At 40.2% G+C, this 288,358-nt stretch overlaps 8 protein-coding genes and 2 long non-coding RNA genes across 74 annotated transcripts in view; 3 read left to right on the forward strand and 7 right to left on the reverse strand.

The window, feature by feature from the left end:
• Positions 1 to 5,311: 5,311 nt before the first annotated feature.
• il1rl2 (interleukin 1 receptor-like 2) lies at positions 5,312 to 27,117 on the reverse strand. Its single transcript, XM_032529492.1, has 11 exons — positions 26,862 to 27,117; positions 15,381 to 15,582; positions 14,936 to 15,104; positions 14,355 to 14,529; positions 13,840 to 13,902; positions 12,945 to 13,071; positions 12,278 to 12,417; positions 9,636 to 9,782; positions 8,360 to 8,524; positions 6,783 to 6,986; positions 5,312 to 5,753 (listed from the first exon to the last, which is right to left on the reverse strand). The coding sequence occupies exons 1-11, from the start codon at positions 26,926 to 26,928 to the stop codon at positions 5,560 to 5,562; spliced, it is 1,653 nt and encodes a 550-aa protein (XP_032385383.1). The 5' UTR covers positions 26,929 to 27,117; the 3' UTR covers positions 5,312 to 5,559.
• A 2,436-nt stretch (positions 27,118 to 29,553) lies between these two features.
• On the reverse strand, positions 29,554 to 57,375 carry LOC116697887 (interleukin-1 receptor type 1). The gene is given in 14 exon segments (XM_032529487.1): positions 29,554 to 32,709; positions 33,913 to 34,175; positions 36,142 to 36,309; positions 36,871 to 37,014; positions 38,694 to 38,845; positions 39,240 to 39,381; positions 41,111 to 41,173; positions 42,114 to 42,140; positions 42,143 to 42,281; positions 43,005 to 43,197; positions 43,582 to 43,834; positions 44,857 to 44,934; positions 54,564 to 54,724; positions 57,198 to 57,375. Coding segments are annotated over 13 exon segments (1,944 nt in total). The 5' UTR covers positions 54,589 to 54,724; positions 57,198 to 57,375; the 3' UTR covers positions 29,554 to 32,412.
• A 2,343-nt stretch (positions 57,376 to 59,718) lies between these two features.
• LOC116697892 (interleukin-1 receptor type 2) lies at positions 59,719 to 70,857 on the reverse strand. The gene is made up of 10 exons (XM_032529494.1): positions 70,639 to 70,857; positions 68,338 to 68,427; positions 67,975 to 68,233; positions 67,293 to 67,467; positions 64,442 to 64,610; positions 62,993 to 63,133; positions 62,312 to 62,377; positions 62,062 to 62,197; positions 60,704 to 60,849; positions 59,719 to 60,034 (listed from the first exon to the last, which is right to left on the reverse strand). The coding sequence occupies exons 2-10, from the start codon at positions 68,420 to 68,422 to the stop codon at positions 59,895 to 59,897; spliced, it is 1,317 nt and encodes a 438-aa protein (XP_032385385.1). The 5' UTR covers positions 68,423 to 68,427; positions 70,639 to 70,857; the 3' UTR covers positions 59,719 to 59,894.
• Positions 70,858 to 85,455: 14,598 nt separating this feature from the next.
• On the reverse strand, positions 85,456 to 177,142 carry LOC116697881 (mitogen-activated protein kinase kinase kinase kinase 4). 15 transcript variants are annotated; one of them, XM_032529462.1, is made up of 28 exons: positions 176,850 to 177,141; positions 176,510 to 176,575; positions 133,843 to 133,899; positions 122,602 to 122,727; positions 121,635 to 121,745; positions 121,294 to 121,384; positions 119,245 to 119,375; positions 118,959 to 119,013; positions 117,527 to 117,605; positions 116,528 to 116,703; positions 115,956 to 116,028; positions 115,169 to 115,379; positions 111,497 to 111,658; positions 109,443 to 109,529; positions 106,979 to 107,308; positions 104,801 to 104,971; positions 100,214 to 100,498; positions 98,452 to 98,561; positions 97,189 to 97,349; positions 96,887 to 96,984; positions 95,986 to 96,167; positions 93,586 to 93,703; positions 92,686 to 93,138; positions 91,302 to 91,416; positions 90,179 to 90,367; positions 89,400 to 89,542; positions 87,023 to 87,157; positions 85,456 to 85,556 (listed from the first exon to the last, which is right to left on the reverse strand). In XM_032529462.1, the coding sequence occupies exons 1-26, from the start codon at positions 176,904 to 176,906 to the stop codon at positions 89,508 to 89,510; spliced, it is 3,729 nt and encodes a 1,242-aa protein (XP_032385353.1). In that variant the 5' UTR covers positions 176,907 to 177,141; the 3' UTR covers positions 85,456 to 85,556; positions 87,023 to 87,157; positions 89,400 to 89,507. The 15 variants fall into 15 exon arrangements, with proteins under 15 accessions (XP_032385353.1, XP_032385356.1, XP_032385358.1 ...); XM_032529465.1 differs by having other exon boundaries at positions 90,179 to 90,346; positions 176,850 to 177,140; XM_032529467.1 differs by having other exon boundaries at positions 90,179 to 90,346; positions 92,686 to 93,030; positions 176,850 to 177,139.
• LOC116697896 (uncharacterized) lies at positions 96,193 to 97,330 on the forward strand. Its single transcript, XR_004334072.1, has 3 exons — positions 96,193 to 96,480; positions 96,940 to 96,999; positions 97,213 to 97,330. It is a non-coding gene; the product is annotated as an uncharacterized LOC116697896 (long non-coding RNA).
• LOC116697897 (uncharacterized) lies at positions 116,921 to 133,250 on the forward strand. The gene is made up of 3 exons (XR_004334073.1): positions 116,921 to 116,990; positions 120,523 to 120,529; positions 133,240 to 133,250. It is a non-coding gene; the product is annotated as an uncharacterized LOC116697897 (long non-coding RNA).
• Positions 177,143 to 185,162: 8,020 nt separating the features above from the next.
• On the reverse strand, positions 185,163 to 203,590 carry LOC116697886 (LON peptidase N-terminal domain and RING finger protein 2). The gene is made up of 12 exons (XM_032529486.1): positions 201,956 to 203,590; positions 195,583 to 195,701; positions 194,786 to 194,908; positions 193,899 to 194,054; positions 193,127 to 193,352; positions 192,059 to 192,158; positions 191,816 to 191,930; positions 191,568 to 191,689; positions 190,994 to 191,180; positions 190,758 to 190,892; positions 189,831 to 189,980; positions 185,163 to 189,288 (listed from the first exon to the last, which is right to left on the reverse strand). Exons 1-12 carry the CDS (start codon positions 202,701 to 202,703, stop codon positions 189,130 to 189,132), a joined length of 2,340 nt encoding a protein of 779 aa, XP_032385377.1. The 5' UTR covers positions 202,704 to 203,590; the 3' UTR covers positions 185,163 to 189,129.
• A 24,637-nt stretch (positions 203,591 to 228,227) lies between these two features.
• pdcl3 (phosducin-like 3) lies at positions 228,228 to 232,546 on the reverse strand. The gene is made up of 6 exons (XM_032529495.1): positions 232,294 to 232,546; positions 230,805 to 230,922; positions 230,470 to 230,560; positions 230,047 to 230,190; positions 229,082 to 229,290; positions 228,228 to 228,675 (listed from the first exon to the last, which is right to left on the reverse strand). The coding sequence occupies exons 1-6, from the start codon at positions 232,297 to 232,299 to the stop codon at positions 228,527 to 228,529; spliced, it is 717 nt and encodes a 238-aa protein (XP_032385386.1). The 5' UTR covers positions 232,300 to 232,546; the 3' UTR covers positions 228,228 to 228,526.
• Positions 232,547 to 234,897: 2,351 nt separating this feature from the next.
• On the forward strand, positions 234,898 to 261,862 carry tbc1d8 (TBC1 domain family member 8). Of its 2 annotated transcripts, XM_032529482.1 has the most exons (20): positions 234,898 to 235,247; positions 241,067 to 241,177; positions 241,340 to 241,458; positions 241,686 to 241,914; positions 242,596 to 242,836; positions 245,084 to 245,291; positions 249,199 to 249,396; positions 250,684 to 250,833; positions 251,298 to 251,448; positions 252,119 to 252,333; positions 253,047 to 253,164; positions 254,788 to 255,073; positions 255,645 to 255,786; positions 256,122 to 256,220; positions 256,360 to 256,428; positions 256,575 to 256,845; positions 259,133 to 259,198; positions 259,425 to 259,511; positions 259,644 to 259,753; positions 260,751 to 261,862. In XM_032529482.1, exons 1-20 carry the CDS (start codon positions 235,121 to 235,123, stop codon positions 261,153 to 261,155), a joined length of 3,402 nt encoding a protein of 1,133 aa, XP_032385373.1. In that variant the 5' UTR covers positions 234,898 to 235,120; the 3' UTR covers positions 261,156 to 261,862. The 2 variants fall into 2 exon arrangements, with proteins under 2 accessions (XP_032385373.1, XP_032385374.1); XM_032529483.1 differs by lacking the exons at positions 234,898 to 235,247; positions 241,067 to 241,177; positions 241,340 to 241,458 and having other exon boundaries at positions 241,691 to 241,928.
• Positions 261,863 to 263,424: 1,562 nt separating this feature from the next.
• Positions 263,425 to 288,358, reverse strand: part of neb (nebulin) — a 66,041-nt gene continuing 41,107 nt past the window's right edge. For 21 of the 50 annotated variants that reach the window (XM_032529408.1, XM_032529410.1, XM_032529424.1 and 18 more), the window contains 41 exons: positions 288,161 to 288,265; positions 287,905 to 288,009; positions 287,648 to 287,752; positions 287,342 to 287,446; positions 286,271 to 286,375; positions 284,747 to 284,848; positions 284,500 to 284,607; positions 284,307 to 284,411; positions 284,097 to 284,201; positions 283,897 to 284,001; positions 283,636 to 283,740; positions 283,392 to 283,502; positions 283,178 to 283,288; positions 282,704 to 282,805; positions 282,324 to 282,428; positions 281,719 to 281,808; positions 280,376 to 280,489; positions 280,062 to 280,166; positions 279,316 to 279,420; positions 278,345 to 278,449; positions 277,036 to 277,146; positions 276,165 to 276,275; positions 275,248 to 275,361; positions 275,015 to 275,119; positions 274,733 to 274,837; positions 272,818 to 272,922; positions 272,274 to 272,366; positions 271,154 to 271,246; positions 270,743 to 270,835; positions 270,427 to 270,519; positions 270,015 to 270,107; positions 269,697 to 269,789; positions 269,291 to 269,383; positions 268,857 to 268,949; positions 268,013 to 268,105; positions 267,406 to 267,513; positions 266,853 to 267,039; positions 266,288 to 266,380; positions 265,815 to 265,955; positions 265,502 to 265,605; positions 263,425 to 264,264 (listed from right to left, as the gene is read on the reverse strand). In XM_032529408.1, coding sequence (XP_032385299.1) covers positions 264,091 to 264,264; positions 265,502 to 265,605; positions 265,815 to 265,955; positions 266,288 to 266,380; positions 266,853 to 267,039; positions 267,406 to 267,513; positions 268,013 to 268,105; positions 268,857 to 268,949; positions 269,291 to 269,383; positions 269,697 to 269,789; positions 270,015 to 270,107; positions 270,427 to 270,519; positions 270,743 to 270,835; positions 271,154 to 271,246; positions 272,274 to 272,366; positions 272,818 to 272,922; positions 274,733 to 274,837; positions 275,015 to 275,119; positions 275,248 to 275,361; positions 276,165 to 276,275; positions 277,036 to 277,146; positions 278,345 to 278,449; positions 279,316 to 279,420; positions 280,062 to 280,166; positions 280,376 to 280,489; positions 281,719 to 281,808; positions 282,324 to 282,428; positions 282,704 to 282,805; positions 283,178 to 283,288; positions 283,392 to 283,502; positions 283,636 to 283,740; positions 283,897 to 284,001; positions 284,097 to 284,201; positions 284,307 to 284,411; positions 284,500 to 284,607; positions 284,747 to 284,848; positions 286,271 to 286,375; positions 287,342 to 287,446; positions 287,648 to 287,752; positions 287,905 to 288,009; positions 288,161 to 288,265 — 4,398 coding nt within the window. In that variant the 3' untranslated portion in view covers positions 263,425 to 264,090. Of the gene's footprint in view, positions 264,265 to 265,501; positions 265,606 to 265,814; positions 265,956 to 266,287; positions 266,381 to 266,852; positions 267,040 to 267,405; positions 267,514 to 268,012; positions 268,106 to 268,856; positions 268,950 to 269,290; positions 269,384 to 269,696; positions 269,790 to 270,014; positions 270,108 to 270,426; positions 270,520 to 270,742; positions 270,836 to 271,153; positions 271,247 to 272,273; positions 272,367 to 272,817; positions 272,923 to 274,732; positions 274,838 to 275,014; positions 275,120 to 275,247; positions 275,362 to 276,164; positions 276,276 to 277,035; positions 277,147 to 278,344; positions 278,450 to 279,315; positions 279,421 to 280,061; positions 280,167 to 280,375; positions 280,490 to 281,718; positions 281,809 to 282,323; positions 282,429 to 282,703; positions 282,806 to 283,177; positions 283,289 to 283,391; positions 283,503 to 283,635; positions 283,741 to 283,896; positions 284,002 to 284,096; positions 284,202 to 284,306; positions 284,412 to 284,499; positions 284,608 to 284,746; positions 284,849 to 286,270; positions 286,376 to 286,922; positions 287,025 to 287,341; positions 287,447 to 287,647; positions 287,753 to 287,904; positions 288,010 to 288,160; positions 288,266 to 288,358 lie in introns of all 50 variants that reach the window. The other 29 variants (XM_032529409.1, XM_032529411.1, XM_032529416.1 and 26 more) reach the window with 29 other exon arrangements.

Genomic DNA, 288,358 nt, shown 5'->3' on the forward strand with positions numbered 1-288,358 from the left:
CTGTTTGTAATATTTATGGACAGGATATCGAGGCGTAGTCGGGGCGGGGAGGGGTTGCAGTTCGGTGGGCTCGGGATCTCAATCGCTGCTTTTGCGGATGATGTGGTCCTGATGGCATCATCGGTCTGTGACCTTCAGCACTCACTGATCGGTTCGCAGCCGAGTGTGAAGCGGCTGGGATGAGGATCAGCACCTCTAAATCTGAGGCCATGGTTCTCAGCAGAAACCGATGGAGTGCTTTCTTCGGGTGGGGAGTGAGTCCTTACCCCAAGTGAAGGAGTTTAAGTACCTTGGGGTCTTGTTCGCGAGTGAGGGGACCATGGAGCGTGAGATTGGTCGGAGAATCGGAGCAGCCGGTGCGGTATTACATTCCGTTTATCGCACCGTTGTGACGAAAAGAGAGCTGAGCCAGAAGGCAAAGCTCTCGATCTACCGGGCAATTTTCGTTCCTACCCTCACCTATGGTCATGAAGGCTGGGTCATGACCGAAAGAACGAGATCCAGGGTACAAGCGGCCGAAATGGGTTTCCTCAGGAGGGTGGCTGGCGTCTCCCTTAGAGATAGGGTGAGAAGCTCAGTCATCCGAGAGGAGCTCGGAGTAGAGCCGCTGCTCCTTCGCGTCGAAAGGAGCCAGTTGAGGTGGTTCGGGCATCTGGTAAGGATGCCTCCTGGGCGCCTCCCTAGGGAGTGTTCCAGGCACGTCCAGCTGGGAGGAGGCCTCGGGGAAGACCCAGGACTAGGTTGAGAGATTATATCTCCAACCTGGCCTGGGAACGCCTCGGGATCCCCCAGTCGAGTTGGTTGATGTGGCTCGGGAAAGGGAAGTTTGGGGTCCCCTACTGGAGCTGCTGCCCCCGCGACCCGATACCGGATAAGCGGATGAAGATGGATGGATGGATGGATAAATAGCATCAACAAAAGTGTTGATTTTCATTTTAACTGGAAGACAACACAAGGGTTAAAGGTTGAAGCGTTAACTGCCCCTTCCCATTTTGAGATGTTTTTTAACCGGAAGTGATCTGTCAGTGCTGTGAGTCTTAGTTGTTGCTATGAGACCATACAACAAAACAGCGATGCCTGATTCAGCGGGCCATCGGCAGATAAGATCAATCAATCAATCAATCAATCAAAACCTTTATTTGTCCCCAAGGGGCGATTCATTTTGCTGCAGTAGCAAGAAATTGACACACGGTACATGACAACAAAGACGACAACATCAATTAAAATACAGTATCAGACCAAATAGAGAAAATAAATAAATGCCACAACATTAAAAGTTTAAATCCCAGTGTACCTTATGTGCCGACGTTACCTCGTCTCTCCAGAGTTAAGCAGAGAGACGGCAGAGGGAACGAAGGAGAGTTTGTACCTATTAGTTTTGGCTGGTGGCCGACTGAAACGGGAACCGGAGGGCAGCAAATTAAATTCTGCATTTAGGGGGTGAGAACTATCGGACGTGATGGATTCTGCCTTTTTAAGTACATGTCTAGTATACAGATCAGCTGGTGTCATCTGCTGAATCCCAATGATTTTGCTGCTAACTTTAATTACCGTTGCTATTTTGTTTTTCATTTTTAAATTCAGAGAAGCATACCAGCAAATACATGAAAAGGTAAAGACAGACTCAATAAAAGATTTATAAAACAATGTCATCAAGGATCTGTCCACTTGAAACTGAGCTAGCTCTCTCAGACAGAAGAGACGCTGCTGACTTTTCTTACTCATCATGTCTGCGTTTAGTTCAAAGGTCAACTTGTTATCAATCATGATTCCCAGATACTTGTATGAGCCTGCGGTCCATCTGTGTTACTACCCGCAGACGTAGCAGCGGACACCAGGAGATGGCCAAACAAACTGTCCATCTCCGGGGCTCTCGACGCTGTGTCACTGCAAAAAAGTAGAGGGGCCGAGCAGCCCCCCCCCCCGAGGCCAACGTTGATGTTAGTTAGCAAACCAAATTAGCTTGTTAATTCCAACCGAGACTGGTTACCGCCTCCTACATCCCAGAACCAAGCTCAGCACCATGGGTGATCGAGCCGTCTGCTCTGCCGCTCCTCGGACGTGGAAGGCCCCCCCTGACCATCTAAGGGCACCACAGACTTTTGAGACTTTTAAAAAAAAAAGACTAAAAACATTTCTTTTTAGCAGAACTTATGAGTTTTAACCTTGCACAAAAATGTTGTTGCACTATTTATAGATATTTTACACTGTTTCTTCTTTTTACCTTGCTTTTATGATCTTACCTGTAGCACTTTGAGATTTGTTTAAATGTAAAGTGCATTACAAAGGAAATGTATTATTTATTATTATTATTATTACTGATATAACGTGCCGAACAAATTGTCAGTTGTCTGGCGAGAACACTGTGCTGGCCCACGCTGATGTGTAAATTAAACTTTAAGTTTTTTGTAATTTTGACACAGGTCAACCAAAAGAAAAAGCCAGTTATGCGTTGGCAGAGCGCCACCTACTTACCGAAGGTAGTTACTCCTGTCATCTTCCTGTTTGTGTATACGAGAACTAGCATAACCCGGTCATTCACCGGTCACTGTTACCGCTGTGCATGTAAACGCACTGTGTCTTTCATCAGACGTTTCTCTTGTTAGCTGCAGATAAACGCTTAGAGATGTGATGCACTTCAACTGAGCCCAACTACATAATGACATACTTCGATGCAGCAGCTGACATAATGGAAAGGGAGAAGCTGTCCACCAAACCTCTCATAGTGGGTAGTTCTCCGGCGCAGAGCACATGCTCCTTACCTTCCACAACAGCTTGATATCACAAGGTCACAATTGTGATCATATGTGATCCCGTGATCCTCGCTGGATCTCGTGAGATTCCAGCTAAGCTGTAAAATTGCTTGAACTAAACTGTCTGCCCGTAATTCTTAGCAATCTGAACCACCATGTCACTACTGCCAACCAGAGAGTGCTGGCACCATCAGCCACGTCTTCCATGGAAAGCGTCTGACCAGAGGGAATACTTGAATAATGTAGGTGTGGTGTTGGAAAGTATGAGATTGTGTGACTTGCAGGGAAATGTTACAATGTTACATTAAAGCTGTTTTTAAATCAAAGCCAGGACCTGTAAACGGGAAACCTGGTTATCAATGGTTTTGCACCTCGGCTTGATTGCCTGGGCTGACCCACTCCACCCTTTCCTGGCTCCCAATGGCTCAGAAAAACAATTCCAGTTAAAAGTTGCTGAGCTTTTTACTGGAACAAGCCCCATGGCTCCTTGATTTATTTTTAATTACCTCTTACTGCTTTTTAATCCGTTGATTTACTCCTTCTCTCCTGACTTCCTATTTCATTACTTTGAATTTAATTATATCATGTTAGTTGTTAATGTTGTTAACGTGTATTGATCTTAAACCATCTGCCTCAACTGAAAAGCACTTTGCGTCAACTCTTGTTGTTTTAATGTGCTATAAAAATAAAAATAACTTGACTGACTGTCAAAGTTCTGGCAAAGCCAGATTTCATCTTGTTTTACACTTAAATGTGACACATTACAGTTAAAAAGAAGAGTAAGTACTGGAGACAGATAACTTGGTAGTGTGCTTAAGTAATAAAGTGCTCTGTCAAGTAAACAGGTTCAGTACGTTACCAGCAACAATCATGCAGCAGCAGTTAACATATGCATGCGGTGGAAAATATGATTCATCTTGTTTTCTACACAGTAAGTTCCTGCCCTGACATGACAATTTGCAGGTACAATTTAAAGCATCATTATGCAACTATTTTACCTTAAAATAACATAAAAAATCACTTTTGTGCTACTTACTATTCATCTCTTTGGACAGATTTACTGACTGAGGAGGGGTCTAGCAAAGCAAGACTAGTTCACTTAGCCTTGCTACCAGGACTGAAAGCTTGGAGCACGGGGGGGGGGGTGTTGGCTAGTACAAGAGCTTAGACCGCTGGGATGTTGGGCTGAGCTGATTGTTGGGGCCAATGCTGGCGGGGAGCGGCGCCAGTGATGAGCCCAAATGGAGCCAGGGGAGCCGCCAATGGATCAGGGTTCAGCAGCCTCTACAGACATCATGGCAGCGGCAAAGAGGACGCTGAGAGAGGAAGCTAAGAAGAGAAAAGGACAGAGTGACCGAACAGAAGCTGCCGGACAAGAGTAAATCTTGGACTGGCTTTTAGTCGTTAGTTAGAGCTTTGCAAAATAAAAACCTGCAAGACAGACGCCGAGTTGGCCATATTGCTGTTGTCTTGTGTTGTTGCACATGCTTGATATGCTGTGTTCACAAAGTTGTTGACTCGCTAGTTTTGAGAACCAGTTTTAATGGCTGGGTAAACACATACAAGGAATTGTTTTCATTTTTGACCATGGTAAATGTAATAACAAATGAATGTTTACAGCTGTCTATATCTACAACAACGGTGTATAGATGAATTGCACTCTTAAACTGTAGGGGCACTACATAACAAACTTTATTTTGCTTCAAGTCAACTTCATGCAAATGATGCATTTGGTGGTATTGCATTTGCAGCACTGTTGTGGGGAACGGAAAGGACCCAGTTTTACCTTTATGGTGCATTTTCCCATCACTCGGCAAGTTCCCAAACACCTGTTGGCTCAAGTGAGTATACGTAAACAGGGCTGATTCCAGAGAGTTGGATTAGTTATTCAACCAGGTGTAATACAAAATCAAAAACCTATGGATTTTTACGGCTCAAGAACCAGGCTGCCCTTTTTCTAGAAACCTGTATCAACAAACAGTAAGTTTTAACTATTACAGCAACAGTGTTCACATAAGGTCACACACTTAACACTGATGACAACCTTGTGTGTAGCATAATACAGTAATATCAATACAGGTTCACATCAGTGTTAATGTACGGAAAAGACATTTTTAGGCTGCTGTAAATCAATCCACTGTAATCTTATCAACATAAACCTTAATATATCTAATAAAGCAAACTAATGATTGATTTTTGTGGAGAAGAGGTGCAAACTGCAACATAAGCAGGTCCACACACGAGGATGCTGACTTTGACATTATGTCTCAATAAAACCTCAGACAGTTGTCATATATTAAACACATGCCGTATTTTCAAAACAAAAGTATTGTCAAATCAGTTATTGTGGGACTGAGACAGTGAATGCATAAAGGTGTAAAAGGCAGCAGAAAGCGTGCTGGTCCTAAACAACATTCCTCCTCACCGTGACTTTGTAGACGTGTGCTCTTCACGTTATGTTCTGATTGTTGTCTTACAACTGAAAATCGCTAAGTAAAGCTGTTCTTGGAAGGTTTTCTCTCTTTTTCTGAAATCATTTTGTCACAATTGTAGCAATAACCAAACCACAACAGCCTTAAATATTGTAAACAACACACACAATCCAAAAATAGTCTGTAATCTGTGGAACAAAGTATTCCTGTTTTGTAGCAGGAAGACATCCAGCAGATGTCTTCTAACCTGATTGGACACTTTATGAACGTCACTGTGTAGGCTGCCAATGAGCAAGGCAACCAGTATTCTCTTCCTTTGTTTGTCCTGGTGTAGCAAGCATAATGTCTATGTTAGATCCCACTTTTCACTTGGTTTAGACGATAGTCTGCAGTCTCCCTGCAGGCACTGAGGGCATGTGGTACCTCAGATTCTTCCAGAAGTTTCTGTTTGAGCGCAACTTGGTGAGTTTGTGGGTTCCAAGGGAGGGTTTCTTCCACTTCAGAGCCCCTTGTTTCCTCTTGATATAGCGCAGAGACTCTGGCATGCAACTGTAATCCACCAGACCATCTGGTAGAATAGAATACAATGTTTACCATTTATTCAAACGATCATGTTTGGAATCAGCTTCAATGGCCGAGTTAGTGTAAACACATGTAGGGAATCTGACTCTGGCTTTTGGGCTGCTCTCAAAGTACGCTTCCTGCCTTCTGTTGTGTTTTTTTTTTTTGTTGTTGTTTTTTTTACCTTTCTGGCCTTCCTTGTATTTGTGTTAGGTTTCTCCCCGGCCTTGTGTTGTTGGTCCTGTCTCGTGTTCCCCGGTATGCGTCAGTTTGTTCTACTTCCTGTTTTATTTTGGTAGTATGGTTTCCTGTCTTGTCTAGCTTTGCTTTGTGCCCTTCTGATTGTCCTGCCCCGCCCTGATGTGATTCACCTGACGTCTCACCTGGTCCCCGTTCCCTCGTTACCTCTTGTATTTAACCTCTGTGTTCCCTTTGTCTTTTTGTCTTGTTGACGTCATGTCTACGTTACGGCCTCATTCCTGATACCTCTTGTGAGTTGTTCCAGTTTGATCCCTCGTGAGATCTCCCCTGTGTAGTTTTCCCTGTTTTAGTATCGCCTTCCCCTGTGCCTATTTTTTGTGTTTCGTCATCTCCCTGCTTTTGTTGGATCATTGCAAATTAAAGCCTTTTGAAGCTCCCTCCTGCCTGCTGCTCCTCTGCTCCTACCCCACAACACCTTCCATGTTAAATGTACTCTTTATTTTAGCAAAAGTTCATAAAAATTACTGAGATAACTTTAGCAAGCTTTCCAATGGCACTTTGCAGAGCTCCTGGCACTTGCAGTTGTCATGGCTTTTCTTAACTTTGATTGTAGTGTAAAGAACCAAGAGCTTTGTACCCAACGTGAATCATCGCTATTACACAGCAGAAAACAAGACTTTTAGATAAATGAAGAGGAATTGTTGCTATTTTTTTTTTTTTTTTTTTAAAGGACTGTCCAAAATTTTTGAAAAACTACTCATTTACTTTCTTGGGGAGACTTGAGTAGATTGATACTACTTTCATGTTTGTACAGTAAATTTAAGACTGTCCTCACCGATTTCCACCAGAATCACCCTTGGGTCGTTCTTGGTCAAAGCGTCATAAAGGCCAACTGTCTGCTCATAGCACAGCTGGTTTTGGTTGGCATGCAAGGGCTCTTTGTCTGTTTTTCCATCAGGGGAAGATTGCATCTCAGAAGACAGGATAATTATCAGTCTTCGGCACTGGCGCACTGTAACAGCAATGGCGTCATGCACAGCTGGAAGAGATTAAACATGTATACGAAAACAAGTCAAAATGGAAAATAACCTTTTTTTTTTTTTAGATAGGCCAGATATTTTTGACTTTATCCAATGACATCCTAATTACATAAAATACAAACTATATTCAAAATACAGCTTTTTCTAAAGGAAAAACATAAGCTTTAAGGAATCTTCCCAACTTGTTCTCAGCATCCGATTTTACAAAAGTATGAGGTGGTTTTGACAAAAGCGTAGATAATTGCTTCAGTTCTCTGTCGTTAAATGATGTCTGACGGCAAGGTAAAGTGGTCAAAATATTATAAATATAGCATAGACTTAAACTGATACGTTTAAGGTAGGTAATACACTGGCTATAGATAAGTACCTTATACAAACCTTAACAAAAATCACTTAAAGTAAAAAGTACTTTCGGAAAATCCTGAATAGCAGGGACATAATTTACCAGAAAGACAAGTCAATAAATCAATAAATCAATCAATCAATCTACGTATTCCTGTATAATCAATTACGAGACCCAAAGCTCTCACTGCTGTTGAATTTGAAAGAAATACAGTACATTTTATATATTAAGCAATATAAGAAATATTGGATGCAAGAATGTACTTAAAAGCAATTACTAAAAAACTAAACAATTGAAGTAACACATTAGTTACTCAGAAGTGAGGAATTATTCACTGAGTTGGATTACCTCGTATCTCAAGTACGTTTAGAAACAGGGTTGGGTACCAAAACCCGGTTCCACTGTGGAACTGGTTCCTGCCACTACGTTAGAAATTGGACCGGATTAGAACGCAAATTTCGGTTCCACTTGATGTGTCGACTGAAATATTTTCCCCCTGTCGCTCCGAAACGGACGTAAAAATATCACACTGCTCTCTGTAGTCTATCGTTAGCTAGCTACCTTAAATGTAGGCTACTTTCAAAATGCCATATTTTCTCTGGTTAGCACTCAACATTTATTTTGTTGTTACTTGTTAATAGTGTAACTGTTATTTCTTGTTAAATATCGTAGTTGTGTGACTTAGGTTTACTTATTATTTATTTAAGTACTTTTAAACGTTAATATATTGTTAAATTGAAATAATTTTCAATTTAAAGAAAAACAACAAGAGCCTTTCTTTCATGTCATTTTTCAGTTTTTCACAAATCTGTTTAGGAATCTGAATCGTTGTAAAAGTACCGGTTTGGCATCGGAATAGTACAAATCCTAATGATACCCAAACCTATTTAGAAATCTCTGCAAAGTGATGCACACTTTGTGTGAGAAATACTAAATGTAAACAAAACTGAATGTTTGCTTCCAGGGAAACTCAACATGGTATCTTCATTACATTACTTTAAATGTGAACCAGATGTTCCTGTTCCTGACCTTCTCCAGGGCAGTCGTCCCGTCCTCTGATGTACAGGGAGTAGCCATGTTGTTTCTCCAGCACCTCAGGAAGGACCTGGAGGGCTAAGCTCGCCGTTTCAGATGAACACCAGGTGTCGGAACGGAGGTAGCTCACATAGGCGTCGTAGAGCTTCCCATCTGGAGCTGTAGAGAAGACAGCATTGTCTCTGTAAAGCTTCTGACGAACTGAGGATTACCATCATTGTAGTCTAGCTTTGCAGACCTTCCTCCACAGCGCTGCAAAGGAGGGTCTTGCAAATCCACAAAGCATTCCAGATTGGGAGAAAAATCTGCTCTGGTTTTATCGACATTTCTTTAAACCAATCACAATCGTCATGGGCAGCGCTAAGCACTGGACAGAGCCATGGTTCTGCTGCAAAATAGCCTCAAGTGGAACTTGTTTTGGTGGAACACGTGTACTTTTAAAGTTGTTTTAATCGTGCAAGAGAGACTCAGATTGGACAGATATCTAGCTAGCTGTCGGGATTTACCCTGCAGAGACCTGAGGACCAGGTACCATAGTCCTCAGATTGGACAGATAGTCTAGCTAGCTGTCTGGATTTACCCTGCAGAGACCTGAGGACCAGGTAACCATAGTCCTCAGATTGGACAGATAGTCTAGCTACTGTCTGGATTTACCCTCGAGACCTGAGACCAGGTCACCATAGTCCTCAGATTGGACAGCTAGTCTAGCTAGCTGTCTGGATTGACCCTGCAGAGACCTGAGACCAGGTAACCATAGTCCTCAGATTGGACAGATAGTCTAGCTAGCTGTCTGGATTTACCCTGCAGAGACCTGAGACCAGGTAACCATAGTCCTCAGATTGGACAGCTAGTCTAGCTAGCTGTCTGGATTGACCCTGCAGAGACCTGAGGACCAGGTAACCATAGTCGTCAGAAATCCACCTGAGATTAAAATTCCAACACAAAGAAAGGCGAAGGTTACAGACATCTGGACAAAAAAGAGTGACATCTGGTGGAATTTCAGGTGGAGCAATCCCGTAAGTGGATCGTCGTCGTGGATATAGACTACCATCTTTCAACTCTTAAAGATTTACACCAAATCTTTTAATTTGTCTTTAATTGAATTCAATTCATGTTGATTTGATCTGCTATGGAATGTGCTCTGAGGTTAAAGTGCAGATGAGTTTTTTTGTTTAATTGTTGCGCAATGAGGCAAACAAGAGAGTTCATGGCAGTATCCAGTCAGAGAAGTCCACAGAAAAGCAACACCTTCTACAAATAAAACACTCACCTTGCTGTTTGGAAAAATGTCTCAACAGTTTCCTGTAAGCCAACACCAAATCAACTTTAAAGAAGAGGAAGGCAGCCGCCAGGGCCAGAACCGCCAGGGAGGCCGCGAGGCAGAGAGCCACTCTGGTATAGAGGGCACTGTGGTCGGCTGGAGAGAAAAGGAGGCAGGCAACTTGAAACGTTCGGTTTGAGAGCACATATACACAAAACAAGAATAAGCCAGGCCTCTGGGAAGACTTTAAGGATGGCTCCATCCTGTGGAAACCTTTCTAGGAGACTAGCAGTTTCCTTGTACATATCACATTTCATAAACTAAATCTGTGTTACAAGAGATTTGGCTCTCTAAAGACCTGAGGTACTGTATGTAGGAATAGGAGAGGGGGTGGGGAGATAAAACAATGTACATAAAAATTAGTAAAATGCATCTATTAGACAAAAAAATAATGGTTACAAAGCAGTTTTAGTCCTTTTATGGTGAAGTCCTAATACACTGCAAAAGTATGACACCCAAACAAAAGAATGGAAACACCCAACATCACATAGAATAACCCAAGATAACATGCAATGCAGTGGTGAAATGTAACTAAGTATACTTACTCAAGTACTGTACTTTAGTACAAATTTCAAGTACTTGTGCTTTACTTGAGTCTTTTCTTTTCCTGCCACTTTCTACTTCTAATCCCCTACATTTCAGAGAGAAATATTGTACTTCTTACTCCACCACATTAATCTGACAGTTTTAATTACTAGTTACTTTACAAATTAAAATGTTTGCACATAAAACACATAGTAGTTTCTATTATACGTTATTATTATAAATTAAACTCACCAACAACATATAGGCCTACAAGACCAGCTGAAACGATAATACAATCAAACCCTTAGTTGATTGACAAAACTGTTTCTAGCTTCTAAAATGTGAAGATTTTTCTGCATTTAGTTAGCCTAGAAAGCAAGACACGCCCTAGTGGTAGCACATGTAACTTGCAGCTAGGGTCAGTCTAGCAACTCTCTGTTGGCCTGTGAGCTGGAAAAAACAACTTCTGGTCAGGCAAAACACATCGTGTAAAGAGTCGGAGACGGTTCAGCGTGAATTCCCTACTACTTGGAAACAAAAAAGATGGCTGCTGTTTCTGGCAAACAGCCATTTTTTTAAAATCGTCTTTGGCTGCGTTTGGCCGTGACTTTGGAAGACTTGGAGTCAAACACTGAAGTCATTCTTAAAAAAGGATACGGAAAAAGTTGAATCTAATAACTAGCGTTGCTCTGGTTGGTTGTAGCGCTATCCTATTGTGGGCAGAGGGAATTTGAAAGACACCTGTTCATCCAGCCCCTCGGATTGAGCCAATGATGAGTTCCAGACTTGATATGGGTCTGGCTTGTCAGGCTAGCGTTGTGTACTTTTTCATTTTAGTCCATTTTCCTAATGATACTTACGCACTTTTACTTAAGTAACAATTTAATTGCAGCAATTTTACTTGTAACAGAGTATGTTTACAGTGTGGTATTAATAAGTTTACTTAGGTAAAGGATCTGAATATGTTTTCCTCAACTGATCAGCTGCTTTAACAGCATGCACTCTTCTGGTTTCAAAGTCAAAGTCAAAGTCAGCTTTATTGTCAATTTCTTCACATGTCAAAAAAATACAAAGAAATCGAAATTGCGTTTCCCTCTATCCCACGTGACAACAAGACATTTTAACCAATTAGGTCCACAGACAACATAACATTCAAGTAACAAAATAAAAAGTAAAAATAAGAAGATTATTATACAATGAGGAAAATAAGAGCAGCAAAATTTGAGTTAAAATGTGCAATTATGCATACGGTTACAGTCAATGTAATGTGCAAAGTCAGTCGGTGCATAGTGGTGGCGGTTATGTAAGAGCGCAGAAATGTGTTCCCAAGTGTTTTCAGGACAACAAAAAGTGTGCAAGTGTGCAAGTGTGCAAGTGGAGTAGTGCAAGGCAAGGCAGCCATTTTGGGTCCAAAGTCCAGGATATTTACGTAACTGAGGGTAGAGGGGGGAGACCCTCGACTAGATTTTAAAACCTGGCTGCAGGGATTTGCTCTCATTCTCGCCACGAGAGCATGAGTGAGGTCCTGAACACTGATGTGGCTGATAAGGTCTAGCATTTCAGTTAATACAATGGTATTGTATAGTTTTTGATCAGGGCCTAGAAAAGCTATTTCATTATGGACCTGTTCAAAGGTGCAAATAAGAGCCAAACTGTTGCCACCAACGCTGTAGCTTAAAGATGTTTCCTCATTTGGAACTGCTTGGCCTAGCCCAAACCATGGAAAACAAACCCAGACTGAAAAGTACACAAAGATATTCGTTTCCACATACTTTGGGCTGTATGGTGTACAGTAGCCAGGAGGACAGGTATGTCACAGCAGAAACAGTTTGTCCTTTAAATTTAGTGCTTATAGTGATACATCCTTACATTCTGTGTGCAATGTATAAATGCGTGAAATGTGTACAACTTGCATTGTTTGCTGAAATGAGAGCCGAAATGTCTTTATGTCATTAGTTCAAAACTGTTTTGACCATTTTTGTTCTCCTTTGGGTTGATGTTGTCTATGATATTTCCTGCACAACACTGTCATGTTTATAGAATAAAAATAAAAGATGAAAAAATACCTTCTTGAAGCAACACCACACCGACTTTGCTTCCAACTGGGTTCACTACGTGGCAAGAAATGGGGACGTTCAGGTACTGACGCAGAACTTTAGAGATGGTCAGAGTGGACTGACCAAACACCCGGCCTTGTTTGTGAATACTAGAGAGACAGGAGGATAGCGTATCAGTCAGTCAGTCAGTAAACAGTAATAATCATAAATCAGAACAACAAGCAAGAATGGAAATTCTGTCGTCATGCTTTTCCTTTTTCATGCTTTGTTTAAAAACTGGATTGGCAATATCTAGCAACTAAGAGGCAAAGAGCTAATTATTTACAGAATCGGTGGATTTTTGCAAATCACACTGAATGTACAAGTCTGTGAGTGGTGCCAGAGGAGCCAGAGTTTTAAATGACCTGCTTCTTGTAGTTCTACTCGAACATAGTGTCACTTTCAGCAAATATTAGTTGTTGTCTTACCTATTGCATCTTTAAGTGCTGATTGGCAGACTTATATAATGGTTGGGAAAAATGCAATGTTGTGTGTATAATTTCGTGATTAGGCAACATTAACTTCGTATCAGTCCTTTTAATCAAGACATTTTTATAATTCAACTTGTTGTTGCTTTACAGCAGCCCTCCATTTCCATGTTCAGGCTCAAACAACATTCCCGGAAGCAGAAACTCACTATTTCCAGGACACTTGAAGTCCCTCGCAGTCATCGGACGCAGTCTTGCCAACATACCAAAACATTTCAGTCTCCTTGTTCTCACTGACGCCTATGTAGGCTGAACACTGCAGCTCCACTCTCATACCTGATCATCAGTGAAAGAACAAAGAACATGTCACTCTACAAATCCTGGTGTTTTGATCACTGGGAGGTGAACAACTCTTAAAAAAAATAAAAATAAATAACCTTTTCAAAAACTAGATATTTCTGAAAACAAATTTGGTAAAAGTCTACAGCTTTCACATCCCCGGAAAAGGTTGACTTCTGACAACAAACATACAAGCCCACTCAATAGATGGCAAAATCCCATTTAAAAGGGTTTTTATGGTCAGAACTGTATATAAGCACAAATCAAACTCTGCACTTCAGACCACACAACTTAAGAGGTTTGTTGTCAGATTGATTTATTATTAGAAATTTAGAAGAACTGGAGAGGTGAAAGCATGCAGTATTTCACTTATCATTTGATTTTCCTGGGCTACATGCTTTTTTGTTTGAGTTTGCTAAAAATTGTTGCTTTAAAAGGGGCACTGGAGAGATTAGTGTTATCGGTTGGTTTTACAAATCTACTTAGATTAAAACCAAATAGTCCCATGACTATTTTCCATGCATAGAGTTCTAGTATGTCCCAGAGTAACTTTCTCTTGATGTTGAACAATATTGTAGCATGTCCAGTATACTTTTCATATACCAGCCCATTCATTTTACTTTCTCAATGCCTGCTAGAGAACATGAGTAAACCTGCAGTAAGAGGTGAGAGTGAGATTTGCAGTGACACAACTCAAACCTGATAGAAATACAGTATGTCTGTGTTACTATGACAGTGGTTATTATTTGTGAGAGTGTTACTTACCTTCTTCAACCACAACCACTTCCTGTTTAGGAGACACCAACTCAGGCTCCACAAAAACAGTGTCTGTAAGCACAATCATAATCGGTGTAACAGAAAACAATTCAACATGTTACAAGAGGATACATTCTATTGAAACCGAGCAAATGGGAAAAAGACAAATTAAAAAGATGATCTCTTTGGGGACTTTACTGTAGCTGTGGGAATGGCCCACAGGTAAATCAGAGAAAACAAAAATGGGAGTGAGTGTGACTCATTTACTTTCACAACCCACAACTTCCTGCTGCTCTGGCCCCCTGCAACGTCTCACCGATAATCATAAAGTAACTTTCACAATCTTTTGCAAGTCTTTCAGTTAAATGGCATTACAGATAATGTAAACAATGTCCATAATAACTAAAGAAAAAAAAAAGCATAATGATGTCAAATCAGGAGAATATAAAAATCAGAATACAAAAATAAATAATTCTCCATCAGGAATTCAATCTGATGACACTCAGGTGACTTACAGGACATACCATTGTTGATAGCCAGCTGGATGCTGCGTGCTGCGGTGTAATTCCTGCCGTCCAATCTAATGTCTACAAAGCAGGTGTATTTCCCAGCATCCCTCTCTGAGGCCGCAGGCAGTCTCATATTACCACTCTTATCCACAGAGATGGGCTTCCCTGGCCGCTCCACTGGGTGGCAGTCCTACACACACAAACACACTCTGTAATTAGTTTTTACAGTGTGATGATAAGGACAATTTAATTTTTGTAGAGTAGGCCTACTAAAAAACAAGTTATAAGTTTAGCACCTCACACAAGGCAACTAATTAAAAGCCAAAAAAGTACAATTACATAAAACACTGAAATTGAATGTTGCATTAAGCCATAATGTACAGGAAGTGATGCAGGAATCCCAAAACTAAAATCTATTTTCAAGCAGAAATTTGGATTACACCCCTCAACATGAATGATATGAATTGGCTTATGTGATTTCTGCTCTTTCCATTCCTATGCTTTCACAGATTTAGAACTAAATAAAGCAAGAAGAAATAGAGTAGGGCACATAAACGCAGTGAAACAGTACATGAATATCACGGAGCTGTGTTCACCTTCATCCATCTTATCTTTTGTGTGTTTTTCAGTTTGAAAATCTCTGCCTGCTTGCAAGGAAGACTCCCACTGACATCCCGGGTGATGAATGTGGTTTCAGATGGATCGGGACACTCTTCACTGGACACTGACACCTCAAATGTCATCCTCGATAATCCAGTCTTTCCCCTAAAGAGGAGACAAACTGTGAGACAGTTGCCAGACAGGCCCACCTGAGCTCCAGTAATATATGAGTTATATAGTTCTGATTTAAGAAATGTAGATTGTTGTAGATTGATTTTACATTATATAATTATTCTTTCAATTCTATTTATTGATGTAAATGGACACAATTTTAGAAACATCCATGTGTACTTCAGTACCGCCACAAAGCAGCCTTGAGCTCTCTTTGTAGTCAGGATCAGACGCAGTTACACCTACTACGCCATAGAGGAGTTTCTATACCTTGTCTCACAGGTGTAGGATCCTCTATGAGACATCTGCACAGGTAGAAACCACAGTAACCCATCCCTGACTTCCACTCCGTTGGGCAGGCTCAGGTTGTGGCTCCCCTCTCTGCTCCAGGTCACGTTGTCAAGAAAGAGGCACTTCAGCAGAAAGAGGTGGCCAACACTCACATGGTATGTGTCTGCCGCCACACTGTGGTCTGGATGTGATAGTGCAAAGGAAGACCGGTCATTTGTCATTTTTAAGACACCAAGTTACACGGATGACATAGGATTGACTTAGATTTTCTGGACTAAATAAGTAAGAGCATGGAAGGGAAGGCCTTGGATTTTTTAATTGTGTTCTGTGGCTCAAATGAGCAATTTGCATAAATAAAAAAGGGCAAAACAACCTCTAGGCAAGGCAAGGCAAGGCAGCTTTATTTGTATAGCACATTTCAGCAACAAGGCAATTCAAAGTGCTTTACACAAAATCAGTTGAACAGATAAAACCAAGTAAAAACATTAAAAATCACAAGCATTAAAAACCGGTAAAACACATGAATAGACAGTTAAAAACAAAGAGAAACATAAAACACAAGAATAAAATTTACAGTGCAGCATAAGAAATTTAAAGAAATGATTAGTCATTTAAAGAAAGGCAGCATCAAATAGAAGGTCTTCAGCCTTGATTTAAAAGAACTGAGAGTAGCAGCGGATCTACAGGTTTCTGGGAGTTTATTCCAGATATGAGGAGCATAGAAACTGAAAGCTGCTTCACCCTGTTTAGTTCTGACTCTGGGGACAGAAAGCAGACCTGTCCCAGATGACCTGAGAGGTCTGGGTGGTTCATAGTGTAGTAGCAGATCACAATATATTTGGCCTAAACCGTTAAGTGATTTATAAACTAGCAAGAGTACTTTGAAATCAATTCTTTGAGACACAGGAAGCCAGTGTAAAGACTTCAGAACTGGAGTGATGTGATCCAGTCTCTTGGTCTTAGTGAGGACTCGAGCAGCAGCGTTCTGAATCAGCTGCAGCTGTCTGATTGATTTTTAGGGAGACCTGTAAAGACCCCGTTACAGTAGTCAAGTCTACTGAAGATAAAGGCATGGACAAGTTTTTTCCAAATCCTGTTGACACATAAGTCCTTTAACCCTTGATATATCTTAAGGTGATAGTAGGCTGACTTTGTAATTGTCTTATGTGGCTGTTAAAGTTCAGGTCTGAGTCCATGACTACACCAAGATTTCTGGCTTTGTCTGTTGTTTTTAACATTGTTGTTTGAAGCTGAGCGCAGACTTTTAATCGTTCCTCTCTTGCTCCAAAAACAACCACCTCAGTTTTTCCTTCATTTAATTTCAGAAAGTTCTGGCACATCCAGCCGTTAATTTGTTCGATGCACTTAGTCAGTTTTTGTATTGGACTATAGTCCCCTGGCGATAAGGTTATGTAAATTTGTGTGTCGTCCGCATAACTATGGTAACTTATTTTGTTTTTCTCCATAATCTGAGCCAGTGGAAGCATGTAGATGTTAAACAGAAGAGGCCCCAGAATGGAGCCTTGCGGAACTCCGCACGTCATATTTGTACGCTCAGATGCATAATTACCTATAGACACAAAGTAATCCCTATTCTTTAGGTAGGATTCAAACCAGTTTAGTACTGAGCCAGAAAGGCCCAAACGCAGTTTTCCAATCGGTCTAGTAGTATATCGTGGTCGACCGTGTCAAATGCAGCACTGAGATCAAGTAATACTAAGATTGAAATTTTGCCATTATCTGTGTTAAGGTGGATGTCATTAAAGACTTTGACAAGAGCCGTTTCAGTGCTGTGGTGTGGTCGGAAACCCGACTGAAAGTATCAAAACTGTTGCTTAGTGACAGAAATGGTTGAGTTGTTGAAAGACTACTTTTTCAATGATTTTACTTAAAAACGGAAGGTTTGATATTGGCCTATAGTTGCTCATTAGTGACTTGTCTAGGTTGTTCTTTTTTAAGAGTGGCTTGATACTGCAGTTTTCAGGGCCTGTGGAAAGATACCTGAAAGAAGAGATGTGTTCACAATCTGTAGAAGATCAGAAGTCAAACAATTGGAAACATTTTTGAAAAGTCCCGTTGGTAGAACATCAAGGCAACAGGTCGAGGTTTTCAGATGTTGAATATGTCCCTCCAGGTTTGTATGGTTGATCGTGTGAAATCTGTCATATTGGAACTATTTTTGCTTGAACACTGTGACAACAACATATCCTGGACTTGATATGGAGGCACTGACTGTTTGTCTAATCTTTTGAATTTTGTCTTTGAAGAAGGAGGCAAAGTCATTGCAGGCCTTGGTAGATAAAAGTTCAGATGCTACTGGTACTGGAGGGTTTGTTAACCTATCAACAGTAGCAAACAAAGCACGGGAATTATTATTGTTTCTAGAGATAATATCAGAGAAAAAGGACCTTCTTGCATTCCTCAGTTCCAAATTATAAATGCGAAGTCTCTCTTTATAGGAGTTATAATGGACCAGGAGATTGTTTTTCGCCACCTTCGTTCAGCTTTCCTACACTCTCTTTTTTCTGTTCTCACCAGTAGGACATTTCTCCATGGAGATCTTTTCTTACCAGATACAACTTTGACCTTATGGGAGCAATGGCATCAATAACATTTTGTGATTTTACAGTTGAAATTATCTACAAGCTCACTGACTGATAGCCAGAGAGGGCTGGTGGGAGGAGAAAAGCTGAATAAATGTGTCACTGGTGTTTTCAGTGATATACCGTTTTCTGATTATCTTTGTTTGGACACTTTTGGGCACAGAGATAGTGCCGTTAAAGAAAACACAGGAATGATCTGAGAGAGCAACGTCAGTCACCACAACCTTGGAAATGTTCAGACCTTTGGAGACAATCAAGTCCAGGTGTGCCCTTATTGTGGGTGGGCTCCGTCACATGCTGAGTCAGTCCATAGTTCTCAAAAACACAACACAGCTCTTTGTCCCCCTGTCCTGGGGGCTGTCAACATGAATGTTAAAATCACCCGCAATGATTACACAATCAAAGTTAATGCAGATAATAGACAGCAGTTCAGTGAAGTCATCAATGAAGGTTGCACAATATTTAGGTGGCCTGTAGATATTTAGAAACATCGCTTGAGGGGAAGATCTTAATTGAAGAGCAACATATTCAAAAGAAACAAAATTTCCATAACATATTTGCGTACAGTGGAATGAGTCATTAAACAAAATGGCGACTCCACCTCCTTTCTTATTCACTCTATTCTCACTCATAAAACTGAAGTTAGGGGAGCTGACTCGATGAGAACAGCAGCGCTGTTATTATGGTCTAACCAGGTTTCAGTTAAAAACATAAAATCTAGATTGTGCTTAGTAATAAAATCATGATTAAAAATGATTTTCCTGCCAAAGACTGACGTTTAGTAAGGCTAGTGTTAGTGTGTTTTCATTTTTTGGGACAGGCTGTAGCTGACGAGGAATGGATGCTAAATTTGCTAAGTTTGCAGTTAAGTGCTTATTCACCATTCTTTTCCTATTACCTATCACAACAGAATTGAGGAAGAATTGAATCCACAGGGCCGGGCTTGTCTTGAAAGAGTCATAGTATCACTAGTCCTGCAGCCAAGGCCCGGCACATATCAGATAGTGCTTGCCAGATTTTGCACACAAGCGTCCTTATCAGTCTGGGGGGAAGGAGTTTTCTGACATCCTGGTAGTGGTGCTTGGCGTTTTACTTTTGCCCGGGGTTGAGCCATGGGGGTAGGAAGGGGTGCATAATGATGGGGGAATAAGGAAAGGGTGTGTGGAGACATCAGTAGAGACAGCGATGAATCCTCAGAAGGTTCGGGGTTGGGAAGGTTTGAGGGGTGCTGGACGGGTGAAGAGGGGAGTGGAGGTTTCGTGTCTCTGCTCTCTGGTCTCCCATGGTCAAATCTTTGCACAGGCGGGGCTGTGCTGGATCACTGCCGCACTTTGTTGTGTCTTCCTTTTGTTTTGTGACCTTGGCAGAGGGAGCAGATGTGTAGCGCAGAAAGTAAAGCAGATTAGAGGTGAACAGCTTTACTCCTGGCTTGTTAAGGGAAAGTCTATCTGCTTTAAAAGATGTCTGCGCTCCCAGAAAATGTTTAAATTGTCAATGAACTTCAGAGAGTGGACGGTACATTCAGTTGAAAGCCATTTGTTTAGTCCCAACAGTCGCTGAATCTCTCATCTCCTCTTCTGACTGACGGTATAGGGACCACTGATAAACACATTTGCGCTTAGGGGGTGACTGTGCAAGCAGTTCCCTAAAGTCCAGTTTCAGCAATTCAGACTGTTGCTTTACAACATCATTTGACCCTATATGCAGAAAAATGTTCTTCACAGTTGGGTGTGCTGCCACGATATCTGGGATTTTTTGGGTCAAGTCAGACACCATGTCTTTGGGAAAACATAGTATTTTGGTGTTTTTACTGTTTTTTAAATCTTTTACAGCAGAGTCACCCACAATCAGGGTTTGAGGCCCAGTTGTTAGCTTTTTACTTTTTGAATTGCTCTCAGTCCTTACCCTGCTGTGTGGTGATGAGACGCAGTCCCGGTCATCAGATGACTGTCCAGCGTCTTGCAGCAGAGGAGCAAATCTGTTATCCAGTTGCACACCAGGTTGTTGGGGGGGCATTTTGTTGCTTATTTTCCCTTTTGCAGCTGTCCACGGCTGTGTCCTACTAGGTACAGGGGTTGAAGAGGCGCTCTGCCCAGATGATAATGCAGGCCAGCCGGTCATATCACAAATGTCAGGGCGCTGTGCCCGGCCCGTTAGTCGTCCTCCCATTTCCCAGGAAAATGATTTACTCTTAGGCTTCGCACCAGACAAGTTCCAGGGAGGACCGCCACTTGTTGATTTATTACCAGTTCCACCCTCCTGTTTCTTTGTAGTCTTGTTGGTGCTAATTAGCCGTGTGTTAGCATACTTCTGTCCATTGTTATGGGTCCATGGTAAAGTGGTGTCATTTCCACAAGATCCGTTAACTTCCACGTTCACTTCTAGAAGGTGAACCTTGGTTTCCAGAAGTGCAATCTTCTGAAGGAGTTTGTAGTAGTCTTCTACGGAGAAAGGAGGCATCTTGCTGCTAATTAGCTTTAGCTACAATCACTGTAGGACAGGCTTGAGCTATTGGTAGGCCACGCTCACGCAGAAAAATTTTAAAATATGGCAATAGCCTACTATGTCTACAAAAAATGTATAGTCCAGTGTTTTTGAAGTGTCCAAGAGCCGCTGCTCATAGTTTCTCAGAGGAAAAGCACGATTATCAGCAAAAATATGCAAGCAGAAGCAGGAGCAAGCAGCAAAGCGTCTGCACTGTAAGAAGCAGGAAGCAAATCTAATGGGATGTTAATCCAATTTATTCATTCATTATCTGTGCCATGGAGGGGTTTGGACAATATGGGCAATTATAAAGAGAGATCTCAATGTTTTGACTCACTACTTTTAAATTTGAACATTTCCTGTATATTGTATTAGATGATATTAGCAGATTATGCAGCATCGGTGGAGGTATGCTGTCTGACTGCCATGCTTTCAAACACTGTGATGCACAAGCTGATTCAGTATTTCCGTGTTTGTGTTTTTTTTTTAACATTTTACAGTAATAATCAGCTGCATTGAATAAAAAAAAACACCTCTGCTGACAACTGAGTAGCTTCACTTCTGCACACAAGCATGCAAGCATTGATGACAACAGAAAGAAGATAGCGCTCAGTCAGTTTTTTTGCCTAAATTACAGTTTAAGTTGAAGACTACAGTTACTGGAAACAGCAACACAGTTAATATATTTCATTTTAAACAGTCTGAATTATTTACTGTACAATTGTGAGGACATTGATTACGTCACGGAATAGGTTTGTTTGCTCAAACTAAATTATTGTCTGCGAGTTTTAATTTCTGTTCAAAATGCAATGTAATGTGCTTGCAAAATATAGTTCTTTAACTTGAATACACCAAAAGATTATAAGCAAATAAAAAAGACCGGTGTGAGATAGCTAGAGCTGTAGGTTCTATCAGTGTTAATATTGGATTTTGTTGTCCATTTTTACAGAGAGAGAGTTAACGTTACATATTATATATAGCTGGGCTTAACCCTTGTATGGTATTTGGGTCAAGCTGACCCATTTATAATTTTTACAAGAAGAAAAATGGTACAAGTTAAATTATTTCTACCTGAAAATCAGCGGCCTTGATTTATTTCCTGTGATAAACATGCATTCCTGACTCAATTCAGAACATTATTCTGTATATGACACTTATGTTGTTTCCATAGTGGATTTTTAACACGAATTATAACCTTATGACACAAAACGAACCCCACTTCCATGTTTAATAGTGTGCTAGTAGAGACTGATGCATTCCCTAAACATAGACGTTATCTCAGCTGTTGGAAATGGAGATACAGACGATATTTGTTGATAGATTATGAAGTAAAATTTGATTTCAGAATTGTTTTTAACCCTTGTGTTGTCTTCCCTTTTTGCCCCTTATCTCAACATTTTTGTTGCTTTTTACAAAGTTTTTTAATGAAGTTTTTATATTTTTGATTTTTTTTTTTTTTTTTCAATTTGCTTCCTTTTCCAACATTTTTCACCCGTATTTCAACTTCCTTTATTTCAAATAGAAAAAAAAAAAAAAAAACTTTAAAACGGGTCCAATTTGACCCGAAGACAACATGAGGGTTAAACCCCCAAAAAGTCCCGGGGTCAATTTGACCCGAGGGACTCGAGAGGGTCCCGAAGTGAAGACAACACCAGGGTTAACGGGCTTTCCAGCTCCATTTCCTATTTGTGGTCCCACATAAACGCAGCATGGCACAGACTTCAGATGGCGGGCTAACGTAGCTTAACCATTGCGGGCCAAAACCAAATTACACACCAAATGGGCAACAGAGAAGCAAATCAAGCAAATAAAGAAACAGAAAACCACAACAAGTAGATAATCAAAAGTAAAGTAAAAAACACTGAGGACATGTCGAGGGATGAAAACAGCAACACGGACTGTAGACAGCAGCTAGCTTAAATAAATAGCTAGTGCACATCCTTGTAACCCTGTTTTTCATTTTGGGAGTTGGTTGTCAAAAGAATAACGTTACGAAGAAGTGCCCTGGGATTAATGGCTGCGGATAACTGCACAAAGGACGGCACAGAACAAAAATAAGGTACAACAGCTAACTGCACATCTGTATTGCTAACGTTAGCTTATTTGTTTGCTGGACGTCGGTGAGCGAATGCAGGTTTCGTGCAGAGTTTTGCATCCCTGCGAAAACACAAGCGAAAACTAATAGAACCTTTTTGTCCGTTTCATCGATCCTAAAACTTAATCTGAAATATACTTGTTAAACGTTTATGTTTTATTAGACTCAGTCTGTAATAGCATTTCCTTGCTGCCTGCGACGCGGACGGACTTCTCGGCAGGGATGAGTGTGAGGGTGGAGCATCCATCAGTTCCGTTCATGTTTATTGTCCCCATAGGGAAATTAGGTTGCAGTAAAAGATCACATCACATGGTATTCAGACATTAACACAGATAAGACAAGGAGACAGAAAAAACAACAAAAAAAACAACCACCACTCATACCATAAACCAAAGTAATATGAAGGGGGGGGGGGGGGGGGGTAGAATTCCAGACCAGCTGGGAAAAATAAAAAATAAAATAGATACACAAAATATATCTATCATTGGACGGGACCTTCATTATTAAGGAGTTTAATGGCCTGTGGAACAAAGGAGAGCTTGGATCTGTTTTTTTTAAACAAAGGACAGTATCGTCGTCCTGAGGGCAGCAGTTCAAACGAGGAGGAGAAGGGGGGCTTCTGGTTGCCCACAATACTATTTGCCTTTCTCAGTATTCTGTTTTTGTATAAAGTTTCCATACTTGGAAATGGAATACCCGATAGTTTGCTGGAAGTTATTATTATTTTTCTAATGTACTTTTTTTGTGCTTCAGTGGCGTTGCCAAACCAACAGATGATACCAAAGGAAAGACCACATCAGCAACGTTCAGTGTGACTTGCAGCTTGCAGGCGAGTTAACATGGGACTCCACCAACTTGTATTATTTCTAAATTTGAAAGTGACATAACGTTAGGCTTGTAGTATTGTACGTTAGTTGTAGTGCTTGAAACGTACACACGAAGCTGTACGACTTTGACTCTGTCACCGAGCTCAACCTTCCTTTAGTTATGGCTGAGCATTGGTGGTTGGGGATCCGGTACTACAATGAAGTTACTTACATGTTTCTGTGTACTTACCACAGACCGTATATTATTGATTTATTGATATTAACGGTCTATGGTACTTGCATGCCACTGACATTTTTTTTTAAATTCATTTTTATTTTTTACAATAGCTATTGTTGTAATGCTTAAGTTGTGTCCCTACATGTTTTAAATTAAAGAACACCTGAGGAACCAGACTTGTAAGCGACGGCCAATTCAGGTTTGATCAAGTCGTAGACAAATTCACAGCGTTTTCTTATGAGTTTTTCAGAGGAAGTCATGGCATCAACCGATGTACTGATTGCATTTACTGAGTAAATCCTGTATTGACACATACAGGTGCTTGTGAATCAAGCTGTGCCTATGTGCAATGCTGTCATCTAATGTTTTTTTGTTGTTGCACTATGCATTTCTGTGTTTTTTGTTGGCTAACAAACTTTTTATATAGATTACCTGTCTTAAAGGACTACAGGTCATCTACTGTATAGTTGATGGCACTCTTACAATATGTGTTACAGTTCACCCAGCTCTGGATGTTAGGCAAGCTGGAGTTTGTGTGTTTCTCTGCATGCTTGTTCTTCACTGACCGACAGACCGTTCACAAATTAACATTGTTGCAAAATGGTATGATTCTTATTTCTTGCAGTACAATGTTTAAGCTACTAAAGTTGTTTTAGAAGGAAAACATCCTCTTTTATATTTTTTTATAACTGCAGTCTGCTATGCAATGCTTGCCTTTTTATGTGTAATTTCCTTTGTAAAGCAATGCTGACGTCTTTGAAGATGGGAGTTCCTGGAGACTCGACTATAAACGTGTGATCTTTTACAGTGAAAAACTCCTTTGACCTATTTAGTTAATAGACGAGGCAGATGGAAAGAACATACTGACCTGACAAACCTTATGCACCCTAACATTTGTCAAAAAGTCATTTTATGTCGAGAGATGAATGTCGTGCGCGTGGCCTGCTTTTAGCTGCTCACCAAGCCACGTGTCTAACTTTAACACTGGGCTGGGGTCGCTGTCTATAGTTTCACTCCGTCCTATTGATAGCCAATAGGAGCAGGGGATGGACCCACCTGTTGTCTCAGCACGCTACCTTATCAGTTGAACTGTCAGTTGTCAGAGATAAGTAATTTTTCCACAAGTAGCCTATGTGAATAGACACAACTTTGCAGGAAAAATGGACAATGCAGGTTGCAGATGAGAGTGAGAAACGGGAGGTGTAACTAAATAGATATTTTATTTATGTGCATTAACATTTGAGCACACCCATAACAATAGCTTCCCTCAGACCACAAACCAAAGCTTTTGTCATTAGAAAGAAAGGGGTGTTTGTATCAAGTTACAGCCTACCTGTAGTTGGTTGTCTGATTCCCAAATCAACAGCAGTATGTAAGAGTAGTGAGCAGTATCTAGTGCTGGAGCAATACTTTGTCAGATTTTTGGAATTAATTAAGCACTCTCAACACAGTTTGGTTTACTCTAATACCTGCATTAAAAACCCCATCCACCAATTTGTTTGACTAAAAACCTTTGCTAAGGGATCTGTTAGCCTGAGGCTAAGAAAGCATTCACGCTGGCACAATCCTGGCAAATCTACTTTGCAACTTTCACCAAAGACTTGCTGCAGCTAACGCTGAGTTTGTGGGGTTTTCCCTGAAAAGCTACTAAACCTGGGGCTAAAAGTTGTCAGTGTTAAATGGGGCCAATGGAATCTGCTGCTTGTACTTGCTGTCAACATCATTTCTTGAATGTTAACATCCGTTAAATGTTCCTACTGTATGCTACACTTAACCCAGGACTGGTAGATAAGTGGTGTGAATCATGTGGCCCTGGGCTCAGGCTTAGGTTAACCCGGGGCTGAAATGTTGTCTCGCCATGAAAAAGGAGAATTAAACTTTGCAATTTGACTCATTACCCATTTATTTGTCTTGCAATCAAAATTTTCTTACACACATATTTGTGAAGTTCATGGGTTACTTTGTGGTGCTATTTGTTATTTCATTATATATTTGTTCATATTATTTGTGTATAATAATGATCTTATTATGAAAAACGTATGCTAAAAGGACAGGCAATCTTTTCTAGGGCTGGGTACCGAATTCAATACTTCTTAGTCACCTTAGTGTTTCAAAAAAAGCCTTGTATTTCTAAATCAGATGTCATTACCTGAGGAGTACGTCTTATCAGCGTCAGTGAGCCAAGATCTAATAATGCTTGTGATTGGCTGTCTAACGTTACACATCCTAGAGACATGCAGGAAAACCACTATGTTACGCTCAAATTAGCACACTAACGTAATAGGAGCTGTAAAATAAATAAAACCATTTCTGCTGTAATGTTATCTATTTTTGCTAAAATGGATTTCACAAATTCGATATCTGAAAAAGGTTCGTTCAGGAACCGGTATTGAAGTCACGCTATTGGTATTGATACCGATATTATAACATTTTTGAACGATACCCAGGCCTTTTCCTTCCTGGATATCTCACTTGAAGCATACCTTCAAACTAGTCGCTTTTTGGCGATAATCGCCGCTTGTGGTGCTTTCAAAGTTATAGTAAAATACCCTTTTCCCATCCATTGGTTTTTTTTTTTCATGTAACAGGAATTCACTGGTGCAATTACTATCATAAGTTATTTGTTATTACATTTTTTTTTTTAAATCATTTAATTTTGACCCTGTGGCTTAGCAACAGCCATTTTTTTCCTTTAAAAAAACTAAATCGGGGGGGGGGGGTAGTAGTAGTAAAGAGGGGGTCACCTTTTTCAGCCATCCTGAGTTTGCAGGTATGTTGAAGGGTAACTCCTAACAAGATATGCTCGAGCATGTTGCTCAAGTGGCTGCTCAACAGGTTATGAACAAGAAAAGCAGCAACACAATCCCTGCCTTCTTCCAGTTTAACAGCTGTTGCATAACTATGGTTCTCCTCAATATATTGACTTTATCTATTTCTTACTCATCAGGTTAATGGCTTTTAGCTGTCAAATTATTTCTCCTTACATAGGTTCAAACATTTAGTCCCCCCCCCCCCACCCAAATAAGCCACGTAATATTTGACAGGATATAATATTGAAACTGAAAATGCTGAAACCTTAGAGTCAGCAAATATTTCAAATCAACAATTGCAAAACAGATTCATGTTCCACTATACGTTTCCTTTAAAGCAAACTCTCCAGAAAGGCTTTCTAACAGCAGAAGCTTTTTCACTCTGTAAAGAATAGAAGAATTAAAAAAACAAACAAATACTCACTGTGTGCCACGGTGAATGCCGGAGACAGCAGTGCAGCCAGCAAGAAGACCGAGCCTGCTGCCGTCATTGTCCTTGTTCGTGGGAAGAGACGGATTACATATCGTTAAATTCCTCTGTGATTTCTCAGACATATCTTGTGTTCTTAGCCGCGCTGACTTTCTGCAATAAGTAAGGCTTCTTGACACATTTCCTGATGTCTTGAAAAACTTCCAATATAGGGAAGTGAGAGAGTTGCAGCTACAAAGCTGAAACAAGGAAGGCAGGACCAAAGCACTCCCAGTAAAGTCCCAGGGAGTTCCATTGATTTGTGTTTAGGTGGAAAAGGTGTGTGTGTGTGTGTGTGTGTGTGTGTGTGTGTGTGTGTGTGTGTGTGTATGAATACATATCTGTCTATCGCACCAACAATCAACTTTATTTATAGTACTTTCTTCTAAAGTTGAATTACTGTAGTAACTTATCTGTAATTTGAACTGTAGTCTACTTAAAAAAAGTCAGCATGATGTAGGAACTGGATTGGATTTGCACAGCTATTCTATTAGGACACTAGAAAAGTAATTGTTCTTAGATATTTCCTTCTTTATGAAAAATGTACAGTGTATTTTTTTATATTTGCAAAAATATACATCACATGTATGCATAAATAGAAAGAAACTGAGCTTAAAGTCACTGAAGTCCTTAAGTACAAACAACTTATTTTTTAATGAGTGTCATTTTATTTTAATGTAAGTAATCATCTTGGCTGTTAGTAACGCTACTAGAGATGGTCCGATACCATATTTTGCTTCCCGATACCGATTCTGATACCTGAACTTGCGTTTCCGCCGATACCGAGTACTGACTTGATGCCAGTGTGTCATATATTTTATTATGTTTTAACAACTTTATACTACTATCTCTGTATGAATGTGATATGATTTCTATCTTTGATGTTGAACGCCACAGCATTTTGTTTTATTATCCAGTTTGACAGTCAGTTATAACGGAAAAAAGAACATAAACTAGTTTAACGTGGATTTTCTTTAGGGCTTTATTATGTAGTATCGGATTGGTGCATAAACAAATCTTTAAATTCTCCTAACATCACTCAAACAATTTTACACTGCACTAATTTTGGCCAAGATAATATTACATTTTTGCTTGCCTTCTGTTTGATTTGCCAATGCCAGAGATATCCCTTTTAAGTAGTGGTCGACCGATAACGGTTTGTTTGCAGTTGTTGCAGACTGACGACAGAGCATTAGCAGAGCCAGAGTAGCCCACTTTTTAATTAAGTAACTTTATCCGTTATCTGTAAAATAAAACATTGATACAGAAAATCTGCAAATTGCTAACTATCGCCTCAATAATCGGTCAGGCCGATAATTGGTCGATTCCTGCTAAGTATGTCTTAATGTGAAGTGGTACCTCACAAAGCGCTGTGTAATGCCACTGAAGATGTCTAAGCTATTCCTTATCACAGACAGTCTCATCAGTCCCTCCTTTAATGAAACTGCTGAACATTACAAACAAACAGAAAAACCTTGGGACTTTATCAAATACATGTTGAGACCTACAGTAAAGCAACAACATGATGATTCCACTGGATTGGAAAACTATAGGTTATACATTAAGCATTGAGTACCAAAAGTAACTAAGGGAATAACATCAACAGACTCAAATGATACTCCTAAAAAGGCTACTCTAGGAAATAACAAACAATTTTGATGGTAATTTTATCTCACCAGGCTGAGGCTTGAAGACAGCAGCTTGTTACTTGCCTTAACCTTTTGAAGAGCTGCTGGGATTTCCGTCCTCTTGTCTTCATATCATACTGTTCCTCTAACCCCCTGCATGAAATTTCCACTCAAAAAAGTACGACTTGTTTTGCATTATAGGTGCGGTGCAATGATTCATCCACAGCTCAATAGCACTTCCAATATAGGCCACTTAACCTCATTGGCATAAGATATGAAAGTGACGGATGTACGGTGTATTGTCCCAGTGACAATGAAGACTTTGTCTTCTTTTTATATATATATATATATATATATATATATATATATATATAATATCATATAAACAAATTAAACTTTTAAATAACAAAGCCATTGTGGATTTTCAACTGTCTCCCCATTTCTCTCCAGATCTAAAATTACATTTAACTTTTGTCTTAGAATGATTGTCACCAGGTAATAATCATTTAAGCAGGTCATAAAAAGCATAAAAAGCAGGTCCTATTTTGATTTCTGAGAAAGCTGCTAAACAGTTCTTCTTTGCTTTGTGGGTTTGATTTCGTAATATATTGGATGAAACACTGAGTCAGCCAACCATAACACCTTGGATTACATGTTGTATCTTAAAAGGCAAAAACCAATTACTGTTTCAAAAAGTTTCAGTAAAGTTTACTTGGCGATTACTTGGACAAAAATATTACCAAAGTAAATTTCCTGTCTTCTCCTTTTGTCAATTTCCTTAGGGCATTGAAATGAACTGGAACCAATGAACTTTGGCCACATGTAAGGTGAAAATGAAAATCTGAACTGTGTACGTTATGGGCTAAAACATGAAAAATAATTCATTTTGAAGAAAGACAAATGGAATGGAAATTTCATATTTATTGACAGAATATTCAAGCGCGACAGTCAATGCTAGTTCAGAAGCTTTTTTCATTCTGCTAATATCATTTTAACCTAGCACTGTGTGGTTCCTTTTAGCAATAAATCTACCTTTTATAAATAACATTTACTAAAAAGAAATACATTTTTATTAAATGTATTCCTCCCTTTTGCTCTTCACAGTTTCCTCTAGTTCAACAGCTGTAAATAAATGGCAGTACATTCAATATAAAGCACAGTTGGCTGCATGACCTCCTATCATTCTGTAGGAATGTATTTTTTTGTTTTACATATTTACACTTTTCATCACAGATATGTACATTTTACAGTTACACATGATCCTTCGGTTTCATCAGTCCTCCTTTGTCCACATTATTCTTCAGTTTCTATCTGCCAGGGATAGTCAGTGGTTCAAATACTGATGCAGGGCAGACTCAGGATAGCCCAGACGCTGTGACGATCCGCACATTAGATGCTGCTTCCACCTTTTTTTTTTTTACCAGCCACAGTGGCGGGTGGAGTGGATTGAGGTACAGACGAAAAGGAAATAATCGGTTCAAATGTTTTTACATATCCCCGGTGTTAAGAGACCCGCCTCGGAGTCAGCAGTAGCTATGAGTGTACAAACTGTTGAGGGCGAGGTAAAGAAAACTACTTTTTTCAAACAAGTGGCACATTGATGACAAAGGGAAAACGAGGGAGTGTTTAGCCCACCTTCCCGACGACCTGTCCATGCACTGTACTTCCGTTGCACTCTGTTCTCTATCAGAGTCTGAGGTCCGACAAGAAAGATAAGACGTTCCCTTGCTACACGCACCAACACGGACCTCGGACTTCCGAGCTCGGAACTTGGAAAATTGAGTACACCGAGTAGGGCTGATGATTAATTACATTTGCAATTATATCGCGCTATGTTAAAACCCAATTTCCTAATCGCAAAGGCTGCGATTTGGTCACTTGACTTGGGAGAGCAAAGCAGTCTGCACTCCACAGAGAAAGCAACAGCTACATGATGTTACACACTCCTGTACAGTAGGTGGAGGGATGCACCTAAACTTAGTTTGCAATCCGCCATTAAAGAAGAGAAGAAGAAGGCATCAAGTTGGCACGGTAATGCTACACCGTACCTTGCTTGATCTGTTGTACAATAGCCTCAGGCTCGACCTTCTTCCCAAATAGGAACAGTATGTCACTCGTGTGGGAATATTAAAATAATGCAGCGTCACACAAAGCCATCTACGACGGTTGCACGGCTAAAATACTGAACACCAGTTTGTAAAGTAAGCAAAATACCACCCGACAGGCATCGCTCATCGAAATGTTTGAAAGCTTAACCTTGACTCCGTATGAACGTGGGCTACTTTAAAACAGAACAGGGAAATGACTGAAGCTGTAGCAGAGTTGATGATGATATGATGATGCCCCTTAGCAGTCACCAAGCCTGGGTTCACGGCTACACAAAGCGCCTGTTTCTGCCGCAGAATCAGAGAGTGATGGCCGGAGCCTGGAGATGTTTTTAAGAAAAGGCAGATTTGGTGATATATTTGATGTGAGTATGAAGTGTACTGGCCGGAGCTGGATTGGAGCGTGAGTTGCTAATGGGGAGGAATTGCTTCCTGTGTGATCAGGGTCACTATGGCGGTAGTCATACTCACTGCACTTAAGTCTGCGTTGTGTGTTGCTGTTACTGACTGTCGCGTGCCGTATTGTGCTTTGTGATTCTCTGCAGGTGTGTGTGTGAGTCTCTGCAGGTGTGTGTGTGAGTCTCTGCAGGTGTGTGCTGCTGATGATCGTGCAGCTGAGGCTGATCAGCTGGTCAGTGTCCCACAGCTTAAAAGAAGGCAGCATGACTGTGTGCAGAAGAGAGAGGCTTCAGTGGAAGCCAGCATAGAGGGAGCTGCTGTGTGACCTGCTCTGATCCAATCCTTGCAATACCTGTGCCTGTTACCGTCTTCCTTTTGAAGATAGTTTTTAAGTTGCCCTTTGTTGTGCAGACGCAATAAATTTGCCTTATTTAACCGTTTGCTTTCTGTCCCGGGTTTTATTATTTTAAGCTGTTTGCGTCCTCCACCCTAGACTACTTTGGGTCGTAACACTGACTTGAGATAATTACGATTGATATTTAGATATTAATGTTCAGACTTACAAGTGCTTACATTTAACTTTGAGTTACCTAAATATTTTCAACGGTACTGGCAGCTGTTTCTCCAGATAGTGAAACTGTCAAGTAAAGTTCAAAAACAGTGTTTAAAAAGTGCTATCCACATGTTTATTACAGTAAATTTTATTTTTTTATACTACTAAGTGTGATAAAGCAGTTTGTGTGGTTTGTTTCCGACTTTCATCTGAATGTTTACACCAGGCTTGTTCAGTGTTCATTATACTACTGTGGTTGAAGCATTTACATAAAAGATGTCATTCATATAAAATCATGCATCACCTAATTTCATCATCATATACAGGCATAGCCTCCAGGAAAGAACAGTTTCTTAAATCTATCTAATCTTGTGTTGTTCATATTATACAATGATTAAATGCTTGGTGAAACAAAATAGCAATTTGTATATTTTCAATAATCATTAGCACTGAGCCCAAACACCGAGCAAGAATTCTGATACGTAATCCAATCAAGCGGTCCATTGTTTTTGGACCGCTTGGTTGCTTAAGTGACGATTTCAATCACTCGTATTACGGCAATACCTTCTCTCCTAGACGCTAGGGAATGCAGGCTTTTCAGGGTCTAACCTTTCACAATAAAAGCCCAGCTTAAATTCACTCAGAGCATTTTGCTGAGTCAATAAAAAGCCAGACCCTGCTTGGACCTGAGAACTTCACAGCTTCTGGTCTTGTATTTCACAGCTTTTGGTCGGTATTTCTGAATTGTCTGTGTGTGTGTAGGGTTTCTGTACCAAACAAATTTGCACTGGAGACCAGCTGCTCTCTGGTTCATCTTCCCATCATAAGTTCAGGAGGGCAGTTTTCTCGGGGTACGCTGCCCTCTTGCCCCTGACCGGCATACTGTACCTCATCTCCTTCCAAAACCTAGAGGAAGGGGAGAGGGAAGGGGACAGCTGTGTGTCCTGTCCACCTTTCTCCTCGTCCTCTCTCCTCCTCACACATGTCCTCCACCTTTGCCTTGTTCTCAGGTTCTTCCACCAACACACAGCACCCTGCTTCTTCCTCAGGTGACGTACTGACTCTGGGAAGAGAGCCAGCTGAGCCGGGCTGATCTCTTCCATCTCAACAAGAATTACCTGTAAAGCAGAGTTAAAATTAGAATCAAGGTGCCGTTTTGAGCATGAGGTCATGAAAGTCAAAGATAATTTAATCTCACATGCAGCACACAACAGTATATTCTCCGTGTCAGACATGTTCTCACTTACTGGAAACAATCAGTTTGGTTTAGGCAAGGGGTGGTTAAGAACATCTGAATTGGAAATGAAGAAACAGCTGACAGCTTAAACCTTGCCGTTAAATACGCTGTCTGTGTAGTATTGAAAAGTGTGAACACACTTGCAAACGCTTTACCAGCATTGCCGTGACTCATTGACTTTAACAAAGTCAACGTGCGTGCGTGTGTGTGTGTGTGTCTGTCTACATTTGAAGCGCCACTCTCTGTCAAGATTCACAGACGTCAGATATGCTCGCGCTTTGCGCTCTTGGGTACCGAGATTTGTCACCATTTGATTTGAAGTGAATCCGTCCTCAGTAGTACCGACGTTATTAGTTCGGTACCCAACTCTAGTGATGAGTTTTTGAGTTTTGTTTGAGTTTTAACTGGTCCAGTGGGGCAAGTAAATTTCTCTTTCCACTACAAAAATCCACTTGTCCCGGAAAAGCGGACAAGCCTTAATGTTGAGCCTTGGCACATATTTAAAGATTGTAAAAACTGATGAGTTTGTCAGTCCATGGCACATTATTTCTTTTTACTTTTAATGTGCTCTGCAGAGAAGGGAGACTGGCTTTGTTCACTGTTTGAAATGAAAGGGAGAAAACAGGACAGATTAACACGGCAGATATCGTTCATGTACATTTAAAAAAAAAAGAAGAAGTAATGTAACGTAGTTAAGGCGGCAGGAGTGCCTTGCTTAGGCGGCCGCCTAAGCTGCAAAGTGATGCGGGAAACCCTGTTATAGGCTCACTGACGCTGATGGAGATAAGCTCTGTAGGTGTTGAAATTTGATTAAGAATGACAAGGTATTTTTTGATACTTGATACTAAGGAGGCAGTTTGGTCGCTACCTTAAAGTTTTGAATTTGGTGAACATCCCTAGTTTTATAAGAGCTTTTTTGCTGAGAACAAGGCCCGTTGCTGTTGGATTGATGAGATCGGTGAGATGAAAGCATAAAGTAAATTTTGACTAGTGCATCTTTAATGGTAAAATGTATCAAATCAAGTGTGACTGGACTTTATGCAGCCTATGCATCGAATACGCAAAAGCAAGTCTGTTTTCTCACCTTGAGAGATCCCTCCAGAAGTGCTCTGTGCATTGCTGCCACACACTCCAACTGCTGTCTTGAGTCGGGATAGACCTCTTCACTGACATCAAAACTCATGCTGTCACCTGTCTTCCTTTCATTGTTATCACTGCTCTTAGAGGTGTTGTTGTTATTGCTACTAGTGCTGCTTGTGTGTCTTTTGCTGATGAAAGTAGAGGCGGTGTAGAGCAGAAGAAGGCGACGACTGGCTTGTATGTTCTCCTCCACTGAGTCCACTATGGCTGCAGGGAGGAAACAGGATAAAGAGAGTGGAGTTGCATCAGAAAAACACGAGCTTACAAAGTAATGAGATAATGTAACCCTGCAAAAAGGGTACATTAGTTCCACAAGTGCAAACACTTTAAAGCCCCTTTTAAACATGCACTGCAAACCTGAAATTATCTAGCTATTACTAGGAGGAGCTGCATGTGAGAACGCAAATGTCTGGATCAGTTGAACCCGACGTTAAACAGACTTTATCTTGCTAGCTCCCTAGTACAAATAGCGTCTTGATGACGTTTCTATCATCGGGCCTTACCAGCAGAAAACAAACATCTAGGGGTGATTTTTATGCAGAAGCCAATGAAAATGTCTAACTGGAGATTTGAGATCTTCTGTCAGAAATGGCCCACACCAAAATTGTCCAACAAATTCAAGAACAATAGGAGACTCAGTTGTTTATGACCAAATTACAAAGCGGCTATGTGATTGTGGGGTAATTTGGGTCATGTCCTGCCTCCTGCACAGTCTACCCAGGCACCACCCCTTGCCTAAACCAAACTGTTTCCAGTAAGTGACAACATGTCTGACACGGCCAATAAACTGTTGTGTGCTACATGTGAGATTATATTATATTTGACCCTGTACTGTTTCTGTATGTCAATATATGGCACTGACATTCCTTCAAAACCAACATTATTTACAATCACTGCTATGACAAAAAAGCCTGCATGATGATGCATATACGATAAATGCAGCTTTTCCATCTAACTTTGAAACTTTTGTCAGTGCAGCAAAAAACAATGGACACCTGTCACCATCGTATCTGAGGTAAGTAATACTGGAATGCTGTCTACTGGCATGTAGGTAGGTAGGCCTGCACGATATAGGAAAAAATCTGACATTGCGATATTTTTTTTCCTGCGATATGAAAAAATAAATTTTTAAAAGAAATAAATAGCTCTATTTGGAAATAATAAATCATTCTTGACTACTGCGGTGATTTTGCAGAGGAGAGTGCGTCTACATAGAAGATAAAAATGAAAAAGGATCTTTTCTAATGTGAACCCTTCTTTGTTAAACTTTAACGCTTTACAAACACCAAAGCATGTAAGCACTGGGACTACTCTCCTGAGGTGATTTTGGAGATGGAAATTAGGTAGAAACACGCTGGTTGACCATGACACCATTGTATTCATATAATAATCAATCCAGGCTGAAGTGTAGGACATAGGCTGCGTCTAAATTTCAGGTGTTGGTTGACTAGCGGGGCCAGCCCGTTAGTTTGATAAGTTGATCAGACCTGCATGTCACACGCACTAGCAACTAACTGTGCATCCAAGAACAATTAAATCAGTGTAAATTACATTAGATCAGACACAGACTTCTGTTGTAGATTAGTGTTTCGTTTCCAGCGTCGAGGCTCCGAACCGTAACGTTAGTTGGGACGGACGGACCCCCTGTTTCTTTAGCCTGGCTGGTAGCAGCTTTGTGCTTGTTTCTTTAGGCTAACTATACAGGTAGCCTGGCTGGTAGCAGCTTTCTGTGGGGGGAAATGGCCGGGAGACGTTGTGATTATGTTGCAGTAATCAGGTGATTTAGTTTGTATTTGCAGAGAACATAAAACACTGACTGCTGTAGCTTCACTGACTACCCATCGAAAACTATGCGCATCACTGTGTCACCGGCAGCTGCTGCCTGCGGTACTTTTCTACACACGGAGAGCCTCACTTACTATAACAATAAACACCGTCGGACTAACGTCACATACACACGCTGCCCACATGGCTACAGGTCTTAAAGGGGAGGGTTGGACGGTAATAATCATGTAAAAGGAGAACAGTAAAAGTTTACTTTTCTACTAAGCAGCAAAAAAGGATTAGCGCCAACATCGCAACGTCCTGCGATGTGACTATCGCGCACATCGCGATGTCGATGCTAAAACACGATATCATTCAGCCCTAACAATAGGTTACTTATAGGACTTACCCTTCCCGGGCATGCAGTCACGGCCTCCTATGAAGAGTTTGTAGCCACAGGCATTTTCCAACACTTGGGGTAGTGTGCGAAGAGCAAACTCTTCCACTTCCTTGCTAAATCCAATGGCACAGGGCTGTGCGTATGCCACATAGGCATCATACAGCTTCCCATCCAAATCTGACACGGGAAAAAAGAAGAGCCCATTAGGGGTATATGTAGTGGTGGTTCGGTCTGCACACATTGCTCTACTCCTACAAGCAAGGAGCAAGTTAGATCCAGCTATGGTGATTTGCTCCTGTAAGGCTAAATGCACAATACTTTCATTTATTCATTCACTCATTTATCGTCCTTATTACATTAAAGATTAATCCTCAGATTTTGAGGACTTGATACCAATGGTCTTTAAGCTAAATTATAGCAATGTCCTGATTAATGTGAAAAGGTTACTCTTTTGCGTAAGCTAGCAGCAGATTACATTTCTTTAGAAATACTGCAAGCAGCCCTGTGGTTAGTTTGTTTCCTTTGTTTGCTCTAACTGTTGACACTTGCGGTCAGGTATGGGGTAGAGCTTAAGATTCTGTGAGTTGTGATATACAGGTATGTGTGGGTTGCACTGTCAAAGCATCACTGTGGGGTTTTCCATCTTGGAACTTAGTGTAAGAGTATTTTTTTTTATGAACTGGCATTATTATGCATCAAGAACACATAACTAATGACTCACCTGGTGTGAAATATTACCTGTATTTGCGTAGAGGACAGGAAACGCTTTCCTGAACCACAGCACGATGTCAACCTTAAAAAGGTAATAGATGGTGACGCTGATGATAAAGAGAACCGTCACACCACCGAGCACAGATCCAACGGGTAGGATGATGTCGGGATCTGAAGAGATGAACATCACACATGGCAGACATACAGGTTTAAGTCGGTCTCTGTGGGTGTCTTGTCTTTGTGTGTGTGAAGATGGGACCTTATTCATCCTAGTTCCATGTGTCAAACAAAGTTATTCAGGCTTTGGCGTTTTTTTTGCATCAGCGCCCTTCTCTGGCTGAGCCATGTGACTTCCCAAACACACTAATGACTTGGAAATAATGTACTCACATGAATTTTTTAAATATTGAATTCAAGTCACTTTTTGTTTTACAGTTTTTGAAAATTGAGTCACTTTTTGTTTTACAGTAGTTTTACAGTAGTTTCCTTTGTAATGACTGGATGAGCCGACGGACTTCCAAAGACCTGAAACTTTGATTGTGGCCACTTTGTCTTCACCAAGAGTTTGCCTCTGCTATACTTTTTAAGTGTCTTTATTGAGGTGGGGAAGAAAAGTGTAAATCCTACACCCTCTACTGGTCATCCTTCTACCAGAGAGCTAACCATTGCTATAGCTTATAAAATTAGTAGGTTAATTAACTAGACAGATTAACAATTATTTTGTTTGATGTTTAGTCATTCATTGTTGTAATTGTTTAAGCAAAAATGCCTAAAATCACTGGTTCCCCCTTCTCAAATGTGAATATGTGCGGTGTATAATGTTAAACTGAGCATCTAACAGTTTTGGACTCTTAGTGAAACAAACACTGCCAAGTCAAACTTTATTTTTGTAGCACATTTAAAACAACCGCAGATGACCAAAGTGGAGAGTGTCCTATACCATTTTTTTAAAATTCCTGATACCGATTCTGATACCTGAACTTAAATATCGGCCGATACCGAGTACTGATCCAATAACAGTGTGTCACATATTTTATGTTTTAACTGTATATTACTATCCCTGCATGGATGTTTTTTTGCTGCTCTTATTTTCTTCATTGTATGTGCCTTCTTATTTTTACTTTTACTTTTTATATTGTTTACTTGAATGTTATGTTTGTCTTTGACCTAATTGTTAAAATATGTCTTGTCTACACTGTGGGATAGAGGGAAACGCAATTTCGATCTCTTTGTATGTCTTGACATGTGAAGAAATTGACAATAAAGCAGACTTTGAACTTTGAACTTTGATGTGATATGATTTCTGTCTTTGTTGTCGATCTGCCTCAGGTTAAACTCTCAAACAACGAATGCCACAGAACACACTTTTATTATCTAGTTTGACAGCCAGTGATAACAGAAAAAGAACATAACATAAACTTTATATATCTTTTTTTTTAAAGATCTTTTTTTTTTTTTTTTCTTCTATTATATTGACAGTGGATAGACATGAGCGGGAGAGAGAGCTGGGGATGACCCGCAGCAAACGGCTGCAGGTCGGGTTCGAGCCCGGCTGCTGCAGGACTCATGGGGCGAATGCTCCTACTGGGTGAGCTGGAGGCCACCCCACAAACTGCTGTTTTCTTCAGGTCTTCATTACGTGGTATCGGATCGGTGCATAAACTCCAGTACTTCCAGATACCGATACAAGCGTTTTAGGCCGTAACATCTTTGGACCAAAGTGCTGACGTCATCATCAATGTGTGGTGACACCTCTGTCTCTGGTAAATAGATGATGGCTGCCATACATGTGCCCAAACAGCCCAAAGTAAGGTTTCATATTTTGGCAGGCTTACTCTGTGTGTTTTTACCTGTGGGTAGCAGAGTGAAATATCCCTCAAGGGTGCCCCTGTCACTGAATGCTCGACAGGTGTAGTTGATGTGGAAATCCTCCTCCCTTAGCTCAGAAATAATCAGCAGAACCTCCAACCACGCACCTTCAGGAAAATCCTGCATAGACAAACTGTTGAGGACAGATGGATAATCAAATGTTACAGTACTGTGTTTTTATATTTGACAGATATTGTCTTTTGTGCCTTTTGTACAAGATTTATTCTTTCTTCAAATACCTGCTTAGCTGATAAAGGTTGATTAAAATAAGTAACTCAACTATCCTTTTTGTCAAGCTTATTTAAAAAAAAAAAGCATGCTTATTGTCATATTCTCCACATGAATTTGTATGTATTGAAGACATTAAATTATTATAATATCAATCAGAGATCCTACTTACTTTATTTATAACTACGTTATACAAACAAAACATACAATGATTTATGCAGTGTTGTAGCTTATAATTAGAATTATATAAATGTCAGCAATAGACACAAATAAATAAAAGGAAAGGTAAGAGTACTGACCGTGGTTGTGGTGTGTAGATACGGTCAGAGGGGTTGGTATTGAGATGATAAATGTATTTATTTCCGTCACACCAAACAATATCAACTGAGGGCTTCCCGACACTTGGCACAAATACCAGGCACCGCTTGGTGAAATTGGACCCTAAGCACATGGACAAACAATAACACAAATTATATTCAACAGAACTAGTTCTCTTAATCTATATACTATATATATATATATATATATGTTAAGTTTTTAAAACTTACTTTCCAAAATAGTGTTTCTCAAACAGACTAGTCAGGCTCAATGTCAATGTCAATGTCAATGTCAATTTTATTTCTATAGCACATTTAAAAACAACAACAGTTGACCAAAGTGCTGAACAGGGTCGATGTCAAATACATAAATAACAAGTGTAAAAATCACTCCAACCAAAATACATCACAGGGAGACAAACAAAACTTTAAAACATCAGAATCCAGGTTAATGGATGTACATCACCGCTGCCGCATGGGGGGGGGGGTTTAGCGCCACCCAGGACTGTGTGAATGTTTTAAAAGAAGACAAACAAGCCTGAGCGTTCCCAAAACCCTATTTTGGCCACTTGTACCCGGGATCTAGTTCTTTCAGTCACGACCAAAGGTGAGGCCAAGGAAAGGGATTTCTTGAGTGCTTACTTGTGAATGTGTTATTGTTTTTTGCTGTTATTGAAAAATGCTGCTACTGTAACAACAAAATTTCCCCGTCGTGGGATGAATAAAGTCTAATCTAATCTAATCTAATCTAATCTGATCTAATCTAAGTTGGCCGGTAGATCAAGAGCTTGGCCTTCGAGCTCACTTCTCTTTTCCCCACAACAGTGTGGTAAAGCGAATGTAAAAGTGCCATCGCTGATCCAGTACTCCGGCCCACTCCATGGTTCCCTCACTCGCCATCAAAACCCGAGACTCCTTCGCTTGTTGGCTAAAAACAAAAGCTTGTTCCCTACCTGTAGGCAAGAAATTCCTTATACAAAGTAATCTACTTGAAATCTGCACTAGTTTGGGCATTGATACCGGTACTTGAACACAAATTTTTTCAATACCAATTTTAAGAAAACAATTTTAACAAAAAGGCTTAACAACACTTCACGTTGCGACACAACTTCTTTGTTTTTACAGCTCCTACCACATGAGCCCCATCTCTGTGTTGTTTTTCCCGAGCATCACGTTCACGACGTGTAACATTAGACAGCCAATCAGAGCATTGTTAAATATTGGTTGACGCATGCTGCGTATTGGTTCACTGATGATGAGATTTGCTCCTTAGCTATTGAAATGTGGTATTAAAGTAAGGGGCATTTTTCGATACTAAGGAGCCAATCGGGTGGTGGCTAAAAAGTATTGAATTTGGTGCAGCTTCAGCACTGGTATTTACTCACCTAAAATGAAAAGGGAAGCTGTGCTTCACGACACAATGCAAATGTTGTTCTGAATATAATATCTGTCAGTTTAAACTAGAGCTGCACAATATGAGGAAAATATACAATGCGATAATGATATTGTATTTCTGCTGCTTTTAGTGTTCCGCTAAAAAACCAATGAATTAATTGTTGAATTTACAACAAATGACAGGAAATCATTTCCAACTTTCTTTCATTAAACAAATTACACAGAACATTGAATTGAATATAAAGGTTCCACTAGAAAAAGAGTGACGTTTGCTTCATAAAGTGCAGTTTTGTGCTGATATTTGTACACTTGTGATGTGTTACGTTTCTCCATATGGTTATTGCGTCAGTTGATATAATAACTAGAATTAAAGATAGGTTGTGCAGTCCTAGTTTAAACAAAAGACTTTAAGCTTCTAAAAACAGTTTCTCTGAATATTTCTGAAGACAGGGACTCACCCAACTGAGCCTTGATTGTTTCGTTGGCCGGTTCCCGCACTTGTGGAGTCAAAGAGTATTTACCTAAAAAGACAAAATGAAATACAGTAACAGAGGTTGAGGTTATATGATCACAAAAATATATTGTACATGGAATGATACCAAAGAGTTTTTAGCGCTCTTTGCAGCTCCCCCCCACACACACACTCTGTTGTTTTGATATCAGTTTAAGGTCATGGGAATGAGTTTCACCTCTCGCCAGCCGGCAGTGAAACTCTGCTGTGATTTTGTGTTTTTCACCAATGTTGTATTAGGTGATTCAGAAAAATGAAGTGCATTCCACTGTAGGAATATGATGTTAATCATGTTACAGACAGACAGTAGACTGTTGTGGTTTGGGGTTTTTGTTTGGGTTTATTTTCCCCTTTTCTTTGGCCTCCTTGTGTTTTTGTCTTTGTTTTCTCTCTGGTCTTATGTTGCTGGTCCTGGCTTGTGTTTCCCTGTGCCTGTTTGTTCTACTTCCTGTTTTATTTTTTGATAGTTTGGTTTCCTGTCTTGTCTTGTCTTGTCTAGCTTCGCTTTGTTTGTTTGATTGTCCTGCCCCGTCCTAATGTGATTCACCTGATGTCTCACCTGATCCTCATTACCTCGTTACTTCTTGTATTTAACCCCAGTGTTCCTCTGCTTCTTGTTGGATCATTCTTGTTTTTCAGTCTGCCTGTGCCACATGTCTGCATCTAAACTTCCTGATTCCCCCCCGTGAGTTTTTCCCTGTGTAGTTTCCTGTTTTTTGCATTTTCCCCTGTTCTTGTGCCTGTTGTTTTTTGGATTTTGGATTTTCCCTCGGACTTTATGTCTCTTGTGGATTGTTTTGTGTTAAAGAACTGCAATAAAGCCTTGTTTGCCTGCTCCTGCCTCCCTCCTCCTCTCCGCATTTGGGTCCTCACCTCATCACCCCGTCACAGTAGACAAACAGAATAAAAGTCCCTCTCTCGCACAGTCAAGTACTGATGATTGTTCTAACCTGAGACCGTTGCTTCAATGGTCTCGACACTGATCCCGTAATGCCCCCGAGGGTGAAGCTCAGAGTACAGGTGTACAGGTTGTTTCCAGCTTCCACCCTTTCAATTTTCAGTACGGCCGTATCCATGTATTTAAACCTGTCCGTCCCATCCACGATGAGGTCACAACCCTAGATGAGGAAGGAAACATAAAAGTCAAGCTTTTTATGACAATACGTAAAAACTACTTTTGAATGAGGGTATACAGCCATGTGGTTAACAGAGTAGCGTGATAATCAGAGTTGGGGGGTGCGGGGGGGGAATTGCCAACTATTTTGATAATTGATTACTCAGTTTGAGCAAAAATTCTTTGTAGGCTTGTGAAATGTGAATATTTTCCAGTTTCTTCTCTCCTCTGTAACAGTAAACTGAATATCTTAAAGCTGTGGACAAAACAAGACATTTGAGGACGTCATCTTGGGCGTTTGGGAAACACTGATCCACATTTTTCACATTTTCTGACATTTTCTTTGCAAATTTGCATTTTTGTGTTTTTTTCTGCATTCTTGCCTGAACTCTAAGTTGTTGTCCATTATCCCATCCTTTTTATTTTTTAATTTTTTTAATTATTGATTTATTAACTCATCAGAATCGAGCATCGAATTGTATCTAGAGAGAATCGTGATGCATCTAAGAATCAATTATTTTTTTCCCATCCCTATTACATCTACTAGATAGAGTGAATAATTTAATTTAAGCCCCTTTCAAATAATGTCTTGAGTATTTGGTGTTCAATCCCCATTTACGACAATTAAATTAAGATTGTATATCTGGTCCAGCAAAACTGCACTACAACATCTGGAGTAATATTTTATGTCATTAGCAGTGGTCATCAAGACTTTCCCATAACTCACTCTGTACCACTTGATGGAGGAAGTGATGTTGTAGCTGTCCAGTTTAGAGATGTAGTCCTTCAGAGGACAGCTCACTTTGTCAGTGACTCCCAATGTAAGGGTTTGAAAGGCTTGCTTTGGTCTTCCACACTGTCCAGCAAAGGGCAGATCAACTACCAGCTCGATCCACTGCCTGTAGCACCGAGACGGAGTTCTGTTGAAAATTAAGACGAAAATTAGCTTCAGAGATTTTTTTACTCATGTTTATCAATGAACAGCTGTATAACATTTGAAATGAAAATGAAGTGGTGATAAACACATACTTAATACACTGTATGTTTTTTTTTTATTTGCATCTGCTGTAATTATAGTACAATATTGCGAAGACATGCAGTTATCCACAGCACTGGAAACTTGTGCCTTTTAGACGTTAACGTCTGAAATGTTCAAAACCTGTGGCAATCTCCTTTAGGTGCTACGTTTTTAGTAGTACACAGTAATTTCTACAGTGTTGACAGACACAAAAACACATGAAAACACATATTCTACTGGTTCTCTCCTTCACCTTCTATTGACATTTCAATTGATGCTACTGTACCTCAGTATAGATACATATTCTGCAATATCGTCCACCGTTATGTTGAGAAACCACAGAGTGTCCCTGTGCACCAGGACTCGACCGGTCTGGTTCCTCATTTCTCGGCCGGTCTTCAAGTTGTACCAGGTGATGTTGTAAGGTACAGTTGTGAAGTTGAAGACATCTGAAGACACCAGAGTGCTACTGAGCATAGCCATATCCCCGGGAACAGAGTAAACGCTCTTAAACGTTCTGTTGATGTGGGTACAATTCTCTGCAACGCACAAACATCAGTGGAGAATGGATTCATAATTTATTCAGCAAATCAACGCTGCACAGTTAAATTCACCGTCCCAACATCTGAAACAAATACAACTTAATTTGTGATGTGCCATTATAGTTACAAATCATTTGTGAAACTTGAAACTACTGGACTCTGTTTATCATGCCCCATTGAGGTTTATTACAAACTGTAAGCCTCGCACACACCCCTGTGAACTTTACACACGTGTGGGCTGGCCAGCGTTGGAGAATCGTAGACTCAATCATTGGTATATGTTCATTTATAAGGGTATTCTGCGTCTGCTCCCCTCATATCTGTGTGAATATATTCAACCAAAAGCGGCTAGACTGTATTCCTTACGCTCACAAGACTTACTGCTACTGTCTGCACCAAGTGTCCGCACAGAAGTTTGTAAGGTGGCATTTCACTATTCTGCCCCCACAACATGGAACAATTTACAAAAGTTCTGGAAATTAAAGGAAATGGTTGCAATTGGCCAGTTTAAACTCTTGCTCAAAGGTTTGGAATTGAAATATATGGTTTGCAAATGTTTTTAAATAGTCTTATGAAATTGTTATGAAATTGTCTGTAATGAATGAAATCGTTGTGATCTGTGCCGCTGTCTTGGCCAGGACTCCCTTGGAAAAGAGATTAGTAATCTCAATGGGATTTTCCTGGTTAAATAAAGGTTAAATAAAAAAAAGTATTGCTGCTTCATGAAGATTTAAACTTTATAGGTTGTTCAGGTTCTAATCTCAGCTAAGTGTCTGTCCTGGATTAGAACCAGCAACCTTTACATCTCGCAAAAAATCATCAAGACTGGGAACTGACAAAACACAAGTCACTGCAGTTACACCAGTGGCCATTGGGGGGTGATACAACGCTTCTCTACAGACTGGAGGCAGCTGTTAGAGTTAGACCTGGCAAAACATATGAAACGTATGCACAAAATGTAGGTAGTCTCAGAACTCTACTAGTGTTTAGGTTAAATAATACAATGTGATTCAGCTTACCCAGTTTAAATCCGGTACAGATCCCATTTAGCCAGAGGAAAAACAGAAGGCTCCCCACTGTTGATCGCTGGCCCATAGCTAAAAAAAACACACATACAAACAACAGTTGGACATGAATGTATACAACAAGCCGGGATAAAAGTGCTATGGAAGAAAAAAAGTTACAACAGACTGCAATCATGACAAACAGACAACAACTCACTGGAACACTAATGTGCAGTGACATTGACCGGTCACAATAAGCTTTAAAATACAGCAATAATCAGCAAATCATCTTTCTCCTTTATGCCAAACTTTTTCAAAAGTTATGTCTGTCTCTTTTTTTCTCTGCTTCTCCCCTCTTTCTGCCTCCACCTCTTTCTACAGCAGACATGGATGACAAATTTGGTATTTGAGGAGTCATTTCTTCAGAAACCTTTTCCAAAACCTTGTGTAACGCCTTGCAACTGGAATGAGGCACAGCATTCCTAAACACTGCTTTATGCACGTTAATGTTCCTACTCAGCCTTGCCTGTAAATCTATGAATGAACACTGCACAGTATTCCCGGAACGGAGATTTATGTCATGTTTGTCCCAAACTTGAACAACTACTACCGTTACTGTGCTGGTTTGAGTCAGACACGTTTTTGGCATGACTCTTGGTCAGAATTTTGTGTTTGGGTGTTTTTACATTTTAAGTTTCTTTTGGACTCCAGTCCGATTATGTTAACTTTCTTCTTTTTTTTTTTTTAACTGGTTGGCTCCATTGTAATAAGCAGCACCAGTCACATGGATGCTGTTGTTTTAACACTCATTTGACATTTTTTATGTAAACGCATGTCGGTTTTGATGTAGTTGGATAAACCAAATAGCAATGTAAAGGGAGCTAAAAGTTATGTTCCTTTAAGGATACTAGTCAAATCTTAAGAAAGCAAGTAAATGACCATATTAAGAAAAGTGCCACAGGAACTTTTAACTGCTACAACAGAAAAAAACTCTCCTTAGAAAACTATGTTGTTATTGTGATTGCCTAATAACAACTAGTCACTATTGCTTGTTTTTATAAATGACCAGTACCAGCCAAGCACCTTAACCATCACTGCATGTCATCTGGATGGACTGTAATTAAATTATGTGACTAAAGCTGAAAACGTGTGTGGTTGTGGACTACGTTAAACAGAACTCCAGAGTTTTTCACTTTGGGGAAACGCGACCCAAATAGGCATGAGGATAGTTAGACTTTATTCAGAAATAGTCAACATTGAACAGACCCAACCACGACACCTGCGGGATGGTGATGCATGATGATTTATATTGACGTAATGTAAAAAAACAATAAAAAACTTTGTTGAGAAATGGGATTTCAAAATGGTATAGGTTTAATTTTTGGTAGTCTTGCTTTTCCAGACATTCCTCCACACGCTACGGAGGAGGGTCTAGTCCACACAGCATTCTGGGATTACAGAAAGACATGCTCTGGTTTATTGGCATTTCTTTAAACCAATCACAATTGTCATGGGTGGCGCTAAGCGGGAGACAGAGACTCCACATTCTATGAGTATAGGCACAGCCCTCTTGCTTTTGTGTTAATCCTTCACGCATGCGCAGTCGTGAAGATCTCTTTCACGCCTTTGTGCCCTGAACGGGCCTCTCTTACGTTCCCACTTACTGTATATTACAGCTGCAAGACCAGCGATCTTCTCCCAACATCAGCGTTTTTCTTGCCAATGTTAGCAAAGCAGGTGGCCTGGATCTTAGGGCTATGCCTATACTCACAGAATATGGAATTACAATACGTGACTATTGTTCTATTTTGTGTAGGCTTCGTCCTCTAAGAGCTGTTGCTATTGGGTTAAGGGCAACGCTGTTGTAGTCAATGCCACCCCTAGCGCCAAAATACACCAGCAGATAGCATAGACTAGCTCCTCATCCCTCTCACATTGTACAAAAATGCCCAGTACGCTGTTGTGCAGATGTCAGCCACTGTCATACCTCTGAGGAGGGCCGTGGGATAACACTCTTGTGGAGTGTGCCCTGATGCCACTCCCTTCACACTGAAAGGATGGGTGATAACCTCACACAGCCAGTAAGACAGCCACTGTTTCAAAAGAGCTGCGTGATTGATATCACAGTATTTAGTAATAGTGACGAAGTAGAACTTGTTTTGGTGAAACGTATAGGTTCAAAAGTTGTTTTAGTCATGCAAGAGAAAACTCAGATTGGACAGATAATCTAACTAACTATCTAAATTTACCATGCAGAGATCTGAAGAGCAGTTAACCATAGTCCTCATATACCCACCAGAGTTTAAAATTCCGACAACAAGAAAGCGGAAGGAAAAGGACATCGGCGAAATGACCGGCATCCGGCAGAATATCCTGCTGCACCGGAGCAATCCTGGAAGTGGAGCGTCATGGATGCAGACTAAATCTTTAGTGACAATGAACTATCAGTTACTCTCTGACAAGACTTGCAAAATATTGTAAATATGCCGGGGGGAACACTAACAACTTGTAAGTTGGATGCCATGAAATTGGTAGGGTTTAAAGACGCTGATTAGGGAAGCACGATAAGAGGAAAATATGTGGTATGCAATAACGTTGTTGAATATTGCGAGAATTTTACTTGCGATAAATAAACCGAAGTATTTTGCTGAAATGTAAGTAAGTAATTCTGTTCAAAACATGCTTTTATTAAACAAATTGAATTGAATGTGAAAGGCAAGACCTAAAAAAATGTGACATTACATTTGAAAGTGCAGTTTTTTTCCGCCATTTTCTTTCAACTAACACAAAGAATCTCTGAGTGTCTTTCACGATTCGTCGCAGCCGACAAGGTTATTGCGCCAGTTGATGTCTCAATGACAAATACAAAAATGATATATTGTGCAGCCCTGATCCACAAATTAAACCACACTATCTGTATTTGCTTTCTTAAAAAATAAACTGTGGTCATGGCCCTACATTAGGGCTGGGCAATATAGAGAAAATCTAATATCTCCATGACGATATTGTATGGTTGACTATTTATGTGATTTATCAAAATGTTATTTACACAATTAGATTTTTGAAAAATATTGTCCAGCAAATGATTTAATGACTTAGTGGGTAAAGTTAAATAATAGAACAGCTCAAACAGTCTGGTAAGTTCCGAAAATTACATCTAAATTACATCTAAATTACATCTAAATTACATCCAAAATCTAAGACAACATCTAATCTTGCATCACATATATCGATACAACATCAATGTGTTGCCCAGCCGTACCCTACATCATCTAGGTGAATCAAACAGCACAATCATAACATACAGTTCACATACAGTGGATAAGGGCTAGTGTGCAACAACAGCAGCTGTTGTATTGTGTGCGAGCTTGGTGTTAAACCATTGCACATTGCCTAATCTTAATCAGATAGCAACTGATCTAATCTGACCACATCTTTCACCACATGCATGCACAAGACTAAAATCAAACATCTGCATTTCCTCACAAGTAGCTCTTAACTGATCTTTCCAGTATATTTGGCAGCAGTGCTAGTGCGTTGCTGGCAGTGTTGGTAATTCACAAATCTTAGCACAGGTGTGTAAAATATTCAACATCACCAGGAACGGGTATCTAAACATTGCTTTGCCATATCAAAGATCTATTGTTACAAACTCATTTTATGTAGTCATGCATTTTTTTCCAACCCACGGAGCATTTTTTAAATTGAAAGATACAAGATGCGTAAAGCTGAAGTTGTGGAAATGTTCATTAAATGATGCACAAGACATCTAGAATCTTTCAGTTTCACAGAATGGTGCGGACATTACATCCTAGCCCTTTGTTTGGTATGTAGGCATCATATAGCTTTAAAGAAGTGTTGTAACAAACATACAAATATGTATGTGTTGTTCTTATTGAATAATTCAGGAGATATTCAATGGGAAAAAATAGGCATGAGAGGGCTAACACTGTTTGAGATTTTTTCCCATGCTAAAAAAGATTGTTTTTGTAGGAAACATAAAAAACTGCATGCTGAGAAAAAAATGTGTGAAACAGTCAAATTTGAAAATATTAAATTCTCCTAGAATCAATTGGCAACTTTCGGTTGAAGATAACGACATTGGCCGTCTCTTGGCAACAAGTAGAGCAGTTTGTGTGCTGTCCAGAGTGCTAAGACAAACAGAAGACTTTACAAGAAAACGGCAGCAACAAAATGTGTGACACTGCCGCGGGGAGAAAACCAGAGGAACATCTTTCAAACCGCAGCATCTGTACCTCTCCATTTCACCACAGGAAGACGTGCTGCTGAGAAGACGCAGAGGTTTACTGGCGCTTCAGCAGGCTGCAGTGAATATGAAGCGCTGCAGTGCTGTGGTTACACTTTCACTACCAACTCTTTCACTTACAACTTTCATATAATGTCATACAAAGGACAGATTCAACTGACATTGCCCTAAAAATTGTAATCTTAGTAATTTATTTTGTCCAGAGCAAAACAATGTTGCATTTTAGTTCTGCTCCAGTACTGTATGTGTTCACACAAACTTCTTTACAAACAAGTAAATATGAAGTTATATAGACTGTCATCCTACATCTTCAGGACCCATATGTACTATAAAAGTATTCTGTGCTCTCTATTTATTATAGGTTATGTTTTTGATTAATCAATATCTCGTTAAAATAAGGTCAAAGGTGAACTTGTCTAAAACCCAGCATCTACACGACTTGATATAAACAATTTACAAGATTAATTGTTCATTAAAAACAGTTACCACTTTTTTTCTTGACTAATCAAATAATTGACAAGTGGTTTCTAAGGCTTAACAATGGAATATAAAGAACAAAAACAAAGAAAGGATTTGAAATGGTTGAGAAATGTTTTAACTTGCTTGATTCATGGGAATGAGAATACCAAAATGGATAATCCAAGACAGCGTTCTTCAAGTTAAAATAGTTAGGAATATGTATTCAAAAGTTGCATGTTGCAGCTTTAAAAGCTGGAGGATAAGTGTTCCTTGTGAAAGCACATTACCAAACATCAGTTGCATATGGACGTAGTTAGGGGATCCGGAGTCTGAGAACACATAGTTTTACTCTGGGACAAGCCTGGGCAGAGGGGGACGTGGGAAGAGCTCAGCCGGTTCAGCAGGCCGTGGTAACGGAGACACGGGAGCAACACACGGGAGGCCAGGCCGAGGGGAACGGAACTGACGGAGACGCATGCAGCAGAAAAACGTTTGGCATGTGCTTTCCTTCGCTACTGGAGGTGTTGGTGGTTGGTTGTGTAATGCGTGGAGCAGTGAGTCAGACGGTAGTGTGTTTTATCCCGCTCTTGTTTTCCAATGGTTGGGTGACAGATAATTAATCTCATTTTAATCTGTATCACACTTTCACACTGTAAAATGACTGGATACCACTTGTGGCTATACTCAACTGGTCATCTTTAATATTTCTCTTTACTGTACTTCTGAACATCTTGTTTTCACCTCCACATATTACTGGTAAACTACTCAGATCTTAACTAGTGTGGCTTCCAGGCAGGAAAACGGGCAGGAAACAGTTAAAAAGAAAAGAGGTTGTCCCTGCCAAGATTGTAGTGTTGACATAGTGTCTTTTTATATCAATGTCTGCTTTTTAAACCTTGAGGCTACCAACACTGACATTGCATCTTCAACATGGGTCCTCTAAAGAACCCATGAAAGTGTATGGTACAGTAATTAGTAACCCTAATAGGCTCAATGTCTTCTCCAGCAGGAACACAAGCATGTAGTCCGCCATTGTTGTTGTTATGAGACGAGGGGACAAGGCTGCTGGGAAATGTGGCATATTTTAAATCATGTTGTTAAAATTTGATGTACGTAGGATTTAGTTGACACCATCTGGATGTAAACCAAGACCTAAGGCAGTGTTGTGGAGAATGCTTGCATGGCAGAAACCAGATAAGCACTTTTGGGAAATGGGCCTCACTCACGGAGCACATTTGTGCAATGTTTGCTGTCACTTACAGCAAAGAGACGGAAAGGAACAAGTGTCCATTTGCTTCTGTTTGCATTTGGTTAAGTGCGTTGGTCAACAAATCTGCTCAGTTTTGCAAACTTTGTCCATCTGTTTGTGAGACAGTGGTTGCAACACAGACTGAATGATCACAGGTCCAAGGTCGTGACTACATAAACGCTTGATAAACATAAAGTCGGGATGTTGTTGTTCGCAATAAAGTTTACAAGCAAAAAATATGTGAATGCTGCTTTTACTGTCACTGTAGATGGGTAACGTAATAACCTAGTTTGCTTTATATTTGCACTGTTTTTATACTCGGATTAATGTGACAATGTACAATCGCAAATCCTCACACCTTAAGATTAAACTGGAAAGAATAAAAAAAAAAACAAGTGAAGTGGGAAGCAACAGTAGCAGTGATTTGGTCTGTGGTTGAATGCAGTCCACTGAGCTGTAGTCGTTGTATGAGTCACCAAAAGCAGCAGCATAACCTACTGTTCTTCAAAACAGTTCACACTGAGCAAGTAACAAAATGTGCAAAGCTATATGAATAACACTGGTATCCCTGCAACTAAGAGTTATTTTTTATTGTTATAGATGTCTTTTATTAGGAGTAACCCCTTGAGATGCAGCATCTCGTTTTCAAGGGTGAAAAAGTTGTTTGATCAGCTGGTATCTTCTTGAATAATTGATGTACTGTTTTGTCTTTTAAATGTCAGAAAGCAGTCTTTCTTAGAGCTCAAGGTGGCCTCTTGATATTATTTTTTTAACCAAAATTCCAAAAAGATATTCAGTTCAGTATCTCACGATAAAGAAAATCTGCAGATTTCTGAGTTTAGTTTAGTTTGGCTTTGTTTAGTTTAAAAAAATGTATTGATCACATTTGCAGATTCATTTGATTAGTCTGATTGATTAACCCAATAGTTTTAGCTCTAAATGACATAAAACATAATGCGAAGTAAAGTCAGGTCAAGTTTCTATTCCTTCCTTTTGAAAACTAATTGAACAGTCTAAATTGAACTTTGGATATGAAGAGATTAGCGTTCCAGCTCTGTTCATCCTTCATCATTTGGGTCCTCACTAGGGATCAATTGGCTCTGTCTAGATTGGATTTTGTGACCGCCTTCTTTTGGCCCCTTCTGGATTTGAACTCAACTAAATTTGGTTTTGGGACTGATTTAAACTCAACAAAGTTAGGGCCGGTCTCGCAGAAGTACATTGAAGATCCTTCAAATGCTTTCGGAAAACAGGGCCATTGTCATCTACGGATGTGTAATATTGTCATGTCTCTAAAGCGACAGAGAAGTGCTAAGAAAAGCAAAAAAAATATGTTTTTCATAAGGGGATGAGAATGTGAACCCAAATGATGATGGAACTTCTATGAATGTCCTAAATGGAAGCTGTAATACAAGCAACAACTTGTTCAGATGACTGACACCCTGCATGCCAGCGTACCAGTAGCACGAGTCAGAGCCAGTGAAGCTTAATAAGAGCACATAACTCATTATTTGCAAGGACATTATATTGATCTGCATGTTGTTTTGCGTTACAGTTAATGCGCCTTGACTCTGTTAAACATCATAGGTCTCATTTATAAACGTGGTGCACTTCACAAACAAAGGTTGTGATTTATAAAAATAAAAAAACTTGACGGAAGAACGTGTGGTCCTAAACGCAAACTCTGACCCAAAACCGATTGGCGACGGTGAGGTGGTGAACTGATGTCAGACTGCAGAAAGTTAACGTGGGAATAATGATTACTCTTAACATTTTCAAGTACTGATGCCTCACACACGTCTTTCCTCTCCTTATCATCCATGTTATTGTGAAGATAAATCCAGCAGTGTTATTTGCGCTTGTACTGATTGATATTGTTCCATAAACATGTAAATACTGCCATGACCCCCCCCCCCCGTGTGTAATGCTGCATGACGGCCCTGCTGGCTCTGCAGGAGGACTAACCCCAAATGGAAGAATCAGGAGAGAAAGAGACTTCATGACTGGCTAATATGACATTTAAATTAAATAATTTAAATTCCCTAAAGCTGGGCTCTTGGATCTATCTACTGAATTGGGTCCAAATACAGGTCCTCCCCACTCTGGGGACAGTGTTTCATATAAATATTATAATCTTCAACTTTATCACTAAGGCTTGGATATGATATATAGTTCCGTTAAATCTTATCATATATGTCTGGTAGATTTCGATGCTGTAATGTTGTAATTATTAATGCGGTGTTAAATACTGTATGTAGTTAGGTTTCCATACACTGTGCAAGAACATGCAAAATTATAATTCAATTTGCAGCAATTCCCGAGCGTCTGAAAACATTTTTGCCTTTTCCTGCCAGTCGTCATGATGTCACGATTGTTGGTGTAACGAGAGAACAACTGCCAGGCCATTAACATACTTATAAAAAAAGGGCGTGTACAGGGCGGTATAACAGAGGCTGATTCAAGTATGCACACTTGTGGGTAATCTGTGATTTATAAAGGGAAGATTGCTTACAGATAAGCGTACGCACGGTTTTATAAATCCGATTTTTTACGTCATTTTTGGCTTTAGGACCTAGGCTACATATTTAAGGATCCTATGCACAGTTTTATAAATGAGACCCCAGGTCATGATTCTTCTCTCTCTTTGTACAAAGAATACATGCTGTCCTCCGGAGGACCGCTTTAGGTCTGAGTCTCATGTCCAGCCTCTATACCAGTTTATTTTTAACCATGTCTGAGAAAATATTTTTGAAATTAAAGATGCAGCATCATCGGTCACCGGAGGGTTTGACATACAGCAGTAAATACTACTCTGCTGGAATTATTGGGGACAAAACAACATGGGATATTCCAATATTAATGACAGATTGCAGCCCCAAAGTGAGGAAATGATAAAACCCAACCAAGGGAAGTTTGAATTAGGATTGATGGAGAGTTAAAGCCATTTAGCCTGTGAGTTGTCACACCACATGACTCATTTAGCGCTAAAAAAGGCAAGTAACGACAAGACAATGGGAGTCACCGTTCCCACAGCAGAGCCTGACAATATGACTAGCATAACCAAATTTGATGTTTCACACTGAGGACAGTGTAAAGGACTGAGGACTGTTTTTAGTGTGAGAGACAGTAGCCTACATCTTTCTCAGTAACGAACATGTTTGTTCTTTTTGGTTTTGTGGTGAGAGACTCTACAAGACTGCCGCACGCTTTATTCACCCCTGTCTTTTCCGCTGTGACTCTGTTTTCTTTTATAAACCACACTAAAGAAGATCTGGTAATGGTTGTGCAGCAGCGTGCGTTTACAACAAGCCGTAGTGGGTTGCATTTCCAACTCCAAAGGCTTAGCAGCAATGATTATAATCAGCAGTTTTCTGACCAATTCAGTCAAACCACTTAAACCCACATTGAGCAACCATCCAAAATGCACCTAAATTAATCAATTGTAACATTGAATATTGAAGGTTTTTTATTTGGTTTTCAAAAATGATTCATCAATTCATCAATACTATTATTTATATAATATTATAACTTATATCAGTAGCTTAAAATTTGATTTTCTGTACTGGATAGCAGGTCCTTCCAACACAGCAAAAAAGGAAGTGTGTCTCCGTTGTGGTTGGAATTACAACACACTTCTCTAATCCGAACTGATCTGAGACATGTTATATTTGCCTTCAGTGGCATAGTTATTATAACAAAGTGACAAAATGGCTAACAAACAAAAGTAAGCGAGATACATTGACTCACCTCGGAGAAAGCGACACAGTGGCATCAGACAAACGGAGGAAGGATGAGAGAGTTTACATGGAACAGCAGCACTAACAGAGGAAACCTCAACTGTGACCCTCGCGTGCAGAGTGGAATCTCGACCAATCAGCTCCGCCAATGAGTCAATAGCTCTGTCCCACCTCCGTTTGACAAAAGCACAAACGACACAAAGAAAAGGAAGGGTGTTTGGATTGCACCTCTCGAATTTTCTGTTCACCTTCTTTTGTATTTCAACACACTGTTAAACCATCAGCAAAACCTTCCCTTATTTTCCAAAATAACTTGCCCTAACCTTAATGACAATAGTATGCATGCTACCATAACCAAAATCATTTTTGAACAAGTTTTGAACAAAAAGTTTAGTCACAAAACAACACCGTTCTCGCTGCAGTTTAATTTACTTAATGGCATGTTTCTTGAAATATAAACATGTTAAGTAATGTTAAAAAAAAATAAGGCTTTTCATAGAATATAACTGAAAAGTTGTGCTTTTCATGTGCTATCTCAACAGCTGCAATAATACATTTCTCTGATATTTAAAAGGGGAACACCACCTAAATTAAGAATTCCAATATGTTGTTATCATGGCCTAAGAAAGTTCATTCAATATTTGTGAACGTGACCTAATCTCTCAAAGCCAGAAACCAGAGAAGTAGTCTCTAAAAAAGTCAGGAGCAGCTCCATGGACAATGAATAGGAATGCATTTCTTGTATTATTTTTTTTATCAGACACAAATGAGCTTTATTCTGTTGTTGTGATCTCTCATCTGAAACAGAACATGTTCCCATACACGCATTCCTCTGAGTGTCTGTCTCATCTATAACATCTTTATTCATTTATAATCTATCACATCTGTCACAAATTTAAGTTTTTGTACTTTTAATTTTGATTTTGGGAGAGAATAGTTCAAGTTTACATATGTATTACGTGAGTATGTTTGGACCGTCTTAGACCATAGGGATAACATGTGTGAATTTTGAGCAACAAAGATTTCAACAACAATCACTAAGTTATGTTAAAATGAGGCTTTGACTTTTTGAAGTTTAAAGAATGAATCTTCAAAAAAAATATATAAATTAGCAAAATACCTACACTTACAAATTCTGTTACCGACCATTTGATAACAGTATTTACAATTTCATAATTTCAAAAACTAAAGAAACAAAAAAAGACTAAAACTTGAGCATTACATCTAAGTTTTGGTTCCCATCATTGAACGTGACCCGTACCCAGGGCAATTCTTGCAACCAGAATTAAAAGCAAAGCCACCCCCGGGCTCCCCCATTGGGTGGAGGAATCCCCACGGGACAGGCGTTTGTTCTACTGCAGTACCAGTAATTCCCCATCCACCACAATCCCTGAGTAAATGTCACTTTCTCAAACAGGATGCGTTTGCAGAGAACGTGAACTACATTCGTAGCCACAATGTGGCAGTTAGAACACACTTCCAGACATTGCTAAGTGTTTTCACCACATTTTCCACTCTTAGTGGTTTGCCAAATGATGACGTCTTTTCTTTTCCTTTATCTTTTGACTCTGATAGCTGATGTAGTGTATGTACAATGTATGTACAATTCATTACGTACACTATCACTTAAAGTTAGATATTTAAAAAAGTTTTATAAAGTGAAGTGACTATTTTAATAGTTGATTCACCTGCCGATTTATTTTTGATTAATTAATTGATAAAGTGTCACAAAATAGCAAAAAATCCCTCAATCCAAAACCCGTCAGTTTACTATGACAGAGGACTAGAGACAACTGCAAATCCTCACATTTGAGAACTCTCCACCAAATCATTTTCTTTGCATTTTCCTTTCAAAACATGACAAGTGATTACTTGATTGTCAACAGATTGTTTAATCAACTGATTATTTCAGCTCAAGTAAGAAAATACTTTAAGTTTAACACTTAAAGCTGTTTATTTTAACAGGCAAATTTGCATGAACTTTTGAAATCAGAAGGTAATATGCATCAATCAAAAAGCTGATCAAAAGAAAATTAAATGGAGGTTTTGGCCACTAGTTATGCTATGTAGCAGTGTTACGATGATCACGTGCTCTACTAGCATGTGCACAAGGATGTATAGGTGCACGTGTGGGTGAATATGACGTTGCAAGCGTAAACTAGGTGTTGAAGCCCAATAAAGAGACCTGCCAGTGGCTGGGAAACAGCCCACGGGAACCTCTTGGGTGGGCCGGAGCTGCAATGTTCATTCATGGACAAACTGTATCCTGCAGTGTGCTCTGCTCCCTACGGCTCAAGGCTTTGAACTAGGACGGAACCGGCACAGACATTCGCTTCAGTGTCCCATGAACACTGTCGGCACAGACGCATGACACTGACTTGTCGTGTGATAGTGGATAATTGTGGGAAAAACAATGTGGTCAAAAAAATCCACTTTGAATCTGTCAAATAACTGAAAAGTTTCGATATTCCACCTTTTCATTCCACCCACTTCAATGCAGGGGACCCTAACAATTCAGTTTGGGTTGAAGAGAAAAGAAATGTGTTGCGATGTTACAGCCAGTAGTAGTTATGTCAGGGATTTTGATCAGAGTATTAAAGTGATTCTATCTCTTAGTTTATAGTGTTCAAGAAAGTGAACTCACCAGCCTGGTGTTATTCTAGTCCATATGTAAAAGCAACAGACTCCTCAGGTCACGTGAAAATCCTGTAAAAACATCTTTAAAAAAAAGAAATCACATCTAAGCTTCTCGTGTCCTCTTCAGCGTTGACTTCCCGTTTTGGCAAGACTTCAGCGCGTGTTGCAATTTCCTTTTCATTGAAGCCAGCATGTGTCCTAATCCCTTGAGCAATAAGTGGGAGGAGAGCTGCCTGGATCCTGCTGTTCAAAGGATTCCCACCGTACAAAGATCTCTCACACTGCTAAGAGCATTTGCTTTGTTTAGAGGACACTCATTAATATACATTCATAATTCATATTCACATGATATACAATTAGTTTTGTGTCCACACTGTTTTGTTAGATTGCCAGATTTATCCTTTGCCGCACTTACTATCCCAGTTTGAAAAGTGCAGCTATAACTCATGGTTTATTGTATGTAGTGTTGTCATGGAGGCTCCATTTACAACGCTGCCATGCTGAGACCTCTTGTGGCCACACAGGGAAGCAACTTGAGATCAACATCTGCATCTGAACTGATCAAACTATCCTTAACCCAAAACAAACACCCATAACTTAGACTTGTTAAATAAATACCGGTGTAAGTCATCACGGCTTTAACTATGAAACTCTTTCTGTAAATCCTTCCCGCTTTATGTCTAAATGTATGTAGAAGTTCGTGTTTTATAACACTAGTTATTCTGTTTCAGTTTGATTTTATTCACTAATCACTTTGTGATGATGCTGTTAGTGCTGCAGAGTAAACTGGAACAATTCTACATATGAATAGTTCTCTTTCTGTGTCTGTGAAGGGTGGCTCAGACGTTGGGTGGAGGCCTTTCTGTGTGGAGTTTACATGTTTTCTCCATGTCTGCGTGGGATTCCTCTGTGTGCTCCTGTTTCCTCCCACAGTCTCGATACAGGTAAGGTGATGTGGGAAACTCCAAATCACATGTTGGTGTGGCTGTGTTCTGCCTTTTACTCCGTGCACCATGGGACAGGCCCACACAACCACAGAGAGGATGTGGTTTAAACGATGGATGGATGTGTTTCTAGAGACTTCTGTGGTGCTCAATGGTGACCTTACTGCACTGTACTGATGATGAATGATGGGTCTTCCACAATGGTAAATCATGCAAAAGAAGATCAAATGTAAAACAGATAGTAGAGTAGCTTCTTGACTTTGTTAGTTTCAGGTTTTAGCATCATACATTTATTCAGCTGTGCTTCAGAGAGTGTATTTAAACACAATAAGTAATGTATTCATTACCCACAGAAAATTATGCATTGTTAGATTTTAGCCCTCAACGCTATTATATACTTAATATTAAACTATGGCAACAATTATTTAGTGTGTGTGTATATGTGTGTGTATAACTATAACTATACATAGGAGGAGGAACTAGGGCAGAGAGGACAATAAATACACATACACATAAATACCTGGACACTTGAACACTTGACTCGACACTGACACTTGACAGATAATTTCTGGTAAATGTCTTTTTATAGCCAAAAGTTTTTATTGTTATTATTATTACTGTTATCTTTAAACTGTCTTTTTCTGTACTGTATTCTTCTTGCTAAAAACTGATGCTGGAAATTTCAATTTCCTTGCGGGAGTCATCCCAAAAGGATTAATAAAGTTAAGTTTATAGTATATATATATATATATATATATATATATATATATATATATATATATATATATATATATATATATATATATATTTATATAGACTTCTCTTTATGAGAGACAAGTATTTTTTCACACCATTTTTTTTAGTATAGTTTGCCATGTCAGTGTGCAGATTTTCAAATGAACTGTACTGTAATAGATGCTTAGTTGAGAACATTTATTACATTTACACCACACACACACACACACACAGTAGCCACTTTATTGGGCACAGCTACACAATTTATTAAAATCCATTGCAACAGCTCAGCTGTAAAGTCTACCTTTACAAAGATAATGTTGAGTTTTGATCAACACATTCATTTAACTATGTTTATCATTGAGGCAGTGGTTTTGAACTGGACTGTTGGACTACACTTAACTGTTTCCAATGGTCTTCCCCTTTCGTGTTTGTAACTGGGATAGACAAAACGTAAGAAATCTCTGACGTTGTCTGAGTGGCCACTGGGTGTGCGTTATTTATCGGAGGGTTTGAAAGACAAAACAAACAAATGAAACTACTTCACATTGAAATTAATGTTGTATACATGCAGGGCAACGTTTTTGGCCACTAGCAACTGTTGCAGGGGGATTTTAAAATTCACTAGCCACACAGGCTTTTTACTAGCCAATTTTAAAGGGGAAATACAGGAAATGCACAAACATTGTTCTTGAACTTGTTGTGAATACACGTATAAGTGCTGTCAAGTTAATAAAATAAAATATAATCAATAACTGTTAGAATACATTTTTTTTCTATATTTAGAAAAAGATACAAAAGAGAACTTTTACAATGGCTACAACTAAATAACCAAACGCATGTAATTTGCCACATAAACACATCCAATATCATTCAAAAGTAACAATGCAGCTACTGGTTCTAAAACACTGAATCCCTGTAAAAGGAGAGTTGAATAACAGGTACTTGTGGTGCCACTGCACGTCATCACATGCACACAATGTATGACAGACTAATTGGATGTAACCGCAAATGGAGTGTGTGTGTTAGAAGGTGCTGTTTTGCCGTGCCAGAAAGTAATCCCTTTTCTTTTTAGGTTTGAAGAGGACATAGAGGAATGCAGAAACCACAGCCAGGAAGCAGGACACGGCCACCACAGCTACCACCAGCCACGTAAATGTGGAGTCTGTGAAGAGAGAGACCAAGGTAAATGAACGTATTTATACAAAGGCTTCTGGTCGTCTTGATCAACGCTAAGGACATTTAAGTGAATCAGACCTTTAATTGGCTAGTGGTTAGGATACTTTGCAGCTGGTTATTTACAGAGATATTGGAACGCGGCTTCATTGTTAAAGAAGGTTTTGGTCCGAAGCAAAAGCAGTCAGACAATCAGACTGGTTTCAACCAAACCTCCAGCTTAAGCCAAACTTATGTAAGGAGGGCAAACATTAAAATATTACCCAAACCGTCCATTATAAACATCCATCACAGTTTAACATGGATACTTTGACCTTACATGCTTTCCGTGTTATCCACATACAACTGTGGAAAAATGGATTACAGCCACACTCCATGTAATGGTTTAGGAAATCTGGCTAAACTGCTGGCTTGTTTACAGTCTTATTGTCTGACTGCTTGTTTCTTGTGCTGTCTGGCGTATAGTGCTGTAGTCCCAGATCTCAGCAGTTACTTTAGTAAGTACAATGTCACGTACAATGTCATCATAATCAACACAGATAGCCCAATAAAAGAAATACAACATACCGGTTAATATGTCCAATATACTCAGTGACAAAAATGTTTTGTAGGGCTCTCTCATTCACACACTGTATGTACACACAAACACACAACTCACCCTCTAGTTGAAGCTGCGTGACCACTTCCTGTCTACCTCCTTGGTTCTGAGTGACACATTTGAGCTCTGTCTTCACGTCTTGTTCTGTTATCGCTACAATAACTAGCCTCAACTCAATCTGGCAGCCTTCAGACACCCGGGTCACCCTGGAAGCATTGAGACAGACATTTGTTAGCATGGTATGATTGAAGTTGTAACTCATGGCTGAAACTAGACAAGATGTAAATACGCTTTAATCACAAGTTGGAAATCCTAGCACTCAGAAAGGGACAGACAGTATCAAGAAGGTACAATCCAGGTGGTAGCAACTAATTGAACAGGTAGTATTACTTCTAATAGTGTTTTGAGTATTAGTGTTTAGTCATTTCTTAACTATGTCTACAGTGTAAAAAGCCTAATTCAAATATTTCGGTATGCATCTTGAAAAGACAAACAGTTCAAAGTTTTCAAGTTTGATTGTAGTTTTCAAACTAATCTTAAATCATGTTTTCATCTTTCTCTGCCAGGTGGGGGCATCAAAGTGCATTATTTACTGCTTGCAATTTGGCTTGATCTCTTTTGGGGGGCAACACAGTCTCACATAGCCAGACCTATCTCCACGGCGTGTGTCCATTATCATTCTGCTATAGAGGGGAGGGGGGACCACTCACAATCGTCTAGGGGGGGGGGGGATAAGCCCAGCATGCAGCTACGGTAGCTTTGCAAAATAGTTTTAGGAGAGAACTTGTTTTTGGTTGAACGTTTGCACATAGAGAGGCGGGCCCTTGCATTAAAATGGCTAAATCCCCACAAAATAAATACATCTTCTTTGTATAGCTTTACAACCATTTACCAGATAAACCAATCAGCCAGGCCTGCCTCATCACATGATCCAAATCTTCATCAGTTCAGTCACTTGAAATACACGGCTAATTGCAGGCTTTCAGCCACAGTCCACATCCTGCGAGTCAAACTAGGGGCAACAATAAGCCTGACACTGGTTAAAGTTAGATTAAGTTGATATTCCCTTAACCCTAAACTAGTGTACTCAAAAAAAATGAATAAGGGGGTTTGTGGACTTTAAATAGTTTTTTAATGTTCAGTTTACTTAAAATAAATGTCTTTGTTAGGCTAAACTGTTATTTTCGAGTAAAATCCATGTAATTTGTGATTATTATTACCAATAAAAAACTATAAATGTGTTGATAAATCCCAAAACATTTCTATAAAGTGAATAAGGAATGCAATACTTGTTACATCCTGAAGATGGCAGTAAGACTGAAACTGAGATACTTGAACTCCTGACCAGACCTTCCGTGGTTTTACCACAGGTGTCAGCACTGATCAGAAATATCTACCAAAAACCAATCAGCAATTACCTCTTTCCCCCTTGCAGAGCCCGTCTGTCCATGTATGAGGACTCCACCGATTGGTCGTTGACCAGCCATGTGACCAGAGTGGATTCTGTCATTTGACATTCAGTGAACACCTTGCAAACCAGCTCCACTCCCGAACCTAAAAGCAGGGAAATCAGCATTACACCTTAACAGATTCCAAATATGCTTTCTATTCATTAAATCATTTTAAATATAAGCACAAGATATATTAGTAATTATTTTTATTACTCACCATGCACACTTTCAAAAATGGTTCCATTCAGTGGCGAGACGATCACAGGTGGTCGGATCACTGGAGCTAGGACGTAAGGAAACACATTAAATCGGAAGGATCAATTTTATTGTCCCTACAGGGTAATTCATATTCTTTAACCCTTGTGTTGCCCTCGGGTCAACTTGACCCATTTCCAAGTGTTTTACATGAGAAATATTAGATTTCTTTCAATCAGATTGCTCCAAAATAACATGGATGATTCCATACGACGTTCTTCAGGTAAATTGATGATTACTGTCATTGAATTTTTTGGGTGTTTTATTTAATGTTATAGAATTTGAATTATTTTTCAAAACAGTATCCGGACTTAACTTTGACATCTACCCATCTGAGATCCACTCAACATCCTCTGATCTTAACTATTAGTCAAAATAATTCATAATTCCTGTCTTTTTAACTAAAAACTCATGTATAATTTGATATAAGTGAGGTTTGTAGGCCATGAATTCCAAGAATAAGTGTAAAACCTATTATTAAACTAGCTCAGGTTTTTAAAAAAGAGACAAAAACATGGAAAAAGTGACAAATAAATCAGAAAGAAATTACAAAAATATCGGAAAAATTCAATTTTGGCCTCAAAGGGCAAGTTCATGATTAACGGGAAGACAACGCAAGGGATAAAGTAGAAGAAGAACTCACTGTGAATGGTGCCGCTGCTGCTGCTGATTAGCCCTGGGTTAGCCATCATGGAGAGGTCAGGTACACTGGTGGGGGTGGTGATGGTGGGGGTGGTGATGGTGGTGATGGTGGTGGTGGTAGTTGAGGTTACAGGATCTAGACCTTCACACACAGTAAGACAGGGGTGAACACTCACAAAGAGCCATGACACGTTCATAATAAATCATTCCAGGTAACAGGGTTTTTGTGGAGTTCTGTTTCTCTTTGTGCATCTTGTGTGAGATTGAGTGGTACGGTCCCTGTGGCTAAAGGGGGGGGGGGCAGTAGGGAGTTGGATGGGAACCGGAGGGTCATCGGTTCAAGTCCCCGTATGGACCAAAGCACAGAGTGTGGCTTGGTAGCTGGAGAGATGCCACTTCACCTCCTGGGCACTGCCAGGTGCCCTTGAGCAAGGCACCATACCCCCCCAACCGCTCAGGGCGCTGGTCCAGCTGGCAGCCCCCCCCCTCTGACATCTCTCCATTAGAGCATGTATAGGTCCTGAGCATGTGTGTGTATTTCAGACCTATGTGTAGTGATTACTAACAAAATGAGTGTGCATTGTAATTTCCCCAATGGGGATCAACAGTATAAATTACAAAATAAATTATTATTAAGTCAGTGTGTTGCACATATTAGGCCAGTAGAGGGCAGACCACGCTAAAAATTGAGAAAGCGATGAAGAAAACTAAGATATCCAGTTGATTAATGGATATGATTTTTACTAAAGATCCTGTAATTACAGCAGCATTTAGTATTATTTCTATGTTTAAAAAATGTGGTGTTGTACTGACTCAATTTGTGGATTTTTTTGAAATCAATATGTACTTTTTTTTAAGTTAGTTTTTTTATGTTTATGATTAAACAGAGCAGAAATTAAATATGACTGGAGAGGTATTTACATAAATCCACAAAACATATAGAGCGGTATGTGCAGGCTGTATATACTCGTACAGCTGCACTAATAAGTATTACTTAACAAGGGCCAACCCTTGTTTATTTATTTATAATATTCATAATTAGGTTTTAAAATATAACCTGTAATGTTTCAGATCTAATTCAGCCCACACCCGTCAGTTTGGCCATTCATAAAAGACTAACATGTGTTGTGCCAATGCATGTATCTCTGTTGACTGCTTTAAAATGCAATGTTTGAGAGATGCTACTGGTAATACATCTAATATGTTGTATAGTCAAGTGTTTTATGGATATTCATAAAATTACTTCTATGTAATGTGGTGTAGGCTACAGGCTATCTGGTCATATTGCTGTTGGTTATGTTTAACGTGATGATTACGTGCTGCGTGAATAGAGTATACAATTATTTTAAGTATACGTACTGTAGGCTAATAATAAGTGTGCCCTCCCATGCATTTCATTAGCCCCCCTTAAGACTGAGGTCTGGCGACGGGTCTGTGTGCCACCACCCACCTTCCACATCGAGCTTGATGGTGCGGCTGACTTTGTACTGCTGGCCGCTGATGAGCGCTCTGAGCTTGCAGGTGTAGACGCCCGCGTGGGATCGCGTCACAGCAGGAATGATGAGTCTACCTCTGCTCTGGAGGAAGGAACCCGCTCTGCCCAGCTGAGGGGGGGAGTCCTGTCAGGAAGCAAAACACTGCGTCACACAAAGGGAAGAAACGAGGCACTAACACTCAAAGGATTTAATCTTACATAACTGATGCTGTGTGAGTTTTTTAAGTTTGAAGTATTAGGGGGGGGCAGTAGCTCAGTCCATAGGGAGTTGGGTTGGGAACCGGAGGGTCACCGGTTCAAAACACCGTATGGACCCAAAAAGTTGGGAGCGTGGATTGGTGGCTGGAGAGATGCCAGTTCACCTCCTGGGCACTGCCGGGTGCCCTTGAGCAAGGCACCGTACCCCCCCCCCCCCCCCCCCCCGACTGCTCAGGGCGCTGGTTCAGCTGACAGCCCACTCACTCTGACATCTCTCCATTAGAGCATGTATAGGTCCTGAGTATGAGTGTGTTAGTGGTGGGCGATACTGCAAAATTTGGTATCGATCCGATACCAAATACATATAGGGTCCGTATTGCCGATACCAATACGATACTTTTTACTTAAAAAAATACTTTTGTGTAGGGGAGAGCATTTCATTATTTCTGAGGTGAATGAATGATCAATTCTTTAGGCAATATTTTTTTATTAATGTATTGAAGTGCACAAAATTATTAGTTATTAGGCACTGTAGAATTAATACAAACCAAATTTTACAGCCTTTTAAAAAAATAAAGGATAACAAAACATTCTCCCTTTTTTCTGGTTTTAAAATCAAATGGAAGTGGATTGAGTTCCCTCCTCATTTCTTCGTTTTTGTAGATCAGCATTTTCCTTGTCGTGTGTTTTTAAGTGTTTGTATAGGTTTGTAGTGTTGCCACAGTATCGAATGCTCTTTTTACACGTATCACAAGTTGCAGTATTATCATTTAGTGCCGTAAATTAGCTCCACACAACGCTTCTCTTCCTCTCGGCCATCCTGATCTCTCATTCAACGTGCTATCGGTCTCGCTGCTCCTCTGCCCGTTGTGTCAGTGAGTCACGTGACGACACAACAACGAATCGCAGCAGAGGAGCAGGAGGGGGAGGAGGAGCAATGTGGGCCGAGATGTGAAAGCGGCGTTTGCTCAGGAAGGTGGAAGACACAAGCAAAATATAGTGAACGTAGAGGAGAGCTATCTAAATTAAAATATCGATTCAATTACAGTTGTATCGATCAAATACCAATACCAGCGTTGGCATCGATACTATCGATATTTAGATCGATCCGCCCACCCCTAGAGTGTGTATTTCAGGCCTGTGTGTGAGTACTAACAAAAAGTGTGTACACAGAGTGTAGTGCAGTAATTTCCCCATTGGAGACTAATAAACAAATTAATAATTTTTTTTTTTATCCATACAATGGGAGGACGTTTAGTGTGTTACAGTGTTAGATGAGGTTTTGATGTTAGACCTGTACCGTAAGCTCGTAAAAATAACAACTTTGATGGAAATAATCTCCTTCTACCTAAGTGTACTGTTGCTCCTCTCCCCTCTCCCGATGACAGACATCACAATATCTCACTATGGTAAATAGATTTTGCCGTTAGCTTTATCATTTTTCTGTTGAGACTACATGAGTTGTGGCACAGTTTTCCATACGAAGTGGTTCAACATGTTACAGTGTGCACATTGTAAAGCTCTGAAACAAACCTTTGATTCTGAGCAACAGGAATAAAATTGACTCGACAAAGTGTCAATGCTAAAAAAACATCATCTTAGTAAGTAGTTTTTGTCTTCTATTAATTGATTCATTATTTATTTATTATTATTTTGAAAAGTCTTCTTTTCCTAAAACAAGTTGAGTAACTTTCTAAAATTGTAATTTCCCCACTGGGAATGAATCAAATAAAAAAGCAAAGTATAAGTAAAATGAAAGTCAATATTTGGAAAGAAAAAAAAGAAGCTGAACTAAATTAGGAAATTAGGACATTTGATTTTAGAAATTCCTTAAAACTGATTTATATTGGAAACCGGTTAAAACCAGTTAACAGTAAAACAGAAACAAAAGGTTCTGGTTCAAAACACACTAATTTCTAGTCAGCCTTTTGTTGAAATTGGATTCTGTGGAAACTTAAAAAAAAAAATCAAGACATCTTTTGAGACAAGCTTTTAACTAGCAACATGGCTAAGTATTTAATGTGTTGCTGTTTTATTTGTTTTTACTGTAAAGCTCCCTTCTTGTCTGTGAAAGGTGCTAAATGAATAAAGTTGACTTACTCACTTGAAATCACAAAGTTGAAATTGTGCAACAGAGTGAAGGGCAGACAATTTGTTTAAAAAAAATCCAATCATTGAACTATTGGTGCTGAACAAGATATAAACAATATACATATACATACACTACCGGTCAAAAGTTTGGGGTCACTTAGAAATTTCCATTGCACTCCATTATAGACAGAATCCCAGCTGAGATCAGTTGTTGTTTTTTTAACCAGGGCAGTAATCAGATTACATTATGTGCTCACATAATTGCATAAGGGTTGTCCAATCTTTTCTTAGTTAGTTTTTTTTAAATGATATCAGATTAGTAAACAGAATGAGCCTTTATAACATTGGATGAATGGTTGCTGATAATGGGCAATGTAGATATTGCATTAAAGATCACCCCCCCCCACCCACTCAGATCAGCTGCTATCCTGTCTATAATGGAGTGAAATGGAAATTTGTAAGTGAACCCAAACTTTTGACCGGTAGTGTATATACATATAAGTGTTTTTGCTCTCACCTTGTGCCACTCTACCAGTCTGTCTGTGTTGTTGAAGTCACTCAGAGACGGACATGAGACGCTCAGACTCTCTCCCACCATGGCTTGGTACGGGTGGATCATCTTCTCCATGTCAACAGAAGTGGACTTGTATACTTGTAGGGTGATGCTCCCAGTTACACAGTAGGTTTCATTTCTGGAGACAAAAGTGATGACCAAGGTGTAGTAAAAACAATGTATTTGCTCTGCAAGCAAGAAGACTGAATCTCTGCTAGTTTCAGAGAGGCACTTTTGTAGTTCAGTTTGTAGTTAAGTTCATTAACGTCTATGGAGGGAGGCAAGACCAAGGACAACCTTTAGAAAATTAAGAGTAGGTAACAAAAGCGATATTTGGTGCATTTTCTGTCTGAACATCAAAGGAATTTAATTTTCACATTTCCTACCATGTAATGTTTAACGTAACAGCAAGCAGTTAAAAAAAGTAGGAGACACAAAATAATATATATACATATGTAGATTTTCTTTATTAGCTTATTAATACTTATTTATTCAGTTGACACACTGTGCTTGCCTTGTCATTTATTGGTAGTAAGACTAAGGTTTCTTTAAGCCACTATTTCCAAATGAAGTTCAGCTGAGCATAATGAACATGGCCATACAGGTCAGGATTAAAAATGAGTTTTTACAAAGTGTTAATGCCTACCTGTACGTGCAGATATATTTCCCTGAGTCGGAGGCCTGAGCTGGGAGGATCCACAGCTGTTTATTACGCTGCTGTACACGCCCTTCACCCTGAAAGGCCACACCCTCCGTCCCATTGTCCTTGGTGATGAGGAACGTTGCTGTTGGGGGGGCGATTTTGCGTTTTTTAAGCACTCTCTCGAACATTGAGAAAGAGAGTATTACGGCCTCGCCCTCCAATCTTAATATATTCACCTCTGGAGACACCAAATAGCAGCCTTCTGCAGGGGAAACATAATTATTTCAGTTAAAGCAACATTTGGGTTAAAGAGTTTAATTCTGTTATTAACAATACGTGCATCTACACAACAGACGTCATGCTTACCTTCCATGGGCAGAGGAGGTAGTCGAAGTATTCCATAAACGTATTCGATGACAACCACAGCAAACATCAATACCAAGCGGACCATGATGGCTGCACAGATGCAAAAAGTTTAATAATAAAAGACCGGCCGACAAAATGTGAAGTGGTGTCTAACCAATGGGCTGTTTGAGAGAGTTGCTTTCAGCTCTCAGTGAGAAGTATTTGGTTTAACACTAGTAGGCAAAAGATGTAGAGTGTGAGAGGAGAACAACCACAGTAAGAATAAGGAAAAATGCCACTTTTCTCATCAAAATATGAAAGCTCTTTAAGACTAATGGAGGTAAACTAAAATATTAAATTCGAGAGACTTGTCTATGTTCTGAGGTTGTTGTCCTCAAGCAGCTAAGACGTTAATGACGTCTAGTGTTAATTTGAACCCTTTTTGTAGTAAAATGTAAAACTTGTGACATCAGAAGAATTCATCAAAACGCACCCCGCCCCCACGCTGAGCACTCACATTTAACACGGCGGGGTTTACCAGCAGAAGCAAAAGAGATGAGTCACCTGTTTAAACGGTGGAAAGCCACTGATGTCAGAGGTCAGCCACATTAATAACTAACAATATTGATACATGCAAACAAAAATACAGTTATCAACTAAATATTCACAACTACGAATATAGGCTTGTTTTTTCGTCATAAAACATGAATAACTTAACAGAATAGTTGTCTGGTGTTAGTCAAAGTATTAAAGACGTGTCGATACGTTTTAGGAGCGATAGCACGTTTAACCCTGAATTTAGATTTTAAGTGGTGGGGCTGCACTTTAATTCACATTAAGATCTGATCTTTACCGGGATATATATATATATATATATATATATATATATATTATATATATATATATATATATCTATACACAATGGATGGATACTTGAAATTAAGATGCAACAGAATATAAATTTGAATAACATATCTATTAACTACTACAGAAGACATTAGCAAAATACAGTAGCTATATACCTGACTAGATTGATTAGATGATGCTCTAGTAAACAGAATATATATATATAATATATATATATATATATATATATATATATATATTATATAGTCAGGTATATAGCTACTGTATTTGCTAATGTCTTCTGTAGTAGTTAATAGATATGTTATTCAAATTTATATTCTGTTGCATCTTAATTTCAAATATTCTATTGCATACAAAATTAGGTTTTACTCCACATTATAACTGTTTTATGCTATTCCTTTTTCGGTTTTAGCTGGGTTTGGTCAGACAGGAAGAAAATCTCTTGGGTTTGTGCAGAGAATTTGTGTTGCAGAGTTAAACCATCGTTTCCATGATACAAGCTAATTTTCACTTCTGCTCTAGCGTCTGACGAGTCATAATTCTTTAACACTATCAAATCTTTGGATCAGTGCGTCATCGAAAGGCAATCCCATTCATAAAATCTATGGGAGTGTTGTAATTGTCATGCAGTGAGTCACAATGCTAATGTTACAGATCAAACATCATCTGGGATTAAATAGAAACTTTGTCACATGGATAGTATCGACTTTAAAAAAAAGAAAGAAAAATCCAACCAATCACTGATATGATACACTCATGTTATAGAGTATGTAGGCGTTAACTCAGTTTCTGACTAATATGAGAAAACATTACTTTGTTTTGTGACAAAAAAGGGTACAGATAATATAGTAATGTACTGTATATTTTTTGTAATTGCACTTTTTAAATAAAAACGTTTGGTCACAAAAAAATAGAAATAAAAAAATAAATACATTTGTATTTCTATATTTTATGATTATTACATGATTTATTTCCTTATTGAATTATGGCAGATTATGTGTAAATATTAGCAAACCTAAATAATATTTATTTAATAATACAATTTCAAAAGTTTATTCATAGATTATTTGAGCATTTTTGGATGAATCTCAAGCCGTTGTAAATTAATTAAAGATGCCGTCGGATTGTATATTGTACACAGTGTACGTTCAAACTAAAAAATATAAGCATTAGTGCAAAAAAAAGTAAAAAATCCTACAATGCAAAAATATTGCATTACAAGAATGTATACAAATATGTTTTGTAAATATAAACGGCAGACAGTATTACACTAATTATATCAACAAATAATGTACATGTACAAGTACATACAAACATACTACATATGCGCACACACGCACACACGCACACACACACGCACGCACACCACACACACACACACACACACACACACACACACACAATGTAGCCAGATGCACTTGCATGTGATAACACATAAGCAGCAGCCGGGTGTACTCACGGTGTCCAGGTGAGACGGGGGATCCTGGCAGTGTGACCGTGACGATGTGGTGACGGAGTGGACTCCAGCTGGATGTCGTCAGTCGGCTCAGGGGGAACCTGGTCTTTCTTTTCAAGGTTCCCACCCCTCTCAGATGGAATTTTCTGATGTTTCCCAATGTAACGCAGTGAACTGTACAGCGCACAACTCACATCGTCTGACTCCTCAACACAAACATATGCAACACACACACACACACACACACACACACACACCACACAACACACACACACACACACACACAACACACACACACACACACACTAAGGTTAATTCCAAATAGGTTTATTCTGAAAATGGCAGTGGTTTAGTTCTAAGTGTTACAACTGTTGTAGCTGTTCCTCTGGCGTCATCTGCCTCTTGCGTAAGTGGTGTCTTTATGTTTGTTTTAACACATGCAGACACACACACACACACACACACACACACACACACACACACACACGATAATTAGTAATGGGTTGTTTTTCACTACTAGCAGCCGGTTTTTGCACACAGACGCTACAGTGCCTCTAACTCTTAGATAAAAAGCAAATAATCCTATTCCTTTCAGCATTAAATTTGAGACAAAGACTTTGGGTTATTTTCTTGTTGACCCCTCTCTAAGCCAATTGTTATTATTTTGTTTTAATGTTGTATTAATATTTTAGTTTCCATTATTCAGCTTATGACCTAAGATTGGACATTTGTTGTATTTTAATGAGCTGTCACTTTCAACCAATACATTTTGGTAACCTCATGACTATTGCTCTGTATTGTCATCTATTTGTTATTTTAAGATCCAAAGCTGATCATTTGATGATCACTTGATGTGGCCTTTATCTATTTCCAGAGCTGCTCAGTCAGTTGACCAGAGGGCGAATTAGTTAAACTGGAGTGGCAGCACATCTCACCGGTGACAGCTTCCGTGGTGTTTTGTCAGCTTTTATACCTCATGATTAGTGAATAACAAACCAGACATGCTGTAGTCACATGTCCGGCAGCCACACTCCCTAATTTTTCTTGTAACGTAGTACATGACCATGCTCACATTTACCAAAGCAGGTGACATTTTAAATTGCAATAGGTAGAAACCAGGGGAGGAATGGCCCTGTAGAGACGCTTTATGTGACGATAGACTGCTTTTACCAGGCCTACCGAGATTTATAATCGGGCTGTTTAGGTTTGGTTGTTTTTGTGGTGTATTAGAGCAGCAATGTGCAGAATGCAAAAAACCTGAATGAGACCTCCTCCGGCAGCCTTCCATCTTCTTCACATGGGAACCCTCTCTCTTGCCCGCTCTCTGAACTTATTGTGATTGGACAAAGGGGCGGCTTTGGCTCAGTGGTAGAGCGGTTGCCTGCCAATCTGAAGGTTGGTGGTTCAATCCCTGGCCCTGCAGGCCCTGCATGTTGAAGTGTCCCTGGGAAAGACACTGAACCCCGAGTGTGCTGTGCATCGGAGTGTGAATGTGTGCGAGTGTGTATCTGATGAGCAGGTGGCACCTTGTACGGCAGCCTCGGCCACAGTGTGTGAATGGTGAATGTTTCATGTATGATGTAAAAGCGCTTTGAGTAGTCGTTAAGACTAGAAAAGCGCTATATAAATACAGCACATTTACAAATCACAGCAAGATTATCTGAACATTTTTAAAAATCTAAAAAGTGTCAAGAGGCGGTGCAGACGTCTCGTTTTCTCCTAGACCATTTAAAATACAATATGCTGAAAGATTATTATGGATTTTTTCTGTTTCTCTCTTTGTGTCAATTGCCTGCGTCCATGTTGCAAGGACGGTAGAGACACAATGTCCCATGGGAAGACAGGCAGGGACAGAGCGTTGCCAATACGTTGGCTAGCTAACAGGATTCTTTTGTGAATCTCCCTGAATTGTTGTGGGTGTGAGAAGCAAGCTGTTGCTAAAAAGCAAGAAAATACAAATACTTCATGTAAGCAGACTTTGCTTGAAGAAGAACTATTTGCTTGTATAAACACATTTTTAAAAACAACTGTGTAATTGTAATGTGACTCACTGTTCTGGCATCTTCCTGCGTAGAAACTATCGTGTGTCCCCCCCCCCCCCCCCCCCATTGTGCATTATTGTGGATTACTCGATGTGGCTGATATATTGATTATGACTGAACAATATAGACAGACCATGCAGATGACATGAGAACTCTTCAATCAATCATTCAATACTCTTTAGTCACATTTATACTTTATTTCTATTTTCACAGAAGACTTTTTATATTAAACTAGATTTTGTTTTAAGATTATATTTTTGGGCAGTTTTGGGCCTTTTATTTTCCCAGGACAGTTGAAGAAATTAAACGGGAGAGAGAAGGGGAATGATGTGCAGCTAAAGGGCCACAGGTTGGTCAAACACACCTTCTATATCCTCTATATGTGTGCACCTGCTCTACAAACTGAGCTAACCCGGCAGCTACCGTATTAAACTGGATTTAAAGGAGTACTCCCATTAATTTAACATTCTCCTATGACAAGGTCACTCAACCACCAACAGTTTGTTTGGAGTTTCAGCAGCGTTATGCTAGTAGCAGTTACTGTAACCCAGAGTCTTAAATAGATTACATAGAAACTTTGTCACATGGATAGTATCGACTTTAAAAAAAAAAAAAGAAAGAAAAATCCAACCAATCACTGATATGATACACTCATGTTATAGAGTATGTAGGCGTTAACTCAGTTTCTGACTAATATGAGAAAACATTACATCGCTTTGTAATAAAAAAAAAAAAGGGCACAGATAGAGTAATGTACTGTATATTTTTTTGTAATTGCAATCTTTAAATAAAAACGTTTGGTCACGAAAAAAATAGAAATAAAAAAATGTATACATTTGTATTTCTATATTTTATGAATCTTATCTTATTGAATCTTATTTTAGGAGTCTTAAGCCTCAAGCTTTTATTTACACATGCAGTACTACTCACAAAGACCTGAAAACAGACTTTGACCCCCGTTTTTTGCAGTTTACCTGAAAAAAAGTAGCAGACATTCATATTTTTTAGGAGTTTCACAATTAACAGGAAGTATTGTTTATTATTGTCTGTTTGCTAGAGGGGGATACTACTTAGTGCAAAATGAAGAATAAGCAAGCAAAAAAAATGCCTTTCAAACGCAACAGCTGTGTTCTGCTGAACTGACTGAAACAGGACATGCCATTCATTAAACTCCGACTGGTCATTGAGAAAGAAAGAGATGTTGCATATTTTGGGAATTCTCCAGATGGGCTCATCACCTGCTGTATCTGATACTCGGTAACACTGGACAGATGACTGAACAGTTTAGACAGACCTGTTGTTGTTTTTTGTTCCATCTAACTAGTATATTTGTTGTCTATTAATGCATTGATCATTTTGTCCATTTATTGATTAGTTCAAGGGTCATTAACGTATTTCAAGCCAAGGACCCCTTAACTGAAATCAAGTTGCATATTAAACTGGGCCTACAATAACGTGTGGGGCTGCCTAAAACCATTATACATATCTTTTGCATAGAATACTAAATTATTAAAATAGCTTGTTCATTTTAACCTGATTTTACAAATCCTATCATCAGTAGGGATCCATATTTAATAATATACTGAATTAATTTTAGGACTTTTTCATTTTTATTGTTTTGGGGCTTTTCCCTTTATTGTCATGCCAGTGGATAGACATGACATGGGAGAGAGATGGGCGGATGACACGCAGCAAAGGGCCACAGCTTCGATTTGAACCCAAAAGAAACTAAAAAACGTAACATTAATTTGGAGCCCCCCCCCCCTGCATTGACCAATCAGTGTCCAATATGATGTTGTCAAATGTCTTGTTTTGTCCACAATTCAAATATCTTCAGTTTACTTAACGTAATAATATTTAGGAAGCTGGAATCAAACATTGACTTTTTTTTTTATCAGTAAATACCAAAATGGTGATTCATTTAATAGTTGTAATCGATTCATTTTGGCATCTCTACTCCCGGCCACTCAACATATCAGAATATTACACTTTTGGTCAACTGAACCCATTTCTGTTTAGGAGCCATCTATCAACTGGAGAGCAGTACATTTTGTGCATCTCAGGTAAAAGCAGTTCCTCTTGCCTCTTGGTGACGTAGCCAAAATGCAACAGCAAGAATTAAAGACTGATATCTACAGTGGTGGCATCTTTTTAACATCATACTTTTAAAGATGATGATACAGGAATCTGCTCTCATGGTAAATTACACAGAGAATAAATGCCATTGTTTTGTCACAAAAGTTATGACAAATTCAAGGCTGCGTGGACTCAACCAGAATAGTTTTTAATTTAAATAAAAACCTAACCAAAGACCTTTACGCCTAATGATCTTACCCTAAGTGGAAAATTTGTACAACGCAAGCCAAACACTTTTTGGATGTTTTGGATTTACGGTGACTTTTCAGCAAGTTTTAATTTTAAACACACACAGTTGTGTCTTTTAGGGTCCCACATGCAAATAAATGGCCCTTACATAAGGCATTCTCAGAAAATGACACTCTTTTTAGCAGGGCTTAGATACCCACTCATAGCAAGATCAAACATTTGAACAGGATGGAATTAATTTCCAACACATGCACGGTGAATTCAATGTAACTGTATTGTGAATGACTGAACAGGTTACATATTTTATAATTTTAGTTTAGTGGTTAATTATTGTTGTGTGGGTTTATGTGGAAACAAAGAACTTTAAAAATTGTCTCAAGGATTTATAAAGGGGCGGTTATTAAACAGAAAATCTGTTGAAATGGACCTGAAACATGCAAACTGACGTGTGAAGTCTTTCTGTTGACCAACGTGTTACAACACGTCTCCTTTCAACATGTTTGCATGTGTTTGGGGAACAAACTGCAGCACTGGCCTTTCAGAGATAGGACAAACTCTTCTTTTAAAATTACTTTTCAAAGTTTATTCGAAGAAAAGAAACTTCAGGAAAAGACATGACTTCCTGTCATACACAGAGAGGACATAAGTTAGAGTAGCATGGCAGAAACAGCAGAGGAACAACACATCGCCTCATGTCCGAGCCTGCAGGGAGCGTTACTGTCGTGTGTCCAGGTTGAAGCAGCGCTATGTGAATACCTGAAATGAACAACACGTGTGTTCTTTATTGTTTTGTGAGTAGGTTATTTAGTGGGGTAGGGGGAATATGAAAAAAGAATGAAAGTATCCAAACAAAGAATTAAAGAACCAAGCATATGCATAAAACATAAATATTGTGATGCACATTAGTGTAACAAAACATTGCCTCTGTAAACATTATCTCCACCTAAGGTGAGCGTAATAATAAACCACCCGGGCGCATATTTACGTGTACATAGACTTACAGAAACAACAGAAACTATTGTTAGGCTCTCCAACTAGCTCTAAAACTTAGGAATACACAATGCTTCAAATGATTTTTTTTTTTAAATTTTTTTTTAAAGGATTTTCAAGTAGTGGTTTTCATAACAATGTTTACACGTTTTAAATGCTGCCCACTTGGCACTTTTTCCAACGTGAGTCGGAAATCGCTTTTTCCTCATTGGATATAGACTTAGCTCCCATCCTTTCTTAGCCTGTAAAGAATATCAATAATAACCACATTTTTTTCACTAAGTCAATACAGCCACTCATCAAGGCCTTGATGCAATAAGAGACACACACTGGGTACTACTGCACACACAGACCTCAGACAACACAGCATTGGGGGGGGGGGGGGGTGTCAAAACGGCTTTTCTGTTAAGAGGGATAAAAGTTTTTGTTGCCGACTGACTGACATTTTCGCATGTTAAAATGTTAAAAACACTGCTCACGTGTGTAATCGTTATCAGAGGAAAAACGCACCCAAGGTAAACTAGTTTTTGATCTGTTGGGAGATGAAGCGAGAGCAACAATTGAACTATCCCCATGCCTCTTTTTCTTTTGAGTGAACAATGTGCAATCTTTCAGAGTTGCTGTGGAAATGGAGGAAAATCCATTGAAGCTGCAATTTGCTGCCCAGTATTTCACATAAACAGACAACTTAATTAACAGCTGTAGCAGAAAGTGTGTGTGTGTCTGGGGGGCCGAGTGAAGAAAGATTTTACTCCCTGTTGCTCATTTTGTGACACTTTACCACAGTAACACTGAAATTCAGAGTCTGGGTGTTGTACGGATAAGGTTTACGTCCGTGTTATGGAGGAAAGAGTGCCTGACGTACGCGCCAGAAAACCCTCCTCAGCTCTGATGCACAGATTCTCACTGCTGTGGAAAGGTTGCAAATGCAGAATGCCCCCCCCCCCCCCCCCCGCCCCCCTAAAAATATCTACACCTGACATAGAGGCTCCACTGCTGTAGCTTTCAATCGTCTATATCTTGAAATTAAACATCTAGGATTGATCACTTGTGACAAGATACAAAGCAAAAACATCATCTCATGCCTTGGACCACCACACAATAATAAGTCTTTCTACATTCTTAATACCGAGTGCATTGCATTCATACAAATGAAAAATGTTTTGAAATAACGAAATGGAAAATAGAAAACCGCCTTCCAGAAAAAAAAAATCCTCTGCTGAACCAAACCTGCTGACCATGCATTTATCTCTCTGCCACGAAAATCCAATTTGTCGATGACACTGAACTCTGACCGCGCACACATACACGCACACACACACACACACACACAAAACTTTCTTCTCTACCATATCACTTCATTATCATCTTTTTTTCTTATTTTATATCTGAGTATTCACAGCAGTTCAAGTTTCTCCAGTTGCGAGACATTGGCTGACCTCCCTACCCAAGATGGGTTTAGGTGGTCATGTTTAACTAGTGGGGGGAAAACATGACCCCTGACACTATCTGGAAGATTCAGTGAACTTTTTTTATTGTACATAGACACCTTGAATTTTTTGGACCACATCCACATCACGTTTTCCTGGACAAACACACCTTGCACTTCTGTGGGTTCAGAGTAAAAGCAGGCAAACTTTGGGTGGATCTTAAAAAACAAGGTAAAAGACATGTTTTACTCCACATAGTTACATTTATCTTCAAGGAATAATAATAATAATTCAAAAATACTATTCTGATATCCATCTGCTTCAGCGTCTTTCCATAATCCTTTTTTAAAGCACCTGTCCAAACAACACAATACTTCAATGACACACACACACACACACACACACACACACACACCACTCACACACACACACACACACACACACACACACACACACACACACACACAACACACACACACACACACACACACACCTGTCGAGTCCCATCGATCAGACTTAAAGTAGAACCTCCAATATTGGGCCCCTTTCCCCCGCCATGCAGCCATGACCAGTCCTACTGGCTCCAGGTGTTAATCTTTTTGTTTTGTTTTTACAATTTCCCCCTGGCTGACAGTCTCGACCTCTATCCAACATGTCAGCAGTAATTGGACCAAACAGAAGTACAATTACACACACTATAGCATTAATACAGCAGACTCCCACTCCACCGGCCCATGAAGCGCTCATAAGAAAGGGCCGAGAGCAGGAACATGGGGCAGAGGGTGAACTCTCTCACAAGAGGCAGATCTGCAGAAGGTGGTAGCAGTAGTAATAATAGTGGTAGCAGTACTAGTAGTTAGAAGACCTTAAGCTTATTGACCTGCCCAGAAGCATGGAAATTCTTCAGAGGTAAAAGAAAAGAAATCTATCGCATTCTGATAAGCACCAAGAAAACGGAGAGGTACGCAAAAGGTTATTTGCCCCCTTTACCTAAATTCACATTTAACTTTTTTTTTTTTTTACTTTTTCATATATTAATTATTATTAATGTCATCACTTCAGGCATTTGAGGGGTCGTTGACTGCGTGACCTGACCAGTTGTCGCTGCGTCCCAGGCGGCCCCCGGAGCGCTGATGCAGCAGGGCTGCAGCTCCAGAAGAAAGGTGAAGTCATTGCTGTTGCCTGCTTCAGAGGGCTGGTTCATTGTTGATTCTGTTCTCTTTTGGTTATCCGAGGGCTGACAAGACATCAACGGTGGGTTCTGAGATCCAGTGTTAGCGAGGGTGGAGGACAATGAGGAGTAGGAAGAGGGCAGGGTGTGGACCTCTACCAGCTGAGCAGGTTGCTTCGGCCCAGAGTCATAAAGTAGACCTGGCTGGAGCCTCCAGACCGGACGGAGGCGAAGAACACCTGAAGAGGAGGGACAGACAAACCATAACACCATTAGTCTCCATTCACTCGTTTTCAGGTGCAGTTTAAATTTGAACATAAAGGAAACCTGAATAAATACACCAGCCATTTTTTGTGGCAATACTAATGATATTTTGATCAAGCTCTTTTGTTAACAATCCCGAAACGGATCATGCATTATCCAAAATGTACTAAAATCAGTAAAACTAATATAGCATACATCACAAAAACAAAAATATATAATAAACCGGTTTCATTTTTTTCACATATGGTGGTTGTTTATGAATGCTTTTTCCCCCTCATGTCTGTCTTGAAAGTCAATGTAGATCTCAATGAGGGTAAGTAAATGATGGAAAGTACGGTTATTGTTAAAGCTGCAGTCGGTACTTGTTGATGTCATTGAGCAGAAACTCCATGATAACCTTTCAGCATGTTGTAATTCAAAAAAAACAACCTATACTTCTGCACCTTCTCTTGGCTCTGGTTTAGATAATCAGACTCAAGGACTCCTTTGTCCCTCATGCCATCAGACTCTACAACTCCTCACTAGGGGGGAGGAGGAAATAGGGCAGAGAGGACAACACATACACACATACACACATACACACATACATACATGCACACCTGGACTCAAATTCACACCTGGTCACTTTATAATAATTTTTTAACACTGGACTCAACACTGACACTTTAATAATAATTTATGGTCTTTTCTTTGTTTATTTGACAAATGTTCTTATTGTTGTTATTATTTTTATTGGTATTTTGTTGATTTTGTTGTCTTTATACTGTCTTTTTATCTATTTTTTATTTCTTTGTTCTTGCTAAAAACTGCTGCTGGAACTTTCAATTTCCTGCGGGAGTCATCCCAAAGGATCAATAAAGAGAAGTCTAAGTCTAGTCTAAGTCTAGGTCTAAGTCTAATCTAGCATGGCAGAAGACTTTGGTCAATCACAGGTCATTTCAGAGAGAGAGCGTTCCTATTGGCCGTTTAGTGCATGCACTGGCCGTGTGAAGGAGAGGGAGAGCTGCAGGAAGAGGTTACGCCACCTCAAATTCTAGCATTTTACCCACTGCCGCTTTAATGTAGACATTAAGTAAATATGTAATTTCCCGTTCCCATCTTTGTTTGTGAAAAGAGTTTAAAACCAGGAGTTTGATTTATGCAAAATAATGAATAAATGAATGAATGAATGAATAAAATGATCTTCACTGTTACTGGACCTAATAAAATAATGCAGTCGTGTAAATTAGAAGGACCTCTCAACACAGTTGTTTTTATATTACATTGCCCACTAAAGACCAATAGCAGATTTCCCAAAACTATATCGAACTGAAATTGACTAAAAGTGTCTTTCCTAACAAACCTACTCGACGGATTGGGCAACTAAATGACTAAGAAAGGGCATACTTAAAAATGTTTCTGGAAAGAAAACGCATTTCCATATACTACAGTAATCATTTCCTGTACACGCACAGCTAAAGAACCACGGAGAGAAGAACAAACTTTCTCTCTCATTGACCAGCAAAGTCAAAGCGAGAAGAACTATTAGAGCAGTTTGAAGTTACTTCTTTCGAGGACCTTGAAGAGTTTTACCTATAGTCACATCCGACAAGCTCTGAGTGGTAATTGCTGTGCGGTTTGGATGGTTAATAAGCCACTTAATAATACAAAATTGAAGGCGCGCCCCCTTTTGTTGTGGCAGATATAGCCATTTTCATGTTAAACAAAAAAGAGTAACGGCATTATCTTAAAATCTATAATCTAATTCAATCTGAATGTCACGGGGATATTTGAACTGGATCCATTGTGTCCCCTTAAATGCTTAAAAAAAAAATCTCTTAATGTGTGGTGCACGGTTTATAACGTGTTGTGTTTTTGCCCCCAATCTCAGGTGAAGTCATTGATGCCAGTAATGATGAGTAACTAATCCCACTTTACAGATCAGCTCAGAATGTGTTGTTGTAGGACGATACACATGGAGGTCTTACCTTGTCATTTCTTTCACAGAGGAACTTGAGTCTCTGGGCTCTCTTATGCATGAAGACGCCGTCCAGATGGCCGGTCTCCACCGAGCGAATCTCTATGGCCTTCTCTCCCCAACCCATGATCTGGTTGGAACGAATGTAGGCTACAAAGAGGTATTTGAGTTAATAGATATATGGATTGCTCTAAAGCTTGTGTGGTTGTGTGTGTGTGTGTGTGTGTGTGTGTGTGTGTGTGTGGTGTGGTGCGTGTGGTGCGTGCGTGCGTGCGTGCTGTGTTGGTGTGTGTGCGTGTGCTCGCAGCTACAGGTCAAATGATTAGGCGAAACATATTAGCTGTGTGCATGTGTTAGCTAATGGTTAATCGATGATCAACAGATCATCACGAAGAATTCAATCTATCAGTGATATATTAACCAATAAATAATGTGCACAGTTAACATAGAGGAAACACATAGTACAATTATTACATAATTAAAAAAAGAAGAGGAAAAAAAGGAAAGGAAAAAAAGAAAAACACAGGACTAATTAGTTTTCTCTTCCTTTTCTAATCTGTCTTTTTGTTTCGGGAAATTTTAAATGAGTTAGCCTCTTCAGGCTGGTAAATATTCAAATGTAACAGCCTCAGGAAGGGAAAATCCTCCTTTGGTGGAACTCATTGATACGTTGCATATAAGATGTGAAGAGGGCTGTGCTGCATGGACAAATGTATGAAGAAAAACTGTACGCTATGCGTTAGTGTAACTTTTGCCCCCGACTCACCCACTGAGGTTGGCATCTCCCCCCACTGCAGCACCACGTCCTTGGTGATGCGTCCGTAGGTGTTGACGTAAACACCTTCGTCCTCGTAGCACACCAGCAGCTCAATGCCGTCAGTGTTGGGCAAGATGATGATGGCGTGAGACTGGATACTGGTCTGGATCTGCAGGGACACATAACACCAACATGGTGTCTGCTGAGGACTTTCTTTGAGACTTTATTTTAGGAAATTATTTAACTGCACTTTTGACATCTATGATTAACTACAGCAGCAGAACAATACACAAGACAATCAAAAATACGTCTTTTCAAAATGTTGAATTTATATTAATTAATGCCTGGAAACTTAAAAAAGGTTTTAATTCAGGGCTGCATGAAATGAGGAAAATATGCTGTATGCAATACGGTTGTTGAAAATTGCTTGTTGAATTTGAAAAATATATATTTCCAAACTAATTTTATTGAAAGAATTAAAAAAAGCACCATTAAAAAAGAATGAGAGTTGTAGTTTTCTACTAATACTCTCTTATCTCTAAGTGTCTTTCACAGTGTGTTTATTGCGCAAGTTGATATTCAAAAAAGTTCGTAATTCAAGGCCCTGAAAAATATAGCAACAGTGAATCTTGCCATTAAAGAACTAAAATATAATTTGAGGAAATGAAACAGCAAAGATGCATTTGAGATATTATGCAGGTGTGTTCTTACGTGTGTAGGCAGGTAGATGTCATAGACAGCCCCAGAGTCGACATCCACAGCGTGGAAGCCTGAAGATGAGCCGTAGATGACCTTTAACCTCTGACCCTCCTCCACAGTCAAGTCCACCAGCAAGGGCTTGTGCACCAGGTCACCGAAAGACTAAAGCACACAATAAAAAAAAGTTTCCCCCCCTCGTTTAGTAGCCGCAGAAATTTGAGCCTCAGTTTAGGCAGGCAAGGAAAGGCCTTTTTTTGTATAGCACATTTTCAGCAAAAAAGGGAAAATTCAAGTCTTTAACAAAACTTTTAAACAATAAAAACAAAAAAAAAACATTTAAAAAAACCAAAAGCTTAAAAAAACGTAAAACAATGAAAACAGTTAAAAAAAAAAAAGGAAACATAAAACAAAAGAATAAAATTTACAGTGCAGCTAAAAAATTTTAAAAAAAGTTTAGTCATTTAAAGAAAAGGCCGCATCAAATGAAAGGTCTTACCTTTATTTAAAAAAATGGAAAGTACGCGGGTTACAGGTTTTGGGGGTTTATTCCCAAAATGAGGGGCAAAAAATGAAAACTGCTTCACCCGTTTAGTTGATCTGGGGGAAAAAAGCGACCCGTCCAAACCCCGAGAGGTTTGGGGGGCATGTTGGGAGCAGATCACAATATATTTTGGCCTAAACCCTTAAGTGATTTATAAACTAGCAAGAGTACTTTTAAAACAATTTTTTGAGACACAGGAAACCAGGTGTAAAGACTTCAGAACTGGAGTGATGTGATCAGTCTCTTGGTCTTAGTGAGGACTCGAGCAGCAGCGTCTGAATCAGCTGCAGCTGTCTGATTGATTTTTTAGGGAGACCTGTAAAGACCCCGTTACAGTAGTCAAGTTACTGAAGATAAAGGTCATGGACAATGTTTTTCCAAATCCTGTTGACACATAAGTCCTTTAACCCTTGATATATTCTTAAGGTGATAGTAGGCTGACTTTGTAATTGTCTTAATGTGGCTGTTAAAGTTCAGGTCTGAGTCCATGACTACACCAAGATTTCTGGCTTTGTCTGTTGTTTTTAACATTGTTGTTTGAAGCTGAGCGCAGACTTTTAATCGTTCCTCTCTGCTCCAAAACAACCACCTCAGTTTTTCCTTCATTTAATTTCAGAAAGTTTGGCACATCCAGCCGTTAATTGTTCGATGCCACTTAGTCAGTTTTTGTATTGGACTATAGTCCCCTGGCGATAAGGTTATGTAAATTTGTGTGTCGTCCGATAACTATGGTAACTTATTTTGTTTTCTCCCATAATCTGAGCCAGTGGAAGCATGTAGATGTTAACAGAAGAGGCCCCAGAATGGAGCCTTGCGGAACTCCGCACGTCATATTTGTACGTCAGATGCATAATTACCTATAGACACAAAGTAATCCCTATTCTTTAGGTAGGATTCAAACCAGTTTAGTACTGAGCCAGAAAGGCCAACGCAGTTTTCCAATCGGTCTAGTAGTATGTCGTGGTGACCGTTGTCAAATGCAGCACTGAGATCAAGTAATACTAAGATTGAAATTTTGCCATTATCTGTGTTAAGGTGGATGTCATTAAAGACTTGACAGAGCCGTTTCAGTGCTGTGGTGGTCGGAAACCCGACTGAAAGGTATCAAAACTGTTGCTTAGTGACAAGAAATGGTTGAGTTGTTGAAAGACTACTTTTCAATGATTTTACTTAAAAAACGGAAGGTTTGATATTGGCCTATAGTTGCTCATTAGTGACTTGGTCTAGGTTGTTCTTTTTTAAGAGTGGCTTGATTACTGCAGTTTTCAGGGCCTGTGGAAAGATACTGAAAGAAGAGATGTGTTCACAATCTGTAGAAGATCAGAAGTCAAACAATTGGAAACATTTTGAAAAGTCCCGTGTTAGAACATCAAGGCAACAGGTCGATGTTTTCAGATGTTGAATAATGTCCTCCAGTTTGTATGGTTGATCGTGTGAAATTCTGTCATATTGGAACTATTTTTGCTTGAACACTGTGACAACACATATCCTGGACTTGATATGGAGGCACTGACTGTTTGTCTAATCTTTTGAATTTTGTCTTTGAAGAAGGAGGCAAAGTCATTGCAGGCCTTTGGGAGATAAAAGTTCAGATGTACTGGTACTGGAGGGTTTGTTAACCTATCAACCAGTAGCAAACAAAGCACGGGAATTATTATTGTTTTAGAGATAATATCAGAGAAAAGGACCTTCTTGCATTCCTCAGTTCCAAATTAAATGCGAAGTCTCTCTTTATAGGAGTTATAATGGACCAGGAGATTTGTTTTTCGCCACCTTCGTTCAGCTTTCCTACACTCTCTTTTTCTGTTCTCACCAGTAGGACATTTCTCCATGGAGATCTTTCTTACCAGATACAACTTTGACCTTAGTGGGGAATGGCATCAATAACATTTGTAATTTACAGTTGAAAATTATCTACAAGCTCACTGACTGATAGCCCAGAGAGGGCTGGTGTGGAGGAGAAAAAGCTGTATAAATGTGTCACTGGGTGTTTCAGTGATATACCGTTTCTGATTATCTTGTTTGGACACTTTTGGGCACAGAGATAGTGCCGTTAAAGAAAACACAGGAATGACCTGAGAGAGCAACGTCAGTCACCACAACCTTGGAAATGTTCAGACCTTTGGAGACAATCAAGTCCAGAGTGTGCCCTTATTGTGGGTGGGCTCCGTCACATGCTGAGTCAGTCCATAGTTCTCAAAAACCACAACACAGCTCTTTGGTCCCCCTGTCCTGGGGGCTGTCAACATGAATGTTAAAATCACCCGCAATGATTACACAATCAAAGTTAATGCAGATAATAGACAGCAGTTCAGTGAAGATTAGTAAATATTTGCCAGGGCCGAGGTTGTTAATGTTGACAGCAAGCTGTACAAACAGTTTTCTGTTATTCTGTAGTTTAATCAACACATGAATGATGCAACTGTGAATTTAATTGTTGATCTGTTTCAAACCTTGGCATCAACATGCATTCTGGATAATAATACAGCACAAAGAAAATACACAATTCAAGTGTGAAGACATTGCAGACACAATAAAGTTTAAATTCACTGAAACAACTTTTGAGATGTAAAACTGTGTCTGTCATCATTTACAACAAACATCCCTCAGCTAACAAGGTAAGCCAGTTGATTGACTCACCTTGAAGGCCATGAACTTGTGGTAGGGCTTGGGTGCCCAGGCGTAGACCTCCACTGAGTTCTTCAAAGCCAGAACTAAGAATTTGATCCTCTCATATTTCACTGGGGAAACAAAAATAAAAACAACACATTAGGGTATACAATACACAAAAGAGTATACTTGGCATCAGGGTCATAAACCAGCATCAGCTGCACACTATTGTAAAAGGTTGGTTTGTTTGGCCGCTGTTGACCCTCCTAGCTACTTTGGTAGTTTGTCCACCATCATTTTCATCAACTTCTCATCTCTTCTTATGATGTGATGTCCTTATTTGTTAACAGTTTCACTTTGCAAAAGTAAATTGATTGAAACTGATTTTGTGACCCCATGCATGATTAGGTGATTTCCTTTCCTGCTGCAATATTCAGTGCACAGAAAAATATGAAAACTGTCAGTCCCTGCAAGTCACGAAGAAAAACTGTAAATGCTCCAAATACAGAACGTTTCCACAGCATTTGTTAGCCCTATTTTTACTGGATTGTTACCAAAAGCATTTAGAATGAAACCGATTCCTTTACGGGATCTATTTTTATTTTACATTTCTCTCAAACACAGCGTGTGCATGGCATTCTCTTCTTCTAGGGTATCAATGAGTAATTTACTGTGCACTGTAAATATGAGAGGATTTAAAGGGAAAAGAAAGGGTTCAACTTATAGCCATTTAGAACTTTAACCATGTATCTTAGTTTTCAAAAAGTCCCTACATTGCTCCTTGACCAAACATCTGTACAAGAGGAGTTTTGAGAATCATTCAATTGAAGTTTAGTATTTCTAACGTGCAGTAAAACTCAACCACATTTTTTTTCTTTGGAAAGTCCTGCAATTTCCACAAGTGTTTGTCAAAGTCTGCCATGAAGACAACTGGAAATGGATTTCCCGATTGGCAGCTCTGATCAATGTTGAGGGGTTTCCAACAGGAAGTGCTGGCACTGCCAGTAGCGAGGACATTCTGAACTTTAGAGACATCCCCTCGGTCATTCCTGCTGCACTATTACTTAATCAAGGGCTTTCCTTTCTAGACTTTACTTCCATCCATTATCTGTGGCATGCATGTGTAGTACACCTGCACTCACTCTTGTATCTACACTGAGTTTGTAAACTTAAGAGTCCAGATGTAACTGGGTTTAACTCTGATGGGAATCATGCACTCATAACAAAGTAGGGACAGTTAGCTGAGCAGATACCATTGTTTTAAAGCTATAAAGACGACATGGTTTAAATAGTAAAATAAAAATAATAAAAAATAGTTTAAAACGGTTAAACAAACATAAACTGAACCCTCGTAAGGCTTGAAGCTTAAAATGATTGCCTTCATTTGATAATTAACAGCAGAGACAGACAGAACAAATGGAAATAAAGAGAAGGGGACATGACTAAACCAAACCAGGAGGTTGCCAATAATGGTAAGCATCTTAGAACATAACCATTTCAGGCCTTCATCCAATTCTCCATTTACATTATATGTGCTCATTAATGTGGCAAAATTCCTAATACTGCTGTTTATTATCAGGCTGTGTGTGCGACCCACCAACGTTGTAGTGGACACAGCCCTCCAGGTCTCCTACGGTGGTCCAACCCTGTTTCTTCTCCACCTCAGGGTCATTGTGCAGGATCTTGTTCCTCAGCCAGGACAGGTAGTACACACGGAGCTTGTTCTTCTTACCTGTCGTAGATTGAGAGAGGTGAAATCGTGTTAATATCTATTTTATCAACAAACTTCTTAAGAATGAGTAAAGAGGCACAAAAAATGTATACGCTGTTGTTTTTTCTCTCAAATCTGGTATTTGCTATTAACATATGGTCAGTCTATGCATGCCCTGACAAAGGCTGCAAGCTGATCTCTCAATAAAGTTGTTCTTTATACGAAGTGTAGCAGGAGTTTTGGCCTCTCTAGACTTTTCATTACTGCCTTTCAAAGTAATCCTAAAAGCCCCTTAGGATGTTCTTATTGGCTGCTGTGTGCTGGTTGAGATTTTATTCAACTGTAGTCTGCAATGAATCTCAATTTTTGATGTAACATACGTCTGAGTGACAGCATTCTCATCTGTCATACTGTTGCTAAGATCAGTCTAGATATAATACATTTAATATATTCAAAGACACTGATGGGATTTTTCTCCTCCGTGCTGCACGTCTGCAGTGTTTTGCAACATTTCAGGAAGTTTGTGGCTGTGTGGGTCAATATGGGACAGAACAACATGCAAAGGAAGACTGTGTGGGTGTGTGGGTGTGTGTGGTGTGTGTGTGTGTGTGTGTGTGTGTGTGTGTGTGTGTGTATGTGTGTGTATGTGTACACATACCATACATATAGACAGAAATAAATGGCCAGCTGTCCTTCTTTTTACTATGTGTATAATTCCAAATAATAAGAAAGAAAAGAGATTTGCTTTGTTGAGTGGTAGGATGATATTAGAATGGTCTAATTACTAGTTTGTTGATACTTTGGTAGATTTACATTAAGTAATGCTTTTCAGTCAGTAGTACAGTCAATAAAGAATTATCTAAGCTCCTTGCCTACACCAGTCCATCCATATCATGCCAGTGTCATTATGAAACACACAGTTGAAAACTGAAAACACTTTAGTTTCTAAACAATTTCTTTTAAGTTGAACATTATGTACATACCCTTTAAGTTAGTGGAGATTGACATTGAATTAGGTTTGAGCTGGAATTGGAAATAAAAACAGAGCCACTTGGCTTTAATGTAACATATACTGGTATTACCACTGTACATCCCCAAGTGGGGGAAAAAGTGCCAAGTAGTTTTTCTATAATAATGAAATCTGATGAAAATCCAGTTATCCATTACCTTCACAATTGAAACATTATGGGATAAAAGACAGACATGCTAGTGTTTTATACTAATGACAACAGGTCCAATTCAAGCACTGAATTTGATTTGGAAGTGTAATATTAAGCCATCCGTTAAACATCTACAGTATGTGTTACTAAACCCAAAAGTCACCAGGAAAAGACACCAAACTATCGCCACTGTAGGTAGTGTCTTCTGACAATCCGTCAAGTTAAAAGAAACAATTCCAGTGTCATAAGAAATTGTGCATTTTGAGGAAATTGATAACACTGATGCTTTAATTTTATTGTTTAAGATTTTCGTTGTCTCCTTGTAATCTGATCACAAAATACATTACACATTTTCACCTCAAACACAGGTGTGATGCAACTTTCCGTTACACGTATTGTTTACAGCACCACAACCACGTTTCATGAAAGGAAATCGACGCATGTCGCTCTGTGGCCTTTACTTCCATCATGCAACGCTCAAGTGTGTGTCAGAGTTACATATTGTACACACTCAACCAGCCGAGATTTACTCAACATCCGTTTAGCTCAAAATATATCTGTTGTGACACACTGACTACACAGCCTTAGTGTGTGAAATTGAGAAAGAGGAGAAATATGGATGCACTTTCAATCTGAGAAATCTTGAAACTCAACTGTCTGTGTGTGTGTGTGTACAAATATTTATGCAACAACAGATGCAGACACGCGTAATTTGTCTGAGAATTTGTCAGATGAACCAGGTTTTAGTGTGTATTTGCAGGTGTGTGGTCTTGTGTGCAAATGCCTGAAGGAGAAGTAGACCAGACAAAACCCACACAGTTTAGCGTGACAGTCCTTTATGAGCTAACAAAGCAGGATAAACAGAATTGAAACTGTTTTTCATTTTCATAATTAACTCAAACTATATTTAAATTTATGTTTATGTATGTGCACTTATTTATATGCACAAGCATCTGTGTGTGTGTGTGTCAATCTCATTGATTAATTCTTCATTCCAGTGGGATTAATTTGTCTGCATGAAGTGTAATAAACCTATCCTTAAAATGTGTGTGCATGCTCGTGTGTGTGTGTGTGTCTCTGTGTGTGTGTGTGTATACCTGTACCTGATATAGTGACCAGGACATTGAGTCCCTCCAGGACGTCCATCTGCTGGAAGCGCCTTCGGTTGATCAGAGGGTAGACTTTCCCCTGGCCGCTGCGATCCAACAGCATCAGACCACTCTCTGTGCCCACCAACAGTTTACTCCTACACACACACACACACACAACCACACACACACACACACACACACACCCACACCCCCACACACACACCCACACACACACACACACCACACACACACACCCACCACACCCCACACACCCCACACACCACACACACACACACACACACACACACACACACACAACACCACACACACACACACACACACACTTTGTAGCTTTATCAGGACTTTGCTGCCCCCAGGTGGTAAAGACTTATTTTTAGATACAACTTATTTTTAGATACAACATTGCATGGTCAAGCTTTTCTGATGGACATTGAATTTTTAGTTGTTGTCATTTTGGGCCTTTATTTGATAGAACATCTTAGATATGAAAGGGAAGAGAGAGAAAGAATGACATGCAGCAAAGGACCACAGGTCAGAATTTAACCTGCAGCCGCTGCGGCGAGGACTGGGTCTCTGTACGTTGGGTGCACGCTCTACCAGGTTCACTACCCAGGCTCCCCTGAATATAATGTTTTTTTTACAAATGACTTACCTATTGGCATGTTATGAAGCAAAAAAGATAATATAACATGTTAAACCTGTAAAAAATATGCAGCCTTAGATAATTATGAAAAATTAAAACTAACTTATTGTTGCAATCTGTATCTTACCCCATAGTGCAGCACACAGGATCTCAGAGTTGAACCTCTTCTTGTATTTGCGGATCTCTGGCGTGTCGCTCTGCGGGCGGGTGTTGACCGGGTTAACGTTGACCACGGAGCCTTTCCGAGATGGGTCGGCCCTCAGCGCCTCTGCTAGCCGGGCGTCATTCCCGTAGCCTAAGAGGTCAAAGGGAAGGGCTTAGGTAGGACGGTGTAGGACGTAGAATTTACCGGGCAGGGTGGGGGTCAGTCAAATGGTCAACATTAGAAAGGTGGATGGATCTCCTTTGTTTGCCACATATTATTATTAATAATTGCTTCATATTATTAATAATAATAGTTCTAGTATTGCATCATATTATCATGGTATCAGTGTCAGAAAGTGGATCATTCTTCTCTCTGCCTCGCTTAAGTTGCCAGCTGGACTTAAAACATCTGTAGGAAAATCTAAACTCATCAAATCAGTGATTAAATAAAGGCTAGGAACAAGTCCGAGGTAGTGGATCAGCATCCCAAAGTCCTTAAGGCTGGAATGATCTGGCCTCGATGATGGCCGATCCTCTGAGGGATGATGGGAACGGGAGGACTGCCTTGATAAGAACACTTTGAACTTTGGAGCTGTCACAGCCTTTGAACAATTTACTGGGGCAGTTTGCAACAATCAACACTACTGTACTTTATGTAAAGTGCCCTAAGATAATGTCTGTTATGATTTGACATTATTAATAAAATAAAATGTAATACTGATTGGTCAGATGCAAGGTTGATGAGAAACTGAATACTGTGTGGGAACTGAAATAAAGCAACAATAAATAAAGTTAATAAAGTAGGTAAATGCTGTTGCTGTTGCCCACCCTAACTGTTCTACTTTTATTAACTTCAGATTTTCCAAAACTTAATGTTCCCAAGCCTGAGGTGCAAATGGAAAACCGCTCAACATACTAAAAAGGACCTTTCGCAGATTCTAAAATTCGTAGCCCCTGAATTTTTGGTTCCTCCATTGCTGGAACTTTGAATGGAAAGTCCTATGGAGGCCTGGGATAAAAGTTATAAATAAGTACCTTAAAACGCTTGTGGTTGTGAACCTGTTAACATCACATTTTCCCAGCAGTCACAGGGGGACGGGACTTACCGACGTTGTTAAGGGCGCTGCCGGTGGATGGAGAGACTTGAAGGAGGCGTGGGTCGATGAACGGAGTGAAGGAGGAGGAAGACTTGTGTTTCTGCATGTTGTTACTAGACTGGCTCTACAGTGAGATAAAATGAGATTTAGTGATTTAGCCAGAATATCACAACTCTGAATGTGCTATTGTTTATAGATCAAAAATGTATCTACAGCACCGTATGCCTAGAAATAAAAAAGAATGTAAACAATTCACAAGACAACGTTGTCAAACAAGCAGGCAAACTGAGGTACTTCTGATGTATTTCATGCAAATACAATGGGCATTCAATTCAGAGGGTAACATTTTAAATACTGTGGAAAAAGGCAAAAACAGTGCGGGAGGGTAAAACATATGGAGTGCTGGTTGCAAAAAGAACAAAAGGGGAAACAAAAATGCAGTTAAAAAAAGTATTTCCATGGGAACATACTTGCCGTTGTGCTCCTAACTGCCCTGTTCGCTATGATCTATTGTCTGGGGAATGTGAGAATATGACTCGTTTGCTGAAAATAGGCAACATCAAGGAATAAAATGTTTGGGCGGACACTATAACAAAAAAGCTCTAAACCAGAGCTAACACGTCTGTGATCATGAATACAAAACTGTGAGAGAAACAAAGGGACAACAGCTGGAAGTAAGTTTGATCTTTTCTTAAAACGAAGTACGTACAAATACTTATAATAAACTCAACAGGATGGTCACAGGGCCAAAAAAACAATCTGCTCAAAAATCAATACTCAAAATGCAGGCATTCAGCAACACCACCATTTCTCTGCAGAACGATTGTCAGTAGAGAGAAAAAAAAGCAAAACAAGAAATGGTGAAGGGGCCATAAAGGGCTGGAGAAGGATCACCAGAGCCAATGGCGACCAGCAGATGGCGGCCTACATGAGGCTGTATGTGCCGCCTTATTAGCTGAACTAGTTTATACTGCAGAGATCGTCAAAATAAATAGGTAAGGTAGTCACTACAGTAGCCATCCAGAGAAACAGTAAATCCTAAGAATTCACTGGGGCCACATGTATGTGTAATATTAAAAAAATGATTTATAAAATCATGCGACCAATATATTTGTAATAGCTTAGTACTCTACGCACCAAGGAATGTATAAAGGCTTTCGGCCACCTTTCACCCAGTTTAATATGCAACTTAATTTTATACAATATTAGAAGTAGGAGGTCCCTGATCTGTCTCTCTTTCAGTGTAGGGGTCTTTTGGTTTCAAAAAACGTTGAAGACCCCTGCTCTACTGGGTTCCTAATTATGGCAGGCCATGATGATTTCAACCTCTCTTTGCTCCTCCTATTCAAGATTACAGAAGAAACGGTGTCCATGTTGGGGCTGGGGGACATACCTCTATTAGGATGCTGAGCTTGTCCAGGGGACTCTGAGGGGACATGGTGGAGGGGCTGGCAAGGCTGGAAGAGGAAGGGGAGTTGGATGCAGAGGAGGAGGGGGAGGAATGATGGCTCTGCTGGATCAGGTCTGGGAGGTGGTGGATGCGTCCAGCAAAGCCATTCCTGTCTGAGTGCTGTGGTGGGTGATGGTGGTTGTGATGATGATGATGGGGGCTGGGGGTGTGGTTGCCAAGGCCCAGGCCCGACACCGAGCCAGGACTTGGGGCAAAGCCTGCGAGCAGCCCGGGGGTTTGAGCTTGGCCCGGGCCGGGGCTCGGACGCTTTCTGTTGTCACCTGCACTCTGGAAGTAGAAAGAGGGGTAGAGGACTGTGGGTCTAGATGTGGTCCTGATCAGTTCAGGGGAAGGGAAGGTGTTAGCTAGATCAAAGGGCAAGCTACAGTGGCTATTCTACAGGCGGAAATAAAACTCTCGTTAGTAGCCAATCATTTTGAATGTAATATGGTAATTTTGTGGTGTTTACTGGTACTAAATGTAAGTGATGCTATAACTTTTCAAAGTCTAAATGGACTGAAAATGTAACAAAACCTGAATTAATGTATATCAATGTAATAAATCCCGAATATTGAATCAGCTACTGGTCTTTATGTAGGCACAATTCAACTCTTTGAGGTTTTATACCCAATCTACGCTTCTACCCTTTGTAGCACTGAGGTACTCACTACTGGCCAAAAAGTATACAAAAACAGAATATGATCAACACAACATACAAACAAAATGGAAAAACACTTGGGGTATAAATGAAAAATTAACACAACAGAACAACTTAAAGTTTGTGGTAGATGATTGGTGTGTTTGTCTTGTTGTTGTTGTTGTTTTCTTCATTTCAGCCAGTACCTGTCTGACGATCAGCGTGCTGTCTTTGCAAGGCGTGGAGCCTGCGTCGCTCTCGCCTTCATCGTGAACGATCATGGTTTTCACCGACTCTGTTTCACCATTACTGAGCCTAGAAGAACTGCAGGAGAAAAGAAGAGCTATTTAACACAAACAGTCTGTTTCGGCTGGCTGCAATTTGGAAAATAATTGTGGGAATGCTGATTCTGGTTCAAGTCCCCGTATGGACCAAAAAGTAGGGAGTGTGGATTGGTGGCTGGAGAGATGCCACTTCACCTCCTGGGCACTGCCAGGTGCCCTTGAGCAAGGCACCGTACCCCCCCCCCCAACCGCTCAGGGCGCTGGTTCAGCTGGCAGCCCGCTCACTCTGACATCTCTCCATTAGTGCATGTATAGATCCTGAGCGTGTGTGTGTGTGTGTGTGTGTGTGTGTGTGTGTGTGTGTGTGTGTGTGTGTGTGTGTGTGTAGTTCAGGACTGTGTGGGATTACTAAGAGTGTAAATTGTAATTTCCCCATTGGGGATCAATAAACAGATTAAAATTAAAAATTAAATTAAATTCAGCTGCATTCACATACATTTTCGACCCAGGTGTGATGGCCCAGTCCAGGCTGGTCCTTTTCATGACGTTTTTCGGAATTCTGTGACTTCTTGTTGACATATTACACTTGGATATTTTAATGGCTTTTTTGACATACTGTGCTATCACTGTTTTCAACAAAATTCTTTGGTGACACCCTGGCTCAGTGGTTAGCACGGTGGCCAACAGACAACCAGCAAGTAGTCTCTGCAGACTCTGACGCAGGTTTGAAACCCAGTCCAGGCTAATTAATATTAATATTATATTATATTAATATTAAAATATTAATATTTAAAAATATTTCAACATACTATACTATGCTATACTTTAACTTTTTTTGACAAACTATCCTGCAACTTTTTTCGAAATACCACCCCATGACTTCTTACGATCACTTTTTTACACTGAACTTTTACAACATATTATGACTTTTCTCGACATACAAACTATGACTTTTTAAATCACTTTTTTAGACATACTATACTGTGACTTTTTTCAACATACATTGCTAATACTGTTGTCAACGAGCAGCCGACAGGCAACCAGTAATAGTACTTTATTAGTACTCTCGGTTCTTTTAAATCAAAGCTGAAGACCTTTCTTTTTGATGCTGCCTTTCTTTATATACTGTTCATCTCTTTAAATTTCTTATGCTGCCCTGTAACTTTTATTCTTTTTTTATTATTCTTGTGTTTTATGTGTCTATTTTTTAACTGTCTAGTCATGTGTTTTACCGGTTTTTAATGCTTATGATTTTTAACTGTTTTTACTTGTGTTTTATCTGTTTTAATGATTTTGTGTAAAGCACTTTGAATTGCCCTGTTGCTGAAATGTGCTCTACAGATAAAGCTGCCTTGCCTTGCCTTGCCTATAGTACTAATAGTAGTTTTATAGCACTGTGACCTTTTTCGACATATGCACAGACTTTATCACTTTTTTGACATACGTCAATAATAATGATTTGTTCGACATAATTCACTATGACATTTTTGTTTTTAGGATTTTTTTGGCCCATTTTAGGCCTTTATTTGATAGGATGGCTTAGACATGAAAGAGGATAGAGACGGGGAATGACATGCAGCAAAGGCCCGTAGGTTGGAATTGAACCGGCGGCTGCCGCAGCAAGGACTGATCCTCTGTACATGGGGGGAACGCTCTACCAGCTACTTTATCACTTTTCGACATACTATACTAGGACTTCTTTGATATATTATACCATGACTCTTTTCAACATTTTATAATATAACTATGACTTTTTATCACATTTTTAAATATTCTATGACTTTTGTTTGACAAACTATATTTTTTTGACATATCACACCACTTTTTTAATGGCCTTTTTTTAAACCATGTTTTTAACATCGTTTACTATGAGAATTGTGGACATACTATACCAACATGCTATACCATGATTTTTCTCAACATACTATATTGTGACCTTTGGGACATACTATACTATGACTTTTTTGATAAACTATACTATGACTTTTTTGATAAACTATACTATGACTTTTTTCTTTAACCTCAAACCTTAAAATATTCCACTTTTGTTTAATACATCATTGGTATTGTTCAACATGTCAATGAAATTCCTAATACCGGTAATTAAAACCATTCCCACTTCTTACACAATTATGCCAACAATCCATTTTAGCTTTAGCAATTTAGCTTTTCAGTCTTCACAAGCATTTTCTAGTTCTATCTTGTTCCACACTGGAATCCGACATTATCCAGTACCCTAATATAATGGATTTTGTTACAGACTGCTTCAGGTTACAGTGTCTATACAAAGTATGAGATTGGAAGTTAAAGTTTTGTACATACACAGCTTTAGAGTCCTCCGGGCCAGAGGTTGACTCTTCGCCTGCTTCCTGGTCTACCTCTTCATCGTCATCTTCATCAGTGGTGTCTGAATCTTCACCACTGGAGGATGAATAATCTGTCACCTTATTTGGGGGACGAACGTCATCTACTGCACGTAGCTCCTTGGCCAGAGCCGTCAGGTCCTAAAGGAGGTCAAAGGTAAAAAACTGCATCAAATGTCATTGTATCTCATGGTTTTCTATTTTTCTCCCTCTGTTGGAATTTTTTTCCATTCGTCTGGGCATTTCATATGTGAGGTGTTAGCTAGGAAGTCATAAGATTTCTGTTAATCTTCCTTTGAAAAAAAAAATAAAGCCGGAAACAGGAAGCTGCAGGAGAGGAAGAGTGGTTATAGAGGTACGCCAGCCAATGAGAAGCCAACGTGAGAGCAGCAAAGCCAAGAAATGAAGCGAGGAACAAAACATCATAGAGCTGATGCTCTTCAAGCTACTGTAGGTAAGGTTAGTGAATTAATTTGAATAATGAGACAATTATTACAGCTGCAAAGATGAAAAAGCATAACAGTATACTTAGGTTAGAGGAGGCATGAGTTAAGATGGCCACCGCTTAGGCAGAAAGACCAGTGGAGAGAAAGCAAGCGATAAGTGCAGAAAACCCTTCAGCCAGTGAGCTCAATCCAAAGATGAAACAACCATTTCACAAAGTCTTATCACTTCACTCTATAGGATGATGTGCAGGTTATATGACGCAGTCCAAATGACCCAGTTTATTATCATCAAGTCAAACCATCATGTATTGATGACTATACACACACACACACACACACACAGAGTTCTAGATCTAGACCTATCCCAGCTAGCGAGCTACAGTACTGGCTAGTCGGCTTTGAGTCAACTCTCACCGCTGGTCTGTTTGGCCTGACCAAGTCCTTCCTCTCCTCTGGTTTTTTCCCAGCATTCTCTGGCCGTTGGAGGGCTGAACCCTCTGATTTGGAGGAGGCTGAAGGAGGTGGAGGTGAAAAGTTCAGTTTATTCTAAAAAGTGATGAAAAAAAATCCAAATGTGTATGCATGTTTGTGTTTTGTGCAGCTCGTTAACTAAAGTGGAATTTACTTTAGCACAACATTTTCATGGTGCCATTTGAGTTATGTTGTCCACCACCCGTATGTTTCTTAGTGTGGATTTGAAATGTGTGTGGACTCACAGCGGGCCCTGAACCTTTCTCCAGAGCCGCAGTGAGAACCGGGCTGAGAGCTTGAGTTACTGGAGCTGCTGGAGGAACTGGAGCCTCCGCTGCCACTGTTACTGGTTGGTCTGGGAACCAGTTTCTCCACTCGCTCCCACAGCAGCCGAGGCTCTGCTGCACTGTAAGGCCAACAAACACCGGAGTCAAGACAGTTAGAGATGAAGCCAATGTAGAGATACCGACTCCTAAGGGTAGGGTTGCAGAAGGGCTGTTGCACTAGTGACTGTACTATGTAATCAAATTTTTAAAAAACGTGGGTAGGTTCTTTATTCGGAAAGAAATTAATATTGACAGATAGCAGAATAACCGAGTATTTTGTTTAACATAAAAAACCCACTTAATACTGACAATAGATTATATTTAAAGTCCAAGATGAGGAATACAAAAATGCTAAATAAGTAATAGTACAGTAAGAACAGAGTATTTAAAATCACCACAGGGTGAGAGATGACACAGCAAATTTCATGAGATGTTTTGTAGTTCGCAAATCGAGAACTGTATCGCAAGGTTAGACCGCTTTCACTATTACATAAACCCTTCCACAATTTAAAGTTAAATCTATCTCCAAAACAAGACAAGTGTTTGTTTTGCAGAGTTGTTGAGAAAGTCTTTTTTTATGTGTTTTAATAACATAGTTGAAAACAGCATTCTGGTTTTCATACTGCTTTCTCCTGGAGGCTGCCTGCAAATAATTTCTTTGACAGATTAAAAGTTTTCTTTAGTTCCTGAATGTCTCATTGTGTCAGAGCCCTGGACCGATCCAGCTCCATTAAAACCTTCTCTATAACCATGTAGCAGCTGCACTTATTCTCCTCTAAAGATGCAACCAGCAGAGTTATATGCCAATAAACTTTCTTTTTTCATCTGGTAATTTTATGCTTTTAGTTTTATGTTACAGACTGTATTGTTTGAACAGTATATATATTAATCAGAACTACCAATGAATGTACATAATTTATAAGATATTGAAAATATACTGATTTGTTTTCTATCTCTTATATGTTTTCTATCTCGCATATGCCAAACCATTTATATTTTCATCAGATAGTTATTTATAAATGTTATACCGAGTTCTTTATTTTTATTTTTTATTTTGATAATTCTACTGATATCCTTTATATTCATACATACAACAGGCATGTTACACCATACAAACTCCATTCTAATTTCCAAAGAAACACAGATCAGAATCATACAAATCAGAGGGGTATGTCAGTTTACCTGGCAGAGGGGCGGTGCACAGCATGGCTGCCGTGTGAGGCGTTGCCATGGTGATGAGGCGAGTCTCGCCTCGACAACACCGGGGACCTTGATGTAGTCCTTACAGGAACCTTTTGTGATAAAGACAGTGACCAGCTCACGCATAAACAAACACTCTGTGTGCAAGAATGTGCTTGAAAGTGCAGTGAATACATAAAACACGCAAAACATACGGCCTAACACTCCTAGTTCACACTATCCTGCTCAAGACCGTTCAAAAAGCTTTCAGCTTATTTAGCAAATAATCCATATTCACACAGAGAAACATTAGTTTTCAAACTCAAAACACCGCGATGAAATTATCCCAATCGAAACCTGTAACTATGTAAATTAATTAAATCACTGCATCTAATGAGCCGTGGATGTCTAATATGGCTGCGCTTTTAACTAAATGTAGAAGGACGCTGTCTTATCAAAATCTGAATGCTTGCCTGCAGAGTTCATCTGCAGACCAGGAGAATGCAGAACTTAATTCCACTCAAAACACCTGTCAACCATCAACTAAATCGCCTTTCCCGACCCAGAGCACCAAAGCTATCACACCAGTAGTCACGGGTCACACCTTTTCCCCTTTCAGAAGCTCATGTAAATTCAGTAAAGCCAATGCAAAACATTTGGGAGCATTCAAACAACACAACACAACACAACACAACACAACACAACACAACACAACACAACAAGCAGAGCAAAGCAGAGCAGAACAGAGCCGAGCTTCCAGGCACAGCAGCCAACATAATTTTGCTTTGTTAAGAAGTTTAAGTCAGGGGCAACATGGAAACAATATGGTCTGATGTTAATGAAAGGTCAATCCTCCCCTGGTAACATGCTTTCCTTGTATTTTTTTATACTGGGATGACTCTTGTTGTGACCCTTGTTTACCTGATGCTTGTGGAGATGTTAATGTTGTATTAAAAACTAAATTCTACAGTTACAGAACATCTTGACAGGGTTGTGGTTCAGGCCTGGCAGCCATTCTGTTTATAATGCAGGGTTTCTTTTTCTGGTGGGCAACTAACTTTGGCTCTGTGGGCTGGATTTAGATCTGTCTTAGTCTTTTGGATTTTGACTACCCACATTCGTGGGTTTTACCTCATAGCTTTCCTGTCTTCCATATATTGGGCTATAGCGTCTACCACGTTATACATTCAGGTAAGTTTTCTAAATGCAGAACTCGCTCCTTCTTTGCTTATTTTTCTCTCCTTCTGCAGTTATTTCTGTCCTTTTGTGGCTGTCACGTTTAAGACTAAGTTAATCTAGTGAGGGAAGGAAAAGCAACATGACAGAAATTGTCATAACTTGTGCTAGTGTTTAGTATTGTCACAGTACCAAGGACTGGGCTATAAAGAGGACACAGACTGATTGTTGTGGTTCCTATTAGCAGTGAGCTACCTCTCTTTACGTCAACTCTGAGTCACCCCAGAGTGTCGCTAACTTCCTCTTTATCTGGATATCCTGTGTATCGGGGGAATAGTTTAACACCAATGCGATTGTCTCAGGAAACCTGCATACAGTATTTCAAAACTGTTATGTTAATTCCATGTAGATTCAATTAAATCATCTATAATTCCGCTACAATCTTTTTTCTGCGCCACAAGAAGAGAAAAACCAATACATGAATTATTGATAGCATAAAGAATCAGACAGATGGTGGGAAGCTAAAGTAATAAGTCCAGGATGAAGACAGTTGCCCGACTACACCAGGGATCTTTCTTCCTGTCCTTACCCTGGGCGGGACCTCCTCTGAAGGGGCCGCTTCACGGGGTGAGGGCCTATGCTGCGGGTAGGGTTGTGGGTCAGTGCGTGCAGGCGTTGATGATGAGGAGGATGGTGATGAAGATGGAGGGTGAGGGTGTTCCTGGCTGTTGCGAAGGTGAAGATTTTCAAAGCTAGGGGCGAGCGACTCGGTGAAGGAGTGCGACCGCGACACAGCAGCCGGCAGGGTGGTAGCGGGGGAGTTTGACGCTGCCACGCTGCCACTGCTCTTTAAAGCAGCCAGATGGGAACGGACCTTACAGACAACAAAAACACATCGGGGGAGGCCGGGTCAGTCTGCATGCAGTGCACTCTAACAAGGACAGCGGCTTCTCGGTATCTTTAGGGGTTTGTAAGATTGGAGCCACACGGGACCATAAACTGTTCCAAAAAGCTTTTAGGAAAATTGACATGCAGCTTTGACGTTATCCCTTTTCAGACATGGAATATGTAGCATCTCTAGCTTCATCTATCTGTTATTGTGAAGGCTTTTTGTCATTCTAAAATAGCTCTTCGTTAGGGTTTCTTTCAAACATAGCAGCACTGTAACAGAAACAGCCACAATGCTTGTGCGATATTTGGCGGCTAGTTTGCAAAAGAGATCCGTGGAAGTAACGATGTTAAGGAAGAAGGAGTGTTGCCGGTCTTCTCGCAGGCTGCATCAGTAATGGATTCGAAAACTTACTTCCAACGTCCAACTGAGCATTGAATGACAAGACATTAAGTTGGGCCTAATTCCCATTTGCTGACATGCTGTATCTAAAGTGTTTGGTTGGATATTCACAAATATTAGCCCTGCAGTTGGCAAGGATGAAAATGTAGAGATTATATTAAGTGATATATTTATTACATAGCTCTTAAGAAGAAGGAATAAGATGTACATTAAATCTCTTTTGGTGTATTTAAGTTCATGCCACTGCAGCCTCCACGTTAATCTGACGCTTTCAGACATAGAAAATTGCCATCACATTTACAGAACGAGGTCCATGTCTGAAAGGGGGTAGAAGTGATTTTTGATTGCTTTTCTTTCAATTAAATCTAATGCATGCATCTTAGTCCTCTGTGCCCAGCGCTCTTCTGGTTAATACTATGGACACAGAGTCACCAAACCAGGTTTAAAGGTTAAAACCACTGAGCAGCTGAATTAACCTGAAAAAAACCTAACCTTTAACCTAGGGAAAAACTGAGAGACAACTTATTTGTCTCAGTAGCACAGTGTAGTGTAGCCGAAAGGTTTGGCTCCAAATAGTAGCAGAGCCCCTAACGATAAAGAAGCCACATTTTTAGAGTGCAATCAGAGGACAGAAGCAACGCTCTCAAAATCAAAGCAAATGCACGTCGTACATTTTGTCACTGAGGCTGCACCTTTTGCGGGGGAGTAAAAGGGCAAAGTGAACTCCACCGTAAAAGCAATTCTAATCATATTTGAATGACTTATTTGGAAGCCTGAGCAACAAAAGGTACAGTACATACTTTTCTGAGAGTAACACAGAGGAAAACAAACAAAAATAAAAACAAAAAAGCACAGGGAGTGAATAGAAAGATGAAGTGGATCCTGAGACAAATATTGGTCAGACTCTTGCTTTTGACTCATTTTAAAACTGTCCTAAATTAAGATCATCGTTAATTAATTGGTTTGGTTAAACTGTATGTTTTGTATTCAACTTGTTGCATGTTTAGAATAATCGTTTGGAATATGGCAGTGATAAGAATAACTAATAAAATTCTACATGACACGCTATGTGTAACTTCAAGACAGTTTAAGGCCTTGAATTGGAAAGATGTTTTCCAGAGAGTCTGTCCAAATTTCTAATCTTTTTCTCAGATGTTAATTTTGTATTAAAACTTTTTACAGTGCTTTAACTTTAGTCTCCAATGCAGATTTGTTTACATTAACACCAGATGTTACAGTGTATATGTTTAGGGTTAGTCAACTAGGATCCAACTCATTTTCATCCTCACCACTAGTGCCAGATGAAGATGATCTGTATTATAAGGCATGAACACAGGCTGGCATGCAGACATACATGTAGGCGGAACCACGCACAGGTTTACAGCGTTCATGGCTGAGGCAAGAAAGCTTGTGACTTTGACACTGCGGTCCACATTCCTTCTGGGTTTCCTTTACAATATCCATGATCCACCTTAAACAAGCTGCTTTAGTTGTTTCAACGTAACCGGACCTCAACTATGTTTGACCAGAGAATCCTCCATGACTGCAGCTTCTTGTCATTTGGAAGTTAAAGTAATGTAGGTCAGACTGCAGTTTTAATTTTTTTTTTTGTTAAATTGGCTCTAATTAGAACACCTCAAAATGAATCCATCCGAGTTTGATTCATCACGCAGTGAAATATGCACGTACAACAATGTTAAAACAACGCCACAACTGAGCCTGACGACTCGCAGTTAATCAGAGAAACTTGATTAATCTACTTTTAACATTATGCCAAATGATTAATAACGCACCAGTGAGTTACATCATCACCCCCATATTACGAAGTTACAGCATCGTTTTAATATATTTAAACTGTGCGACATATTCAAAACAGATTGACTTCAATGAACTGTGATTATTCGTGCTTAGTGGGTTGAATCCTTCTCTGGGAAGACTGTCGAGTCACGCTGCTGCGAATCTGGGAGCTACTGAATTATGCATGTTTTTAATCACCAGCACACAATGAGGAGGTACAACATGTGCAGCAGAGACATACAAACCCCCTAACATACCACCGAACAAACATTCTCATGTTCTCACACAACACACACACACACACACACACACACACACACACACACACACACACACACACACACACACACACACACACACACACACACACACACACAGTGACTCTGAAATAATTAGACATTTGGTGAAAGTGCTTTTGTTTGCTTTAGAGTGGGAGGACAACCTGTCAATCAAAGACTTTATCATGGGAGAAGAATATATAATTTCATTTCATTTCCATTCAACAAAAAGTTGAGTAAAAAGGGAGATGTCTTTTAGTTAATAATAAAACCTCCACAAACATCCACTGACGTTTTGTTTTCAAAAAGACCTTGTTGGGCATACTGTCGTTAACTTGAAGATTTAATGCAGTTTCACAAGTTACACAACAAAATTGAAAATAGAGTTGATGTCAACCCTGAATAATTGATAATTGGATCCATTATCCAGAGGAATCATCCTGAAAGAGTTGAGCTAAAGACACAATCCAGGAAGGATGAAATCACAGAAAAGCAGCAAAACTAGTGAACACATCTTACATATTAAAAAAATACTAATAAGCCTTTCACATCAGAGAACACAGACTCAAGTATTTTGAAATCACCTGAAAGGGAGAACCTTAATAAGAGATAGAGAAAAAGGTATTAAATACAAATACACAAGCAACATCCAGAGTAAAGGAGAAAAGAGGTACTGCCACATGAAGGTCACGCTACAAACAAGGCTGGTTGTCTTGTTTTCCAATAAACTGGCATTTTGGAGATACAAGGTTTTCAGTTCACTTGACACCGTGCAGTGAATGCTGGGAAGAAAATGAATGCATCATAAATTCATTAAGTGTTAGCAAGGCTGGTCCTGGCAGGAAATGAGCCAACACAACTGGCAGTGTAAGGCCGACAGCATCCTCAAAACAAAATCAAATTTGGCCCATTCACATCGGAAAAGGCAGATTTACAACCAAAAAGAAAAGATTGCCACAAAGTGTGCAGCCTGGCCAGCTGACCCTGAGTTTCATGAGACCTTTACTGTCAACGTCTCCGTCAGGAAAATTGTAGTTGCTTCTCCAGTCAGGTGTCGAGTCATCAAATGACATTAAAGTACCATGTGCCAAATACAGTATATAATACAATATTGTTTTATATTAACGATACAGCCTGACAGTGGAAAGCCACAACAGAAAGAATTAAGTTCAAATTTTGTGGAAAGGACAGTTAAGAAAACAGGAAGGCCAATGGGAATCATATGACATACAAGCCTGTTAAGCTGCTCTTATTTTCCTCATTGTATATATCTTCTTATTTTTACTTTTTATATTGTTTACTTGAATGTTATGTTTGTCTGTGGACAAAATTGGTTAAAATGTCTTGTTGTCACCGTGGGATAGAGGGAAACGCAATTTTGATTTCTTTGTATGTTTTGACATGTGAGGAAATTGACAATAAAGCAGACTTTGACTTTGACTTATATGGCTTTATGCACGTTTACTTTAGGTTTGAGGAGCTTTTGAGTTGTGTCGTTTGAGGAGCTTTTGAGTTGTGTCTCACAACTTAATCGTAATCTCTGTTGTGGACATAATTAAACAAACATCTGGATTTGAAGGGAGTGTACTGTTATTTTTGTTTGTTTTTACTTCACAGCCAGCTGTAGTGCCTCGATCTGATCGTTAAGCTACAACACGGCTAAATCCTGCAAGAGAAAAGGCACCGGTGGACTGTAACTAGTGGCAAACGACCCACTTGACTCAAAATGATGCCCGTGTAAGCTGTTCAAGTAAAGAAGAAGGAATAATTAGAGAAGATAGGGAAAGGGTTTGAAGAAACCAGTAGTTACCTGCGGTTCCACAGGTCGATGCATGGCAGGCGGGTGCATGGCGGGTGCCTCAGATGCCGAGTTCCCATTGGGGTAGGAAGACTCGGAGCGCGGTGGCACCGGAGGCTGCTGTGGTTTGGTCTGAGCGGCCTGAGGAGAACCCTGGATGTTCTTCCGGTATCGCTCATCAGCCTAAAAAGGACAGACGCACACAAATGAAGGACAGCAGCATTAGCAGTGCTTTGAGAGTACAGGTCAATGTGTCTGAGGACATTGAGTAAATGGACAGAAGCCATTAGGCAGTACAGTTTGTTAGTTTCTTGCCGCAGAGCAGACTTTTTTATTTTTACTAGCGGTGGTACAAGCACATCAGAAAGTCATCTGCTAATACAGGCACGCCAGCAGGAACAACAAAGCACTTCCTGAAGGGCAGCGGTGTTATTGTTGCCACAATTTTCCACACATCCCCTGCTAGTAAGACAATGGCACTACGACCAGCAAAGAGTGTCATGCATGTGGGGGGAAAAACCTCCACAGGGAAAACACAGGTTAGGACACACACCGAGGTCCAAGACACTTATTAACAGTGAAAATAGGGTTTGTTTTATGTAAAAGAGTGTTTTTTTTAATTCTAAAATTTTTAACCGGCTTCGTTCATACTGCAGAGAGCGGGTAGTGCCCGCGCTGCAGCGACACAGAGCCTGTAGACTTTCCCTTTTAGGATTGTACAATGATGGTTGAAAAGTTTGATTTGAGGTATATTTGAAAAGATGAACTAAGTCAGAAAATACGCCATCACCAATACAACCATCACCATTAAGTTGGAGGGGGGGGGGGGGGGTCTTCTTCTTTGTTAGACTCCGGCAGATTAGAAGCTTCACAGCGGACAATACCACTTCCACAAGTCCAAAAAGTTATATTCTGATTAAATGCTGTGGGCATGTAAACGCACATATTGGGTTGCTTCATTTAGCGTTGATGTAAAAATGGAATCCCTAATCAGAATGACTTCAAGAAATATTGTCCATGGTCCCGCAGCTAAACTATTACAAATTGTAACAAACCAGGATTATCATTTCAGTGTGTCTTAACCTGCTGACTTCTACTCAAACAGCCAAGTGAACCATACAAAAACTTGCTGTCACAGTCACTGTCGACCCAAGTTTGTGTTTTGAGTCATCTGAATACTCCCATTCCTGCTTAAAAGACTGTATTATGGATCCGACTAGTGTCTTTCTCCTTTTCTTCCCCCAACAGGTGATAAATGGTAACATCAGGATGCCAAAGAGAGAGAGAGAGAGAGAGACACACTGAGGTGTCTCATTATTACAATAACTTAATTAATATGTCGTCAAAGACAACAGCGAGGGTAATTAGAACAGCAGCAGTGCCCTCGCTGGGGAGGAGGAGCTGGTCTGGTCAAAGCAAACTCTTTCCCCAAAGCTGAAAACATCCAATATAGAGTTATCAATATAAAGTTCATACAGTGCATTAGGGCGGCATATATGGGCTGAAATTAGCATATGAGTGGGTTACCTGAAATGTTGCTTCTAAAAAGTCTTTACATATTATTTTGTGGTTTTAATTTGGGTCTACGTCAACTTCGTTGCAGCTTCCCCACCCCGCTCCTCCATCCTCCACCCACTTCAGGACGTTGGCGGAGATTTGTGTGACGCATGTGGACTCTGGACTTTTGTAAAAGAAGCCAGAGAGAGACTACAGTCTCAACTCAACGTCCCCCCCCCCCCCCCTTTAACACTTTTGTTTTGTCATCTATCATTGAGGACTTTTGCTGCTCGTCCAGTTTTACTGGAGTATATTTGCATCATGGACCTGTTACTACATAACAATTATAATTAAGTTTAGAAAGAGACATTCTAGTAATTTAGTTCCTCTACAAAGCGTCCACACATTCCACACCAGCAGCTAGCCATCCCCATGTACACATTCCACACCAGCAGCTAGCCATCACCATGTACACATTCCACACCAGCAGCTAGCCATCACCATGTACACATTCCACACCAGCAGCTAGCCATCACCATGTACACATTCCACACCAGCAGCTAGCCATCACCATGTACACATTCCACACCAGCAGCTAGCCATCACCATGTACACATTTCACACCTGAAGCAGTGGGAGTGAGTACACACAAGCAAAGTTAGCGTTCTACAGCAGTCAGTGTGACGGGTTCACCTCTCTGATTGGCTCAGAGTCAGGGGTGGGGCCTTGCAGGTCAGCAACAGGTAGCTTGGGTTCTGTGGTTTTCTCCAGACTGTGACTTTGACTTGTCTTTTCAGAGTCACTACTCTGCTGTTCTGTTGTATCCGGCTCAGGGCTCTGCGGGGGCTTTATCCTGTCCTGTTCAACACTCTGTGGGGGTTTGGTGTTCTGTTGCTGGACTGTTTTGTTACTCTCCAGGTTCTGGTTTTGTTGGAGGGAAAGGAGGTAGGCCTGCTCCTGCTGCAGCTGTCTCTGGAGCTTCTGGGCTTGGCGCTGCTCCTCAAGCTCCCGCCATTTATACTCCTGAGCACAGGAAGGGGCAAGTAAACTACCCACAACCTCTGACAGAAAAACGTTGGGAAAGTTGTACTGTTTCCACATTTTAAATTTTTTTATTCTTTAGGGGCCTGTTCAGATGAAAACTCAGCAAGTTTAATTCCTTCTGGGATCCCCATTTAGAGTCTCAAGCCCATCTGATCTTCATGAGAAAAATGCACAAAGAAAGCTGCAAGTAAGCATGTTCTTCTTTCTGAAAAGTATCAGAAGTAACACTGTTTCATATTACAGATCACTTTCCAAGCCTCTGATGTGGTCAGCACAAAATTGTAAGCCTCGTCATGAGATGCCAGGCCTGAACTGCTAAGGAACTGAATACAAATGATTAGGGGGAGGGACCATGGCCTCAGAGAAGGGAAATGCTTGTGTATTTTCCTTTTTTTTTGCTATAGTAAGGGTAGTGTGGGGGGTCTTTAATTTAGTAACGTCTCAGATTTGATTTTTTGCAAGTTTTACTGTAAAAAAGATTGGTAGGTTACGTCAAAAACATGCCTTTTGTGTGCTCTATAGATCACACAGATGTGGAGATGCGGAGGACAACATGTCTCCATATCAGAGCTTTACCTTCTAGTAGCTAGTAAGACCAATATGTCATCTTCTCACAAAATCACACTTGAATTTATATCTTGCTACTCAGTCAGTATCTTAATAACCTGGAGTCCCAGTCTCTGTTTGTCTATATGTTTTAGGTCTATTGGCAGACAGCCATTTAAAATGTAGGCAATGACATATAAAGAGCCTTTTTTCCATGTCCACTGAAGTTTCTCAGCGTCTCTCTAGCAACATCTGTCTGGTCCAGGGAGCTTTGTCATTCGCAAGGCTACTTTTACACTTTAAGTAAATTTCCAAGCCTCTATTTTCACTTTTACTTGAGTAAAGAAGTGAAATAAGTACTTCTACTTTCACCAGAGTATTGTTTAACACAATTATCTGTACTTCTACTTGAGTACGGGAAGTGAGTACTTTTGCCATCTCTGGTCCCAACTAAATATAAATACTTTTGGGGTGTGGATTTTAAATGTCAAGCATTAGGATCACCCCCTAAACTAAAACTCTGGCAACAGCAAGCTTGTGGGCAAGATGTCCAAAGTGTCCATCTGCACATATGTTTAAGTGGTTAACTTTAGTCAAAGTTAAACAATTAAACTATTAAAACAGTAATGATTTATATGAGTTTTAATACTTGTGCACATTGCCAAAAGCCACAGCTAAACTATCAAGAGGTTGTTAAAGAAGGTGTATAAGATAGATTCTTGTAAATCTGGCCAAAGCAAGTGTGGGATAACTTTAAATCAGCTATAACAGTTTTCAAGTGTGAAAGCCAATCATCATAAAAATAAAAATAAAAAATACTTTTTTGTCACAATGGAGACTTTGTAAGAACCAAGGAGTGCAGCCAATGATAAAGTGATGGTGTGAGGTCTGGAAGTGGGGATGTGAGTGATCATATCCTTTTATTATTTGAGTATCCTTTGTAACCTCCCAGAGGAGCCGAATCCTTTAAAAGTTAAAAAAAGAAGAAGTCATACAAACCCCTCAACATAACCTGCACAAGACCTGGAACATCTGGAGTAAAAATAGGGGAAGCCCTCTCTTCCAGTTAGATGACTAGTTTCCTGGTGACGACATCACCCTCGCTGAGGGCTCTGTAAACATCCCGACTTCACCACCAAAAACCTGAGAATACGTACTACGTTTGGGCCGCTGCCGTTAACGGCTCCCTTGGGATCTACAAAAGTCATAAGTTAGTCCCAAAAACTCGATTCAGTTCAGATCGGAAAGGAAAACACAATCAGGAAAGTTTGTGTACCGGAGGAATAATAAGTATCTGTATGATGAAGTTTAACAACCTGTGAGTTTTGGAAACATAAAAAATAACCACTTGAGACACAGAAACTGATGGAAATAGCATTAAGGAAATATTGTAGATTTAGGGGGGAAGGGGAAAGAAAAAAAAGAAACTATTTGAAAAAACGACAGAGTGGAAATAAGGGTAGCAGTGAGGATAGGGGACAACACTCCATTGTCTATTACGCGGGGGGGGAATGCACTCATATGTAAATGCGATGTCCTGGGTTTCGACATGCAGCCAAACACTCACCAGCAGCATGGCCTGTTCATGGAGCAGCTGCTGCTGCAGGATCTCCAGGTGCCTCTGCTCCTCCTCCAGCTGACGGCGGATGTACTCCTGTCAATCAAACACAGTCCCTATTAGGTCTAATTGGCAGCAAATATCAATATAATAGTATCAATAATGTAAATGTGCTGTATTTATATAGCGCTTTTCCAGTCTTAACAACTGCTCAAAGCGCTTTTACATCATACAGGAAACATTCACCATTCACACACTGTGAATGCCGTACAAGGGGCCACCTGCTCATCAGTACACACTCACACACATTCACACACCGATGCGCAGCACCGGGGGAAACTCGGGGTTCAGTGGCTTGCCCAAGGACACTTCGGCATGGGACTGCAGGGTAGGGGATCGAACCACCAACCTTCCGATTGGCAGGCAACCGCTGAGCCACAGCCGCCCCAATAAAAAAACATCAAGCCTAAATCTCAACAATCCAACTTCTTGGTAACTATGGTGGGAAGGATATTGTTTCCTCCGGAAATCAAAGAGGTTGCTAAGCATATTTAGACTTTAAATTTCTTTTAAAGCTAAATATTTTCACACGCAATTGCAAAAAACTTGGTCCCAAATTTTGGCGTTTCTATTTTTTTAATTATTTTTTTCACCCCAAAGCCAGTAATCAAATTAGTGCCGCAATAAAAACAAAAACACAAAAACGAGCTATGAGATCCTCGATGGACTAACTGACAAAAATTATTTACATGGTTGTAGATGTAATAACTATGTGGTCACAAAAACATTACAAATCCCACTAAATCCATCTCTTTGGTAGCAGCTGTCGCCATGGTCTAGCTAAACGTCCTGCGATGCCATGTTCATCTTGCTACACTCTGCTGTGTCCTGCCACGTCCAGCTACGTCCTGCTGTGTCCTGCTACGTCCTGCTACGCTCTGCTGTGTCCTGCTGTGTCCTGATACGTCCTGTTGTGTCCTGCTACGTCCTGCTGTGTCCTGCCACGTCCAGCTACGTCCTGCTGTGTCCTGCTGTGTCCTGCTACGTCCAGCTACGTCCAGCTACGTCCTGCTGTGTCCTGCTGTGTCCTGCTACGTCCTGCTACGCTCTGCTGTGTCCTGCTACGTCCTGCTGTGTCCTTCTACGTCCTGCTGTGTCCTGCTACGTCCTGCTACGCTCTGCTGTGTCCTGCTACGCTCTGCTGTGTCCTGCTACGTTCTGCTGGTCCTGCTCGTCCTGCTGTGTCCTGCTACGTCCTGCTGTGTCCTGCTACGCTCTGCTGTGTCCTGCTACGTCCTGCTGTGTCCTGCTGTGTCCTGCTACGTCCTGCTGTGTCCTGCTGTGTCCTGCTACGTCCTGCTACGCTCTGCTGTGTCCTGCTACGCTCTGCTGTGTCCTGCTACGTCCTGCTGTGTCCTGCTACGTCCTTCTACGTCCTGCTGTGTCCTGCTACGTCCTGCTACGTCCTGCTACGTCCTGCTGTGTCCTGCTACGTCCTGCTGTGTCCTGCTACGTCCTGCTGTGTCCTGCTACGTCCTGCTGTGTCCTGCTACGTCCTGCTGGGCCTTGTAATGCCCACAGTGCCCTGCTATGCCATGAACTACTACAAAGAACTGCTACAAACTACTATTTTTTTTTCTTCTATTTTTGTTATTTCCACTAACCCCAACCGGCCCGTCAGACACCGCCTACCAAGAGCCTGGGTCTGGGTCTGGGTCTGGGTCTGGATTTGGGGCTGGGTCTGGGTCTGTCCAAGGTTTCTGCCTAAAAGGAAGTTTTTCCTCGCCACCGTGGCCCTGTTGCTTGCTCTGGAGGAAACTACTAGAACTGTTGGGTCCTTGTAAATTATAGAGTGTGGTCTAGACCTGCTCTATCTATAAAGTGTCCCGAGAAAACTCTTGTTATGACTTGATACTATAAATAAAATTGAATTGAAATTGAATTGAATTTACTTTTGATTCACATTCTTTTAAATGACCATATGGTATAAATGAGACATTGACTTTTAATTTACTACTTTGAAAAAAGGTGTGAACAGCGCGCCCAGAGGTTTCTTCTCCTACCTGTTCCCGGTCGGCCCTCCTCTTCTCCTCCTCGGCCCTCCTGCGCTCTTCCTCCTCTTTGCGGCGTCGCTCCATCTCCTCGACGCGCCTCTTCTCCTCTTGTTCACGTCGGCGCTGCTCGCGCTCCTGCTGCCTCCTCATCTCGCGCTCACGCCGTTGTTGCTGGCGGTGGACACAGGAGGCGAGTTAACAGGGAAACCAGTTCACGTCCCATCGGACGACGTCCTAGTTCGGACTTTTTGTCTAGTCTTATGCGACACAGAGCTCAAGTTTTTATTATGATTTCCAGGCCACTGATAAGTTGTACAAATCAGATCCTGTGTCGCGTAACCCACATGTAACTTCTAACAGGGGGGGCCAAATAAAAACCACAGCTCGACTGAGCAGCATTAGTATAAACAAGACACAGCATGCAAAGAAAGCCACTTTTGCCATTGATATGGTTAACTCCATCCAAAGGACACACTGGTATAAATGCAAAAAAAGACAGAAAGACAGACAAGAAATAACAGACCACTACAATGAGAGCCCAAAACGAGCTCTAATGTAGATGCCAAAAGTGTATTAATTGTTTGTTTAATTAGACCGTAGAGACAATAAGTTACGATTACGGACCATTGTGGTTTACCATAGTTTGTTCTAAGTAAGACATCCAAGAGACCCTCTTTTTTCTTTTGATTTTGACAAGACATTATACTTACAGATTACTATGTTGACAACTTGGTCATTGTTTAAGCCATTTTTCTCCAATTTGAAAAGTTCTGCTATACTTAATCATGTATTGCAGTAAATGGAATATTTGGGGAATTTGAGCTGTTAGTTGGATTTCACTTTTGTCATTTATTCTTTTTACATTTTATAGGAGAAAATGTCAAAGCAACCAATTGACTTATGAAAATATTTTGTATGTGCAGTCTCACATGGATTTAAAAACTGCTGCTAGGTGCAAAGCAGTGGAGCATCTAGACTCATTTTGAGTGTATATTCTAAAACAAGATATGCAGTACTTTAAAGGCCATCTGTTCAAGGACATCTGCTATACTACAGTATGTGGCTTAGATAAAAATTAAGTTAAAGCAACCTTGATGCAAACTGTGATGTGTGATCTGTGCATTTTCCAAACTCTGAACACCAGGATAGTTGGGTATTTATTAACCTGTTCAAGTGGAGGACATATAAATACAGATGACAAGGTGACAGGTGACAAAATTAACATGTCAACATTTCAGGCCCTGCATTAAGTCTAAATTAGAGTAATATTTTAAGTCTGACAGGCACTTATCTAATACTTGGCTCTCTAAGCAGACAGATATAGAAATTACACTGATTTCTGTCAGTCAGCGTGTTGTGAAGGGGCAGGGAAAGCTGCAGGACATCAGTTTTGGTTGCGGTATCATGACGCGTCGTGTTTATATCAAGTCCGTGCTCAAAATTAGGGGTTCCACAGGAGGTAATGTATCACAACAGGAGAGCACATGTGCAGTGGTATTTGTCTGACATTGCCTAGGTTCAACTGTGGCTTCTACTGTCTGATTCATCTAGTGCTCTTATGAATCAGAAACGCAGCCTGGAGCAAAGAAGTCAACGAATGCTTCAAACCTCATTTTCGCATTTTACATTTTATTCATGTATTTGTTTGTCAGTCCCTCTTCTAGTATTCAGGGCTTTCTCTAAATCCAAATAATGTGGTTTAGTCAACTTTTTTTTTTTTTTAAGCCAATTTTTGGGCTTTTTAGGCCATTATTTTGACAGGACAGCGAAGACTTGAAAGGGGAGAAAGAGGGAACAACACATAGCAAAGAGCCGCAGGTTGGAGGAGTAAATCTCTATATATGGGTGCTCGCTCTACGAACTGAGCTACCCGGGCGCCCGGTTTAGTCTCCTCTGAGAGAAGTGAGGAGGAAACGCAGCAGCTCTCACACAGACACTAATAGAAGATGACCACAGCTAAAAGAGATAAAGGATAATTACAAAAAGTATCTAAGGGGACACAAATTCATTTTTTTTCCTTACGAGCCTTAAATTGATTTTGGAGTTTGGTGTATAATATTATCAATCAAAAATCGGACCACTAAACCTCCAGGTTTAAAGTCTCTAATCTTATTACTATCTTATAAACTGCACCTGATTAACTGGCTATGTCCCCATGGCTACTCATACTGAGCAAAGACTTTGACCATGGCTTTTTTTTTTCAACAGCATTTCCTAAGTCACATCACCTCCTTCTTAGAGGAGGAGAGAAGAGAAAGCTTCACGAAATGGAAAACTTCAGTCCATGATAGGTGTTTGGGTTAGGGCTGCAACTGATCATTAATCTGTGAATGTGCACGTACAGTATATTATACACACACAAATTTAATCAATTTATCGTAAAATGTTAAAAAAAAAGTTATAACAAAGCGCATCCAAGTTTCCCACAAGCTCCGGGGTGATGTTTGATTGCTGGTTCTGTCTTTTCAAAAGGACAAAATACATCCAAAAGCAATTACAACTCAAATTTTAATTATTTTATATTATTCAATTTACAATGATATATTAAGACTGTGTATATATATAGAGAGGGAGAAGCTGAAACCAACAAATATTTAGCATGTTGGCTTGATAAATGGCTAAAGATTGTAGTTGATTAATGTAGTTGATCAATTAGTGTGGCTCGAAGGAAGCACATGGCTGGGATTAAAGCCCGACATCAGGCGCGTCTCCTTCACCTCTTGCTATCGGGGATAAACAAATTTATCTAAAGCTTCTCTGTGTTGGCGAGCTCGTTCCCTCTGGACGGAGAACCTCTCCTCGATGTAGAGGATGCAGGAAGAAGCTTCATAAATAACTCACGTTCCCTCAGAAACAAGAGTATTTTTAGACTTATTGTAACTTACAGTGTAACTCCCGGGAGGGATGCTGTGATGCTTGATAAATAATATATACTTTTTGGATATGGTTTTCAATTAAACAGTGACTGGTCAAGCAAAGAGCAGCTTTTTCAACCTGATTTTGTTTGGGACAACACTGCTTTGGAGTTTGCCAACATTTTAATAGCTGTTAGGGCACAATGCAGCCCTTAAGGACAGCTTCACAACAATGCAAGTACATGAAATATTCAGATTTTAAACAGTTAAACGAAATTATATGTAAAATAAAATTAAATAGTAAATGCATCCAAAATGTTTCTGTTTATTTCATGAGTTAATGAGTGAGAGCAGGGTAGGGGACAGGAAAACAAGAGGTTTAGGAAGATAAAGATATGAAATCAATGTTCCAAGACTGCTTTATCCGAGTAATGTTCCTATTCTTAGATTTGGATTTATTTTATGTCTCTCTTTTATTTAGTATATGCACATTTATTTTTTTCATTATTTTCTCTATTTAATTAGCTTATTTTGGATACTGTTCCGATTAAACTAAACAATCTGATTTATTTATATAATTTGCTTTATATCTGTACATGAATATAATTTTATAATTCTTTTTATACAAATGGAAAGGAGCACTGAGACAAACAAAATACTGTATGCATAGTGTTCTTTGGCTCAATATTTAATATTTTTTGGAAATACAGTCATGCACTGCAGTGTCCATGTCCACCTCTATTTGTTTTCTTTCCTGCCAAAGTGTCAGATATCCGTGTTGCGTGTGACTGCAGACTGTGTAACTCGGTCATGTCTGAGGCCTCACCTCCTCCAGCCGTCTCCTCTGCTCCTTCTGCTGCTCGATGCGTTTCTGCCTCTCGGCCAGTAGCTGGCGCTTGTACTCCTCCTGCTCGCGGAGCTGCTGCTCCTGGAGGAGCTGCTGGCGGCGCAGCGCCTCCGAGCGCTCCTTGTTCTCCTGCTGCAGCCGGATGAAGTCACGGCGCAAAGTCGACTCGCCCGGCACGTTGACTATTGAGCTATACGGGGGACGCAACGAGAGAGGCTTTAGCTGCTTTTTTTTAGCTCATTACATTGTTTTTAAGAAGAGGTGATGAAGGTTTTTCAATGTAGGATGTAAATAAATTGCCAATTTTTTCGACATGAGGATGCTGATGATTTGGTGTTAAGGTGGCATCACCAACATTTTTGTAAATATTAGAAAATAACAGTTACATATCACTGGAAAGCTGCTGTTGAGCTCCTTCTGCCAAAGCCACACACTTCTAATTGCGAAGAATGACAAAAGGGAAAAACACAAAAACGTTTGCTACAGATTTTATATGCTCTAAATTAGAATTTCTGTACTTGTTTAGATTACATGATTAAATTTCATATTTAGCTTTTGCTCTGCTCTGGATTCCATCAGAACTAGGTTCATGCCCCTCCTGCTCTGGCCTGTGGTTCGTGCATACTCATATAGAACATGGTAGTGGTTAGCTTCTTGTACTGGGAGAAGTTATCATGTTTAGCTTGTTTTTAGTGCAGGTTGACAAGACAAATGTACAGTTTTTACAGTGTACTGTTCCATATGCGTTGTGATAATATATTCTCACCTTGGCTCTCCTTCTTGCTCAGATGCCTCTTCCTCCTCTTCTTCACTGCCGCTGTATTCGTACTCCGTCTCATCTGAGGATAGTACGGGAAAAGAATAGAACAGCTAAGTAAAAGTCGTTAAAATGTTAAACTGAAATTGTTTAACTGAACACACCATGTACACGCGGGTTATTGTTTTATTATTATGAGCTAAGCTTTCTTCTCTAAGAGTCAAAGTGACAAACTAAATAAATAGAATATAAAACACAAAATCCTCATAAAATCATGCGTTTTGCTTAAAATTTAACAAAAGAAAATGTGTAATTGTTTGACATATACTCGATTACCTACAACTCAGAAATGTCCCTTTTTTACTTTATATTAAGTTTATTCTTTTACTGTTTCCTTTCCCCATGACAAAGACACTAAACATCTCCACATTTTGTAGAGCAGCTACTGAACTTTTCCAGATGTTTATCCCCCCCATTCTAACACATGTTGGGTCATTAAGAGCAGCATTGTTATTGTTCATAGGTTAGCTTCCCAACAGCAACAAACACTCTGACACCATCAGATCTATCTCAGGGCTCACCCTTCTCGCCCCTCTTCTTTTTGGTCCGGTCGATGTGGTCTTTGAGCTGGATGCGGACCTGCCTTTCGTTGGGCTGGTCCCGAATGAAGGGGTGTTTCAGCAGCTGCTCAGTGGGAGGACGCTGAGTGTAGTTTTTCACCAGGCAGCCCTCGATGAAGCTGAAAAACTTCTTTGACCTGTTGGGTTACAGTTAAACGTGATGTTTGGAGATGACATGACATTCAGACACTTTAAAGGTAAAATACTGTATCAGTCAAAGGTTTGGACACACTTTCCTATTCATGTGAATTAAAAAGCATTTCCAAATGTTTTTTGAAGATTATTTTTGGGGCATTTTTAAGGCCTTTATTGACAGGACAGCTGAAAAAATGAAAGGGGAGAGAGAAGGGGGGATGTCGAACCCAGGCCCACTGCTTCAAGGAGTAAACCTCTATATATGGGCGCCCACTCTACCAACTGAACTGTCACCCACGTCCAAACTTCTGACTGGCACTGTAAGATAAACTTTATTGTCAGGTAGGATATCGGTCTTGGGAAAGAAGCGCTAACAACAGCTGCCTACAATCGCACGCATTAGTATGTTGCAGTAGCACAGTCCGTAGGGAGTTGGGTTGGAAACTGGAAGGTCGCCGGTTAAGTCCCAGCATAGACCTAAATACGGAGCATGGATCGTTAGCTGGAGCCAGTTCACCTCCTGGGCACTACCAAGGTGCCCTTAAGCAAAGCACCGAAACCCCCAACTGCTCGGGGCCCTCCTCCAAGCAGCCTCCTCCTGAGCATGTGCGTAATTCAGGCCTGTGTTTAATGTGTGTGAAACTCTACTATAACAGAGTGAAAATTGTGAATTTCCCCTCGGGGTTAGATGTTGTCTTCTTCTAAATACAGTTTTTCACAGACAGTACATGACAATTTTTTCTTTATAAAAATAAAAATAAAGAGCATCATTATATTTGTTATTTAAAAGATTAATAGAAGAGAGATTTAAAAACTGAAGCCCACCATTTTTTCGACTTGAGTCGAGGAGGAGGGTTTCTGGGAATGAGGAAGAGGGCTCTCATTGGATGCATGTCACACAGAGCTGGAGGAAACAATAGAGAAGAGAGCCAAAAACACACAAAGCCACACATATTAGACTGAACTTTTATGTATTCATGATACTGTTGCCATAGGAATAAACAAGGTAAATAGAAAGGTAAAGTTAAGCTACAATTTAAAGGGTAAAAATGGATTATGTCATTAGCTGCTTTCCGACCAGGTAGTTACAGGAACGTATTTATAAGAGTAGTTCACTCTAAACAGTTCTACTGACTACTCTCCCCCAAACCGGTTTTGCCACATGCATTCGCACTGACCAGTGGCCATAGGAACTGGTAAGAGGGGTAAGGGAGTGACGCAAGCACATCAACGGTCTTTATAGCATTAAAATCTGAAATCAAATACAGCAACAAAAAAGTATGAACTAAATACTAAATCTAATGTATATAGCCTATGTCATAATTTAAACAAGTCTTCCGAAGAAAAAAGGGTATTTCTCTCTCTCCCCCGCCTCTGCCTGGTGTGTGTGCGTGTGTGTGTGTGTGTGTGTGTGTGTGTGACGGCTGGCCTGCTTGTAGAGTTTAACTCCGAAAAGACTGTTAACCACAGGTTCTCGATGATCTTATAATTGACATGTGTTGTGATATTTAACCAAACAATCCGTCAACGATGAAATTAAAGCCTCTTATTTACGAGAGCGGTCTGAGAGATCTCCAGCTTACAGCGCGGTCTCCGAGCATGACTGGCCAAGCCACGAGCTAGCGGCCACGAGCTAGCGGCCCCGGCAAGCGCTAGCTGGCTGTCACATCACTTTATGGAGGTTGTCAACACCAAAAACCTTGAAGCAAATTTTCAATTCGGCAACGATTTTTGCAGTTAATTTCAACCCTAAAACGTTCTCAGAAGTGAATTTAGTGATGAATAAGACACCGAAAACTGTTAAAATTGGCTCTTGTTGGTCTGTTTGTACTGGAAACCCAACTCTCATTGACCTAGGTTCCTGTGCGGAAAATAGGAGCTGAAAAAGTTACAGGAACTCTGGTCAGAGGAACTTAAAAATCCCCAAATTGGTCCAGTCGAAACACAAGCAAAAAAAAAAATAAGATCATCATATAAATGTTACGTTCTAGGAACTGCAAAAATCCCTCGGTCGGTATGATCACTTTAAGCAGATAAGGCAGTAGTTGATAGCTTCAGTCTTACACTACTTGTTCCCCACTTCTCCACTTACCAGAAACTCTGCAATCTTTAGCTTTGTTAGCAGAAGTTATAAAAAAACTCTTTTCCTGTTTTGTGCCGTGTAGGTAATTATAAAAATTTCTCAAAATTCCAATTTAAATGATATAATCTTTTCAAAATGACACACAAACCACCATTAGGTGTAATATGTACTTACGGGGAGCTCCCTCAGCCATCTCTATAGCCGTGATTCCACAGGACCACAGGTCACTCTGATGGACAGAAGACAAGATCAGTTAAACGAGTGTGTGTGCATGTTTCAATAACACGTGAATGTGTTATATCTAACAATGCAGGGGTTCTAAAACTTTAAAAAAGGCTGTCTGTGCAAGAATAGACCATTAACATTTTTTCTTCTATTTGTTCTGGGAACCCTTTGATAAGTTGTCTGGAAATCTATTGAAACAGTCCCTGACTGTAAAACAGTAGATCCAGTATCTCACCCGGTAGTCATAGGTAGCATCTGGGTTTTCATCACAAGCGATGACCTCTGGAGCCATCCAATATGGCGTCCCGATGAAGGTGTTCCTTCGACCGACCGTCCGGTCCAGCTGAGCACTCACACCAAAGTCCACTGGGAAATAGAAAGTTAACATCAATTATTATTGGTCCAAACCATTTTCTCTAACAGCATCATTTCTATAAAGTGTCTGAAAACCAAAAGAGTGACTTTAATATATCTATTTAATATCTAGTATATCTCTTTAATATCTAGTTTGGGAGCATTCTAACAATGTTCAAGTTGTGGTTTATGATAAAACACATTTCCAGTTGCAAATTAAAAACATTTCATAGAAACGGTTCAGATCCTGTAAAAGCAGACTATCATTGTCATTGGTCTTTTAAATTTCCGCCCCTGCGCCAAATATCTAGAACGCCTTGTTACATAAAATGTTACTCGTTGTCTTTCCATATTAAAACCACCAAACTCCGGTCTATAGTCCGTGTTGGATCCTGACTCAGTGTAAAGGTCAAGCTGTTGCTCTGTTACGTGGCTCTGTCTCGCCTTTCTTTAGCTAAACTACAAAGTGTTTTATTGTGGCCTCAGTGGAGACATGTGGTTTATGCGGTGTGTCACAGGACGGCAACAAAGGAGGTCTCAATCTGATTACATATAGTTATCTAATCATAGAGAATTAAAGATGTAAAACAAGATTAATGAGTGTAAAATTCAAACAAGGAGGGCTATTTTAATTTAGAGATCATGAATCAAAATATACTTAAAGATAATCTTGAGAAAAGTAAGTTACTCTGATGTTTTTCTTCAGGCCCCATTTCAATAAGTGTTATACAGTAAAATGGAGAGGAGTTCAGACAAAGTGACATCCTCTGAAATGTATGAATATCGTAGAGTTTTGTTTTATTGTTTACTTTTAGTCGTCAGTAGAAAGACAAAGAGAAGAGTAACATCTGTCCATTTCCAGAACTCTCTGTTTTTCTTGTGCTTTGAATATGACCCCTTGTTTTCTTTACCATGTTTGAGATGCTGAGCCCACCCTGAGGTGAGATCCTAAAACCGCCACTGAATTGTCAACCACAATTTTGTCCAGGAATTCAATCAAAGTCAGGCATTTTGCTCACTGACTGAGCCGTTTCCCTGGTCAGAAAAACAACCGAGCCAATAAGAGCTTTGCAGGCAACATTAAGCACAGCAACGTTATCTTCACACGCCAGAGCCCGAAAAAGAGTGACAGAAAAACAGCAACAAAAATGGAGAGGAGATCCAGGGTTTCTCCCGGGGTCATCAAGTTTCATTTAAGGCCTTTATAATAACACAGAAAATGCAATTTCTAATACCGGTTTCACAGTCATACTGAGCCAAAGTATAAAGGATAATTATTTGTTATTATCTCCCAGTATGTCAGTACTTTCCTTTAGTTTATAACAATAATTCCTACTGATATAATCACATCATTATATTTACGTTAATTGACCCAAAAAAGCAGCAGAAAATGGATGGATAAATTGACCAATTAAAAATGATTAATTCACTAATATCAGCACTTCCTGCCCACTATGACAAGATGAGCTCCTTGGCTACCATAGCTAGCAGTAGTGGCAATGCTTCCTATTGGTCTCCTGCACACGCAATCAAAACAAACAAAGTATTTTGAAGCTCTTTTGTCGATCATAAAATGAATATGCTGTGAAAAAATATCAACCTCTAGCCCTGTCATGGGTCTGTGTGAGGATCCTTTCCACCAAGATGATCAAAAGATATTGGTTATTTTCTAGTAAAATTAAGTGAATGCAAAACCTTGACTCAGTTTTTACAAGGATTTTAATTTTAATTAAGGGCTCCAACTGTGCAATCGGGTGAAACTTGACTAAACAACCCTGGTAATGAAAGAGCTCTAATTTGCACAAGCACGGTGCTGACTCAAGTCTGGTTCTGCAGTACAACGTTCTTTCAGTGCAGTCATCCAAAGCTCAGTGTAGGCCGTGCTCCCAGTCTACAGGCCCAGTTTGAACAAAACAAAATCAACACATACCCAGTTTGACTTCAGCGTTTTCCGTCAGCAGCACGTTTTGTCCCTTGATGTCACGGTGGATGACATGATGAGCATGCAGGTGAGCTAATCCCTGTAGGGTGGGACACAAAAAAAAGCAACAAAATAGTAACATATAACACACAGCCCATGACATCTTTCGGTCAAACCCACAACACTCCACCCCACTCTGTCTTTCTGTGAAACATTTGCACTTGATCCTCCTAACAGTCACACTTTTAGCCTTAACAACAAAAAAAATCTTGTTTGAGTTTTCCCTCTATAGTATATTTGACTATATGTCAATAGGAATTTGTCATGAAGAAGCTGAAAGGGGCACTGACCCGGAGGATCTCTCGGGAGATGTAGGCGATCCAGTCCTCCTTCAGTGTGTTGCCTTTGGTGTTTTTCACCAGATCCGTGATGGAACCGGCACCACAGAACTCCATCACCAGCTGGAGGAGAGAACAGGAGATACTGAGAAGACTGTGGACATCCACCCACACCCACACATCTCACACATCATTCTGACATTTATTTATTTTATTTAGCATATTTACTATACTTATTTATCTTCGTTTTATCTTGTTTTACGTTGCATGACTTTTGCACTGTGTTTTTTGTTAAGCCACAAAACACTGAGGCAAAGTTCGTGTATATGCAAACCTTCTTGGCAATGGTACTGTTTTTGATTTTTAGCTGTTGTTGTTCGCAGGCAAAGTGTGTGAACAGATACGGTGTGTGAAGGCATATTAACTCTGTACACAGCCCCAATAGAAGAAAGATGTTTGGTCCAGCATCTGGACTTGATGCTGCCTGGTTTAAAACCTTATGGAGGACAGTCAATAATATATTTTAGGAACAAAATCAATTTAAAGATTTTCCTCTTTATTTCTAAATGAATCTAATTATGTCCCCCTTTGCTCGTTGCTTCATTTTTCTGCAAATGCTCTTATTTGGCTTTTTTCTCTTGCTTGATTGCTAGTTTTAGCTTCATTGAGCTGTGTTAGTAATTCTAGTTGAAGAATTATTGATACGCAAGGTTTCAGTCAAAAGGGAAAATGTAGTTAGAAACTTAAAATAACAATCCAAGGCTGTCAGTGGTAACAACATTTTATTTTTAGTGGACATACATTTACAGCCGCAACTTCCCATAGGATTACATTGTAGCCTGGTTTGTTCACATTAGTAACTTAAAAACAAATGCACGGGAAAATAGGGTCCAGGTTGAAAAATACCCAATTTACCATTTAACTTACAACACCTTGCTTTCAAGACATCACATCATTATAATGGTAGAAATAGACTCACCCATAGCTGGTCGTCGTGGCCTGGAGGACTTTTTTTGATGAAGGCTCCATAATAGGTGGCTATGTTTCTGTGGTGGGAGTACTTCTTCAGCATGTTGATTTCCAGCTTGATTTCCTCCTCTTCATCCTATAAGAGAGAGAGAGAGTGTGTCTCATCAGCATGGATTTAATAATTTCAATTTAATGGTATTTATCGTATTAAATCATAAGTTATGTCAAGACACTTTCCAGTTCTGGGTGTAGCAGGGCACATTCTTATGACCTGTGAAGTAGCAAGGAAGGAACTATATGAACTAATAGAGTAGATAAAAACAAACAATATTAAGTCTTTTCATTCCTGTTGATCTGGTTTAAGCCAGAGACACAGGGGAAGGACGGATTAGCACCGAGACACCGACAGATAAACATCAGTTATAAGTGAGTGTCATGATCAGGTTACCTGGAAAGACACTGACTGGGATTGGCAGTGGCAGGTGATTTTTTAAATTTATTAAGTATTCCATTAATATATTGATAGTTTATAATCTGCATGCGTTTTTCATCTTTATTGGTTTTACACATGCGGCTCTGTACAAAACTGTATTAGTAACCTATCTTTGGATTATGGATTTAGTCAAACAAAACAAGCAATTTGGAGATATCACTCTGGACTCTGGGAAACTACGATGGGGATTTTGGGGATCTTTTTTTTCTGAAATAGATTAAGAAATTAATCTTCAGGAATTGATATTAGTTGCAGCTCTGAATATTATTTCTGGCCTGTGTGTTTACCCCAAAAAACGTGTGCTGCATCTTTAAATGCATCACCTTGTGTTGTGTAAGGGTTACAAACAGAAAAACGTGTTTAATGCTGAGAGCCGTAGTCTTTCCTGCTACATGTCAAGCAGCTCCACTACAAGTGTGGGGAGTGGAACTTGTTGTAAAATGTTAAATTTATTAGAAAACACATTTTCACTAATACTCAGATTTTCTCCAATGTTTGAGAAGAACCAGTCATTGATTTTTACAGACTCTGTAATGTTTAAGGCTTTGGCCCTCCCCCCCCAATGTGGGACACGTAAAGACAGGAAAGAAAACGCATGAAAAACAAAACTATGTTTGTTACCTTAACAGTAAAGAGTAAAACCCAACTGAAACTTCCTAGGCGGTTTTGAGTCCATCTATGAGAGACGTGCTGAAAAGCCACCCAAGGAAACAATGTCCAAACCAGTCTAATAAACAGTTATCACTCCGAGACAAACAGATACAGGCGGAGGTGGAAATGATAACAGAGCCGAACAAATTACTGTCTCTCCCTCTCCCACACTCAGGATATTACGTACAGAATCAGACACGCATACAGACACATAACAAGATCAAGCGATAGTTTCTCATCCATTGCAGCGTCACTGAAGCGGTGTGACATTTATTTGCGAGCACTTTGCATCAGCCGAGCCCGTGCGTCTGATCCCGTGGGCCGACCGCGGCTGACATGATATGACATTTTCGTTATTGCGGCCGGTCGATATGCAAGAGCTCAAAAAGGCGGCTGCAGCCCGGACTTCTGAGACAACTGAGCGCTGCAGCAACCTCGTATGTCCACAGAGGAAAAGCTCTGAGGAACTGAGAAGGAAACTGTTTAGCTTTTCATACTGAAACAGACATCTTGGCATTTCGTAGTAGCAGCTGTTATCATTCATGGCAAGAGTGCTTATGGCAAGAGACCGTATTTATGCACAGCAGTGAGCTAAATGCAAAGGTCAGCATGCTAACATGCTCACAAAGACAATGCGAATGCTGATGCTTAGCATGTGCTTTGTTTAGCATAATCAATCACCATCTTATTTTAGCATGGTAATATTCGCTATTTAGCACTAAACACAAAGTAAAACTCGTGGGATGTTTTGCAGCTATCTGCTCATAAAACAGAAATTTATTTTAAACATTTAAACTTGATGATGGTGCGATATTAAAGTTCAGAGGATCACCAAAGTGTTTTATAGCTTGACATGAAGGGGACATGGGAGAATGTCTGCACCAAATTTATGGAACAAAAATTTTACATTTCACTCAAAACCACAAAAGTTAGCCTCAGAAGATAGAGGGAAAACTCAGGGTATCGCCAAAGTCAGTAGGATACATCCTCTGGAGACCATGAATGTCTGGCAACCCTGCCTGTAGTTGTTGAGATATTTCAGTCCGTGGACGTCAGACAGACATCCCAAGAGCCAATGCTGCTAGAAATCTAAACATATAACCATGACTGTATCAAGAGAACCAGCAACTTCAGCAGACAAAACTAACTACATTTGGCTTTGGGGTTCTAAAAGAATGTAAAATGGCGGTAAAACTAAAATGATGATTGATGTCTATCATTCAACTTACAACTATGAATGTAAACTGAAAATCAAACTGTGGTTTGAGAAGAAAGCTGGTCTGTAACCCTCTGGGGTTAAAGAAATAAATAGCCGCTTTTTGTCAACACATCACCGTTGATCAATAGCCACCACCAAATGTTGCTAGGAAAAAACTTACGCTGATGTGACTGCATTGCAGAAAAAGTGATGTTTTCCTAATATGTGCATTTTAAGACATTAACAACATGTTTTCACGCAAGTAGAATAAATACCACATACTAGTTAAGTTAATGCAGCGTGACGGCTGCCAAGACAGTCAACCTCTATATTTATCACTGCAGCCCTCATTCTGTTAGCTGTCAAACTTGTATTTTCATACAGAACATTATGGTGTGATTAAATTACACACACACACACACACACACACACACCCCCCCCCCCCCCCCCCCCCCCCCCCACACACACACACACACACACACACACACACACACGTCTTATCAAGCACTGCAGCCGCAGAAGCAACACATGACAGACTGCTGACATTTCTGAGTCTGGTCCAGAGGTTAAAGGGCAATTCAGCCAAAACTTCAGCATTTAAAGATGAAAGAAGAATTTAAATCATGCAACTAAAAATACACTGCAGCTCAGTTTCACTATCTCTAAAATACAGAACACCAAGTTAATCGGATGTTTGGCCAACTGACAACTGAACTTGCTATGATAAAAAGCAGTGATTTTTATGCTGCCAGTCATTTGGAGAGTATTTCCAAATGGTAGAGGTGTCATGTTGGAACAAAACTCTTTTAGGTTCAAACTATCTTTGCGCTTTAAGCCGTTATTACTGGGACATTAAACATATATTTCCTGCTGTTTTGCTACGATAAAAAAGCAAAGCCTATGTTAGAGAGTCTAGCAGACTTAACAGCTTTTAGTTTATACATGCTATGCATGTTTTTTCATGAAATGTTTAAGAAAGCAGTAGGTTTTCATGAGAGGACATTGCCACATGCAAGCACAAAACAACTGATTTTCATTTTGCTTTAATCTGCTGAAGCTGTTTAAAGAGTTCAGCAGGAGTTTTGACTGTCTGTGAAGATGATGGGGTCAGAGGGTCAGCCAGCCTGTCAGCCAATCCCCTGAGTCACAGTTAGTCAGCCAGCCAGTTGGTTACTGCTTCTGCCAGGCAGCCAGTCATTTAACCAGGCAGCCGGCCAACCAATGAGCCAACAAACCAGACTGCTGGCCAGCCAGGCCTTCTGTTAATCCACTCATCAGCAGCAGACCATCAGCAGTCATCTAGCCAGTCACCCAGCAGGTGAGCCTGCCGACCTGTCAGTCAACCAGTCAGTCGCTCAGTTACATAATTAAACCATATTTTGGTTAAAAGATAGGATACTAAAAGATGTACATAAAGTCAACATGCACGCACAAGCAGTACCTTTTATGGTCAACACCCACAAATTGCTGGTCATGTGAAGGTTTTTGGAACAAGTCAGTGTAATTACAGATGCTGAAGACAGAGTTGAGGAGCATGAACGTTCTTACACATTCATTCATGAGATGAATATAGGTTGAAAATAACAGCGTAAAGAAGAGAAGATAAGAATCACCTCTATTAAGAAAACACAAGTATGGTTACAATCCTTTGTGTTCAGAGATTTTAGAGACACTTGTGGAAAATGTGAAAAACAAAAAAGTATGGAAATGTAATGTAATGTAACAAACTGATCTCATCTTTAATAACTGGACTTTAAGAACTACACCATGGGCTGAGAGGTGGACAAAAATAGGGAAAATGGGCCAAGTAGAGAGATGATGGCAGCAACTTTGCTTATCAATTATAAAATTATACTTTTCTGATATCCAACTTCAAAGTTATGGGTTTCTTACCTCCTTTTTAATTGAACAAAACAAGTCAGACATATGAAAATGCAACAGTGTTGAGGTGTTTCTAAACACAATCCGCCATCCAAGACTGAATACGAAACAAATTTCAATCATCAAAACTATTGATTAAACTGATATCTGATCAAAATGTCAGAAGAATAACACTAAGGTTATGACAGGGCTGCAATTATTATTTTGATTTTGATAATTATCACAATTATGTGTCTATGTAAAATTTTGAGTGATTGTCAGAAAATTGTGAAAAATATTTTCTTGTTTTTTTTTTCAGCCAATAGTCCAAAACACAAAGAGACTAATCAATGATAAAATTAAAATAAAACGTAGTAAATCATCACATTTGAGAAGCTGGAAACTGAATATTTGGTATTTAAAAAACGACTTAAACAATTGATCGAAATGTCAAATTGGGTGTTTATTAGTTCCAATTAGTAACTAAATTGCAGCTGTTGCCGCCAGTTTTTTTTGCGTCTGACTGTTTTCTATGTGGAGCTCGACCAGCAACACAGTCGGTCTTTCAGAAAGCATCATTAGGATTCAACAGACAACACAGAAAAACACACACAGCCCATTGTGTGTGTGTGTGTGTGTGGTGTGTGTGTGGTGTGTGGTGTGTGTGTGTGTGTGTGTGTGTGTGTGTGTGTGTGTGTGTGTGTGTGTGTGTGTGTGTCGTTTGAACACTGTCCATTATTCTGGACACTCATTGTCTCCATCACTTCCGTCCTTGCAGCATCATTTTCCATCACTGTCTCCAATAGTGACTTCAGCCCCATGTTCATGCTCATGTATCCCATCATTAACGACACCTCACTTCTCTCTCTCTCTCTCTCTGTCTCTCACTTTCCCCGTTTTATACACACACACACACACACACACTCTCACATGTCCACAGCCAGTTGTTCACAACAAGGCGTCCTGAAGCTACTCATTATCATTCCTGTGCATGAAATGGTGGGGAGACTCGTTGGCGGCCATATCGCTGCTAAAGTATTACAGCACACAATGTGAGCAGAGCTAACAGAACGGCGACCCCCGGGGGAGCAGACAGCCGCAAAATGGAAGCAAAAGGGAAAATGGAAGCTGAGTAGGAGGGAGACTTTGGCTTTGACAAAGGCCAAGAAAGGTTGACATGTCTTTAATGACATGTCTTTAACAGACAACCAGGAACCTGGAGGGACTTGTTTCAGCGACTATTTTAAACACTCACTGCATTCTTGTCATTGCTGATGAAGCCTCATGTGCAGCAAGTGTTTAACATAATTCCATTAAAAAAAAATCCCTCCACGTTCCTGGTTGTCTAAAAGGTTTTGACCTCTCTTGACCGCTGTAGAGTTGCTTGGATTATTATGAATCTAGTCTGTCAACACAATCTCTCACTTAGCAATTCACATTACTAGTTTGTTAGGAATGACTATTGGCAATTTAAGCATTAGGATGAAGACTAAATCAAGGAGACAGAAACTCACAGACCGCAACTGTGACCCAAAAATAAAATAATGATTCCCTGGGTGAAAACATTCAACAGAACTGTATGTGACTGTAACGCCATAATCATCTCCAAAATGTTTTATTTTGAAAGTTGACAAACCTTCCATCCACACAATATATATTACTGTATATATTATATGTATTATCATACGTCATGACCAAAGTTATTATAATTCAAACTATAAACTAATTGACCATTGAATTGAATATAAACCCCTAAAAAAGAATGACATTTTAAAGTGACGTTTTCTACTGATATTTTCTTTAAACCAACACAAAAAAACTCAGTTTCTTTCGCAATATGTTTATTGTTCAAGTTGATATCGCGACGACAATTTAAAAAAAAACGCCCTACTCACTCAATCATTCTCTGGGGGGGCTGTGAATCTCGGGATCAAATTTCATAGTCATCTATCCAACACAGATGTTTCACCCTGCACCAACCAGCTAAGTTTCCCAATCCCTCCCAATTCTAAAACACTGCATTTTGTTAAAGAAAAGAACTTTCCGGGGGATGTACCCCAAAAATTTAAAAAATTGACAGGCTGGCACTCTAGAAGTTTTTTATTTTATTCTTCAAAAAAAACAACATCCTATTCCTTAAAACCCCTTTCCCCTTTCACAGTTTCTGATTTGGACGCGAGCAGCGGATGGGGGGGGAGGGTGAGAGAGAAGAGAGAGGGGAAGGAAGAGAGAGGAGAGAAGAGAGAGAGAAGAGAGAGAGAGAGAAGAGAGAGAGAGAGAGAGAGAGAGAGAGAGATTTTTGAATTTTTAATGTTTATTTTTTTCATGTGCAAATTCACAGAAAGAAAATAGAAGGGGAAAAAAGTTTCCAATTGTATCCAAGTCAACAGCAGCCCGAGGCTCCTCTTCTCCTCTCTCTCTTCTCCCCCTCCTCTCCTCCTCTCTCTTTTCTTTTCTTCTCCGCCTCTCTCTCCCCCTCTCTCTCTCTCTCTCAGTTTTTACACCCCGGGATTCTATTCAAAACCCCCTCACTTTTCCCCAAAAAGCGATGGGGCGACCGAAAAAAGGGGGGCAAGGGTTGAAACCAACTAGCAAGCGGGAAAATGCAAACAAAGAAAATGGGAAAAAACCGGGCAAAATCTGGTGAAGCATAAAAAAGAGCCAGAACACAGGGAGGGGATGGACAGGGGGAAAGGGGGCCCCCAAGGAGCGAAGGGGGGGAAAAAAAGGAGGGGAAAACGGGAGCCCTCCAAAATCCAAAGCACTTCAGCTGAAACCCTTCTCAAGGAAGGAAAAAAAAAAGTTTGTGTTGCTTTTTCTATTAACTCTCCGCTCTCCCCTCTCATTTTCACTTCTCCCCTTCCGCCTTTCCTCATCTCTCCACCCCCCTGATTTTGGTCCAGCTCAAAAACGGGCCCAAGATTTTTTTTTTACAGATTTTTTTAGAAAGGGGGAGAGATGAACCCTCATTCAGTGGAAACTTAAGTGTTGAAGTGCAGAAAATAACAAGTACGACAATAATCACAAAAACCTAAACTGTTAAAAACTGTGCATTAACAAGGTAAAATCAGTGATGTGTAGATATGTATGACTACATAATGACACAAAACAGACTGCTGATGTACAGTATAGTACAGTATTAACCAACAAAAATTACTTTATTATAATTTTACTTTATCACGTAAAACACACACATCTGATGAAGCACACAGAGGGAAAGTGTTTAGTCACATCCACCGGCAAGGCGCTAATAGTTGCAACGAAAGATGAAATAGTTGCTGCTGTCTTGATAACTTTCCACAGTATGTGAGTGTCACAAAACGTTGTGCAGTGTTCTGGCATCTCATAAGCTTTCAAACACATTAATCAGTTACTCATGTCTCATTGTCTCTCCAGTACCTTAAACAAGACAGGGACACCAACACAGACCCATGAGCTGTTTGACCGCAGGGCGCTGTACAGTCTGGATCCCCGCTAACTGCAGGTCCCAGAGGAGCTGATGCACACACCTCCAATTCACATTCTGAATCTCCTACTAGGAAAATTTAAGCTAAAACTCACCAAAATATTTAATTTAAACAGAAATACTAAATTGATCTATATTAAATGATAAAAAAAAAAATCTCTATAAAGCCCAGACCTACACCTGTATTTCATCATCTCTCTCTTCTCCTAAGTATCTCCCTCCTCGGCCTCTCTCTCCCACTCTGGATATTGAACAGGAAGTGGAATGTGGGTCAGAGCACATTTGCCAAGATGTGCACAGGGAATAGAGAGTAGACACGCAGAGAGAGAGAGAGAGAGAGAGAGAGAGAGAGAGAGAGAGAGAGAGAGAGAGAGAGAGAGAGAGAGAGAGAGGAGAGAGAGAGAGAGAGAGAGGAGAGAGAGAGAGAAGGAGAGAGAGAGGAGGAGGAGGAGAAGTAGATGTGTTTTGCATCCGTGACACGTCTGTGTATATAAGCTCCTGTGGTTCCCTTCATATGTATAACACACACCGAGATGCACATAGCAATGGCACTGATGTTTATGCGTATATGTGCACGTGAATATCTCAAGCTTTTTCTACTCAACTGTCATTCTTGGCGAGCATCCAGATCAACTCAGTGTTTATTTTAGAAAACGACTGAACCATGTGGAAAAGGACCATTATAAACATTTTGGCGGGTTTAAAAAAAAAAGAACCACCATGTCTTGAACATTCCCTACACGTGTGTTTCTCTTCAGTCATTCTGCTCGTATGAATACATAAACACATTCCCATCAAATGTTCCTGATCCTTCTTCATGTTCTCTCTTTAATCTGCACAGTTGGAACTGAAGATGTGGAGATTTTTACCAGAAACTAGGACTTCCAAAATGTTGCCTGCCATAGTGACAGCTAAAACAAACTAAGCAATCATCATAGAGGATACTGAATTATTGAAACCTTTCTTTAGTATATTCAGGGAAGCTGGAAAAAGCTTTTAAAGTGTCTATAATCAATATTCCTACATAGGTCGCTTCACTTCTGACGATCCATTGTTCAGATTCTGAGCCGGTACTTCTGCCTGCTTCTCCACACTGTGGGCGTGCCGACGGCCATTTACTGTAGGTAACGCCCTACGGATAAGTACTTCACACAACCCCACTTGAAAAGATCCAAACTGTCCCTTTAATAATGGATTTATTTCCCTGACAGACTCAAACTGCTGTGGTCATTTTTTCCTTTAGGGGAGTGTCAGACTGCAGCCACGGGAAACCATGGGAGGTGTGAAAAGGGAAAAGACTGCAGAGGTGGCAAATATTGAATAGTCTAAAAATAAAAGTGCTGCAAAGAGAAAGAATACAAAACACTATTCAAAACATGCCAAAATGTCCCATCAACCTTTTTAAGGGTGGTTGTTTTTAAAATTAGCATCTAGTGACAGTAGAGACAAGATAAATAGGGGTTGCAAGATGCTTAAAGGGAGATCCTATTACACAAAATTAGTTTGACTTTTCTCTAATTTTTTACTTATAAAACATGGAATACGTTCAGCTTTTCAGGCCTCTTTACCTTTTCCTTTAGGCCCCAGCAGGTGGTAATGGTTGTTAAAAATACATTAATAAAAACTACATACTGTATCTGCTTACAATGTTTCTAAATTGCTTATAAATGCTAAATAGGGGGGCCATTTAGGTAAAGCGTTGCCTACAAATCCTTCAAATTAAACAATGTTAAAAGAAATATGTCTAAAATACGGCCATCAGGGGTTTCAAGAAGGCTTTGCTTTATAAGGGAACCAGTAGCCTTGACATGATTAGCCAATCCCAATTGATCTGAAACCCTACTAAGACATCATTATTATGACACTAGTGAACTACATCTGCATTTGAATTCCATCCAAAGTGATATCTCAGACACTGTTACAGGCATTACTGCAACCAAAGATGTTCTGTTTTAGAAATGGGACTCATCCTAATAATGGGACTTAATATGAAGTATTAAGGTTTTAGACATACAGCTAAAGGCCAAAGGTGCACTCCTTTGAGTGTAACTGTTGACCCAGATTAAAGGATTTTATGTGACAGTCTTCAAGATACACTCATTCCTCTTTAAGGCGCCTGGGAAGGAAGTGGTCAAGTGACCTCAAATATGTGTTTGTGAATATTTTTCCCATTGTCTCAGTTATACAATGATGACTAATACATAAGGAAGGGGGAAAAAGCATTAAATTCACACCACCATCAACACAATGAGATGATGTTTTATAAGACATTTCTGCATGTGTACACACAAACAAACACTGGCTCCATTTACACAGACAGCCGTCTGAGTCCTAACTTCATTTCACGGAAACTGGCGATTATGCACCCATGGGTTCCAAAACACACACACGCATGCATGCGCACGCACACACTTTAAGTTTACTGATCTTTCTTTGAGAGTACTGGCAAAAATATCCCTCAGGAAATTAAAAAAATCTGTTGAGTTTCAAACACAAACTCAGCTTCATCCAATGAAGAACAAAATTACTAAGAGGGTTGGAAGCCGTATGATTATAAGCTTGAAAATGATTACTATTTTTGGAGAGAAAACATTGACAAGAGGGAGCAGAACGGTAAGAGAGAGAAAGGGAGGGGAGTGAGAGAAACTGTTTGTTTTGTTAACGGTTATATTGAACGCCTGAGTAAAGAATTAGAGCTGATTTAGTCCGACAGATGCCGGCGAACTAAATTTGGGATCAATTCCAAATCTGCAAACGCTGCATGCTGCTAAGGTCTGGTGACTGCTGCAGCGAGGTATTAGTCTAACCTCATGCCTCTTTCATGCATCTATCCCATTTTACAATATTTACAGTATGTCTCTTTTCAAAGTGGATATACTTGAATATATTAAAAAGCTGTGTAAAATCTCTCAAACAACAGTCAACAGACATGAACCTATACTTATAACAGAAAGGGAACTAGCTTTCAAATTTTCTACAGGATTCAACAATCCTGCAAAAGTGCAGCCGCAGTTTAACCAGCATGCAGTTAAAAAAGACTTCTACACTGACAACAATAAGCAATTTTCTATTCAGCTGAGTGGAAGTGCTGACAAGTTGGAGAGAAATATTGGGGCGTTTTTAAGTGGAAAAGTTGGTGTGTCTATAAAAGAAAAAATGCAATATATCTCTTAAGGTTTTATTTAAGTGTCAAAGTTGGTGTGTCGATAAAAGAAAAATGCAATAAATCATGCCGTACACTGAAGTTTGTGCTCCACTGCAGAGACTGAAATCGGCAGCAGACAGAACATCAGATATTTGTGGAGCAGTAAAGAGACCGAAACCCTTATCAAAGAAACATAAATGCCATATTTCCATCACATTTTCTACATTGTTTTTCCACCGTTGGAGGTTTGAATACAACTCGTTTAATTCTCTCATTGTTATCTTGTTCTGCAATGCTTTAATGGCATCCACCTGGAGAATAAGCACCACCAGCTGTTTATCTTGATGCACTCAACTACCAATAATTAAATCTTCACCGAATTTGGATGGAAACTGGGCGAATAAAAACCAAATAGTAAAAGAAGGTGCGTTTACTGACCTCAGTGACGTCCATAACCTTGATGGCCGCCAGCTGTCCCGTCTTGACATGTCGGCCCTGGAGAGAAAAGCACAAGAGAGAACAGATAAGGGAAAGGTAAAACCTTTTAGCAACCTTTACAGCAGTCTATGAGACATACTGTCAGTTAATGTCATTCACATAAATTGCAACAGGAAATCAACTTTTGACTATTGTTAAAGTATAAACAGTCAACTATAAGACAATTAAGAGCAGAATATGACAATGTTATTTTTTGTTATTACAGTAGTTTCATGAGCTGAGTAAACATACTGTACATTCATACAGTTGGTCATAAAAACAGAAACCACATTCATTACAAGTTATTGGCCTCTACAACAGCGTGGACAACTACAGACGACACAATAACACTGAACACAGTGTTTAAATATACGGGCTGGCGCAAGAAATTAAACAGAACTCTCCTCTTTTTTAGGCACAGAGTGAACATCAAAATTCAAGTTAATGAGAAATCCCATTTTCATCCTACAGCATCACATGACAGGTTCAGTTGCCAGTGCGGGTTGACAACGTAAGCTCAAATGTTTTCACAGACGGAGAACCAGAGAGGAAAGGGTAACACTTTTACCTCTTTTTTTTTTTTTTTTTTATACAAAAGAGTGACATGACAGTGATATGACACATGAACCTTAACCATTTTGTCATGACAAAACCAAATGACACTTACTAAAAGAAGTGTTTATGACTTGTTTATAATGTTTTACGACACCTTAATGGCAGTGTCATGTAGAAGTGTCACTTTTATGTAGAATACTTCAAGTAAACAGAGGAAAGACTCATTCTCCTAGAGAGAAAGTGTGAGTCTAAGTCTGTGCAACTTTTATGTCTGCATCAGGTTTGTTGCTTATGTCTGACTCTGTGCATGTGTGTCTGAACATGATCCGGTTTCTTTTGTGTGGAACAGGACTGTGACACCTGAGCCACCGGCCCCCGATCCTGAATGAGTTAGCGCAGTCCGCAGTTTGAGTGATGAGGGATTAACCCATTTCAGTTTAACCAAAGGGGACGAGTGTGTGCATGAGTCAGTGTGTGTATGTGTGCGTGCGTGGAAGCGGGGTTGGAGAAAAGGCCAAGGCTAATCAGGAGAGCAAACTGCAAAAAAAATGACAAGGGAGCAAATCTCTGCTTGTGCCTTACTGTGGGAATTACAAAACTCTTTAGAAGTAACAAGCGCAGAGAGAATTAAAGAAATAGCTAAGAAGGTGCGAGAGGTGAGGAGTTTAGTTAGCAGTATGAATCTGGCAGTAGAGTGCAAGGGGAGAGGAGTGTATTTACTGAGAGAAATTTGAAGAATAACACCACAAGTGTAGGTGGGCTGATCAGCTAGAACTTATAATATCAACTATAAAAAACAAAAACAAAAGGGAAAGGAGTGACAGTTTAGGGAGTGGACGAACTGGACCAAAGGGGAGAGGAAAGGAAAGATAAACAGCCAGTTCAGCGCAGAGAGGAGACTAAAAAATAACGAGGGACAGTGACTGCATGGGAAAGTGGTTTTTAACTGAAAGAAAAAATAAAAATAATAATAATAATAATCTTTATTTGTAGAGCACTTTTCAAAAACAAGTTACAAAGTGCTTTAACAAGTACACAAATACAAAAGCATAAGAACATTAAAAGACTGAAATACAGTTAAATATAAAATTTGTAAAATACAATGAAAATAAGAGGGGTAAAAATAAAGTCAAATAAGATCGGGAAAGGCTCTCCTATAAAAGTATGTTTTAAGAAGCGACTTAAAAGAGTTCACTGACTCAGCTGACCTGATTGTAAAAAGCATATTACATAAACAAAATATGTATTTGTGTGTTTATAACAGTTTAGAAAACTACTCCAAGGCTTTTAAAAGCCATTCCTTTTCTAAGTGTGTGCATCTGAAAAGCATTTAAAAAGGACAGCAATTGCCTCAACAATTAGATATTACAATGTATGTTGCAACATTTATCACAGCTAGAGGAAGCATCCATCTAGGATTCAATAGCTTTTGATCAAATCTGCTTATTGAACCCAATCCTATCAAGTCCTAATTACGGTTTCTTTTTTCCTTTTCTGTTTTTAAGTTATCTTAAGATACCCAATGTATGAACCCATTCTAGACACATTAGGCAACTACCTGTCAGGCAGCAATCAGCAGATCAACAAAGTTAGCAACTACCTAGCGATGATAGTGGAGCATTTAGCAGCTAAAGAGCCATACGGAGAGTGAACTTGGGACCTAGATTCATCATGTGGCCGAAAACACCCCTTTAAATGAATGATATTGTTTGCTCTTATCTCCCAGATGTGTAGGTGTCCGTCTCCTGAGCCCAATTGGCCTAAAAAAACTAATCAAGTATTCAATGACTACCTGAATGTTTTTCACAACTGGCCAACGTCTTCAAACGTCACTTGGTTATTATACGTAAACTATGGAGCTGATTTTCCGCCCCAGCAAGCCAACGCAGGCCGACCTCCATCAAACTCTGTAGCAATGCTGTATCATCCGTTTCTGACACACACACCACACACACACACACACACACACACACACACAACCACAACACACCACACACACACACACACACACACACACACACACACACACACACACACACACACACACACACAACACACACACACACACACACACACACACACACACACACACCACACACACACACACACAGGAATTTCTACTTCTATTACGTATTTCTGGCACATTAATGCAAACACACACAAACTCACCAGCACTAATAAATGCACTTACATGTACACACAAAAAGTATATGAACCCTGACATTTCCCCCAGCTTACTCAGTCTGACCTCACTAACTTTATCTCTGCTGACCACAGGCCTGTTTAACAAAGTGTTGCCTTGAGAGAACAAGACGCAGCTGTGCCTCTGTGTGTGTGAGTTGACTGGGTTTATTTATAATCTCACACAGAGGAAGTATGCTGAATTTATGGTGAACATCATTTATCCAACTTGTAGTGTTGCTGTCCACACACACACACACACACACACGTCGTATAGAAGCTGCTGTATGAACACCAGCAACATCATGACAGACATTGAGGAATGAATATCAAACACATAAGTGTCCTTGAAGTGAAAACCAACCATTCGTGACCAATGTGTGTAGGTGGGTGTTCAGACAGTTAGCAATTTTTTACTGCATCCTCTCAGTTTTCACTCATGTTGGGAAATATTGGCCATTTTTCCTTTAGTGTCGCAGTTTTCCCAAAAGAAATAATCAACACGACACTGTCTAAATGATTCAAAAAGATATTGTGTGCGTGCGTGCGTGCGTGCGTGCAAGAGAAAGGTGACCTCAGAACGCAGACTGTAATAATTACAGACCCCCCCCTCTACCTCCCAACCGTCGACACACAGACAAGCACACAACAGTTAAAAGATGACATCATCTTCGTCTCTGGTTCCTTTGTTCGGAATCCACACCACACACACACACACACACACACACACACACACACACACACACACACACACACACACACACACACACCACACACACACACACACACCACACACACACACACACCACACCAACACACACACACAACACACACACACACACACACACACACACACACACACACATATATATTGGACACATAAAACAAAGTAAAAGACAGGAGGCGGTTCACCAGTCAGTATGAGGAGCAGACATTTTTCAGCTGCTTTTTGTAGATTTAAGGACAATTCCAGGCTATTTTCTACAACCTGGTTTTATTTTCACTGTTTTGTCGATTAGATGTATGACAGGCCATGTGAACCGATCAGGACCACATCTTTTACATTATATCAACTGTAGCCAGCAATAGCAACCAGAAGTTAAACAAACAAAAACTAAGAAACGGGCCACTAGCCAAAATAAATTAACCACTGATCTTGGTATTTAAAGGATAAATGGAGACCAAGTGCACCTTAAATGTTACAACCTGTCTGACAGCTTGTGTTCCTGCATTGTTAAGACTCCGTTAGTATCCTTACATCGGTCATTTTATCAATGTCTGGGGTTTTTCACTTAGGATTTTTTGATACATTATGTATCATCTTAAACGGTGTGGATGGTGGCTTTCCCATTAAGATTTCAAACTTTCCAATTGTCCAGTGAGTGCTTGGTTCAGAGAAAACTAGATTTATCAGAAATGGGTTAAAATCTCACCTTAACTAGACATTATCGGGGGGGGGGGGGTCATTTCTTCACTGAAGCCACATTGTATGAGTCCAAAAATTAATATAAAAAGGAAAAATGGAAGTAAAAACAGCTTTCCTATTTACAGTACAACTGCATGATAAACCGAAGATCTAGGAGATTTAAACCTTCACTTTTCTCCCCCCAAGTTCTTTGATATACTTTACATGGTTGTAGATAACGCAGTTATTCAAACTCTCTGTTAGCACCTCCCCGCTGGCTCCATGCTCCATTCAGAAATGATATAATACAGCTGTCACCCGACTCTCCCATGACTAGCACCATGACCCATCTTCACCGTGCTTGGTCAAGTCTCTGTGTGGGAGGTTTGGACCGGAGTCTCCCTTAATAATGGAAACGCCTGGGGGGCCCAGGAGGTGGGAGGCCATCCGTGTTGGTTTCAGTGCAGACGTTTTAGGCTCACATGGTCTCAACACATTGCTTTCAGGTGCCCTCAAGGCAAAGTTAGTATTCCCGGGGAAAACATTACCGCTTTACACCATGCTTGAGATAACAATGCAGCCTTGGTATACGCTCATGTGGATTTTTGAAGCCTTATCACAGTTGTTTTGTAAGCTGAAGTCCCTGATAACTGTCGTTTTAGGATATTATATCATCTTTCAATTCAAATTTACAATGATTGAATAATCCTCTGGGAACTGTATTCTTGTCTCGCTGGAAACAGTTTTAACTCATCATGGGAGACCAAACCTCTTCACGGATTCAATTGTTTTAGTATCAACAATCTATACATTTATATATTTTGTAGACAAGTCCTTCTCAGACAGCGAGACTGTTATTTTAAATTGTGGTCAAGATCACAAAGTTTGTAAAGATGCCAAAGAAGTGAGGTTGGTGAAATATGTATACAATATGCACAAGACATTTAATGGAAGATTTAAAAGGACCTTAATAATTACATATTTCAGTTGATAAAGCTTCAGTACAGCACTGGAACATGCAGGTGCAGAATATGTAACGATGTACGCGTTTAAAATACAGTTTTATTAACGATAAGATAAGACCGTAAAATCTCAGAAAAAAGTGAAACGGGTCCCTCACAGTCTCACTGAGCCCAATGGGACATCTTCACTAGGGCTGCAACTGAAAAATTATTTTCATTATTAAGACATTTGCAAATTACTTTTTAGATAATCACTGCTTAAAGCCCAAGGTGATGTCTTTAAATTGCTTGTTTAGTCCAGCCAACAGTTTTCAGATTTTCACAATCACATTAGACAGAAAATCCTCACAATTGAGAATAAACGTCATTCCAAGTTGAAATGTCTTCCTCCTATCAGAGCAAGATGACAAGGGAGAAATATACGATGAATGGATGTGAAGTCTTAACGAACTTTCTGGACCGACTGCAAAACACAGAACAGATGCTCCGTCCGCAGACCGTCGGGTTGCTCTGAACTCAAAGAGGTCATGTGTGTGGGTGCTGAAGAATTGATACACTCTGGGATCCTTTTTCTTCAGAGACTCTGCTTTGGTTTCAGGGCATCACGGACGTACACCCTTCCTCCCCCTGGCAGCCAACAGTCACTTTAATCAGCCGCTGTTCGGCCAGTCGCTCCCCACGGATCACCAGCTTCACTGATGCCACTTTTTTATCAACTGCTGACTACAGGGTTTTATTTTGCTGAGCTGGCTAGACACATACTTATGTCTTCATTTATAATCAGTTTTGTCTACAATTTTATGATTTATGCTAATACAGTACATTAAAAAGGTACAACATGGTGGCCAGGTTAGCTCAGTCGGTAGCGCAGGCGCACATATGTAGAGGTTGACTCCTTTGCGCAGTAGCCGCTGGTTCAGCTCCAACCTGCAGCCCTTTGCTGCATGTCATTACCCCCCCCCCCACACACTTTCAGGATTTCATTCTTCCTATGAAAATGAAAAAGCCTAAAAAGCCACAAAAAAAAGGTACAATATCAGATAATTACATATAAATATAACTAATGTTGTGAAGTGGATGATGTGTTTATAGCTTGTTCTGCTGCTCGCAAGTAGCCAAAAGATATCATTTAAAAGTTCTTTTAGTTAGGTTTTTTTCAGTGTGGGGATATTATATTTTCATCTGCTTTTTTACGTCTTTCACCAGAAGCCATAAAATCCTTTAATCCTTCACACTTTCCTCCAAATCCAAGAGTGGCGCACAATGTAAAACGTAACACAGAGGTCACTCTGTGATGGTTTGTTCGTGATAATTACATGTAACATGAGAAATACTTTATTCATTTTTTGGTGATGAAACACTACAACACTCAGCAGCCTCTAACCTGCTGCCCACGAGACACGAGGAACCCGTTGTTCAAGTGCGGACAATTTCACAGACTGATCGTACCAAAAGTACATTTGCGGCCATTTGAAAAAATAAAAAGCAGATAATAAAACCGACAATCTTGGAGTCTAAATGAGCCCCACGGCGGATGTTTAGAAGAGGCTCTGTCACAGCCTCCGTCACCTCTAATCAACGCCCATCGAGGCAACAGAGGTCCCTTACTCGGAGTACTGGGACCTGACCCTAGAGTTCATAAGGTACACCACCCCCATGACTCTTCAGCTGGTGTAATCTTCGAGCTGTAGCTTTGACAGGGGTGGGGTGGGGGGAGTTTTCTGGATTTCTCATTTAAGTGGAAGAGACCGAAGCTGAACCCAGATACCAATCTTTGGTCAGTTTAATTGCTACGTGATGAAAGGATCCGAGAAACATCTGAATTTTTTGCAAAGTAAACAAGTGTTAATGACATAATAACAATTTACGTTCAAATACAACTACTTCATGAAAAAAGAATCCAAGTTTGTAATTCACCGGAATTATCCTTTAATGTGTTGACAGTGTGAATTGCACTTTATGATAACACAGGGGCTTATAATCAATATTGTTTTAATGATGATATATCAAATGACAATATGAAATGGGTCGCTTATAGTGTTGAACCTACAGAGAATTATCCCTTGAATCTGCAGCTCTCCTTGGATTTACGGAGATTTATAGTTTCAGCTCAGTGTTCAACTGTCTGGCCCTCAACTTCACTGCTCTGGTTCACTCTCACCGCTTTCATGGTGTGGTTTTTTGGCTGCAGAAGGCAGAAAAATTGGAGAAAAAGCCCCCAAAACCCACTGAACGCTGCCTGTTCAGCACCAATCAAGCAGACAAACACAGTCTAGCTGGTGATCATAGAGGAGTATTTAGCACCTAAAGAGAAGATATTTCCCTCAGGAGTTTGTAGAGACCAAACACAGAGTGAATATTGGACATTTATCAGGTGACCAGAAACACATATTCAAATGAGTAATAATGTTGCTTTTTAACTGCTGGATGAATAAACCACTGTTAATCTTCCACTGCTTCAAAGTGGCCAAAATATTATTTGACAGGAGGCATTTAATGTCTTTTTTTCCCCATGGAAAGGGGAGACTTGTACCGTTTTCCCACTACATTTACTACTCTGATACCTTTTTTCAAAGAGAATTGTCACAAGCGTGAGACGGGACATCCTGCTATCTCACTCTTTTCACTGCAATGTAGCTTCAAAGGATCATAAAATCCAAAGAAATATTAGACCAGCGACATCTTATAGCAACATTCTGTCCTGCAGCTTTTAAAAACATTTTGTTGTTCTTTTTCCTTCAAGATCTGGAAATCGTTTTCCGGACTTTTTCAGGCTGCTGCCTAAGAGAAATGTAAGACAAGCAGTAGAAGGAGGTTCAGTGTAGAGGGTTTCAAAAAGAAGAGGAGAATAAGATAGGCCACTGTGTGTGGTGTGTGGGTGTGTGTGTGTGTGTGTGTGTGGGTGTGTGTGTGTGTGTGTGTGGTGTGTGTGTGTGTGTTGTATTATATATATATATATATAATATATTATATATAATATATTATATATATTATATATAATATAATATATATATAAGAATTTGGGTAGGTAAAGGGCGTTCTTTATTGCACCCCCTGGTCTTTGGGGAGCAGACAAGGGGCCAGGTGCAAGCTTTGGCGCACACACACAACACACACAGAGACACACACACGTCCTTTTTCTGCAGCTCAGCAAGTGTGAAAACCATCTCAGTAACAAGTCTTCATGATCGAACCAGTGATGTGTGTACTTCCTGCTGTACTGCTAATCACCGTCGTAATCATGAGTTTCCACACCTGAGGGTGGTTTTCACATGCAGAACATTAGCCCACAATGAGCTGAATACACACATCTTTTATAACACACACACTAATGTATACAAAAATTATAAGGAGGAATTAAAATATTTCTAGATGGTTCCAAATGAAGAAACAGCAGGCAGCTGCTGTTGAATGCTGTACTTCCTGCCACACATCATCATCATCATCATCAACAACAACAACAACAGCAGCAGAAAGGAAAGCTTCACTGAGTTACAACCAGTTCTATGGCGTTTCCACTGCCATTTTAAATTTACTATAAAAACACTCAACTTATAAAGAACATACTGAAATTTCCTCATTGATTTAAGCACCCTAATCTTTCTCGTTTTAAAGAGATTGCGAAGATTTGTAGACACACCAGGCTGGAACACCTCGAAATCAGTTCCCCTTCTCAGACAGAAAGTAGCAATCTACACTATCCTATTACCATTTCTAACATAACTCCATAGTTGGAAATACTGCTGCAATTAATGATTATTTCCACAATCCATTTATCGGTCGACCATTCATCAGCCTATAAAATATCAGAAAATTGTTATAAATGTCCCTCAAAGATTTCTAAAACTAAAGGTGACATCTTCAAATAGCTAATTTATTCCCCACTAAAGATATCTTGATATAGCACAAGCAGCACATCACAACACGTGCTAATGTTTAACAATGATCCCTGAGGGAGACCGCTGCCGCCTTTTTCTTTAAAAAGACAGAAAACAATGGTGACAGCACATTGACAGCAAGTGGTGTATAAATATCTCCAAGAAAAGCTTCAGTTTTCTGATATGGCTTCATGGTATTTACAGCTGAGATGTGTTTGAGGAACTTATGCAAAAGATGATTTCATATCCCCTTTTTTAACCTCACGTCTGATAATACACACAACAAACTACGACCTCAAAATCGACCCCATGGTTGAATCGACACATTATCTGACACTGTGTCAACAAAACCAAAGAGTTTTTTTCCGGTTCTGCCAAGCCTCTAAAGATGCTGTCTTTGAAAAATTCAAATACATTTTAAGGGAGGTGATGACGCAGTGGATATGACACATGCCCTTGGTGTGGGAGATCTGGATTCGATTCTCACTGCGATACATCAACTAATACATCAACCAATGTGTCCCTGAGCAAGACACTTAGATAAAGTTTAGATAAAAGCGTCAGCTAACTGACATGTAATGTAATTATAAGAGGAAAGAGGGGAAGTGTTTCAGTTCCTGGCAAACAAAACAGGAAACACTACAACATAAACTTAGTCATTGTACATTTTAGGTGATAAAATGTTAGTGAGGGATGAAGAGATGTTGCTCTCAAGCTCAGTTTCAGTTGCTGCTTTGCTCTGCCTGAGTGTTCAAACATGGAGCTTTATGTAAGTAGGCCAAGAAAACCGGCTCACACTGGGGAGAGACACCACAACAGACAGAGAAAGAGAGAGGCTGGTCACTTATAAACCACTATTGATCGCTGTTGTTGCAGCTAAAGAACTAGGGGAGTGCCCACTCTGATAAGAAAAAACACACACACACACACACACACACACACACACACAACACACACACACACACACACACACCACACACACACACACACACACACACAAGGAAAAAGATCAATTGGAATATCTGCTTTTGATATCCACAAAGAATGCTTCACATTTAACTATGTATTTGGTCTTTTTTGTGTCCCTTTTTAAGGGATAATATTTCTGTAGACAGACGACACAATGCTTTCCAAGCACAATCTTTAGAGTTAAAAAGGTCCAGAGAGATGGGGGAAGAAGTCAAGTTAAAAAGAGTTAAAGACAGACACACAGTGAGGTAGCAACAGAGAGAGAGACAGGCAGTGCTGCATAGCTGCTGTAATTAGATCTAGTAGTAGTAAAGGGGTTACATTCTGGGCACTGGTGCAACTTTCCATAAGGTAATGGTCTATCACAGGGAGGACTGACCATGGGCGAAATGGATATCACTCATAACTAGGCCAACAACATTCAGAGGCAGCTGGGAAAACGCTTGAAAGATCAACTCGAAGCACAACCAAAAGATTAACCACGTTCTTTTAAAATACAGCTGCTCCAAAAGATTTATTCAAGTCACACCAACCCTAATGGATTACAATCTTTTGTAAACCAAGGATTCACAAAAACTTCTATAGCTTCTACAGTTTTGTGATCACTTGCATTTCAAAATGTTTGTGTAATACTTCCAAAGGTGTGAGTAGAAGTTGAGAAATTAAATTCCTGACTGAGATGTAGCCAAGTCAAACAGGGGACTCTTGAATTCAGAGGAATATTGTTTATTTTTTCTACAACTAACGTGATGAATTGAAGCAGCACCGGAGGATGTTACAAGTACAACTACTGATTAGTTTCCTATTTAACTACTGGGGGCTGATGATGTTGGTTTTAGTGATGGCATACTGTAGGTAGGGCTGAGGGATATGGAGAAAATCAAATATCACGATATCTTTGAACAAATACCTCGATATCGATGCCACAACGATATTGTAGTGTTGACTATTGGTGCTTTCACAAAATATGTACACAATGAGATTTTGGATAAATAATCCTAGATAATGTGGATATAATAGAACAGTTGCAACAGTCTGGTAAGTTCAGAAAATGACCTAACTTTACTGTAATGCAGCCTTTAAAACCAGGAAAAGATACCACTTATGCCATATTATAACATCACGATATTCAAAATCGAAGACGATATAAAGTCTCATATCACAATATCAATATAGTATTGATATATTGCCCAGCTCTAACTGTAAGTTTCCTGTTTTCACTTGATGTATTCATGCATTGCATGTTTTTTGTACCTGAATCCATGTGGCTACTTCTACCTGGCTGCAACACAAAATTCCCCTTGGGGACAATAACATTTTGGGGTCTTGCAATTAGTAAAACAAGAAGAAAGACAGCAGTTTTATGCTTCAAGCTGAAGTTCAAAGGGACAAAGACAAGAGGAGATGCTGCTCCATTCCCTGAGCGTAAAGACCGAGGACATTCAGACACGGTAGGACCAGACGTCCTCTCACTGCTCCTTTTATCATGACATTCCTCCGTTAGCCCCCTGAGCTGGGAGGATCAGCAAGGAAAGCACAACACAACTGTAGAGACAAAGGCAGAGAGAACGGCATGAAGTACAGAAACAAGATTTGGGTTGGGTTGGGTTGGGTTGAGATGGACGGCTGAAAACGTTCTTGTTTTAGTTGCATCGGGTTTGTTTGACAAACTGAAGCCATTTTTTACTAACCAAAGCAGTAGTCAACCCTCTCATCCCATCTCATCTACCCTATCACCTTCTTCACAGAGTTGTGAATTGTTTTTTTTGTCAGCATCTAAATCAGTTCCCACCTACAGTATCAAAGACGTACACAGTACGTAAATAGACCAAGACAGGCCGCATTGGCTTGTAAACCTGAAGAGATGCATGGTGAAACTGAGTTCACACAACATCTGCAGCTGCAGCTTCGATTGTTTGCACAACTGGTACCGAAATGTCTTTGGTAATAAAACTAAAATGCTCAAAGCTATATCCTCACTTTTTAGCATGCCATCATGTCAGAAAAATTATCTTCTATGGGTGTTTAGTCACATACTTAAACTTAAATTATAAATAAATGTAGGTTCTCCATCAGACTCTGTCTTTGTGTCTGAAGCCTCTGGACGGAGCCCAGATGAAGCGGCTGAGTACACTGGAGGAATTAGCACTGTCGGACGCCATTACCCCTGTTGTTACTGAGATTTGGGGCTGACTCCGCCTCCACACGCTGCCCTCCCTTGTCCAGAAGAAGACACAGTCGAGCCACTGCTGGAGGCTCATTATTTTCTCTGGAAGGCTCATTAGAGTTGATCTTAGCTGACTGGGGGGGGGGGGATGCAAAGATATGAATCAGGGAGTAGAACATTGTTAAACAAATCCTGTTAGAGAGGCCTGCTGGGTGGTTTGGGACGACGCTAGATAAAGTGATACAACAATGTTTTGTAGGAATGAAACTCATGCTACTCCCTAGAAGGTAATTAAATCACATAGAAAAGGGGGCATATTTGGAATTGTAATTTATATTTGCAATGTCGGTCGAACAGTCCATCAATTTGGTCCAAACTGAAAACACAACAACAACAACTCAACAACTGTTGGATGGATTTCCAAGACATTTAGTATAGACATTCATGTTTCCCGGAGGATGTATCCTACTGACTTTGGGGATCCTCTGACATTTGCTCCAGCGCCATCATCAGGTCTTACTTTGGCTAAGAATTTAGCTAAAAGCATAGCTGTCTGGATTACAGAGCCGCAGCATGGCTTTAGACTTTTAGTCATGATTGAGTCTTCTGGATGCAAAACAAAATATACTTGTGAGTGCATGTATGTTGCATGTCAACTGTAGCAGTTGCTCATGACATTGCAAAATACATTGTTTAGTGCAAACAGCACAGTTCATGCTTATTTTTTAATACCTGATGTTTGTTTTCAATGCCAGGTATTAGTTATTAGGTGTTGAATGTTGTAAAGAAGTTATTTTGCCCATAGGCAGACTAATATGAATAAAAAATTAGTTTCAACCAACCCATCATTCAGACTTTTAGACGTTGAACTGACCTAATGAATATAGCTTGATCTAAAATTACCAGTAAATCTCACATTATATTCCACTTGTGTAGTCTGTTATCACTTACAACTGTTGATGAGCCACTCTCAGTATCCTCTGGCCAAAGGTTACATTTATAAAGTGTCAGTATACTCTTTCATCTCGGTTTAATTTCAAAACTGTATGTCCACGGTGTCTTTCATTGGTTATTACTGAAAAGAACAACAGAAGAAAGGAAAGAGGAAAGATGGCATCCTAAATATAGGCCAAACTCTCGGGAACAGAGTCCTGAGAATTTAGTACTCTGCTACAACTTTTGGTTTTAAAACCCTTTATTTGGCTCCTGCCCCCTGAGCTCCCTTTCACCCCAACCCAAAAATTCTTATCTCCCGTCGGGTTAGCAAACCTTTCCCCCCCCCCCCCCCCCCGGGCTCACAACCAAAAAAAAAAAAAAAGGGGCCCTGGACCTTTAAAAAAGTCTTGCTTTAAAACCCGGGGTTTATGGGCCCAAACCTACCTTTCTTAAAAATTTTGGTATTTCCCTTAGCTAATGTCTCGGGAAAGTGGATAAAAGACCCAAACATCTGACTCCGAACAAAAAAACTCCACGAAACGTTTCAAAACTCAGTTTTATATAAACATCACTTTTTTTCCCACTTTAGGGGTTTGTTACCAGCCTTAAACTATTAATTTTTTTTAGTGCATTTGGCATTTAAATCCCTCGCACCCCTGTGGGGGAAACAGCCATTTTTTCGAAAACCCTTCCCTAATGCAAATGGGATGAAAATTTCATGGAACAAAAGGGAAAAAATTGAGCGGAGCGCTTTGGAGCAAAGGCGTTTTAAACCACGGGGCCCCAAGCTGCTTACTTCACCGGAAACAGGCAACAAATTTAAGCATGGCAACAACAAGCTAAAGGGCTAAAATTAATTGCTTTGTTAGTTTTGGGGTTTGCGGTTTTTAGCTTTTCCGCTCCTGAATTTTAGTGGGATGCAACCCAACAACCCCCCCATTTTTAATTAGAACGGGGGTCAGAAAAATTCTGTCAGCCCCATAGGGGTGCCCGACCGGGAATAAAAAAATCAGAATCGCCCCTATTGAAAAGAGTCGATTTGACAACCTTTGGGTTTTCCCCGCGTACCACCTCGCGTCCTTCCACGCCAACAGTTTTTTTTGCTGTTGCATGTCGCAATAAATTTGTCGAGGGGTGGGGGGGGTAGGGAAAAAAGGCAAAAACAAACTCCCCAAATTTCCCGCACAAAAAAGCACCAGCAAATTAATATTACATCTATGTATTTTGTCTTAAATTGGAAAGTTGTTTTTTAGAAAGTCTGGGGCCTTTAGTCCTCTTCCCAGGTGGAAAAGGAAGGGTAAGGTGAATTATACTTTTATTTTTAAAAAGCTTAGCTTTGGCCTTTTTTTTCCCGTTCGTTTAATCTTTTTTTTTGGGACATTAGCTTTTTCAAAGAGAAAAAAACCCAAAGCCACCCCAAAGAACTACCCTCTCCACAGAAAACACTGCCCCCTTCGTGCTTTTAAACCTCTATTTTGGGCCATCTTTACTTTTTGACAAGCTGCGTTCTTTGTAACACACTTAAATGCCGCCTACTGCTACAGGCCCCCTCATACTCTACAAATGCAAGCTACTGCTACTGCACATTTGACTTCCCAAGAGGTACAGAAGTGAGATTTTTCATCTTTAGCAAAAAAAAAGAGACTCAGCACACAGGGTGAAAAAGGGGGGCGGAAAAACGGGACACAATAAAAATATGTGTTTCTGAAATAAACCAATAACCTTTGAAAAAATTTTAAATACTTATTAAATTGAAAAAACAAATATCCCCTTTATTCACAATGGGCAAAAGGTGTCATACCGACAGATACAAAGCCCCGCACGTTTACGGGCGAAACTCGATTGTCATCCCAAACCCCACAGGGGGGATTTTTGCCTTTCAGGGGTTTAAATTATAAGAAAGTCTAATAATGTTTGGGGAAAAAAAGGCATCCTTAAAAATCCTGCAACTAAAATCAAACCCCAGTGCTAAAGAGTCACTCATCACATTAAAGGGAAGTGAATAGGGGAAAAAACCCCAAAAAAAATATTAAACTGTTTTATTGTTTTTTTTTTATATTTTAGTTTTCTGCTGCGCAACTTAAATTCTGCATTAAATTTCTCTACGACACTATTACATTGAACTATATATAATAAATTCCTATTTATTTAAAATTTTTATTGCTTATGAGCACAGCCTTATAACTATAAATCCTCCCCTAAAAAACAGGTAAACCATTAAATTTATTTTGGAATGTTTAAATTAACCCTATTTTTTCGGTTAAAATCAGTGCAGTTTTCCAGTTTAAAACCATGAAGGCATGTACTCTGTGCGTCTGTGAGGCAGACAGCCATTCATCACACGGTGCCGCGCTGCTCGCTCAGCTGCACAGCTCCATCTGAGGAGGGAGGCGGAGCGCAAGTGGAAGTGCAGCATGTGCATGAGGTCGGCCATGTCAGACGTGGCTAGTTTTGATGACACGTGTGTGTGCTGTGGGGATCAGCTGTGCGTCAGCTTGTCCCCGTTTGTCTGTGCTGTATGAAAGCGGCCTACTTTCATCCAGCCACTGACGCAAGACGGCCACTCCAGAAACGGTCTACTCCGAATCAGCTGTGCTCTAGTGATAAACGTGCAAATAATGTTTTACAGGACAGATGTTGGAACAATTAAATGATTAGTCAGTTGATCAGTACACACAAAAGATATGCTTGACAATAATAATTGATTAGTAATTTAATTTATTAGTGAAAATAGTTGCTGATTTCAGCTTTTCTGATGTGCAAAATTGCTGCTTTTCTGCGCTTCACATCATGCTCAATGCAACTTCTTTTTTAAGGTTAAATCAAATTAAGAGAATTTTGTGTTGGCCATTTTATTTTTTTGTTTTTTTATATACAGTGAATGACAGATCACAACATTTATAATGAAAATAAACGGGCTGCCCCCTAAACATAGATTTAAAACATTAGTCAAAGAGCCCTTGCTGCCAACCTTATGTTTTCAGTTAACGCATCACATGAATAATATAATTAATCATAATTCTGGTATTTTGTATTGATGAAAAATCCAACGGCAATAATGTTCAGTAATTTAAAAAGCCCTGTGCGTGTGTGTGCATATTTTACATCTTACATCTATACAGGGCATTCGTTAAAGTGTGTGTGCGTGCGTGCGTGCGTGCGTGTGTGCATCTCATTCCCCTAATGCATCAGTTCCTCCAACAGTTGCAAAACTGTAAACGCCATTACCATGGTAACAAAGCAAACTGTGACTCTGTGGAGGCAACGTTGTGATTTAAAAAGGGGCCAAAGGTCCTGAACACTAGCTTCCTAATCTACATATCACCGATTCTGAAACATCAAACACCGGAAAAGGTAGAAACACCTACACACCAAGAATATGACAGAATTATGACTGTGAGCATACATTACCTATGTGCTTACTCCCTGCCTGGTTTCCGAAAAATCTTGAATCAAAGAATTCAATTCACAAGGTTTCTGTAACACTCAAATGGCATTTTAAGAGTGCCTGGCTTTCCCAATGTGATGTACTTCCTGTTTAAACAGAGCCAGAGAAGGATCAACACATGAAGGAAACATGCAGGGAGAGAAATGCAGCTTGATGTATTAGTCATCTCTAAAAAACTGTGAAAGTTGTATTAGCTGGAGATTTAATTTATTTCTACTGGTGCATAAGGTTAAGATTTTCCACTGTGCTTTAAACTGTTTGGTATGCAATAGCTTGATAGAATGAGCCGTGAAGGCGCATTAAGATTTCTTTTAAAATCAAGATATGTTCTTTTAGTTCCCCCAAAAATGTAAAAATTAACCAAATAAGGATAAGCAATGCAGGTTATTGAATTATTCACCTCTTTACCAACTGTTAAACACATCAGTCTGCAAAATCAGCCTTGAAGTTGTTATTTTTTAAGATTATTTTTGGGCATTTTAGGCCTTTATTCTACAGGACAACTGAAGAGATGAAAGGGGAGGGGGGGGGGGGGGGGGGGGGGGGGGAAATGACATGAAGTAAAGGGCCACAGGTCAGAGTCGAACCTGGGCATGCCTCTATATATGGGCTCCCGCTCTACCAACTGAGCGATCCGGGCGCCCGCGTCCATTTTCTGACTAGCACTGTAAGATAAACTTTACTAAACTTTAGGAAATTTGTCTTGGGAAGCACTAACAACAGCCCATCTGCCCTGAAGCTTGATTACATAGTATGCCCCAATAAATAATGTTGATATTATTCAGAAAACTAATTGCGTCAGACCAGTGCTAACCACTCCCTCTACTTTAAGCTACAAGCTTCCTTATTTAGCCACACGATGATGTGATTAGAGTACTGTAGGTGTATGGAGCAGGTTGTTAGCAGGATTGGACAGAAGGGATGTTCCACCCTGCCCCATTAAAAATAAAGAAGACTGATCTCACAGGGCAGCAGATGCAGCGGTAAACTTCTTGTTGTCTGAACATACATGATCTTTTTTTTTTAATTTTTATTATTTATTTCGAACAATCAACCATGTTGCAAAAGAAAAACAAAATTCTGTCAAACCACAAAATTAAAAACATAATCAGAATTTACCAAAGACCAAAAAAAGGATTTGTTTGAGAAGGAGCAGGCTGAATCATACAGCTTATTGGGTCCGGCCCTTACTGCCCATTAACATATTATAACAAAACAAATATACATGCAAATCCATGATTTTTGTCCTGCTATAACACTTAAAGTTGCATGAATTTAGACCTAAAAGCTTACCAGGAAAACTAGACAACCACTGTCCACCTCTATGCAGATTCACAAGAACAATTGTTGAAATTACTTGGTATTCTCTGACCCAGGATTCAAACTGGCAACCCTCCTGTCCTAAACAGCCCCATCAGGATGGAAACTAATGATACACAAAAACCGGCACAGGAAAAGACTGAAAGAGAGGAAGATTCCCCTGCAGTGGGTAATATATTTAGATGTATCTGACTGAGCGAAACAAGCTAGGCCCAGTTCCAAACCAAACCCCGGCTCCCTTCATGATTCGTTCCTTTGATAAATGGTGCACAGGGTACTGCAGTGTTTAGTGTGTAGGAAGAGCTGGCTGATAAACAAAATCCTCTGAAGGCTACAAGCGGAAGGAAGAAGGGAAGGAAGACAAAAAAGAAGGTAGATCTTCAAAGAGTGCAAAACTGTGCCAAGCTTTTCAGAGAGAGGCCAAGGAGAACGATCGCTCTTCTCCTCCTCCTGATCTGTCATCTACAGAAAGAGTCTAGGCCGCGTTCACCTCTGCAGCTTCCCTGCATGACGATTCAGGGTCACGTTCAGCTTCTTCTGTGCCTCTCTCCAGACAGGAAACTGGTGCCAGACAAAGTCACAGACAGAGAGTCAGTGGTTTGAGGTATGATGCTGCCATGGAGAGATGTTTTTTGTACAATCTGATGATTTGGTGTTTTTCAGCCAGTGACATCTCCTTGCAGCCAGGGATGAACTACACCCTCCATTTTCAGACTCAAGGGCAGGGCGATATCCAAACCACTGGAACTTTGTACACTGGCATTTTTCTCACCTCTTCAAAAGGCCTGCGAGGGTAATGAGGGGGGTGCGGATGGTGTCTGGTAAATATAGGGCCCTGCGATGTTGAAGAGGGAGGTCTGAAGGAGGTTTCACATTCACAGTGCGCTGTAATAAAAGAGAGCGGCTCTTTTTTCAGCACAGGGAAGGGTGAGGCACACTTAATTAAGACAGGGATGTTTTAACCGCCAGTGAAAATACACAGCTGAAAAAAGAAAAGCAGGGCGGCGGGAGGGTAGAGAGAGACATTTTAGTCTGAGGATTGGATAACACTGGGTCTCTGTTGTATGAGAGCTCTTCCAATGCTCCGTTCAGCCCTTTTCAGTGTTATTCTGTCTGGACAAGTGATGAAAAGCTAGAAAAGGAGACAAAAACGTACAGAAAAATCCTTAAAGGGCTTACAGAAACACTATTTAAAATGACTACTGATCCAAATCTCAACAAGGCAATAAATAACATAAATCCCTCCAGATTGATACAGTAGGTTCTCTAGTTGACACTGAAGTACTTCAGAGATGAACTTCCCCAGTAAACACCTCACCTGAAGCGCAATGACGGATGAATTAAGTTTTTGCTTTTGCTGAGTCATCATTGTAATCAAACTTATGAGAAGTACTAAATGGACTGCAGTATTTCCGATTGGTGCATCTAAAAATGTGACCATAATGTGCAAGAAGTTAATCGATCATTGTGTGAACTTAAAATGTTGCAGGCCGGGTTAGGGTATCAAAGCTCAGTCTGGAATGTCCATAGCACAGAGTATTAAAACAGTCAAGAACCAAAAACTGTCAAAAAAGTCTTGGTAATACTGGCAAAATAGTAAATTGAGTTCAACAAAAGAAAATGCATAAATCTCAGCCACAATGGCCACTTTTCTGCCGCCATTTTTGGCTCTGGCACAGGACACTGACGCCTTTATTTTTTTGATCATATTACATATAAGCATTCAAACATTACATATTTTTTGTGGGGAAAAGTCCTTTGATGGAATTCAAAACAAAGAAGGAAAACCACATATTGAACAGCCACAGTGAAAACTATTCAGAGCAATGCCAAGGCACGGGGCAAAAACAACCTAGAGATGGAAACGCTCCTTTAAAGCACCATAGAGCTGCTATGCACAGAGCTGTGGGATTATGAGGAATAAAGGGTAATTCAGTAAGGCTTAAAGTCAACAGTAACTGCACAAACGCTGGTTCACTCCTGGGTGAGCTGTGCTGTTGGAGGAGGGAAGCTGACTTGGCTCAGATTGGCTGCACTGCTGTTGGATAAAGAACCTCACATCCAACACACCAACTGTGCTGCTGAAACCAGGCTACTGAAAACTATCATTCATCTTTTGGGCTTTTCATGTTTTCTATGTTAAACTGGTTCAGAGTATAAAAACAAGCATGTGTAGCAGTGCCCTGCTACGTCTTGCTATGCCCTGCAGTGCCCTGCTACTCCATGAACAACTACAACTACTATTTCTAGTCATAGTTCCATTATCTTTATTGTGACTATTATTGCAAATGTTCTTCACACCCCAGAGACACAGACTACCAAGAGCCTGGGTCTGTCCGAGGTTTCTCCCTAAAAGGAAGTTTTCCTCTCCACTGTCAAACTAAATGCTTGCTCTTGGGAGAATTACTGGAATTGTTGGGTGTTTGTAAACCGAGTATGGTCTAATGTAAAGTGTCTTGAGATAACTCTTTTTGTGATTTGATACTACAAATAAAATTGAATTGATTTGATTTGTTGGGGCTGGAGTACAGTGAAAAATTACCAAAAGAAACACCTTGTATACACTTGAATGCATATACTGAAAGTACGATGGATCTTTTTTGTCAATATGTCATTTGCTCATCTGAATTTTCAGATGTGAATAAAGGCTCAATACAGGCAACAGTCAACCATCAAATCTCAGGCTGAGTGCGCAAAGAACTTAGTCATAAACGCACTTTATATTCAGGATATCAAAACGCCTCCCTGAATCCCTTATTGTTTCTTAATTGCACAACATGCAGCTACTGTCTTTGTTATGATAAACAAAGACACACACACACAAGCTCGGTCCATGGAGTTAATGGTCTATGCTTGCCAACCATAACACGCAATCAGTTGATGAGATGGATAGTTATGTATTCCAATATGGCTTTTACAAACAGTAAACATTGTATTGAAAACTGATCTGAAAACTGATTTAAACAATGCAGAAAAGTTCCCAATACATTAATATACGATTCAAATATTCCAAAATTCACAAGCTGTTATTCCGAGCGATACTGTGCAGCATTTGTTTTCAGGGGATTAACAGGTGGCTGGTGATTGTGCTAATAATAGTGCATCACCTGCTGACCTGGATTCAGCTCCACCCAAATCTTTCCTTCTGTCAACATCAACACAGGCTGTTTCACAGGTACAGTAGGCCGGGGGTGTTTAAATGAAAACAGTCACTGAACTCACAGCATGAGCATGAATACAAATAATAATGCCAAATACTTTTAAGGCTCATTAGTCCCTTCATTAGCCTATTTTGATATTTGAGCAACAAGTTACCCAAAAAGAGTCTTATAATAGACAGTCAGTGTTTTCCTCTATAAAGACTTGATGCCATGGAAGTTGTGATGGGCAACGCAGCAGCAGCCTCTCCTCCCTCTCAACATACTGACCCACAATTCAGCTCTGCTGCACGCTATAAATAGACTTCGAGAGATTTAACCTACAGCGAGGGAGAGAATGAAAGGGGAGTGCGGGGAGAGAAAAAACGGGATGAAGGCAGAGAGGTCTTTAAGCTCCACTCCGACAATATAGATAGTTATATGATCTGATTGGTCTCGGATGACATTGTTTCTGCAGACGTAACTCGTATCTGATGTGAAGTGCCAGCAATGTTGAGAAGACCTGCGAGTAATCAGCAGCAACAGGAAGTCACATCCATCTGTCCTCCAGACAAATTAGTTACAGAGCAGTTTTTATGTGGCCTCGCTGCTTCAGTAGATGGGTGACTGCAGACAGACGATAATTATGGGGAAAAATGTCTGGTCAAAAGATCAGGAAACATTCTCTCTCTCTCTTGTAAAATGGACAGTAAAAACTAGAATGATCCTGTGCATAGTGACAGGAAAGAAGGGAGCGTCCCCATCAAGGTTAAATGATGACAAGGACGCTTTCAACCGATTGAAATGCAAATATAATTTTGATGAATCAAGAACGTAAATAAAAATATATGTAATACATAATCAAACTTTGTATATAGGCTGGTCAAAGAAGGGCGGGGGTTAAATTTGGACAAAAAAAGATGAAGCGTAATTTAGTACACAACACACTGAAGTGTGAAAACACACACTGGCTGGAACAGAAAACGAGTTCATGCCATTTCCTATTCATGCCCCCTACAAAAAAATCATCGCTCATGTGTAAAGAGGAATCAAACATAAGAACAAACATATGAACAAAGCCAGAGATAAATAAAAACTGTTAAATTCTCCATTCTGCTCTGACTGATAATCCTCTCATTCACAAACCCTCCGCCACTGGAAAGCCTCGTCTGATTTATTTAATTTAATTTTAATCTGTTTATTAATCCCCAATGGGGAAATTACAATTCCCACTCTGTGTCCACACTTTGTTAGTAACCACACACACACACCACACACACACACACACACACACACACACACCACACACACCACACACACACCCCACACCCACACACACAACACCCCACACCACACACACACACACACACACAGCACTAATGGAGATGTCAGAGTGAGGGGGCTGCCAGCTGAACCAGCGCCCTGAGCGGGTGGGGGTACCGCAAGGGTACGGTGCCTTGCCGGTGGCATCTCTCCAGCCACCAATCCCTACTTTTTAGTCCACACGGGGACTTGAACCAGTGACCATCCGGTTCCCAACCCAACTCCCTATGGACTGAGCTACTGCCACCCCTGGCAGGAGGAGAGTTGGGATTACACCGGAGGACGAGAGAACCGGACGGAGAGAGTCGCAGTTGTCTGCCTGGCAGAGCGACAGTGAATCCTCCTCAAGTCTTCACGTTTCCACTCGTGGGCTTGCATCAGGCATCATCTTCCTTACATCTGCCTCTGGTTCATTTTTAACCTCAGTAATGATGTCATGGCGTATCCATCATGCCCGACAACAAAAGGCCGAAGGGCTCTTCACAGTGAATCCAACATTTTTGTTTTTAAGCGTCTGAGAATTTCTTGTGCCATACTTGTCCAAAAGAAAGATACCAAATCCCTGAATCCCCCTCAGAATTGTTTTTTTTTTGCAGTTTGGTTTGCAGAAAAAAATTAATTAATTCCAGCTTTATTCTACGGTTTATTAATTTTTATTGATTAACTGTTGAAATCCCTTTGTCTCAGTTAATACATCCAGGTGAGTATAACACATGAAACTAGAGAAATACAGCGGAAACTGCTGATTATTGTCATTAGCGATTATTGATCATACTTTTGTAAATTGCTTGTTTTATCCAACCAACAGTACAAAACCAAAAGATATTCAGGGAACGACCCCAAAACAAAACGGGCTGTCAGTTATGAGTGAAAGGACATAGTAGTGATTCCCCATGCTTCAATTTTCAAGCAGTTTAAATTGAAAGTCAAATGGGCCCTCGAAGCTATGCAGATGTGGTTACTGTAATTTAGAGTCAAGCAAAAACCTAAAAAAAGAAAAGATTAAATTAACATGTAGCATCTGGTTTACAAATTGTTCAGACAGGAGGCTGAAACCCTGAAGACCTTATGTTTACTACCAAACAACACATACTCGTATGGGTCACACCCTTAAAAGCCATTGACCCAAAAAAGACAAAAAGAAGAAAACAGCACACATCTTCAATTTGCCATTAGTAACTCCACTGAAAGCGTTAACCTTTGCACAGCTTGCATCAGCTGAGTAGCCAAAAATAGCCACTCTTAGCATGCCTCACAAGTTACCATGGGATCAAACAACAGGGGAGGAGGGTGGACACCAAGGTTTTGTTTTAATCACATGGTGGACGAGGAAGAGGAGGATGCGGCGGTGGAGGAAGAGGGGGTAATGGCAGTTACGCCGGAGATGGAGAAAGAGACAGCGATTACAGAGGGATTCCACTGCAGAGCAATGCAATGATGATGAAAGATATACAACGAGCCCTTTGGCTTGACTGAGAGATTTACAGTGTGTGTGTCTGTGACAAGAGTGTTTTATGACCAGGCAGATCACCCGTTTATCCAGGTCTTCTAATTTGCTGTTGATACTGTTGACAAAGTGCCAGGCTTCCATCGAATGCTTTAACTGCTTGTAAATATGCGCGCGCACACACACACACACACACACCCACACACACACCACACACACACAACACACACACACACACACCACCACACAACACACACACACCACACACACACACACACACACAACACACACACACACACCACCACACACACACACCACACACACACACACACACACACACACACACACACACCACACAACACACACACACACACACACACACACACACACACACACACTCTTTCCTTTGCAGTTAAGTTTGTTTATAGAGACAGAAATCACTCCTTCTAGAGGGCTTTACAACATACACACCACTATCTCTATCCTTGTTTAACCTAATCCATAGAAAACACAGAGGTGGTGAAGTATCAAACATTCAAAACTGTTTGGATATTCTGCACCAATTCTGACAATTGTAGTCACATATCAGTAAGATTCTGCCTAGCAAAACAAAAAGCTCTCAGATGGTCACTGGGTTGTTTCTGTGAGTGTTTATTTGGCATTTTGTGACTTTTTCTAGAGTGTGAAGGAGCGCTGAGCTTAATGCAGCCGGCGGTCAGAAGTAGGACAGGTTGTAGTATGTAGGGCAGAGTGCACACAGTGAAGCCCTACACGCCCACCAGCACCTACCAGCAATGCCCCGCTCCCCTCCAATGAGAAAAAAAGAGTGAAAAATGTAGAATTGGTTACTTTATAACAAGGACAATCACACAGTTGTCACAGTCTAAAACTCTTTTACATGCTACTGTGTTCAACAGGCCAATGCTGTCTAACACAGTAGTTGGGCCTGTTTGGAAAAGCATATGCCCATTAATGCACCTCTGTCACTCAGAATTACTTGCAAATATTCTATAATAATAATCTCAGAATAATCTCTGAGTGAGAATAAATGTAAGTACAGAGGATAAAAGCCTTTAGAGCAGAAAGCAGAGCAACAAAAGGTAAAACACACATCTATGCAGCTGCAGGGTCCCATTTCTCAGCTTTTTACCCACCGAGAAGAACTTTGAAAAGATCAGAAATTCAAAAGTCACACAATGGCCACCAAAAAATGAAAACAAAACTGATGATGGACAATACTACTACACCGTGTGAGCAAATACACAATATAGTAACAATAAACCAATAATGAAAAATTGTTCTTGTGTTTTTAATTTAACTGTGTTGTAACCTTAAAAGTTTGATGGAGATATACCATCAAACCCCCAGTATCTCTCTCCCATACCATGTACTTCAACGGTCTACTAATGGTGAGTGTGTGGGAACAGTAGAGACTCAGTGTAAATGTGCTACATACGTGTCTATCCACAGACATGTCCAGGCTTGATCTTGAGATTAGCAGTGTGTCAGTGAGGGTTAAGAAGACAGAAGAGAGTTAGTTATGGATCAAGTGTTTTCAAGTGGCTGAAGCCGACTCGTCCAAAAGCCTCATGCAGCTTTCCCTCTTTGTTGTTATTTCATTTAAACGGCAACCTGCGGCGGCTACGCAGGTGATGAACAAAAGAAAAATAGTCAGGGTGTGTAGTAAGTTCCTGAAGTCCCACTTGTTTTATACTCTCTGGAGGTGTTTTGTGACAAATCAGCAGAGGGGAGCACTTTAGAAAACAATAGGACTCTGTCTATTAGATAATATATCGCCAATTATCTTACAAGAACACCATAAATATTAACAGAAAGATATAAAAGTAACATTTCAGCAACTCACATTAGGTAGGAGCTAACCATGCAGAGAAAGGTGAGCAGAACTCGTAGTTGAAAAAAAGAAAAACGGCCCGTAGCAGTTTAATTGCACAAAATAGACAGAGAGTAGATAGTAGTTCTAATGTATGAAAAAACACAAATTTGTTGTTTTGTGCAACACACATCATCAGTGCTGCAGTTATGATTAAAACTGCATTTGAGGCTAAATATTTTGTACTGGGATTGTACACTGAGATTAAAGAACGGCTGTTAAAATCCTGCCCAGCCACAAGAAATATAAACTATATAAACAATGTGCTTGAATGATATACAAAATACCACAGGACACTATACAAAATGCCACTATCCAAATGTTAATACACTTAAATTACTTTAATCAAAACAAATAAATATAATTAACAATATAGTAATAAAGTTTATCTATATAACAACTGTAACAATTACAAGACCCAAATACTAGATTGGTCGTGGTTTACTCAATATTTAAGGAATCTGGGTCAAAAACCTGATTGGAAGTAGGCCTGCACAATATTGGACAAAAATCTGACATTGCAATATTTTTTCCCTGCGATATATATATTTGGTGATATGAAAAAGATGACATATAAAGCTATAATTTGGAAATAAATCCTTCTCGACTACCGCGGTGATTTTGCAGAGGAGAGTGCGTCTACATAGAAGATAAAAATGAAAAAGGATCTTTTCTAATGTGAACCCTTCTTTGTTAAACTTTAACGCTTTACAAACACCAAAGCATGTAAGCACTGGGACTACTCTCCTGAGGTGATTTTGGAGAGGGAAATTAGGTAGAAACACGCTGGTTGACTATGACACCATTGTATTCATATAATAATCAATCCAGGCTGAAGTGTAGGACAGTGACTGCGTCTAAATTTCTGGTGTTGGTCGACTAGCGGGGCCAGCCCGTTAGTTTGATAAGTTGATCAGACCTGCATGTCACACGCACTAGCAACAAACTCTGCGTATCCAAGAACAATTAAATCAGAGTAAATTACGTTATATCAGGCACAGACTTCTGTTGTAGATTAGTGTTACGTCTCCAGCGCCGCGGCTCCGAACCGTAACTTTAGTTTCTTTAGGCTAACTATATTAGCTTTAGCCTGACTGGGAAAAATGGCCGGGAGACGTTGTGATTATGTTGCATTAATCAGGTGATTTAGTTTGTATTTGCAGAGAACATGAAAGACTGACTGCTGTAGCTTCACTGACTACCCATCGAAAACTATTCGCATCACTGTGTCAGCTGCCTACGGTACTTTTCTACACACGCTGCCCATAATGGCTACAGGTTTTATTAAAGGGGAAGGGATGGACGGTAATAATCACGTAAAAGGAGAACAGTGAAAGTTTACTTTTCTACCAAGCAGCAAAAAAGGATTAGCGTCAACATCGCAACGTCCTGCGATGTGACTATCGCGCATGCGCACATCATGATGTCGATGCTAAAACACGATAATGTTCAGCCCTAATTGGAAGCTTCCCTCATCGACGTCTTGTTAGATTGATCAACACATGACAATAGAAACCTCATCTCTGCAGCATCAGACACTGCAACTCATTGGACAGTTCCCGTCCTATTTTCAAGGCGTCTGCTGGACTGCTAAACACTTTACAAACTCGTCGCCAAGGCAACCTGGTGAACAGAGGATGGTCGGAGAGAGGGCGTTGGTGGTGAATGCTGGTCGGAAAACAGCAGTAGGCGGGCATCAATGCCGGATCTGACCCTAAAGTGACCCGTGTACCAGCTGCTGACAACATACTCGAGGCAGAGTGTGTGTGTGTGTGTGTGTGTGTGTGAGAGAGATTGGCAACAACTGTGAGCAATGAGGTTTGTGTCGGATGGTCAGAAAACAGAAAGAGACAAACAAATAAGATACAGACAAGGACAGTGAGTGTACAAATAAGGGATGCTTAGTGTGTGTGTGTGTGTGTGTGTGTGTGTGTGTGTGTGTGTGTGTGTGTGTGTGTGTGTGTGTGTGTGTGTGTGTGTGTGTGTGTGTGTGTGTGTGGTAGTGTTTCTTCAAGTATTTTTGGGCATTTGGAGCCACGGGTAAGACTTTGAAGACTTTGCACAGCATTGCTGTGTCCCTTAGGTCAATGCTGTAGCGTTTTCTTTTGTTTGCGTGTGTGATTGGTCCCTTGTCTTGTGTGTGTGTGTGTGTCTGTTTCTACACGTGTTGTTTTGTCTCCCTCCCTCCCGTTTATCCTCTCCGTGATTTTCTGGCCCTGGGACATGTACCCATGTACCCAAACAACACGCTGGGACATGTACCCATGTCCCAGCGTGTTGTTTTTGTAACTGTACGTGAATATTACGTTTACATCATTATTTTTTCTGAATATAAAAATAAAAACATTTTATCACAAAAAAAGTATTTTGGGGCATTTTATGCATCTGTTGGAGAGTTCTCCATAAAGAGGTGGTGAAAAAAATGAGAGATGAGAAAATGGGACAATGTTTTTTAATTCTGTTTTTTGGAACCTTATATTCCTTTTCAATACTTTTTTATTGAATGTAGCTCTGTTTTAAGTTATTTTTTACTTGTGAATTCTGTGATTCAGGCTTTAAAAGGACAAACAAGGAAATTTCCTAAACGGCAGACTATTCCTTTAACAACTCAAACTCCAGTTCAAGCAGCTTCTCCCTCCCTGCATGAGCAACTCGTTGGATTTTCTGTCTCTGCCTGGTAACACCAGCAGCCTCAGACTCACGAAAACGTCGCCTGCATTTGTGAGGTTTTTTCCCCACACGTCAGCACAGGGAGATGAAAACCTTATATCTACAGTTTAGATTGTTTTCAGGTTTTCACTTTAGCCGTCTCTTGTCATAGCACTTTCTCAACTTAATAAAGCCTTTAAAATCTACCATGCTAAGATCAAGTTATGCAGTGTCATCAAGATGAAGCCAAAAAGAATAAATTCAGCCTGCTATTTGTAGTTCTTGATATACTCATAGGAATCATCTGAGAGGAATGAATCTTCACTTGGCTGCTATATAGTTGCCTGACTATTGGAAAGGATTTGAGAGCAAAATGGTACGTTTAGTTTTAACTGTCCTCTCTAGACGGCAGCTTGTATGTGATTTCAAATCCTTCAGCACTCACAGGAGTTTGCACAGAGTCTGCCCAGCTACAGGAGGAAGTGCTTTGAGAAACTGGGCCAATCAGAGGCCTGGGTTCTTGTCAGCTGGCTGAGGCTCATTGCAGTAATCCAATCACACAGCAGGATTCGTGGTCAGGTGACCAGCTCAGAGCAGCTCTCGGTGTTTTGAAGCAGATGAAAACAAAAGCTAATGAGGCTCGTCCCTGCCAGCTGCCTCGCTGTGTGCAGGACTGAAAGAAGCTACAGACCTCCATGAAAGAGAAACAGGATTTATTATCACTGCAGCACAAGTGTGGTGTGTGTGTGTGTGTGTGTGTGTGTGTGTGTGTGTGTGTGTTGTGTTGTGTGTGTGTGTGTGTGTGGTGTGTGTTGTTTTATGAAACTTTATTTAGAAAGGGACACAAAAAACATAGATGAGCTTAAACATTCATCTGATGTACAGTACTGTGAAAAAGTCTTACGCAGGTGTGAGAAAATGCCTTAAACTAAGGATGGCAACAATATAAATACTGATTGTTTACTTCTTATCAATTTACAAATTGTAAAGTGAGCAAACAAAAGAAAGCCAAGAAAACTTATTGCAGCAGATAAAAACAAAAAAACATCAAGCTTATTTCCCTAAATCAGAAGATGTCCAGCAGTGACATCAGCTCAGAAACCGGTGGGACCCAGGTACACCCATCTACTGTCTGAAAGGTCTGGCCAGAAGTGGTCTTCATGAAAGAGTTGCAGCCAAAAAGCCATACCTCCGACATGAAAACACGGCCAAGCGACTCAACTATGCACGAAAACATAGGAATCTACCTAGCTGTCCTATGAAATAAAAAGGTTGAAAAGCCCAACAAATAATATGAAAAGAGACAAATGATGGATGTAACCCCCAAATTCCACAAGATGCGGAACAGCTGCGAATCGGCTGTGCTGCGTGTCTGCTCCGTGCTCCGCCGGCCGTCCACACCCACCAGGGTCGGATCCGTTGCGGAACGGCTGCGGACATGACTGACAGCTGAAGTCTCGAGGACCCACGATGTCTCACAAATTCACGTGGAATAGAACCACAAAACTAACAACAGTTTTTTTTCCCCATCCAGAGGAGTAGAGAGGAAACCACTCTGTGCTGTGTTTTCAAGATGTAGCGCAAGGGAAATTTGATCCGCCGTGAGCACGTTCTATTTTATTTTGAAAATTAACCAGATGTTTTATTTTGTTTCTGTGGGCTGAACTGCTGCGGAGCTCTCCGGCAAAATTAGAAGCTCTGCGTATCTGCTACGGCGGATCGCCGGAGCTGGGACGCAGCCGTTCCGCAGTCTGTGGAATTTGGGGGTTAGTGAGTTAGCAGCTAGTAGACCATGCACACTTCAATCCTCAAAAGTAGATACGTTTATATTAGGGATGTCAGTTAAATGCGTTATTAACGCCGTTAACGCAAACCCATTTTAATGGCGTCAGTTTTTCTTATGCCTGGCAATTTTGTAGTTTTTCATACATGCTGTTGCAACAACTAGTAACATGAGAAAAACTACAACACCACACCAGATCTAGCTAGACCGGAAATTCAATTCAAATTTTATTTATAGTATCAATTCCTAACAAGAGTTATCTCAAGACACTTTACAGATAGAGTAGGTCTAGACCACACTCCATAATTTACAAGGACACAACAATTCTAGTAGTTCCCCCCAGAGCAAGCAGTGAGACAGTGGCGAGGAAAAACTTCCTTTTAGGAAGGAACCTCAGACAGAACCAGGCTCTTGGTAGACGATGGCCAAGCACACGGTTGATGCGATTTCTCCGTCCCTCAAGTATGTTTTTTTTACCCTTTTATTGATTATTTTTTCCAAGTGAGAATGTTACATGTATATGCCGATGGTGTTTTCAATAAAAAACATTTGCACAAAGCAATTAAAATGAGAAAAAACTAATGGGACAAAAAGAAATCAAGGGACATTTAGAATAGATAAAAATGTGCAATTAAGTTCAACAATATGCTCTCAAAGACTTTTCTTAAGCTTGTACACAGAACAAACAGCCCCCCTACCCAATAGCAGCTTTGCTATTCCCTCTACAGATGGACACACACACACACACACACACACCCCACACACACACACACACACACACACACACACACACACACACACACACACACACACACACACACACACACACACACACACACACACACACACACACACACACACACACACACACACACACACACACACACACACACACACACACACACACACACACACACACACACCACACACACACACACACACACACACACCACACACACACACAAAACTGTCATTAAGAGCCTTGACCAGACGCTAAGAGTTAGCTGGCGTGTGTGTGCGTTGAGGGGGGGAGGGGCTATAATAAGCCAACAGGAGGGATGCTGGGCTTTGCTTTATCTGGCCGGCCAGTTATTCCACTTCTTAATCAACTGTACTAGACCAGCATTTAGTCAGAGCTGGATTCCCAGGGTCATCTATCTCTTTAACCGTACTGTTTAATTCAAGAAACAACTATTTTAGGCACAAACTCCAAAAACTGAACAGTCTGCAATAAACTGAGAAAGCATTCAACATGTGGCCTGAGGAATGTCGCTACTTTCTTTTACATTAAATTTCACAAGATAATTTCACGCTACATAATTTAGGGGCTAAGGTGACTGACTTTTGTATCCCTTTTTTTTTGTTTAAAACAGGTCAAAGGCCTGCAGTGGCGACGGTACTAGAATCATACTAACAACCAAGAAAAGGATAAGGGATGGGTCCCCAAGAAATGTAACCCTCAACTAGATAATGAACTTGAGTGTGTTTGGACTGTAGTCTACATATACCACAGGAAACAGTGTGGTATATGGAACATACATTAAACCCTACAACAGACACTGCAGATTGCAGTCAGTGATTTATCTGTGTGGAACTGCGCATGTGTGCACAATTCCACACGTTATGGTCCTGTAGCCTATACTGTAACATACAGTCCCTGCTCTCAGATATATTAAAGTCATAGGGAAACACTGATAGTGGCTGGGTTACATCGAAATAAGTGTCACTATATTAAAAAAAATGATTTGGTATTGACATTTGTCATGATGTAACCAATGCATGCAAACATGATAAAAAAAAAAAGAATCAATCATTCAACCTATCATAGTTTTCTCAGAAACATTCATTTGGACACAATGTGATGATATAATGATATATTCTACCTGACGTCAAAGGCATCCAGCCCCATCCACCATACAATTACATTATAATCCTTTGTCTTCCTGATGGATAAAGAGTAGGCCAATGCACTGAACAAAGATGTGGAAACCAATGATATCCAATGTGGCAAATGATGTGCCTAACATGGTTCAAAGCCCCAGTTCACATTAGGTAGTTAAACTGTACATGACTGTATGGCGATTGGCTGAGAGGACACTCAGATTAAGCTACCTAGCAAATTAACAGGTGACCATGTCAGAGCACAAATGTCGCCCTATGATAAACGTTCATTTCTAAAACCTAAAGAAACCGAGTTGGGTGGATTTGAAACAGCACATGACCATGTAAAGCTCCGTCATGACCAACTCGGAGCACGCAGCGCTCAGGTGGCGCCCATTTGGACTCTTAACAGAGAGGCTTTTACTGAGCTTTATCAGGCAGGAGCAGGTCACAGATAACAGAATGAAGGGGCTGTTGTACAAGATGCTAGCTAGTGCTGTGGAAAATCAATAAGGGTGGAGCCCTGGAAAGCTAGAAAGGAAGAGAAAGAGAGGCATAAAACCCATCTATAAACTGTAGACCTGCATGACTGATGCCTCCGACCTTGGAAATATGACTGTGTGCGTGTGTGCGCTCATGACTCATGTTCAAACCCAAGGAGAAGTGGAAGCTCTGCCACTGACAGCAAGGACAATCTTCTGAATTTGCAACTACATTATTTTTCATGATGTCTAAGAAAAAAAAGATGGATGTATTGATGTACTCTGTGGTTCAGGGCGATGTTGACTCTACCACATGGGGATTCTATCAATTTGCATGTTTGGGAATTCTCGTTTTGACTAATTCAAAGCTATAGTGTACTAGCAACAGAATCAGCTTGATCTAAAGAGTCTCTTCCCTCTAATGACTAACCTCCTGAATAATAACCTGTCCTGATGCTCAATGTTGAAAATTGTATGTGGTACCGGCTCTTTAACATCAGATAGATCTTTTCTTTACTTTTCTTTATTTTATTTTTTTCTGGATGATCCATTTTCCTTCTCCTGCTTTTCCATCTGGATTTTAGTTTTGGCAGCATGGACGTCGCGTATTTAGACATTGTGGCTAGTCAGCAGTTATTGAAGCATGATTGATTAACCATACAGAAAATATTAAGCAAACTCAAAGTAAAACATTTCTCCTACATTACGGAGTCTATTGGCCTGCTTGTGTGACTGCAGCCGAGGACAGAAGACTGTCCATAACAGGACACATAATCAACCTTATAAACCACAAATCACCTTCTGTCTAAGTCACGTAACCGCCTCTCCACGCAACAGAAAACAGAAACAAACCCAACAGCCTCAGCTTTCAACATTACATCAAGTTTCAACCATTTAGACTGTCTTAGATTTACAACAAGAACCACACTTTACCTCCAGACACCACCAAGACTAACTTAACCCAATGTAGGCCAAGAGATGTAGAAGGTAATCCACTGGATGCTTGAACCTAAATGGAAGAGTTAAGGATCTGTTTTACTCATGGATGTACAGTGAGTTGGATTTGAGTAGAGATAAAAATGTTTTAAACATAATATTTGGTGTCTGACTTTTAAAATAAAGCAGTCCTGGAATATTTGAGTTGTTGTTTGACTATAAATAAGACAAGAGGAACAAGAAGAAGACAAAAAAAAAAAAGAGGATAGATGAGGAAGCAAAAGAGGAAAACAGATGAGGAAGAGGAAGAGGAAGGAAAAAGAAGAAGTGATTAAATCACTGGATTAGCAGTTTGGGATATTAAAATTAAATTTAAAGACTTAAACTGGTTTTGACAGCCCTTGATATGTTAATGTGCTGGCTGGAGTGCACTGGCACCTGATCACATCAGACGTAAAGAAGATAAGTTTGATTAATGTTAAATACTGTGGTCTATTGTTCAGTTCTGATAAGATAATACCTTATTTGATACCCTGCTTTGATCTCATACAAAATATATGACAGCGTAAAAGTTAAAAAACATTGTCATTCAGATTATAAACTTTCTGATCAGCGGATAACTACGCAATGCGTTGGTTTTCAAAACAAAAGCTCACTTATTTTGATTTCTTCTGTTGGAATAAATTTACCAGCTGCACCTGACACAGTGAGATACAGTTTATAATCTCTATGTCTCTTCAGCATCGCTGCCTCACGGCTACAACAAGCCATCTCTCTGCAACGTCTGCATGCATCCGTCGCTCCAGCCAGCAGCACATTAACACACACTGTAGCTGCACTACACGATGCATTATACGTGCTTGCAGGAACGAGCAAAACCAAAACGATAAAAAGTGGTACCTTGTTAATTATGATGATTTTTATAGTAGTTTCAGTGAGACAAAAACACAGTTGACAGATGTCACAGTCGATGCTGCCTCTTAATTTCCAACAATATGATGTGACTACAACTTAACAGTGAGGGTGGCCACCTTCAGATAAAGCTGGATCACTCCCAAGTCATGACAACGGTACACTTATAAAGTGTATGTAATAATAATAATTCCACTCATTCAAGAAATTGTAAAGCACAGAAGAATCATCGTTGTCAGACATAAGGGACCAAATGGTAGCTTGTGACATAAAAAAGTGAGTAATTACATTTTGAAGAGGGACAACTGAAAAGCAGCTAGTAAATGTTTTATATAATATTTAGCTCTTTATCCTAATGACTCCCTCCTTTTCTCTCAGCGTGTGTCGTGTCCTGCTGAGGGATTACAGCAATAGTGCCTTCCATCCAACCCCCCCTTAATATCCTCCTCCTCCCACAGAGACACAAGACCAGGGTTGAGGAGGAGGGATGCTCAGGAACCACAGACCTTCCTCTGCTGCTCCCCCTCCCACCCCTCTTTCATCATCCATAATTTCAAAGCCTTTTTCCTCCAATCCTCTCTCTTCTTTCTCTTCTTGTGGGTGCACCCTGACCCTTGCATTCCTCTGTGAGGATGGGCTCTAAGGAAGAAATAGCTTTTTCCATCTTCATCCAGGTTCAGGAATGGGCCTGTTGCTGGGTGGGCTGGCAGAGGAGGAAAAAGGAAACTCTTCTTCTGTCCACAAAACTTGTTAAAAGTTTAAAGGTTTGTCTCTGCAGGCCAGCAAACTCTCTGTGAACTTGCAGCGTCACGATCTTTGTGACTGTGCAATCACACCCTGCTGGCTGAAAAAAATATATGTAAGATGCATGTTGTCAACAGTAAAACACAGACAATGAAGGGACATATTAGCTTGTGTTTTGCACTAAGAGCAGGTTGGCAGGGGAAACGACGCGTCAAACCACATTGTGGTGACAATGTGATATCAAGTTGTGACTTCTGGAAGAAATTCGGACCGAGCTTAAGATCGTCTCTCTGGTTCTTAAGGCAATCGTTTAAAAATAGTGTCAGCATTAAATGCCAACAAATGTGTTAAAAAAGCCAGCAAATATGAAACAAAAGCACAGGAATCTTGCTCCTGATGTATGAAGCAGCAGCACGGTCACTGCATCAGCGCACACAGTGAGCATCAAGGAGCGCGACCCAGATACTGTCTGAGGCTCTGGGTCTTATTTTTAGCTAAACTGTAGCTAGCAGGCAGAGCTGGTCACTGCTAACAGACGGATTAAGACGAAGAATGTCACCTTTGTGTAAAATTTAAAAAATAAAGATTTTCTATAATTATTCTTTGAAACCACTTATGATTTCATTCAAGATGTCATCAATGTATAATCTTTGCTTCAGTATTAACAGTTGATGGACATATAGGTGTACTGGCAGTGTTTTGACCAGAAAAAACAATTTAGCAGATCCATTTCATACCATAGCCTCAGTGTTTCAAGAATATTGAATGAAATTAATAATTATTCAAATCAGGTTAATCACTGTATCTTTATTTGTGCATTTGTACTCTAGCAATTAATCCAACAGTTCTTTGAGCTTTTAGGAACATATTAATTAGGGAAATAGCCTCAAAAATCCATTAGCATGTCCTGGTTAGAGTATCAGACAACAGCTCTCAAAAAACAGCAGTTTAAAGAAGTCCCTTTGGGCTCTGGTGACATTGGGTGTCTGGTCACGTGTGATTGGGCCTTTACACTGATAGATTCAGTATTTGCACATCAACATGGAAAACAATGCTTAGTAGGTGCAGCCCAGCACTTCTCCATTGTAAATCGTGACAAAGTCAAGTTCCTGTTGCTGCTATCAGTGGCAGAGCTTCCACTTCTTCTGATTGGAAAGGTCTCGGTAGATAACGCTAGTTTTGACTGTAAAGTAAAGTTCCCAGTGGAGAGACAGCTTTACTGCTGCTGCTGCTGCTGCTGTTGTTGTTGGTCGCGGCTGTACTTCACTTCCTGCGCTGTTAAAAGGTCACTGCAGACACAACTAACATTCCAGTTTGAATAGCCGGAAGGTCTGTGAGCCAGCTTTGCATGAGTCCATTCCTTCTGACAGCTTTGTAGTTCCCCTTTACAGAGCAGGGACCGGCCTATAAATAGCTCCCCATAGAACTGGAATAAGAAGAAAATCATAGACATTTAAGAGGTGTATGATACTATGCTTCTGGTGACTTAAGATAAAGGACTTGATTGACAATTATTTGGGTTGATATGTTTAAGTCTAAAAGCACTTCATCAAGAATATCTTTTCACATGCCTAAATATTCTAAATATTATAAAATAAACTCTAAATATTCAGCGTTCCCTAGAAAGCTGTTCTTGTTGAGATGGAAGATGCTATTGCTGAAGCCATTATTTGATTGAATGACTAGTCGGTCAACTAGAATTAAATGAACATTTTTGCTATTCAATTAATTGTCAAGAAAAGTAATTAATCAAGCAAAATACTAATTGTTCATTGGTTCCCGCTTCTTAAAATGTGATGATTCGCTGCTTTCCTCTGTATTATATCATTATAAATAAAAAATAGGTTGGGGTCAGACAAAACAAGCTATCTGAAGACATTGCCTTGGACTATTTTGCTGATATAGTAAATGACATTTATATTGATAATTGAGTGAGTACTCTAATAACCATATAATCATTAGTTGCAGCCCTTTTTACACCATTTTAGGAGACTAAAACTTGTGATTTCTTTCAATTTTTTGCAGCTCTTGTGAAAGTCAGAATGATCCACCATCATAGAGAAAACAGGATACATTACTGCTTTAAATTAAAACATAATTATTTAGTATTAATAGAAGGCCAGTATTGTCTTGATAAAGCAAATGTGTAAACCGCATATGAACAAGTCAAGGAAATGTGTTTGTTTCTTCAGCTCCAAATGGGGATTAACAGGAGGACAAGAACATGGCATCTGACAGGTCTGCAGTGCATTCAGTGAATTGCTGCAGTGCATTTCCTCCGAGGAACTCGCAGTGATGGTGCTGTGCCCTGCTGATGACAGGCTGCTGCTGGAGAGCCACACCCAACCTCACTTTTTCAACATTTTTCCTGCTAAAATCAGTCATGGGGATAAAGCTGTAAGGTGGCTTTGAAGGGCTGTTTTTGTTATCAGAGGATTTTCCTTTGGGTGTTGGACTGCAACTTGTAGCATTTTGAAGACATCGTCTTGAGGCCAAGATTAATTTATGAATCCAGAACGCAAATCATTAGATCAACCCCACAAAAAATATTAATGTTTCCTGCATGCGGGTAATGCTGCTGTCTGGCTATCAAGTCATATCACACCTACTCTTGTTACTGGTTAATGGTTACCTGTCAAGTCATCTCATAAGTCTAGTTCTAGTCTTTCCCCAGAATGTACAGCATGGATGGAAGTTAAATATGAGAAAGAAAAGACAGCGGTACGAAGGGGAAGACCCTCCTGCTGATGGTTTACATCCTCCAATCTAAAAGGTACCGTAAACAGGACTAAAATTAGCTTGAACGGCAACAACTGTTTAAGATTTTTTAATGAAGCTCATTATTTGTTTTTTTAGTTATCTTCTCATGCAAATGTACACATGCAAATTTATGTTCAGATTGTGCAGTAGTATGGTAACTAAATAATGTCCGTAGATGTGACGACATAAAGATTTAGGGTTGATCCGACAGAAAATAAATGATCAAGTCATAATTCTCACATTCTCTATATTTCCAGTTTCCAAAATTTACAGATTTCATGTTTTGGGGGAGTTTTTGACTGTTGGTCGTTCACATCAAGCAAAATCAAGCTTTGCATCTGGAAAAGAGTGATGGGTATTTTTCACTCGAGTATGACGATAACTGAATTCAACTTAACGGTAACAGAATCCACACAAATGATCAGCATTTTAATAACAACAACAACATTATCTGCATTGCATTTCTACATCCCATCTCACCGAGTCAGCAGGATTTATGCCACATGTTGTTACAACTGCTGAGACATTTCATGCTAGTACATAAAAAAGAGCGACAGGAACAGGGCTGTGGTTTTCTTATCTGGCCATCACAACAAAGCTACCAACTTCTCCTCACTGCACTGATGACTTCCGCCGTTTCACTACTTCCTCACAAACATCCACTCGCTCTCTCAGCAGACACCCGCACCAACAAACCACATCTTTTCTCTTTTTTTTGAGAACAAAGCCAATAAAAAGTCCCAAAAGTTTGATTTGTTTGCTCATTTTGGACATTTCATAAGCTGAAAGGCGCCCTGCCTCAGCGAGGCTGAAACAATCACAGCTGTGGTTGAAGGAGAGAAACTAGTAAAGTCGTAAATGGGTTAAACCATTTCCTCAGAAAGGGGGATTCCCAGTCCCACATGCTGAGTGTGGTCTTACCAAAGAGTTTTAAAAATTCCTTCAGCTCTGATTTAACTTTTCTTTTACCTCCCACCGTTAAATGGAAACAAAATCACGCGACCTTTGTTACACTTGGTTGATGTTTATGTAGTTTGGGTTATTTTACCTTATCTGTGTGTTTTGGGAATCCATGTTTGATTCTTTTTTTCTGTCACAGGATGTTTTGTTCTTGATGAACGTCCTCAATTTACCCCCTTGTTTTGTTTTTAATGTATGCCTTGTTGTAAAGCCAAAGACAATTTTTCACATGCAAAATGTATTTGCTAGCCAACTCACTTTTTTGTAGGGGAAAATTTAGAGATATGGGATATATACATTAAGATAAATTCCCTTGGTGCATTTTCTAGAAATATTATTTTTGAACAAGTCAGAGTAAGGCTGATCATCAGTATCAAGAAAAAGGCATACAAAATAATTGAAATTGAAAACACGCTGACAGATGTTTCTCTTAAAAGTAAACATTTTAGAACTCAATCATAGAGCAACAGATCTTGGTCTAGTGGATGGTGTATGAACACCAGCTTGATGTCGGACATTTCAGGCCTAGTATAACTAAAACAATTTGATGATAAAAGGGTGAGTGCTTCTCTCTCTCTTTTGTACCCCCACCCTATTTGATTTTTCCATCCCAACAGCTGTTTTCAGTGCACATAGCTGCAACATGCCTTGGTTGGCGAATAGCTGCAGAGTGTGCCGGCATGGGAAACCCAACCAATCGCCGAGTACACATGTGCCGACCCAAACACACAGACAGGTTTTGGGTCAGACGTTTCAAGGCAAGGAAGCGCCGACAAAAAGAGCTTGGTTCATCCTCAAACTTGCATGGCACACGTAGTTATGATTCACCAAGTCCTGAGGATTTAAACTCAAAATGTCAAGGTTAATTTGTGTTCCAGTGTATCTAAGCATTTCCACAACCACTTGTCCCCTTCTTTAATGAAACGTTTACAGCAGTCGCCATCCTCCCTCGAGCCACAAAAAAAAAACCTCACAGCAAAACAAGATGTGATTTCAGCGCTATTGTTTACTCCCGGCACAAAAAGGTATGACCAAACGCACCCATATGGCCGTCACCGAGCTCACTTATGAGGAGACATTTCATCGTTCACACTGTGAGGTAACAGCGGAGCCGGCGGCCAACCTAGGGCGTGACTCATTGTCCATGACCACACAATCTGATTTAAAGTGACATTCGTCTCATCATTCAATGCTGATGGTCATTTGTGTTATCCTCAGAGGCAGAACTGGAGATACATTAGACCCTAGATTGTTCTGTGAACACAAATGCCATATTGTACAGGTGTAAAATAAGCCTGCGAGGTCCTGTTTACCCTGAAACAAGTGTTTTATTATGTTAATATAATGTTAGTCCTGTTAAGTAAAAAGTACTTTAACCAAACCAAACATTGACCTAGTGCATTATAAAAACTGATTGCTTCTCGCTTGTACAATGTACAGCATTAATTCTGGGAATGTCTTTTATATCCAAGCAAAATTCTAGCCTGCAAATCCAGACCCAAATCCAAAATAGGGTTTGGCATTGAGTAATGAAAGTCTCCCATCTCGAGGGGCGGCACCAAGCGTGCATTTCAAAATGTCACTGCGCGCAATTGGATAACACTACGACCAATCACAACAACAAACAGGGTGCAGTATCCAGAGCCCCATACACTTAGCTACCAGCGGAGCTAACTGGTAGATTAAACTGTCGTCATCTGTTTAACTCGCCTCCGGCCCGCCTATATCAGATACACCGATGTGATTGGTGCAGCTCGGCTACAAGGCTCTAGTTAATGAGCAGCATTACTCGATGCTACAGTGACTTGCAAATTCAAAATGTGCTCTTGCAAGAACTCTGAATTTCCAGGGTAACATAAACTGGTATTGTAACTGAAATTTCCCTAACCCAATTGACATTGAACCTTGTAAATCAGAATAAAATCCAGAAATCAATGGCGATAGACAGCCCTATCTAAGCGCCAATGCCAACTGTTTAGGTTCCTGCTCAAACTCCTTATGTCAACTAACTGTGATAATCATGAAAGAAAGATCCTAATGAGCATGAGCTTACAGGCCAGTGATGATTCAGTGTCTTGCAACCTCATTTTTTGCAGCAATTCAGGTGACTAACATTCCCGTCAGCTGATCTTTCTCAGACATCACTTCAAGGCTTAAAATGGCTCCTCATATATACTTTATGATTTCCTGGAGCACATCATACTGTATGTTAGTTACTTTGCTCTATGTTTACCATGATCCTTGCCCAATAAACTCCAGAGCAATATCAAGTGTATGCCATACAAGAAGTCCACAGGGACTTTTTTTTTTACCTTATGATACATGTCAGACAGCAGTTAGAAGAAATGTCCACGTTGAGGATGATGTAATCCTTTTTAACACCATCATTTATGGTGCAGAATCTGCAGCAGAAGGAACATGAAAGCCTGAGGATGGAGCTTTGTCATTTACAGATGTTGCTACTCTCCACCTCTACAAAATCGACTTGTTTCCAGCTGTGCATTCTCATGACATACAAGTGACAGAATCACCTCTAGCTCTGCTTCACTAATACAGCCTCCTGTGTCACAAGAGGATGGCATTTTAGCAGTACATACAGCCAGGGGTTTAATTGGGCCAGGGCTGTTAGTGGCTCAGCGGACACCAACCTAGCACATCTTCAAAAATGTATGTATTTGTACACTTTTATCTGTCCTAATAATTCAAACGGGGACTAAAACACGCTTTTGCTATAGCTGTACAGAACATAATTCTAAATGAGGCGATGTTGGAACTTGCGAACGTCAGAACTTTCACTGGGTTTCCATAAAAGCTACCTAGCAGATCAGCGACCTCAGTCTAGGTCCGATTTCACTTGATATGTACCAAAGGGAGTTTGGAATTGTAACTCTTGCTGCAATGCAACACCGGAGGAAAAAAAGCAGCACATGGGTCAATATTTTCTAGCCATAAGCTATTGAGAGTCAATCACAGCTGAACACAGCTTTGATTTGCAGTTTGTCTTGCAACATCTCAGATGATGTGACTGCTCACAAGTCATAATAACCATGGGAACATGACCTATAGCTGCCTTGTGACTCACATAACATCATTTCAAACAAACACACACAACAAAATTCACATTTCCTCAGATTACTTCCAAATTAAACAGCATAGTAAAAGCCTGGGTCAATCCAGCAGCTCCGACTATGTCCTCTTCTTTCCTCTGCTCACATTTCTACAAGGCAACAGCCGGATGGTCATCTCTGATGGGGGTAATCGGGTATCAATTAGATGCCTTTTCCAGTTTCTGTGTGTGTGTGTGTGTGTGTGTGTTGGGTTAAACAGGCCTGTCACCATAAATGCAGCAAAGAGCCACTCCAGCAAAAGACTTATTGGACAATAGTGTGCACAAATGCGCAATGAAACACCGCCCACCCAATGGCGCACAAGTCAGCGTGGTGAGGGGCTTGTCATGCACAGATGGGGTTGGCCAAATCAGTCCCATTGCAAAGCTTGCAGTATGCAGGTAATATGTATTACTTGGGTGTGGGTGAGAGGAGGAGGAGGAACTTCTTTGGTACCAAAAAAGGTGGCCTGGGTGGATGTTTGCATCGTTACAATCCAAACATCACGAATGTGGATGTGAAGCAGTGAGAGGCCAAAGCGCTATCGGAGAGATAATCCAGTCCAGACTGCACCGGTCCCCATGAAGGGAGGGGACGTGTTATAATAAACGTGTTCCTGAGACCGTGAGAGGGGAAAAATACATAAATGCATGTTTGTACTCCTGTTTCCGTCCGTTTGTTCTCCCGGTTGGGGCTTTAAAACAGACACGCGCGCGCACGCGCGCACACACACACACACACACACACACACACACACACACACACACACACACACACACACACACACACACCTACCTTGTAGACTTGTCCATAGGTGCCATTTCCGACCACTTCCACCAACTCGAAAATCCCAGCAGGATCCTGTATTTAAAAAGCATAAAAAATGTATAAAAAAACGAACAAAAAAACTAGATTGATTGATTGATTGCCTGTAGCTATTTACAATCGGGTTCGTTCGATGTAGGACTCGGCTGCGCCCGGTTGGCTGGCCTCCTATGCCAACGGGTATTAGACAAAGAAAAGCCACCACAGGACTGTGTCAACATCAGCACTGCCTACAACATGTTTGTGTTTTTATTTCTGAGCACGGAAAAATAAAATGCACTGTGAAAATGTCTTTGAGACACGTACTCACCCTCAGGGATGCTAGGTCTATATCCACCAGACTTTTAGCCGGGGACTCGTTCGCCATTTTCGTTAAAAAACGGTGTTAAATTAGCGAAATAACGGCGTGTTTTCAGTCTCCTTCAGTTGGACGGTGTGTATCTCATCCTCGGCTGATTTTATTTTTAATCCCGCTGGTGATATTTACTATCCAAGGCGCGTTTTTCCTCTTTGTAATCCCGGGCGGACGCTCAGCTGCTGCTACATACCGACCAACTGCTGGAGCCCTGTTTGCTCTCTCTCTCTCTCTCTCTCTCTCTCTCTCTCTCTCTCTCTCTCTCTCTCTCCCCGTGTGTGTTTGTCTCTCTGCCTGTATTCTCCGCCCTCTCCCTTGCTCAGTCTGTTCGTATGTCTCTCTTCTCTCTCTCTCTTAATTCTCCGCCCCTTCTCTCTCTCTCTCTCTCTCTCTCTCTCTCTCTCTCTCTCTCTCTCTCTCTCTCTCTCTCTCTCTCTCAAACAGCCCTAAAAACTTGTTGGGGCCCTGAAGAGAATTTGAATGCCCCCTCACATTTGAAAAGGGGGACTGTAAATTGACCAATCATCAACGCTTCCACTAACACTTACCCTGTAAAATGCATTTATATGTAGGCCAGCTGGTTGTGTGTGAAGGTAAATACCATCATAGGGACATGTTTGGAGCTCTGAGACTACAGAGACAAGGGGGGTGCAAGAAAATCGATTCATATTCAAATCGTGATTCAAGCGCTACCGATTTAAAATCGATTCATAGAATTACAAAATTTGAATCATATATTTTTTTTATGTCTACTGCGATCACATGATAGATAGATAGATAGATAGATAGATAGATAACATGATAGATAGATAGATAGATAGATAGATGATAGATAGATAGATAGATAGATAGATAGATAGATAGATAACATGATAGATAGATAGATAGATAGATAGATAGATAGATAGATAGATAGATAGATAACATGATAGATAGATAGATAGATAGATAATAGATAGATAGATAGATAGATCGATAACATGATAGATAGATAGATAGATAGATAGATAGATAGATAGATAGATAGATAGATAGATGGATAGTTAGATAGATAACATGATAGATAGATAGATAGATAGATCACATGATAGATAGATAGATAGATAGATAGATAGATAACATGATAGATAGATAGATAGATAACATGATAGATAGATAGATACATAGATAGATAGTAGATAGATAACATGATAGATAGATAGATAGATAGATAGATAGATCACATGATAGATAGATAGATAGATAGATAGATAGATAGATAGATAGATCACATGATAGATAGATAGATAGATAGATAGATAGATAGATAGATAGATAGATAGATAGATAGATCACATGATGGATAGATAGATAGATAGATAGATAACATGATAGATAGATAGATAGATAGATAGATAGATAGATAGATAGATAGATAGATAGATAGATACGTTATTGAACCCCAAGGTCCCAATAGTTTAGACATAATATACACATACATCATAACAGGATGTTAAAATAACAAATAAACAAACAAATCCACATTAATAATATGGATATGAATTATTTGACTGAGCCACAACATGTCGAAAACAAAACGTCAGTTACTTTCAAGCAAGCAGCAGCGTTTTCAGGAGAAAGAGACACGTCCAGGTGACATTTCGTTAACGATGGTCTCAGGACTAGCCTACAGTGGAAAATTAGCCAGCTTGCTTACTCTTCTGCATTTAAAGAAATGTTGATTAATATGCATTGTCCTAATAAGTAAATCTTAAAAAACGTACATGCTCTCTGTTGAGGCTGTCCTTTAGGCCTCGGTATGGATGGCATGGTGTTCTCAACGCTCAGCAAAAGATCTTGGGTCCAGGCATTAGTTCTGTTTGGGTGGTGTTCCCGTTTATTATAAAAGTAGAAAAAGGGTAGTTCCCATAAAACAGTACTTCACCCAGGGCTGATTTATAAAGTGTTAAGTGCTCACGACTACGCTAAGAAGCGTGTGTTCCCCCTCCATCCACACCTTTCCCTCGCTGATTACCACACCTGTAAATATACCTAAGTCCCAGTGACGTGCCACACCCAGTGCAACACTCCCCCAGGTGGCTAAAATAACTAACTAAATTAACCTAACTTAAAAGGTGGATCCAAATGGCTCCTACACACTCACTATTTGGAAAATTCACTTTTTGGCTTAGTTTGAGGTAAACATAAAACAATAATCAAGACTAAATCTCACAATTTTCAATCCAAAAATGTACATTATTTACTTTAAACAATACATGAAGTGCAAAGTAGGCCTACAACATTTTTGTTTTCTTAAAAATCATTAAACTTTTGCAAATACAAAGTTACGATGTTAAACTTCCGACTTTAACATCAGACAACCATAACAACCACTGTTACTTCCGAACTTCCGACTTTACTTTCAGAAATGCAATACCAACTTTCTTATAATGGTCTAATAAGCAAATACAGTTGTTTTTAATGTTGTCAACAACACCTGCTTTTCCTGCTATGACATAACATTAAAGGTCATCCTTAGACAGTTGATGTTGATTGGGAAGGTGCAGTTTGGGGTCCCCTGCTGTGGCTGCTCCCCCCGCGACCCGACACTGGATAAGCGGACAAAGATGGACGGACGGATGGATGGTTGGAATAAACCAAACCAACGACTGTCTTACAGCCAGTATAAACCCACAAGAGTTAAACTTAGGAACTAAATCTGCATTTTCTGCTGTGAAAAATGAATTCACAAATCTCGTTCTACAGTGAAATATTGAAAAACATGCACAGTGAATCCTACAATGTAAATATGTATCTGATAACTATCTTGTCCTCTTCCTTTCTCTCCACATCTCATCCTCTCTCTCAGCTTCTGTTTGTACTTCTCCCTGCGTCTCTCCATCAGATAGACGCAGGGCAATTAGAGCATGTGAAATGGAAACAGTGATAAATATTTCAGTACTGCTGTCACTGCTCTGCTGTTCTGTTGGGGGGGGGGGGGGGGGGTGATATCCAGACAGGCTGCATCATATCCTGCTCCCGGATTTTGGTTAACACTCATGAAAACACACTAGAACCAAATGCTGATGACACATCATACGACAGTGATTTCCGTATTCTTGTTTCTAAATATTCGTGTGAACTGGTGTGAGTGTTAATTTCTGCGGCTTAATGTCATCCAACAGTACAGATATCAGGTCGGTTGGCCGGCCCCTGATGTTGAAGGCTAATGCAAATACTGTTTGTCAGTGAAGAATCCTTTTGAGATTACTTTGCAGTTTTAATGTTCTTTAAAAACAGTCTCCTAGAGATGCTGTATGGTGTTCTTATTTTCATTTTTCAATGGGAGATAGTCAAACATCTACCTGTCTCAGATGCGAGTGGGTTGAAAAGTATCACTTGAGATTTGAAAAAAGAAGATCCCGCTCACAGTTCTTGCTCAGCATAACAATTTCTACATAATACTAAAGTTAGAATGACATAGCATGGTATAGTCACATAGTTGTACCTTTAAGACACGAATGACAGATGGACTGTGATGTTGAGGCGTCAGAGACACTCCTTCACAGATGATAAATTGCCTGGTTATGACTAAAACCAGGATAATACATAACAGGAACTAGTGTTTTTAGAAAGGTACCAATAGACCTTTTTCACTTACTTCAACAAGAGTACTTTAAATAGATAATGCACCGCCCATTCTGTGTGCAAAGGTGTGGGACAATTATTCTTCTGTGGCAGTGTCTCTTGATTGACAGCATGTGTACAGGCACACATTATATTCCACATGTTAGAAAAAGAAGAGAAAAACAGGAACTAGTTATACACAACACATAATTATCTCCATTTACAAGAATAGTAACAGAAATTATTGGTCTCGCAGCTTTCATACATCATTCAAAATTGTGTAATCAAATGCACTACTAGTATATTGAGTGTTCCATAAGCATATGGGACATGCAGTCATTGTGGTTGTGCCCAGTCAGGACTGAGGGAATGTGCACAGGGACGATGGTGGGTGTTAATCTGTCTGCACTGCTGGACTGCTACTGCTGGATTTCTATTTCTTTATTTTTTATTTTTATTATACATACGGGATATGTTATCCCAGAGGACTCCGGAGGCAGTTGCGAGGTACCGAAGGGCTCGAAGGGCTGCAGCCTCTGCCGTGAAAGAGGCAAAGCAGCGGGTGAGGGAGAAGTTCGGAGAAGGACTTTCGGTCGGCACCAAGGTGCTTCTGGATACCCGTTTGCCACCTCAGGAGGGAGAAGCGGGGAACCATCCAAGCTGTCCACAGTAATGATGGGATCCTGGGAACCTCAACTGAGGAGGTAATAGGGCGGTGGAGGGAGCACTTTGAGGAAGTCCTAATCCATGGAAGAGGCAGAACTGGAAGATGATGGGGGATTGACGTCAATTTCCCTGGTGGAAGTCGCTGAGGTAGTTAAACAACTCCCCAGTGCCAAAGTCCCAGAGATTGATAAGATCTCTCCAGAAATGCTGAAAACTCTGGGTGTGGAGGGGCTGTCTTGGTTGACACGCCTCTTTAACATTGCGTGGAGGTCTGGGACAATGCCTAAGGAGTGGCAGACCGGGGCGGTGGTTCCCCTCTTCAAAAAGGGGGACCAGAGGGTGTGTGCCAATTACAGGGGTATCACACTTCTCAGCCTCCCGGTTAAAGTCTACTCCAAGGTGCTGGAAAGGAGGGTTCGGCCGATGGTCGAACCTCGGGTTGAAGAGGAACAATGCGGATTCCGTCCTTGTCGTGGAACAACGGATCAGATCTTCACTCTTGCAAGGATCCTGGAGGGAGCCTGGGAGTATGCCCATCTACTTGTGTTTTCTGGATCTGTATAAGGCGTATGACCGGGTCCCCCGGGAGAAACTGTGGGAGGTGCTGCGGGAGTATGGGGTGAGGGGGTCCCTTCTCAGGGCCATCCAATCTCTGTATGACCAAAGCGAGAGCTGTGTCCGGGTTCTCGCCAGTAAGTCGGATTCGTTCCAGGTTCTGGAGGGTTGGCCTCCGCCAGGGCTGCGCTTTGTCACCAATCCTGTTTGTAGTATTTGTAGACAGGATATCGAGGCGTAGTCGGGGCGGGGAGGGGTTGCAGTTCGGTGGGCTCGGGATCTCATCGCTGCTTTTTGCCGATGATGTAGTCCTGATGGCATCATCGGTCTGTGACCTTCAGCGCTCACTGGATCGGTTCGCAGCCGAGTGTGAAGCGGCTGGGCTGAGGATCAGCACCTCTAAATCTGAGGCCATGGTTCTCAGCAGGAAACCCATGGAGTGATGAAGTTTCAGTAATATAAACTGTGAAGACCCATTTGCTCCTCTTCATCCTTCCACAGTCCGTGAAAACTTGTCTCTGCACTCAATGTCTTAAAAGCTCTGCTCCCTTTTCGGTTCTTTTTTAATGCGTTTATGCACAGGAAATCTTTTCTTCCTACATCCCAACACTCTTTGCTCTCAATCCGTCTTCTGCTGTGATGTAAATGCTTTCATTTTTCTTTTCCACAAGAATGTATGCCCCTCTCTAACACGGTTTTACCATTGCCTGTTAAGGATGTTGGTTATCCAGATGTTACAGTTTATTCCACTGCCTCACTCACTTTAATTTTGCTATCCACAAATGCCCAAAAATGAGCATCTGTTGGCACACATGGAACAGAAACCACAGCACTTCAAAGTCTTCAAACTGGATTAGAGCAGGACATACATATGCTGATGATCAGTGTTACTTTTTTATACAGTATGGGTAATAACAAACTGACATACCTTTAGTGTATCATTATTGTAGTTTCTTTTTGTAAAAATGACTTCAAACCCCTTTTATTTATTATTCTGTTGAAAAGCAATCACGGTTTACAGATTTTGCAAACACTCAACATTAATAACACATAATAACAAAATAGGAACGAACATATTTAAATAGGAACAGCATTGAACAAAGTCAAACATAAAGGCATTACATGCCATTGATTGCTTTATGTATCTTTGCTTAAAGCAGCAAAATAGACATTATTTTTGCTTTATGTTAAAGCTTCCAGGAAAGAACTGCTGTATTATGTCATGTTGGGGATAAAAAAGAAAAAAAAAGAAATGGGTTCACTGCCCTGAAACTTGTGCTTTGGCCTGTACTCTTGAGTGAGTCTTTCCTTTGAAAGTGATGGAGGGGGACAACCCACACACATCAAAGTATCACCCACTGGGTGTGCCCGGCTTTTATGTGTTATCTATAGCAGGGATATTTCAAGGATTTCAAGCTGTATGGACATCTAAATTACTGAGTTTATTCTAGACCTGGTGAGTACACTCCCAGTGGCTCTGTGCAGCTCGTTGAGTAACTCACACTAAAGGATTCAATCACATGACTGTGGGCCCACGTGTGCGGGTCTCCTCAGCTCTGTGGACGTTTATAGCATGTCTCAGTTCATTGATTTAGTTTTATGGTCTGCAATTTTTCTGTTTTGGTTCACTCTCATTGCTCTCTAGTGGCATTTTGAGCAACAGCTGCTTTCTGTTTTCAGCAGAAACGCTTAAAACCCTCCACAGTACGCTACCTCCTCAGCCCCAAACAGCAGACAGACAGCGTTAGCAACTAACTGGTGAACATGGCAGAAGATTTAGACACAGAAATACCCTTGGAGACGAAAAAGAGAGGTCAAAGTGAAGGGAATATTAGACTTATATTAATCAAGTTGTCGCAAAAAAGAATTCAGATGAATAACAATGTTGCTTCATTTCTGACAGTGTAAGCCATCTGGCTGGACCTGAAAATACAACAATGCAGCTTAATCTCCGTCACAAACACACCCACTTCCATGCATCTTAGTAGCTTTGTCAAGCGTAAGAGGTGGTGTGTGTGAACATCCACCAAACAGACAGACAGACAAAGAAACACATGGAACTATATAAATATGATTATAGATGGTTTTACAGTTCTTTTGGTGATTATGCAGTAAATAAACTGAGTGTATTATCTACTAGCCACTGCTAGCTTGTCCGACTGGTGTGTGTGTGTGTGTGTGTGTGTGTGTGTGTGTGTGTGTGTGTGTGTGTGTGGCCATCATAGGGGTCTAATCATAATCCTTCAAGTCAATCCAATGTATCTTAAAAGTGATGTTACTTTAATTATGGCAAAAAGAACATAAAACTTTAATGTTTTAATGATTGCTTCTGTATGTAAACCTTGCAAATGTAATGTAAAGCCTGCACTCAGTAGGTCCTATTTAATTATTCTATAATATTATATCACGTTCTATATTGCCTACACTGTATTACACCTGAAACAGTTTGACTGGTTCTCTGGGCAGTTTGAGGGTTTAAAGATACGTTTAGACAAATAATAACAACACACACATTTTCTCATTTCCACTCCATTCATATGGGTGAGGTCCCTGAGATTTCTAAACCCAACACAATTTCTCACTGGAGCTACTTTTATTTTTATTTACCAAAGAAATACAGTATAGCTCCAATAAAAAACAGTTGACAGTAGATTACATTCATATTACTACTAACACACTTTTCCTTCTCTTATGTATTATTATTATTATTATTAGTTCTGGAAAAAGAATAAAAAAAATGTCTGTTCTTTTTTAATGAGGAAACATTGTCTGTTTGTGTTAAATATGCAACTGCTTCTTCTTTTATGCTTCACTCTGGATCCATCAGAGGTGTGTGTGTGTGTGTGTGTGTGTATGTGTGAAGAAGATGCGTAAGAGCTATGTCAGGATGTCTAAATTCACTTTGCCCAGCAACAGTCACACTGTGGATTCTATATAAAGTGGCAGAGCCTGAGACGAGAAAAAAACTGGAAGATGCTTATTGTCTAGACAACAGTTGCTGATACAGACACCAGCCGAGTATAAGGAGCACCGGAGTCTTCTCAGTGTTTTCCCTCCCTGTTCACTGACATGTTGGAAGTTTTTAAAGCACGTTGGGGATGGGGTGGTGCATCCTGACAGTCCACGTCAGACGTTTCAGGCCTACTTTTCTCTCTTAGACCCAAAATTATCTAGTTTCAAACCAGGTTAGGCAACATGTGGTGTACATGCATTTCCTTCTGAGAAATCAAATCCCATGTGGTTATCTGCGTCTGATCAGAGTATAGGATGTATCTGCATCTGGCCACAACATTCATGCTTGCACATGCAGTACATATCATTCTGTTCCTAAACCTTCCATCAACACAATGTCCACTTCAAAGGAAAACCTATCTTGAGAAGATTTCACATGTGCAAGTTTCTTTTTCTTGTGTAATGAAATGTATACAATTTCTAATGTTAACAATGTTCCCTGTTTATTCTAACCAGGATACTACGCTTTATTCCCCAAATGTTTTTAACAACCTTTCCGTCATCAAGGTGGTATACTTGTGGTGTTTTTTTAAATAACATCTTTACATACCATCCAATGATGTAACTTCACCATATTGCAATTGTAACTTTTCTTTCTCTTGTAAAGTCTGAGATGATTAGAGAAATATAAGGTTTATTGTATCAGAGTCAGGTGATGCATTTCATTTTGATGGACAGGTAAATGGTTTGTTTGCTGCTTCCATGGCTGTACTGCCGCTGTAGCACGCTGGGTTTACGTTTTTACAGGTACATCTGGCAACCTGGCCTGGCTGTCAAACTGGCCAGCTGATAACATGCGGGCCAAAACCCAGACATCCCCTCACGGAACGGGAATTTCAAAAGGAGAAAATACTGGCATTAGTGTTTTTTAGGATTAGGGCCATTGGTGAAAATTGATTTCTGAATTCTGACTTTAAACATACCTGTACATTTAAAAATAAAGTGTTTTCCAGTGGCCCTATTCCTCTTCCGTACAAATTTGACCTTTAACTGTGCACCTTACCCAGTGAAATAAAAAAAAAACAACTTTTTACAAACTGCGCATGTAGCCAACTAACACTGGATCAACACCACGTTAACACAGTGGGCTGATTGGATTTATCTCGTTTAACTGTGGCCGAGTGTTTTCCCACCCTTCCTATTTGTGTAGGAACAGTTCAGAATTAACAAAGTTCTGATAAATAGCATGTTAAGCTTTCATTAAGTTCAGAAACTAGTTTTAGTTTAGTCGTTTTTAGTTGCATTTTTTAAACTTTTAGTAGTTAGTTCACTTCAAACCTAGTGAACTTACCGGTTTGATAGATCACAAGAATTCACATAACCTATTCAAATGGGAGTATGACAGTGTGATATGTGTAGATGAGGATGTTGCTCCTGCGTGGGAATGTGTATCTTCGTCTCTTTCCATTGAAAATAAGTCAACAACAAAAAAAAAAGCATGGTTTTCTTTCTTCTTAACTATAATGAATGAATGAATGAGCTGCTACAAACCAACAACAGGTAGGAACAAGACTTAATGTGTTTCTCTTTGTTTGCTATAAACAAAAAAAAAAAAAAGAATGGTATAAGTTCTCAATTTACAAATGTACCAGGGAAAGGACACTGTGAGCCCCGGCACTGTACGGAGAGCAAGGGACTGCAGAGGATTCAGACGTTTGGAAGAACAGAATTAGAAACGGTGCATTTAAACGCACCCTCTAACAATGTGATCACAACATCGGTCATATTGAAAGAACTTAACCAGCTTCAAGTTCAGCATGTGACTTACACCGTTTCTCACTCTTTGGAGTTAGTGGAAATACTTGATTTCATTTTATGACTTCCAAAAATAGTTACACTTAAGCCACCAACACTTCCTATAACCATTCATCCTTCGTTTTAAGGTATGCTGTCAAATATGACTGTAAACAAACGTTTACATTCAGTGAATCTCACCAAAACAATTTGAATCCTGAGAAAAACATTTGCAAAGCTGCGGTTTTGAATAGTTTAGAACCGGTGTTTTTTACATCACCCACCAATCTTCTTGCCTGCATTTGACTGCCACAGTTGGTGTCACAACCACCCGTCGATCAGTGGAATAGCTCAAAAGTACCAGGAATCTGTGCTGGGTCATCTGTGTCATCTGTTGTGAAAACATTACTTTTAAACGTGGGCTACATGGTCATCATCGTATAACCCATTTCCTTTAACCCTCTGACGTCTAAAGGCATTTCTACGCATCTTAAATGTACCTATTTTTTTTTTTTAAGATTATCTTTTGGGCATTTTAGGCCTGTATTTGTATGGGACAGCTTGGACATGAAAGGGGAAAGAGAGGAGGGTTTGAAATGCAGCAAAGGGCTACAGGTTGGAGTCTAAACAGCGACCGCTGCATTGAGTAAACCTCTAGATTTGGGTGCCCCCTCTACCATGTGAGATAACCAGGCGCCCTTACGTTGTTCTTTAAGGGTATTTGCATATAGCTAGTGCCTATGTGTTTCATATCAAAACGTTCAACACAAACTCAGCTTTCCGTATAGTGATGCCCGCAATTTTTCTAGAGCAATGTGTAAAAGACAAGCTGAAACGTCAATGTTGGACTTTTGAAATTCCTCAAATCTCTTTTGAAAACCAACCTCAAATTATGATACGTACGAATTGTTTTGGTGCTTGAGTTTAGCAAAATCTTAAGTTACATATGATTCAAATAGTATATGCAGATTTTAAATGCAATTTTTTAATATTGTGTTTTGAGTAGTTTGTTTTGTCAAACATTGTGTGGGCACGCTGGTGCGTCTTTCATCTTCAGAGGGTTGATTTTCCTTCATACCACTAGTAGCGCTGTGGAGAGAACACATTCCTGTCAACAGCTTGAAGCTCTTCAAATCGATCAATGGTTGGTGATGTTAAGTGCCGAGAGACACGCCAATGCACCAGTAAAAAAAAAAATTAAAACAATGCAAGTTCCAAAATTTTTTGTCAGGCCTCAAGGATAGGCACAATGTGTTCTGGTGAGAAACATTTAATATAAACATAATTGTTTACAAGAAAACTTCACATGGCAACTTTATGTACTGTACTTGCATGACAGGGTGTATGTAAATGTGCTGACAGAGGACAAGATAAAGGAAGAGAAAGGGTGAAAAGCTCCTTAAATAAAACATCAAAAAGGCCTCAGAGTTACATTGATATACACATAAATCACCCAACTTGAGATTTCACCAAACACGTACACTTAAGGGCATAGCAGAGAGAGAAACTAAACAAAAGAATATACAATCAACCCCTATACCTAAGTCTGTATTTAAAGTCATCAGAGATATGCTACAATAGGACACAGAGTTCCAGATCAACTGCATCTGGAAGGAAGTATTTGTATGTGCATTTTTCTAAACTTGAACTTAGACAGACTTATGTTTAACTCTTAATCTCATTTGACAAGTTGTAGAGTTGCACTTGTTCTCACACAGTTTAGTATGTGTTTTTTAGTGTTAGCAAGTGCCTAATAAGGCTCCTCTCAATACTTTCTATCAGACAGTCTGAGGTACATGCCCAACACCGGGTGAGGCAGCAGATAGAAAGCTCCAGGTTTTTGCACTTGAGGTTTAGAGGGAAGCAGCTGTTGCACGTACAGAACCCTGACCTCATGTGCACCTCACCAAACCAACTCTGTAAATGTAGTAAGCAGAAAGAAAAACATCCAGACACTACAGCCGGACTAGTACATTCACTTTAGTGTGTTGCCACTAAGCAAGGGGTTTTGTTTTTGCTTTATATTTTAGTAAGTTGAGTCTTTGTTGTGACTGTACCTGTACAAACTGTCACAGTTGTAGATGCGTTGGGCCACATGGCTCTGTGGCAGGCACACTGCTTTTTCAGCTTATGTGAAATACTGCTTAGTGTATATATATATATATATATATATATATATAAGAAAAATTAACCCCTCTTGAACCAGTTCCTTTCTGCTCACACAGCTTTTGTTCCTTTCATAACAGAGAGACAGGTAAATCACGTAAAAGATCTAATTGGAAGTAAACGAGCTTCACCCGACTTTACCTCGCCTCGACAAAGAACAAGAGTTGAGAGGTCAATGGTTCAAGTGCTGTAGTTTAATTCATCCAGTGAGAAGATGCAGGTGGGGAGGATGGCTGGATGGACAGGCAGGCAGACGAGAAACCAGGAATGCCCTCACGCAAGCACCCGGGCCCACCTGACGCTCTCAACCAACTGACATGTACTCATGAACATGGAACAGCGAGGAGCTCATGAGCATCTGAGAGAATTAACTGAAAAGAGTAAGAGTGGGCAAGTAAATGGATGATTAAACAAAATTATATAACTGATTGAATGAATCAGTCAATGAGTGACCTAATTAACAAATTAACCAATTGTCCCCCGGGCGGCTTGGCAATCACCGCGGCCTCTTGCGCGTGACGAATATGAGAACCCTGCGGATGGCGATGAGGCGGTCCTTGAGGGAGGTCATGGCCAGGATGGTGAGCTGGGCTCGATTCTCCAACGGAAGGACAGCGAGCATCCACCAGTACCAGGCCGGACCACTGGGGCTGCCCTGCAGGAGAGAAAAGATATATACGGTTAATCTCTGTGTATCTATCACTGCTCACAGGGCTTAAGAAAGGGTGTGTGGACATTCTGGACAATCTTTCTTGAACATATTTTTAAAAGAAAATCTGATTTCTGTGGCTAGAGCACTTACAAAAACATTTTTTTTTTTAAGTGCTATGAAAGACTACCTTCAAACAGGGGGTGATGAGGTTGATTATTGGGGTAAGATATAAGAAAAAAACTACCATCAACTGTTGCTGCCTTTTGCTAATTGGCTGGAATAGTGTTTTGTGGCACCTTTCCGTTTATTTTCCATTTGCACAGCCAGGGCTGAGTATTAACACTAGATATTTTTTTCACCGCACACAGAAAATAGAGAGCTGAGTGACCGCGACAAACATTCACTGAATGACAAAATGTTTATTGGATTCACTTCCTATACCTTTAACTTGTAAGTGGGCATCTTATTTCATCATGTATTTATGTTTAACTCTGTAGTGATTGTGGTATACGTGGTGAAAGTGTGCTTCACAGGGGTTTGCTGACCTGTGGGTCGGGGTCTTTGCTGGGAAGGTGTCCGAAGTGGCTGACGATCTGGCTCTTCATGTTGTCTTTCAGGGAGGTGAACCAGTTGTTGGCCTGCTCGTACACAGAGTCGTGCAGTTTCAGAAGTTCCTCCAGCGCCTCCCCCTCCATCTAATAGGATAGAGAGGTGACTTCTTACTGTTTTTGGTCGTTTTATTTATTACAAAAACCTCAACCTGTCTAAAAAGTTTTTAATTCTAAGAAAAGAATATAGGCATACATCAGTCTCGCATTGCCAGACCCTCCTCCACAACGCTGTGGCAGAGGGTCTGGCTAGTTCACACAGCATTCTGGGATGGGAGAAAAACATGCTTTTGTTTATTGGCATTTCTTTAAACCAATCACAATCGTCATGGGCCGCACACGGAGCACCAGGGCCTCTGCAAAACAGCCTCGGGGAGGAACTTCTTTTGGTGGAACACGTGTACGTTCAAAGGTTGTTTTAGTCGTGCAACAGAAAACTCAGATTGGACAGATAGTCTTGCTAGCTGTCTGGATTTACCCTGCAGAGACCTGAGGACCAGGTAACCATAGTCCTCAGAAATCCACCAGAGTTTAAAATACCAACACAAAAAAAGCGGAAGGTACATCCGGCCAAAATGAAAGTTATTATGTAGAATTTCAGGCGGCACTTGAACTATCCCAGAAGTAGAACGTTGTGGATATAGACTAGGCATATATTAATTAACATCAGCAAACCTATGTTTGTCTATGTGTGAGTAGTGCAGAGAGAGAGAGAGAATTTTTCCCTCTCAGGGAAGAGTGAATTTGCCAGTGGCACAGAAAGGGGAACTCAGGATTTCTCTCATGGCAGCAGCATGATGGAAAGTGTCCGGAATGACAAACACTAACAGACAACCAAACCACGCAAAGATCTTCTCAGCCCACCTTCTGATCTTCCAGGTACTCTATCTTGGCAGTGTTGTAGCCGTCTCTCTGGCCGTGGCTGAGGACCTTGAACCGCGACACGCCAATGGTGTCGACCACTGAACGACCGTCAGGAAAGAACTTCACATCTCGCACCTGAAAGGCAGTTTATCTTGTATTTACGCTGGTAAAATACCTGTTGTTTGACTGCATGCAGCAAAGTAGTACTATCCTGTCCCGAGCCTAGAAACACTCACCTCCAGCATGCAGCCATAGTCAGCAAAGCCTTTGAGCTCATCAGCTATGCACATGCCAAACTGCTTGGTGCCCGTCTCCATGGAGCGGCGAATCATGAGCCGGTAGCGCGGCTCAAACACGTGCAGTGGACAGGGGATGGTGGGGAAGGCCATGGTGCACACAAAGATGGGAACTTCCTGGTTCAAGCTACAAGAGACACAGTGACGACGTTAAGCATGTGTTTGTGTGTATCTGGATGTTTTAGAAATCAAAAACCACTCAATTCTGTCTGGGAGTAGCAAAATAAGTGCACAGATTTTTTTTGTCAAATGAAAGGAGTCCAACTTTATATAGCAAATATTGCACTGCCAAATTGAATTCATTATTGTAATTACCAAATATTTTGCCATTTTAAATGTTGATAACAAAACCTGTTAACACTTCAAAATTCACATTAGCTGACATGTTTTTTTGTATAGGTTAAATATGTAAAGGGTTTTACAGGTAAAATTTAAAAAAAAAAACTTGTGTATTCAGATATATAGCAATTAAACTTTTTCAGTGTGCATGTGTTTGCATGTGTGTGAAATTTACTTGGACAGCTCCTTCATCTCCTCTTCATGGATTTTCTTCCTCTCCGCCAGCTCGTCTCCCAGGTAACGCTGCAGTACTTCCTCCATCAGCAGGGTCTTGTTGTAGCCCCTGGTGGCCAGATACTGCAATACCAACACACAAATACTATGGAGGGGTGGGGGGGATGTTACCACTTCTCAATAAAGTGGTAATATCCTTTTATAAACTAAGGGTATTTGCATATTTGACTACAGAAAACGTGCGTGTACCTCAGACAGATTCTCCTTGCACAGAGGGCAGTTGGAGTTGTGGTCCAAGCAGCGCTCCAGACATTTGAGGCAGAAGGTGTGTCCGCAGGGCGTGGCCACCGGCTCATAGAACAATCTGGAGAACAGACAGGAGAACAAATGACAAAAAGCACACAGCCACACCTAAAACGCTGCACTCTGCAACACTGGCCGTTAGCCACTGCTATCATTGCTACATGTATCACATGGACTGTGTGCAGTCACCTCATGCAGAGGGAACACTCCATATCGCCACTGTCCAACAACTCAGCAGGAAACGTCCTCCCTCCACACACTGCGCCCGTCTTAAGTGTGCTCTCCTCATCTGCACAAAACATCACGTCGTCACATTAGTAAAATGGAAATTACTGTATTTACGTGGCATTTTGAGCCTTAACTACTCAAAGCGCTTTTACATAAGGTGCCACATCAGATAAACATTCACACACATGCATCGGTGGGTTCATGGTTCAGTGTCTTGCCCAAGGCCCTTTGACATGGGACTGCAGGGCCTGGGATCAAACCACCAACCTTGCGATTGGTAGGCAACCACTCACCACCTGGGCCACAGCTGCCCCTTGAGTTTGGGATATTTATCATTGATAGTGCAGTGAGGGCAGAAACTTTGCAAAAGCGTTAAAACGTGCCCAGGCATCCAAATGCGATATTCAGGTTATATTCGGGCTTTGTCTGTAGTTGTTAAAAACATTTACATGAATCATACTGTGATGAAACGATCATATCATGTCATTTTACAAAATTCAGTTGTTCACAATCATTCCACAAAATTGCAATCAACAAGAAATAAAATGAGTCATTGTAGTTTTAAAGTAATGTGTAATAGTGGATAGTCCTTTGCATTGAACTTTACCATGACTATATTGAATACATAATATGTTACTCTTTTCTGGGTTTTCTGGCTTTGTTCATGTGCTTCTCAAAATACTGATATTTCCCACTTTACTCAAAAACCACATGGAGAATATGACAGTAATGTGTGCACTAACATTGAATGCAGTGATTTATTCTAGTAATAAGATTAAAATTATGCACGAGTTGATAAATAAAAAAACAGTCAATTTAATAATTCTATTGCCCATTAATAATGATAAAAAACAGACTTAAAGGGAAAATGGCATCCAATCAGTGACACCAATGAAAGTAAATGTATTTAGACTTTATGCAAAGTAGGGACAACATAAAGTAATTCATATTAACATATATCATATTCAGAGAAAATTGTAATTTTCCCACTGGGGGTCAATTAAAAGCATTAAATTAAATAAAAATTACCAGGTCTGAGCAGTTTGGAGGGGGGGTTGAAGACGTCTGAGGGTCCATAACCGCTGTGTTTCCTCTTGAGGCCACCAGGGGGTGCTGGCAGCGCAGCCAGAAAGCTGGCCAGGCTATTGGTGCGGCCCTCCCCTGCAGCATGCTCAGATTTACCAGGAGACGGAGCAGAGAGTCTTAAGGGTGAGTCGCCCACTGGAGCGCTTTTAGTCACACTAAACACAGAGTCCTGGACACACAGATGGACGGAGAAATTAATCAGCCTGTCAGAGCCGGACAACTCTGAAGGGTTGATCATTTTGACAGTCACATTCCTAAAAGCAGTGGTGAAAGTACACTCAACAAGCTGTGCTCTAATAAGATCACCATTCTCATCATTGTGTAACGGATTTCATTGACATTACATAATTATAGAATATCTTCTTTGTGTTCTGATGGTCCTCAAACCATTAGGATAATATGTCAGTTCTCACAGATGTTTCCATTGGTCTCAGTGCGTGGAGTGTGTTATAGCGTTTTTTTTGTCTGTCGCTAGCAATGACGACGCAGTGAATGGTGACAATTCTCTCTGACCAATCAGTAGTCTGCAGGTTTTCATGTCGCCTTTTAGTATTGCCTCAGCTTGCTTGGAACCTTAACTGAGGTGGTACTAAAAAAAAAAGTGCCTGTTAGCAGGTAATAGGGACTTTTTTTCATAATGGAAAACCAAAAAAGGCGAGTAGAGTTGAGTAGGTACTACGTAATGGAAAAACGCCATTAGCTTGTGTGCAGTAACCTGTGAGGAGGATCCAGGTGTCTGTGTGAGTGGCCTCAGGGACCTGAGCAAGGCAGGGGGTTTGATGAGGCGGGTGGCCACGGGCCCCTGCAACGGGTGCAGCGGAGTTGGCATCTCGCTATTCTCAAACACAGAAGAGAACACATCGCTGAGGACCTGCAGGATGAAACAAGACAAGGCATCTGATTAATGTTCACAATACACATAGATAGTAGGGATGTAACAGTATGAAAACCTAACCTCATGTTTATAGAGAGTGAAATTATCACGGCTTTTCGTATTATCGCAATATTTTTTTTAAAAGTGTGTTGAATGCCTTTAGCAGCAACTTTTTTCCTGCACATTATGCAGACAGTATAACTATCTTCGATCAAGTGTCCTTTGGCATTCTTAAAAAAACTAAAATATGCCCATGCATCTGACTTAGTCCTCTTAGGTCTTAAATGTTCAGAGTGCTGTCATCTCCTCCTCCCGCCATGATTCCAGGCTACGCAGTGCACCTGGGCCACAAATTCAAGAGACTCGGATGAAGCTGGAAAGGTTTAAACACACGGTTTCCAAACAGTGGTAATCCACTGTGATAATAATGATATCTTAAATGAAAACGCTACTTGGTATTGTCAACAATTTTATTGTGGTTTACTACGGTAATCGTTAAAAAAAAAAAGGTAAGCAGAAGCAGATGGGGACACTTGTTTTTGTCTCTGTATTGACTTAACATCTTCTTCTCCTTGTCCATGACATGTATTCGACGTACACGTGTCTACACGTCATTTTCTACGCCTGTTTTTAAAATCAGATATTGAAAAATGTTACGCCTAAGGATGAATAACTCAGGATTTTTTTTTTTTTTTCCCCAATTCTAATTCAAAAGGAGCTTCTCTTACCTTCTGAGCCTCCAGTTTCACTTTGGTCCAGTTGGGCTTTAGCACCACACACACAAAGTATTCCTGCAATGCCTCATCATTGCGGCCTGCTTCAATCAGCGCCGTGGCTTTCAGATAGTGAGCCTGAAACAAACAAGTGTGTTTAACACATATTTTCTTCTACACGCAAAAACAAAAAGACACTCAATGTTGCAATCTGTTCTTATCGACATGGGTTTTAATAGGTTGATCAGAATCTCTATTATTGCATTTTTAAATAAAATGTTGTCCTACACCACCTTGAATAACAAACCTCCCTCGTTTAGCTAGAGGTTTTGAAATCTGCAGTAAGTTTGAAGGGTATTATCCACAACAGCTTTAGTACCAACTCATAATGCACGGCAGTTCATATGTAGACAGGGGGTCATTTGCAAAAAGAATAAAATGTTTTACAATTTTGCATTAAAAAGTAAAGCAAAATGTAGGTGGAACACTGACTATAAAATAGTTATTTGCAAAAAGATGGGGTTTTTTTGTCAATTTTTTGGGGAAAGATGAACGCATATCTGCACCAGAATCAACAGCTTCTTTGCATTCCACATTTTTCTGGTCACTTTTCTTTGTTTAGTTAGAGTATATTCTGAGCTGTCCCATCTACTGTAAACCACAGGGGACAGTGTTGTTTGGCAGCAATAAATAAAACAACTTTCTGATGCTGATGACCATAAGATCCTAGTGAAGATTGGTTTCTAAAAGATTATTTTGACTCACATGTATTTGATTTTTCCCCGCAGAGCCATTTCAAACCTGTGTCTCACCTTTGTCCAGAGAGGTTTTATCCTACAGAGGCTGTTTGCATCCTGCAGTGCCGGACTGAAGTTCCTCATCTCCATGTGCAACTCAGCCCGCTGACACAGCAGTCTGCCTGAAGAGGGCACTGCAGACCACAGGGAAAAACAGACACACACCATCAGGTCAGTGTGTAGGCCTACAGGGGATGGATGGATGGTTCTTCTAGGTCTAGCAGAAGTAGGGCAACAATGAAACTTGTGGCTAGAGACCAATTTGACGTGTAAGAATACACTGTAAAATATAACTTATGTAGTGATGAAAACCTTACATCAGTTGTGTCAGAGCACAATAACGAGTCTGTTTTTGTTATACAACAGTCACTGCATGGCCAGGTTTGTGTAGCAAATGGTACACTACTTTAATGATCGTTATATAAACAAATACTTAAACCAACCAGGGACTTTGATTAGGCTACATGGGATTAGTTCAAACCATAATATATTGGTGTGTATTTAATAAACACATTTGTAGAAGACTATTCAAAATAGCACATAACTGCACAGAAGCAAGAGGAAAGTTCTGCAGACAGATGCTGTCACTGTTATTCTTCTCTTATAGATGTGTAATCTGTTAACATTACTTCCGATTGTTAGTCATGCATTCAAATACCCTTTTAACATAAAAGAACTTACACTCACTGGTCACTTTATTAGTTGCACCTGTCCAAATGTTTGTTAACGCAAATATCTAAATCAGCCAATCATGTGGCAGCAACTCAATGCATTTAGGCATAAATACATGGTCAAGACTAGGGCTGAATGATTATGAAAGAAAATAAAAATAAAAATCTGTCACGATAATTTTGGTCCATATTAAAATCATGATTATTTAAAATAATGGCTCGTTGACTTTTGGAAAGATGTTGCAATTATTGAACTTAAAAAACAAATCAACAGTGAAAACACAGTGAAAACTGAAATTTTTTCTCCATTCGGAACACAAGCCAAAATAAGAGTTTACTTGAAACACATACTTTGGAAAACAAAATTGTTTTTTTTAAATTATTCTGCTTTTGTGATCATTAGAAGCTGAAATTGGAAATTGAAACTGTCTATAAGTATGAGGGCTAGGAGTGGGTACTTCTTGCATCTGAACCAATACTATTCCCGATATTGGTACCTGAAATTTTGTTCCGGTACCCAAAGTTGTTTTTTCCCTCTGTACTTTCCTCCTGTAAATTTTCAGTTGTACAAATAATTCCAAAACACACACATATATACATATATATATATATATAATAATATATATACTATATATATATAATATATATATACATATATATATATATACATATATATAACATATATATATAATATACATATATATATACATACTATATAATATACATATATATATACATACATATATATACATACATATATATACTACATACATATATATACATACATATATACATACATATATACATATATATATAATATACATATATCATATATATATACTATACAATATACATATATATACATACATATATACATACATATATATATAATAATATATATATATATCTAATACTATAATACTACTAATAATACATAATACATACATACTATACTACATACAACATACATACATACATACATATACATACATACATACATAATACATACATACAACATACATAGAACATATAATACACAACATATCATACTATTGATACACATATGTTAGGATATGATAATACATACACACCTTAGACATTTTGTATTTTTAGAAAGTACGTCATCTTTTGAACACATGTTAGTTAAGGAAGGAAAAGTCAGACATTAGAGCCTTTGGAGCGGTTTGTGACTGCGTTCCTCTGGAAGAAAGTAGCGATTTTGGGTGTAAACCTATAACGTGCACATAAAGATATACAACACAATAAAGGAAAGGGAAAAAGTCAAAAAACATGATATGAGCTCTTTAAACACCACAGCTTGTCTGGGTATTGTTGTTGACCATGTCCATCCCTTCAGGACTGAAGTGTACCCATCTTCTAATGGCTACTTTAAAGCTAAGATTATCTCAAACTGGTTTCTTGAACATGATAATGACTTTATTGTACTCAAATAGCCTCCACAGTCACCAGATCTCAATCCATTAGAGCAACTTTGGGATGTGGTGGTGGGACGGGAGACTTGCATCATGGACATGGAGCGGGCATATCTCCAGCAACTGCTTGATGTCAATATGTAATAGGTGCTTGCATCACTAAAGTCTAGCAAAATCTAAATCCAATTTTTCACTTTACAAAATTAAAAACAGCACAGTACTCTGCCTGGAGTCTCGACTGCACCTTGCAGGTACGCTACGATGGGAAGTCTGATCCGTCAGGCTCGGGACAGCTGACTCACAAGCAAGAACAAACCTGGTAGGAATTACCCTTTACTGTAACGTGATTGTCACACTGGATGTGCTTTAACAGAGAAGGTGGATGACCTACATTCTTATCGCTTCTCACCAAAGAGACACACGAAAGATACAAGGCAATAGGAGTGAAAAATGTGGTAGAACCAGAAACAACAGTCACAAGGAGGCAACAGAGCTCAACAGAATGGGGGAATTGTTGGGTCTGGTAAATATAGTGTGCGGTCTAGACCTCCTCTGTCAGTAAAGTGTCCCAAGGTAACTTTTGTTATAATTTGACTGTAAATAAAACTGAATTAAATCTACCTACCCACAAACGTCTGATAGGTGGAGCGCCACGTTACAATGGAAATGTTAACCGCACCGTAAACCTGTGAATGGCTAGTGAGCTGCTCCCACTCAAGTCTACGATTGTTTTTGCACAGTATTGTACCTTTGCATTTTTTTCATTTCAAAAATATGTTTTGTTGCGAATCAAATGTTTTATGGCCACGATTCATCTCATAGCTGGTTGGCTTGGTTCCAGGCTTCTTAATACAAGCATTTTCTGAAACGTCAACGCGCAAATTGAATGGGGAAAATTACTTCTGGAAACGGAGCTGTTGAAAAAGTGAGTGTTTCCTGTTGAGCTCTACCAACAGCAGATATTTTTATTTAAGTTTTTCATCAATTGAATAACGATGTTGTCCTCCAATTGTTCCGGCCTTAGTTGCGTTACCTTGCAAAACATACTGCAACCTCTCCCTCAGCACCCATTAGGGTTGGACGGTAATACGATGTACCACGGGGTCTTAAAAATAGCAACGGCATCAGTTTCAATACAGTCATTAAAAAAAAATGCAATGCACTTATATAGGGGACAAGGATTAAATATTAAGTGTAATATATAATAATATAAATATAATTTATGTAATGCCTAAAAATGCTCATGTGTGGTTGTCATCACGTGACAGTGGTGAGGAGAAAGGAGGGGGGGGAGGGGGATGGCAAGCACCCAAGTGACCTGGTCTCGAAGAAGAACACAACTTCTGCAGTTTGGCAACATTTTGGATGCCGACCTAATGAGAAGGGGGAGGTGGGAAATACTGCCGAGGCGATTTGTAAATTGTGAAATAATACAGATGACGCGAGAAATGGAAACACCTCTAACCCAAGGCCGCATCTGCAAAACAACCACCTACTCACTGCTGCGAGGAGGCATTTGGCCCGGAGTTCACTCAGTGCAACAGTTTCAATACCGATGCAGGACCAACAACAACAACCAGGTCCACCGCCAGTTATACGCAGCCGACGATCATGGGGCCTTCGGGGAAAACAAAGTACAAAAGGGACAGTGTCCGTCGGAAAACCTGTACTGATGTGCCTGGACGGAAACATTTCTCACAAACAGCCGTCCCACATTTACATAATAAAGTTAGAGACAAGGTTCAAGTGCTGCTGTCAGAGGCAGACAGTTATCCCATAACAACTGACATGTGGTTGTCAGTAAACACTACACCTGAGTGGATACTTCAATCGAAATGCCTCCAAACAACATATTATCCTGGGAGTCATACGGGGGACAATCTTGCTGCAGGGCTCTGAGCTGCACTTTCAGCCATAACCACTGAGCAATGCTGCCAACATTTCTGCTGCAATCAGGTCCCTGCATTGGCCGTGGCTTAACTGCTTTGGTCACAAACTAAACTTGTCTGTCACAAATGCATTGTATGAAAATTATACCGTAATATTGTCGGGGCCTTTGCACACAGCTGGCAATGTAAGCGTGAACTCCACAAGAAGCAAGTGGAGTTGGGACTCCCAGAACGTAGTCTCACAACGGTAAGCATACATTAGTATCTGAATCTGTTAAGGTTAGAGGACGTAACTAAGAATAGAATGGAAAAATATACATTAATGGGCTTATTTATTCATTAATTTATTTAAGCCAACTCATGCATTCATACATTCATCCATCTGTCGGCAGGACTTTGCAACTTGCTGGGGCTCCAAACTGGGAATGATGGAGTTCATCCTCGAGCAAGGCCAAGCAATCAGACACGTCCTGTCTGACGACAGAATAATAATGATAATAATAATAATACATTTTATTTGTAATGCACTTTACAATTAAACAAATCTCAAAGTGCTACAGACAGAAGGAGCAGCTTGTCCCTGACCTGGCAGGAAATGGATGTCTTGAAAACTTTTCACGACGCACTGAAACCAGTCGGTGACTTCACTGATATTTTGTCAAGAGAAAATGTTGTGACCAGTTCGACTAACCTCGCCATACTCCAGCTCCGCAGAGACAATGTGTCGGCTGTGTCAGAAAACGACTTCCAGCTAACAAAGTCAACGGAGTCTAACAAAGCTGGAGGCCAAGTATGTGTAATGTGCTGCCGGGCGTTTTCCACAGATGTCGCGAGTAGCACATTCAACTCCAAATCAAAATGATGAATGACTAAAATTGATCAAGTCGTTATACCTTTACAGAAAGTGAAGAAAAAGGAATACTTAACTGTTTAAAAAAAAAAAAATAGCAGTATTTGCATTTTTCTTTGCAAACTCAGACATTTACTGTATAAACTGAAAAATGTCCCAAGGGTTTGCTTTACTTTAAAACAAATAATAGCAGTTCTTCAGTGCAATGCCTGAAACAATCCATTTTACTGAGTATTTCAGTGTGAAATGCACTAAAACCAGCACGCACAACATTTGCTTCCTTCCTTCCTTTCTTGCTTCCTTCCTTCCTTAAATATGGGCCATAATTGACACCGGTTTCTTCACAGAATCAATCACCTCACTAATTAAACACAACACTGCTATTCTTTTGAACATGTCATGACTTTCATGACTGCATGACATGGTTTTCTAAGACTGCAACACTTACTAGTAAATCATTTGCCATGTAGAAATATCACTCTACCAAAAGAAAATATGATTTACAAGGTTAGTGATGTTGGACTGCTATTATTTTGAACACAACTGTAGCTGTTGACGTCCAGAGCCAAATACACTCCTCTTACATCACCGAGGCCACAAGGCTTCCTGCTGCCTGCCTGTAGCCTACTGATTTGTTGGAACAACATTGATTGGCAGTGACAAAGCTGTGAAGGCACCCTGTCCTCCCGTCACCCACAGTCCTTCACAAAACAGAAGGCATGAATCAATATTGATCTGGGGAGAGAAATATCTGAAAATGTGCCATTCTAACAATGAAAATGACAGAGATTGAAATATATCTCATTTTTTCTTCACACTTTTCATCTCCAGTTCAATCAAATTTCTCTAAGTTTGAACACCTAAGTAGGTCATCTGTGCCAGTGCCTTGTTTCACCCATTAAGCTATTTAAGTAACAGGGGAAATTGTTTTTTTATGATGTCTGATATGGAGGCCTGATGTGGAAAGAGGTCGGTTCAAATTTCTGAGGATTCAAACTGGCCACGTGAGATTTGCTGTTATGTTATCCAACACATCATAAACTGCCAGCTTATGAAACACCAAAAGTAATGGGAGGGGTTCGGGCTTAAGTCCAACACAATCTGCCACAGCTAAGGAATATATATTAATGCGGTATGTAAGTATTATCCATATAAATGCAATATTTTATGGACATGACAGGGACCGAATTACAAAGTGGCTAGTATATATGTCCAGAGAGTGTTCCCCATATTTGCTCTATGAAAACACTACAGCACTGAGGGGGGAAATTGAAAACATGATATAAATGCGCCATTGGAAAGAAGTAGATCAGTATGTGTGCTGCTTAGGTAACGAAGTCCGGTGCGTCATATAACGTCTGATCTCAGTGCAGTGTAGAGAGGTAGGAGTGGCGCCACTTATCGGTGACACAGGAACGCTGCACCAAAATAAAGTAGGTCACTTATGCATAACACTAAAGTTTTGATGAGAACTTCCCCCAATTAACAAAGAAAAGAAAATATAAAACGTATTTTGTTGAATACATGAAGGCTGTGCCATCTTACCTAGTTCCACCGCTGCGTTGTACTTCTCCAAAGCTTCAGAGAGGTTCTGATTTTTCCACAAAACCTCTCCCTCGATCCAGAATTTCCTAGACTTGCTTTCGGTTGCGAACAGTTTATCCAGTAAGCTGCTGAGAACAACGTTTAATCTCCGCTCGTTGAGCAGACCATCATCTTTTTTGTTCAATTGTTGCTTGCAGTGCACGCACTCTTTGACACAGTTGTTCTCCAAGCACCGTTTGCAGAAAGTGTGTCCGCACTCCACGGTTGTGGGCTCGTGGAGCAGGCACTTGCAGAGGCGACAGGAAAACAAGTCCAGTGGTTCATCCGCTTCACACTCTCCATCACTTTCAACCCCGTCTTCCCCGCTGCTACCGGGACCGTGCCCGGTTGACCTCCAGGGGATGCCCAGTTCTTTTTCACAGAGAGTCCGGGCGATGGTTTCCACCAAGAGGGTGAGTTCCTCCGCGCGCAGTTTGCCCAGGTTGGCCGCCGTGCAGTACGAGTCCAGAGCCTCTGATATCCGCCCGGCTCGGCACAGACAGTCGGCCTTTCTCAGACACAAGCCCCGGTCGGTCTGCTGGAGGTCCGCGAGCTGGGAGCTGTAGATCTCCGCAGCCAGGTTAAAGTCCCCAGCCCGATTGGCCTCCTCTGCCACCTCCAGCATTTCGGGGCAGATCCCCACAGCCCCGGGGTTGGAGAGCGGGTGGACGAACAGCTCGCCCTGGTGAGACCTGATCCCCGTCTCCATAGTCTTCCTTCAAAAGGGAAAAACCGACTACTTAAGCGACGGCGAAGAGGTTCACTGATACCCGACTATCACGGCCAGTCACTGGAAGTGGGTTAGGACTTAAATCATACAACCTCAATCCAGATAAAACGGGACGCCTGTGTAACATCGCTGGTCCGTGTGGAATGAGGTCTCCCTAAACCTGGCTTCTAGGAGTTAAGGAGGTCGGCGTTACGCACTAAGCTTTGAGTCTGTCGTTCCGCTTTTACAGCACGGAGGCGGTCAGATTAAGTTTTTCGGCTAAGGTTACGGACTTTCCAGATAATGTCTTTTTTTTTTTTTAAGAGAACGCAGTGAAATATAGCTTATTCTTCAGCATTGTTGTGTTCAGTCGAGACGCGGTGGGTAAAGTCATACGTGAGTAAGAAGCGTCATTCCCATTTGGTCTCTCGTGCCAACTCAGCGTTAAGATACTATATCCACGCAACAAAGTTTAGGTTTTATATAGTTGGCAATACATTGGAGTCTATTTTTAAGCTACTGACCTACACGCCCGTCTTTGCATCAGTCCAGTCCACATCGGCCAATTGGCTGTTTTTATGTAAGAGAGCCTGAAGCACTAGCTAAAGCCGAGAGCTAACTAGCTAGCCAGCTAGCTAACGTAGCAGCGTGTTAACTAGCTAACTAACTAACACCGCTCGTCGAACTCCACAAACTCTCTACAACCCGATGCCCACAAACCCTGTATATTATTACAGATCCGGATGTCATGTCTTTCTCTTCAAAAGCGAGACATATCGTATGAAAATGAAGCAGTCGCTGGGGTACTCCATTTGGGTCGCTAGTCGGCTAGGTTCAGCAGCTAAAGGTTGATGCTTCTTTGGATCTCACGTACTTTTCGCGGAAGCGAGCGTGGGGCGTCACGAGACGCTCGAGGCGGGCTCCTATTGGCTCGTTTAGTGGCTCGCTTATATAACGCGAATATGTTGTATAAACTCTGACAGACAACAGTGGACGACTATCTGTGGGGTTTCATCCAAAACAACGGGTTTGGGTTTTTAACAAGGTTTCACACGGGGTGTCACAAGAAGATGCCTTCAGGGAAAATAAGGATAATTGTATTCTGTTTGTTTAGCTAAATTATCAATGTGGTCCTACCCAGGCTGTGGGATTGAATGTGTGTGACTTATGTAAGCAGTGTGTACAAAGTGCTGCCACAAGGGACTAAACACAGTGTGCTGCTCTCAAGATTGTATTGCAGTGATTTATTCCTCCACACGTAAAATACAACTAGTACTGCAGTTACCAAATGTATAGTTACTTTGTGTCGATATAGGTTCGTTAGTGCAGCGGTCAACAGAAAAGGTTTGGCTCACCCCCTCTCTGTCAAAGCCCCAAAAAACCCAGGTGAGCAAGTGAAACAAACAAATATGTTATCACTTCTGCTCAAGCCGCAATGAACACTCCCACCATAATAATAATAATGAATAATAATATTAATGAGACCGTAAACAACATACAGTAGGCCTATGTGCCTCCTGCCCAGTGTTTCATGTCTGTTTTGGAGTTGGTAAATGAGTGTTGAATGGTTCAAATCTATAAATAAATGAAAAAAGTAGCCTGGTTATTCTACACTCATTTTTTACACTTTCTAAACCATCTCAAATTTTGTAATGCCATCCAAATACTTTAGCTGCCTATGACTGGACAAGAAAAGTGGAAGTTGGGTTTCATACTTTTTGAATTAGTAACGTTACACTACCCTGATTGCTCCAGTGCCACAGGAAATTCATTGAGAACGCTAGCTAGACTATCTATTGGTCTAATCCGAGTTTTCTCTTGCACGACAAACCTTTTTTGAACGTACACATGCCACCAAATCAAGTTCCTTCCAGAGGCTATTTTGTAGGTCGTAGGTTGTTTGTTTTGTAAGTCTGCAGCCGTACCATTGAGTAACTACATGGGGTCCTCAGATAAGAGCACATAGGCCTACTTTAATATTTGATAAGATATCATGTCATTCAATTTATTTGTCACATGAAATCATATTGAGTAGCTACAATGCCAATGAAATGTAATCCTGATGCACTGTGAAGTAAAGCATGATGGTGCAAAAATCATGTTATGGGGATGTTTCTCATACTGTGGTGTTGGGCCTATTTATCTCATACCAGGGATCATGGATCAGTTTCTATACATCAAAATACTTAAAGAGGTCATGTTGCCTTCATGCTGAAGAGGAAATGCCTTTGAAATGGGTCTTTCAACAAGACAATGACCCAAAACACACCAGTAAGCGAGCAAAGTCTTGGTTCCAGATGAACAAGACTGATGTTATGGAGCGGCCAGCCCAATCCCCGGACCTCAATCCCATAGAAAATTTGTGGGGTGACATCAAAAATGTAGTTTCTCATGCAAAACCCATTAATACAGAGGAATTGTGGAATGTAGTTTAATCGTCCTGGGCTGGAATACCTGCACCACAGGTGCCAGAAGTTGGATAACTCCATGCAACGCAGATGTGAAGCAGTTCGCAGAAATAAGGGTTATGCAACTAAATATTAGTGCCGTGATTCAAAGCAAACCCTTGAGACATTTTTCAGTTCATCCAGTAAATGTTTGAGTTTGTAAAGAAAAATGCAAATACTGCTATTTGAACTGATTTGGAATTGAATGTGCAGTGTTCCCAATGCATTGATATTATGGGATTAAAAGCTATTCTAAGGATTTTGAGCATTATTGACTTTTTCTTTTTAAAAACACTATATTCTGAATACAACTGTGTGTATTACCAGTGGATGAAAGAAAACATGAGCTTCGCTCTTTTATTTACAGTTAGAAAAAGTTGTGTAAGGATGACATGAGCCTCTGTAACTCCCTGAAGTATTATACCACCACTGCTGTCAATTCAACACGGCCTGCAGGAAGTGTGTGTGTGTGTGTAAGGGTGGGGGGGTTGTAACTAAAGGAGAGGAAGCACCAAGATGAATCTCTTGATAAAAAGGTATCATGGAGTGTCACATAACCTGCCCACTCACACAGGGACAGACATGTGCAGACACAGGTAAACCATCCATGTGTACACCTGTACTAACATACAGTCATGGACCGACAGCAAGTGATAGCGTTATGACACGATTCATTTTTTATAAGACTTGCTTTCTACCCTAGTACATTACCTTATAAAACAGGCTTGAGTGACCCTCATTTTGAACATCTATTCTTGGCGTTTTGTAATTTCTTGACACAGATTTCACAATTGAAGTAGAAATGGTGGAACACTTCATATACCAAAGGCTGTTAGTAAAATATGTCAAAACATGAGCTGATAATGATGAATAATTTTTCTTTTTTCTTTAGGCATTAGCTTTTCAGTATAGATTTAGAAGGATGCGAGGGTGGCAGCTGCACCTAACAAGGAGTTTGGATGTTATCATTTCAATTAAGTCAGTTGATGAAAACTAAGAAGTTAAAAGCAAGATCATTATTATCTTTGGAATGAGTTTGTAGAGCAGGAATATGATTCTTTTAAAAACATTTTTTATCATCATCATCATCATCATCCTCTTTTTATGTGGGACAATGTGTGAGTTAAGTTACACTAGAGCTGAAGACAACACAAATTGTAACAGCCCTGAAAATATGCCAATTAAAAAATTAGTAGAAATTTGAGCATGTGTTGTGTGCTTCCCTTTTTTAACCTAAATTATACAGTATAGGCAATATAGAACATGCTATAAACTATAGAAAAGTTCAAATAAATAGAAAATGTTTCAATAGGAAATAGAGTACAGGATTTACATGCAGAAAGTGCAAAGTTTACATACAGAAGCTGTTTGGTTTCTGGTAAAATAAAGTTATTTAACAACATTTTCAAGATACATTGGATTAAATTGCATGATTGTGATTGGCCCCCTGTGATGGCTGCATGGTCTATGCTGGATTTATGTACTGCATTTTCCTTTTGCATTATGAACATAAAATAGCATCAAAACGGTTGTATAACTGAAACTCACTGACTCCTATCATCTGTCTCTGCTAAGCAGTGCACACACACACGCACACACACACACACACACACCACACACCGCACGCACCACGCACGCACGCCGCACGCACGCACGCACGCACACGCACACACACACACACACACACCACACACACACACACACACACACACACACACACACACAAGGCAAGGATATAAAAACAAACTTCCAGTATTCTGTTTGACAATATCCTTTAACTTTAACATTTGAACAATTACACTAAAATGCTTCTGTCTTCACTCATGATGTTCCAATTTCCTTTTTTTTTGAAAGGTTATTGCATTCACTATATTCGTAACGCTCTCTAGCCAACCTGGCTTCAGTCTGACAAATCTAAAAGGTTATCACTTTTCAAATAAGATGTAATAAGTGTTTTTTTCACGCTAAAATGAGCAGGAAAAAAACCCATATATATATTAAATTAGATTTGTTATAACTGTATATAACAGCTTTTATCAAGCAACAGGCAAACTGCTAAAGAACCCCCCAAAAAACCTTGGTATTTAGATTTTTCTTTTTGAATTTTTTAAAGTAAATTTTCCAGCAAAAAGCATGTATTTCCAATTCCAGATGTGGTTTGTCTGCACTTTTGTACTGCAAACAGGTATTTCTTGCATCATGTAAGCAGCTGAGTGTACCACCAGATGGCAGTCTGAATTCTGGAGACGCCATGTGGTTTAGACACACAGCTGTTGAAGTCTAGGCAGGTTCCTGTGGTTTGTCAGATAAAACTTTCTTCCTTTACACAATTGTTTTCATCCAGTATGGCTTAACTAATCAATAACCCGTATCTCAGCTAATATTTTTCTTGAAAGAGTCAAATTGTAACAGAAGTTGCCTCAGGACACTTTCCAGATAGAGTAGGTCTAGACCACACTTTGTGATTTACAGTGACGCAACTATTCCCTCAAGAGCAATTGCACTTGGTGCGACATATCATTCAACGACACATGTAACTTTCTATTGAAACAATCCATTTGTATAATGTATTTTAGAATGTAACGTTTACATTATCTTAATCCTAGTTCATGTTCGTCAATATCCCTGCATGGGATCAATATTTTCTTACATCTATACTGCAATTAGGATCAGTTCTTTATTCAAAGAATTTTTACTCTGTAAAAAAAATGCATACTAAACTTCCTGATGGAACAATACAGGTTTAAAATGTTCCTGTTTTTCTATGAAACACATGGGTCAGTAGGGGATAGTGTTCCCAAGCTGCTAATAAGCTCTCCTACCAATAAAAGTTTTATGGTAGCCTGTTATTGATCGACGGGGATGGCTGACAAATCGATTCTAGCCAGACCCATACTAACAGTGCTGCTCTGCCTGGTTCTCAGAATGTGTTGTTGCGTATTTAGGCCATAAAGATAGACTTTGTTCTGTTCTCTCCTGAGTCAGTGCATGACTGTGTGCATTAGTAGAAACACGGTCAGTCAGGAACATATATGAGAAGTTCTGATGCTTCCAGTTGAAACTGTGACATGATTCAAATTATTTGACGCTGCAATGAAATGCACCAGCCGATTCCTGCCAAGGACAATCTGGTGTTTTTTGCACTAGAGGAGCAAGAACTTCATTATACGACATACCGAGGTGAAAAGAAAACTTTATTGACTAAGTTCTCTCAATTTTGAGGTGGCTGTAAGTAAGTAAGTAAGTAAAGTTTATTTCTAGAGCACATTTTAACACAGCTTAATGTGACCAACGTGCTGTACAACAAAGCACCAAGGTGCTGCATGAAAGAACATTGAAATGTAAAAATAAAGAAAAAAGAAACACATAATGAACAACCCAACAACAACAAAAACAGAAATGAAGGGAGAATCTTATGTGGGTATAGGCTGTAATGTTGGGTCATGTGTCATGACACACAATATGTAATGTTCCTGGGCTTAACCAATCAACAGCTATCAATGGCTTTCAGAGTTCACACTCTCCGCTTCTTCATTTCTGCTGGACGCCACAATGACAACACCTCTGCCTCACCTGAAGGTTAACATATAGATACCTGCTGGTGATGTGAACTTTACAGCAGGTTCAGATCTAAGGTTCATAAAATCACCTCATTTCACATAATTCGGCTTGGCCTAATTGGTATCTTTGAAAACTTATGATGGGAACAAGTTAACTTAGGTTTGGGAGCATGGACATGCCTCAACAGCACCCCTAATCACCTGTCAACCCTCCCTTTCCCTCCTCCACATCCATTATCCTCCACATCTCATCCCTCCCTCTGCCCATCCCTATTCACATCCACTCACCCTCTTTTTCTCCTTATCATCCCCTCGTATTCTGTCTTGTGCACCTCTCCAATCTCTCCTTTTCCAGGTACTGACTGGGGCCTGTAAATTAGTTCAGGTGACTCAGCTCACAAGATGGACCCCCAACACTGAGTCTCCTCCTCCCTGGTCTTCAATATATCAATCCTGGACTGGCATAAAATAGACAACTTCCTCCCCCACACTCATTCATTGTTTACTTAACCAATACTTCTTTATTTCATTAAAATCACATCATTGTGGTTGAAACCAATGTGTGTGTTTATGCATTTCTACAACACTCCCTCTACCTGCATGTATCCAAATCAATGTCTGTTCAAATAAATGTTTTCTTGACTCAGAGCTAATTACACACAGATCTGCGGTTAGATGTCACACTGAGTTGTGGGATTTTGTTCAGTATTGTTTTGCGGATAATCCAGTTCAGTTTTGCTTTGACATTCATAGTAAAAGTGTTTTTATTGAAGCTGTGGGTAAGGTGCTTCATCAAGCCGGACCAATATTGTGTATAAGTGTCATCAACCTTAACTGCTTGTGGGCTCCAAAGATTTGTTTTATTGCAAAGTGCAAATCATGGAGAAGGTTGGAGATTTCATGATTGCTTGAACCTAACAAGTGTGTCAAATAAAAAACAAACACCTTCCCTCATGCACATAAAGGCTGCTGGAAAGGGATGATGTTGCCCAAACAAAGTGTGTGTGGATCAGAATTTGTTATGTGAAAATGTAAAGTTTTGGGGAAAATGAAAGAATGCTCTTTGCAGAAACATGCACATAAGGAGCACACACTCTTCTCAAGAAATGATTCAGAGATAGAAACTATGACTGGAACCAGAAGGTGAAACAACGAAAAAGCAATACTGTAGGCCACGTGCAGTTGTAGGGGAATGATACACGCATAAACACACATGCACACACACACACACACACACACACACACACACACACACACACACACAGACGCACACGCACACGCACACGCACACACACTTGATCTGCACAGAATATCAATCGATACCAATGAAGGCAAAATATGGCTTAAAATTACATTTGACAAAACTATACTCCCATTTTACTCTGTATTTACATAATTAATAACATAAATGTTACTGATATAATGCAATATAATAGAAAAAGCAAAAAGGCCATAGATTAATCTAGTTAATATCTATTCAAACTATAGGTTTTTATTTTATTTATAAAAACGTGTTAGGGTTGGTATTATTAAACACTAAAAATTCAATGAAAAGACTAACAAAAAAATAAATGCCATTACAATTAACGGAAACAATATATCCGTTAATGATGATTGATTTGGGGAAAATATGCCTGTTTAACAATTCAATTACACGTTCATCAATTTCAGTTTTTTTGTGTTTCATGATCACATTTACAGAGACATTACGTGGGCACGTGGGAAATTATCAGACACAGAATATATGTCATATGTCATGTTGTTTTGTTCTTTTTTTCCAGCTGCTGCACACAAAGTACGGTTGTCCCTCCTCTCTCATTTACGTCTTCTCTGACTCACGCTGACTGAGCTGCATTGGTCACTGTGTGTTAATGGAAAGCATCTGTCTCCTGCCACATATTCAATTTGTTGTTGAGCATGAGCTGTTCAGCTGTTAGAGCCTCCACCGTGACTGTGATGCACCCAGAGACACATTTTAAAGTCATGTAATTTGATCAAACAGGCATTCACATACACAATCACCGTTTCTGAAGATAATGAGGGTGATTAGTTTGGGTTTGTTTTAATTAGGTACTGATATAACAGAGAGAAAAAACATCTGAGACTTTGTTGCATAAAAGTAGGTGCGTAAAAAGCTTTTGTAACGCAACATTTCTTAGCTCTAAGAACCCACTTCAACAATCCCTCCCTTTTTGCGCTGTCCACACCACATTAACTACATTTAGCATTTAGTTCACAGATCATTATTATGTTTCCACAGATTTTTGTGTCCCATTTTGGGCCTTTATACGACATGATAGCCCTGCTGCAGGGGCGAGGACCAAGCCCCTTTAAATGGGCGTATGCTCCACCACGTGAGCTACACGTTTAAATCAATTTTGTACTGTGAAAGGCACAACATTAGCAACATTACCAATCACAGTTTTAGGCTTGTCTATCCTTTTGTTGATTGACAGATTTTTTTTAACTTCTACTTCAGAGTAGGTTCTTTTCCAGGGATTGGTCCAGGCGTAAGTGTACGTCAATGATTGATTGATGATATTAGCAAAAGAGTCACATTTAATACCTTAATGCTTCCTCCACACACTTGTCACAGCGTAGAAGCCCATTCTATTGCCAGATAAGGCCCATTTGCTTTAAACAGTATAGCATGAAAGCATGACTGGTGGCCAGCCGCAACAGGTCCCTACACCTCACCTAGGAAACTTGGTTGGGAGGACAGTGGACGGTAGCTAGTTATTGCAGCCAGTGGCGGGTAGTTCTCACTCTAGCGTTCCTATTTTACAGCTTGCATATCCTACACACTTGTGTTAACATTTGCAGAGCTTACACGGGGTAGGTAATGTGTCTGACATTTCATTCTTAGTATTTCCATTAATTTTCAGATGTGAAGTTATAAGCAGCAAAAAGCTATATTTCACTCATACATTCTGATGTCACTTCTACTTAATATACAAGTGAGGCATTGATCAAAACCAGAACTTAATTTGCATGAAAAGGCTCAGACAACATGATATTTAGTGAGACTGGGAATGGGACAAACATGGTTCCACTTTGTGTTTTGATCTGAAGTATTTTTTATTTATTTAAAATCTTGGATTTGACTGATTTAACAAAAGATCATAGTGCCGCATAACATTCATACATTTTGTACCCTGCTCAATCACCTAACCTTACCTTTAACGTAACAGATTAATAGTGATGTGCGCTCCCCATCAAATCAGAAGGCAGAGGAAAAAGCATATTTGACTGTAGCCTAATTTGATCACTAATCGTCAAAAAGTGTTGAGCGATTTCCTTTGAATTGTGGGTGTTTAACGTTCCCTAAGCAGCACTTGAGCTACATCGACCATGTGAGATGCGACAATTTGGGTCATTTTGAATGTGAGGCCTGTTGGCAGGGCAAGCTAAGTTATGGGTTTAATAAGGGAAAGAGCATTGATGTGTCTCAACAACTAAGTGATGTGGACTTGCTCGTTAATGCCAGAGCTTGATAAACACCCAGAAAAAAGAAAAAAAAGAAAAGAAATCAGGAAGCCTTTTTCTGTCCAAAGTGAGAAGAGATGGTTGTTTTTCTAGTATACCTATCTAAGTATGGTTACATTACTTTTTCCATTTAATTGTTTTAGCACATAAAGAGTAACAGAAGATGTCTTAACAGGGGTCTTCAACGTTTTTTAAGCCAAGAACCCCTTAACTGAAAGAGAGACTGAGAAGGGACTCCCTATTGCTAATATTGTATAAAATGAAGTTGCATAATTAAACTGGGCCTACAATAACGTGTGGACGGCCCAAAGCATATAGCTTATACATACCTTTTTAGTGCATAGAATACTAAGCCATTAAAACATCATAATAATTTTAGGCATGATTTTTTAAATCATGTTTTAATGTTAAAAATACATGTGGCAGAGTGAATCCTGAATATACTGTACCTCTGGATGGCTACCTTAGTGACTACCTTACCTATAGGCCAGTAAGCCTAACATCAGTGGGGATTTATATTTGCTGATAATATGTTAGATTCATGTTCTTTCAATTTATTTTTTAAACGTTTAAAATTTAACAATGTTTGAGAGGCACCCCTGCATTGACTATGAGGACCCCCCTAAAGGGTCTGGACCCCCTGTTGAAGATCCCTGGTTTATAAGATAAAGCTGGTGTTATCCTATATTTATCATATTGTGTTATCCTATATTTATGGTATTGTCAACGAATCCCATAAGTCTAATAAATCTAATGATTAATTCAGACCTACTGATGTTTTTTTTTAAGCTCGTTCCTTCCTTCTAAACATGTAAATCATTAAAAATGTCTTGCAGATATATGGTTTTATTTTTATAAAAAAAGTTAAGTAATTTTCTAACAGACCTGGATACTGCAGTTGTTATCTCATGTTACACAATCATGAGTAAATGATACATTTGTTAAGGACTATTTTCCACTGCAGGTTAAACACATTTAGTGCTTTAGTGAGTATTTCCAGCAGCAGGCCAGTGTATGCGGGATTGAGTCAAAATAAACAACAGTGTGTGGACATATTAGTTAAGACCAACAAAGTCCATTAAGGAAGGATGGGTGTGAGAAGAGGTAGATGAGTCAAACAAACACAAGACTTTCAGCCAGGAGAATGGTGTTTGTGTCCCGTTGAAAATAAATGTAAACGGCAAGTTATTTTAACTTTATTAAACAACAGAACTACGTTGTGTAGCGTGCATAATTACGTCACGTAATCACAAACTAAGAGGTGCTGCTTTGTAAAAGCTCCTATGGGTCGTATTAAAGGGTAGGACTAAACGACCTATGTGGTAATATGATTTGAAGGACTTGTTGAATAAATTCTTAAAGTCAAAGTATGGATTTTTGCCAGCCTTACCCTTTAAGCCGAGAAACAAAACAAGCTTTCTGCCTGACACAGAAGATTCATCTGTATTCTGTTAAGCTTATTTTAGCAGCATTGGATGAGGACATCATTATTTGCACAATCATATGCAATCAAATGGCAACGCTACACTACACCACACTACACGGATGCCAAAGCAAATCAAAACATAACTACACACAAACACAGACAGCAATCAGGGGCGATCCAACATCAGAAAAGCTGAAAACCCACAAAACAAATCTAGTGATAAAGCAGCTGCTGCTACAAACCAATCAGTTCAAAAGGCTGTACTGGAAACCACCACTGCAGGACACCTTCCCATCATGCGCTATTGCTCATGTGTGCATCCCACAGGTAGCAGCTGGCTCGGCACATGTGTCAACCTACGTGTACGACAACAGAGACATACAGCACATCAGGAGTTTTTGGGAAGCTAATGACCATTTTTTTGCTGAGGGATGTTTCACACTCCACATTGCCCTGAGACACTGACACTGATGTTACTGTCACACATGCCACAGTATGGATAGATAGATAGATAGATAGATAGATAGATAGATAGATAGATAGATAGATGTTTATTGATCCCAAGAAAAATGGGAAATTCCGGTGTTACAGCAGCAAAATCAGTCACAAAGCACAGAATATAAATATAAATGAAATACCAGGAAAAATAGACATACATACAATATACATTCAATAATAATATGAATAAATTAAAAGAATAAATATTTGAATATGTACAGGATGGGAAAACAAAAATGTGCAACTGCTTGAATAATATGCTAACCGTATGTTTACGAGAGTGGAGAAGAATGTACAGAAAGGTACTAACCATATTAATATTACAGTTGATGTTTTTTATGAACATGAGGACAAAGCTCCAAACCTCACTATACAGTATATCATTAAGGTGCTCAAATGACCTTGTTCAAGGATCTAGGATACCTTGTGGCAGGTTTAAACACCCTCGATCACAGGGATCACATTGTGTTATCCTGTTGTAATATTATTTCCACACAGGTTACAGATTTAGTCAGTTGATTTCTAAACTTTAATACATGCACGCAGGATCCAGGGCAGCCCCCACTACTGAAAACAAGTTCCCGCTGGCAAGATTTCCACAGTCCAAAGACATGAGATTTACTTCAGCTCTGTACCAAGATAGACATTTTGACATTTTCAAAACTTGCACATGGCTTTGAAGGTAACCTGTGGTGTTTTTGAACGCTAATAGCGCAATAGAGCAATGTTTTTTTGTTTTTGCACTTAACCTTTATTTCCATGTGCAATCATAAAGTGAACATGATCCAGAAATCACACAACGAATAGAAGCACCATCTTTTCAATCAACAGTAACACCCCAAGAAAATACATTTGGTTTTTGGTATCAACATTTTCTAAGGTCTCACCCAGAATTTAGACGGCTGGTTATAGAAGTAGGTCTTTTCCAAGGATTTGCTTGTTCTCCACCTGCATGTCTCTTGAGTGTTGATATAATTTAGAACAATCTGGGTATGGCTGCCAAACTTCTCACATTTTCTCCAGCATAATTCTGTTGCTGTGTCTCGCTAACACAACAGAAGTCTTGTTAGCTTGTGGCCCTCAAGGCCTGTCTTTTCCCGCATTTCATTGGTAGAAACAAACATCCATCCATCCATCCATCTTCATCCGCTTATCCGGTTCCGGGTCGCGGGGGCAGCAGCTCCAGAAGGGGACCCCAAACTTCCCTTTCCCGAGCCACATCAACCAGCTCCGACTGGGGGGTCCCGAGGCGTTCCCAGGCCAGGTTGGAGATATAATCTCTCCATCTAGTCCTGGGTCTTCCCCGAGGCCTCCTCCCAGCTGGTAACGGGTAATACAAACATTCACTTGTAATTCCTTTTTCTGTTTTGTTTCCTGTTACATTATCTTGAAGCCATCTGAATAAGTGGGGCGGGTCCCTGTTTTGTTTGTGACATAAGTATGAGCGTATCCTGTCATGGGTTTTAACGCTATTCCACTGATTGTTTGGGAGTAGTAGTTGGTGATAGCAGTTTTGTTGGGACTTGGCTCGGGAAGCGGAGGGTTGCCAATTCAAGTTCCAGTATGGACCCAGTACTAACTTTGGACTGGTAGCTGGAGAGGTAGCAGTTCACCTCCTGGGCACTGAGCAAGGCACCAAATCCACAACAGCTCGGGGCGCCTTTAATGGGCACCCCCCTCACTTAGTGCATGTATAAGGTCCTGTTGATGCATGAGTGTGTATTTTGAGCCTGTGTGCATTATACGATACCAAAGTGTAAAATGTATTTTCCCCTTGGGGATTGATAAAAGTATTTCTTCTTCTTCTTCTTCTTCTGTTCCATGGGACAGGAATGTCCTGTCTTATCTGTGACTGAATCGGATACCAACTTCGACATAGACATGGGCTCTTATTTTTGCATTTTACTAGCGCTTTATTAAAAAACCTATGGGTGATGTCACAGAGTAGACCTTTTTAGGGTAACCATCAAGACACCATCAAATAAAGACCTACAACAGTCATAAAAAACATCACATCGGAGCAGCAGTTCAGAGCTGAGAATATAGTTCTTATCATGGCTCTTTGATAGATTGACATCTGAGTGGATCTGTAGGATTTTATGAGACACTTCACACACACAGAGATATGTGTAGACGTAGACTGGTCACTACGTGACCACCATGAGGAACTTTATTATCCATCATTTCAGAGCAGTGGTAAGACACAGTGCCAGTGTTGGTCACCAAATCATGGAAGTTTAAAGATACATTGTGAAAATGAGAGAAACAGCGCTGCTGTTGTGGCAAGGATCAGTTTTAGGAGCATTTTCTACTGGTACATTACAGAGTCACATGACTGACAAGAGTCACAGGCGCAGTTAACAAGCTCTGGATACTGATGCTCTTCATTAAGTCCACTGTTTGTTGCACAATTTGATCTAGTACAAAGTTACACAAATTAGTTTTTGAAAGACAACTTACAGCATGGATTTGAGGCTTAACTTTGGCTCACATTACAGCAGAAATAGCCTCAGTTTCAGCCTCTCATGCATTATTATTATATGACCTCTTTGCTCTGTTCTGTTGACCTCTTGCTGCGAGTGGGGCCCTTGTATATCAGCCCCCCAATTTTACATTGTCTGTCCCACATCAGACTGCACGTGCTGACCCAACAGCACATTACAATGACAACATTTGTTCTGGTATCTGAAGTGGTGTCACATTTTCTGGTTCCGAGAAGTTCAGGTTGTGGGAAGCTCCAGGTTACGTAACGTAGGGGTGATATGTTCCGATTCTGGAAAAGAGCTATCTGGACAAAATTGGATGGCAATAGTTATGAGACATTTCACTTAAAAACTACAAATGTCGGTGCCATGGTGTCACTATAGGTAAAATCAGGGGATCACATCATCATCAAAACCATTAGGATTCATTGTCTGGGAACCATGAATGTTTGTACAAAGCTTTTGCCAATTTGTCTAGTAGATGTTAAGGCTATATTACTTGATAAATGAAAACTTTGACCACTGGTGGTCCTAGATTTAAAAGTTAGAGGATCACTAAAGTCAGACAGATGGATCTTTTGGGCACCGTGGATACCTGTACAAAATTTCATGGCCTTACATACAATTAATTGGATCAAATGGTGAACCAATTGACCGCCAAATCGACAACTGACATACCTTGTCAAGCCAGCAAAGCTAAAGCACAGGTCATTTAACAACACTTTACCACTGTTCTGAAGGAAGAGTCTTTAAGAATCCTTAAAGACTCTTCTGACCATCTGGCCAGAAAGGCGTTCTGTCTGCTGCACAAAGAGGGTTGCTGAAAATTACTTATCTCCTGGCTTAATTTCTACAACACAAGAACATATAAAATGTGTAATTTTGTATATAAATATAAAATAAAAGAAGTGATATGAATATGAAGAAAAAATAAAACTGCTGTATCAGGCATTTGAAAGAACAATAAATCTAGCTGTTTTTTTTCTGAACAGTTCCAACACTACGCTTCATATACTCTATAGGGCACTTGGTTTTGTAACTCGGTGGTTGTGTAAGTGCCATCGAGTGGAGAATGTACATCTTTCAAAATGAGACAGTGACCAAGACGCTCTTCAGCTGCTTCTCTGTGGCTACATTATTTCCATTTCCTTTGTTTTTGTGAAGGCCAAACACACAAGATGACATGTAATTACCAGATCTTCAAATGTGCTGCACACCGGGAAGATTCAAGAATCAACAGTGTTTGAGGTCGTTGTGTCTTTTTATCTCTCAAGACAGGGAAGATGGGCTCAATCAGTCAATAGTTGATTTTAATTTTACTTGTTACTTGCAGTCATATAAACAAAACCAAAATTGTCAAGGCAGGGCTGATCAACACATAAGGTTCTTTTTTGGCTTCGTTTTGGTCTCCACCAACTTCTGAGAAAAAGTTGAGCTGCCAGATGTTTCATCTTCTTCAACAGCTAGTTGCTAATTGTGCCTGTCTGCTGTTTGGTTCTGGGCAGGTGGTTTACAGTGTGTTTGCTGTTTAACGAGAGAGCGCTGAGACTCAACCACACCGTTGATGTACCAGACAATGAGCTAAATGAGGCTAAAAAACACAGCAGAGCTGCAGAGTTAGGGAATAATTCTCTCTCTGTTCATTGCTGAGAGTGATAACTTTCACATTACATGTATTAAATTGATTTATTGATAAGTGGAGCTTTAGAAATGCTATCCTACAGCAAAAGTGCACTACAATTGTATTACATGCAAGAGAAATCCACAGAAAAGGATAATGGACAACATATGAGGTCATATATTAAGTCCAACATTTACTGACCAAAACAACAATCAAAGTAGTGCAGAGAAACAGGTTAGTTAGACTCCAAAGGTCAAAAGCTAGAACACACAAGAAACATACTCCCTTAAATAGAGATCTTTGACAAAACCACAAGAGCCAAAATTCTATTTGACGTAATACACCAAATTTAATGATAAATGATAATAAATATATGATTACATCATTAATTTACCTCTTATTTACACAATCCTCTTTCCCCAAGGTAAAGGAGGGCAGTGAGCGATCTGACATAAAGCCAAATTGGTGAATTGTCTGAAAATGTGGATTCATCTTTACACTTCTTGAAAAGGTCAGCTTTTAGGTGTAAAATCAAGTGTCTGGAGGAGCAATGTGCTTCCCTTGTTGAATATGAGCATGCGGCTCTGTCTCTGGTCTACTTGATCTGAGCAGTTAATCCCTAAAAAGAACATATTTTGCAACAAGACCACAGGTCTACCCGAGTAGCCAGTTAAAGAAAAAAAAAACATTGAATAAGGCATTGGGGGATATCGCCCTTCACATTTTGTTTATTTATATATCAGGGACAATGCATATTAACAAACACAATTGTAATATAAATGTTCCAAAGTTGGCCAAATGGCGCATTTAACATGCAGTCCCTGGGCAGGTTAATGCTAGAAAAAAAGCACATATGGCATTCATTCAGTTTCATATTTTTAATCAAATCAAATGAGACCCAGTAGCTAGGAATGGTTGTACTCCATTGCTGACGGCTGCTCAGATTTGTTGAACATCAGTGTCTGCAGTGTGGCAAGGTAAGAACCTGATGGGGAACATTACGGCTAAATAAAGATGCCTTTTAGACGTAGTTCTCAGGAAACCCCTGAAACATGTGGGTGAATGGGTGGTGATGGAGCATAGGATATGTTACATGCCCTTAGTGTGGAAGATCTGGGTTAAATTCTCACTGGTTAGCACTTAGCCCATAGCAATGGTCACAGGAGCATGAGGTGTTCAGAGAGGTCATGCAGAGGGACTTCATAGTTCGGTTCAAAGAGGTTCTCATAAAGAGGAAACAAGGAACTCAAACATGGAAAAAGGGGGTGGCAGTCCCTTAATTCAAGTCCTGGTACAGACCAAGTAATGAGTGTGGAATGGGATTTGGAGAGGTACTCACATGGGCTCACTGAGCAAGGCACCAAATCTAATTTATTTCCCCTTGGGGATTCACAAAAAATATATCTTACTCTTCTTCTAAATGCACTGGGATATTGTTGGACTGCCTTGGATATTCATTACTGTCATCACAAAATAACAGTATCTAATAGTCTAATACCAGAGCTGTTTTGTTTCAAGGATGATGTGTGTGTGTGTGTGTGTGTGTGTGAAAGAAAGAGAGAGAGAGAGAGAGAGAGTGTGAGATGGGGGGTAGGGGCGTTGGATTTTCTTGTGCTGATGACTGGGGCTCGGTGTGATTGGTCACCTCTGCCTATGAGAGGATGCCTGTCAGCCCGCAAGGCAGAGGGCACGGTGTGTTCAGACCAAACTGTTGTTGGGGACCGAGATCAACTAGGGGAGCCAAACCGAACCTAACCGAGCAGATAAGGCGCAACCTCTCCAAAAACGCCCGCAAATTAAGAGGGGAAGAGGAGCGAGCAAAAACCGCCATGAGTATGCCAACTATGCGAACATTTTTCCTTTTATTTTTATTTTGGTTTCTTGGATCTTGGAGCACAACAGGTGGGTGATCATAGTTCAATTGATTGACAAGTCTTTTAAAACAAGGACTAACGTGTGTTTATGTCAGCAATGATTACGATTGCAAATGACAAAGAACGAGTGAATTATATGTTAATTGATGGATTTTAAAGTGGATTATTTCTCCTTGTTTTTGGCTTGGGTTCACTCTTAAAACACATCTAGGATCCTGGGATAGATAAAAAGTGCAAAATGACAGAAATATGTTAACTTCAATTTAATCTTGTTTTATTTTGTATTTGATTTAGTTTTCAAAGAGTAGGCTTACCTGTCTAAGACAAACTTTACTTTTATAAATGGTTCATAATTTGTAACTTGATCTTTATCATTTGACACATATTAATACTTTATAGATTATAGATCTAATAAGCCACTAATAAGGATAACGTTTGGGTTGCCATGCTGTATAAAATGTCTTTGGTGCATGTGGTCTTCAGGAATACTGTAACTTTCTTTGTCATTTTATCTATCTTTATAATTCATAGAGAGAGATGCTTTGGGCTAGCCTGACGTCGGCATACTCAGATTCTGGTCGGAATAACTTCCCGACCTCAGATGTTGTGGGCGGGGCTAAACTCGGCTGGCATCCATACTAGCTTTGGACACTAATAAAGTATTTTGGACCAGCATCAATTAATCAACAGCTTTTTAACGTTACCTGCAGACTTGATGGATAATTGTAAAGTACATTTTCTTAATGCATTACAGTAATCGTAAAGCAAATTAAGTTGCCTCTGCTCTGTGGTTAGAAGGTGCTATTCAAATGAACCAGTGCTACCATTCCAGGTATGATTTTCTTTTTTTTTCCTACATTACAGTAATTATTTTTTACAGTAATACACCACCAGGTCAGCTGTTACACATGTCAGTCACAAATGTCACAGGTTTTCCATTTACAGTAACCCATCAAGTGTGTAGATAAAACAATTAAAAAGAAAAGAGTTATTTAAAAAAAGAAAGATGTTTGGTCTGTAAGCTCTGCAGTTTAATGTCAGTGGGTCCAACTGTCTATTAAGAGAATTGTCTTGTTGAATTTAAGAGCTATACGAGTTGTTCTGGAAGAGGATGTAAAATACAACAGATTCTTGTTTATTCATGTAAAGCATTACTAAATGATTGAATAATCATTTCAGCATTTACACCTTTTATAAAGTGTGCCCTGTACTAAAGAAATGCAGTGCCTAAAGATGTATTTAATCCTTTGCAACCCTTTACAAATCCTTTAAAATGTAGAAATACCTGTACATGTAAAATGTACTAAGTTACAAGTTAAAATCAACAGCAAAACATGCATAAAGACTTAAAAGTAAAAGTACTCATCATCTAAAATGACCCCTTTCAGAGCATTATATTATATATCTTAATTATCTTATAATAATTGATGTTGTCATCTTTGTTGTCATGTACTTTGTGTCAATTTCTTTGCTACCGCAGCAAAATGAATCGCCCCTCGGGGACAAATAAAGGTCTTGAATATCTATTTTATTATGATATACAAAAATATGCATTTTCATGTTGTACTTTACCAAAGTGGAGATCATTTTAACTACTTTATATTACATAGTTGTGTAATCTATGAAAATCATTGTGATTTTTAAAGGTGATCATTAATAGTGCATTTGTACCCGAAGGTACAGAATTAGTTTGGATCAGTAAGTACTATAGCTATCAAATAGTGTAGACAAGTACAATATTTCCATTATAAATGGAGTGGAATTAAAGTGTATAAACTCACATGAAATATAAAAAAGTATCTCAAGAGCACAACTTGAGTAAATTGATTTAAGAAACTATATCAGTATAATGTAACCTAAAACCACAACCTGGTACATGCGAGCATTACTGCGTCTTCAGCCACTGACCGGGGGTCAGGCAAAAGAAGAGTTTGAGCTTACATTAAGTTACTCATTAAGGTCTTATGACTATAATTTATGTGTATAGAGTTACTGACACTACAAACAGAGACTGAGACTACAAATACACTTTAAGTCCTACAGAATTGATATAGTATTAGCATGGTGATTTCTCCTCTTGTGTTTTTTGCTGCCCGAGTATAAACAATGTTTCCAGTATGACGAAAATATTCACAAGTCCTCACATGTGCTCTCCATTAGATGCCAGTCCTTTCGATCAGTGGGAAGATGGGATAGAGTTAAGAAAGGTAGGAAATTATCTTTTCATTTTACATTCATCCACACTCGAGTCATCCTTCTTTGGTCCCATTTCCACGTGTAATGTTTGAGCCAATTAATACATTCTGTTCAGGTTGTGAGTAAAGAGAGGAACAGTAATATAAGGTTGCAGGTCACACATGTAAACGTAGATAACGTAGATTAGATTTATGTCATTTGAAGTGATGTGTTCCAATAAACACACACACACACACACACACACACACACACACACACACACACACACACACACACACACACACACACACACACACGATCATCACCACCTATGCTATGGTTGAAGAACATGCAAGAGAAAATATTGTCGGACCAAAGTCCATAGATCACACTGGTCTGTATATGAATTCATGTATTCAGTCCAAATACATAGAATAATCCCCCCCACCCCCCATGGAAACTGCGGGGATGATGAACAGGGGGTTTTGCCCTTTTGTCTTTAATTCAAATGAATTTTTTGTTTTTCTGCGGGCAGGCTCCCAGGAACTGGGGTGATTTTTTTGGGGACCGAATGAGTAAAATGGATTTTTTTAAAAAACATTCCTCAATTTTTCCCCCCCGTCTAAATTGACTGTCATCATTCTGTAACCCCCACCATATGCATCGACGATTTTTCACCTCTTCTCTCACGGGGGACCTTTGCATTTTAATTTCCAAAAAAAAAAAACGAAACCACATTTTCCATCACCCCTTAAACTCTCAGGGATGCACACAAAAGGACTTTTGTTTCAATTCTGCACCCAAAAACCTGAAGCAGGGGGGCTTTTACCCCCGGGGCCCCTTTAAAGTTTCCCCCAAATGATCTGAAACACCAGCTTTTTCAGCTAGGGGAAATAAGACCCAAACACAAGAGAGGCGGGAAGAAGACTGTTTTTAAAATTTTATAAAAAAAGAGCCCAAAGAAAAAAGGGGGCAAAAAGGGAAAACAAATCCAAAAATCTCAAAACTCCCAAAAGCCCCAAAAAACAAAACAAACAGAACCAGACACTAAGATTCAAAAGGAAGACAAACCCCAGGGAAAAAATTAAACACACTGGGAACACAACAGGCCGGGAAAAAAAACTACAAAACATTTTTGAAAAAAACACGGGGGCCCCGACCTAATACCGGGAAAATAGATTTAAGGCGGGTGCAAAGGCTAAAAACGGTGGAACTCAGAAAATCACGGAGGGGAAAACACGGAAGTAAAGCTAAGCAAGACGCAAAAAAAAACGTTTTAATAAAAACTAAACAAAAAAAACGAACAACAACCCCCCCCGGGGAAACTCGCACAAAAACTCAACACAGCCGGGGAGGAAACTAGGCCCCAAAGCAAAAGGGAAACAAGACAAACCAAAAACCCAAACCCAACCACCACTGCCTTCTGAAAATTAATTATTTCTCTTAATGCAGGTTGTTTTTTGAGGGGTGAAAGAAAGTGAAAAACACTGAAACGGGCCTGGGCCCCCCAGATCCAGCAGTTTGCCAGTCCTAGTGGGCTCCCAAAAAAAATGAAAAAATCAATTAAATGACGAGCCAACTGAAAAAACCACTACCACAGAAAACCCCATCACCCCCAAACCCTAAACCAAAACCCCCTAAACTTCCAACAAAGTCTCAGTCGATCATTTTAAAGGAAATTTTCTGAGATATCAAACAAATTAAAAATGTTTTTAAAACTTTTTTTCATTTTGAATATGTCAAGACAATAAGGAAAAAGTTATTTTTCAAAAACCCCACAAAAAAAAAAATAAATAATATAAAGAAAGGCACAATAGCCAAATAAATTGCATGCAAAAATATTTTTGGGGTATTTTGGGATTTTTTAAATCTCTAGACTTTGGAAGCTTTGGGGAACCAGTGGCGCAAACCACTACCCTAGGCCTCAAATGGCGAGCGCATAAAAATTTGGTTTCTTTATGTTTTTTAGAAAAAGGATTATTTTTTTTTTTTTTTCCGGGGTTTTGTTGTTGGTCCCTAAACTTCCCTATCCGTTCCCAAAAAAGGGGGGGGGGTCGGGCCCCCACAGGGGGGGCGCGACCGAGGGGGGGGGGGGCGAAAAGTTGATTTCCAAAATAAAACAAAATTTTTAAAACGTTAGAAAAGAAATTTTAGCCACGTTTTTAAACAGGGAAAAAAAACTTGGCAAAATTAAAAAAAAAAAAAAAAGCAAATACATAAAAAGGGGAACAGCTCTTTTGTTTTCACGCCAAAGGCTGCGCGTTCGCGCAAAGTTTATATACTTTTAGTGGGGGGGGGGGGGGGGGGGGGGGGGGGGCCAAGTCACTTGCCCCTTATTTTGGGGGGGTCGGGGGCTGAAAATTGGGGAAACCCCTGCTCTAGCAACAAATCCTTTAACAAAAACAGTCAAGCGAAAAGTGTGGGGAACAATGCTGTATTCACCCATCGGAAAGCCAAATTAAAACAAAAATGTTTCTTTTGTTTTAAACCCGGGTTTTTTTTTCCCCAGGGGCAAGTCCAAGGTTTTTTAAAAGGGGTTGTTTTCAACCCATTTCAATTTTTACCTTTTATATTTACCCCCCAGCAGCTCCTGCCTGAATGTCTTTTTTTTTTTCAGTTTTTTTTCTTACTCTAAAAAACCCAACTCTGTCGGACTGTACCACAGGGCAAAAACCACTGGGGGCCCTTGTTGTGTTTTTTTTTTTTTTTCCATTTTCTTAATTGACATTTTCAGAGTTATTTTTTTCATTTTTTTTCCTGGGTTTTGCAGCACCTTTTTTTCACTTTAAAGGGAAATGAGGGGAAAAAAGAAAAACGAAACTCTCGCAACCTAAAACCCATTTACAGAAGAATTTTTAAAAGCTGGATGAACAAAAAACTTCCGTGCTTCTGAAATAAGGAAAAAAAAAAAAAAAGTGTTGAAAATTTTATCAAGTTCCATTGTTTAATTGAGTGCTGTTGGTTCATTTTCCAAATTGACACTTCCACCGCAATGCCAAAACCCTTTAAATCGTTAAAAGAACACCCCTTATTCTTAATTATACTGTTTTTTAAAACGGATTTCATCCCAAAATTCAGCCTTAAAACCCGACCCAAATTCAAGAAAGATTAAGGGTTTTTGGGATATAATAAGCCCCCTCTCGAGGGGTTGACACCAAGCGTGCATTTGAAAATCTCACTCCACCAAATTTGGGAAAAAAACGCCAATCACACAAAAACGGGGTGAAGTGTCCGGGCCCCCTGCGCTCACTACCACGGAGCTAATTAATTAAAATGTCGTCAAGTTTACTCCCTCGGGGCCTATTAAAGACCATTACTCGATGCCAGGAACTCATGGCAAATTCAAAAGTCCTCGCGACCTCGGATTTCCCGGGTACCGAAATTCTGGTTTCACAGATGTTCGGATTTTAAAACTCTTCTGAACTGGGAATTTTTTTAAAGGCCCCCTTAGAATCTGGGCAGGGACACTTTTCTGAAAATTTTGGCCCCCCACTACACCACTCCAAAATCCTGGACCTTTTCTGGAACCCCCCCCGGGCCCCGCTGGGGCCAATTCTTACGGGGCGCTCGTTCACTAAACCCGGTTCTTCACGTTTTTTAAACCAGGGACCCCTTTAAAGAAAAAGCTTAGCAGGCCCCCTACACATAAAATTGTAAAAAAAAAAAAAAAACAACTTCATATAAAATGGGCCTACAAAAAGTAGGGGGGCCTAAAACGTTTTGGACCTTTTTTTTGCATAAATACTAAACTTTCACAATGTAATTAACATTTTTTTATAAATCATTTTATAAGGTTAAACTACATGTGGCAAGTAATCCTTAGCATGAACTGATGTGTGGATAACCCGAGACTCCATAGCCCTAAACCTATCTCTATTTATATTCTAAAAAATTGGATTGATTTTAGACTTTTTAATTTTTTTTTTCTAAATTTTAATTTAACAAAAATTTTTGGGGGCCCCCGCAGGGGCTCGAGGCCCCCCCCCCCCCCCCCCCCCCCCCCCCCGGGGTCCCCCGGGCCCCCTTTTGAAAATCCTTGCATTGCTACCCCTGGTTTCACTACTGGGAAAAATATTTTTTTTTTCAATACTTTTTTTTTTCTTCCATAAAAATGTTTAAAAAAAGAAACCAACTCTTTTTCAAATCTTGTCTAAACACAACTTTGCCAAAATAAAAAGCTCTGAAACTGGCAGGATTTAGGAATATCTGATCAAGACTAAATAAACAAGGTATAAAGTTACAAGGCTCGTACCAACGCAGACCGTTGCATGTTTTTGAAACATTGCTGTTGTCGCCCTGACTGCAAATACATTTCAGTACGTTTAAGCCACGTCTGATACCATCTCAATATCAAACAGTGGGTCACCAATTGTTTTATTTCTGGATTTCTTCTTCTCTAAGTTAACCCTCTTCTTTGCTCCTACAGTCTCACTCAGTTCATCCTTTGATGCGACTTCCCTCCAAGCTCTCCCAGATGAGGAAGAAGAAGGTGTTACTTTTGGTAAGAAAACACAAGATGCAGGAGGTTTTGACTCTCAAGCTACTGTACATATGGTAGCTGAAACGACGACCTAAAAAAGTACAGTCAATATCTCGCCGTGTTTTTCGGTTTCAAAAAAAGTGAACCAGTTTTCATTGGATCAATTTAGACCGTCAAGCTTGGTGCTCTTTGTTGGACACTTAACATTATTTAAGTAATTATACATTTATTTTTTATAGTGCTTATCTAGACACTCAGAGACACTTTACAGTTTTGGTTACGTACAGACAAAACAAAACAGACTTAGACAGGGGGTACATAGATAAGGTTACTTGACAGACAAAAAAAAAGAGAAAAGGAAAACACATACAGTAGGTGCACGGACAAGCGTAGGCCAAGCAGGGAAGTGGGCAATGAAAATTAGAGGAAAACTGGGAAAGTCTTTAAGCAGGAAAAAGCACGTTCGAAGAGGCGAGTATGAGGGCCTGTTTGATGGTAGGGTGCTTGACGGTTAAATGGGAGGGTGTTCCAGAGGGTGGGTGCAGCAGCTGAGAAGGCTCTGCGTCATAATGAATATAGTAAAACAACATTTCTTTTAAATACATTTTGTGTCTCCCCCGCACTTCTGAAAATTAAACTTATGCCCTTGCATCATTGCATGGGAATAACTGTTAGAGGCTTGAAGAGGAACAACTATCCAGTTTTTAACAACAACAAAGCAAAGATTAGAGAAAGGTCTGAAAAACCAATCTAAACTTAAGTCATCGTGCAACCTAAAACTGTTTTAGAAAAAGGTTCCTTAGACCAACACCAGTCAACATTAGTGAGGAAAAACAGGCAAAAACAAGAAACTCAAAGAACAAGGAACTTTTACTACTTCTCTTCTTCATATAATTAGCCGACCTTTCCTGGAAGCAAAGAAGTAGTGAGCCAGTGATGAAGAGAGTCCGCATAAATCACGTTAAATTACATCACTGTTCAGGTTCAATTTACTGACACTGACTTTTTTCCCACCCCTTTCTTCCTAATGAAACAGAAGATTCGAAGTCTGCCGGAGGGGATGTTGTAGAAGAAGAATCTACAAAAAAAAGGGAACTTTAGGCCCAACAGAAGAAGAGAAGCGGGCAGCCTCTTAACATCCCGTCCTAACGGTGGCTCGGCTGGTGGAGCGCACGCAGCATCGCTGACAGAAACACGACTTTTTGTTAACAGAAAAATTATTGTAGAGATGGAAAAAAAAAAAAAATTGAACTGCACTACCATGGTTGCCATGTGACTTCCCGCTTCCAAATGTCAATGGGTGTGAGTCAATGTGAACTGCCACCAAGCACAAATTCGGCATCTTGCACTGTTACACAAGACATCGGTATCACAAAATACAAACAGAACACTAAAAATAATCTCTTAATAAAAGTCCTTTAGTGACACAGATTCTGCCAAAAAAAGACAATTAAAGAAGAAATGGCACTGATCATTGTGGCAAAGAGGTGGAATCACATTTAATTCAACAGATTGAAATGTATATGAACATTTTGTGACAATTATGAGACGTAATAAAAAAAAAAAAAAAGTGTTTTTGATGCTTGTGTAAAAATTCAGGTGATGGAGTCAGATGTTTATTCAAACTACAAAAGATTGTTATAAAAGAGCGATAGTTGTGCCGTTTTCCCTATGGAGATGTACAGGAAGCTGGGTGCTTCAAGCAACAAGCTGATAGGTCCAGCCAAGTGTCCGGTCCAAATTCCGCTGGTTTGGAGTGACAGGTGTTTGTTTCTAATAGTCCTCGTCCCCAGAGTCACTGTCCTTTCCTGTAGGAAGCGAACATCTGATCGATGACATGAGCTTGTCTTCGATTTGCTTTTTGGGGTTTTCCTCCAGGTCTGTCTTCACCGCCCCGGACTCTGATAACCTCCACTCCAGCTCTGGTGAACAGCACAAATAAACGCTCGATTTATAAAACATGACGACATGAACGGGGTGTGACTGTTTGTCCAAATTGTAACAAAAAGTATAATTGCAACAATTAAAAGATTAAAATGTCACTAAACAAATGCATTGTTTGAAAGAAAGATTTAAAATCAAGTTCCAAAGATAACACTGCAACAGCTATATAGACAGTATATATTTTAAATTGACTTATAACAATATAATAAATATGTTAATCGGCAGAGAAAAAAAAATCTAAGAACCAGTAAATGTCCATTTACAAATACACTAGGATTCAACGATTGTAAAAAATGTTATGTTTACACTGACATGACTTTACATACTCTGATGGCCCTAAAGAGATGAGTCCCGCTGCTTTTTTGAAAGCAAGTCACCTCCTACCTTCGACTTTGAGGTTCATGCCCCCAAAGACCAGGGGGCCAATGAACTGGGCCTTCATCTCTCCCTCGAAATAGACAAAGATGGTGGGCAGGTTGCGGTCCGGGTAGTTGGGGATGCAGGTGGTGGAGATGGACTTGAGGAACTTGGTCTGAGGGAACTTCCTGGCCAACAAACTCAGGTGTTGGTTTAAAAGGGTACACAGAGGGATGCTGGGAAAGGAGATGAGCAGAGAGAAAACATCATGTAGACCGGTTAGTGCTGCACTAGCTTATTTTGACAACGTTTCATTCCGGTGTTGCCGGAAATTCCATCGGCTGTCCCTCATTTCGGCCAGATGACCGTCACCTTCTGCTTTCTTAGTGTTGGCTTTCTAAACTCGGGTGGATTTCTGAGGACTATGGTTACCTGGTCCTCAGGTCTCTGCAGGGTAAATCCAGACAGCTAGCTAGACTATCTGTCCAATCTGAGTTTTCTGTTTCACGACTAAAACCACTTCTGAACGTAAACATGTTCCACCAAAACAAGTTCTTTCCTCGGCCACCTCTGTTCCGTTAGGCGCTTAGCGCCGCCCAAGACGACTGTGACTGGTTCAGGGAAATGCTAATAAACCACAGCACCTTTTTCCTCCCATCCTGGAATGCCGTAGGGACTAGCGGCGATCCTCATATAAACACTTGAATCCTACCATAAGGTGTTTTGGATTGAGGTTTCCCCAAAAAGTATGAAGGAAAACAGATGCTACTTAAGTTTGAAAGCAGATTTGTTTGACTTTTTGCACTGCTAACATTTCAAACCCAAAGTGGTGATTGAAAAGAAAAACAAGTCCTGATATTGACTCAACAGCTGTGTCGGCCTGTGGCGTTGAAAAACTCAGCTCACAATATTTCCTGTCTTTCCTGTCCTGGACACGAGATGTTTTTTCCCCGCATACTTGTTCAAGTACTCGATTCTGTTGGATGGCCTACCCCTGTTTGTAAAGATGCAGCACCACCCAGATGCCGTCTCCAGCCTTGTTGACCTCCTTGATGTAGTCCTGCCCAGAGATTTCCACCACCTCCCCAAACACGTTCTTCAACTGAGTCGACTTCCACTCCGCAAGACGCTTCTGTCTGCAAGGAGACACATCTCACATCAGTGTGCAGTCACAGTGAATAGGTTTCAGTCACCAACCAAATGCTGCAATTGTTATTATTTTGTGGTACTTTTGGTATTAAGCCATCCTGTAAAAAGGTAGTTTTCCAGTGGATTTTGACGTGTACTAACCACTGGGGTGGCCTGGAGAACCAAAATAAGTATTTCGGAGGTCCTGCATACAGATGAACAGTATAATACACATGATTGGGGGTTGCTCTGTACACAAGACCCCTACCGGCATAATCCCGACTCACCTGTACATTTCAATGGCAGCCTCATCGTCTTCACTAAACTCATCTTCGTTCTCCTGCAGTTCTTCCAGTGTCATGTCCTCATACGTTTTAACTGTTCAGAGAAACAACAGTCAGAGCAGCTGAGAACACGTTCTGCGAGTAACCAAAGTCAAAATTGACTACACTGAACTCTTTTAGAAAAAAACAACAACTTTTATTTGATATAATTTACATGATTTTAAACTTTGGGGTAAAACTGATTTGCGTGACAATTTAAAATGTGTTTTTTGAGGTGGAAACTCCCCAAATTAAACCACAAAGCATAACCGATGCATATCCCGAACTGTCTCTCTTACCAACAGACTGCTGCTGGAGAGCCAGCTCTTCCTCTTCATCTTCTTTTGGTGCCTCTTTGGGAGGAAGAATGCCTTTCTTCCTCAGGATATCATTCCACTCTGTGTCTTCGTTTGGGTCCTGGGGGGAAAAAAACAAAACATATGCATGTACAAGTATTGTTACTCTGGGTTTCTTTTAGGGGTCGGGGGGCTAAGTAGGTTTCAGTTTAAAGCAATAGAGCCCGTCCCGACTGACAACATGGACTTGTAAAAACTGCTTTTTTAGTCAATCTTTAACAACAATTCTGCAAACACTGTAGATCAACTTCTTGCTGTGCCAACTATTGTTGCAACCAATTATTCTACCGCCTGTGACAAATAATTAATTATTGACCAAACATTAAGCTAATAAGTAAAAATCAGACACTTAAATGGGAGGATTTAGTATTTTCCTTTGAGTTGAAACATTTGGGGTTTTTGAACTAGCCCTCGGACAATAAGCAATTTGGGTTGTTTCTTCTTTTATTTATTTTTTTTACATTTTGTAGACTCAACTAAATGACTTAAAAATAACTTCAGTAGATTCTTTACTTATACAAGATATGTGTAGAACATTTCTACTCACACTGTATAGTTTAGATTAATTACGTTTTCCGAGCCGTTTATTGGCAAATGTTTGACATGATCAAAATTTCTGTCAGTTAAATCGTGACATTGCGACACAAAACTAGATATCGTCTTAGATTTTGGATATTGTAATATGGCGTAAGTCTTGTCTTTTCCTGGTTTTAAAGGCTGCATTGCAGTAAAGTGATGTCATTTTCTGAACCTACCATCAGATTACATTTCATTGAGTACATTTTTAATATGAAATTATATGAAAGTACCAACAGTCAACACTACAATATCATTGCGGTATCGATATCGAGGTATCTGGTCACAAATATTGTGATTTTTGATTTTCACCATATCGCCCTGCACTACTTATTATAATGTATACTGTTTATTGACCCCCCAGTGGGAAATTACAATTTACACTCTGATTAGAAATCACTACACAACGGTCTCAAACACACACACACACACACACACACACACCACACACACACACACACACACACACACCACACACACACACACACACACACACACACACACACACACACACACGGAGAGATGTCAGTGGGCAGCCGGTGCTGAAACTAACGCCCTGAGCCCCAAACCAACTCCCTACGGACCCCCCCCCCCCCCCCTACTACCAACTAATCGGTTTATCACACGTCGTTTCAGCTCTTGCACGAGCTGAGCTCGTGTCAACATGTCCTCCTCTGTCTCTAATGTGAAGCTGATATTTAAACAGTCGGTCCGCCCAGCTAGGCAGCAACGCTACGTTTCAAAGCTCTTCTCTGAAATTATCTTCACACTCAACACCAACATCAGCCGGCGTTGAGTCGCCGCATTCACCAATGGTAAACCACAGCGTTTAAATGCCTTAAAACGTTACACCAACCTGCATGTTAAAAGCTAGAAGCTTCCTCTGAAATCACACTGCTGCTCTCCTCCCAGACCCGGAAACAGAAGGACCGCCGACGGACCCAATCCGGCAGAAAACAAAAAGCCAGGACTGACTCAGACACGCACACAATGCGTCCAGGGTGAACATAAAATCACTTTCACTACATATGTCATCAATATTTACACAGACTGTATGATTGTTTCTTTTTTATGCGGTGCTACAGCTCGGTAGTTCGTGTTTTAAAATACAAGGAACCGATGCGTAATGAGTAGGACAATAATAAAAGTGACACCAACTTCCTTTTGAGAAGCACTGTGACCATATAAGGAGTGGGAGCGCAGCATTCCATTTGTGGCTGTCGAGAGCGAAACCAAACAGGTGCTGTTGCTCACACACACACACACACACACACACACACACACACACACACACACACACACACACACACACACACACACACACACACACACACAAACACACGAGAGGGTTTGGGGATGAGGTTGAGTCTCGATAACAGGTGGAAAACGAACCAGCACATCAAAATAATAATACAAGAAAAACGAGAAAAACTCATAATGAAAAAGATTTATTGGAAATAAACATTGTGCCCTGAAAAGTTTAGATGTACACGACCAAATCTAAATAGATTTCCTTTTCAGAGTGTGGCTGCAAACACGTACAAGTTTCTATAACAAACTATTACTAAATGCTGACTTGTATAAACTCAACACACAATCATTATTTCCTGATGATGTTTTTTTTATTCTGTAGGCCTACATCAATACTCCATATGCAAAACTACAGTCATAAATCAATTGGCAAAAGTGCAATATTTACTCCTGAATTGTAAAATGAAGGCATAAAGTATCACATAATGCAAATGCTTAAGTAAAGTAACAACATTGCAGTGCTATTACCTGTTACTATAACCATAAATGAACAACTTATCAACAACTCATGTGAAGAAAACACACCAAAAGGACTGAAGTGGAAGGTATTCACGGTAGTTAAAGTTGTTGAGGCGAAACTAAACGTATTAAAGTGTATTGAACTGTCTTCATGTTAAAGTGGTGGCACCCCATGTTGAGATCTAATTTTAGATGCCAGTCGTGCTTCCTTAACTTCCTCTTTTTCTTCTTCCTCTTCTTATACTACACAGGACTGAGCATGACAGTACATGAATATTTGGTGATATTTATTGCTGACTATCGAGTATGGATTTCCAAACGAGGCAAAACTGAGGTCCCAGAAGCAGCATTGCATCAATCTGTTTTGGTAGCTTCATCATTGGTAGGTTTGTCAGGGAATGAACACCACTGAAGTTCACCATCAGCTAAAACCACTCTGGATATTACTAAAGGTCTTAAAAGTAAAATGTAAGTAATAATTAGTTTATGTTTCTTATTTTGTCATTCAGCTTTCAGGAGCAGTGGAATGACCGGATATAAGGAGCCTCCATGCATTGTCTTGGTTTATAATGATGAATAAATAAAACTCATACAATGAGACTTTGTGGGATAATTAACGTACTGGGCACCTGGTCACGTGTCAGCTAAACAGCCAATCAGGGGAGGGGGGGGGGGGGGGGAGTGGCTCTCTCCCGGAACTGGCGGAAGGGAAAGTTGGTCAACTGCGGAAGAGAAGGGAAATAAAACAAAGAGGGGCCACTCCATCCCGGTTTCTCAGGAACCACAAATGTACTCTCTGTGTTTTCATTTTGCACGTGAAAAGGTTGTCCCCCTGTCCTTGTTGGTCTTTTGCAATCTGTAGCTCATTTCATGTTTTAATTCACAAGTATAATTACAAAAGAAAAAGACGACCAATTTCGGCATGAACTGCTGCTGTATTTCCTTTTCCAGGTATTTTTTTTCAACTTTACCTTTTTGGATTATTAATTAGCCTAATTTGGGCTAAACGTGTTTTACAGTGACTCTATGTTGTGGCTAAGTGTATTTTTGTTACGTTTGGATCAAAACAACACAAAAGAGCTGGAACGTCTGAATTGTGGGTCACCTAACAGCATCAAATTTAGGTAAGTGCGACACAATGAGCTGAAGTCAATTTTGGTGTTGACACATGCTGAAAATTATTGAAGTTTTCAGATTTGGTTTGTGATGACTTACTTAACTTTTTCTCCTCTTAAAATTGGTGAAAATGTGAACAGGCTAGAACGATGTTGCATTCTTCTTCCTCAAAGAAAAGAAAGAAAAGAATGCTAAGCTAAATTACGCTATTGATTCTTACAATACTGGTAAGCCTTATGGGCTAATTATAACCTACTTTCAAGATAATTAACCTAAACAAATAACAAAGTGCATGATAGTATATCCATGACCGGCTCTGGAGAAAACAATTTAATATTTTATAAATATAGGCTACATAAGAGTTTTTTTGTGCCAAATAAATAAAACTCTAAATGTGTATTGTTGCTATGGTTCGTGATTGTGGGCTCTAAAACAATTTAACAAAATGGAAAAAAAAACCCATTTCATTCAAACATTTTTATTCATAAAAAAATACAATAATCTTTACTGAGTGAAACTGTGGGGGCCTGATTCAACCACAGAGTGAGTCATTTTCTCAAATAGACGATCTTTGTCTGGTGTGTACAGCTGCTGCAAATCGGGCGTGAGAGAGCAGCAGACGGGAGGCGAGCAGGTCTGAAGCCCGCAGCTGTCGGGACCGCCGGATCCGGGATCTGGTCATGGATAAACCCGAAAACCCGCCGGTGTAGGATCGATCGGGGGGAAAGGTTTGTGTACCGACGCTGCAGAGAAGTTAACGGCGGAGGGCTTTCTCCGGTCCCTCCCTGCTGGGGGAAATGTGGCTAAATCCGGAGGAAGTTCTGCTGAAAAACGCTCTGAAGCTCTGGGTCACCGTGAGGAGCAACGACTTCTTCCTCCTGCAGAGGAGGAGAGGCCACGGAGAGCCGACGGGCAGGATCACAGGTACAGGAAACCCACACAACGAAAACCACACAACAAAAACCCACACAACAAAAACCCACACAATGTAAACCCACACAACGAAAACCCACACAACAAAAACCCACACAACAAAAACCCACACAACAAAAACCCACACAATGAAAACCCACACAATGAAAACCCACACAACGAAAACCCACACAACAAAAACCACACAACGAAAACAACACGCAAAAGGCGAGACCACACACACAGACAGTAGGCTACTACAAGCAGGACCTCAGGCAGGACCACAGGTAGGACCACAGGTAGGACCACAGGCAGGACCACAGGCAGGACCACAGGTAGGACCACAGGTAGGACCACAGGCAGGACCACAGGTAGGACCACAGGCAGGGCCACGGGTAGGACCACGGGCAGGACCACGGGCAGGGCCACGGGTAGGACCTCGGGCAGGACCACGGGCAGGGCCACGGGTAGGACCACAGGCAGGGCCACGGGTAGGACCACAGGCAGGACCACAGGCAGGGCCACGGGTAGGACCACAGGCAGGACCTCGGGCAGGACCTCGGGCAGGACCACGGGCAGGGCCACGGGTAGGACCACGGGCAGGGCCACGGGTAGGACCACGGGCAGGGCCACGGGTAGGACCACAGGCAGGACCACAGGCAGGACCACAGGTAGGACCACAGGCAGGACCACAGGCAGGACCACAGGTAGGACCACAGGCAGGACCACAGGCAGGACCACAGGCAGGACCACAGGCAGGACCACAGGTAAACAGAGACAACACTGGAGAAGCTAGAGACAGCCAGTTGTCCGGATGACAAGTCAACAACAAAAAATAGCAAAAACAGAAATAAAGATCCACAAAGAATCAGCAGACAGGCTCACAAGGGGGCACCCCAGAAAGAAGGATTAAATAGTTAAGGTCTGTTGAACCAAAGTTCAGTGAAATCCAAGATTATTCCAATCACAGGGTTAATTGGTTTAGTCGGTTTACCACAGTCTGTGTGTGTTATAGCGACTGATGCCAAACCAACTTTCTAACTTTACGGGAACTGGATCTGAACCATTGACCCTCAGCTTTGATTTTCTCAAACTCTCAAACGGGGCCCAACTTTGGTAAATGGTTTCTTATTATACTCCGTTTCGGCGTCATATTTGTACTCTTGGGGTCTACTAGAATAGGTTTACATGCTTTGATGTTAAAAAAAAAACATCTTTTTCATCCTGCCCATTTCTGCAGCGCCTCTGGTTGTGACCAGAACAGAAACATTTACATTTCTATAAAAGTATGCAACGATTCTTTACGTCATCTCCAAACTTTCTCACCTCCTATAAAGATGTTTCACATAGGTCTTAAAACCAAGTTTAGAAGTAGAGTGGGAGGGGTTTCTAGCACTACAACACCTACATGCAAAGTGCATGGTTAAAAAAAAAAAACAATCTTAAAGGGTCAATGCTCCAGCAACACATCACCAACAAACAAAACTAACTTACATTACTTTGGTTTAATAAACTTTGCACTGATTTTTCCACAAGAAAACTTATGATTTTTCCTACTGTGAGATTGTGACATGTAGGCTAATAAATATTATTTAGCTGCTTTGGTCTCAGGGGCCATTTATTGTGCATGCTGCCATGTCTTACGGGGACACTTGAATAGGCTTTGTCTTATTAACTATAAGTCAAAATCTGCTTTGAAAAAGGCCATACATACTACTATTCCCTTTGAGACAAGTAGCCTACAAGATGCTAACGAGGGATTTCTGTAATGTCAATACAGTAAAATGGACCTACTTAACCAAGTTTGTTCACTTCTGGCTACACGTTAGCAATCAAACACAACAAGGGCTGTCACTTGAATGCCGTTTTCAGCTAGCGTTTGCAATCAAACAATCATAGGTAGCAACAAACGTTTCTGAAATGATTCCCATCGTCTTTTTATTGTTTGTAATGAGAAAAGATTATTTTTTCATGAATTTCACAAATGCCAGTATGACACGCTATCCTGCAAACCGTTTAAATCTGAGCATGTGGGACTCAAATCTGCACTCGACTCACATTGGGGAGCGACCTCGTTTTGAACGAGCCTATTCATATGGCGCGCACCAATGTGACGTCAAAATGATGTAGAACTCGCTGGCGCGCAGTGCACGACAAAGCGGAAACGGGAAGCATGAACGAGCTCCTTGGCAACCAGATGCCAGGACTCTTTAGAATGACTGCAAGTCTCTCGTGAACTCACTGAGTGCTTTTATGGTGAGTGAAAGGCTTGAGCCGACGAAGTAGGTCATCCAATCAAATCAAAGCATTGACGTCAGTGCTGCCGTTGTTTACCTTTTTCTTCTTCCACTTTGTAGAAATAACCAAGTCGGTAACCTTTCCTCATTAGTGCCACAAATTAACACTGAGATCGTTAAAATAGGGCCCAAAGTGTCCGAGATTTACTTCTCTGACTTCTCTACATTTTGATCAAACCAGGTTTGAGTTAGCCTGATTGTGTTATCTTCGGGAGTGTCAGATTTAATGGAATGTCTTCAGCCTGAATCAAATTTGAGATTAACTGAAGTCAGCCTTTTGACAGGATGCTTTTAGTTTTTCTTCTTCTGATTTCCAGCTTATGTCATGTGACAATTTGCCACCTTTTTAAGTTGAATATGTTTGGAGTTCCAACTGTAAAAAATAAATGATTTTTAAGATTGTGTAAGGTATAATGTAAAGCAAGTGGGGTCATTATTACTGCACGGTGATTCCTACATCACCCTGCTGGGGTTTAATTAGCAATAATATCCCGCTGGCTTTACATTATCCCGCTTATAACACAGCTACTTACTAAAGAAATCCAACTGTTGACACTAAATATAGACATAAAAATGACTTTTTTTGATTTAATGGTAGTAAATATTCCTCCAGTCTATATTCCGAACTGCATCCATAGCAGCGGTAATAACCGAGCGTAAAATGCCGACCACTGACCAATCAGAATTGAGTATTCAACAAAGCCTTGTAATAATAACTGTATGCTGTATGTCACTTACCATTCTTTCTGTAATGTTTTATATTGGTTAAAACCAATATATAGCTAGTGAATCTAAAAAAAACAGACCATTTTATTCTGTTGGATTCTAATAAAGTATAACATGTTTCTCATACAGTACATATAATAGGGAATATAGCCATCCTGTAATAGACATAAAAGAAAATCTGCAATAATCACATGCTTACAAACAGTAACAGTCCATTTATTCTACACATTGTGCGTGTCTCTAGCTGTGATTTCCTGTTGGAGAATTACAAGTTTTTGTCGTTAACTGTGCTAAATGTTGAAGGTGGTGAAAATGCTGATATCAGTATGCCATATTTAAAAAAATAAGAATAATAAGTTCCTGCAGAACTGTTCCTGTCCTTAATGTTTATTGATTATTATACACATTTCTGACCACGTGCATGTTGCAGCCCGTCTGACCACCTCCCACCGCTGTGATTTACAGCTTTCTCCATGTTTGCTGTTTCCTCTGTCTTGCTTCCTCTCTGTGTTTTGTATCTGTTCAACAGACTTAACTGACAAATCAGCAGTCGCCTGTACAGTAGATTAATGGGACGAGGGACACTTCATATCTTTAAATCAGGCAACCAGCTCACAGAGTGTCTTCTCCATTCTTCCTCTTCTTTTCTGTGGGGAAACCCGCGGACAGAGCTCTTCTCATAAGAGATAATAGTAGGAACTTCCTGGCCGGGGTTTACTTTGTGTATGTGTTTGTTCCCACTGTTCCCATAGCAAGACGGGTAGAAAGGTCAAGTCCTGTTGTCACATCGTCGTTTAACATGAACTCATTAAACAAGCTGCTCTGTGGCGATTGTGCCACGCAGGAAACAGCTCAGAGAGGAGTTGTCTGCTTTATGGCTCACGTCTGATTTATTATTTTGTGTTTCTAGCTATAAAGTTTAAAAGCAGAAACTGAAATTCAGTGGGGTCTCAAAGTTGTGAAAACACCAGTGGCAACATACTTTCAGCAGGATTTCTGAGAAGGGTTGGGCAGCTAAACATCTGCAACTGATCAGTCCCTTCATAGCACTCTTTGTCTTTTTATTTCTAACCAAATACTTGTCTCTTAGAGTTACTTTTTGCATGTTATTTGTCAGTTAGCCTTAATTTAATGTAACATGAGAAAAAGACAGATACAGATCATCCAGTTGGATGCATTCAAGAGCAAACAGACATTGTAGATTTGAGAGCAGATTTTGGTTTTTGCTTTTCTCCAAGCCTCATAAAGGTTGACTGTGGCCTTTATGTCTCCACAGCAGTATTCCCCCACAATGTGACTATTAGTGGAGAAAGGCGATGCTTCATATCGACTCCCCTTTCTGGAAGTTTAACAGTGTCAACCCCTTCTGGGCATTGTGGTGACAGACGGATGGTTTTGTGTTGCCAGGCTGCCGGCTTAGTAGCTCCAGGCAGGTCGACTTTGACTCTAAGATATGGTTTACATTTGGCTGAGAGCCAGAGCTGCTGAGAGAGAGACTTTGTCTTTACACATCTCCACCTGCTTAGGGTTCCACCAACAAAGGCTATAATACTTTTGGTTTCAAGTTTACAACAGATGATATGTTAAATTATGCTTTTAAATTGAACAAAAAGTATACTTTCCAAAGGTGGAAAAGCTTCTTAAACAACAGATTACAAGATTATAAAAGCATCTAGTGAACTCTATTCTGATGAAATACTTTCAGTTTCACTGCTTTTTATAGACTGAGCATGCAGTAAAACTAATACTGGTCCGTCTTCCTCTTCTCTCCATGTTTTACTTGGTCTTTTGTGTGTGTACCAGGCCAGAGAAGGCAATGCTGAACATGTAGGTAGAGATCCGACTTCTTGCTCTTGTCCTTATCTTGTTCTGTCATCAATTTGAAATATAGGGTTGTACTTAGTTGTGGCATGTTGGGTAGGTCTGTCTGACAATGCCGCCTTAACAGCTGAAAGCAAAGCTGGGTGAGAAACTTTGTGTAAAGAAGCAGATGGTAACTTCTAAGTGTGTTTCCTAAGGGAGAGCAAACTGTTTTGGTGAAAATGTTGTTTTTGAAAGGCCAAACAACAAATATAGATTGTAACCGCATATTTCATCAGATAAGAAAACATTACATCTATTCTTTTTCAATTAAGTTTGACTTTTGGACTTGGACACAACATTCTGTTATTGGAAATGTTTGATTCACACGAGTCTGAAAAATTCCTATGCAGCCACTACTGGCATCTTATTCCACAAAATGAATAATATTAGTGTAGCCAAACGTGTTTAAACAGAATGCATAGACAGGTATCTCTTGTAGAAGAGATCTGTCTTAAATAAAGGATAAATAAAAAAACAACAACATGCAAATAGAGAGTCAAACTGTTGCTGAACTGAGGCTACAGCTCTTTCCATTGACCGCTTCGACAGATGTTTATTCACAAAGGGAAGTAAAGAATTAAAGCACCACAAGGAGAGGTGTGTGTGTGTGTGTGTGTGTGTGTGTGTGTGTGTGTGTGTGTGTGTGTGTGTGTGTGTGTGTGTGTGTGTGTGTGTGTGTGTGTGTGTGTGTGTGTGTGTGTGTGTGTGTGTGTGTGTGTGCTTGCATTAAATTACTTTAATGATTAATTGATTATCAATATGGTTGCGATTATTTTTCCAGCGACCGACTAATCGATAAGTCGACTAATCATTGCAGCTCTACTGAACAATGACTTTGGACACTAAAGCCAGTATAGCCGTCACTGCTGCCTGAGCTTTGTCTCTGGGATACGTTTCCATAACTTCCACCCCTGTCTGATTGTCTCTGTTTTGCCGTCTCTGCAGGTCTCCTGGTGGGCGCCCTGGACACGGTGCTGGACTCCAACGCCAGGGTCACACCATTCCGCATTCTCCTCCAGGTTCCCGGCTCCCAGATCAGCTGGGTCATTGCCAGCGGTGAGCTGGAGCATCGTGTCTCGGATACGTTGGTGTTTTTGGTTTTGTGCGGTCTTGGTGTGCCTGGGAAATTTCTATGTGTTTTTCGGGACCTTCAACTGGTTCATGAGATCTGGCACAGCCGTTAAATTCCCTCGTGTATTTTATCTTTTTGTCTATCAGGAGCCGCCATAGAGGAGGTGAACAAGCACTGGGACTGGCTGGTCCACAACCTGCTTCGCTCTCTGTCTGTCTTTGAGAACAAAGAGGATGCTGCCAGCTTTGTCAGAGGAAAGGTCAAGGTGAGAAACCTGCCTGTGCCGGCCTGAATCCTGTCCGAGGAGGAATTTAGATTTTGAGATGTGTTGACAAAGCTTTCCCTGTGGGTTTAAAAGGATTCAAGGCATTGGTTGGATCAAAGTAAAACACCCGCCTCACTGTTGATCAGATAATGATGATGAAACCCTGTTGTGATGTAAGTTCATATAAAATGCTCTAAGGTCACAAGTATAAGTTTCCTCCTTCGCAGGGCCTCATTGCAGAGGAGGTTCGGGGTCGCCAGGCCGCCCAGGAGGAGGAGCCGGAGAAGTTCAGGGAGGTGCTGCTGAAGTTTGAGCTGCACTTTGGCCTCCCTTCGTCAGAGAAACTGGTGACGTACTACTCCTGCTGCTGCTGGAAGGGCCGGGTGCCTCGGCAGGGCTTCCTCTACCTTAGCATCAACCACATGGCCTTCTACTCCTTCCTGCTGGGGAAGGAAGGTCTGTACACCAAAGTGAGGGCTCTGATTTTCAAGCCAAAAGAGTGAACGCAAAGACAGTTTCCCCAAAATATGTTTTTGTTTAGTATTGATGTACAGTCAAAAACTCCATGGAGACTTCTCATACCTCTCCTCCTGCAGAGTAATTCACTTCTTTACTTTCCCAAACCATTCTCGCTTCACCTGAGAGACTATTAACGCGTGGTACATTCCTTAGAATAATAATTGACAAGAGGTGTGAGTTTATGATCGATTATGTTAGGAAAAAAGTAACCAAATCATACCTAATCATATTGCAACACAGTGTGGGGATGTAACTCTTAAAGTATGTGATATAATGTTTTCCGAAAAGGTCATTTTAATATATAAAATACAAATACATTTCAGATAATTTCAGGTCTTCTTTTAAACTTCATCCTCCCAAACGTCTTACAAGCAGAAGTCAATTCTTGGGAATCGCTCTACAAATGTATATTTTCTTGCAGCATCTTAATTAATAATCTGCAACTGAAGTTTCACAATTGAGTGCAGTTGTGGTTCCTACTATTAGGAAAGCTTCATTTAAATTAGCTTGACCACAGGATGGAAACACATAAGGACCATAAGGTGGTTCACAGGTGAAGTAGTCACCGTGACATGAAGTCCAAACTCAAATATTTTACTCCCTTCTTTTTTTCCCCAGTGAAGTTTGTGATTCCCTGGGCAGAGGTGACACGGTTGGAGCGGGTCTCCACCGGTCTGATGACGGAGGCCATCCGGGTCAACACACGGCAGCGACAGCGGGAATTCTCCATGTTCCTCAACCTGGACGAGGCATTCGGGGTCATAGGTCAGCTGGCTGACATTGCTCTCAGGCGGCTGCTGGACAGCGAAGGCCTGGAGCTGGACCGAGTCCTGCAGCAGCCCACACGCATCACTAAGAGGTCAGTGCTGGCTCTGGTTTCTGTTACTAACATGAACCGACAGCATCGTCAATAAGTAAAAAAAAAAAAGAAAAAAAAAGGGATGTTTTCAGCACATTTCAGTTTACGTTTCAGGTGAATACAAAAATACCAATTTAATTTGCTGATGACAGAATGTCAGGAATGAAAAAATTCAAACTCAAACTCTGCCTGCGTTCTCACCTCTGCACAGCTGGTTTATCACTGTGTGAAGTGGGTGGGAATGTCAGTCTTAATTTTGGAAAGTTATTAGAATGGTTTTACACAGCTCCCCCTAATCTGACGATAGAAAGGCGTGAAGGGGAGGGGGTTTCCAAAGCTATTTGACCATCTGATGAGCAGTTCTGAAGAAGCATACTGTCCTCTCTAAAGGCCTTGCCTAAAAGTAACCCAAGATAACGGATATAAGTCGTATTAGATAGTTAGATGTGTTCTGAGTTATAACCCAAGTTTTATGAATAGTCGGACATGACAGCATCTCCCTAAAAAAAGAGAGACCAACAGTAAGTAAAAGAATCAGATTTGGCTATCAACATAACTTGTACGTCTTAGTTTCAGTTATGGATATTTTTATAAGCCTTTATAGATTGCTGAAATAGAACACACACACACACACACACACACACTGGAATATACCATGCTTTGTCCTGTTTTTTATGCTTGGATGTTGTCTGTAAAGCACTTTGCAGCAAACCTGATTTGCCTTGAGTGACACAGACTCCATTATTTTGCACCATTATTCCTCCCCAGATGTCACTGTAATGCACAGGTTTACTTATCTTTTAAAGTAAAAAAAAACTCAAAACCATGACAGAAAGTGGAGATAGAAGTAAACTTCCAGAGCTACAGATGTAGGAGTGGGTGGCAGACCACAACACAGAATATTTGCTGTAAATAGCAAATCTATTTGTGTATTTACAGTAGATAGGGTTGCATAAGTGAAGAGATGGAAAATGAAAAAAGGAAGACAAAATGAAAACTACAGGCAAGGGACACATAAACTACAGGTTGTCCAGAATGTGGGTGAAATGTTTTTATTTTCATTTGAATTTTGGCATTTCTTTTGCTTGCCCTTTTGACTTTAAACAGGTTACTGTATGTTTCTGTGATCCTCCAACACTTGTATGTATGACCTTTGTTGTTCTGGTGGGCATCCTTTAGAGAGGAAAAGTAGATGATTTGCGTCTCAGAGTTGAGAAAAATAAAAACTAGCTATGTTTAAACTGAAGTCTTCTCCTTACGGCTTTAACCAGACTGGCTGCCCGTCAAGCATTACCTCACACATTTCTTTGCAGGATAGTAGTACAACCCAAAAATGTTTTTTTCGTTTTTGCAAAGGCTAACCAAACATCCCTGAAATGTAATGCAAGTACCTGGTACTTGATACATGAGGTCTGTATGTATACCAGGCTATGTGCCAGATAAAGGCGCTACTAAGTTAACAGTTGAAGTGGAAGAAGACGAGAAAAATGTGTTCAAAAGACAGACTGCACAAAAAAATGACTCACATAATGAGTCACTGATGCTGTTTACCAAGTGGAGGTGGTGGTACATAGGACTGAAGAACAGTGTTTGCAGAGGTAAAGACTTGGAGTAATATACATCCTGGTTAACTATGTCCCCCTTTAACAAAAGGCACATGATTTTGTACAGTGAACCAGATAATTATATTGGTCATTCAAGATCAAAATTATAGAGGGGAATGTACAACCATGCTACAGTATACACTCTGCCAGTCGGTGCTATACTTGTCTCTTACCTCCTAGCGCTGTACTGCATTAAATCATCTACAGACAAACTAGGCCATGTTACTTCTCTTCTTTTTTTGTTTTTCTTGTGACATTGCCACAACATCCCATGCCGCATTTTGTTTCAGATGTCAACATTTCCAAAAATGGAGAATTGCAGATTGCATGTGGTCAGTTTAAGAGGTGCACTGAAGTCACGATTGCATTAGCTTCATTCACGCATCACCACCAGTTGCTCATTCATCTGCCTCTTGGTTATTAACTGACTAGTAACGTCCAGTCCTATCAATACAGACGTACCTGTACAACCCAGCCATTATACCCTGCTGCTGATACACCGTTCTATTTGTGTAGTTTTAAGCCAAAGGGAATGAGAGGCAGGCATTTTCTTGCAGCTTTGCATCCTGATTCTATTTGTTTTACTCCCAAGCTACATCTGTGTGTCACCGCCTAACTCTTCCCCTCATCGTCTTCTTTCCAGAATCCTAGAGGAACAGGCTTTGAGGGAGTACGTCCTTGCTCTGTTTCGGCTCCCTCGTGGTGAGCGACTCCACGAGGTGGCCTCCTGTTCCATTTGGACACCACACGGACGTTGCCATACAGCAGGGACCCTCTACGCCACTGACAGTTATCTGTGCTTCTCCAGCCGAGAGGAAGGCAGTTGCATCCTGCTCATACCCCTCTCAGAGGTACGCTAATTGCATCACAGCCTCACTGACGTCACCTGTTCATTAGGAGTACAATGTGGTCTGTAAAGGTGTGTTGCCAGTGAAAAACAAGCTTCAGCGGTTCATAACGACACTATGACTGTGTGCCATTTCAGACCTTATAATGACATAAACATTAAAGGACTCAAGGCTAATGAGCAGAACCTGCGCATACTCACCACCATGAGGTGGTCAACAAGGGTTAATGGGTCATAATTGTAGGCTTTGTTGCATTTTCTTTAATTTGAGAAAGGAGAGGCTTTGTCCAGTTAAGAGTATTAAAAAGATTAATAACGAAATGACATGACAAAACAGGATTTTACCCTGCAGCGGACTGCAAGACGTATTTGTACAGTCCCAAACCTTTCTCAGTTTCACGAACATATTCCCTTGAAGATGATGGGCGGTTCCTTGGATGAAAACCTTTTCCATTGGTGAGTCATCGCCCAGAAGAAGGCGGTATTTCCAAATCCATGTGTTTGTGTGGAAGGAAATTATTTTCAAGTACGACTTTTGGTCTTAATCTAATCAACAGAAGGCTCCCAGACAGAGATAACAAAAGTTCTTCCTGCTGTGTGACCAAAGAGCTTCCTCTTGTATGCTAACATGCTGATTTGGACGCAATTGTCCTGCGTAACTTAGCCGCAGCATACATTGTGAATACATCAAAACAAAAAAGTACATTGACATCAAAGATCAGCATTGTTTTAACATTTTTAAAGTCTACAGTTCCCTTACCTCGTCCAACAGAAAAGCTAAAGGTGCATTTCAGTGGTTCTCTTCAAATCTCAAATTTCCAAGATCCCTCCCATGATGGTACCTTTGAAAGGCTCATAAGATGATACCGTAAGTAAACTAGGCCGTAAACCCTGCGTGAGTTATGAAATGATATGGCTGTATTTACAGGATAACTGTAATTACTGGCATGTAATCTTATTTCTCTGTCCTAATGTGGTTAGCTAACTGTAAATGCTTACAGGAAGTGAGAAACAAAAGTCCATTGGTTCAGTTCATGTGACCTTATTAGTAGCGAGTGATGACCACCTGAGCGTGAAAAACCTTTTAAACACTCTAAGGCAGGGGTCTTCAACAGGGGGTCCGCGACCCCTAGGGGGTCCGCGGAGGTACTGCATGGGGGTCGCGAAAGTTTTGGTTGATTAGACTTTTTTTATATTCCCCCCCTGCAATTTTTTCCACTAATTGAAATGTCTTTAAATACACATTAACATGAATTCAACACACTGTAGTAAACAGATAAATGGAGGCAGAAGATGTCTTTCAGTCATCAATGCACACATGGCACTATAGGACCAGTTTGATATAACACAATTTTATACAATATATATAATTAGGGGGTCCCCGCTCCATCTCGCCATCAGTTTGGGGGTCCTTGGCCTGGAAAACGTTGAAGACCCCTGCTCTAAGGGATATTTTAAGATAAGTGTGCAATATAGATCAGAATCAGCTTTATTGGCCAACAAACAAGGAATTTGAAATTGGTTCATCTTTGCTCTCAATGTACCCCTCACAAGCCTGGGAGGAGGCATGTAGTGAGACACACCGGGCCACAAGAGGGAATTCAAGTGGAAAACAAGTGTTAGGTATTTTAGGACTCCAGAAATAGTATCTAGAATGAGCCATTCACATTCCAGCTAATGCTGGAAGAATTGTGGAGCACATACTGCCAATCATACCCATATATTCTGGTTCTGTCCCAAACCAAAGACATTGTGGGGAGTGGTATTTGATGCTCTTAAACAGATCTTCCAACAGGATATACCTCGAGATCCTACTGTGACTCTATTAGGAGTGATAGTTAAAGGATTGAATGGAAGGTCTTTTAAATATATCACTCACTGCAACATTGAAGTGTATAACTATTAGATAGCTGAATCCAACCTCCCCTTCATATAACAACTGGATCCAGAAGGTTTGGGACCTTTGTCAGAATGATAACATTACATATTTATTAAATATGTTCCATAAGGCCATCTTTACTAAGCGGTGAGTCCTGAAGTATCTCTGATAATGCAATAAGACTGATTAGCCTTCCTCCTCCACTACCTCCTTTTAATTTTGTATTTTTTATTATTTATATTTTACAAAATCCACACAATGTCCTACAATTCTTAGTGTAAGCCCTGCCGGTTTCCTGACTGCGTATCTGCATGTGTGTTTGTGCATATGTGAATGTGTGAATGTGCATTTTTTATTTATATATTTAATGTGTAAATGGTAAAAACCAAAAGGACAGTAAGAAATATAATAACATTGAAAATATAAAAAAGATAATTATGAAAACAAAATATATGACATATATGACTATATAATACTATATAACATATGACTTTACAGTTACAAGTCTGTCTCTTGTCCAGAGGGACTTTATTCAAGAGACTTTATCTAAGCATTTCTGTAGTTTTCTATAATGTATTTTAGATTAGATTAGATTATACTTTATTCATCCCACAACGGGGACATTTTGTTGTTACAGCAGCAGCATTTTTTCAATAACGGCAAAAAACAAAAACACACAAGAAATACAGGCAAACAATAGACAATGATTATATGGTAGACTGAGTGAGCAAAATGGCGGTGGTGAGTTTGAGAGTTTGTTGAGCGGTCTGTGTTGACTCTGCCTTGCTGCTGGTTAAAGAGTAACACACAGACTGGTGTCCTGTGGCTGTTCACACACATTAAAGTGCAGAGGGGGATGTTGGGCAGCTTGCATGTTTGCTTTGTTAACGGACAAGTTCGGCTTTTAAGAAAGTCAGAAGAACAAACAGGATTTTGAGGCTCTTTTATCACGTGAAAACATTACCTTATCATTCTGCATTAAAGACGTACCTTTGGTCAAATGTGATTCGTGTTGTTAAAGTGGTAGATTTAGTTCTCCTCCAAATGTTTAACGCTGTACTTAAAGAGTAAATAACGAGAGAAAATAAATTATTTCAATGGGGTATTCAATAAAGTAGCTTCCAGATTTTTACAGATGAACTATTTGAATGTGAAAGATAAAATGGTATATTTAAAGCTCTTGGCCTATTTGAGTTAGGTTTAGTTGGGAAAAGCAGAGATTAGCAGCCAGATGCCCAGTCTCATGCTTACCGTGCTGCGGTTTAATCCTCTATTTCCTCTGTTTTCTGTTAAAGCATTGTCTTGGAAAAGTGTTACCGCGTCAGCCCACTTAATCTGTTACTGCTGATAAAGTTCCCCTTCTGTTCCTCTGATTCTCTTTTGAAGGTCCCATGGCATGAAAATTTCACTTTATGAGTTTTTCTTAACATTAACATGCGTTTCCTCAGTCTGCCTATGGTCCCCCAATGGCTAGAAATGGTGATAGGTGTAATCCGAGTCCTGGGTGTCCTGCTCTGCCTTTGAGAAAATTAAAGCTCAGATGGGCCCAAGGTACCCTTCCCCCTGCCCCCCCCCCCTTCTCAAAAGCTACAGACTCAGAAATGGGACATACTAGGGAAAGCTCATTGTGGGGCTGAATTATGGGAAAGAGACTTCAGATACAGTATTAGGGGACCACTAAAAGCATCCACAGCGCACCATGTCATGGGATCTAGGCTCAGCTTTATGTTTTAGTTTTTATCATCTTAAAGCTTGTGTTACACTAACTCCAAGTGGTATAGTTGATTGTTTGAGCTGTTTGGGCTACAGATAAATGAACTGTGAATTTGTCTCACTCTCTGGTCCACCTATCTCTAGTTTAAATGACGTTTTGTATGAAAGCCTGGTGTATGGAGAAGTTCTCACGTTATTGATATTTTTGCACTTTTATTAGTAATAATCCAGGGGTACAAATAGCCTCACCCATTCTAATTTAATCTAAGGAATCACTGATTGTGTTCTGATGCCTGGTTTCCTGCATTTGTCTCCTCAGGTGTTGTCCATAGAAAAAGTGGAGAGCACCAGCCTGCTCCCTAACCCCGTCATAGTGAGTGTTCGGACTAAGAAGGCCTTCCAGCTGATCGAGCTGCCGGACCGAGACGAGCTGGTCGAGAACCTGAACTCCAGACTCCGATCTCTGCAGTGGAAACAGACCATGTTCCGCAGCAAGAAAGACGGCAGGAGGAGCATGGTACGTGTAAAGTTAGGGCACTGTTTTATATTAAATTTTAGAGAGAGAGAGAGAGAGAGAGAGAGAGAGAGAGAGAGAGAGAGAGAGAGAGAGAGAGAGAGAGAGAGAGAGAGAGAGAGGAGAGAGAGAGAGAGAGAGAGAGAGAGAGAGAGAGAGAGAGAGAGAGAGAGAGAGAGAGAGAGAGAGAGGAGAGAGAGAGAGATCCCGCTTACAATTATTCCATCTATTTAATGTGAACTCTGATCATTGACAATTAATTGTTCTGGAACTAGAGTGAAAGGGTTGCTCGTAGGGAAAGAAAGGGATGTGGTAGTAGATGGGACCTGTCAGTCAAAGGAGTAAAAAATATGATATCATAACATAATTACCTAACACCATCAACATTAAAAGCTGACCACTCACTAAATGAGAAACAAGGCTGACTACTGCTGGTCATGTGTAAAACATGATTTATGCTTCTGCGTTAAATCTACACGGTGGCTACATGCTAGCCTGGATACCCGCCAAACTTAGCCCCGCGCGTAACGTTTGCGGTTCGTATTCTGACTAGAATCTGAGTATGACGACGTTAGGCTAATAATCCGCATTTTGTATGACCTTTAAGGCGTTGCCGCGATGTGTAGTTAGTTTTTCGAGAGGTTCACATCCGGCTACAGTGTAGGGTCCGTGTCTCCATGTATGTTGTATTTGGATACAACATTTTTTTAATCAAAAACAAGTGAAATTAATAATGAATGTGATGTTTTATTTAGCAAAATTACAGTTTTGTTCTATCCTATCCAATATTTCCTATATTTCGAAGCAGCTTTTCTATTCTGTATTCTGATAAAATCCCCAGGGCCCCCTGAACTTAAGCTATGCTTCATGTTTATTAAAGACACAACGGCAATCTGAGTAGATTTCTAGTAGAGTTTTTAACATTTATAACACTCACTACACAGCAAAAAACACATTTTGTTAATCCTTGTGGTGAGGGAAAATTAAAAAAAAAGTTGTGATTGTTTTTGATATTTTTTCCTAGACTCTCTGGCTCAGTCACTGTGAACATCATGCAAACACTGTATTAGTTCAGTTCAATTTCTCCCATATTTATTTACTATAAGTGCAATTTACCCATTTGAGAGGAACTGTGAGCCCAAAGGGCACACCTGAGCATGTAAAACACAGCATTAAGTCAAACTGGGACGCTTTTAATGTTCACATAAATGACTTTAACTGCGTAGTTTTGACATGTAGGAAAATGTCTGCAAGAAACCAATGATTTTGTTCTCCTCATAATTTCCTCAGAGCGCCCCGACACCTTACTACACCTTCTACTACGACACCGGGCACTCTGATGAAGAAGAGAAAGAGGAGCAGGTTCTGCGTAACACCATCAACAGCGAGGCTCTGATGACGGCCTTCCACCAAAACCAACCAGGAACCAACAGCAACAAGGTAGGTGGAGTCCAACGACCAATTAACTGATTTAACCCTCATGTTGTCCTTGGGTCAAATCGACCCGTTTTCAGTGAACTTTCTATTTTCCTTTGTAAAAAAAAAATGGGCCGTTAAAATAAGACAACATTAAAAATATCAAAAACCTTTGGGGAAAAAAACACCAAAAACATAAAAAAAGCACCCAAATTATTGAAAAAGTGGCAAAAATGTTGGAAAAAGTGATACTACAATCGACCATGGTTGACAGGAAGACAACACAAGGGTTAAGAGCTGAATTACGGTTTCGGTTCCCCCAAAAAACACAATTTTTCGCTAACCCCACTTACCTAGACATGCAGATTAGTTTATTTGTTGTTTTTTTCTGATAAAAGAGAAAAGGTTGCTGCCACCATTGACATACAGGGCATTGGCCCACTGAGCCAGTCACCATGTGTACCTCTGGATGTGTGTGTCTGTGTCAGGGCACGGAGCAGGTGAAGGAGCGGCTGTGGGAGGAACATTTCTTGGAGTTCGGTCGCGGCGTCCACATGTTTCGCACAAACAAGATCCAAAGACTTGTTGCCATGGGGATACCAGAGTCGCTGCGAGGGGAACTGTGGATGACACTTTCTGGTGAGAGAGAGAGAGAGAGAGAGAGAGAGAGAGAGAGAGAGCAAGAAAAACTAAGATAGTACCTAAAACAAAAGGGCTTCTATATGTATGAAAACCAGTTTTTCAACTTTTTTATGCAGAGCGGTAATAGCAGTATTTGACTGTTTATCTGCTGAATGCTGGCTGGATAGTGTGGACGGCAGTCAACGGGCACTAAAGGTGTGCACCTGGGCTGTAAACTGGACTCTGCTGCACCTCCACACACTGTATGCTGTTTAAGAGGAAACTTTCTCAGTCCGAAAAAACAAGCTGGCAGCTTTTATTTTCATCTGCTCTCAGTTCCCCAGCTCAGTTTCGTTGAGGAGAAACGGCTTTCTGAAACACAAACTGAAACTGCTGTGGTACTACAACGGCGTATTATTTTATAAAACATTTTACAGAGCCGGGGGAGGGGGGGGGTAATATTGAGGGAGAAAAAAATTGAAATTAAGAATTGCTGAAATTAAAGTGTCCAATGAGCAATAAAAAAACTAGTATCAAACAGTATTAAAATCAACTTGAAGAGGCTTGAAAAGGGCCTGGGATGGATAACAAACATGTTTAGTGTTTTTCTTTCAAAGGCTAAGAGTTGAGAGCAGGGGCTGTTTCATTTTATGCTTATTTACTGCATCTCTACTTCTGGTTTGTGTAGACGCATCCTCGGAGCTAGAGTCCCACCAGGGCTATTACACCAGCATGGTGCAGAAGTCCATGGGCCTGAGCAGCCTGGCCACAGAGGAGATTGAGCGGGACCTTCACCGCTCCCTGCCGGACCACCCCGCCTTTCAAAACCCCACCGGCATCGCTGCACTGAGACGCGTCCTCACCGCCTACGCACACCGCAACCCCAAGATCGGATACTGTCAGGTAGGGTACCGATGATCCGAGCGGTGTGGTGACATGTAGTTTGTTTTACAGTAGTTTATTTCGATCACATAGATACACAACATCACATACATAACATTAATAGTGAAAAAAAAAACAAGTGTCACCTTAATTCATACGGTGTCATCTTTTTTTATTTTATTTAACCTTTATTTATCCAGGTAAACTGTTTGAGAACCAATTCTCATTTACAAACGTGACCTGGCCAAGAGGCTACAGAAATAAATAGGAACATACTGTACAACTTTACATAGTCAAACGCATGACACATAGAACAAGCAACTGAATTAAAAAAAGACAGTCAACGAAGAAAGAAAAAGAATAAGAGCTTAACTGGTTCATAATCAAAACTGACTGAAAAGGAATGGGTTAAAGCATTTGCTAATTTACCTACCTTTTTTATTTAAACTGTGTTGTTAGGTCCCTCAGAATCAATCCTATTAAATGTATTGTTATTCATTTCTGTATGTTATATACAGTACATATTACATATTAACACGTACATTACATGCAGAAGATATGCCAAAAAACTAATTGAATAAAATAAATTAAAATGCATTCCCATTTGTCAATGCAGAGATAGGGATGTGACTGCAACATGACTGTGGGGGTTTCTTAAGGGTTGTTAAATGGCATCTGATCGATTGTGTGGTTTTTTTTTGCATCTTCCTTCTTCCTCATCTGCTTCTGTCCAGTCTATGAACATCCTCGCGTCGGTGCTGCTGCTCTACGCTAAAGAAGAAGAAGCTTTCTGGCTGCTGGTGGCAGTTTGTGAGAGGATGCTGCCTGACTACTTCAATCGCAGGGTCATAGGTAAGGAATTTGTGAATGAAGAAGAGACCTTGTTGAAACAAAAATAAAGACAGGCTGTAGACTGGATTAAAAGTTTGGATATTCGGTGAAAGAGTTTAATTATTTTCTCGAGAGAACAATCAAACAAAATGACGAGAATGGCAGTTCACAATGCAACAGAGTAACAAGGTGACATTACACATTCTGGTGAATACAATCAGTAATACACTTCTTTATATGCAGTGCCCCCAGAGGAAAACCAGCCTTTGTTTGGAAACCAGTTTAATCTCAAACATAACAATCAGTGGACCTCAGGCAGACAGTTGGAGCTCTTACGTATTTCTGAATCTGTCCCTGTGTGTCCAAGTGTCTTGACCGGTCATTCTATCTTAGCTAAAAAAGGACATCTTGTCTCTTGGATAGGCTCTGGTCTCGACCTGGGACCTGCTATGATAAACACCGTTCTAGGCAACTGTTTCTGTCAGGCTCCACGTCATCTATCCTTGGTGGGAAAATGCAAAGTCATAACATATCCAGTTGTCTCCTACAAAGAGATCACACTGAGGACAGATACAGGAACCAAATACTCTGAGAGGCATTGAAGATATTATTATGAATAATTAATATGAAAATCATTGGTTACATGTAATTTTTCCATTACAGAGGTCAGGGCTCATAAAAAGAAGAGAGCAGTGAAGTATTTTTAAGCTTTATGTACTCATATGCACTTCAACCACTTAGAGCAGCTGCTCTATGTTTAAAGTCGCGTAACCACAGTGTGTTGTACTGTTTATTTTGTGGTTGTTTAGTCTAAGCTGCTGCTTCTCGGACACCAAACAACCCAAAAGGTTTAATTTTGGCCTCTGAAATACGGGCTCATTTCCTGCGTTTGTGAAGCAGATTATTTATGACATGCAAGGTGCTTTTGAAACAATTTCCTGTTCCTTTCAATATCCAGAGTTTGTGTATCCTTGAAAAAGCGGCAGTGATTGTGTTCTGGGAATTTGTATGTGGAGCATAGATAGATATATTTAGTTATTTGAGTGATTTTACCTTTTTTATTAACAATTTCTCTCACCCAGGAGAGACAGAAACAACGAAGAAGTTATTCTTTGTCTGTGTAACCAGATTTGTGATGAAAGAATATGTGTATCACTGTATGTCTCCATGCGTGTTTTTAAGCACAGCATATAACAACACTCTGTGGCTATACAGTCAATACTTCTTAGTAGGATAAAATAATTTCATAATAATTCTCATAATCCTTCATTTGGTATTTGTTGATACAAAAAATGTTGCATAAACCTGGTCTTTTAAACAGTAGTTTTAGTCACAGCACTCAGACTGAATGTCCGTCTTTTGCTGTCATCTAGTGGTTAAAATTATATTAACAGCTCCTGACTATCACATTTTATTATTCTTTGATCAGGTAGTTCTTGACTTTAATCATACTTTGGGCAATTTGCGACTGTAATAATTTTAAACAAAACCTTCCTACTGCTGCTTTTTGTTTAGGTAAAATATCAGAAAAGGTCAGAAAAACTTTGAAAAACATATCATTTTGGTAACTCGGATAGTGTGTCTGTGGATGAGGCTACCCGGTAACCCCTCTACCCCCACACTATGCATTATTTCCCCCTGCAGGAGCTCAGGTGGACCAGTCCGTGTTTGAGGAGCTGATCAGGGAGCGTTTGCCAGAACTGGCTGAACACGTTCCAGACCTCTCCACCCTCTCCTCCGTCTCCCTCTCTTGGTTCCTCACCCTCTTCCTCAGCGTCCTGCCCTTCCACAGCGCCGTCTGCGTGGTCGACTGTTTCTTCTTCCACGGAATCAAAGCCATCTTCCAGTTGGGTTTGGCGGCACTGGAGGCCAACTCTGCACAGCTCTCGGCCAGCACAGACGATGGACAGGCACTCATGATTCTCACAAGGTAAAAACACACAGTATTTGATGCCTAAGTTTTACTCAAAATGAACGGCACTTTTAAAATATCTTTCAAACTAGTTACACAGCTAGCAAACAAATAGCAGCATGGCAACAAACTGGTGTGGTTAAATAGTTGGTTTTATGTACAGTACATGTATAAAATATGTAGAAATGGCTGTAGCAGTGATTTTGCATTCAATTATTTTTTGTCCATAAGTGTTTGAAAACAATGAGAAGAACTCCCGCAAACTGTCTTTGCTTGTCTGTAAATGTTTGTATCATGTATGGGCGATTTCCCAACACATGCTGCAGCGACAGCCAGCAAAAAGTAAGCTATGCTGTTGATCTCTGTGACTGTTTCTTGATCCATTTGCTGGTAACACAGCGAAACACTCCTCTTATTGGGTTTCTAAATGACTCTAATTTATTGTAACGATGCACCTACGATCAGAGAAGAGCCTGTACATTTAAACCTGCCTTCACATATCAAACCTTCCTTTTGAATGGAGCGATTGGGATGACTACCGTGTACTATCGTGCTTGAGAATGTGAACCATCTGCTCCGTGCTTTGCAGTTTTCTGGACCAGGTTGGAAATGAAGAGTCGTCCTGTCCTCCGTCCTCCCCGCCGGCTGCAGAGGAGACTAGCAGCAGCGACACTGATATTCCCGCTGTGGGACCCACAAACATCACTGACCTCATCAACGAGTCCTACGAGGTGAGAAGCCCACCACAACTACTACTACAATTTTGTACATTCTTTTCCTTTTTATTTTTTTATCTTTATTTTATTTGTTCTTGTATTCTATCCTATTTATTATTTCTTGTATATGTGCTGTCACTGATATTTCCAAATTTGGTTTTAATTAAAGTTGATCTAATCTAATCTAATCTACTCTAATAATCCAATCTAATCTGTGTAGTATGAGTGAGGTTAATTTGGTTAAATTTGGGTGAACTGACCCTTTATGCACATACACTCTTAATCATTTGTGGAGGAGGACATGTTTGCTGTTTCACTGAACTTCCACTGTTTGTGCTTCCTCGTGTAAGAAATTCGGAGACCTGACAGTGCGGCAGATTGAGAAGCTTCGCTGTCGACACAGAATCCGAGTGCTGCAGGCTCACGAAGACACCACCAAAGAAAATGGCGTAAGCAGACAGAGAATATCGATGTCATATTGTCATGTAGTCTGACTTTAAAACTACTTAAAAGACAGAATGAAGGCTAACATTAGAGTGCAGCCTCGTCTCAGACCTCCCTCTCTTCCCCCTGTGTGCGTCTGTGCAGTTGAGAATAGTGACTCCAGATGTTTCCATCCCTCCAGAGAACTTGGCTGATGTCTACGACCTCTTCAAGGTATATTCTTATCCCTCCTCCAATTAACCAATTTCCTTTATCAACAACATTTTCAGTTGTGTCTTGTGTGTTGAGAGAATTTGAGGTTTATAGGGTAAACAAACCATTTCATAATTTTTCTTACCTCCTCCTCCTTGTCCATCCAGACAGAGCACTTCATCAGTCTGTACTGGGGTGACAGCAGCTCCGCAGCAGCAGCAGAGGCGGCAGCGTGGCGTTATGCTGACTCAGGCCGCTCCTACATGGAGCGGCAGTACCGGCTAGATCGGCCCCAGTTTAAGAGCCTGTACGGGCTGCTGACGCCATGGCCCGGCAGCTCAAACCAGCACTCGGACACGCTGGCCAACCGCACCTTCACCCTGCTGGACCAGGACTGCGACAACCTGGTCACGTTTAGAGAGTTTGCTGGCTGGCTGGGTGGGTGAACGGAGTGAAGGAGTAGAGCAATAATCAAGGCAGATCGAGTCACATACGATCCCTCCGTCACTGCACTTCAGCTCCATTCTGGCTCCCAAAAACGAATGCTGTAAAAGAAACCGGTTTCTACGCCATCACCATCTCAATCTAACCACATTTCTAGGAGAACAAAAAAAAAGGCACACACAGTAAATTATGAGTTTTGATTTTGGGGAAGGAAATGCAAGAATGTTCTCAAAAAATAGTTTCAATGGAAACAGACCAAGTCTGGTTCTTTAAAAGAAAGAGACATTCATCCATAAGTTGAAGAAAAAAAAATACACTTAAGGTGATTTTTCTAGAATGACAAGGATCCCTTTTGCTTGACTAGTACAGCTAGTAATTAATAATAATAAACAATACACATGTACTGTGTCAGACACAAGGCTAAACTTGTCAAGTTGTATTAACACAGAGCGCTACGGTGATGATGATGTCAAGTTTACATTAGTAGTCATTAGTCAAAAACATTAGTAAATCTACATTATTTTGTTGTCTAAAATTAAGCATGTTAAAGCTTTAGTGTGTAACTTTTGGATTTTAATGAAGATCACATTCAAGCCATTGCCAAATGGGTTGCTACAAAGCTAATTAAGACTATCAGCTCTACACAACTCTCTCTGGTTGGTATTAATATTAATTAGAGCCAGACTGATTTTTTTTACAGCCGATACCAAAATCCAAAGTTCCAATTTCCGAGATATATAAACATAAAAATCCAGAAATGTGTAACAAAACATAAACTGATGGGAGTTTACTTTCTCCTTTAATCCAATTAAATGCTTTCAGCAGGAGGGGAGCTGGCTCTTCTTTAAAGGTTTTTTACCACTCCGCTGGAAAACCATCACCACCCGGGGTCTTACTTGACTTTAAGTTGGCTATGGCTTTATTTATCTCTTCCAGTGAAAAATCTGCTATGATACAATCATTCTGTCTCTTGCCAATACTAGGTAGATCCAAAACGTTAAGAAAACGTTCCATTGCTTCTACTTTAGCATTAGACGTTTTGGTATATAGTTTTTTTGTAGTAGTTTAGGAAAATATTTCTTCAGGATGATATTTTAGTTGATTTGTTTCTGGGTCCCATATTTTATGTAATTAAGTAATTTGGCTGTCTTGGGGCCTGATTCGTAATATGTCTGTAAAATAGTTTTCTTCTCAACATCTTCTTCCAATAGATCATTGATCTGTTTTTTTAATTGTCTTATTTGCACTAATAGTTTTGGGTCTCTGTTATTTTTATGTTGCTATTCCACTTTAGATAGATCTGATAGAAGATTATTAACGTTCCCAACCTTCCTCTTTTTATTTGATGTTGTTAAGGCAATCAATTTGCCACAACCCACTGCCTTCAATGAGTCCCATACTATAGATGGATCAACTTCCCCTTTGTTATTAATCTTCACATATTCTCTTATGTCCGATTTCATTTGTTCTACTGCGGCTTTATTTAATAAGCCTACATTTAACCTCAACCCCGTATTCCGCCTCCTTCCTTCTAGATGAACTGTCAGATATAGTGCACTATGGTTAGAGACATCGGTTACCCCAATTCTACATTCCTGTACTTTTTGGCATAAAAAAATAATCTATCCTGGAGTCGGAAGAGCGTGGAGCTGAATATTGAGTATAATTCCAGTCGTGTGGGGGAGTACATCTCCAGCTATCACAAAATCTGATTTCCCCCCAGGCTGTTTAAATACATTTTGATCATTTCCTTTTCTTTTTCTTTAGACTAGTTGTATCCAGGTGGTGATTCAATACTATTTTAAAATTTCCTCCACATAAACAGACCCCCTCTGCTTCCAGTGCAATTACATCAATTAGTGATCTGAAAAATAGTTTTTCACTATTAGGAGGTGCATAGACATCAACTAAGGTTACTATATCCTCTTCAATCCGTCCCTTTACAATGAGATATCAACCCTTGCTCTCTTTTATGTCCTTCATGACTTCAAACTTAAGCGCAATTGCGAAAACAATAGAAATTCCTCACCTATGGCTCTGCACATTTTTTTTTAAACCAAACCGTTTTAATTTTTCGTGCTCATGCTGATAAAGATGCGTTTCTTGCAACAACAAAAAATGCGTTCTCCTTTTTTTTAATTTGGTCATTACTGGTCATTAATTGGTCATTAATCCATTTCCGGTGTCTCTATATTATGGTTTGGAGACCGAAACAGGAGAGGCTGTTGCACATCTGATTAGTAATAACCCTTTATTTTCTCTCTCTCTCTCCCCCACTCAGACACTTTGTACTGTGAAGAGCTGAATGAGAAAATAAGGCTGCTGTACCGTCTGCACATCCCACCAGGTTATTCATTTTATTAACACGATGAAAGTCATGAGTTTCGAGCTGCAGTCGCGCTTGCAATTAACTGATTGATTGTGTGTGTGTGGTGTGTGTGTGTGTGTGTGGTGTGTGTGTGTGTGTGTGTGTGTGTGTGTGTGTGTGGTGTGTGTGTGTTGTGGTGTGTGTGTGTGTGTGTGTGTGTGTGTTGTGTGTGTGTGTGTGTGTGTGTGTGTGTGTGTGTGTGTAGCTCTGACAGAAAGTGAGGCTGACCCCTCTTTGATGAAGAGCCCCCTGCTGTCCACAAACAGACCCCTCCATGTTAATCTGCCCTCTGGTTGGTCCAAACACACTGTGACTCATTAGCTCAACACATCAACTAAAGAAAAATCAACAAACAATGTATTCTGTGTTAAAGGCTGATATAAATGTATGTGTCTGGTTGACGTGAATCTGACTGTTGTTCCAGATGTTGAGGGTGACGTGACAGATTACCAGGAGCAGCTGAAGCAGATGCTGAAGGATCTGGTCAAAGAGAGGGAAAAAGACGTGGAGAAGCCTCTGCCTCTCATGAACCAGGTACTGCACTAGTGTTGTAAACAGTCTCATCTCATCTTTCAGTGGTGCCCCTGGAGTCTGTATGCAAATATTCTTTGTCACATCAGGGCGGCTGTGGTTTAGTGGTAGAACAGTCGCCTGCCAACCGGAAGGTTGGTAGTTCAATCCTGCAGTCCCATGTTGAAGTGTCCTTGGGCGAGACGCTGAATGCATGCTGCACCATCGGAGTGTAAATGTGTGTGAGTGTTTATCTAATGATGAGCAGGTGGCAGCTTGTACGACAGCCTTGGTCACGGTGTGTGGATGTGAATGGTGAATGTTTCCTTTACTATGTAAAAGAGCTTTGAGCAGTCGTTAAGAATGTATAAATATGTAAAGACAATCCTGACATGTTTCTCCCATTGGTAGTAGCATGTATTCTCTTTCCAATAAACCCTACTACACTTAGAACATGTATCATTAATGTTTGTAGAGTAATAGAGTAAGCCAATCTATACCTATACAAGGAATCTCTATACAATCTGATTTGATCTGATGATGAAAACCCATGCCATCAAATAAAAGTTGAAAGTATAACATACATATAATGTTAAATAAATTTTTGTCTGCTGATCGGCAATTTAAAAAATGAAATCAACTCTCCAAAGGACTGCCTAATTAGGCCCTGTCTGCTGGTCCTGTGACAGACTGGTGACCTGTCTGGACTGGAGAGAGCCTGTCTCTCACCCAATGCATGCTGGGATAAGCCCTTTTCAGAATAGACTGGGAATATGTAATATTACTTGCTTAATCAATAGCAAATAATTTACAATTAATCAATCGTGTATAAAGTGTCAGTGCTTTAAAAGCATTTATGGTTGAAAAATGACTTTTTAATATTTTGTCTCTCTACTAATCAGTGTGTTGTTTAATAACTAATCTGTTGGTTTGGGTAGAAATAAGTCTAACATTTAAAGAAACTAAATCATATAATGTGATGAAACACTGATGAATACCCTTTTCATCTCTCCCTCTACAGCGTGAGTTTATCCAGTTCTGTAAAACGCTCTACAGCATGTTCCACGGCGACCCAGAGGAGAACGACCTCTTTCAGGCCATCGCTACGGTAACGAGCCTGGTGCTCCAGATCGGCGAGGCCAGCCACCGTGGACACAGCTCGGGGTCAGAGGTCCCCAGCCGGGAGAAGGGGAGAGGAGCCGCTGAAGATGCTGGGGTCGATGCCAGCAGAGGCAACGGGAGTTTGGCAGCAGAGAACGAGTGGACAGTCAGCTACGCTCAGATCCTGGCGTCGCTGCTCACTGAACAGGCGCTGGTGAACTTCTTCGAGAAGCCGGTGGATCTGTCCGCTAAAGTGGCAGAGGCCAAGGAGAAGCAGTATCACCAGCGGGCGGGTTTGCTCACGCTGCAGCAAGGGACCAGCTGACTCAAATGTGAACATATGTAAGCGGCAACACAAGCCAAAATGTCTAATGAAGGATACCAAAATGTCAGTATAATTTGTGAGAATGTGAGAGAATGCAGCCAGGAAGCTAAAGATTACAGTTATCTGTGAGATGTAATTAATAGTATGACTGCAGGCAGCCACACTGGCAGGACCTGGCCTGTGACTCTTTGACCTATTTTGGCCTGGAATTGACAACAGAAAAGCATTTGTTTCCCCCCCCCCCAAACATTTTGAGCCAAAAAGGTCATTTTCAAGCTAAAATCTCAGCAGCAGGCCACGTAGCGGTTGACTCACGGTATCAGCCAGCAACATTACTAACATCTGAAGAACATTTTGTGCTCTGGGCCTGGAGAAACTCTGATGATTGCCTTCTTACATCACCATGAGGATGCCTGCAGTTAAACTGTGTTGTGGACAAATAATCCATCAGCACTTTCTCATAAGGCACTCCTAATAAGTTTTGATTGACTTTATTAAAGGTCTATAATAATGGACTAATTCTTTATAGATCATTTATACGCCATTCAGTTGATTGCCAGGCTGTGAAACATCTCTTGTGCTTTCTAATGAGCCATTAAGTTTGTTAGCGTTAAAGATTCCTCACTTTATATCAAGCAAATGCCAAAGTGAGTAAGTAATCTGTAATTAAAAATGTAAATAAGTTAATAAAAGGATTTTTACCTTTATCCAATATCCAATTACATTTGTCTTTAATTGTAAATGTTAAGTTCCAGAATTAATTTTGATCCAGAAGGTTAAACAATCCATATTGAGTAGGTTACCTGATGAACTGAAGAGCTAAAAAGACAAACAGACAAACAAGTGTCCTGCTGGAGGAGATTTTCACAACCTGGCAACCCCAAATTTGCTCCTATTAATCACTTGTACCTGATAAAGGCCGTGATTAAAACTCACTGAATGAAACCCTTTTTAAACGCTGCCTGATCAGAAAGTATAATAATCCTCGCAAAGAACGGTGCAGCATTAAGGACAAATCTAGCATATAAAGTTCTTTTTTTATTAATTTTATAACTGTTTCTTTAATGTTAAATGTTTTCAGATGTTTTCTTGAAATAAGTATTTTTTAAACCTTTTCAAATTACTGGAAAAAACAACTGTTCTTTGAATAAAAGACATATATCTCTTACTTCTCTTTTTAGTGTCTTTTTTAGCTCTTAACATCATTCTGAACTGGAAGCTACACCAGTCGACACAAGGACAAGTCAACATTTTTCACGTTGATCAAACATATATGCAGATTTAGAAATCGCCTTTTTCTGTAAGTCGACTTACAGATGGCGTCTCTATTCTCACCCCCACCTACAGCTGTGATTGGCTCGGTTGTTTTTTCTGAGAGCTCTGCCCAGCAATTCAGAGGATAGAGCGAAACTGTACTGATATGGTGCTTGAAGGCAAAGCCTTGAATACGGTAGCTTTAAAATGTTGAAAGCTGGACTCAAATTCACCGAAACATGTCCACAAATCAGCAGCGATATCCTAAACAGGGACACAGGTATTACCACTTGAAGTGCAAACAGCTGCATACATAATAAATGCCATTTCCGTGAGTTAGCTGAACTTGAAATTGAAAACTTGCCTGCTGTCTGGTTGTCATAGCAGACATTGTGTCTAAACAATCTGCTTTCTCTTGCTTTGTAAAAATATAACTGTTTGTCTGCCAGAGAGTGCTGACAAGTTGATTTTTGACTTTTATCCCCAGCTCAATATTTATCTTGGACACAATTCATTGCTAAACAAATTCAAATTCTTACCATAAATGTTCACGTTATGTGTCATGGATAGAAGATATATATAAAATCCCAAATAAATCACTAGAGGTTTTTTTGAAACTCTTTAAATATTGATATTGGCTTCAAGAAATATGCATGCTTGTTTGTATTTACATTTAGGGAACTTGTCAGGGATTATTCTGTCAAGGCTAAACAGTTTAAACCCATTCAGCAGAGAAAGTGTAAATTTAATGTCTGGCAGAAGATGCCTAGGGTCAAAGTTCAGAATGAGGGGCGCCTGGGTAGCTCACCTGGTAGAGCATGCGCCCCATGTACAAAGGCTCAGTCCTTGCCACAGCGGCCGAGGGTTGGAATCAGACCTGCAGCCCTTTCCTGTGTGTCTTCCCCCTCTCTCTGTCTCCTTTCATGTCTTAAGCTGTCCTATCAAATAAAGGCCTGAAAGGCCGAAAAAAAATAACTGTTCAGAAAAAGGTTAGAATGAAAAGAAGGAGGCAGAGTGCTGCAGGAGCTTGGTGTGCTTTATTAGCTACTGATTAAAGGTAGAGGGCCTAAATAATTGGAAGAAATAAAACACATATTTTACTAGTGGCCAGCCTTCAGTACAAATTGAAGACTGAGGCTTGTCTCTTACAACTCTTCACGAGTGGTTTCTATCATGGAGGAGACAGATGGTAACTGACTCCTTAGAGGTTTCATTACTGTAGTCATTTGTTTTTCTGTCCATAGGATTTCCATTAAAAGGCGTAATTGGAGCTATTTCAGCCCATTGTTTGGGCAGTACAACTCAGACAAAAAATGTTTTATATATATTAAATATTTTTGAAATATACAAAGGGCGTATTGTTAGTGAGTCTTGCTTTTCTAAGAGTGTCTTAGAACAGTTTAAACAATCTAAAATAGTTTGCAATTTATAGCATGTATAATCAGAAATATTTCATGTGTCATGTCATGATGCTTTTATCACATCCACAGGCAACAGGGGCAGCAGCATATGAATGATAACAGACGAGAATTACAACACAGATAAAATACAGTTACAGAGCTACAAGTAACTAAAAGCTACACATTACAAAAAGCCACATTTGTGATCACAGAAAGACAAATCAGTTTGCCCTGTGGATGTGTCACGCCCACTCTGTAGGGACGATGGGCGGGTTTTGTCTTTAAACTGCTTCAACGTAGTTGGCTGGCAACATGCCGGTCTTGCCGGTGCGCTGCACAGTACCATACATCCACCCCTCATCAATGGCCTGCACGTTAACGATGACGTCGCCATCCTTGAAGGACACCTCGTCGTTGTCAGCTGCACCGTAGTCATACATCGCACGCACAGTTTTCTGCAGAGAATAAAGAAAACATGTCAGTCAGAGTGAGTGTGTGTAAAGTATACAAGGGTGGTGTGAGAGCGCAAGTTTAAAGGATACGGTTGATGGTAAAATACAATATTGTTGGTGTCAACGAATCACATAAAAAGACCAAAACTACCAATGAATTGATCCTTCTAACATGTAGGAGCACCATACATGTATTAATTAGCGACTGAAAAACGTCTTTACACATGCACGACATGCACATAACTACATTGCCCAGTTTTCTAGGAAACTACTAAGCCTTTTTTTTTTAATTAAAGGGGCTGCACTCAAAATTCTGGACAAAAACAGCAGGCTGAGGTTGCCTCTACATGGCTCTCACGCTTCTGATCTGATCAGGGCCTTGAAGGACAAATCAAGCAATGATTTATTGTCCTCTTCTATCAATTTTATAAATTCTATTTCTTTAAGTAATACATGTTTCCAATTGAGAAAAAAATTATATATATATATATATATATATATATATATATATAATTTACAGTAATCTACAAAAGCACAAAAGCCATGCTTTACTGCCCTCTCTGGTGGAAAGTTTCAAGCCTGTTTTACCCCTAAACACGTGAACATCACTGATGGATGTGGTTAGGTTTGGTCAGTAGTGTGCTTTGCAGCACCTGTGATGACATGCAACAGTAATGGCACGTTGTCCTGGAGTTCACCAGACATCACTACAGAAAGTTGAGCAGATAAACCACTGGAGGTCAGGAAACCAAGATATTTAGGGGCTTGTTTCTACTCTTTAAAGGGGCGCTTTTTGCTTGCAGGTTTCTCTATAGAGCCCCCCCTACAGCTTTCCTCTTTCTCTGTTCCTCCGACAATGCTTTCCTAGCTTTCTGCTTCTTTTTTTAACGACAGAGTGAAAAACTCCATTGCTAACTTGTTCTTTTTACTAGTTGGTTCTTGAATGGGGCATGTAGGCAGTGCCGTGAAGCAATTCGTTACATCGCTAGACCTGAAATCATGTGATACTTCCTGATGCTGAGAATGGCGGCTTGCCAACCCAATGTTGCAAGCGTGGTTTTTCCACTCACAGGCACTAGGGGGAAGCGAGACGACCACCATTCAACCCGAAAAAAGTCATATAACCATTCCAATGACTCCAAAGTTGTTCAGTTAAGGTCAATTAAAAACTGCATAGCTCCCCTTTAAGCATTCACGTTGGGTTTGTGCAGTGTGTATATAGGGAATCAGTGTTAGTTACCCCGGTGGTAGAGGGGTGTGAGGGTACGGAGGAGACGGTGGTCTGCTGGGTGGCCACTGATGATGACCTCTGCTGGAGCTCCACAGTCTTAGCATGCTGGTAACCTGCAGATGTTAAGATAATAAAGGAAACCACAGAAATAGCAAATAGTCTTCTTAAAATTGATACAATAACACTGCAGTGTTTAGATACTAAACTCCACATACTTAAACTGTGGTGTTTGGTAAAATACTTTTGAAATGCCAATATAATGCATCATATAATATTATACAGTATATGTTGAAGTTTGTTATGGTGATTCTAGATCATTTACCGGTAGACGAGGCCATGAAGCCGTTGCTGTAGAGGGACATGTGGTGGTCGGGGTCCTGGGACACCTCAGACTTCTCATCAGCCATGCCGCTCAAGGCGCTGGTGGAGCGGGAGTGCTCCTTGCTACGACGCTGAGCTTGCACTGATGGAAACAGCGTCACAGGTAAGATAAATATAGTTCTATATAATATATATAAGTATAAATAAATAAATATAAATAATCGTACAAATATTCTACATCCTAGTGTGCTATTAAAAGGTGTATTAATTAATTGTTATATAGGGAGTTAAAACTTTACTTTAATATTTTAGACTATGTCAAGGTAACTGATAATATACATAAATTAATTTGTATTAATTTAACAGTATATTGTCTTATAATCCTATAATAATATATATTTATACAAAACATAACTAAAATGATATCTCCTTCTTTTGACCTATGCAGTGAGTCTTTTGAGCTTCCCATCTCACCTGACATCATGTGCAGACTCCTGGACTGGATGTTGTCCTCAGCAGGGTCGTAGTCAAACACGGAGCCGGGGTTTGTGCGCCACACACGCAGATCTGAGGGCCCAAAGAGTCAAATACAGGATTAGTCCAGCAATTACTAATTTAAAGTAACCAATGTCAATCTGTGGCATAACATGTGTCTCAGTCTGTGTGTTAAATTCACCCCAGTTTGTGTCTCTCGTTTATTAACATTACATAGAGCTAAGTATCGGTTTTCCTAACAGATAAATCCAATACCTCCAAAGACCCTTTAAAAGATCATCAATGCTTCACCTTTCCAAAAAATGGAGGCTTAGCTCTGCAAACTGATTGAACTGAATTAGCCTTTATATTGAAAAATCAAATACCTGAGCCAATTTCTTCAGCACTTGGAATTTTCATCAAGTTATTTAAGAATGTATTCTACAAAGCCTTGAAAGCCTGTGATTGGGTCTTTTTTTCTTTACAGTTAAAATGTCTTTTACTAGCAGACACCAATAGCACCAAGACACACAACTAATGACTGTGTGCATTATTGTAACAGTACCAGTGGTGGTCTCCTGGTCATGTTCGATGGCACGTCTCCTCTCCATCTCCACCACACGCCTCTGGATGCCACGGTAGTTGATGTCGCTGAAGTCCTGGGTGTTCTTCTTCACGCGCTCTGTCACCGGGTCAGAGGTGGTGGGAGTGAAGCTGCCCTTGCTCTTCTCAAAGTCCTGGTGGTATCTCACCTGTTGAGAGACATACTCATACATTGCTGGTTTGGCGCTTTTCATGGGATTTGTTGACAAGAAAAATATATAACACCAGCCTTATCCTTCAAGTAGGCTCATGTGGGTGGTGATTGCACAGCGCACATGACACATGCCTTTGGTGTGGGAGATCTGGGTTTAATTCCCACTGCGATACATCAACCATAGACATGTAAGACACCAAAGACACCTAACCCCTAGTTGCGACATATAGTATATAGCAATTGTAAGTCGCTTTGGATAAAAGCGTCAGCTAAATGACGTGTAATGTAATGTGAAGTAGAGAAGTAGTAGAAAAGTAAACTATCTGCAGTAGAAAATGAACAAACAACCACAAAATCTTACTCCTGAAATGATGCGCTGGGTCTCCCTGACGCGCCTCATCTCAGGTGTGTCCAGAACAAAGGCAGCCTTGCCCTGGACCTGCTTACGGAAACTGTCAGAGTACAGCACCTGGTGGAAAGTGGGGGAACACACACTGAGCATCTGAAATGTTTCAATCATACAGTAGCGGTTAGCATCCACAGTCAGAGGGTGTGGCAAAGAGACGTAATGGTAAGAGGACACACATCTGCTGGCAGAACGAGCTGGGGTTACATTATTGGGATTTCAGACGAATGAATTAGAAGGGAGATTTTTTTTTTAGAGGTTTAAGTATTAAATGAAAACAAGATTAGGTCCCAATCTTCAGTGGGAACAAGGGTAACAGGGTAGAAAAGATGAAGTGGAGTAGTTACAACAACAGAAGAGGATAGTAGTGATGATGTGCACAGACACACCCGAGCTGGTAGTATTAAACACATTTAAAAAATAAAAAAATAAAAAGCTCAGTGGGAAGAATTAATACAACTAACTACAGCCGGGCGACAAGTCAGTTAGAAAAGGGTAAACATGGGGTAGAAGAAGAACACATTTTAAGTTTAATGTGTTCTTGTAGTTGTTCGGAAGGTACCGAGCTAATGTTTTCTTGGTTCCTTTTGACTCGCTCCATCTCTGGGGTAAACACCACAGGAGTTCCTTTGGCTGAACTGTCTTTATACAAAACCTACGGAACAGAAACACAGTGCCCCAAGGGGCCAATCAGACACTCCGAATCACACACAGACCACACACCTATAGGACTGGTTTCATAGACGTGGATTGACCTCACACTCTTCGTGTGAGTATACAAATAAAGCAGTTTTCAGGATATTTCCAAGATGAAATAATCTGAGAGAAGGAATTGCTTTGATGCGACATTTGTTGCTTTTGGTCCAGATTTAGGCAGTGTCTGAGAAATTGGTCCTATAGAGTGACTCATCCTGGTAGCTCCTGTTGAACAGCCAGGATCTCTGTTGTGGAAACAAACATGTGGAAATCCAACACACTCCTAACGTCTCAGCAGATTTAGTTTGTCGTTAGCTGTGAAGTGGAATTCAATTTAGCAGCTTTGTGTGAAAAAAACAGGCTGTGGGTTAGAAAATACTGCATAATTGGGGGGTATCACAGGCCAAAGAGGAAGGGTTTCATTCAGCTTAAGGGGTTGATGGTTGAAGATTATCGATGGTGTAAGAGAAGAAAAAATAAATGAAAATGGCGTGGATGAAAATGAAGGGTCAAAGTGATGATGAAAGCAGGGCTGGAGCTCAGGAAACTGCAGGCTGTGCCTTGGATGAAGATGGATGAAGATGAGCATGAGGTGATGGGAGTGTGACATGACAGCAGTAGCAAACAGGCTTATGATGGGCACTACTGATGAGCTCTACAATCCACTCTCAACAGTTAGGAGCACACGTGGTTGGGTTGTGTTCTGCTACCGAGCTGATGTGCTTCTGGGTTTGTTTGACCCGCTTCACCTCAGGGAGGTCCGATATAGCTGTGCCTCGACCCAGAGAGTCCTTGTATTTTATCTACCCAACAGACAGTTTGAGTTTCAGGGAGAGAAAGTAGAGGGAAAAGTAAAGAGCAGGTCAATTTGAGACAATTGCTGGAAGACAATAGACACAGGACAGCACACAAAAATCACAGCAGACATGAAACATGTAATTAAACACCAATTAAAAATGGAGAAGCAGGTTGTGATAGAGACACAGTGAGGTTTAGCTGACCCCACAAGGCTCATTGGTGTTATATCTGCGTGGTGGGTTTGATGTGACAAACAGTTGGAACATCAGAGGAGATGTTATGACAGTGTTTGAGGGAGATGAAGAGGTAGAGGGGCGGACGGATGCAGGGTCACTCTGTGGAGTACCGTGCTTATGTTGTGCTGATTGCGTTTCACTCTCTCCATCTCTGGGGTTTCTGACACTGACGTGCCTTGTTCAACTCCTGCTTTGTATTGAATCTTTGAATGAGACAACACAAAAAAGTCAAATATACACACACTCACAGGCAGGAAATCTAAGAATAATTTATAATGGGAAAAAAACAAAAGGGAGGGAAATTATGTTTTTGAAGAAAAGTGAATTTAAAATCAAGTCGTGAACAAAGTCTGGTAAAAAAAAGGAGTGATTCATGAAACTTAGTTAAGATGGAGGGGAAACCAATACTAAAGGTAGTTTTTTTTTTAAAGACTTTTAAACTCGTAGGAGAGGTCAGAAGATGTTTTGGGAAATGGTTTTAAGAGGATTAGGATCACTGCAGTCTTTTTCCTCTACCAAGCTGATATTCTTCTGGGATTCTTGGACCCGCTTCACCTCAGGGAGATCTGGTATGGATGTGCCTTGACCCACAGCATCTTTGTACTGAATCTGCCCATTGCATAAATAACAGAGACACAGAGTAAGATAGGGACAAACAAAAGCACAGTATGTACTGTGTTATAGCTGTGTGGTGGGTTAAATGTGACAGGAATAACAATTATGGCATCAAAACGAGGGGTGAAGGCTCAGGAGAATTCTTGACAGTGGTTGAGGGGCAGACGGAGGTAAATTAAAGACGAGCAACGGAAAAAACAGGGTGACTCTGTGGAGTACCGTGCTTATGTTGTGCTGATTGCGTTTAACTCTCTCCATCTCTGGGGTCTCTGACACTGACGTGCCTTGTCCCACGCCTGCCTTGTATTGAATCTTTGAATGAGACAACACAAAAAATCAAATATCGTGGTAACACATTTAAAGGCAATTTATGAAGGAAGGAAATGCCAAATCATAAGAAATAAAAAATAAGGGAAATTATGTTTTTGTGAAAATGTGAATTTAAAATCAAGTCATGAACAAAGTCGGGTAAAAAAAGGAGTAATTCATGAAACTTAGTTAAGATGGAGGGGAAACCAATACTAAAAGGTAATTTTTTTTTTTTAGCCTTTTAGACTCGTAGGAGAGGTCAGAAGATGTTTTGGGAAATGGTTTTAAGAGGATTTGGATCACTGCAGTCTTTTTCCTCTACCAAGCTGATATTCTTCTGGGATTCTCGGACCCGCTTCACCTCAGGGAGATCTGGTATGGATGTGCCTTGACCCACAGCATCTTTGTACTGAATCTGCCCATTGCATAAATTACAGAGACACAGAGTAAGATAGGGACAAACAAAAGCACAGTATGTACTGTGTTATAGCTGTGTGGTGGGTTAAATGTGACAGGAATAACAATTCTGGCAGCTAAACGAGGGGTGAAGGCTCAGGAGAATTCTTGACAGTGGTTGAGGGGCAGACGGAGGTAAATTAAAGAAGAGCAACGGAAAAAACAGGGTGACTCTGGAGTACCGTGCTTATGTTGTGCTGATTGCGTTTAACTCTCTCCATCTCTGGGGTCTCTGACACTGACGTGCCTTGTCCCACGCCTGCCTTGTATTGAATCTTTGAATGAGACAACACAAAAAATCAAATATCGTGGTAACACATTTAAAGGCAATTTATGAAGGAAGGAAATGTCTAATCATAAGAAATAAAAAATAAGGGAAATTATGTTTTTGTGAAAATGTGAATTCAAAATCAAGTCATTAACCTGGTAAAGTCTGGTAAAAAGGAGTGATTCATGAGACGTAGTTAAGATGGAGGAAGGGAAACTAATATTAAAAACAGTTTTCTAAACTTTTATACTAGTAAAAGGGGTAAGTGGGTGTTTTGGGGAATGATTTTAAGAGGATAAGGATCACTGCAGTCTTTTTCCTCTACCAAGCTGATATTCTTCTGGGTTTCTCGGACTCGCTTCACCTCAGGGAGATCTGGTATGGATGTGCCTTGACCCACAGACTCCTTGTACTGAATCTGCCCATTGCATAAGTTACACAGAGTAAGACGGGGACAAACAAAAGCACAGTGTGTACACAGACATGTCTATCTGTTCATAACAACACACACTTTGGAACAACGACAGTTGCACGTTATTACTTCCACCAATTTTCACATAATTCAGGGGTAGTTGGGTATGTTGGCAATGGGTAGGGTTGTGTAATATGTCCATTTAGCTTTCAAAATAGATGACACTTCATTTAGTTTATTATTTCAAGGTGAAGATGCAATGAATTATCATAAGAAAGAAAATCCTAGAGAGCCCTCAGAGTCCCAGTATATGATGAATATGTTTGGGTATGTGAGTATGTGGACAGCCAACAATTGGAACTACATAATATGCTATGCTACAATAACAGTCTCCACTCTTTTGGCTGCAGGGATTTGTTCCCATTCAGCCACAAACGTTTTGGTAAGATGGGCCACTGATGTTGGAAGATAACATCTAGCTCGCAGGTGGCCTTCTATCAAATGTGTTGGATGGGGTTGAGGACAGGCTCTATGCGGGCCAGTCAAGTTCTTTCACACCAAACAGGGGGCGAAACTCTTCTACATTGGCTGTATGGCTTTGTGCACAAGGACACTGTCATTGTCATAAATACCATTGCATGCTATAGAATTAAGATTTCCATTATATGGAAATAAAGGGCTGAGCCCAAACAATGACAAGCAACCCCAAACCAAAAGTACACAAATACTGCACTTGGACAAGTGTGTCTACACACTTTTGGCCAATTAAAAGTAAAAGTATCACACCTACTGTATATCTTTTCACAAGTTAATATTAATGGCCTTTGGGGATCCATAACATTCTATAATTAGTAAAAAGTAAACTAGAAAAGTATCATAATAAGCATTAAAGAAATCTGTGTTGGAATGAAAATGGCATTTTGAAGAGATTAGATGTCAAGAAAGGCCTGGTTATATTACTGGTCACTAGATAAAGATGGAGTATGGAGGTTCAGTAGGAGATGAAGGAGGGCAGGGTTACTCTGTGGAGTACCGTGCTAATGTTCCGCTGATTGCGTTTAACTCTCTCCATCTCGGGGGTCTCGGGCATAGCTGTTCCTCCTCCCAAATCCTCTTTGTACTGAATCTTTACATGGATGAGGAATAAAATCAGCAACCAATGATTAGCTTGATTTCAACTCTTGGATAATGAGGACGAGATGCTTGATTTCATTTTTGCACCTTGTGAGCAAAATCTGAACAACAAAAAATCCCTGAATGACACAAACATAAATCTACATTTAAAGGCACACATGTTGTCTGGACACGTCCAAGTGTTTAACAACACACAAGCTCCGCACTAACAAGTTTACATTTTACACTATAGACAAAACTGTCAGTGGTTAGTTGCATGAATTAAAATGCTGCATATTCTACAAGGTTAAAAAAAATATCTGTTTGGTCCAAAGAAATGAGGGCTGCATATCAGGGATTATTAAAGAGAGGAAGTAATAAAAAAAAAAGAATTAAGAAAGAAGTAAGAAATGTAAGAAATATGTTATTAGAAATCATTAAGAAAAGATGTTTTGAGTAGATACCGAGCTGAAATTCTTTGTATTCTCTTTAACACGAAGCATTTCAGGAGTGTCCTTTATAGTAGACACTTTGCCCATTACGCTTTTATGGTCAATCTGGTATTGATGCTAAGGGGAGAAAAACAAAAGTGCAGTTAAAATGTTTCACAATGACAAAGAGGTAAAAAAGAAGAAAAGCACAAAGCAGAAACTAAAATGTACCTTATACCACCTTCACACCAATAACCAGGCTCGGACAAGGGTTATCTGACCCCTGTTCAACCCTTATTATAGCAACTCAAACCAAGGCAGTCTACACCGGTTGATCACTAATCACAAAAATCCCGATACGACTTGGGACACAACCCGGGAGCGATGCATGCCGATTACCTCACGTGCTTTACACGTCATGGTCAGTGAACAGCTGACATCACATACTCCAGTCCAGCCATACACCACCGGAACTAATGTTTTGTACTTGAATTCCTCATTGTGCATTACGCTCTTGATTACATTCTCAAGCACAAATAAATAACCATTAAACACTCAACACGTTAATTTTGAGGAGACAGGTGATCTTGTGAGTGTGGTCACGGGGGACTCTCCCTGGGATCCCTCACGGTCCTTGTGACCCCCCTTCTCCTCAACTTGTAGGCCTCAGCAGCAATTGTCATTTTCCCCCATTCCCCTCCCCAAGGTATGAATGTGTTTTAAATTGTTTTAAAATTATCTAAATAAAATGTGTTCTTTTTAAATTGATCCTTGTCTCTGGCTGATTGTATAGGTACCTGTGTGTCTTTAATTGTATCAATAACATTGCAATTAGGAGGTAAAATTATTCCCTGGGTGAAATTCCCAGGGTGGCGTTGTTGGTATTTTGGGGTCAGATTCCACCTAGACCACAATCTCCTCTGTTCTGTCCACTCTCGTGCTGCCACGATCTAGTGTCATTGTCCTCCTCAGGCTCCTCTTCATTTCATTCGCTGCAAGTGCGGCAGTAAACAAGGAAGTAGGCTACCCAATGATTTAGGACTATTTTAGGACGAGGGGAAAACATTTTTCTTTGTTTGCTTACATTAAATTATAGTTAGGCTTTGCTCTCGGCCTTCCGACTTGTTTTAAAAAAAGACAGAGAAAAAGAGAGTGATTTGCGCGAGCCAGCGGCCGCTCTGAACTGATAATTTTCATACGTTTAGGTTCCAACGCTTGATTTTCACTGGCAGCTTTTTTCCAACTGCATCTCACTACCCTTCTTCAATGTTGACTGGGGCAGAGCAGTGGACACGTGGGCACTTTTGCCACTGTCTTCGTTCATGTATTTTAGAGTCCATTTTAAAATCCTCTTGTTTACTTTCAAAGCTTTAAACGGTCTTGCCCCGTCTTATTTAACTCAGCTACTCAACCGCTACACTCCCTCCCGGTCACTCCGGTCGGCTGACCAGTTGCTCCTGGTCGTCCCCGGATCCAAGCGGAAGCTTAGAGGCGACGGGGCCTTTTCTGTTTGTGCTCCTAAGTTATGGAACGCCCTACCTTTGACCATTCGTCAGGCTTCCTCAATACCGATTTTTAAAACTCTTCTTAAAACTCACTTCTACACTTTGGCTTTCAACCCAAACTGAGACTTGATCCTATCTGTCTTTATATAGTGTTATTGGGTAGATCTTCACCCCCAGTTTATTATTTTTATGCTATTGTGACTGCTATTTTTATCTTGGTTTATGTTTGCTGCCTTCATGTACAGCACTTTGTTCAGCTACTGCTGATGTGAAAGCGCTTTATAAATAAAGTGATGATGATGATGATGATGATGATACTGCTGTTCTTATAGTGATTGAATTGAACCGCTCGGCTCTGCGTTTATTGAAGCTGCCAGCGTAAAGCATAGTTTGTTTTTTAAGGTGTGTGGCGACCTATGACGACTATGCCATGTATTACTTACAGTGCTGAAGTTCTTCTGGTTCTCACGGACTCTCTGCATCTCTGGAGTGTCCAGGACCGGTACATAGTGAGACATGGTCCTTTCGGCCTCCTCCTTGTACTTTTTCTGTTGGACAAAATCCCAGACAACAGGAATTTTTAATTAAAATAGACCTAAACGAGTTTTATACACTATTCCAGAAGCCCTCAGTTAATTGTTTTGAGATGTCTTTAGATGCACAACCTAGAAGGGGATACATTTTAAATGAAACTTTTTGAAGATTGGTTCAATTCGATAATCTACCTGGCTGATGATGTTCTTCATCTGCTGAGCATGGATGATGTCTGGGGTGTCGATGACACTTGTGTAGCTGGCCCTGTCCATCTCAGCGGTGTGCTTGTATTTAGACTAAGGAACAGGAAACATCAGTCAGCACAGATTCTGACTTTACTATAACTGCAACCAACAACACATACATAAATATATCATAGCTGCCCTATAAATTATTTATATATTTTCCACAATAGGATTCAGACCTGACTGAGGATGTCAGTAGCGTTCCTTGCCCTCATGAAGTCTGGGGTGTCTGTAGCCAAAGCCAACATCCCCTTGCCCTTGATCTCCTGCTCCAGGGACTTCTTGTACTCTCTCTGTAAATATTACAGATGGTAAAGTTGTACATAAAAGTACTGTATTTCACTATATTTCTACTTAGTCATATTTAGTGGGGCTGCAAAACCTAAAATGTCTAGGGAATGGTGAATAAAGAAGAGTTAGAAGAAATTAGGATTTTTTTTATAAATTAAAAAGTCAGTTGGACAGTAGATTGTGTGTTAAGGTCCACTCAAAACTGAAAAATACAGCAGCAGTTTAGGACAGAGTGTCAAAGAAAAAAAATCAACCTCAAAAGCACTCTGAGCATATCTAGGCAAACAAATTAACTAGATAAAAATAAACTAAAGTGTTGATGCTATCTTGACCACAACATTGAGCATGTTCATGTTCCTTTTGTATTGCAGAAGCTATAATGTAAAAAAGTGAAATGCAAACTAAAGTGAAAGAATGACATCTTGAAATGCAATATGGCATGTTTTCTCAAAAATTAAAATAAAACAAAATATGCTTAGAGTACATTTAAGGTGGACTTTTGTAATATTTATTATTAAAGAACACGAGTATAAAAGGAAATAGTGGGAATGTCAAATAGGGCACAGGTAAAGGTCAAAATAAGAACATTTATTGGAAATCAAAAGGAAGGAGAAGGTTGGAAATTAGTGATGTCATAAAGCAGGGACAAAAGTAAGAGTCAAACCCAGCAGTCGCCCTTTTAGTGTGATGATAAAGCTTAGTTAAGGGGATAGGATTCAGCAGATGATGCACAAAGAGCGGGATTGTGGGAAGGAACTCGGTTGAGAGCGTGATGCTGTTTCCATCACCTCTCAGTCAGTCGTACCTCACACAGGATATGAGTAGCATTCCTTGCTCTCAAAAGCTCCGGAGTTTCCTCCATTATAGTTATCCCTTTACCCTTCACTCCCTCCTCTAGATCCCTCCTGTACTCTTTCTACAGGATGGAAGAAGAACAGAGAGACTGCAAGAAGGGCACACAGGCAGGCCAGGCCAAGACATACAGACAGACAGTACAGTAGGCAAGCTTTGCTGCTTGCCCTTTGAGCTCAAAGTCACCAAAACTCCCCAAAAAAAGAAACTTAAGCAGTGACAGATTCAGAGTTTAGGCTTACTACGTTCTTATAAAACAGTGAACACTGTTACAATCAATGCACATTTTCACAGAGAGAATGGAGACATTGGTGACTTTGGCAAGAATCCTGATATAAGACAATGTGAACCACATTAATCATTTAATCAGAAACAAAAAACAACATGACAATTTAAATCAGCGTTTCACCTTATTGATTGCTATGCTATTCATGCATGCAGACCTTTTAAAATAAAGCTGTTAGTAGTTTCCTGATTGTAAAATTAGGAGTTCAGAATGTCAAAGGACATAAACATAAATACAAACAAACAAACAAACAATACTAACGGCTATAAAATCACACTATGGATAGAGAGAACGGAGATAGATAAATGTTGCATTATTAAGAGTTTAGGGCGGTGTACTGAATCATGCAAACAAACTACAACTGAATGAGAGGACTTACAGTTCAAGAAAAAAAGAAAGCACTCGTGGAATTAAAATTGATAAAGTGTTGAAAAGGAAGGGGGACCGTGGTTGTGATATAGTCTTCTTAGTATGATTATAAAAGGATAGGTGTTGGTAAATAGGGGAGGTTGTCAGGGATAAGTTATCCTTTAGTTACCTCACTGGCTATTTTGGTGGCGTGTCTGACATGTATCATGGCAGGGGTGACCTCCAAGCCTGAGAGGTTCTTTCCCCTCATGTTCTCCTCAAAGTCCTTCCTATAGTCTTTCTATTGTCCGCAAAGATAAGACAGGGGACAGACACAGCTCAAATAAGCACATGCAAGCAGCACAGGTTCAAAATGCAGTTACCCCATCCTGGTTTGCACCATTCTCCTTAAAATGACACCAATTTCCGCATTTGTGGTCTTTAATTGTAAGTACTTGTGCATGTGTATGAGTGCATTTGTGCTGTGGAAGAGTTGTTTATTGTGAGAACACAGTTTTCCACCAATATAATTAAACTAAATCTATTAAAAGGTGCTCTAAGCAATACTGGTGACGTTACTTCTTGTTGATGTTCAAAGTAATTTCAAACAAAACGAGACCAGCTTGCCCCTCCTTCCTCCTCATCTCGTCCCTTCCCCCTCCCCTCTGTGTTTCCGCGCACTAACCCCCACACCCAATCCCAAATCCTTCTTGTCGGTTATTGGCTGGAACACTACTTGTGTATGCATCGTGGTGCAGGTGGGCACAGCTTGTTTTTGTTGCTGTTTGTAGAGCCTGGGCTGTCTACAGAGATCGCTTTTTTTTTTACAGCGTTTTCAGGGGACAGGCAGCTCGCAGATAGAGAGGAGATGTATGTAACAACAACTGTTTTAGCCTAAAACACGTGTGACATCGCTTAAAGCACCTTTAACAGATTATAATTAAACACTGTAAAAAGCTCCATTGAAATGTTCACAGACTGAGACAAACCTGCTTTACCTTTGCCATTCCTGCATTATGAAAGCAAGATTAAGCAATCTGAACTAACATACACAGTAGTAGGCAACAACAATACATAAGGCGTTGGGTAAGTTTAATCTTAACACATTTTACCCTGCCTTATCCAGGTTTATGGTCTAAGCATAGCTAGTTAAGAGTAAAAAATGGTAAGGACTAACAGTAAGAGTGACAATTTGTCAATAAAAAATTACAAATTACAAGATGCTGTAATTAATCAGCACCAAAACACAGTCTTGATTTAATAAATTATTAAAGGCACTGTAAAAATTTTTTCCCAAACTTCAGAAACATTCTGTAAAATATAAACGATAGCTGGGCATCAAACAAGCTGAAACGTATCAATTTATAACAAGTCATTACAATACGGGTTAATATACACAGTGGCAGACACTGGAGAGTATTTAGACTGGGAGAAGCTTGTAATGGTAAATGTATTGCATTTGTAGCTATTAACAAAATAGAGGACAGACGGATATTTACCTGGCTTTGCATATGCTGGGCCTCCTTAGCAGACACATATGTGGGTGTCTCGAAGTCCAGCATGGCCTTGCCCTTCTCCTTCTCATACTTCTCCTTGTACTTCACCTGAACAGCACACACACAAGTAATGTCAAAGGTTCTCAAGTGACAGTTTGAAAAATATTATGCAGGCAACATTATACACAGGTTTCCATTCCTTCTAGTACGCTAGGAAAATCGAATAGAAAACACTTAAGAGATGTTTGAGTTGCGTAATTCATTACAGCATGCATTAGGACTCCATTCATTTTTATATGATAGAAATAAAAAAATAATAGAAATGAAACATAAATATATCACCATGAATTTTCCCCTGGTGATTACTTACATTAAGACAATTTGTTGGTGTATTACAAGTTTTCTGAGATGTATGTTTCACTATGCAAATGATGTGTTATCTAATTAAATATGTGCTCATTTAAAACAAACAGAAATCCAAACATGGGATGAAGCCAAAATTCTTGTTTCATTTGTTTGACATATAAGAGTCAAAGGTCTTTAAAGAGGGAAAAATACTGTCAACAGCCATTTAAAAAAAATCTATTTATTGCCACAACTTTAGGCTAAAATGTTATATAAATCCAGCTATATGATATATGAACAACACCTCTGTGTCTTCAGGATATAGATAGGAATAAAATTACAATAATATATTATATACTTATAATAATAGCAAAATTGCACATCTCAAAATTGACCAGTGCATAAAAAAACAATGCTTTTGCCTGACGTGTCTGGCCTGTACATAAATAAGCCTATATTATTAAAAAATTAATGTAACACCGCACTCCTTTATGTACAGTAAATCAAGATATGAGGTGCAGAAATAGTTAACAGATCGGTTTTCCAAGAAAGTGGTTAACAGTTGAAACCCACAGCAGTTTTTTGGGTGGGTGGAGTGCTTGTTGAACCCCAGAGTCTGTATCACTTACATTGCTCTGAAGTTCAGAGGCCTCCTTGTGATGGAGCTGTTCTGGTGTGTCGGCAATCATATGGTAGTGACCCTTACTGTCCTCAAACTTCTTCTTGTAGCAGTACTATGGGGGAATTCCCAGTCAAGTAAGACAGCTCAGTACAGCAAACGTGAAAAAGAGCGTCTTTCTGGAGTTCACTCCCATCCATTATATAGTACAAAAAAATCTCATATTTAATGACAGAAACAAAAATAGTAACATTATCATTTGGATAAAAGCTTTTAGCGATGCCAAAAAATATATGACATGCTGGAAAAACAATACGTGGAAACTTTAAATAGTAGTTAAACATTGTCTGAAAGATGATCTAGAAACAAGCAGGGAGTTTTGTGTTAATTGATCATTAATGAGAATAGTTTTGTACAAACTACAGGAGGAAGAAAATCAAACTGAAAAAGTTAAGGAGTAGATATTATAGAAGGTGATGGTATGGGAAGGTCAAAGGAAGAGTCAAGGGTGAGAAGGGTAAGGATCACCACCAGATGAGGTCACAGAATAATGGATATTTGGATGATGGAGCTTAGTGCATGAATCCAGGAGATAGTCAATAATCTGCAGCATGTTGATTGTTAATGTGGTACGTGACAGAAACACTGAGTTCAGACACATTTCAATAAACCACAGAGGGCGCACTGAAATGTGACGGACTCCCAGCCGCTTCCTGGATATGAATGTGAGAAGGTTAAAGGCAGCTGATGTCTTACTTGGCTGGACAGTTTGCTGGTGCTCAGGTTGTGCTGCATGGACAACGACTCAGCCATGTCCGTCACAGGCTTATGGATCTTCTTCAGGTCACCCTTGTACTTCACCTGCACGTTGTGTTAGCAGAGACACTCATTTATAAATTAACATATCTCACAATGGTCAATCTTTGTAATTGATGTATGGCAGATTTATAATGGGTTATTATGATGGAGTTGGAAATGAAGTCTTGCTACTTGATAAAGGCTTGGTTGGTTTTCGTCTTACAGGGTTTATTAAAATGATGTGGAATGATGCGGGCCATGTGAGCACTTACCTCACTAGCCAGATCATTGGCATCCTTCAAAGTCTTGTAAATCTTACTGTCCTTGAGGTCATACTGTGGTCTCTTTCCTTTCATCTCCTTGTCAAACTTCTCCTTGTATTTCAACTAATGGGGGAGATATATGTGAGAGTTAGAGCAAGTGGTAAAAACCAGTGGAAGATCTACAGACTCCATCCCACTGGAAACACTTAAAGTACAACATAATGCTTTTTTAGTGTATAAAATGGATTCCTTATAGATAACATTATGCAAATGTTGTGTACTGTATGCTTCTCAATATTAAACAAATTCAGTTTGCATTCCTTGTTATTCAAGAAAAAACTTTGTATCCGATAAGATTTTTTCATTTTCTCATTTCCCCTTTTCACTCAGCAATCATAGGGTTAATTAGTCAGGGCAAGAGGGATTCTATGGGTGTGTTCACATCTGCAGTTTGCGGTTCCAGGCTTGAGAAGAAAGTCCTCTATTTAGTTTTTTATTCCAGGTTTTCAAAAAGTTTGTTCGGTTTTTTTTTTATCACAATCAACTCCAGATATGTAATAAAACAAACACGTGAAGAATCTTCTCAATCAAACCAAACATGTCAGCTGTGGAGACGCCCAAAGACTGAATATCTCGCATCCAGATGTATCCAGTCTGTACTTGGATGCAGATGATGTAGATTGCAGTTCACACTTGAATAAGTATTTCAGCATTCTGTGATTGACATAAACACAACATGGACTTCACATATATTAAAGTATATATGAAAGAACAGTACGACTGGGGTTGTATTTCAGAGGGACTCTGGATTGTTCTTCTAATCCGCAGATCATTCAGCTTTAGGGAGAAGGTGACAGGCAATTTCCTTAAACAGTGTCTTAGAAAAAAAACATGTGTAAATCCAGCAGTAATGATGAATAAATCTGCACTCTTACCTTAACACATTTGTAAACTTGTACCAACATAAGGAAGTCTACACTGACCTCTAGTGTTCAGACCAAAAACAAAGAAGCTTCACATAGTTAACTACTGGATAAACACATGTTTTAAAAATCCTTCCACACACTGACTGAGTGACTCGGAAGAAAAGAGGAAAATTCTAAAAATTGTGAACAAAATAAATAAATAAGTGTCTTTAACATACAGTATTAGTACCAGTGCAACAAATGCAGTAACGCAAGACTTGTCATTGAGCCTCAGCTTATCAGGGAACAAAAGACTGCAAAAGATACCCTGCAGTACAATCCAAAATCAACAAATTGGTCAGTCAAAAGGCCGATAAGTGAACAGATAGACAGAGGAGACAGACATGAAGTAGCAGCCCTTCAGTTTTAGGGCATGAACCTCCTTACATCACTAGTCATGGCACTCATTTTCTTAATGTGGCGCATCTGGAGGGTATCGTAGGAAGCTGCTCCATGGAGGGAGGGCTTGGCCTCCACCTACAAAGCGCAGTAAGATGGAGGGATGAGAACACACAGACCAGGACATTTTGGAAGAGGAAAGAGATGAGAAATAAGAAGAGTAAGGTATAGAAGGACAGAGGAAGAAAGAACAGTGTAAGAGGACAGGTTTGAGGATGGGGACATGTACAATGATATGAGCAGTTAAACATGTAAATGCATTATCATGGAATCACAACGACAAGACTAAGACATGGATTATAATGCAGGATGGCAGAGGAAACGCTATGGAAAGGCCGCTAGTTTTATTGTTAGAACTGCAGCTAAGCATCTACAACAGCAATACTATTATGCAAATATCAGCTAATGGAAGCAGATATGAAAATGACACCCTGACAGAAGAGTGTGATATGGCTTCCACTGATTGATTCCGGCCATCTTGTATGTTAAATTAGGGAAACATTTTTCTAGGAGATGGTGACTGCAGGGAACCAGTGGAAACACAGAATGACTGGCCCAGGACCGAGACGGACGGTAGATGTGGTTTGTTGTACCTGGCTGTTCAGCTTGGACACCTCAGTGGCCAGAGCAATGTCTGGGCGGTGGGCCAGAGAACCTCCACGGCTGGCCTCCTTACGGGCCTTGTCACGGTAGCCGATCTGAAAGAGACAAGACCAAACAAGAATCAGTGGACCCTGTACAAACTACAGTGGTGGTCTTAACTGTTTTTTTTGTTTCATCTCTGTTTCTAAGCCGTTATTGTTGCTGTGTTGTTTGTGCACTGTATGACATCATTATTCAATCAAACAGTGTTGATGTTACAACAGTTTTTCAATCATTTTCTCATGAACAATTAACGTATTTCTACCTTTGTGTGTACAGGTTTCAGTCTTTAAACTACAGGTTTTACGCATCTACAGTAGTTGCTGATTACCTCACTGATAAGTTTGGCAGCCTGGGTAGCCTTCTTTATGTCAGGACGGTCGATTACACTGGTGTAGTGTAGGTTGGCTTTGGCATCTTTCTTGTAGGCAACCTGTAGGGTTGTGAAGAAGTCAAGACAATTTTATTTATGTAGCCCATATAAAAAATCCCAAATTTGCTTCAGAGGGCTTTACAATCTGTATGGCATATGACACCCTCTGTCTTCAGATCCTTGCATTGGGTAAAGAAAAACTTGCCCCAAAAAATTGAAGAAACCTTAGAAAGAGCAACTGAGAAGGGACAAACGTGCAAATAATAAAACACTAATATAAACAATCCATCTGACAAAATTATACATGGAATGTGAACATATATGAAAAAGATGGATTCAAAAGAGAGGGTGTGAAACTTTCAACATGGAGATTGTAGGATGTAAATACAATCAATACAATGCTATTTTAGTACAATTGTGGAGATGACTCACATTGCTCTGATTCTTGGCTACTCCCATGGCATGCTGAACATCAGGTGGAACAACCATGTTGTTATATATTGACTTGCCCTTTTCCTTTTCAAACTTCGCTTTGTACAGTTTCTGTAAGGAGTGACGAGAATGTCAAAGGCCAACCACACAAAAACAGTCCAGGATTATGAAATGGCTGAGCTCATTTTGTAAAATAAATGTGAGACAGTTGTACCCCGCTAATAAGCTTGTTGATCTCCTTGCTGTGGGCAGTGTCACGCGTCTCAGACAAGGTGGTGAATGAGCCTGACTGCATTTCCTTCTTACTGGCCTGCTTGTATTTGCTCTGAGGAGGAACATAAGAATGCATAAAGAATAAGAAAATAATAAATGTAAATGTGAAAGCAGCTATTTAGAGTAATATATCTTATTCTTAACCTGTACAAAAAATGGTTGACTTTTTACTGAATGAAATTTACCTCTGACGCCAGAGTGCGCACAGCCTTAGCATGGAGGATTTGAGGAGTGTCCGAGACTGGCACGTAATGGCCCTTTTCCTTCTCATACTTCTCTTTGTACTTCACCTGGAGAGCAATAACGAATAAAGATTCAGTTGAGAACATGTTAAACATTCATTTCTTTAGAAGTATTGTCTTCTGATATTGGGAGCAGAGTACTCTCTGCCCTCAAGTAATTTCATTTTGTCATAGAGAAGGTAAAAAAAACATGGAAAAACTTACATCGCTGGACATTTCAGTACGTTTCATAGCCAGGAGGGTCAACTTGTCATCAACTATAGGTATCACACAGCCCTTCATCATCTCTTTGTCGTACTTGTACTCAACCTGTGGGTGAAACAATGGGAATGGAATTAGAACAGTACTGTTGGATGCTGTTAAAATTAAAAAATAGCATAAATAAAGAAGAGGCACCAACTCACATCACTCTGTTGCAGAGAGTTCTTGGCATTATTGAGAAAATCAGGTCTGTCTGTTGTCCAGATCCACTTGTTCTTGGTGGCTTCATATTTCTTCTTGTAGTCAAGCTAAAAACGGAAGCAAATATTACATCAATTATCTAGATATTTCATGTTCAACCAATCAATGTACAGAATGTTACATTTCCTGATACCGTCACCAAAGACACTTACATTGCTGATGTTCTTGTAGGCCTCCTTGGCAGCACGGATCGAATGAGCCTCAGGGTCCATGTTGATCTGGGCCTTGCTCTTCTCATATACTTCTTTGTACTTCAGCTGCAACATGCATGAAAAACACAAAAATGTATTTCATATGTTGGCTTCCTATAAGAAAGAATGTAGAGCCAGTCTGAGTGGGACTTACATTGCTGGTGATATCCTTGACCTTCTTCATGTGCTGTTGATGTGGAGTGTCATATGGCAAGGTGTATCCCTTAGCCTTGGTCTTGTTGTACTCCATCCTGTAGATGATCTAAGGATTGATCATCATCACACAGTCAGGAGAAATTAAAAAGATACCAAACATAAAGAAAGCATTAAGCACATTTTAACTGTTAAAGACTTCAAACATTTAACCCACTGGACAAAAACAAATTTGTTTTAAAGCTCACATCGCCGATTTTCTTGCTGCGTTTGTGGGCCTCGTACTCAGGAGTCTCCAGAACTGAGGTGAACTTGTCCTTGGCACGTTCATACTGCTCCCTGTACCTCCACTGATTGAGGTGTAAACACAATAAAGTTAGTACCACTAAACACTCAATTTGCTAGTGTAATCATTTGCTTTTATTTATGTGTATTTATGAAGTTGAAGTAAAGACAAAAACTATCCAAGAAAAGGGGTGAATGAACTTCCCAAAAAATTACAATTTAAGGTGGAGAGACAGAGATGGACAAAAAGACAAAAGGTTTAACATCAAATGATGTCCTACTCAAAGTAAATTTAGTTGAAGACTTTTGATTAATTTGACTTCAAATCCCTTTCTGTTATTACATAATAGATCTTAAGGGTAAGAACAATTACATTATTTTGTTATTCATTCACTGTTGTACTGTTTGTTCTGTTCCTTGTTCTTGGATAGTTCTCTAACACCAAAGGCAGAAACAATTGTCTAACATGTATTATGTGAAAAATACAGTAAGAGTGAAGTGGTGTCATGCAAACGTTTAGATTAACATGCTTTATGAAACATGCAAAAACATATAGGGAGTTATTTTCCAGGTGAAAATGAGGACAAAGACACGTTACCACTGTTCAGTCATGAAAGTCTGCAGTGCCCGCGTAGCTCATGGTGACCAGCAGTCCATCTTATGCTATTGCTCACTGAATCTGAGGCTGATATGTAGAGTGGCTTCAATAAAGATGAGTTTTACTCAAGGAAAAACTGTGCTGAGTAACTAAAAACTAAAAAGGTTGGTATTTTAGCAGAATAACAAAGTCTTATAGGAAGAAAACTGTATGAAATATACACATAGGCCTTAACAAATGTTTGTTTGTACATATTTACTCCCAAACATATAACTTGTATATTGAGCTACTACAACTCAGCAATTTTGTGCGATATCCAAATGCTATTTTCCTGTTTTATAGGTCACAGAAAATTGCAATTTTAAAAGAAATTATAATATATATTTTTATTTTTCTCTATTTTAAAGTAATGTTCAAGAATGTGTAAATGCATCATTAGGAATACTACTTAGGTTTGTTGTACAATGACAATAAAGGAGTTCTATTCTACAGTAACTGTATAACAGGTAATAAATGTATGGATAAATATATATTGTGTCTCTGCAGCAACTGTGGTCTGTAAGGCTGCAATTTTTTGCATATCTGACTCTAGATGCATCTGTCGCGCAACTACTGCACGGCATTTTAGAGTGAGGTAAAGGTTCGTAAATCAAAGAGACATTAAGAGAAGTGAATAGGTGATGGAGGGATTAGAGCATGAGAAAGAAGGGTGGTATGTGTGGGAGTTAAAACCCTTTTAGGAGTAAAGTGGTTTGAATGGACGGAAGGAGTTTATACAAGATGAGTATATGATGTGATAAAAACTTGCCCAGAAACAGCACGGAGGAACAAAGTAACATGGTGACTATAGATGGCTTTTTTCTGCTTGTTTGTGGACAGGGGTCTTTACCTTACTGCTCATAGTGGACTGGTAAAGGGCTGTGAGGATGTCAGGGCGGTGTAGCTCATTGCAACCAGTCTTAAGTAGGCCCTTTGCTTTGGATTTATACCTTGCCTGCACAACACACACACAACGACATACACACACAGCATACCATAGTCAGGACACACAAAAAACAGCAGTAACACTGGGAGGACTGGAGAGAAGTACTCCGGATATCCAAGTGTGACAAAGGAGTTTCTAACCCTTATCTGTGCCTTCAAAGTGTCATACAGCTTCATCTTTAGTAGTGCTAAGCTTAATAATGACTTGTTTGGACATCATTCATAATTTAATAAGCATAAAGTAATCATAGTTCTATGAGTGATTAAACTGTCTCTCTGATGGCACAGATGAAGGAGTCCTGCTCACTCAACATAGCTTTCCAGCTGCTATTTAAGTGGCACGGTTTACAATGACCTCTTTGGGACTAAAATAAAGAAAGAACAAACAGAGACTGATTCAGAAGGAAGAGCAATAATCGTGTTGAACTATCATGCGACGACGATCAACAGCAGTTCAGCCGTTGACCTCATGCACCAGTGTCAGAGGTCTGGCGGACCGGACTGGAGGCAGCAGCGGAGGAGGCAGGCCAGTCGTTCAAGACGACCAGAACGGTTACCTGGCTCATCTTATTGTTCTCCCTGGCCAGTTGGTATCTAGGATCATCTGTAGTTATGGTGAACTTATCCTTGGTTTTCTCATAAGTAGCTCTGTAGGCCCTCTGCTCAGAATTTCAGAAGGTTGTTAAGAGACAATTGTCCAGAAAACAATGAGCACTGCCAAGGGATGATACTTGTCCAGGGAACAAAGGGTGGTTAAAACAAGTTGATATAAAGAACAACAAACACATTTTACACACTTGGTATAACGGTAACTCATAAAAAGAGCAGGTCATTAAAGTCAATAATCAGATAATACTATGAATTCACACTCTTTCACCTTCAAGCTAAGAGTCCAACAGAGATGCACAAATGGGTCTCAACAATTATAACAATTACAATAAATTACTGTATAGGGCTAAAGAATGAAGGGACTCACATCGTTGATGAGAGTGGAGGCATACTTGGCAGCCTGGAAGAACGGACTATCGCAAGTGTACTTGAAGTTTCCTCTGTTCTTCTCAAAAGAGGCTTTGTACAGTCTCTGTTAACAAGAAATAAAAACTGTTAATAGGAACATGCAGAAAAAATATATAGTACAATAAAAAGGATAGTGTAATATAAATCTTAAACATCACAAGTAGTATATGGTATTTTCTTCGGTATGAAATAAACAAACAAGTATTGTTACAACATCTTCTGAAATTATTGATATCACAAATATATAATTAAATAGATCCTTCACCTCACTGTACAGCGTCTTGTTCTTCTCAGCCTGCACCAGCTCAGGTGTGTCCCACACAAAGCAGCCAATACCCTTCAGCCATTCCAGATCCTCCTTGTACTTGACCTAATGAGGGACATAAAAAGGCGTATTTCATTCAAACGTAACAAAGTATGTCAATTATACTATATGACCTTCTCTCTACTGTTGGTGAATATAAAAATAAATAAAAACACAGGTTGTATCATTTTAGAATCAATAAAGTCAAAAGTACTTACAGTGCTGATGTTATCGCCGGCAATTTTGCTGATGAAGAATTCAGGACGGTCTGGGATGGACTTCCATGTACCCAGAGAGTTAATGTACTTCCCCCTGTATTTAACCTGAGGTAGAGAGATGGAGACAGAAAAAACAGTATGAGGGAAGAAAGAGCTCAAATCAAAATTATCTTACAATTTATGTTAACATTGTAAAAATATAAGTGTGCAAAGACTTTCACAAGAATTAGTCAGTCAGCTAATTTCAAATGCTGACCTCGCTGATGTCATCAGTGACTCTGCGGTGGTAGGTGATGTCCAGAGCATCCTTGACTGTGTGGTAGTGGCCCTTGGCGAGCTCAAAGGTCTCTTTGTAACGCAGCTGAGGACATGGAAACAAAATGTGAGATATTTTAATCAAACAAAGTGTATTACTAATATTACTAAAACTCCACAGATGATCACAAAAATAACT

Source organism: Etheostoma spectabile, chromosome 11 (assembly GCF_008692095.1).
Source record: "Etheostoma spectabile isolate EspeVRDwgs_2016 chromosome 11, UIUC_Espe_1.0, whole genome shotgun sequence".
In the NCBI taxonomy this organism is placed as follows: Eukaryota; Metazoa; Chordata; class Actinopteri; order Perciformes; family Percidae; genus Etheostoma; species Etheostoma spectabile.

Coding starts and splice junctions, on each gene's coding strand:
- il1rl2 (XM_032529492.1), bottom strand. CDS start 26,928: ATGACGGCAGCAGGCTCGGTCTTCTTGCTGGCTGCACTGCTGTCTCCG. Junction 14,530..14,935: donor AAAAGATAAGATGGATGAAG/GTGAACACAGCT, acceptor TTGTGTGTGTAG/GACTGCCACCCAGTGGAGCG. Junction 8,525..9,635: donor ACATTTTTCCAAACAGCAAG/GTGAGTGTTTTA, acceptor TCTTCTCTACAG/CTCCAGATGGGAAGCTCTAC.
- LOC116697892 (XM_032529494.1), bottom strand. CDS start 68,422: ATGGTCCGCTTGGTATTGATGTTTGCTGTGGTTGTCATCGAATACGTT. Junction 68,234..68,337: donor ACCTCCTCTGCCCATGGAAG/GTAAGCATGACG, acceptor TTTCCCCTGCAG/AAGGCTGCTATTTGGTGTCT. Junction 62,198..62,311: donor CATTTTTGAAAGTGTGCATG/GTGAGTAATAAA, acceptor CCCTGCTTTTAG/GTTCGGGAGTGGAGCTGGTT.
- LOC116697881 (XM_032529462.1), bottom strand. CDS start 176,906: ATGGCGAACGAGTCCCCGGCTAAAAGTCTGGTGGATATAGACCTAGCA. Junction 117,606..118,958: donor GATGGCTGAGGGAGCTCCCC/GTAAGTACATAT, acceptor TGTTTCCTCCAG/CTCTGTGTGACATGCATCCA. Junction 109,530..111,496: donor GGAGGGCCGACCGGGAACAG/GTAGGAGAAGAA, acceptor TTTGATTGACAG/GAGTACATCCGCCGTCAGCT.
- LOC116697886 (XM_032529486.1), bottom strand. CDS start 202,703: ATGGAGACGGGGATCAGGTCTCACCAGGGCGAGCTGTTCGTCCACCCG. Junction 193,353..193,898: donor CACCTGGATCCTCCTCACAG/GTTACTGCACAC, acceptor CTGTGTGTCCAG/GACTCTGTGTTTAGTGTGAC. Junction 192,159..193,126: donor CTCCAAACTGCTCAGACCTG/GTAATTTTTATT, acceptor TGTTTTGTGCAG/ATGAGGAGAGCACACTTAAG.
- pdcl3 (XM_032529495.1), bottom strand. Junction 230,561..230,804: donor TCTCCAGCAGCAGTCTGTTG/GTAAGAGAGACA, acceptor TTCTCTGAACAG/TTAAAACGTATGAGGACATG. Junction 228,676..229,081: donor CATGAACCTCAAAGTCGAAG/GTAGGAGGTGAC, acceptor GCTGTTCACCAG/AGCTGGAGTGGAGGTTATCA.
- tbc1d8 (XM_032529482.1), top strand. CDS start 235,121: ATGTGGCTAAATCCGGAGGAAGTTCTGCTGAAAAACGCTCTGAAGCTC. Junction 255,787..256,121: donor TCATCAACGAGTCCTACGAG/GTGAGAAGCCCA, acceptor TCCTCGTGTAAG/AAATTCGGAGACCTGACAGT. Junction 256,846..259,132: donor AGAGTTTGCTGGCTGGCTGG/GTGGGTGAACGG, acceptor TCCCCCACTCAG/ACACTTTGTACTGTGAAGAG.